The sequence below is a fragment of the Jaculus jaculus genome, chromosome 17, assembly GCF_020740685.1.
Source record: "Jaculus jaculus isolate mJacJac1 chromosome 17, mJacJac1.mat.Y.cur, whole genome shotgun sequence".
Taxonomy (NCBI): domain Eukaryota; kingdom Metazoa; phylum Chordata; class Mammalia; order Rodentia; family Dipodidae; genus Jaculus; species Jaculus jaculus.
This window is the reverse complement of record NC_059118.1, coordinates 29537492-29825849: the sequence shown is the minus strand read 5'-3', so window position 1 is coordinate 29825849 and position 288358 is coordinate 29537492. Positions and strand designations below refer to the sequence as shown.

Below are 288358 nucleotides of genomic sequence, written 5' to 3'. Positions count from 1 at the left end.
CAGTGCTAAAAGTTTGGGGCGATGACAAACTTTCTTCATTTCTCATATTATCTTCTTTTCCTTTACTTTGCACTTAAAAATATTTATGAATTTATTTATTTAAGAGAGAAGGGGCACACCAGGGTCTCCTGCCACTTCAGACAAACTCCAGGTGCACGCATCACTTTGTGCATCTGGCACATAGGTACTAGGGAATGGAACCCAGGCCATCAGGCTTCGCAAGCACATACTTTTAACCACTGAGCCATCTCTCCAACACTCCTTTGCACTTACGAATTTCCATTAGAGAAAATGATTTAGAAAATTTCCTAGTTGACATCAGACGTAATTAAGGGAGTTCCTGAACATGGAGCATTTATGCCATAGCTTACACAGGTCTCGCTTAGATGGCCAGCAGCCCATGTAGGTATATGTGCATGTATGTTTGCAGTGTGCGTTATAAATGCAACAGAGACTCTAATGCTACTTACTAAAGGTCCGAAGACCTGGGCAATGAGTTGTGACACATGGTATTGAATGAAGGGTGTGTGTGTGTGTGTGTGTGTGTGTGTGTGTGTGTAAACATCCTCACATTCATACTGACAGGATGAAGCTTCTCTTTGCATTTACATACAAATTTTTACAGTTACCTTTTCTTTCCCTAAAAGCCCAAAATAAGTGGGTTGAAGGACAAATATTCATTTCTCAAAGGAGAGAAGTCTTTGCCAATGCTGTATACATTATATACATAGCAAGGTACTGTGGGAGGGGGACCTAAGAGAGTTGTCAGGATGGTCCTATATCCCTGCTTCATCAATATAGAGCTGTGTGCTCCTCACCCGGTGCGATGAGCAAAGCAGCTATGAGCAAATATCTTTGGGACTTTTCACCAGAAGTTAGGGGCACCCAGCCTTTGCTTGATCTTTAACAAGTCAAAACTAAAAGACAAGCTGTGCGAAGCCCCCTGGTGGTGGATAGATGGGGGCAGCCCCAGGCTTCATACAGCAGGCAAGGAGATGGGCCTGGAAAATGCCTTGGCCAGAGGTCTTCCCTTGCTGCAGGCCTGGACTTTTAGTGCTCCCTGGAGGCAAAGTCCTGGCCTCGGGAAAGGGGTCCCAAGGCAGGGAAGTGGCTTATTTAAGTCCACAAGCTCCAGGGTGTCCCCACTCTGCTTGCCTCACTCTGTGGTGACCAGAGCCTTGGGGGCCTCCCCTGTTGGTAGCCCTTGTGCTTTAGAGTAGCCTTTGGGACTTGTAGAAATTCAGTCAGTTGTTCATACCTCTGCCCCATGGGCTAGGGACCAAGGACAAGGAGTTGACAGAAGCAACCGTATGCCCTTCATTCTGCCTTAAGAACAGCCAGAAATTAAGAGATCTAACTAAGCAGTCCCAGCAATTTCCTAAGTTCTGGAGAAAGGGGGTTTCAGACTGTACAAAACGAATCTCTGGGTCTCAGGAAACCAAACTTACACACCCGATGACCTGGAGACCTGACAAGAGAAGGGGTCAGCCAGAAGTTACCCCACTATCTGGGGAGCACAGCCTCAGGAATTCTGAGAGCAGGTGTGCCTCCCTGTCGCTTGGGAGAGTGCCTGCGCACCCCAGGGCGGGGGTGTGAGAAAACTGTGCAACGGGAACTGCTGTTTAATATGAGCTGTGACAAGCTTGTTCTGAATCCATGTCACCCCACAGAAGGGGCTTGTGCAAAGACAGGGGCCTTTCGTTTAGTAACTGTAACCTTGACATAAAAGCAGAGTGGGGTGACCGTGGGGGGGGAGAGATTTAAGCTAGGATAGGGATGAGGGGAATGAAGGAGGGATGGTGGTGGTGGGAAGATGAACCAAAACTAAGGACATAGGACTGTGACATATGGAAACCCACAACTTTTCAAGCCAACTTAAAATTTATTTTTAAAAAAATGTTTAAAAATAACTAACCTTGACGAAATACAGCTTCAATCTTCTCATTTATAAAATCGAAATAAATGACAACACATTTCTCAGGGTTGCTACAATAATTAAATATTCTAATTCAAAGTGCCCACTTTATGGTAGCTGTTTAATAGTTTCTCATTTCTGAGAAGGAAAGAAAGAAGAAGGAAGGAGGGAGGGAGGAAAAGATTGAACCTTTAGTAGTCACTCCGAAGAAGAGTCTGAGCAGTCGATATGCAGGCATCTCTAGGCTCCCCTTGATGCCGGACAATCAACACTTACCAGGGTCCAGGCTAACGCATTCCCCTTGCCTATCCTATTAGCAGCGGAGACAGACACATTCTGTGACTGTGAGCTTTCTATCCTTAAAGACAAGATGGTGGGCGCCTGGACGCAAAGAGTCTCCTGCAATCACCCTCTTGTTTCTGAGATGACCCGCGAAGTGGCCCTGACCCTAGCGCTTCCCTCGGGTTCTCACGCCCTGAAGTACCTATATTTTCAAAAAGCAGAACGTGGGAGGCGGCCCGGAGTCAACCTGTGGGCGAGGCTCCCCTGGGCCTCTGTGGAGAAACAGAGCAGTGTAGGTAGTGGCGGACGCAGGAAGCGGGTTAGACCGAACTGCGGCGGGCAGAGGCTCTGCGCACCGAGGGAACAGGATCGGGGGCCCAGCCGGCCTGCAGCGGTGACCGGGCCAACTCCTCCAGGGACTGAGCCCCTCCCGGGAGCCTTGCTCCAGCCCTGGTGGGGAGCATAACTCCGCAGGTTTGAGGCCAGGGTGGTCAGGTCCTCAGAGGTGCCGCGCACTGAGGGAGGTGGCCGGCAGGACCTCAGACTTTCAGGATAAACCCAAGTTGTGAGTTCCCCCTGATCCACTGCCCTTGGTGATACTACTATCAAACCCAATCCACTAAAACACGACCTAGGAGCGGTGCGTGTGCGCCTGCTTGCTTATAAACTGCCCTACCACCTATCCTTGGATTCTCCCATTGTTTCGTCAGGCAAACGTTTAGAAGGAAAAGGCAAGGATCCTAGGAAACTTGAATTCTGGAGGGGAAGGAACGCATGCCATTTGCTTTTTCGTTGTTTGTTTCTAGAAGAGGGGAAAAAAGGAAATTCGACACATATTTTTAAAAGAATCTCGCCCAACAACCGCTAAGCGCTCTGAGCGCAAGCAAGTCAGGAAACACAAGCCCCCGCCCGCAGTGACACCAGGCCTTTGTCCTCTTTCCTGAAGCCCCTGCCACTGCTGACCCAGTGGAGATAAAGACCGGGTCAGGGCCCTGTGGAATCCCAGGAGGGGGCAGCGGCCGCCCCACAGTCCCCTCGCAACCTTAGATGGGGAGAGTTCCAACCCGCTGGCCTCACAGATCTGCACCAGCAGAGTCTGCCCCCGTCCCGGGACAGTTTTGCCTTGAAGGATTTCTGCTGCTGAATTCTTTGGGTGTCCGCCATTCCCAATAGCATTTTGGTTTTCTAAGGTTTGGACAAGGGGTGGACAAGGACCTTTGAGGCTGCTGTGATCTTCAGAAGCCCTGGATTCTGCTGGCCCTTTCCAAACCCTAGCAGTACACACCCCTAGGACACAACTGTGCTTTGTCACAGCCTTCAGCTGAGCCTCAAATCTCTTCCCAACAGCCTTCTGTGGAACTAAGCTGTCTGCTGCAGGGAGAAGAGGGCTGTGAGCCTGGGTGGTTACAACTCACTGTCATTGAGAAGCCCAGATCGCAGTAGAACTCAGGCCTTTCCCTCCTGGCTTTTCTGGATGACAGCCTTGGACTCCCTGGGGTGAGCCACATGCACCTGGATGGTGGGACCGCAGAGCAGCTCAGAAATCCTTCCATGGACCGAAGGACAAGCCAGGGGAACCTCCGGTGCTGAGGTGGAGAGCTCTCATATTGAGTGGCTCCAATGCATGCCTTTTAGTGCCCCAGGATCCCTGACCAGTGGTGCAAACCCAAGGGACCTTAGAACCACACGTTCCCCCAGTCCAGTGCTTCTTTCTTTGGAAAGGCTTGGAGTACAGAGGACTGAGCCATTCCCCCTCACACACAAGTGCAACAGGGACCCTCCTTTATCTTCCAAAGATTGGACACTGAACAGACAAGGAAAAGGCAACAGACCAAAGGAAAGAGGGTCTGCAGCATCCTATGCCCACAACTCCCTCCACCTCCTTCTTTTGCCCCCTGGCCACACTAACCAGCTTTGACTTGGCTGCAGGGTCTGGGTCCGCACTGAAACTGGAGCTGCCCACCGCTGGCAGATGAGAGATAAAGGAACCCGGTGGCGCCTAGGCACGCTGACCTACAGACCCGGATCCGGCCCTTTCCGCATCCCAGAGCGTCACCCAAGACCCTACTTCCCCCAGAGTTATTGACCTAGCTCTGAAGAAACAGGTCCTCTGAGCAAGCACACACCCCTTTCCCCAACGGAGCTTGCATGCACGCCACTGCAGGAGGATGTCCTGTATCTGCCAGCATGTAAACGTCCCTGGCAGAGCTTTTGTCGCGGGTGTGTATGGAGACAGACACATTTAAAATAGGGACGATGAGCGGTGTGCGCCTTTGAAAACTGTTTTAGCATCTGTCATGTTGTCAAGTATGCAGGTGGAAATGGGCCTTCCTGAGTCTCACTACACTTCACGTTTTTCTAGTTTTCAAACATGATTCTTCACAACCAATCCTGGGAAGTACTATTCTTTCCAATTTCACAACCGGGAAAGTAAGCCAAACAAATCTAATGGAGTCCATTTACACAAAGTCTGAGAGAGATAGACTCTAGCCAAAGATCTCTGAACCTGACTGTTGACCTTGATAGTGTTTGCTTTGCTCCAAAGAAGGCCTTAGCCAATACTCCAAGGGGCACAGGTGGGTAGGCCCTTTGGCCTTTGGACAGGCTTGCTGGGAGACCTATTATGCCAGACACAGGTTTCGCTTGTTTTCAAACAATCTCTTCCCTTTCTAGGCAATTAGAGCTGGCCTTAGTGATGGGGGTGGGAAGATGGGATGGAGTGCACTCCGAAGGCTTTAGGGAGATAGTGGGACCCTGTGCAGCTGGATTCAAAAGCCAGCCTGGGTCTCCAGGGCAGCCAAGTCAGGTACTAAGAAACGATTCTTTCCCCCCAGCTTCAAACCCGGGAGCGATTGGATTCATTTATCTCCCATGGCCTAATGCCTCTACAAAACCTCCAAGCCCATCTTATAAGCAGTGATTAGTGGGGGAGGGGGGGTGGATAAAACAGCGCAGTGAATTGGTTAAGCTAAACAGGCAGTAAATGGCCAGGGTCAAGGCTGGAATCTCCAGTTGTGTCTCTGTTGGGTTCCCAACCCTCGATCCTTCTGCTGCCAGAGCGGATCACCTGGTCCCTGCTGACCGCACGTCTCCTGAGTTAGGCTGAGAGCCATTCCACTCCTTGCCGCTCATTCCTCTTGCCAAGGACGAGAAGACTACCCTGGCGCGCACCAGCATCATTAGAAAGGTCTTCAAACGCTTGGAATCTATTGCTGGAAACATATATTCCCTGGGTGCATTGCCTTTGTTCCTTTTTCCTGAGGCATTTAATCCCGCGCCCGCCCCTTTCCCTGCAAGCCCTCGTTGTCCCAGAGAGAGGTTGTCCGAGGACGGTGGCTTGACCAGTCTCGCAGGCTCGTCCTTGGGCCTAGGCTCCTCCGAGCAAGATGAGCCCCGGGAGTTAGTTCCAAGGCCGCCGCGACCGCGCCGAGTCTGGGCGCTGGACCGCAGCCCGCGTTTGGAGAGGTGGCTCGCAGCTTCCAGGCCGCCCTCTGCTGGCACCAGGCGACATCACTGCCGCCTCCCTCCCCGGGCCCGGACCAGCAGCAGTTCCTGGGCTCTCCCAGTGTCAGGTGACCCCCAACTCTCACAGGATCTCCCAACGTGGCCATCGCCTCTTTATCTTAGCTAGCCTCTGACGCCAGAGATGCCGGGAGCTCCAGCCAGGGGGGCCTGGAAGATGGCTGCAGCTCTGCGGCGCGCGCGGGGACCCGGGCCGCCTGCCCTCGCGGAGGCCTTCCGCGAGTGTGGGAAGCCGCAACCCTCGGGCCCTTAGCCGCAGGCCACCGGGGGACTGCGGGGGACTCCTGCATAAAGGCCCAGGCGTAAGGCCTCTTTACCCGCAGCAGCAGCCGTAGATGCTCAGGAGTCCCCATCTGTGCCCACCTCCAAAACAAATCATTTTTTTAAAGCCCGTACTTTTGAACGCCACTTGTTGGTCGCGTCTATTTCTTGCAGTGCGTTTGTCTTCCTCGGGGACAGGAAGGGCTTGCTCTCTGCCCTCTGGGCACAGGCCCTCCAGGGTCGCTGACAGACCTGCTTTAAGACGCCTCCACCCTCGCTCTGGAAAGAAAGCTGGCAGTGAGGAGAGAGCGGCCCACTGCTTGAGATCCATGCTGAGAATGAAAACCAAGGACCCTACCTGTGCATCCCCAGAGATGCGAATTTGGACTTCATACATACCCGCTTTACCCGCCAGTTACAAAAATAACTCAAATTGGAGAAAAATCAGGAAGTAAAGCCTTAAAGTGTACAAGGAAAACAAAACTACAGCAATCCAGCCCTCCCCAAAGAGGTACCCACAGTTAATGTTTTGGCAACATTTCTCCAGTCATTTATATATCTTGATTAAAAAATAAGTCTAACCAGGCTTGGTGGCTCACACCTTTAATCCCAGTACTCAGGAGGCAGACATAGGAGAATTGCCATGAGTTCGAGGCCACCCTGAGAATACATAGTAAATTCCAGGTCAGCCTGGACTAGAACAAGGCCCTACTAGGAAAAAAAAAAAAAAAAAAAAAAGAAAAAAGAAATATTAAAATTAAAAAAAAAGTCTAATTCCCATAACTAGCGGGCTAGAATTTAACCTGTTTTTTTGCAGGGATTTTGTTGTTGATTTTTGGTTTGGAGTCAGGGAGGGGATCTTGCAATGTGCCCAGGTTACCCTGATCCTACTGCCGCAGCCTTCCAAGTGAAAGCTTGCAGTTTTGTCTCCTGTTAGTTTTAAATTTTCACCACAAGGATTTCTTCATATGTTATTCTTTGGAAAATAATTTTTCAATGACTGCTTAATAATCCACCCTATGATGAGTCACATTTATTTATTTTTTTAAATTTTTTTGTTTATTTTTATTTATTCATTTGAGAGCGACAGAGAGAGAGAGAGAGAGAGAGAGAGAGAGAGAGAATGGGCGCGCCAGGGCTTCCAGCCACTGCAAATGAACTCCAGACGTGTGCGCCCCCTTGTGCATCTGGCTAATGTGGGTCCTGAGGAATCGAGCCTCGAACCGGGGTCCTTAGGCTTCACAGGCAAGCGCTTAACTGCTAAGCCATCTCTCCAGCCCCTTATTTATTTATTTATTTATTTATTTATTTATTTATTTATTTATTTTGGTTTATTGAGGTAGGCCAGGATGACCTGGAATTCACTATGTAGTCTCAGGGTGGCCTTGAACTCACAGCAATCCTCCTACCTCTGCCTCCAGAGTGCTGGAATTAAAGGCGTGTGCCACCACGCCCAGCTTCCAATTTCTTTTTATATGCCAGCACTATGTCTCTTTGTTCCAGGTCCAAGAAGGTTTCCTTAGCCACATTCCTTGGGTCATGAAGCACATAATCAGTAGCTGGTCAATAAATCTGAATCTCTTACTAGGCCTAATGAGAACCAGGGTCCCATTCTCAGGGCACAAAGAACCCACCAAAACAGAGATTTTCTTGAGCTACATGAAAATCTGTTAGTTCCTGCTGACAACTACCTCCCTCCTCCCTCTGCTGAGAACAGGTGGAGCCAGGGTGGTGGAAAGGAAGGTTGGAAGGTCGGTCGAGATCAGCATTGTCCTTGCCTGCTTCTAGGACTCAAACCCACTATCCTGGTGAGCAAAACAGGGGTTTTGTGTCCAATTCCCTGTAATGATGAGGGGGTCAAACATGCCTTCATTTGGTCTTCAGAAAAACCTGTTTATTCTCTCTGCACTGCAACCTACAAACTACAATACTAATGCCTTCCACACCAGGCTTTTGTGGGTATTCGACTAAATAATTACACCCATAGCATGGCTCATACAAAGAAGACTTCAATATACGGTAGTTTGCAAGGGCTCTTGCTGTTGCTTCTGGCAGTAGCTATGGGTTTAAGGATCACTGCAATCACTCTCTTCCCTCAACTCCTGACCCCATGGCTACTGTTAAACACAAGCCCAAATCCTGGCACTAAGCCGGGCCAGGTTCTCAGGGCTCCAGGGTCGTGTCCAGCACTCTGGTTGGGCTGCTCATGACCTGCTGACAATCAAGCCTGGGCTTGGGCTGTTTATACTAGAACCGTTAAAACAGGAAAATATGCAAACCCTTCATTCACAGGGATCCGGCTATTGTTGGGTCAGAAATGATATTTTTGTTTCTAAAATAAAAGGTACATTTGCTGCTACACACACACACACACACACACACACACACACACACACACACGCATGCACGCACGCATGCATGCAAGCTCCCCTCCCCTTGGTTGTGTCTACAGAATGCAGAAAGCAAAGCAAATGATTTATTTGCTTCATTTCACCAGTTCAATCAGCAGAGCTGGAAAAGCCCTCTTTGCCTGAATGAATGTCCTATGTTCTCCAACAAGCCGGGCGTGGTGGTGCACGCCTTTAATGCCAGCACTCAGGAAGCAGAAGAAGGAGGATTACACAAGTTCGAGGCCACCCTGGGACCACATAGTGAATTCCAGCCTGAGCTAGAGTGAAACCTACCTCAAGAAACCTCAAAAAACAAACAAAAAAAAATATGTCTTCAAAACCCATCTCACAGAATAGAAAATAGAAAAGAAAATAAGAAGGAATTTAGTTTTTAAAATAGTAACATGGAGCCAGATCTGCTGGAGTAGCTCTGTAGTCATATCATGCAACAGGCTGAGGCAGGAGGATCCATGAGTTTGAGACTAGGCTAGGCTATATAGCTAAGCACAGCAAGATTCTGTTTCTAAAACAATAGTCAAACATCTAATTCCACCAAGCTGTGAGCCTGTAGTCTCAACTACACAGAAAAATCTCAGAAGAGTTTTAAAGCATAGATTTGGAGGCTGGAGAGATAGCTCAGAGGTTAAGGTACTTGCCTACAAAGCCTAATGACCCAGGTTCAATTCCCAGTGCCTATGTAAAGCCAGATGCACAAAGTGATGCATGCATCTGGAGTCCATTTGCAGTGGCTAGAGGTTCTGACATGCCCATTCATTCTCTCTGTCTCTTTCTCTTCCCCATCTCAATCTATCATCTATCTATCTATCTATCTATCTATCTATCTATCTATCTATCCATCCATCCATCCATCTATCTATCTCTATCTCTCCCTGCTTGCTAATAAACAAATAAATATATTTTTAAAAAGCATAGATTTCAAAAAAAAAATTTGAGGCAAGATCTCACTTTGTAGCCCAAGCTGGTCTGGAATGCACTATGTGTAAATAGCCTTGAACCCACAGCAATCTCCCTGCCTCAGTCTCCAAAGTGCTGTCAATACAGACACAAGACACCCCTCCTGGCTTGACTATCTGTAGAGACCTTCCTCCCCCCCCCCTGCAGTGATGGAGAGGAACACCCAACATTTTCCTCTAGATTCTGCCAGTGCAGGAAATGTGTGTATACACACACACACACACACATACACACACACACGTGCATACATCACACACACACACACCAGATACACATGCCAAGTGCTCTACCACTGAGGAATATCCCCATTCAAAGACCTAAAGCTGACAGCAATCTTCCTTTTTGCTCTTACATTTATTGATTTGTTTGTTTGTCTGTTTGAAAGCACAGAGACAGAGAGAGGGAGGGAGGGAGGGAGGGAGGGACAGAAGAGAGACAGAGAAGGAGGATAGGCACACCAGGGTGTCCAGCCACTGCAAACAGACTTCAGATGCATATGCCCTTTTGTGCATCTGGCTTTACGCGGGCACTGGGGAATCAAACCTGGGTTGTTAGGCTTTGCAGGCAAGCACCTTAACTGCAGAGCTTTCTCTCGGCCCTGCAGACCATTTATGCCTCTGGAGATGCTCCGCAAGCTTTGCATCTGTAGTTCCTCCAGGGGATGCTGGTGAAGCCCATGAAGCCACATCAGGAGGCCACTGCTGTTCCCAGCTGGACTGAAATCCCAGGTTTCACCACGTGGACTCCGGGAAATACAGATTCCAAAGAATCTTGTGTTGGCACCACATGAATTTACAAAAGTTCGGTTCCAACACTGCGCATGTGCGTGCGTGTGTGTGCGTGCCCGCGTGTCCAGGGTTACATTTACTCATGTATGTATGTCTTGTTTCTGTGACTGTTGTGCTGTTGCCCGTGCATGTGTCAGCCCTCTTTGGTCACAAGAAATAAAAACCTGCTAAAACTGACTTAAAAGGGTTTGTGGGTGACCGCTGGAACTCCAGGTAGGTTGGCAACCAGAGTTCCTCACAGGTTGGGCTGGAAAAGAGGCTGAGGTAGAAGTCTCTGGGCATGGTGGCACACGCTTTTAATCATAGCACTTGGGAAGCAGAGGTAGGAAGATCACCATGACTTTGAGGCCACCCTAAAACTACATAGTGAATTCCAGGTCAGCCTGGGATAGGGCAAGACCCCACCTCAAAAAAAAAAAAAAAAAAAAAAAAAAAAAACTAGCTTGGCCTGGCTTGGGGAGATGGCTCGGCAGTTAAAGGCACTTGTTTGCAAAGCCTGGGTCCAATTCCCATGTAAAGTGTGATGCAAAACAGTGCTTGCATCTGAGATCCCAACAGGCCTATGACAATGGGAGGAAGAGCCAAGAGAATCCAAAGCTCCAGGGCCAGCTAATCTGCAGTGTGGTTTACTGTAATAGACAAGAGACCCTGTCTCAAAGAAGGTGGAACCCAGATACACCAAAGTTGTCCTCTGACTCCCATGTGCACACACCCACATGCACAGGCAAATGAATAAATACAAACAAGTAAAATTTACAAAAGTAAAACTAAAAATTAAAGTAAAAATGTACAAAAAAGAAAATTTAACTTGTTTTTCTGGGTTTGGGAATATGTGCCTGTAATCCCAGATGCTTGGGAGGAAGTCGAAGGATTGCAATTTCAAAGCCAACCTGGGCAACTTAATGATACACTGATAATAAAAGTAAAAAAAAAAAAAAAAAAAAAAAAAAAAAAAAAAAAAAAAAACAGAGCTGGAGATATGCCTCAGTGTTAAAGCGCTTTCCTAGCATGCTAGGGCCTTAGGTTCAAGCCCCTCTCCCTCCCAGTACTGCAAAACCAACCGACTAAACTAACTGCATTAACTTGTCTTCCTCCTCTGGCCAGGGCTCTGCTCTGGGATGAGCCTCCCTTGCAACTATAATCTCCGATAGCATCCCATGTGAGGAGAGCTGATTGGCCCAACTGGGTCAGGTGCTGTCCTGAAGGTGCACCCCTCCGTCCTGTCAGCTGGAACTGTTGAAGAAGAGACTGGTTGGGGTTCTTTCCTGGGGGGAGAGAGAGAGTCAGAACAGTTAGCACTCATTAGAAGCAAGTGGACACCTTCAAAGTCTAACTTTCTTCAGTCTGGCCTTCTCCAGCCCCGTATTGTCTTGGGTTCCTGATCCCAGCAATGTCCGGAATCACCTGGGTAGCTTGAAACACTTGCTATGCCAGGCCTACGTAAGCAGAGTGTAGCCAGGACGCTGGGGTTCTTCAAAGAAACCCCTAGTGACTCCGGGGTACAGCTGAGGCTGAAATCTACGGCGAAAACCAAACAGAACCTGCAGCCACCTTGGGCACTTCCTAATGACATGGTCTCAAGAAGAGCCTCCGACAGCACCAGCGTCACCGTCACCGGGGAACGCGTATGATCCGGGGCTCCGTACAAGACCGAGGCTCTCTCGCCCACGCTTGAGGATGATGCCGGGTGCACCCCGAGCAGACCCGCAGGCGACTGGCCAGGGACAGGGCCCCCCTCCCATGGGGGGGGGGGCAGCCCCCAGCGCACGGTGCGTGCCAAGCACCCCTGGTCAGCCAGGCCCCGGGCCGCCTGCGGAGGCTGGCGAGGAAGGAATGACGGCTGTGAGATTCCGCCCTGACTGATTTTGTTCCATTCCGGGAGGGAATAATTTGTTTCGTATTGGAATCAAAGCGCCTCGCGCGGGCCCTCGCGTTTTATCTCGGCCGCCGCGGGCCCCGTGGGAAGGGGCTCGGCCGCGGCGCGGCGGCTGCTTCCCATTACGCCGAGCATGGTCCCCATTACGCACGGACCGAGGGGAGGCTGTGCGCCCCGCTAACCCGCCGCAGCAGACCCGCCTCCGCGCTGACACCCAGCCGCCCCTCCCCGCCCCATGCACATGGCCCACAGGGAAGAGGAAGTGGGTCCCTGGAGCAGGCAGGCCCCAGGCGGCGGGGACCCTGTACCCCAAAAGCACCACAGACACTCGACACCTGTGCCTTGCACGGGAGTGAGTTCACGAAAGAGCTTCTGGGATTTAGGACCTGGGCCTGCCCAGAGTGGCACTTGAATAAAGCCACGCAGCAGGCACCCCTAAATCGGTAAGAGGACAGACATCCCTTCATCTGTGCACCCAGCAATCCCCACAGGGCTGGGGAAGGCCTAGGGAGTCCTCTTTTCCTCCATTTCACAAAAAGAGAGAGAAAACAAACACAGCCATTCTCCTGCCTCCGTATTCCCGGGAGACAAGGGGGACAGCCCCAGCACCCACTCGGAGAGGAGGCCAGTAGCCACCAAGGACCTGGGTCTTCCACATGTTGGTATCCAGAGGGTGACAAAGCTTTAGTGCTGGGGGCCTGCAGGTCTGGGAGAGAACAGCTAGTTACCCCCACAGCCGGCCAGGGCTGGGAGAGAACAGCTAGTTACCCCCTACAAACGGCCAGAGCAAAATACATCACACAAATGGCCCGATGTCTTGATCAAATTTCACACTTATTTTCTTTGATTTCATTAATTTCTTTTAGTGCACAAACAATATTGTAGTAAATCATGGTAACGTATAAGTAGGATGGAAATCCATCAATCTTCCATAATCTGACCACTAATAAAGCCATTAATGTTATTTTCCCATGTTGCCACACAGATCTTAACCATTTAATAACTGCAAAATATTAGACCATGTAGACATGACCTGATTTATTTAACTCTCCCCATTTAGGATGCTTCCAAGTTTTCTATTTAAAAAGGAAGCTGGACGTGGTGGTGCATACCTTCAATCCCAGTACTCAGAGGGCAGAGGGGGGAGGATCACTGTGACTTTGAGGCCACCCTGAGACTATATAGTGAATTCTAGGTCAGCCTGAGCTAGAGCAAGACCCTATCTCAAAATTAAAAAAAAAAAAATTCAAAACATAAAAACGTACAAATTAGCAGGATTTCAATTTCTCTTTTAAGGTTTATTAATAGTTACTTTTTCTTCTCTTTTTGATTAATTTGAGGTAGTATCTCACTCTAGCCCAGGCTGACCTAGAACTCACTCTGTAGCCCTGGCGGTTTGCCTACCTTAGTCTCCCAGCTGTTGGGATTATTAAGATTTTTCTTTATTTTTAAAAATTTTATTTATTTATTTATCTGACAGAGAAAGAAAGAGAGAGAGAGAAAGAAAGAATGGGCATTCCCAGGCTTCCAGCCACTGCAAATGAACTCCAGATGTGTATGCCTCCTTGTGCATCTGGCTAATGTGGGTCCTGGGGAATCCAACCAGGGTCCTTTGGCTTTGCAGGCAAATGCCTTAATCACTAGGCCATCCCTCCAGCCTTCTTTTCTTTCCTTCCTTTCTTCTTTCCTTTCTTTCTTTCTTTCTTTCTTTCTATTTATTTTTTTAAGGGAGAGTCTTCTCGCTCTAGCCCAGACTGACCTGGAACTCATTCTGTAGCCCAGGCTGGCCTTGAACTCACAATAATCCTCCTACCTCTGCCTCCTGAGTGCTGGGATTATGAGATTAAGGTGAAATCCACCACACCCAGCTCAACTCATTAAGCTTTTCTTGCCTCAACTTGTACAGCTGTTCCCATCACTACATGATGTGACTATTTCAAGCCAGGTTTTGCTTTGTGTTTAACATCCGTCTCTTTTGTGCTTCATACTTGCAATGTTGTTAAAGACAAAGGCCATACTTTATTCATCTAGAGAGCGACCAGATCAAACAACGCTAGCCTGATCCAGCCACAATATGTTATATCACTTAATCCCTGAAAATTATAATTTACTTTCCTTTAATTTATAAGGAAAGTGAAACTGAACAAGATTAAATAACTTGCCAGGGTCTTGGCTTGGAAATATCACCACCTGTTCAGCCATGGGAAGGTGGTTATCCATGTTAGGATGAGACCTTTCAATATGGCTGCTTCCAGGTCTCCAAGCTCATGCAACCCTTCACCCATGCTCCATCAGAAAGCCCAGTGTGTTCACCAAGGTAAACTTTGGTGGAACTGGCCTTTCATTTGCAGGAGGTTCCCTGTCTGGGGAGAACAAATGCTCACTGGCTTCTCCCCAGAAAAGAGTTCATGCAACAGAAACTGACTCCAGTCCGTGTTCTTCCCACCACAAAATGCAGAGTGAAATTGCACTGGCTGACCTCTACCATCTGATTCAAAATTATATTCACCCACCGTATCTGCGTATCAGTTCCATAAACAATGAGGGCCATTTTGTTTTGTTTTAGTAGTGAGCTACTAATCCAGGCTATAGGTACCGCCTTTCACCTCTCTGAACTGTAGGGAGTGTCACATAAAGCATCTGACACCAAAAGGACCCTACCCACTCTTTTGGGCTCTTTCTGAGGAATCTGAGCCACTTTCCCAGAAGCCCTCAGTGACCACCACACTCATCTCATGGACGTGACTTAACAGCATCCTTGCTTCTCAACCAGTTGCTAGAGTCCTGGCGGGGGCTGGCTCAGACTCACTGAGGTATGTGGAAGAACAAACACCAGAGCTCTGCAGTATTTAAGTTACTTATATCCCTAAACAAAATCAGGGTTCTCTGAAAATGGAAGAGAGGCTGCTAAAGAGGCAGCTAATACTATAATCTTGAAGGGAAATGTATCAAAAAAAAAAGTTAACAGCAGGATGAGATACACACCAGTAATCCCAGAATTTAGAAGTCTGAAGTGAGAAGATTGCAAATTCAAGGCCTGCCTGGCTACGTAGTGAGTGTCAGGCCAGCCTGGGCCATAAGACCCTGGTTTGTTTGGTTGGTTGTTTTTTATTTTTATTTTTTTGTTGTTGTTGTTTTTGGTTTTTCAAGGTAGGGTCTCACTCTGGTTCAGGCTGACCTGGAATTAACTCTGTCATCTCAGGGTGGCCTTGAACTCATGACGATCCTCCTACCTCTGCCTCTCAAGTGCTGGGATTAAAGGCGTGTGCCACTACGCCCGGCTTGGTTGTTTTTAAATGCAATTGTATTTGTGAAATATAAGTTAAGCAATTTGAAAATTGCCTTCCCCCACTTGAGATATTGTTATGTGTCTTTAAGTATCCTTTAATATGTCTATAGTTGGAAATAAACCAATTAAATATAAATTTTTAAGTGAGTGTGGTTTGGACCATGAAGTTTCTTTGAGGAAATTAAAAAGGATTCAGTTGTGTGGTCTTGAGACTGGACACCATTGGGACCAGAGGTCACTCTGCAGTCTGGTCCTCTCTCCTGGGCTGCTCACTGCTTCTCTTACACGTCCTCTTGGTCGGCTGGATCGACCTCTTATTCTATCCTAGATCTCATGTATTGTGGCCACCAAGGACTCTTTCCAGCCCCCACTCTTTCTCAGCAATCACTGAGACTTTTTTAGGGGGGTATGGTCTTGCTAGTTGCCTAGGGTAGCACTGTACTCCTGGGTAAGCAGTTTTCCTGCCTCAGCCATCCAAGTAGCTGTGAGCAAAGGCTTATGCCAGCACTTTGCACTCAAACTTCTTTCTTTTTCTTTTATGTGTGTGTACTGGTGAGGGGGAAAGTAGGGGGGGTTGAGACAGTTTCTCACAAAGCAGCCTAGACTGATCTCTAGAAGTAGCTGTATAGGGCTGGAGGGACTGCTTAGCAGTTAAGGTGTTGGCCTACAAAGCCAAAGGACCCAGGTTTGATTCCCCAGGACCCACATTAGCCAGATGCACAAGGGGGTGCACATGTCTGCAGTTTGTTTGCAGTGGCTGGAGGACCTGGTGCGCCCATCCCCCCACCTCTCTCTTTTGTTGTTTTTTGAGGTAGGGTCTCCCTCTAGCCCAGGCTGACCTGGAATTCACTATGTAGTCTCAGGGTGGCCTTGAACTCATGGTGATCCTCCTACTTCTGCCTCCCAAGTGCTGGGATTAAAGGCGTGCGCCACCACTCTCTTCTCTTCTCTTCTCTTCTCTCCTTCCCTCCCCTCCTCTCCCCTTCCCTCTTCTTCTTGTCCTTCTTTTTCTTCCTCCTCCCCCTCCTCCTCCTCCTCCTCCTCCTCTTCTTCTTCTCCTCTCTGTCTCTGTCTCTGTCTCTCTCTCCCCCACCCAGCCCAGGCTGGCTTGGAACCTGAGACCTTCTTATATCTGCCTCCTGAGTACTGGAATTACAAGCATGTTCCACTGCGCCCAGCTCTGTTGTTGTTTAATTTTTGTCTTTTCAGTGCTAAGGATCAAATCCAGAGCCTGCTAGGCAGGCATTCTACCACTGAGCTACACCCAAGCCCGTCTCCCAGACATTCTTAGATCCAAACTCCAGGATAGGGGCCTTATCAGCATTGTTCACAAGTTTACCAGTGGCGCTGGTGCACACCCCCACCCCCACCACCACCCTGGAGCACACCTTCCAGGGGCAAGGAGTGTAAGGAGTCTTTAGACTTCTTCCCAGCCCAGGATCTCTGTGGTTGTGTGACTCCTGAATGCACACTCCCTCTCCCAGCAGGCAGCCTGTGACCCGCATCCGCAGACTACGGACTCCTTCCCCCACCAGTACCTCTGCTTGGACAGTGCTGTTTGGAGTGTTCTCCCATAATTCCACGGTCTCCAAACTGCTGTTGACGTTTTGGACAGAGGATGCTTGGTTGAGACTATCTGTCCTATATGATGTAATAGAATTTCTGTGTGTGTGTGTTTGTGTGTGTGTTTGTATGTGTGTAGTATTTATTTAATTTATTTGAAAGAAAGAGACAGTCAGAGAAAGAGAGAGAGAATACGTGTGCCAGGGCCTCCAGCCACTGCAAATGAACTCCACATGCATGAACCACCCTATGCATTTGGCTTACTTGGGTACTTGGAAATCAACCCTGGCACCTTGGGCTTCATAGGCAAGTGCCTTAACGGCTAAACTGTCTATTTATTTGAGAGAGAGGATGGATGTGCCAGGGCCTCTTGCCCCTACAAATGAAGTCTAGAAACATGTACCACTTTGTGCATCTGGCTTTATGTGAGTCCTGGAGAATTGAGCCTGAGCTGGAAGGCTTTGAAAGCAAATGCTTTTAACCACTGAGCAATCTTCCCAACCCTATAGCAGCATTTCTTTTGTTATTTGAGGTAGGGTCTCTACCCCAAGCTTTACATAGGTCCTGGGGAACCAAACCTGGGTTATTAGATATTATGAGCAAATGCCTTAGCCACTGAGCAATCTCTCCAGCCTGAACATTTTTAAAAAAATATTGGTTTGCCATTTATGTTTCATCTTCTTTTTTTTTTTCTAGGTAGGGTCTCACTGTGATCCAGATTGACCTGGAATTCACTATTAGTCTCAGGGTGGCCTCGAACTCATGGCAATCCTCCTACCTCTGCCTCCCGAGTGCTGGGATTAAAGGTGTTTGCCATCATGCCCAGCTATGTTTCTTTCTTTGAGAGCTATCTGTTCATTTCATTAGCCCATTTATTAGTCGACAGGAGCTTTCTCGGTATTTAGTTTTTGCATTGCTTTATTTATTCTAGATCTCATTCGCCTGTCAGAGGAACAGCTGGCAAACATCTCCCATTCTGTAGGTTCCCTGTTCTCTCTACAAATAGTTTTTGGTAGATTTAAAATTACCCCAATATTAGTCACATCTAAAAACTGCCTTCACAGCAACATCTAGATGGACCAATGTTAAAACAAACCCGAGGGCCATAGAAGAGCCAAATTGACACAAACACTCCATCACAGTAGGTGTGGGGCACAAGCCCGTGATCCCACCACTCAAGGGTCTGAGGCAGTGAGCATCACTACTTCTAAGCCAGCCTGAGCTGCATAGTGAGACTCTATATCAATAAAGCAAAGACAAAGTCCCATGTTCTATCAGAGGCACTCCAATAATCCCAAATCAACCACCTGGGGAAGCCACTGTTCTCCCCATCCTGCAGAAGACAAAGCCAAGCACAGAAGATGACAGGAATGTGTGGACCGGGTTTGGAATCCCAGCCTCCCCTCCTCACCCACAGCTCAAATCTCTCCTGCGTTTGCTGGCTCACAGAAGATGCTTCTAATCAAGCTGGAGCTGAGCTGGAAGCCTCCTCCCTGTTGACTAGCTGTCAGGATGCTGGAAAGAGCTAGGCAGCTTGTTTGGGGAGAGAAAAGCCATCACCAGTCTTGACCAGCAGTGGACCCTGCAGCTTTACAGCTGGACAACCAGGGCAAATGTACCAACTGGTGCAATGGTGCCATGTTTGTTATGGAAAAACCAGTTGCTCTCTGATTGGACTTGAAGCCTCTCCATAGGAGGAAATTCCTGCCAGGTACTGAAAACCTAATCAAAAGCCTACAGCTGGGGAGGTCATAATCTCTGGGGGAAATTTGCTAAATGCAGAGATTATGCTCACTAAACTGCCCATATATTAATGCTACTCTCACTTTTAAGTTAGAGAAGCTTCTCTTTTCAGATGGCAGTGGCAACTGGGGTGACTCAAAACTCACCATAGTGCTGAGAAGGGAGGAGTGTTCAGCACTGAGACATTGCTATCACACCCTCCAAGACTCAGGGTCCATTGTGGAAGTGGTGGCCAGAAGAATGTCAGAGCCAAATGAAGGGAAAGAGTGCTTACTATGCTATTTTCTTTCTTTCTTTCTTCTTTTTTTTTTTTTTTAATGCAAGGGTAAGGAGCATTTTTTAATATTCGGGTTTAAGCTCGGTCCCTTGACTTCACCAACGCGGTGATTCCATACAAGGGCCGCCAACAGTGAGCAGTGGGCAGGTAGGTTTTTATACGGATTTGAACATAGAAGAAGGGGATGGGGACGTGATTGGTTGATTTAAACAGTATTTTTCTGATTGGCTTGGGATTTCGGCAGGCAAGGTTGGGGGCAGGACAGAGGTGGGAACTAGGGGGGAACCCCAGGCAGATGAGGTAGTCTTCATTGTGATTGGCTGGGGCAGAAAGAAGAGAGGACAGGCCTCAGGCATGTCCTGGGCATGTTCCGGCCTTTGAGTGGGCACCTTCCCTAACCATATGCCAGGGCGGTTGCCTTCTGCCTAAACATTACTATGCTACTTTCCAGACACAATGTGCCTTGGTATTCATGACCTCACATTGGCTGACACTACCTACACAAGACCTTCATAATAAGGAAGAAAAATGATGACACCAAAATAGAAGAGAGACTAATTGGCAAGAAAAGGGATTCAGTGGAGGGGGCATTTAGAGGAGAGAAAAGGGGTGGCGGTGATGGGAGGGGATTGTGATCATGGTATATTGTTTATGAAAGTTTTCAAGAAAAAGTTTTTTTAAAAAAAAATAGATGCTTCTAGAGCCCAAGTTCGCAGCCACTGCTGCACATGAGAATCACATTGTTTAAACAAACACGTCCCAGTGCTCAGACTCTGCCTTTGGAGTTTCTGATTGAGACACGGGCCCCCGGAGCAGCAGTATTTTCACCGCAGCCAGGTGGTTCTAATGTGCAGAAGGCGAGGCTGAGCACCCCTGTGGTAGTAGGTGGCATACTGCATGGTAAGGGAACCTTCCCTCTGCCCACTATAGACTGCCCACTACAGGAAATCAAGTGGCTATGAAAGAGCCTGCAGGGGAAATTAGCAAATATATTTCCTCTTTCAGCATGATGTTAGTCATTTCCTCTCTCTCTTTTTGGAGGAGATATATTATGTACTTCCTTAATTATCTAATTAGAGATATGAGAGAGGTTAAATTTCATGTTTGGTGAGAGCCTATTGAGTGCTTGGTGGCCCACAGCCAAATCTAAAGAGGCTCTCGTCTTTGGGCACCTCGTCACTAAGAGGAGCAGTGCCACCCATATGCCACGTGGGAGCTTGACAACACAAACCCATTTTGGAGGTCCCAGAGCCCATACACAGAGCCGGTGGTGTGAAGTCCATTTTCAGACACTTGCTCCCTGAATGGGTGCCTTGTCCTGGCTGTTGAGCCTCAAGAACTCAAGAAAGCCACCACCTGTAAAGGGAATCAAACTGGGTCCTAGATGGCCAGCATGGTCCTTCCTTGCTGATCCTTACCTTTTCCACCAGATCTTGGTGAAATGAGAGAAAGAAAATCTTGTTTGGGAACTTGGTATTGAAAAGGTCCCATTTCTAAAATAAATAAATAAAAGTAAAAAAAAAAAAAAAGGAAAACGTTCCATTTCTGAACCACTAATAAAATTTTGTGTTGATGTTGGGTATGGTGGCGCACTCCTTTAATCCCAGCACTTGGGAGGCAGAGGTAGGGAGGATCTCCGTGAGCTTGAGGCCACCCTGAGACTACATAATGAATTCCAGGTCAGCCTGGGCTAGAGCTAGATCTTACCTTGAAAAACCAAAAAAGAAAAAGAAAATTGCATAGCAAATGTTCTGATGTGTGCCAAGCTAATAACTGACATGTCTACATTGTCTCATGAAGTCCCACAAGCTAATAACTGACATGATGTTGTCCCATGAAGTCCCACAACTGAAAACAGCCACATTAGACAACGCTCTGGAATTCGCATGAGTGGGAACCTTGGCTTGGGCATACAGACTTGCCCTCCCTCTCTGCCCCCAGTGCCTGAATGAACCCCTACACGGACTGCCAGCTCTCTGAAACACATAGACCACCTATGTGGTAGAGCATTTTATCCAAAGAATTGTTGAACTGGGTTTTTTTTTTCAAATGTTTAGGAACAGATAAATGCAATTTTGTATTAGATAATATTTAAAAATGAAGACGTATAATTCTCTTACTGCTGGATCCTGAACTTCTAGGGCGAGACATACCTAATGGCACCTGCCCCTGCAGACCCGGATATGGCCCCTTGAAAGCAACTCAGAACAGCTTAATGGAAGAAGAGAACCGTGAGGGGCAGGGACACAGCGCCATCCGCCAGGAACGGAGAGACCTTCCAACAGGAACTATGGGAACTTTTCATATTTGTTTACAACAACCATACAAACCTTTTTAAAAATCATGAGAAAAAAATAAATAAAAATTATGAGAGAAAGCAAGAGAGAGAATGGGTGTGCCAGTGCCTATAGGCACTGCAAACAAACTCCAGACACATATGCCACCTTGTGCATCTGGCTTACGTGGGTCCTGGGGAAATCAAACCTGGGTCCTTTGGCTTTATAGGCAAGCACCTTAGCCACTAAGCCATTTCTCCATCCCCATTCCTTTTTGTAATCACACACCTAGACAAAATTTTTAGATAGATCTGTGAGCTGGAGAGATGACTCAGCGGTTATACGAACAAAGTCCATCCTCCCGTGTTTGATTCTCCTGCTCCCACATAAAGCCAGATGCACAAGGCGGTGCATGCATCTGGAGTTCCTTTGCAGCAGCAAGAGGCTCTGGTGTGTCCATAGTCTTGTCTCTCTCTTTTTCTTGTTCTCACAAATAAATCAAAATTCATAGCTGAATAGATGATAGATAGATATAGGTAGCTAGATAGATAGAAAACAGATAGATGATAGATAGATGATAGATAGATAGATAGATAGATAGATAGATAGATAGATAGATATAGATAGGTAGGTAGGTAGGTAGATAGACAGACACACAGACAGATAGATAGGAACTGAGAAAAAAATGGACAGCCCTTGAGCTATCGTCCATGAAAGCAGGAGACCTGAGTGTCAACACTAACAGAAGCCACCTGACAAGTGGACTGCTCATTCTTCAAATCTTTAAAGCCTATGCCACCTGACCATCGCATTCCCACCAGTAATCTAGGCCTCGACCTCTAGGTTAAACAGCCTGGAGCTCAAGGTTCTCCACACCAAGATCCGAGCGTCTGCGCCGCGATGCACGGCCGCCAGGTGGCGCCTGCTCGGGCGGCGCGGGCTTCCGGCTCTGCGGTCGTGGGCGGCGGGTTCCCTGTGGGAAGAGCATCGTCTTAGCGCGCGTGGACCGAAGAGAAGCTCGACTCCACACACTGCTCGCTGTGGCCACAAAGCCCCAGCGCCGGGACAAAGGGCAGCAGGTTGCAAGGTGGATGTGGAAACGGTCTCCTCCCGCCCCGTGCCCTCTGACCTCTCAGCCCCTCACTTCCCGGCGGCAGGAGTGGAGTGGGGAAGATGCCACTGGAGCTGGATTTCTCTCTTAAAAAAAAAAAAAAGCAGGGCTTAGCCGGGCGCGGTGGTGAACGCCTTTAATCCCGGCATTTGGGAGGCATATCGCCGTGAGTTCGAGGCTAGCACGAAGCTAAAGTGAGTTCCAGGTCAGCCTGGGATAGAGTGAGAGCCTACCACGAGAAAAACAACAACAAAAAAGCGGGACTTCAGGATGGAGCTTGGACCCCTATGCAACAGAAGCATCTGCCACGAAGATGGAGCTCCGGGGTTTGCAGTGCAGCGTCCGTGCAGCTCGTCGCGATGCCCGCCAGAGGGCGCTGCCGGGCGACAGGCGCAGGGTCGCGGCCTGGCTTAGACTTCTTTAGAAACTGACAGCCACTGAGCCCACCGCCATGAGAGCCTCGGTGGGTTCCAGCCCTTGCCCAGGATTAAAATCGAGCCCTGGGGAACTCTGATCTGCCTGTTGCTGCACCCCTAGATCCTGAAATAGTGAAAAGTGGGAACTATAGTCCACCAAGTACCAGCTGGGTAATTTTTTTTTAATTTTTTTTTAATTTATACGACAGACTCAGAGAGAAAGACAGATAGAGGGAGAGAGAGAGAATGGGCGCGCCAGGGCTTCCAGCCTCTGCAAATGAACTCCAGACGCATGCACCCCCTTGTGCATCTGGCTAACGTGGGACCTGGGGAACCGAGCCTCGAACCGGGGTCCTTAGGCTTCACAGGCAAGCGCTTAACCGCTAAGCCATCTCTCCAGCCCCCAGCTGGGTAATTTTAAATGCCAGGTAATGTCCCAGACCCTGGGAACAAACCAATGAACAAAGTCACTGCCTTTGTGAAGCATGTGTTCCCCACCGGGAAGAGGGAGGCACGCGAGACGGAAAGACTGGCAATGGCAAGTAGTAAAGGCACGTCAGAAGGGCCTGGATGTCCCAGAGAACAAAGCAGGGGAAAGGGTGAGGGGCCTGAGGAAGTGCAGATCCTTGTCCTGTGCTCCGGGGTCAGGAAGTCATCTCTGATGCAGCAGAGATACTCTCAAAGTCCCGCCGGAAGGCCGAGGACGGTCAAGCAGCTGTTCGAGGCGAAGTGCAGAAAAGTAAGGGCCACTTCAAATGTGTTAGATGAACGAGCTTCAAAGGCCAGTTGGTGGACTAAGCAAAGCCCCTCCAGTCTGGTCTGCGCTCCCGCTCCATACCAGCCCACTACCCGTCATCTGTTCCTTTAGTCAGTACGGGACTACTCCCGGCGGGACCCCTCTCCCCCTGCCATTAACCTAGGGCCTTACACCTACCAGGCAAGCATTCTGTCACTGAGGGGTGTGTGTGTGTCTGTGTGTGTGTGTGTGTGTGTGTGTGTTTCTTTATATTTTATTTATTTATTTAGGAAAGAGACGTAGAGGCAGAGAAAGAATGGGCATGCCAGGGCTTCCAGCCACTGCAAATTCCAGATGCATGCATCACCTTGGGCATCAGGCTTATGTGAGTACTTGGGAATTGAACCTGGGCCCTTAGGCTTCACAGGCAAACACTTTAACCATCCCTTTAACTAAACCATATCTCCAGCCCCTATCACTGAGGTCCCTCCCCCCCACCCCCCTACCCCCGCCTTCGATTTTTCAAGGTTGTCTTATTCTAGCCCAGGATGACCTGCAATTCACTATGTAGTCTCAGGCTGGCCTTAAACACACTGTGATCCTCCTGCCTCAGCCTGCCAAATTCTGAGACTAAAGGCATGCACCACCTCGCCTGGCTCTATCACTGAGTTTTGTCCTTAGCACACACCCCCTGTTTGGTTTTTCAAGGTAGGATCTTGCTCTAGCCTTGGCTGACCTGAAATTCACTATGTAGACTCAGGGTGACCTTGAACTCATAGTGACTCTCCTACCTCAGTCTCCCAAGTGCTGGGATTAAAGGCATTTGCCACCACACCTAGCACTGGACACTGGATGTCTCATTTTTGTCCTCTGTCCTCTATGTCAAATGCTGATGGGCTTTTTACTTTTTTTTTTTTTTCTTTTTGGTTTTTCGAGGTAGGATCTCGCTCCAGCCCAGGCTGACCTAGAATTCATTATGTAGTCTGAGTGACCTCAAACTCATCTTACCTCTCTGCCTCCCAAATGCTGGGATTCTTTTTACTTTTTTTTTTTTAATTTTTATTTATTTATTTGAGAGCGACAGACACAGAGAGAAAGACAGATAGAGGGAGAGAGAGAGAATGGGCGCGCCAGGACTTCCAGCCTCTGCAAACGAACTCCAGACACGTGCGCCCCCTTGTGCATCTGGCTAACGTGGGACCTGGGGAACCGAGCCTCGAACCGGGGTCCTTAGGCTTCACAGGCAAGCGCTTAACCGCTAAGCCATCTCTCCAGCCCTCTTTTTACTTTTTTTGCAACAAGTTCTCACTAAATTATCCAGACTAGCCTTGAACTCATTTTGTAATCCAGGCAAGCCTTGAACCTGGGGTCCTCGTGTCTCTTTCTCCCAAGTGGATGGGATTACAGGCTTGCACTTCCAAGCCAGGCTCAGACAGTATGTTAGGAAGTTATTCAATGTGGCCACATTGGGAAGAGGATCAGAGTCCACTCCAAGTCTAGTTTTAGGATACTGACATGAGGTTTGGGTTGAAATAGAGGGCAAGAGGCATGCATAACTAAGCAGCCCTGGTCAGGGTGTGGTCCTGGCCAGGCAGGACTTTGTTGGTGCATTTCATCTCTATATCCTCTACACAGAACACAGAAATGATAAGGATGTATTTGTACCTAGGAAAAGAGTGTATAGACAGGTGTGGTGGTGCATACCTTTAATCCCAGCATTCGGGAGGCTGAGGTGGGAGGATCACTGTGAGTCTGAGGCCAGCCTGAGACTACATAGTGAATTCCAGGACAGCCTGGGCTAGAGCGAGGCCCTACCTTGAAAAGCCAAAAAGGAAAGAGAGAGAGAGAAAAGGAGAGAAGAGCAAAGAAAAGAAGAGAAAAGGGCTGGAGAGACACACCCAGGTGAGGCAAGCGCAAAGCTGCCCATGCCCACTAGGTGGTGCAAGCATCTGGCATCCTACTTCAGTGGTTGAAGCCCTGGCATGCCAAGTCTCTTTTTCTCTCTCTAAAAACGAAAAGCAAGCAAGAAAAGGGGGCTGGAGAGATAGATGGCTTAGTGGTTAAAGCACTTGCTTATGAAGCCTTAGGACCCAGGTTCAACTCCCCAGAGCCTACATAAGCCAGATGCACATGGTGGTGCATGTGTCTGGAGTTTGTTTGCAGTGGTTAGAGGCCCTGGCACACCCGATCTCTCTCCCTCCCTTCCTCCCTCCCTTTCTCCCTCTCTCTCTCTCTCTCTCCCTCCCTCCCTCCCCCCCCCTCTCTCTCTCATAAATAAATAAAATACTTTTAAAAAAAACGCAAGAAAAGGAGCCTACAGGGTGTGGTGGCACTTGCATGTAATCCCAGCCCTGAGGAGATGCACAAAAGGATTGGCAGTTTCAGGTGAGCCTAAGTTACCTAGAGATTCTGTCTCAAACAACAACAACAGAGACAAGTAAAAACAAAAGGGTCTCACTCTCACTCTGGTGGGACCAAGAGAATGGCACAGCCATTTTGGAAGACTAATGTATGTGGCCACTGTTTGCTCCAGAAGCCCCACTAGGTCCAGACATCTCAGTGTCTAGGCTGCTGGCTGGACCGGGTTGGCTGAGTCTTAACCCTAGGCATATCTCTTATCAGCAGTAGATCTGGAAAAATAGTTTGTAGGTTTCCATGCCTGTAAAATTAAACTAATGATTAGCTAACCCTTGGAGGTTTTGAGAGAATACATCCCACAGGACTGAGAGCAGGCCCTGGCACATACCAAGTGTTCGGCAAATGTTAGCTCTTTTCAGGAGTGCAGGCAGCACTTTCCACCACAGTTCAAGTTGACCTGCTCACCAAAATGCTCCCTCAAGATTTTCTGCTCCAGGCGTGGTGGCACATGCCTTTCATCCCAGCTCTTGGGAGGCAGAGGTGGGAGGATTGCCGTGAATTCGAGGCCACCCTGAGACTACATAGTGAATTCCAGGGCAGCCTGGGCTAGAGTGAGACTGTACCTCAAAAAAAGAAGATTCTCTGCATAGCTGCGCACTGGAGGTCAGAATATAATGTCCTCCATTGGCTCATGGGTTTGCTTGAATGCTTACTCCCCAGATGGTGGCGCTGTTCGGGATGGCTGTAGACCCCTCAGGAGCTGGGGCCTTGCTGGAGTCAGTGTGTCACTGGGGGTAGTTCCTTGAGGTGTCACAGACGGGCTCCACGTTGTGTTCTCTCTGCTCCCTGACTCATGAGATATGATGTGGGCTTCCCGCCATGCCTTCCCTGCCACAGTGAAACGTCCTCTCCAAACCGTAAGCTGGATAAACCCGTTTCCTTCTACAAGCTGCTTCTGTGGGTATTTTGTTCCAGTCACAAGAAAGTACTGGATACAAACAACCTTGGTAAATTCTACCAATAGAGAAATAGCTACTCTGATCATTATCCATATATACCATAGGATGAGATGTGACTTGGGAACTATTGTGTAAGGAGGACATCCCGAGACCCATAGCAACAAATCACACCACATGTTGTAGAATGCTGGGCAATGCCAGGATGCAGCACGGTGTGAGGACTGGGGAGGGCAGCCTCGGCTTCTCCCATGAGAGATCATTTGAGCTGTAAAATGAACTCAGTATCAATCACAAGATTAAATGCATACAGCCTTTGATCAGGCTTCTGGGAGCTCCTCCTGGTGCTATATACTTGCACAAAAACTCAAGAATAACAAAGTCTGTGACAGGCAGCATTGTCAAAGCGTGGCAGAAGGGGATGGAGGGATGGCTTAGCAATTAAGACACCTAAGGACCCAGGCTTGATTGTCCAGTACCCAAGTAAGCCAGATGCACAAGGTGGCCTATGCATTGGGAGTTCATTTACAGAGGACAGAGGCCCTGGTATGCCCGTTCTCTCCCTCTCTCTCTCTCTCTCTCTCTCTCTCTCTCTCTCTCTCTCTCTCTCTTTCACTCTCCCCCCTCTTCTCACTCTCTCGCTCTCAAAACAACAACAACAAAAAGTATGGTAGAAGAAATTTAACAAAGAAAGCAGACCCAGATTATACTCTAAAACATAGGTTTCTACCGTACAAGGCTTTAATAGGGAGACAGCACGGCCCTGTGTCTCCTCCCTCGCTAGGCAGCTGCACCTGCTTGTATGTCATCTGGTCAGAGCCGCATAGACACAGACACCCCCGAACAAGCAGCCTTCTGTTCTACATCTGTAGTTCCTTTTTTTTTTTAACTTTTATTTATTGCCAACTTCCATAGACAATAAGCTATGATAATTTTCTTCCCTCCCCAACTTTCCCCTTCACAAACCCACTCTCTTTCTTATCACTGACTGATTGTTGAGGAATTTTCTGTTTGTGCCCCAAAATCATATAACCTTAGAAACTTGTAACCCACCAGTAGTGTAAAGTACTCAAGATGAGCCGGGTGCGGTGACGCACACCTTTAATCCCAGCACTCGGGAGGCAGAGGTAGGAGGATCGCTGTGAGTTCGAGGCCACCCTGAGACTCCATAGAGAATTCCAGGTCAGCCTGGGCTAGAGTGAGACACTACCTTGAAAAAAAACAAAACAAAACAAACAAAACAAAAAAACTCAAGATGATATCAAACCACCTGCCATACTGCCTATAAAATCTCTGAGCCATCAGAGCTCAGACTCTGGAAGTTATTCCCCTTAGTCCATCATATCGACATGAGTAAATTTTCTGATTCTCCACTCTGTCTCTGGTGCTGGCTCTGTGTGACTCAGTGTCCAGTAACAAAAGAAGAAAATAACCCGAAGATCCATCAAGAGAGGATTAATTAATTCTTATGGATTCAGTCAGCAAATCACTGTGTTCATCAAAGTGAACCAAGCAGGCCTATATGCAATTGAAAAGCAACTACATGCCTTAAGTTAAAGATGCAACATGAAGAGAACTCATAGGCATGCGGCCCTGAGTTTGATAACCACCACTGTAGAAAAGAGGGGGAGGGAGGGAGGACGAGGAGAAGAAGCAGCAGAAAAGGGGAAGAAGAAAGAATTCTCCATGTATGGCAGTACATACCAGTGATTCCGACACACAAGAAGGGGAGGCAGGAGGATTCCAAGTTTCAGGCCAAAGTGGGCTATACAGTAAGGTCCAGATCATCCTAGGCTAGAGTAAAACCCTGCCTTAAAACAAGTTAAAAATAGGCCTGGAAAGATGGCTTAGTGGTTAAGGCACTTGCCTACAAAGCCAAAACACCTCTGTTCAATTCCCCAGAATCCCAGTAAGCCAAATACACAGGTGGCACATGTGTCTGGAGTTCATTTGCAGTGGCTGGAGGCCCTGGTATATGCTCACTCATTCTCTCTCTTTCTGGTTATTTTTTTTATTTGTTTATTTGTTTAGTTTTTGAGGTAGGGTCTCACTCTAGCTCAGGCTGTCCTGGAATTCACTCTGTAGTCTCAGGGTGGCCTCGAACTCTCAGCAATCCTCCTACCTCTGCCTCCCAAGTGCTGGGATTAAAGGCGTGCACCCATGCTTGGCTCACTCGCTTTCACGCTCTCTCTCTCTTTCTAATAAATAAATAAATTATAGGGCTGCAGAGATGATTCAGCAGTTAAAAGTGTTTGTTTACAAAGCCTGATGGCCTGGAGTTGATTCCCCAGTACCTACGTAACATTAGGTGCACCTAGGGTTTGTATGCATTGGCAGGAGGCCCTGGTGTGCCCATTCTCTTTCTCTCTTCTTGCAAATAAATAAATACAAAATATTTTTTAAATAAATAAATAAATAATAGCCAGGCATAGTGGTGCACGTATTCAATCCCAGCACTTAGGAGGCAGAGGTAGGAGGTTCACCATGAGTTCGAGGCCAGCCTAGGACTACAGAGTGAGGTCAACCTGGGCTATAGTGAGACCCTGCCTGAAAAAAATAAATAAAACATAACAAAAGCCCGAAAACCTCAAACATTTGTAAAACTGCGAAACAACTTTTCCACAGTGCCAGTGGGAGTGTTAAGTGGTACAATATTTTGGTAAACAGCCTAGCAAGTGGTTTCGTCTGTTTGTTCATTGGTTTTAAATTACACCTTCACCCTCAGAGAGAACATGGCGTGATGACGCCTGACTTCACAGCTTCGGCTGGAACTGTGAGTACGAGCTTCTCCAGGAGTCCACAGGTCTGAGTTATGGTAGCCCCAGGACACGTCCCTCAGAGCAGTGGAACATGATCCGCATGCCTTAAGGTGGGTGGGCACAGTGATTTTCCTAGCATGGACGGGGAAAAGTAACTTTTCTATAAAAATAAAAACCTGCTGGGTATGGTGGTGCATGCTTTTAATCCCAGCACTCAGGAGGCAGAGGCAGGAGGATCACCATGAGTTTGAGGTCACCCTGAGACTACATAGTGAAGTCCAGGTCAGCCCAAGCTAGAATGAGACCCTACCTCAGAAAACAAGAAACAAAAAACAAACAAACAAACAAACAAAAACACCAAGGGCTGGAAAGATGGCTTAGTGGTTAAGGCACTTGCCTAGAAAGCCAAAAGACCTCAGTTCAATTCTCCAGGATCCACATAAGCCAGATGCACAAGGGGGCGCATGTGTCTGGAGTTCATTTGCAGTGGCTGGCATGCCCATTCTCTCTCTCTTTCTCTGCCTCTTTCTCTCTCTCAAATAATAAGTAAAATAAAAATATTAAACCAAACAGACAAAAGAACAAAAACCCTGATAAAACTAAGAAGTCAGACAACTATGCCCAGCAGCAGGCATGGTAAGTCACGATGACGTGCTGTACCTGGTGAGACTTTACCTTGGTGGTCGAACCCAAAACCTACAACCTAGTCTAACCAAGCAGACAACACTGGACAGATTCCAACAGAAGAACCCCAAAATGTCTGCCCAGCATGTTTCAAAGTCACCCAAAGCAAGGAAAGTGAGAAACTGACAGCCAACAGGAACCTCGAGAGATATGAGGACTCAAGGAATGACATCCTAAATGGAATCCTGGATCAAAAAGAGGATATGAGGGCTGAAGAGATGACTTAGCGGTTAAGGCACTTGCCTGCAAAGCCAAAGGACCCAGGTTCAATTTCCCAAGCCCCACATAAGCCAGAATCACAAGGTGGCACACATGTTTGGAGTTCTTTTATAGTGGCTGAAGGCCCTGATACGCCCATTCTCTCTCTATCTGCCTCTTTCTCCCTCTCTCAAATAAAGAAAATAAATAGGACTGGAGAGATGACTTAGCAGTTAAGGCATTTGCCTGCAAAGCCAAAGGATCCGGGTTTGACTTTCCAGGACCCACGTAAGCCACAAGCACAAGGTGGTGCATGTGTCTGGAGTTCATTTACAGTCGCTAGAGGCCCTGGTGTGCCCATTCATTCTCTCTCTCTTTCTCTTTCTCTCTCTCTCTCTCTCCCTCTTTCTCTCTCTCTCAAATAAATAAATTAATTAAATATATTTTAAAAAGAAAATAAATACAATGAAAAAAGAAGGAGGACTTGAAGGAGATGTGGAGGAAGTCATCGATGTGTTTGGAACAGACGTACCACGGAAGCATGAAGCGCACTAGTAGGAGAGGCTGGGCGCGGAGTGCACAGAAGCTTTCTGAACTCTCTCTTCAGTTTCTATGTAGACTCATAACTGCTGTAAAAGGTAAGGTCTGGGGCTGGAGAGATGGTTTAGTGGTTAAGCGCTTGCCTGTGAAGCCTAAGGACCCTGGTTCGAGGCTCGATTCCCCAGGACCCACGTTAGCCAGATGCACAAGGGGGCGCACACGTCTGGAGTTCGTTTGCAGTGGCTGGAAGCCCTGGCGCGCCCATTCTCTCTCTCCCTCTCTATCTGTCTTTCTCTCTGTGTCTGTCGCTCTCAAATAAATAAATAAAAATAAACCAAAAAAAAGTTTGTTTTGTTTTTTTTTTTAAATCAAGGTCTTTGCTGTATTGTGGTGCTGTTGGGGTGAAACCCAAGGTCCTGCATAAGCAAACTTTGTGCTTTACCACTGAGCTACTACTCCCATAGTTCTAAAGTCCTTCTCTAATTTTTTCCCCAAGGATTTAAGTTATTTATTTATTTATGAGAGCCAAAGAGAGAGAATGGGTCTATCCAGGCCATGAGGTGTTAATTCCTAAATCTCCATCAGCTGGGAACCTAGCATTCAGAACACCTAAGTTTATGGGGGACACCCGAATCAAAGCACCACATTCCACCCCTGGCCCCCATCAACTGATAAACATCCATGATGTAAAATGCAATGCATTCAGTCCAACTTTAAAAGTCCTCATAGTTTTTAATCAATCCCAATGATGTTTATATATCCCCATAGTCCAAGGTCTTTTAACTTAACCATAATACCAAAAAAAATCCCCCCAAATCCCATAATGACACAGAATAAACATTCACCCTGCAAAAGATGGCACTGGGCACAGCAAAGAAATATTCAGCCAATATAACATTTAAAACAATCAGGGCAAACATCAAACTCTGTAACTCCAAGTCCAACAACTCTAGCCAGTGATAAATCTCCAAGTCCAATAATTCTAACCAGCAATAAGTCTCTGGTATTCCAATTCTGCCCCTCCAGCTAGGCTACTCACAGTCCTGGAAAACTTCACAAGGGCCAGCAGCTTTTCCAGGGCTGGCAGCTTTCCTTAGCAGCCATCTCGTGGTCCTGGCATCTCCACTGGGTCTCCATTGCAATCCACGGTTCATCCTCATGGCTCCATCAGGTCTCCATGCAGGCAACCAGCCAAATTGCTTCACACTGCCCATGGCCATTTCCAAGTCACAAGACTGTGTTGCGAATTCAATGACCCTCTCTTTCCTACACTTCTTATACTCCACAATACCAGGTAGGGAGCCAATTTGTTAATCCTGGGGGAATAAAGTAGACTTTGAAGAACAGGACACTTGGGCACTCAGGCCCCTTCAAAACAGTCTACATTCTTCCTGTTGCCCCAATGTAGGTCAGCTAGCCCAATCTGAAAGGTTGTAATCTCTCAAAAACAGATGAACAGGCAGCAGTTCACTAAAAGACTTTTCTGTCTGTGCCATATCCCTCTACTCATTCCAGTCCATTTCTATGCAAAGCAACCCTGCACAACTTCTCAGGACATGGACATAACAACAAACCTCTCACACAAACATCTTCTAGCTCAGTCCAAGCAAAGCTCTTTCTCATCTTCATAAGCCAAACCTCACAGTCCATAGTTCTTACTGCATTCAGGTCTTCCAACTTTGACTGGAATAGTCCATCAAGCTGTACTTACAGCACTGCAAGGCATCTCTTAGGCCAAGATTTCAAATCCTTCCACATTCCTCTTGAAAATCAGCTCCAAAAGGCCAAAGCCACACAGTCAGGTGTCTAGCAGCAATCCCACTCCTCAGTACCACTTTACTGTTGCAGTCGGGTTCACATTGCTGATAGAAATTACCCAACCAAGAGCAGCTTCTGGAAAAAAGAGGCTTATTTTGGTTTACAGGCTTGAGGGGAAGCTCCACGATGGCAGGGGAAAACAATGGCATGAGCAGAGGATGGACATCACTCCCTGGCCAACATAAGGTGGACAACAGGAACAGGAGAGTGTGCCCTCTAACTTTTAAAATTATTATTATTATTATTTTGTTTTTCTGAGGTAGGGTCTCACTCTAGTGCAGGTTGACCTGGAACTCATCTGTAGTTCCAGGCTGGCCTTGAACTCACAGTGATCCTCCTACCTCTGCCTCCTGAATGCTGGAATTAAAGGCATGTGTGCACCACCAAGCCTGGTGTTAACACATTTTTTTTAAAACCCACAGAGCCATCTCTCCAGTCCAAACACAATTTTTTAAAAGATCAAGAATATTCTGGAACTTGCACAGAAAACTTGTCAGTAGACCTTCAGATGAGTGCAAGTGGGGCTGGCGATCGCCCATTTTCTGTCCAATGAAGGCTGTGTTCTTTGTGGCAGGAGTTTCGCCTGTGAGACGGCCTTCCACCAAGGCTGTGGGTGAAGGCGAGGGCGGAGGTCGTGTCACCGTTCCCTGGAGGCCTGTCCGCAGTGGACTGCAGTGGGGCACAAACCTTCGAGGAGGCCCCTGGGGACTCAAAGAAGGCCCCACGGAGGGTCTTCCCTTGCCCAGGCTCACCATGACTGAAGACCTAAAGTTCTTATTTGCAAATTCAAGTTCTCAATTCTGGACCCTTTGGAACATTGGACTCCTATCTAAATGCCACAGACAGATGTGGAAGTTAGAATTTTTGTGCATCTTTTTGCATCAAGAACCAAACCTACAAGGGGTAGAAAGCCAACTTGGGCAGGTGACCCCTTGGGAAAATACGGAAATGGTAATCCTAGCCAACACATGCCTCTTGCTATAGGAGACATTTGGACCTTTAGACACATCATCAAGCCAGGTGTGGGTGGCCCATGCCTTTAATCCCAGCAGAGGCAGGAGGATCACTGTTGAGTTCAAGGCCACCCTGAGACTACAAAGTGAATTCCAGGTAAGCCTGGGCTAAAAAGACTTTACAACACTATTATTTTCCCCACATTACAGCTGTGGAATCAGAGATGCAAGAAGCTTTAATTATTAAATTCTCCAAATCATATGGCAAGTGCCTGTCTGGGGTCTGAATCCAAGCCAGCTGGCCCCAGTCTCTAGACCTAACAGCAGCATACTGAGGGAAGCTAAACTGTCATGATAGCTAGTGAAATGAAGGAAAGAGGCAGGCTGGAGAGATGGCTTAGGTAAGTCTCAAGAAAGTATAGCAAGCCCGCTTCTTTTTCCTCTCTCTTTTTGGTGTGTTGCGGTGGGGTATATGCATACGTATGTGGACATTCGCGCACCCTGTGCACGCATATGTGGAGACCGGAAGAAGACGTCGGGTACACTCCCTTATCTCCCACCTTACTTCTCTGAGACAGCCTCTCATTGAACCAGAACTACTTGCTTTTCAGTAAGGCTGGTTAGCCAGTGAGCCCTGGTGATCCTTCTATCTGTGCACCCCCTCAGCACTGGGGTACAGGGGTGCACAACCATGCCTAGCTTTTGCCATAGGCACTGGGGGTTGAACTCAGGTTCTCATGCTTTCACAGCAACAGCTGTTACCTTCTGAGCCACCTCTCCAGCATCCCACCAACACCCATTCTTCGTACATATGTTAAGATAGCATGTAGTAGAGATTAAAAGTATGGCTGAGATGCACAAGGGGGCGCTAGCATCTGGAGTTCGTTTGCAGTGGCTGGAGGCCATGGTGTACCCATTCTCATTCTCTCTCTCTCTCTCTCTCTCTCTCTCTCTCTCTCTCTCTCTCTCTGTCACTCTCTAATAAATAAATAAAAATAAACAAAAAAAAAGTATGGCTGGACCCATGCATAGTGGCTCACACCTGCAATGCTAGCACTGGAGAGGCTGAAGCAGTAGAATCACTATGAGTTTAAGGCCAGTGAGCTTTAGTCTAACTTGTGATTCAGAGTGAGGATTTATTGTTTGAACAGGACAAGTAACTCACTTTTTGTTACGGTTTGAATGTAAATGTATGTCCCCCATAGACTCAGATTTTTATTTTTATATTTTTATTAGAAAGAAAGAGAGAGATAATGGGTGCACCAGGGCTTTCAGCCACTGTAAACGAACTCCACATGCATGCACCACCATGTACATCTGGCTTATATAGGTTCTGAGGAATCAAACCTGGGTTTTTCAGCTTTGCAGGCAAATACATATGCATACTTGTGTCACTGTACATGCATCTGGAGTTCATTTGCAGTGGCTGAAAGCCCTGGTGCGCTCTCTTTCTCTCTCCCCCCCCTTTCTGTTTCTCAAAATACATTTTTTAAGAAGTCTTAATCTGGGCTGGATGATAGCTATGTAGGGCCTGGAGATTCGAACATGAGTTTTTAGGCTTCTCAGGCAAGCACGTTAAGAGTTAAGCCATCTCTCCAGCTCTGGACTCAGATGTTTTTGATTAAGTTTCCTACTTAGTCTTCAGCAGGAGGAGCCCTGTAGAAGCAGGTATGTCACTGGGGTAGATCCTGAATCCAGCCCTACACGGTGTATACAGAGCCAGCTTGAGCTCTGGCTCTTCATGCTTGCTGGCACTGGCAGCTGTCTCTCTGCTATGAATGTCAGCTGATGCGAGCCAGCTTCTTCCACTGTGAGGAAACTTCCCCTAGGATGTGTAAGCCTGAAATCTACTCCTTCCCTCTATCAGCTGCTCTGGCTGATGTTTGTCCTAGCAGTGCAAAGGTGACTGCAAGTCCTTCTCCAGTAGGCAGAGGGATGGCCTCCAAAGATCTCTGTCCTGACTCCTGGAGGCTGTGAGTAACGGGATTGCACAGCAAAGGGAACTTGTGATTGTGGCTGGGATTCAAGGAGCTGTTCAACTGACCTTAATAAAGGGAGATTGTTTCTGGCTATCCAGTGGGACAAATGCAGTTACAAAGTCCTTAAAAGTGGGCAGAGCTGCAGACCTGGTGGTGCACTCCTCTAATCCCAGCACTTCAAAAGTTTAGGTGGGCTGGAGAGATGGCTCAGTGGTTAAGGCACTTGCTTGCAAAGCCTAATGACCTAGGTTCGATTCCTCAGTATCCAGGTAAAGCCAGATGCACAAAGCGGTACATGTATACAGAGTTCATTTCCCCACCTCCCTCTTTCTCTCGTTTTACAAATAAATCATTTTAAAAAGTCACCCAATCGTGTCTCAAAACCCCATGCTCTTGAAAAAAAGTTTGGGGCTAAAGAGATGGCTCAGCCATGCTTGTTTGTAATGCCTGACAGCTCAGGGTTGATTCCCCAGTACCTCATAAAACCAGATGCACAAAGTGACACATGCGTCTGGAGTTTGTTTACAGTGGCAGGAGACCCCAGTGTACCTATTTTCTCACCTTTCTCTCTCTGTCTCAAATAAATAAAATTTTAAAGCAAGCTTGAGGCCAGTGTGGGTACATAGTGAGACTCTGTCTCTAAAGAAGCAAGGGAAAGTCAAATGGAAGGGAAGGGAAGGCCAAGAGTTGGTGACAGTTGACCTCACCCACTCTTGTCAGAGTCAGAGAAGATGTGACAATGAAAGCAAGATGTGAGAAAACCAGCCATGGCTACCTTTAAAGATGGAAGGACCATGAGCCAAGGGGACACAGATGGTTAGTCTTCATTATTAACCTGACTGGATAGAGAGACCAAGAGGACTTGGAAAGCCTTTTTCAGGTGTCTGTGAGGGTGTTTCAGGAGAAGATTAACATGTGTGAAAGAAACTGTGGGGAGAAAACCTATCCTGATGTGGGTAGCATCATCCACATCCAACAGACTGGGGTCCTGGGTGAAAGAAAAGTGGAAAAAGGAACAAGGGTGTATTTTGGTTCCCAGTTTCAGATGTTACAGTCCCTAATCCTTGGCTCTACTGATTTTGGCCCAGCGGTGGTGAGGCTATGTGGAGGAGGAGACTATTTACCTGAAAGTGCTCAAGGAGCAGAGAGGAAGGGTCAGAGACAAGACACCACCAGTGGCTTGCCACCAGTGATCTATTTTATCCAGTTAGATTCACATCTCCTCTTTAAAGACATTTTTATTGGGCTGGAGAGATGGCTTAGTGGTTAAGCGCTTGCTTGTGAAGCCTAAGGACCCCGGCTCGAGGCTCGGTTCCCCAGGTCCCACGTTAGCCAGATGCACAAGGGGGCGCACGCGTCTGGAGTTCGTTTGCAGAGGCTGGAGGCCCTGGCGCGCCCATTCTCCCCCCCATCCTCTCTCTCTCTGCCTCTTTCTGTCTGTGTCACTCTCAAATAAATAAACAAAAAAATTTTAAAATATTTTTATTTATTTGAGAGAGAGAATATGAGCTCACCAGGACCTCTTGTCACTACAAGCTTCAGACACATGCCACTTTGTGAATCTGCACATAGGTACTGAGAAATCAAACCTGGGCTGCTGGGCTCTCAAGCAAACACCTTTAATAATTGAAACATCTCCCCAGCCCATTCCCACTTCCAAAAGTTTCCAAAACAGCACCACCAGCTGAGGACCATGTGGTCAATATGAGTCTTTTGGGTGGACACTTCCTAGTCAAACCATAACAGCAGGCAAGCTCTTCCTGAGCAAGTGAGTATACTGTTGCTGCCATGGTCTAGAGACAGCAGACTCCAGCTTCTTCAGTTCTCAACCCACTTGTTACAATAAGGTTCACATTGCTGGTAGAAATCACCTGACCAAGAGCAGCTTGTGAGGAAAAAAAAAAAAAAAAAGATTTAGTTTGGCTTACAGACTCGAGGGGAATCTCCATGATGGCAGGGGAAAACGATGGCATGAGCAGAGGGTGGACATCACCCCCTGGCCCACATAAGGTGGACAACAGGAACAGGAGAGTGTGCCAAACACTAGAAGGGGAAGCTGGCTATAACACCCATAAGCCTACCTCCACCAATACACTGCCTCCAGGAGCTTTAATTTCCAATTGCCATCAGCTGGGGAAACTAGCATTCAGAATACCTAAGTTCATGGGGGACACCTGAATCAAACCACCACACCACCTTTCTCCAGAAAGCTTCTGGATCTTCCATCTCAAACTGGGACTGCACCATTATCCTTCCTTGTTCTGAGGGTTCCAGCTTCTCCACCAAAGTATCTACCCCGTTCTCTGGCTATTCAGCACGCAGACTGCCATTGTTGGGCTATCCAGCCCTGCTCAAACAAAGCACTGTAATCAACCCCTCTTACAAAAATATTTATTTATTTATTTGAGAGAGGGAAAGAGAGAACATGGGCACACCAGGGCTTCTTGCCACTACAAACAAACTCCAGATGCATATGACACTTTGTGCATCTGGATAATGTGGGTACTGGGGAATCAAACACTGCCCAACAGGCCTTGAAAGTAAGTGCCTTTAACGACTGAGCCACCTCCCCTGCCCACAAATCCCCTTTTATAATTGTATGTATACATACACACATATCTGATTAGACTAGTTCCTATACAGAACACTAATATACTTTTAAAGAAAAGTTACCATCTACACATTATTTTAGTCCAAGGAGATCCAATGTTAAGCTCCTGACCTCCAGTACTATCAAATACTAAATTTTTGCTGACTATGGCAACAGAAAGAGCGGGTCATGGTGGCACACACCTTTAATCCCAGCACTCGGGAGGCAGAGGTAGGAGGATTGCCGTGAGTTCGAGGCCATCCTGAGACTACATGGTGAATTTCAGGTCTGCCTGGGCTAGAGTGAAACCCTCCCTTGGGGGAAAAAATCCAATATGGCCTTTGTAGACTCTAGTTATCTCACCTATATGGTAGAGAAATTGAATTACTTCACATGGTATTATGGTGACCCAAAAAGGAGACCCAGCACATAGTAGGCTTCTCGGTACATGCTATAAAAATAAGTACAATCAACTGAGGGAAGGAACCAGGGTGGATGCTGAAAATATTCAGTGAAATATCAAAACTAAGAAATAAGATATAGGAATGGTGACAAAGGGGCACCCGTAGTAACTCACAGTTCCCATCCTGATGGGAAAGGGAGGGAAATGGTTGCTCAGTGGAGAAAGTTGGCAGCCACTAGGTTCCTTTCCGGTGCAGCAACGTGATCGACTGAGCTGCGGACTAGCTGGGCAAGGCTTGGAGAGGAGCGGGCTTGGGTGGGGGAGAACGTTGCCCTTCCCTTAGGGTATCTGGTTTCAGTGTGGTTAGAGCAAGAATTCGAGCTCATTAACTGTCTCTCCAGCAGTTCTGGGCGTGTGAGTGCCGAGCGTCTGAGTCTGGTGCCGGTGGACATTCTGGTAACCACTTGGCTTCCCTTGGGAATGCTGTCTCCTCACTTCTTTGCCTAGACAGCTTTGGGGCCTCCGCGCAGAGAGTGGCTGCTGTAATTAGTGTGGCGAAGTTGAAAGCTGAAACACACCCAGAGGAGAAAATTGAGTTCAACATGTAGGAGACTTGGCCAAGCAGTTTCTCGACACACACGCACACCACGCGCACACATGCACAAAAACATGGGACAGAGTATTCTTGTCACCAACAGAAATTGGTACAACCATTGCCAATTGGAGAGCAATGGCCGTGTCTATCAAATAACAAATAAATGTGTCCCCTGGCTCAGTTCTGTGCCATGAGGTAAGTCATCTTACATACTGGCATAGGCACAAGAAAAACTAGTCACGGTTACTCACTGCAGCATTGGTTTTGTTGTTGTTGTTGTTTGTGGGAAAAAGAGATTTATTTTGGCTTATAGGCTCGAGGGGAAGCTCCATGAAGGCTGGGGAAATGATGGCATGAGCAGAGGGTGCACAACATGCCCTGGCTGCAGCCTTACTTGTAATAGTAAAATGTTGAAAATATCAAAATATTTATATATAGGAGGTTGATTTAATAAATTATGGCATGTCTATACAATGATATGTTACGCCCTTTGCTGTAGCTGCCTTCTCATTGCTGGCATAAAGCACCTGACAAAAAGCAGCTTGTAGCTGGGTGTGGTGGCACACGCCTTTAATCCCAGCACTCGGGAGGCAGAGGTAAGAGGATCACCGTGAGTTCAAGGCCACCCTGAGACTACACAGTGAATTCCAGTACAGCCTGGGCCAGAGTGAGACCCTACCTCAAAAAACCAAACCAAAACAAAACAAAACAAAAAAAGCAGTTTGTGCTGGGTATTGTGGTGCACGTCTTTAATCCCAGCACTTGGATGGCCAAGGCAGGAGGATTGCTGTGAGTTCAAGGTCAGCCTGAGCTAAAGAGAGGACCCTACCTTGAAAAAAAAAAAAGAAAGAAAAAAACAGGCAGCTTGTGGGAGGAAAGGGTTTATGTTATCTTACAAACTCAAGGGGAGCTACCATGATGGTAGGGAAAACATGGCATGAGCAGAGGCTGGACATCATTTCCTGGCCAACATCAGGTGGACAGCAGCAGGAGGGTGTGCTAAGCACTGGCAAGGGGAAACTGGCCATAACACCCGTAAGCCTGCCCCCAAACACACCTCCAACAAGGTTCCAATTCCCAAATTGCCATCAGATGGCGATCAAACTTCAGAACATATAAGTTTATGGGGAACATCTGAATCATACCACCACACCCTTATAACGGTAATAAAACTGTCCTATGCTGCTGTGAAATGACATACTATTATTTTTGTATTTTATTTTATTTGAGAAAGAGATGAAGACAGAGTCAGACAGACAGAATATGGGTATGGCAAGAGGCCCTGGCACACAAATTTCAGATGCATGCACCACTTTGTGTATTTGGCTTTACATGGGTCCTGGGGAATCGAACTCAGGCCATTAGACTTTGCAAGAAAGCACGCTTTAAGCACTGAGCCATCGCTCCAGTCCCATATGATATATTATTAAAGGAATACTATCCATATGTAGTAAGGTTGAAACTTGTGTCTAAAGCCAGGTGTGGTGGCACAAGCCTTCAATCCCAGCACTTTGAAGGCAGAGGTAGTAGGATCACCATGAGTTCAAGGCCACCCTGAGACTACATAGTGAACTGCAGGTCAACCTGGGCTAGAGTGAGACCCTACCTCAAACAACAACAAACTCATGTCTGATGCGCTTGTAAGAACAGAAGCTCTCTGGGAAGGATGTACAGGAAGTGGCAGCAGTGGTGTCCCTGGGGTGGAACTGAGGAGCTAGCGGAAGTTGGGAGGTGGGTGGGAATAAAATAGACTTCTTATTTGTGACATCCTTTTATCCCTTTTAATTTGTATGTTGTTCCATATTGTTTAATTTCAAAACATTGATTACGGCTAGAGGTATAGCTCAGTGTCAGAATGCTTACCTAACATGCCTGAAGCCCTAGACTCAACCCCTAGAACCACAGATTTTTAAAAAAAATAAATAAATAAATTAAATAGACAGGTGTAGTAACAAACACTTTTAATCCCAGCACTTGGGAGGCAGAAGTAGGAGGATCTCTGTGAGTTCAAGGTCAGCCTGAGACTACATAGTGAATTCCAGGTCAGCCTGGACTAGAGCAAGACCCTACCTCAAAAAAATTAATTAGCCAGTCTGGAGGGATGGCTTAGCAATTAAGGCGCTTGCCTGCAAAGCCAAAGGACATAGGTTTGATTCCCCAGAACCCACATAAACCAGATGCACAAGGTGGTGCATACATCTGGAGTTCATTTGCAGTGGATGGAGGCCTGATGTGCCCAATATCTCTCTCTGTCCTCTCTCAAATAAAATATATTTTTAAAAAATTAATTAGGGCCGTGTGTGGTGGCGCACGCCTTTAATCCTGGCACTTGGGAGGCAGAGGTAGGTGGATCGCCATGAATTTGAGGCCACCCTGAGACTACATAGTGAATTCCAGGTCAGCCTGAGCTAGAGTGAGACCCTACCTTGAAAAGAAAGAAAGAGCTGGGCGTGGTGGTGCACGCCTTTAATCCCAGCACGTGGGAGGCAGAGGTAGGAGGATCGCTGAGAGTTCGAGGCCACCCTGAGACTACAGAGTGAATTCCAGGTCAGCCTGAGCTAAAGTGAGACCCTACCTCGAAAAACCAAAAATAAAGAAAGGAAGGAAGAAAGAAAGAAAGAGAGGAAAGAAGGAAGAAAGAAAGAAAGGCTGGAGAGATGGCTTAGTGGTTAAGGCACTTGCCTGCAAAGTCAAAGGACCAAGGTTCCACCCCCAGGACTCACGAAATCCAGAAGCACAAAGGGGCACACGCGTCTGGAGTTCGTTTGCAGTGGCTGTAGACCCTGGTGTGCCCATTCTCTCTCTCTCTCTCTCTCTCTCTCTCTCTCTCTCTCTCTCTCTCTCTCTACCTGCCTATTTCTGTATCTCTATCTCATTTTCTCTCTCTCTCTCTCTCTCTCTACCTGCCTATTTCTGTATCTCTATCTCATTTTCTCTCTCTTTCTCTCTCTCTCGCATACACACACATAAATAAACAAAAATAAAATATTTTTAAAAATAAAAAATGGGGAGGGGGCCTGGGACCTCCAAGCTCAAGCGCCACCCCTGGGGACTTGAACAGGCAGGGACCTGGCCTGGCCGACCCCCTTTGGACCCTGCATTCTGGGCAGCTCTCGGCGCCTGCACGGAGTGGGGGCGAGGTCATAGTGCCCCCCCACGCTCCCTGAGGCCTCCCCCCAAAACAGATTCAGAATACTCTGAAGACAGTAACTCTGAACCAGATGTGGATTTGGAAAATCGGTACTATAATTCCAAAGCATTAAAAGAAGACCAAAAGCAGCACTGAGCAGCTTCCAAAATGTCTTGGAACTAGAAGGTGAAAAAGGGGCTGGAGAGATGGCTCAGCGGTTAAGCGCTTGCCTGTGAAGCCTAAGGACCCCGGTTCAAGGCTCAAGTCCCCAGGACCCAAGTTAGCCAGATGCACAAGGGGGAGCACGCATCTGGAGTTTGTCTGCAGTGGCTGGAAGCCCTGGCGCGCCCATTCTCTCTCTCTCTCTATCTGCCTCTTTCTCTGTCTGTCACTCTCAAATAAATAAATAAAAATAATAAAAAAAAAAGAAGGTGAAAAAGGAGAATGAGGATTTAAAGCACTGAAACAGATGATTAAGATTAACTTCAAATTGGGCTGGAGAGATGGCTTAGCGGTTAAGCGCTTGCCTGTGAAGCCTAAGGACCCCGGTTCGAGGCTCTGTTCCCCAGGTCCCACGTTAGCCAGATGCACAGGGGGCGCACGCGTCTGGAGTTCGTTTGCAGAGGCTGGAAGCCCTGGCGCGCCCATTCTCTCTCTCTCCCTCTATCGGTCTTTCTCTCTGTGTCTGTCGCTCTCAAATAAATAAATAAACAAAGATTTTAAAAAAATCAGAATTCTATAATTGTAAACAGCAAATTTGTACCTGTTTAGAAGTAGAGCTATAATCAAGAATAAAGTTAATGGATTTTTCAGAATAATTTCTGTGACTGCACTAGGAATATAGATCAATAGCTATTTGTATCTACTCTTTGTTTCTGGAAAGTTCGTCAATTTGAAGTTAATCTTTTTTTTTTAATTTTATTTATTTATTTGAGAGTGACAGACACAGAGAGAAAGACCGATAGAGGGAGAGAGAGAGAATGGGCGCGCCAGGGCTTCCAGCCTCTGCAAACGAACTCCAGACGCGTGCGCCCCCTTGTGCATCTGGCTAACGTGGGACCTGGGGAACAGAGCCTCGAACCGGGGTCCTTAGGCTTCACAGGCAAGCGCTTAACCGCTAAGCCATCTCTCCAGCCCAAATTCTGATTTTTTTTATGTCACAGGGAGTTACTGCAGGAATTTTATGAAACTTTGGAAGCTTTGAAAGATGCTAAGAAGGATAGACTGTGGTTTAAGACAAACACAAAGCTTGGAAAATAAGATTTAGAACGAGAGGAGTATGGAAAGCTCCAAAAAAGAATTTATGCCAATTACATCAGTCCTGCTAGACTGATGATGGAGAAGATGACCTGAAAAAAGGTACACAGTTGTTAGAGATGTATGCTTTGAAAATTCAGATGTACACGGCACAGAAAATTAACAAAAGACTAAAAGCACTCTATGAACAGTCCCTTCACATCAAGTCTGCCCTCCCTCATCCACTGACCATGGGGGTCATCAGAGAATGCGGTGGTAAAATGCACTTGAGGAAGGTGAATTCAAAAAGACACACACTGATTTTTTTTAAGCCTTCAAGAATTATGATGAATCAGGAAGCCCCAGACAAACAACTTATTTAAAATATTTGGTCTTGGGCTGGAGAGATGGCTTAGCAGTTAAGTGCTTGCCTGTGAAGCCTAAAGACCCTGGTTCGGGGCTCGATCCTCCAGGAGCCACGTTAGCCAGATGCACAAGAGAGCACACGTGTCTGTAGTTCCTTTGCAGCGGCTGGAGGCCCTGGCGCGCCTATTCTTTCTCTCTCTCCCTCTATCTGCCTCTTTCTCTCTGTCTGTCACTCTCAAATAAATAAATAAAAATAAAACAAAAAATTTGGTCTTAGCAAATATGCTAATGAAGTCTGGAATAAATCCATTTGGCTCATAGGAGGCCAACCCATACAAAAATGATCCAGAAATTCTAGTAATGACGAATTTAGTAAGTGCCTATCAGAATAATAACATCACTGAATTTGAAAAGATTCTAAAAACAAATCACAGCAACATCATGGATGATCCATTCATAAGAACACATTGAAGAGCTTTTACAAAACTTCAGAATGCTAGTGCTCATAAAATTAATGAAGCCTTACACAAGAACACGTATTCCTTTTATTTCTAAGGAGTTAAACATAGATGTAGCTGATGTGGAAAGCTTGCTGGTGCCATGCATATTGGATAACACTATTCATGGCCAAATTGATCAAGTGAACCAGCTCCTTGAACTGGATCAGAAGAGGGGCTGTGCACGAATCTGCACTAGATAAATGGATCAAGCAACTAAACTCACTCAACCAGGCTGTGGTCAGTAAACTGGCTTAACAGAAAACAAGCTTTTACAGATGTACTTAAGGCAACAGTGCAGAGATGTAATCCTTAAAGAACTGGGAATGGCAAAACTACTGTTGGTTGATATGTCCTGAAAATTAATGGGGTTATGGCAGAAGCGCTTTTTGATCAACTGGTTTGTGTTTTGCTGCTGCATTTATTCTAAGAAAAACAGCTTTAATCTCCAGAAGAAAACCAAAATAACCACAGGATTTATGCTGTATTGACATCTTGCCCTAGACATACAACATCATAGTAATTTGTCATGGGCAACATGACCAGAGAGAAGATTTTTGTCACAATTTTAAATACTTTGACATGTTACTGATGGTTAAATTAAAACATATTTTACCTGCAGAAATTGTCTCACAAATAACCTACAATAACTTGACATGCATACCCTTTTGAACACTTCCTTTGTATAAATGAAAATGTTTGCTGCATTTTGCAAAATGTCAATTCTTCAAAAATGTGTCTATGTCTGTACCTGCGGTGTAGCAGGTGTAGATGAAACCCCATAATTAACAGTGCATGCTGTCACTTAGGTTCAAGCAGCAAAATAAACAGTGCAGCTCAGAAATTAGAGTTGGCTTCCTGATGTGTTTTTATTACATTGGGAGTTGTTGTTTTGTTTTTTAGTACCTTAGAATTTCAGATTAAAGAGCATGGAGGCAAATCAGTTGGTCATTTGCTTTCAAGGTTTTAAGATTAGACTTTATGTATAAAGTACAGAAAACTACTTTCTAACAAGCTCTTGCAAAGTACTGACTTGACAGTGATGCCTTAAGGGAATAAAGTATTTTTTTTTTCTTAAGAATGATATTCCTTTTCAACAGAGTAAATTTTAACTCTCAGAATGTCACTTTAAACAAATATGCCAGAACTTAGACAGCTAAATGAATGTTACCCTGCATAGTAATCATGCTGGAATGTTATTCTCTAATACCAGCAATCAACAGTTGCCCAAAACTTCTTGGGTTTGCACTCAAAGTTAATTTAAATCACATACTATTAACTTTATGATTATTGGTTTTTTAAAAAAAAAGTATTGAAAAACTTGCCTTTCATTGTTCTTATTTGGCACCAAATGACAGTTTCCAAAAAGTAAATCTAACTTTAAATAATGCAGAAAGTATGCAACTGGCTTTGAACGCAATCCCAAAATACTTCTGATGGTATTTTGTGCAGTGGCAGTAGAGTTAAGAGAATGAACTCTGGCCTTCCAAGGTAACTACCTTAAGGAACTCAGCTCTTTTGAATGTAGTGAGTTTGAGATGTATTTGTTCAATTTTTTTAAAAGTTCATATCGTTTTATAATGTCAAGTGAAAGAGCTCTAAGATTAACATAATTCCTTTGGTTTTTCTATTGATTGTTATTATGTAAAAGGTGAGTGGTAGTTGATAAGAAAGACTGTTGTAATTGAAGAGGTGGCAACTAAGAATTTTTTTTTAAATTTATTTATTTGAGAGCGACAGACAGAGAGAAAGACAGGTAGAGGGAGAGAGAGAGAATGGGCGCACCAGGGCTTCCAGCCTCTGCAAACGAACTCCAGACGCGTGTGCCCCCTTGTGCATCTGGCTAACGTGGGACCTGGGGAACCGAGCCTCAAACCAGGGTCCTTAGGCTTCACAGGCAAGCGCTTAACCGCTACGCCATCTCTCCAGCCCAACTAAGAATTTTTTGATCATTAAATCAGATTTTATATAAAAAAAAAAACTACCTACACAAGACAATCAAAATAGGAGGAAAAGATCATGACACCAAAATAAAAGAGAGATGGATTGAGATGGGGAGGGGATATGATGGAGAATGGAGTTTCAAAGGGGAAAGTAGGGGGAGAGAGGGTATTACCATGGGATATATTTTATCATCATGGAAGTTGTTAATAAAAAATAATTGAAAAGAAAAAAAAACAGTGGAAGGAGCATGGACTTAAAACAAGGCATGCTTATGTGGTTTTTTCAAAATTTCATGAAAATATGTAATATGTATTTATACTAAAACTATATAATCCTTAGATCTAGGAAAGCAATCAGTTAATGTCTTTAGCAGATTAAAGCAGTGTTAAATATAGGTGCACATTGGAAATTGTAGAAAATTGCAAGAAGACAGGACAAAATGTCAACGGTAGGGAATAAAAAAGTTTAAGATATAAATTGTGTATTTTCTTCTCTTTTACATAAATCATTTGTGAAACTCGTGCTAGAAAACAAATGTATGAATTGTACTTTTAGTCAGGCCTGGTGGAGCATGCCTTTAATACCAGCACTTGGGAGGCAGAGGTAGGAGGATTATTGTGAGTTCCAGGCCAGCCTAAGACTAACATCGTGAATTCCAGGTCAGGATGGGCTAGAATGAGGAGCTACCTCAAATATATATATATATATCATATTTCACTTTCAGTAGCAGATAAGTAGTGAGCAGGGAAAGAAAGGGGGCAGGGAGGGGAAAGAGAGAATAAGCATGAATATGCATGCAGGCAGAAGAGTGGAGACCAAGGAAACAGGATCAGAGACAGACCACACAGTTAACACTAGGCCCATTGTTCAGCAGATTTGCAATCTGCAATCCAACCAGGCAGGGATGCAGGGGTCCACATTAACATACAGGTGTGGAAAACCCCTCTCTTCTTCCTGTCATCCAACCGGTGCAGTGACAGGATCCCATTTTGACCCAGGTAAGTCAGCACTCAGAGACAATGGTCTCTGCACTGCCCACGCTGGGAACCCAGGGCATCATCAGGCACTTGTACACTGGGACTGGCCTCAAGGATTCCTCCAGCTTATAGGGGAAGAACTTCAGAGAACTCTCTAGAATGGCAAACTGGTCTGAGCTCGATCTTGGCACAGGTGGAAATGCTGACCACCAGACCGCCCTGGAGGAGGGATAAGAAATAAGTGAATACATAGGGGAGGGGCAGTGCTGCTGCACCTGTCCCCAAATCCAAATTACTTTAAATTTATTTATTTATTTATTTATGAGAGAGATAAAGAAAGAATGGGGGTGCCAGGGCCTCCAGCCACTGCAAACACCAGATGCATGCACCACCTTGTGCAGCAGGCTTGCATGGGTCCTAATGAATCAAATCCGGGTCTTTAGGCTTTGTATGCAAGCACTTTACCTACCAAGCCATCTCTCCAGCCCTTTAAAAAAGATTTAAAAATGAAACACTTGGAGAACTTACCATTAGCTTCCTCAAGTTTTTGGAGAAATCAGAAGAGTAGCAAGTAATACTTAATAATAATACCCTGCATTGCCTATAGCTCATACCCCCTGGTTGCTAGACAAGCAATATAGAGATCAACAAAGAAAGCCAAATAACTCCAGGCTCTGCTCTCACCAGGTGTTACCAACTGAAATAGCTAGAAAGGAAAAAGCTAGGGCTGGAGTGATGGCTTACAGGCTAAGGTGCTTGCCTGTGAAGCCTAAGAACCCATGTTCAACTCTCCAGATCCCACCTTAGCCAGATGCACAAAGGTAAGGAGGCAAGCACAAGGTCACACATGCCCACTACATGGTCAATTATCTGGAGTTCAATTATAGTGGCTGAGGCCCTGGCATGCCAACTTTCTCTCTCTCTCTCAAAAGAAAAGTTTTTTTTTGTTTTGTTTTGTTTTGTTTTTTAAGAAAAAGCTAACAAATAATTGGGCTTCTTTGTGGGTAGGAAGAAAACTCAGTAGCAGAGGTCAGTACACTAGAAAAGAGATATAAAGGGAATAGAAAGGGAGGGTAGGGGGGACTTAATAGGATGGTATTATATGTATTATATGTAAGTAGAAGAAGAGATTAGTGGGGGTGAAAAGGCCTAAGTGAGGTCAGGGGAAGAGATTGAGTAAAGAAAAGGTGAAGGGAGGGCTAATCAAAATCTAAGAGGAGGGTTGGAGAGATGGCTTAGCGGTTAAGCGCTTGCCTGTGAAGCCTAAGGACCCCGGTTCGAGGCTCGGTTCCCCAGGTCCCACGTTAGCCAGATGCACAAGTGCATGCGTCTGGAGTTCGTTTGCAGAGGCTGGAAGCCCTGGCTCGCCCATTCTCTCTCTTTCCCTCTGTCTTTCTCTCTGGGTCTGTCACTCTCAAATAAATAAATAAAAACTGAACAAAAAATATTTTTAAAAAATCTAAGAGGATATAAATAAGTCATATAGAAACCTACTGCTTTGGACAATTGAACGCACAGGAGCCATAGATTGTTACTAAAACATTTTCAGTGCTAGGGATGGGATACCTTCCAGTGAGTTGTTGGCCAGGGAGGTCACTGATGCCCCCAAAACATTACAGGCCATAGCCAAGGCTCTTGGTTTCCCACCAAAAATAGATGATAAGACCCTATTTCTGAAGACTCCACATACTTGGGCTACAAGGTCCCTGAGAAATCCTGCTGGGGCTGAGCTGAAAACCTGCTCCATGTAGATCAGCTAACAGAAAGCTAGAAAAGGCTACACTGCATACAATTCAATGGGACAAAGAGAAATCATCAGTGGAGGTACTCCACAGTGGACACTACAAGCCTTATATTTGCCAGCGAGGCCAAATGAGCCAATGGGTGCAATAGTGGCACATCTGTCATGGTGGAAACCAACTGCCCTCTAATTTGACTGGAGGCCCACTCCATGGGAGAGAATACACCCTGACACTGAAACCCTACAACAGGGGTAGTCATAAGCCCTAGGGGTGTGATGTCTGCTGCTGTCTGGCTAAATGTATATACTATGCTCTCACCAAACTGCCCAGTATGCACTTTTATTAATGTTAATACCCTTATATTAATGCTAATCTCACTTTTGGTTAGAGAACCTTCTCTTTTCAGATGGCAGTGACCTTGGGATGACTCAGAAGGCATCATGGTGCTGAGAAGAAGTGACAGAGGAGTGCTCAACACTGAAATATCTCTATCACACCTTCCAAGGCTCAGGGTCCATTGTGGAAGAAGTGGTGGAAAGAATGTAAGGGCCAAAGGAAGGGCAGAACTCCTTACAACATGCTCTTCCAGTCACAAAATGGCATGGATATTCATGACCTCACAGTGCCTGACACTACCTACACAAGACCATCATAATAGGAGGAAAAGATGATGACATCAAAATAAAAGAGAGACTGATTTGGTGGGGGGGGGGAGGATATGATGGAGAGTGGAGTTTCAAAGGAGAAAGTGGGGGGATGGAGGGAATTACCATGGCATATTGTTTACAATTATGGAAGTTGGTAGCAAAAAAATAAAAGAAAATTAAAAAAGAAAAAGCTAGATATCATAGAGCCAGAGTAGGTACTCCTGCCCATGCTAGTGACATCTCTAGAGGACAGGAAATCAATCCTAATCCTTTGGCTTTATTTTTACCTTTTTTAGGATTAGTAATTTTTTTCCTTTTTAAATTTTTATTTATTTGAGAGAGTCAAAGAGAGAAAGAGAGAATGGGTGTAGGGCCTCCAGTCACTGAAGATGAACTCCAGATGCATGCACCACTTGTGCATCTGGCTTACGTGGGTCCTGAGGAATCAAATATGGGTCCTTTGGCTTTGCAGGCAAATGCCTTAACTGCTAAGCCATTTCCTCAAGCCCCCCAAAATTAGGTATTTTTTTCTATTTTACTTTGTCAATTTTTGTTTACCATCAATTGTAATCTTTTCTATGGAGACTGTCTAAATCAGATTAAACAGAATGAATATATATAAATCTTTATTCTGTTTTACAAATTTCCTGATTTCTATTCTTCATTTTTAAAATATTTTATTGTTTCATTTGCAAGCAAGAAGAGGAAGAGAGAGAGAATAGACACATCAGGGCCTCCTGCCACTGCAAACAAACTCCACATTTATGCACCACTTTGTGCTTTTGGCTTTACATGGGTACTGGGGAATTGAACCCAAGCCAGCCGGCTTTGCAGACAAATGCCTTTAGCTGCTGAGCCATCTATCCAGCCTTGTTCTTCATTTACTTATTACTTTAAACAAAAATATCACAAAGTCAAATAAAAAATGCAGTGAAAAGCCTTACCATTAGGATGAATAAGTAGAAAACAGAATATCCGGATATGAAGACAAAGTAAGTCAATTAGAACAGTCAGACAATAAAGAGAAAAAGAAAGTAGGAACAGAACATGCATAATCACACCATTAAAAGATCAAATTTCCAAATCATGGGCATAGTAGAAGTATGACGTAGAGGCATAAAAAATGTATTCAATAAAATAGTAGCAGAAGGGCTGGGGATATTGCTCAGCTGGCAAGAGTGTTTGCCTAAGATACACAAAGTCCTGAATTTAATTCCAAGGACTAAATAAAACTGGTCCTGGTGGTGTACACCTGTAATCTAAGCTCTCAAGAAGTAGGGGCAGTAGAATCAGAAATTCAAGGTCATTCATGGCTGCATAGTTTAAGGTCAACCTTGGCTACATGATATTCTTCTCAAATAATAATAATAATGACAATGCTGATGATGAGAGATGGCTCAGCAGCTAAGGTGCCTGCCTGCAAAGCCTAAGGACCCAGGATTGATTCCCTAGTACCCATGTAAAGCCAAATACACAAGGTGGTGCACGCATCGGGAGTTCATGTGCAGTGGCTAGAGGCCCTGGTGCGCCATTCTCTCCGTCTCTCTTCTATCTCTTTTTGCTGCAAATAAATAAATATTTACTAATAAGAAGAAGGAGGAAGGGGCTGGAGAAATGGCTTAGCAGTTAAGTGCTTGCCTATGAAGCCTAAGAACCCCTGTTCGAGCTTCGATTCCGCAGGACCCATGTTAGCCAGATGCACAAGGGGGCGCAGGTGTCTGGAGTTCCTTTGCAGTGGTTGGAGGCCCTGGCGCGCCCATTCTCTCTCTCTCTCTCTGCCTCTTTCTCTCCCTGTCTGCCGCTCCAAATAAATAAATAAATAAATAAATAAATAAATAAATAAATAAATAAATAAAATAAAAAAGGAACAAAAAAAATTTTTTTAAAGAAGGAGGAGGAGGAAGTGAAGGAGTAGAAGAAGAAAATCAAGGCAAGGTGGCACACGCCTTTAATCTCAGCACTTGGGAGGCAGAGGTAGGAGGATTGCCACGAGTTTGGGGCCACCCTGAGAATTCCAGGTCAGCCTAAGCTAGAGCAAGACTCTACCTTAAAAAAAAAGAAGAAGAAGAGGAAGAGGAAGAAGAAGAGGAAGAAGAAGAGGAAGAGGAAGAAGAAGAGGAAGAGGAAGAAGAAGAGGAAAAGGAAGAAGAAGAAGAGGAAGAGGAAGAAGAGGAAGAAGAAGAAGAGGAAGAAGAAGAGGAAGAGGAAGAAGAAGAAGAGGAAGAAGAAGAAGAGGAAAAAGAAGAAGAGGAAGAAGAAGAAGAGGAAGAGGAAGGGGAAGAGGAAGAAGAAGAAGGGGAAGAGGAAGAGGAAGAGGAGGAGGAGGAAAGAGGAAAAGGAGAAGGAGAAGGAGAAAGAGGAGGGGGAGGAGAAGGGTGCGGTGGCACACGCCTTTAGTCCCAAAACTTGAGAGGCAGAGGTAGGAGGGTCACTGTGACTTTGAGGCCAGTCTGGGACTACAGAGTAAATTTCAGGTCAGCCTGGGCTAGAGTAAGACCCTACCTCCAAAAAACTAATAATAAGAAGAATAATAAGAATAAATATAGCATAAAGTATCCCAAATATCAGAAAAGCATTGGTTATTCAGGTACAGAAGGAGTATATAACAACAAACACAAGACAAGAACCTTCCCAGTTCATATTATAGCTAAAGCGTTAGGTATACAGAACAAAAGAAATAATTATGAAAATTGCAAGAGACATCCAGTGACATATCAAGGCAAACTCATCAGAATAACAATAGATTTTGCAACACAGACTCTAGCAGTCAGGAAAGCATGGAACATCAGGCCCTGAAAGAAAATAACTACCAACACAAATTACAGTACCCAGCAAGGCCATTCTACAAACTGATGGAAAATAAAAGCCTTCCATGAAAAATACAGGCAAGCAAGTGCCTTAACCCTGAGCCATCCCCTCAGCCCTCCATGAAAAATGCAAATAAGATAATTCATGACACTAAGCCAGCACTACACACTGAAGAGAACAGTAAATACATAATCATACTTAACAGTGGATTAGGAAAGAATCAAACATTACAATAACAACATGACAGGAATCAATACATACGTTTCAATAATAATGCTAGGACTTGATGATCTCAATTCTACAATCCAAAAACAGATTACCAGAGGAGGATTAAAAGTGGAACTTTAGTTTTCTGTAAGACACTAGCAAAGAGAAACACAGTTCTATGGTAAGAGAACAGAAAAGGCTGTTTTAAATAAATGAAACTTGAAAGACAGCAGAAATGGCTATACCCATGTCTGGAAAAGTTGACTTCAAACCAAAGTTAATCATGAGAGACAAAGAAGGACTGTTCATACTGATAAAGGGACGACTCCATCAAGAGGATGATACAGCAAGTCTAAGAATATAGGCGCTGAACAGACAATGTACCCAAATCACAAATGCTACTGGACATAAAGGTCTCAACACAGGGCCACTGTTGAGTAATAATACTGTGTGAATGACCTCAACAGGCAGAGGTAGGAGGATCACCATGAGTTCAAGGCCACCCTAAGACTACATAGTGAATTCCAGGTCAGTCTGGACTAGAGCAAGACTCAACCTTGAAAGATCAAAAAAACGAGAAAGAGAGAGAAAGGAAGAAGGGCTAGAGAGGTGGCCTAGCAGTTAAAGCACTTGCCTACAAAGACGAAGGACCAAGGTTCAATTCCCATTCCCCAGTAATCACATAAAGCCGGATGCACTAAGTGACACATGCATCTGGAGTTTCTTTGCAACAGGGCTAGAGGTCTAGGTGCACCCATTTTTTTGACTCTCTCTCCTTGCAAATAAATAATTTTAAAAAAAATAAAAAAGAAAGGAAGAAGCCAAATTATTATTTGCAGATTTGACCCTATACTTAAAAGACCCAAAGGACTTCATCAGAAAACTTTTAGGACTAAAATATGCTTTCAGCAAAGTAGTAGAACACAAAATTAGTATAGAAAAATCAGTAGCTTTGCTATATACCAATAACAAATGCTAAGAAAGAAATCCAGAAAGCAGTCCTATTCACAGTAGTCTCAGAAAAACTACTGTATCTAGGAAGAACTTGATTAATGAGAGGGTAAGTCTTCTACAAAAAATATTTTTTTAAATATTCTTTAAATTTTTTATTTATTTATTAGAGAGTGACAGACACAGAGAGAAAGACAGATAGAGGGAGAGAGAGAGAATGGGCGCGCCAGGGCTTCCAGCCTCTGCAAACGAACTCCAGACACGTGCGCCCTTTTGTGCATCTGGCTAACATGGGACCTGGGGAACCGAGCCTCGAACCGGGGTCCTTAGGCTTCACAGGCAAGCGCTTAACCGCTAAGCCATCTCTCCAGCCCTTAATTAATTAATTTATTTATTTGAGAACGACAGACACACAGAGAAAGACAGAGAGAATGGGCGCGCCAGGGCTTCCAGCCTCTGCAAATGAACTCCAGATGCGTGCGCCCCCTTGTGCATCTGGCTAACGTGGGACCTGGGGAACCGAGCCTCGAACTGGGGTCCTTACGCTTCACAGGCAAGCGCTTAACTGCTAAGCCATCTCTCCAGCCCCAAAAAATATTTTTAAAAAGATTTAAAACACTGAAATTGAAGAAGGCACTAGAAGATGGAACCCCTGAACTGTTAGGAGACATGCTTCAATACATAGATGACACTCACAAGCACTTTCTGAAAGTACTCCCCATGACCTGGGAAATTATAGCAAGAATTAACAATGTTACTGTGTGATATTAAAAAGCTTTGGCACAGCAAGGAAACATTAACCAACTAATGACACAGCCTACAGAATGAAGGTTTTACCTATACATCAGATTAACATCTACCATATATAAAGAACTGAAAAACCTTAAAACACCCAAGCCCAAGTGATCCAACCAACACATGGGCCAATGAAATGAAGAGACACTTTTCAAAGAGACACTTTTCAAAAGAGGAAGGTGTAAATGGCCAATAAATATATGAAAACATGTTCAATATTCTTCACCATGAGAGAAATGCAAACCACACTTCATTGAGATTCAATCTCACTCCTATCAGATGGCTATCATTAAGAAACAAGTAACGGGGGCTGGGACACAAGTTAGTGGTTAAAGCACTTTGCCTTCAAAGCCAAAGGATCCAGGTTCAATTCCCCAGGACCCATGTAAGCTATATGCACAAGGTGCCACATGGGTCTGGAGTTCAATTGCAGTGGCTGGAGGTCCTGGCATGCCCATTCTCTCTCCCTCTCTCTCAAATAAATAAATAACAATAAAAATAGTTTAAAAAGAAGAAGAAAACAAGTAACAGACAAAGGAGAGATGACTCAGTGGATAAAATGTTTGTCATGAAAGCATGAATACCTGAGTTTGGCTTCCGGAACCCATGTCTGATCCCAGTGTACCTAGAGCAAGGAGGGTCATGGAGAGAAAATTGCCTGGAAGCTCACAGGCCAGCTAGCCTGGCCCTTGCAGCTATGAACAAGAAATACTGCTTTAAGTGAGGAGAAAGGGAAGGACTGACTCCCAACATTGTCCTCTGACCTTCACACATGTGCCATGGCACAGGAAGAAAGAAAGAAAGAAAGAAAGAAAGAAAGAAAGAAAGAAAGAAAGAAAGAAAGAAAGAAAGAAAGAAAGAAAGAAAGAAAGAGGAAAGGAAAGAAGAAAAGAAAAGAAGCTGGGTATGGTGGTGTGCATCTCTAATCCCAGCAAGTGGGAGTCAGAGGTAGGAAGACTGCTATGAGTTTGAGGCTAGTACTACATAGTGAATTCTAGGTCAGCCTGCGCTAGAATAAGACCCTACCTCAAAAAAGAGATAAAGGGCTAGAGAGATGGCTTAGTGTTTAAGGTGCTTGCCTATGAAGCCTAGGGACCCAGATTCAATTCTCCAGGTCCCACATAACCCAGATGCACAAGGTGGCACATGCATCTGGAGCTTATTTGCAGTGGCTAGAGGCCCTGGAGTGCCCATTCTCTCTCTCTCTCTCTCTCTCTCTCTCACACACACACACACTCACACACACACACTCTGTCTCTCTCTCCCTCCCTCCCCCCTCCTTCCCTCCCTCTCTCTGTCTCTAATAAATAAATACATATTTTAAAAATACTTTAAAAAGAGAGAGAGAGAGAGAGAGAGAGAGAGAGAGAGAGAGCCCATTTGGGGGATGGCTTAGTGGTTAAAGGCACCTGCTTGCAAAAATTGCTGTTCCATGTTTCTTCCCCAGTCACCCAAGTAAAGACAACTGGGCAGGGCTGGAGAGATGGCTTTGCAGTTAAGCACTTGCCTGTGAAGCCTAAGGACCCTGGTTCAAGGCTCGGTTCCCCAGGACCCAGGTAAGCCAGATGCACAAGGGGGTGCATGCATCTGGAGTTCGTTTGCAGTGGCTGGAGGCCCTGGCACGCCTATTCTCTCTCTCTCTCTCTCTCTCTCTCTCTCTCTCTCTCTCTCTCTCTCTCTCTCTGTCACTCTCAAATAAATAAAAATAAACAACAAAAAAAAGACAACTGGGCATCTATTTGTAGCAGCAAGAAAAGAAGAAAGAAAGGAAAGGAAGGAAGCAGGGAAGGAGGGAGGGAGGGAGGGAAGGCACAAGTATTAAGTGCTGACAAGGATCCAGGAAGAAGGAATCCTAATACACTGTTGGTGTAACATAATGTAAATTAATGCAGTCACTATGGAAATTAGTATGGAGATTCCTTTAAAAACAAGAAATGTGGGGGCTGTAGAATTGGCTCAGGGCTTAAGGCACTTGCCTGCAAAGCCTAATGACCCAGGTTCAGTTACCCAGTATCCATGTAAAGCCAGATGCACAATGTGGCACATACATCTGCAGTTTGTTTACAGCAACTAGAGGCCCATAAAAATAAAAAATAAAAAATTTGTTCTGGTTAAGATGGTGGCACAGGAACCATGACAAAGCAGCCTAGAAAAAGACAAAAAATAAAATAAAAAATAAACCAGCAAAATACACTCTTCTGCTAAAAAGTGAGGTGTATAAAAAATTATTGATGGAGAATGGAATTTCAAAGGGGAAAGTGTGGGGGGGAGGGAGGGAATTAACATGGGATATTTTTTATAATAATAGAAAATGCTAATAAAAATTTAAAAAATTTAAAAAAAGAATAATAAATGAATGTAGCCAATAATAAAGATGCTCAGAAATGATGTGAAGAGAAAAAAGCAATAAAGCATTATCTAGAAGCTCAAAAAAATTATCAACTATAGCAGAAAAGCAGGAGACATCCAGAGAATCTAGAGCCCACAGAAGCAGGCAAAAGCAGCTCCAGCAGTGGCAGCAGCTGGCCCAAGGGGCCACAGCTGCAACACTGAGCTTGAGCCACGGGAAAAGCTAGGTGAGGGGTTTTCCACTCACACTGGAACTCCTCGCAAACTCAAGAAACGTGAGGGGAAGACCACAGCAACCAACAAAGAAGCAGGTCATGAGGCAGAGGATCACATGGACCAGCGGGAGAGCTAGAGCCACCATCCACAGCCTCACCTCCTCTACCACCAGCACAAGCTCTAGAGACCTGGGGAAGGGCGCTCACAGCACCCAGCACCCATGACAAGAGCAGCAATCCAGCAACCCAGCAGCCTACTTGAATCCATAGCACACCAAAGAGGGACCCAAGCAGGAGGGCCGCATAACTGAGACCAAAATCATCCCAAAGGGTAACTGGGATTACACCAGCCTACTTGAATACTCTCACAGCAAGCAAGCCCAACACCTAAGGTCACTTTTGTAGACACTCTGAGAGTCTTAAGAGCCATACCTAGCACCTTAAGTTCCTACCCTAAAGTTCCTGTATAACATCAGATTGATTGATACATCTAATAATACTGCAGCTAACTTGAAAATCCAAACATTAACTTAATCCAACATGTACATTATGCACAAGAAACACCAAAAATCAAGACAATATAAATCCACCAAAAAGTATTAATGCATCAGAAATGGCTTCCAGTGAGAATGAGTTAGAGGAAATGCCTGAGAAAGATTTCAAAATAATAATTATAAATATGCTCAAAGAAGTCAAAGAGGAAATCGAAAGAATGAAAGAGGAAATCAAAGGAATCATGAAGACACAGAAAACCAATTTAATGAAATAAAGAGGTCAATACAAAACATAAATAAGAAAATAGAAATAATAAAGAAAAACCAGTCAGAATTACTAACAATGAAGGACACAGTCAATGAAATAAAAAGCTCTGTAGAAAATCTCACCAGTAGAATGGGTGAAGGAGAGGACAGAATATCTAAACTAGAGACCAGGTAGCAGATCTAATACAGTCCAACAAAGAGAAAGACAAACTAATAGGAAAGTATGAATGGGAATTTAAAGATACTTGGGAAACTATGAAAAGATCAAACATAAGAATTCAGGGCATAGTAGAAGGAGAAGAATGTCACTCCAAGGGCATAGTAGGCATTTTCAACAAAATCACAGAAGAAAACTTCCCCCAAATTGGGAAAGAGAAGCCAATGCAGATACAGGAATTCTTTACAACATCAAACAGACCAAACCTGGAAAGAACCTCTCCTTGCCATATTATAACTAAACTACAAAACATACAAACCAAAGAAAATATATTGAAAGCAGTTACAGAGAAAAATCAGGTTACATACAAAGGCAAGCCTATCAGGATTACAGCAGATTACTCAACACAAACTTTAAAAGCCAGAAGGACTTGGAGTGATGTATTCCAAGTTCTGAAAGACAACAACTGTCAACCGAGGTTGCTTTATCCTGCAAAGCTATCCATTCAAATAGATGGAGAAATAAAAACATTCCACAACAAAAGCAGGCTAAAGGAATATTTGAAGACAAAACCAGCTCTACAGAAAATACTTGAAAGAATCCTCCATGCTGAAGAGAAAGAAAAGCACACACATAAGGGACCTGGAAAAAGCAAACCATACTCAAATACTAGTTAATACAAGAGAACAGAAGTAAAACCGGAAGAGCTACAAAAAAAATGGCAAAAATAAATACACACCTTTCAATATCTCTTACTATCAACAACCTCAATGCCCCAACCAAAAGACATAGGTTTGCAGACTGAGTTAAAAAGCAGGATCCTTCCATTTGTTGCCTCCAAGAAACTCACCTTTCTACAAAGATTGGACACTATCTTTGGTTGAAAGGTTGGAAAATGGCATATCAGGCAACTGGACCTAGAAAACAAGCAGGGGTTGCTATCCTAATATTGGACAAGGTAGACTTCAGTCCAACATTAGTTAGGAAAGATAAGAAAGGTTACCTTATATTGATTACCGGCACACTCCAACAGGAGGACATTATAATCCTAAACATATATGCACCTAACATGGGGGCTCCCATCTTCATCAAACAAACAATATTAGAACTAAGGTCACAGATAACACCAAACACAGTGGTAGTGGGTGACTTCAACACCCACGCTCATCAATTGACAGGTCATCCTGGCAAAAAACAGAGAGGCATCTGGATTAAATGAGGTCGTAAAACAAATGGACCTAACAGATATAGATATATATATATGCGACATATACATGACATTTCATACAAATGCTGCAGAATATACATTCTCTTCAGAAGCACATTGAATATTCTCCAAAATAGACCATATATTAGGACAAAAAGCAAATCTTAACCAATACAGGAAAATTGAAATAATTCCTTGCATTCTATCTGACCACAATGGAATCAAACTACAAATCAATAGCAAGAAAAGCTATAGAGCATACATAAAATCATGGAAACTAAAAGATACACTATTAAATGATGAATGGATCAATGAGGAAATCAAGAAAGAAATCAAAAAATTAATAGAGTCAAATAATAAAGAGAATACAACATACCAAAACCTTTAGGAAACAATGAAGGCAGTCCTAAGAGGGAAATTTATAGCTTTAAGTGTCTATATTAAGAAATTAGAAAGGTCTCAAGTAAATGACCTAATGCTTCACCTTAAAGCCTTGGAAAAAGAAGAATAAGGCAAACTGAATATCAGTAGGCAGGAAGAAACAGTAAAGATTAGGGCAGAAACAAATGAAATGGAAACTAAAAAACAATCCAAAGAATCAATGAAACAAAGAGTTGGTTCTTTGAAAGGATAAACAAGACTGATAAACCCTTAGCAAATCTGACCAAAAGAAAGAGAGAAGAGACACAAATTAATAAAATTAGAGATGAAAAAGGCAGCATCACAACAGATACCAGCGAAATTCAAAAAATCATAGGGACATACTTTAAAAACATACACTCCACTAAGTATGAAAATCTGAAAGAAATGGATGATTTCCTTGATTTACATGACCTACCTAAATTAAATGAAGATGAGATTAATCACTTCAATAGACCTATAACAAGTATGGAGATCCAAGCAGTTATCAAAAATCTCCAAACTAAAACAAGTCCAGGTCCATATGGATTCACTGGTGAAATTTACCAGACCTTCAGGGAAGAACTAATACCATTGATTCTTAACTTTTCCATAAAATAGAAAAAGAAGGAATCCTACCAAACTCCTTCTATGAAGCCAGCATCACCCTGATACCAAAACCAGGCAAAGATAGAACAAAACAAAACAAAACAACAACAACAAAAAAAATTAAAAACCAATCTCCTCATGAACATAGAGGTAAAAATTCTCAACAAAAATTGGCAAACAGAATACAAGAATATATCAGAAAGATCATTCACCCCGACCAAGTAGGTTTTATCCCAGAGGTGCAGGGGTGGTGCAACATACGCAAAGCAATAAATGTAATACATTATATAAATGGACCAAAAGACAAAAATCACATGATCACCTCATTAAATGCAGAGAAAGCATTTGACAAAATCCAACATCCCTTCATGGTAAAAGTCCTACAGAGACTAGGAATAGAAGGAACATATCTCAATATAATAAAGGTTATTTATGACAAGCCTACAGCCAACATATTACTAAATGGGGAAAAACTGGAAGCTTTTCCACTAAAATCAGGAACAAGACCAGGGTGTCTACTGTATCCACTTTTATTTAACATAATACTGGAAGTCTTAGCCATAGAAATAAGGCAAGAGACACACATAAAAGGGATACAAATTAGAAAGGAAGAGATCAAGTTATCATTATTTGCAGATGACATAAAGGACCCTAAAGACTCTAACAGCAAATTGTTAGAGCTAATAAACACCTATAGCCATGTAGCAAGATACAAAATAAACACACAGAAATCAGTAGCCTTCCTATATGCTAACAACAAATACAAAGAGGATGAAACCAGAGAATCACTCCCATTCACAATTGCATCAAAATATATATATATTTTTATATATATGTATATATATTTTATATATATATACATATATATATATATATATATATATATAAAGTACCTTGGAATAAACCTAACCAAGAAAATGAAGGATCTCTACAATGCAGGCTTTAAAACACTCAAAGGAGAAATTGCAGAAGACAGTAGGAAATGGAAAAACAGCCCTTGTTCTTGGATCAGAAGAATAAATATTGTGAAAATGGCAATCCTACCAAAAGCAAGCTACACGTTTAATACAATCCCCATCAAAATTCCAATGGTATTCTTCAAGGAAATAGAAAGAACAATCTGAAAATTCATTTGGAATCACAAAAACCCTTGAATATCTAAAACAATTTGAGCAACAAAAATAAGGCTGGTGTGATTTTAACCTATACTACAAAGCCATAGTAACAAAAACAGCATGGTACTGGCACAAAAGCAGACATGTAGAAGAATGGAACAGAATAGAGGACCCAGATGTAAGTCCAGGTAGCTATAACAACCTGATATTCGATAAAAATGCCAAAAATATTCATTGGAGAAAAGACAGCCTCTTCAGCAAATGGTGCTGGGAAAACCAGTTATGTATTTGTAGAAGGATGAAAATAGATACTTCTCTTTCTCCATGCACAAGAATTAAGTCCAAATGGATTAAAGACCTTAACATCAGACCTGAAACTCTGAAACTGCTAGAGGAAAAAGTAGGGGAAACACTTCAACATATTGGTCTTGGCAAAGACTTTCTGAATATAACCTCAATTGCTCAGGCAATAAAACCACAGATTAACCACATGGGACCTCATGAAATTACAAAGATTTTATAGGGCAAAGGACACTGTGAATAAAACAAAGAGGCAATGTACAGAATGGGAAAAAGTCTTTGCCAGCTATACATCTGATAAAGGTTTATTATCTAGGATATACAAAGACCTCAAAAAATTAATAATAAGAAATCAAAAAAGCCAATTAAAAAATGGGCTATGAAGGCAAAATGAGCCAACGGGTGCAATAGTGGCACATCTGTCATGGCGGAAACCAACTGCCCTCCTACTGGACTGGAGGCCGGCTCCATGGGCAGGGGGAATACATCCCTGATACTGAAAACTTAAAACAGGGGTAGTCATGAGCCCTGGCGGTATAACATCTGCTGATGTCTGGAAAAATGTATATACTATGCTTATCAAACTGCCCAGTAAGCACTTCTCTTAATATTCATACCCTTATATTAATGCTACTTTCACTTTGGGTAGAGAATCTTCTCTTTTCAGATGCCAGTGACCTTGGGATGACTCAGAAGGTATCATAGTGCTGGAAAGAAGTGACTGGAGTACTGAGTAACATCTCGATCACACCTTTCAAGGCTCAGGGTCTTTTGCAGAAGAGGTGGCAGAAAGAATGTAAGAGCCAAAGGAAGGGTAGGACTCCTTACAACATGCTCCTCCAGACACAAAATGGCCTAGATATCCATGACTTCACAGTGCCTGATACTACCTACACAAGACCATCATAAGAGGAGGAAAAGACCATGACATCAAAATAAAAGAGAGACTGATTGAGATGGGGAGGGGATATGATGGAGAATGGAATTTCAAAGGGAAAAGTGGTGGGGGGTAGGGAGGGTATTACCATGGGATATTTTTTATAATCATGGAAAAATGTTAATAAAAATTAAGAAAAAAAACCTATTTTTAAAAAATGGTCTATGGAACTAAATAGAGAGTTCTCGAAAGAAGAACTACAGATGGCATATATTAATTGGGCTTGCTTTTTGTTTCACCAAGTGGATTATAAGTTTTTTAAGAACAAGGAGCCCATATTTTTCAATTAAACAAACAAACATAAAAACCCTCTTATCTCTTGGTTTTATAGCATAAGTATTAGAAGTTGAATTGCAACCCTCAAAAATGAATGTTGAAGTCTGGTGAGATAGCTCAGTGGTTAAAGGCATTTGCTTGCAAAGCTTGATGGCCTGGGTTCAATTCCCCAGTACCCATGTAAAGACAAATGCACAAAGTGGCTCATCCTTCTGAAGTTAGTGTATAGCAGAACAAGAGATCCTGGTGGCTCATTTATATTCTTTCTCTCTCTCTGTCTCACAAATATATAAAATTTTATTTAAAAAAACGAATGTTGAAGCCAGGCATGATGACACTCATCTGTAATCCAAGTACTAGGAAGTTGAAGGCAGAAGGATCAGATGTTCTATGTCACCTTCTATGTCAGTCACTGCAAATCAACTCCAGACGTATGCACCACCTTGTGCATCTGGCTTACATGGGTCCTGGGGAACCAAACCTGGGTCCTTTGGCTTTTCAGGCAAGCACCTTAATCGCTAAACCATCCCTTCAGGCCCAGACACACATTTTAAAAAAACAGTGCTAAGGCTGGGTGTAGTGGTGTACACCTTTAATCCCAGTACTTGGGAGACAGTGGTAGGAGGATAGCTGTGAATTCAAGGCCACCTGACACTACATAGTGAATTCCAGGTCAGCCTGGGCTAGTGCAAGAGCCTACCTTGAAAAACTAAACCAAACCAAAACAAAACAAAAAACAAACAAGCAAATAAACACAGTGCTAAGACCATGTATTAATTAATTTGCTAGGGCTGCTGTGTGACAAAATATAGCTGGACCTTGATATCCAGGAACTCAACCAAATGTTTTCTAAAGACTGGGTGGTAGAACACTTCCTAGCATAAGGCAGGCACCTGATTTGGTACTAACCGTAAAACTCTCTCTCTCTCTCTGTGTGTGTGTGTGTGTGTGTGTGTGTGTTACTAGTTTGGACAGATTGCTCAATGGTCAAGGCATTTGCCTGCAAAACCGAATGACCTGGGTTCAATTTCCCAGTACCCACATAAGTCAGATGCACAAAGTGGCGTGTACATCTGAAGTTCATTTGCAGTTGCAAGAGGCCTTGGTACACCCATTCTTTCTTTCTCTCTCTTTTCTCTGTCTCTGCAAATAAATAATTTTTAAAAAAATTTTTATTAACAACATCCATGATTATAAACAATATCCCATGGTAATGCCCTCCCCCCCACTTTCCCCTTTGAAACTCCATTCTCCATCATAGCCCCTCCCCATCTCAATCAGTCTCTCTTTTATTTCGATGTCATGATCTTTTCCTCCTATTATGATGGTCTTGTGTAGGTAGTGTCAGGCACTGTGAGGTCATGGATATCAGGCCATTTTGTGTCTGGAGGAGCATGTTGTAAGGAGTCCTACCCTTCCTTTGGCTCTTACATTCTTTCTGCCACCTCTTCTGCAAAAGACCCTGAGCCTTGGAAGGTGTGATAGAGATAGTGCAGTGCTGAGTACTCCTGTCAGTTCTTCCCAGTACAATAATGCCTTCTGAGTCATCCCAAGTTCACTGGCATCTGAAAAGAAAAGGTTCTCTACCAAAAGTGAGAGTAGCATTAATATATAGGTATGAACATCAAGAGAAGTGCTTACTGGGCAGTTTGATGAACATAGTATATACATTTAGCCAGACAGCAGCAGAGGTTATACCCCTAGGCTCATGACTACCCCTATTTTAGGTTTTCAGTATCAGGGATGTATTCTCTCCCATGGAGCAGGTCTCCAGTCCAATTAGAGGGCAGTGGGTTTCCACCATGACAGATGTGCCATTATTGCACCCATTGGCTCCAAATAAATAAATTTTTTTTCAAATTTTTTTTTATTAACCTCTTCCATGATTATAAAAATATCCCATGGTAATACTCTTCCTCCCCCCACTTTCCCCTTTGAATCTCCATTCTCCATCATATCTCCTCCCCCTCTCAATCAGTCTCTCTTACCAAATAATTTTTTTTAATATTTTTTTTGTTCATTTTTTATTTATTTATTTGAGAGCGACAGACATAGAGAGAAAGACAAATGGAGGGAGAGAGAGAGAATGGGCACGCCAGGGCTTCCAGCCACTGCAAACGAACTCCAGACGCGTGCGCCCCCTTGTGCATCTGGCTAACATGGGACCTGGGGAACCGAGCCTCGAACCGGGGTCCTTTGGCTTCACAGGCAAGCACTTAACGGCTAAGCCATCTCTCCAGCCCACCAAATAATTTTTTTAAAAAGGTTTTACGATATATCTTAAAGTTAAAATGTTATCATACTGAATGGTGCACACAGAATGAGTGAATACAACCGCTAAATGAATAGATGGAGAAGCTCTTGCATCAGCAAAAGCAGTTGTATTCCTGGGCTGGAGAGATGACTCAGCAGTTAAGGTGCTTGCCTAACCACATAAAACCAGATGCACAAGTGGCACATGCATCTAGAGTTCGTTTGTGGCAGCTAGAGGCCCCGTTGCACCCATTGTCTCTGCCTGTCTCTATCTCTGTCGGCTTGCAAATAAATAAATAAAATAAAATAAAAGAGCAGGCACAGTGCCTGACACTACCTACACAAGACCATCATAAGAGGAGGAAAAGATGATGACATCAAAATAAGAGAGACTGATTGAGAGGGGAAGGGATATGATGGAGAGTGGAGTTTCAAAGGGGAAAGTGGGTGGAGGAAGGGAATAGCCATGGGATATTGTTTACAATCATGGAAGTTGTCAATAAAAAATAAATTAATTTTAGCTGGAATGGTGGCACACACCTTTGATCCCAGCACTCGGGAGGCAGAGGTAGGAGGATTGCCATGAGTTTTAGGCCAGCCTGAGACTACATAGTTAACTCCAGGTCAGCCTGGGCCAGAGTGAGACCCTACCTCAAGAAAAAATTAATTAATTAATTAATTAAAAACAAAAAGAGCAGGAATGCTTGTCACAAATGAAACATTTTATCATGGGCCAAACAGTATCATGGATCACAGATACAGATCCTGTTCATACTGACCAAACTAGAAAGCAGAAATAGACACGCTGTGTCCAAGCCTGGCACTCTTCTTGTTAAGACTGCATGACTTTGTTTCCAGAAATATGAACAAACCTTTATTCACTCCAGACAGGACACTGACCACAGACCAAAGAATCAATTCCACCTATGTCTAGCCTGGAGAACCAGTGAGTTTACTGGTGGTTATTCACAGGAGCATGGGCGACCCAAAGGCAGCTGCTTCACCAGGAATCCTCCCCAGCGTGCATGGTGATGATTCAGCTAAAGCTGCATCCCTGAGCAGCCTCTCCCTAAGCTCCTCCTCCCCAGCAAGTCCTACAGCTTCTGCAAAGCCTCTGCAGGGGCCTCACCACTCTCCTGACTTTCCCTCCAAAAAGGGAATGTTTCCTTATGGAGCAGATAGTTACACAAGACTGAAACTGGCCACACCTCCTGGTAGGCGCCCAAGGATGTGCCCAACCAAGCACAGCATGGCACAGTGAAAACACATGCCCACATTGGGTCCCTGCCAAGGAACATTTTAATCCTTCCTCAGGGACCAAGACACATCTGCTGCTCAAAAAAAAAGAAAAAAACCACTCACCTAAACCTCCTTCCTGGGTAAAAATATTTGCTCCTCTCAGTCTTTAGACCTTTATGCTTCTAATTCTTTATCCCCATATTTTGTTGGCACAAGAGAGCATGCAGATTTCAAAGTGTAAAGACACGCAGATATTTCTGTATGCAATCTCTGTATCACTCTTGTTCTCATATATATTGTAACCCTGTACACAAATTTAGTGCGAATAGTCTAAGCTTTCATTAATCTTTCTCTTTACCATCTCTCAGCACACCTCCCATCATACCCTAAACACAGATCCCAGAGCAACAGAAAAGTGGCAGTTATAGCTCAAAAGCTAAAAAGTAAAGAAAATGAAGTGGCTAAGACGAATGACGATATAAAATGCTGTGCTGCCAGGTGTTAATGCTATAAACCTGTAATCCTAGAATTTGAGAAGCTGAGGTAGAAGGATGATGAGCTCAAGGCTAGGGCTGGGATTACAGATTTCCCTTTCTTTCATAGGGACACCTATCTGGGGTTAGGTCCAGCTTAAATCCATTCTCTCTCTCTCTCTCTCTGCCCCTTTCTCTCTCTGTCCGTCTCTCTCAAATAAATAAACAAAAATTTTTTTAAAAAATTAAAAAAAAGAAAACTTCCCCAAACTAAAGTCATTTATCAAACTTTAAAAAATTATTTATGTGTAAGCAGAGAGAGAAGGGCCTCTAGCCGCTGCAAACGAACTCCAGATGCATGTACCACTTTATGGATCTGGCTTTAGTTGGGTTCAGGGCAATGGAACTCTGGTCCTTAGGCTTTTTAGGCAAGTGCATTAATCACTGAGCTCTCTCTCCAGCTCTCAAACTTTTTTTAAAAGTCTCTGAACCAATTGGCTACCTTTACTTTATATGATTTGTAGATTCTATCCCAGACTACTCAACTGTCTGAGCACAACATCCTGGAGTTTGCTAGTTTTAAAGACTATTTTTTTAAGATCTGTTTATTTAAATTTATTTATTTGAGACAGAGAGAGGGAAAGAGTGAGAATGGGAACTCCAGAGCCTCCAGCCACTGCAAGTGAACTCCAGAGGCATTCACCACCATGTGCATCTGGCTTATGTGGGACCTGGAGAATCGAACCGGGTTCCTTACGCTTCACAGGCAAGCGCCTTAATGGCTAAGCTATCTCTCCCCAGTCCTTTTTTAGTCTTTCGAGGAAACTCTAGCCCAGGCTGATTTGAAATTCACTATGTAGTCTCAGGGTGGTCTCGAACTCCTGGCAATCCTCCTACCTCTGCCTCCCAAGTGCTGTAAATAAAGGCATGCACCACCACGCCTGGCTGTATATATTTTAAGAAGGGGGCTGGAGAGATGGCCCAGTGGTTAAGGTTCTTGCCTAAGAAGCCCACGGACCCAAGTTAGATTGTCTGGTACCTATGTAAGCAAGACGCACAAGGTGTCTCAGGCATCTGGAGTTTGCAGTTACTAGACACATCCATTTTTTTCTCTCTCTCCTAAATAAATAAACAAAATAACTGGAAGAAGGCAGGCGTGACGGTGAATTTCTTTATTTATTCAAGCACTCCGGAGGGAGGCGGAGGTTCTCTGTAAGTTCAAGGCCAGTCTGGGGTTACAGTGGGGTCCAGGTCAACCTGGGCTGGAGTGAGACTTTGCCTAAACTCCCTCCCCCCCCCCCCACAGAAGCACAAAAGTAAGAAAGAACGCCTGGTAAGTAAGTGCTCTGCCACCAAGCTATGTCCCCAGCCCTCAAGGTTTTATTATTTTATTTATTTATTTTAACTTTTCCAAGTTTTAGTTGTAAGTGAAATTCAAGTGTCTAAGACTATGAAATTTCCTGGCTGTGGTCAAAGACATCCTGGGAGATAATGTCAGCTGTTGCTCTGCAAAACTGAGCACACACGCGTCTCAAAGCCCGGCCTTTCCCACTTGAACGATCGTTCTCGGTGCGGGAACGGAACCGTCAGCTGTGAGCGACCCGCAGAGAGCCCGCATCCCAGCAAAGTCCAGGGCTCGGGGCCGAGGAGCCTGTCCCTCCGCACCGCGCGGAACCAACGACACTGCGCCGAAGGGCTGGGAGAGAAGGCCAGATTGGGGGCCGGGGACAAAAGGGCGTTTGAGGGGGAACTACCAAGTCCCGGGTGGGCTCTGGGTCTCTCCCAAGCGCGGCGCGTCAGGGACGGCCGGCCGCAGTCTTCCGAGGGCCGCGGACGGAGGCGGAACTGCGGCGCAGCACCTCGCGGCCGCGCGGCCAGCACAGAGGCGAGGGGGCGGTGCGGCCTCCCGCCCTCCTCCGAAGGGCGGCCTGTGATTGGCTGTCGGCGCGGTGGCGGGGCGGGGCCGCTGGGGGCGCGCACGCGCAGTCGCGGTCCTGGAGGATACGCGCGCAGACTCCTTAGGGCGGTGGGCTGGTGTGGCGCTGAGCTGGACCGGCTGGTGGTGGCTGAGTGTGTGGATTGCCGGCGCCCGAGCGGGGCGGCCGCGGCAGCCGCAGCTGCTGAGCGCGCACCCGGAGCCCGAGCCGGCGGCGGCGGCGGAGCGCGGGGCAGGTGAGTGCGACGTCGCGGGCCCCGCCCGATGCCGCGCGGGGGAGGGGCGGCCGGCTCCGGAGTCCCCGCGCGGGCTGGCGGGCTGCGGGGCTGGCGACTCCGGTGCCGGCGCCGCGCTTCCTGCCGGCGCCGCGGACACCCGGCCGGCGGGGGCGCCCGCCTGGGCTGCGGCCCGCCCGGGGCTGTCTCCTAGGTGAACGGCTCCAGGCCTGCGGGCGGCTCCCGAGTGAGGGGCGCCCGGGGCAGAGGCGTCGTGACCGGGGCCGGACCCCTCGAGCTTCCCGGCCTCGGGGTCTTCCCGCGGAGGAGTGTGCCTCAGGGGCGGGGACGCCGGGCTCCCGGCTGGCTCTCCGACGTGTTCTCGAACCCGCTGCCGCCGCGCACCGCCCGGGGCCTCGGGCCGAAGCGTGCCGGCGTCCGGGCGGGAGTCGTCGGCGCGCACTCGCGCCGTGGCCCGATGGCGGCCAGCCTGGCCGGAGCGCCGGGTGGACGGGTGATGGAGGGAGCTCCGGGCCCGGCGGTGGCGGCTGGGGTGCTGCGTGCGGGCCGGCGTTGGGGGCACATTGAGTTCCCAACTGCTGGGGGTTGCCCTAACCTCCGCTGGAGTTGCTTAACCCTGGAGCCCGTTACCGTACAGCGGACGAGACCGGATTCTGCAGTCTCTCTCTAGGGTCCTGTGGCTCCTTTCTTGCAAAGGCTCACTTGCAAACCTGTCTCAGGTGCCCGTGGGGATTGGTGTGCTGAAACCAAGGGAATTCAGAATTCGCTTAGGGTGGAAGATATAGTAGGACAAGTAAACTTGAATTGCTTTTCAGTTTAACCAATGTTAAGTGACACTTAAACTGTCACTTGTTACAGAGTATAAATATAGGAAGAAAATGGAAACATACCCTCTTTTTCTGCATTGCTACATAGGGAGGGAGTAAAAAGTCCTTGTGTGGGCAGGTGTTACTGTTTGGTGAAGCCATAGTAGATGAGTACTTAACTCGGGAAGACTGAGTGGATGCTTGGAAATACTATTCCTAAGAAAATCATCTCTAAAGACTAATCATTCGGGGATTTTTATGCTGCGTTGGTAAGGTTTTATGATAAAACCAGAACTGTGTTGGTTATAATGTAGGCCAGGACAAAGTGGTGAAGGTCTGATTCTAGGTCAGGACATGGGCATGGAACAAAGTAAACCTATAAAAGTTTTTAACCGTAGTTACCAAAACCACAGTGATTTAAGAAACACACTCGTGAGCCAGGAGAGCAGTTCCACGCAGTTTAAACTGCTGAAGTTGAAATGAAGTATGTAAAGTAACAGCACAAGACTGGTGAAACTTGGGGGAGCTGAGGTGATGGCTCACTGCTTAAAGGTGCTTTCTTGCAAATCCTGCTGGCCCCCTGCCACCCACATAGGACAGGTATTGGTTTGCAAGAGACTCTGGTACATCTCTACACACATGCAAGTAAGTTTTTAAAACTAGTGAAACTTATGGGATGAGAAACAGATAAAGCTGGGCGTGGTGGCGCACGCCTTTAATCCCAGTTCTTGGGAGGTAGAGGTAGGAGGATCACCATGAGTTCAAGGCCACCCTGAGACTACAGAGTGAATATCAGGTCAGCATGGGGTAGAGTGAAATCCTACCTCGAAAAACCAAAAAGAAACGGAAAAGCAGGACTTCTGCAGAGCTATTTTTTTTTTAAAATATACTTTATGGGCTGGAGAGATGGCTTAGCGGTTAAGCACTTGCCTGTGAAGCCTAAGGACCCTGGTTCGAGGCTCTATTCCCCAGGACCCACGTTAGCCAGATGTACAAGGGGCCGCACACATCTGGAGTTTGCAAACTGGCGCGCCCATTCTCTCTATTTCTATCTGCCTCTTTCTCTGTCTGTCACTCTCAAATACATAAATAAAAATAACAATTATATATATATATATATATATTTATTTATTTATTTAAGAGAGGGAGAGAATGGGTGTGCCAGGGCCTCCAGCCACTGCAGAGGAACTCCAGATGCATGCGCCCCCTGGTGCATCTGGCTTACATAGGTCCTGATATTTTGGCTTTGCAGGCAATTGCCTTAACCTCTAAGCCATCTCTCCAGCCTCTGCAGAGTTAATTTTGAATATTTATTTATTTAAGAAAGGAAGAGAGGAAGAGAGAACATGGCTGTACCAGGGCCTCCTGTAGCAAAGGAACTCCAGAGGCATATGCATCTGGCTTTATATGTACTGGGGAAATCAAACCCTGGCCATCAGACTTTGCAAAAAAGTGCCTTTAGCAGCTGACCCATCTCTCCAGCCCAGCAGAATTGATTTTTTTCTTCCTTCGACTTAAGGTCTTGCTCTATCTAGTCCAGGCTGATAATGGAATTCACTATGTAGTCCCAGGGTGGCCTGAAACTCCTGGTGATCTACCTCTGCTTCCCAAGTGCTGGGATTAAAGGTATGCACTGCCTCACCCAGCCCTGTACATGGTTCTTAAAGATATAAGATTTGATTAGGGTTACTTTTGAAAGTAGGATTGTGTGAAGGCTGGAGAGGTGGCTTAGCAGTTAAGACACTTACATGTGAAGCCTAAGAACCCAGGTTTGATTCCCCAGTACCCACGTAAGCCACATACACAAGGTGGCACATACATCTGGAATTTGTTTGCAGTGGCAGGAGGCCCTGACACACCCATTCTTTCTCTCTCTGCCTCTCTCAAATAAATAATTTTTTTTTCAAGAAAAGAAAGTAGGATTATGTGAAAGATATTTTTGGTTATTTTTTTAACTTCTGATGGAGCCGAGTGTGGTGGTGCATGCCTTTAATCCCAGCACTCAGGAGGCAAAGATAGGAGGATCACAGTGAGTTGGAGGCCAGCCTGAAACTACATAGTAAATTCCAGGTAACGAGACCCCATCTCAAAAAACCACAAATAACAATAATAATAACTTTTGGTGTATGCTATAATTGTTGTTGGGACAAAACACTCAACCAGAAGCAGCTGGTAGGAGGAAAGGCATTTATAGTCTCAAGGAGAAGTTTCTCGATGGCAGGGGAAAGCATGGCATGAGTACAGAGGCTGGGTATCACCTTTGCCACAACAGGTGGGAAACTGAGGAAACTAACACTGGCAAGCTAGGGCTTGATAAACCTCAAGGCACACCCCCAGCAATACACCTCCTCCAACCAGGGTCCACCCCCCAATTTGCCATAAGCTGGCAAGCAAGCATTCCACACAATAAGTTAATGGGGGCCACTTGGTTTAGACTACTACCGTGTATTAATGGATCCCTCCATAGTCAAGTTAGAAAGGTAGACAAATAATAATAGTCCAAGACCAGAAATGGTGGTGCAGGGTGATGGCATTTTAGAGCCATGTATTGTTAGCTTGTTTTCTCCATTATTTGAGGTAGGCTAGACTGTTTTGGTTTGGGTTTTCCAGTGCAGAAACTTGTAAGACTCATATCTTGGTGATGGCAAGGTAGTGCTCACTTTCAAAAGTGCATTGAGCCGGGCCTGGTGGTGCACGCCTTTAATCCCAGCACTCGGGAGGCAGAGGTAAGAGGATCGCCGTGAGTTCGAGGCCACCCTGAGACTCCATAGTGAATTCCAGGTCTGCCTGGGCTAGAGTGAGACCTTACCTCAAAAAAAAAAAAAAAAAAAAAAGTGCATTGAAAGCACTTTTTAAAAAGATTTTATTTTTATTTATGTATGTGTGTGTGAAAGAGAGAGAGAGAATGTGAATGGGCACTGTAGGGCCTCCAACCACTACAAACAAACTCCAGGAGTATGTGTATCTGGCTTACTTGGGTTCTGGGGAGTCAAACCTAGGTCCTTAGGCTTTGCAGGCAAGCACCTTAACCATTAATCTATCTTTCCAGCTCAAAAGCATTTTTTAATTTCTACATTTGAAAATGAAACAAAATTTGAAAGTCAGGAGGCAGAGGCAGAATTACTCTTGAGTTCAAGACCAGCCTTGGACTACAGAGAGTTCCAGGCCTCCTTGGGCTAGAGTGGGACTCTACCTGAACAAGCAAAACAAAAATTGAATCTTTGGAGCCTTTTATAAACCAAGTATGCTATTACAAAGTTTTACAATTATTTTTAAGTCTTTTGATTAAAATCATGGGTAGCATGGTCAAGAAAAACTAAAATACTGCTAACTTTGTATTATAGTAGTCGTTTACTTACTTGATCATGTCTGATCAAATATTAAAGAAAAACTAGCATGGGGGAGGTAGAGAAATGGCTCAGTGGTTAAAGGCTCTTGCAAAACTTAAGGGCCTGGGCTCAGTTTCCCATGTAAACCTGTATACAAAATATGATATGCAAGCATCTGCTGTTCACTTGTAGCCCACACACACATGCAAATAAACAAACTTATAGAAAAACAAACACAGAGAGGAATGTAGCTTTGTATTGATTTGTGAATTTGCACTTAAAAATACTCTAAAAAACTTTTTAGGTAAGGGCTCACTTTAGCCCAGGCTGACCTGGAACTCACTATGTAGTTTCAGGCTGCCCTCAAGCTCACAGTGATCCTCCTACCTCTGTCTCTTGAGCCATCTCCCCAGCCCCAAAGTATTCTACAAAGAGAATAATTGTGTTGCTTCAAATTTGCCAGATAACTGCTTTGGTCACTGTATATCATTCTTTCATAAGATGCACTCTGTCAATGTAGAGTGAAAGATTGTTAATGTATAAGTAGAACATGAATAATAATTTTGCATATGAATGAATGCTGATAGTGATTTAGATTTAGAGATTTTTTTTTTTTTTTTTTTTTTTTGAGGTAGTATCTCGCTCTAGCCTACACTGACCTGGAATTCACTATGCAGTCTCAGGATGTCCTTGAATTTATGGCGATCCTCCTCTACCTCTGCCTCCTGAGTGCTGGCATTAAAGGTGTGTGCCACCATGCCCAACCCAACCTTGTTTCATTAATTTCCTTCCAATTCATTGTGGAAGACTCAACTGTGCCTTTTATACATCTATCTGAAAAAGTGCTATAATTAAGATGGGCCATGCTTTATCTTAGTATGACTTGGAAATATTTGAAGTTCTTTATAGTAGAAAATTGATCAACTCTTTGAGGTTTGAATGCTACATTCCTAAACTTTCTTGAATCAATAAAGCTATATAGCAAAATTTGGGTGACATCTGTTGCAGTCAGGTTTGCAGTGCTGGTAGAAGTCACCCAACCAAGAGCAGCTTGTGGGGAAAAAGAGGTTTATTTTGGCTTACAGGCCGAGGGGAAGCTCCATGATGGCAGGGAAAACGATGGCATGAGCAGAGGTAGACATTACCACCTGGCCAACATAAGGTGGACCATAGTAACGGGAGAGTGTGCCAAACACTGGCAAGGGGAAACTGGCTATAATACCCATAAGCCTGCCCCCCAACAATACACTGCCTCCAGGAGGTGTTAATTCCCAAATCTCCATCACCTGGGAACCTAGCATTCAGAACACCTAAGTTTATGGGGGACACCTGAATAAAACCACCATATTCTGCCCTGGCCCCTATAAACTGATAATTATCATGATATAAAATACAATGCATTTAGTCCAGCTTTAAAAGTCCCCATAATTTTTAATCAATCCTAATAATGTTCATACATTCCCCATAGCCCAAGGTATTTTAACTGAGCCATAAAACAAAAACAAACAAACAAAAAAAAACCTCAAAAAACCCATAATGGCACAGAATAAACATTTGTACTGCAGAAGATGGCATTGGACATAGCAAAGAAACATTCAGCCAATACATGATTTAAAACAACCAGGGCATACATCAAACTCTGTAGCTTCAAGTCCAACAACTCTAGTCAGTGACAAATCTCCAAGTCCAATAATTCTAAACAGCAGCAAGTCTCTGGCATTCCAATTCCGCCCCTCCATCTAGGCTACTCACAGTCCTGGAAAACTTCACTGGGGCCAGCAGCTTTCCTTAGCAGCCATCTCATGGTCTCTGCATCTCCACTGGGTCTCCACTGCAACACATAGTTCATCCTCATGGCTCCATGGGGTCTCCATGCAGGCAACCAGCAAACCTGCTTCACAGTGCCCATGGCCATTTCCAAAACACAAGACCATGTTGCAAACTCAGTGACCCTCTCTTTCCTTCATTTCTTATACTGTACAATACCTTGTAGAGTGCCAATTTGTTAATTCAGGGGAGGAATAAAGCAGACTTCACTTCCAAGAACAGGACACTTCTTGAGCACTCAGGCCCCTCCAAAAGAGTCTACATTCTTAATGTTGCCACAGTGCAGGTCAACTGGCCCAATCTCAAAGGAAGTAATCTCTCAATTGCAGCTGAACGGAAAGCAGTTCACCTAAAGAATTTATTTATTTTTTCCTGTGCTATATCCCTCTGCTCACACCAGTTCATTTCTATGGAAAGCAACCCTGGCACAACTTCTCAGGATATGGGCATAACAGCAAGTTTGCCCAGTCCAGGCAAAGCTCTTTCTCACCCTCATAAGCCAAACTTCACAGTCCATAGTGCTTACTGCATTCATGCCTTTCAACTCTGATGAGAATAGTCCATCAAGCTGTACTTTACAGCACTGCAAGGCATCTGTTAGGCCAAGGTTTCAAGTCCTTCCACATTCCTCTTGAAAATCAGCTCCAAAAGGCCAAAGCCACACTGTCAGGTGTCTAGCAGCAACCCCACTCCTCGGTACCACTTTACTGTTGCAGCCAGGTTCGCAGTGCTGGTAGAAACCACCTAACCAAGAGCAGCTTGTGGGGAAAAAAAGAGGTTTATTTTGGCTTACAGGCTTGAGTGGGAAGCTCCAAGATGGCAGGGAAAATGATGGCATGAGCAGAGGGTAGACATCACCCCCTGGCTAACATAAGGTGGACCATAGTAACTGGAGAGTGTGCCAAACACTGGCAAGGGGAAACTGGTTGTAATACCATAAGTCCGTCCCCAACAATACACTGCCTCCAGGAAGTGTTAATTCCCAAATCTTCATCACCTGGGAACCTAGCATTCAGAACACCTAAGTTTATGGTGGACACCTGAATCAGACCACCACACATTCCTACATTCTCTCTGATACATGTTTTTATTTATTTATTTATTTATTTATTTATTTATTTATTTGAGAGCAGAGAAAAAGAGGGAGAGAGAGTGGGTACATCAGGGCTTCTTGCCTCTGCAGACGAACTCCAGTTGCCTGTACCATTTTGTGCATGTGGCTTTATGTGGGTACTGGAGAATCAAACTCAGGCCATCAGACTTCACAGGCAAGTGCTTTAACTGCTGAGCCATCTCCTACCCACCCATCCAATTTATAGATGATTCCAAAGTTTTCATTATCCTATAAAGTATATTTTACTAGTATAAATAGAAATCTTTTGGTGTATGCTATAATTGTTGTTGGGACAAAACACCCAACCAGAAGCAGCTGGTAGGAGGAAAGGCTTATAGTCTCAAGGGAAAGCTTCTTTTCTGTCTTATACTTACAGGGTACTTCCCGGTTTCACGGGAAATAGCTTAGGCTTTTAAAGACTATCCTATAATGTATATTTTGCTAGTATAGATAGAAATCTTTTTATTTCTTTTCTGTTTTATACTTACAGGGTACTTTCCAGTTTCATGGGAAATAGCTTAGGTTTTGTAAGACTACACATTTCACACATGTATAAGGTACTAGTAAAAAAAAGGATTTGCGGGCTGGAGAGATGGCTTAGCGGTTAAGCACTTGCCTGTGAAGCCTAAGGACCCCGGTTCGAGGCTCGGTTCCCCAGGTCCCACATTTGCCAGATGCACAAGGGGGCACACGCGTGTGGAGTTCGTTTACAGAGGCTGGAAGCCCTGGCACGCCCATTCGCTCTCTCTCCCTCTACCTGTGTCTTTCTCTCTGTGTCTGTCGCTCTCAAATAAATAAATAAAAAATTAAAAAAAAAAAAAAGGATTTGCCTGGCAAGGTGGTGCACACCTTTAATCCCAGCACTCAGGAGGTAAAAGTAGGAGGATCACTGAGAGTTTGAGGCCACCCTGAGACTACATAGTGAATTCCAGGTCAGCATGAGCTAGAGCGAGACCCTACCTCAAAAAACAAAAAAAGAGGGTGGGGGGGATTTATTTTTAGGTATGATACTTTATTTTCATTCTAAAATTCTTTGCTTTTCTCTGTTAGCTGCCCATTGGATTGCTTTTATGGGCACTAGTCTCTTCTCTAATGTCATTTTAACTAATGGTGGCATCATGTTTCCAGCTAGAAGGGGTTGACAATCTCCCATTTGCAGCAGAGAGAGCACCTTTGGGCCTCTCTTACATGATGAAGCACTTTCTGAAGAAAGGGTTAAAACTGGGATGTGTCTTGGAAATAATAGTTGAATTTGTGATAGCTAGTTCAACAGGAGTGTAGCTGCTTGTGGAATCTTCTCATGTGGGTGTTTCTGCATTGAGCTCCTGAGACATGAAATCACTAGCACCACAGCCTCTCACATGGAGATTTGCTGGGCATGCGTGCATACATGCGCTTCTGACTTTTGTGACGTGTAACTGGCACTGCAGCAATGAACTCATTGCTCCATACTGGGCTGAGCTTACTAAAGCAACCCAGTACTGGTTTCTAGTTCTAGTTTAGACTCTGCCAATGATCTGAGTGAGTGCCATAGCTTTTATGGACTTGTCATTGGCATTAGTCAATTAAATAGGCTTAGGTAAGTGAGTAAATTAAGTTTACTCTTAGAGAGCAGGTCAGTATATCCCTAACTACTCTCCTTGCAAATTCAGTTTTTTTGGAGAAAAATAAATTATATTGTACTCTGAAGATTGCATTTTAAATTATTTATCACTATAATGTTGATGCTTCCATCTTGTTGTTTATCAGAGTCTTATGTGAAGCTCCCTGAAGGGCTGCTTCAAGCCCCTGGGGCTTGTTGAGCTCCAGTCTGGGAAGTGTGGGACTGGAACGATCCCATAGGGCTCTTGTAGCTCTAACATGATGTGCTATTCAAATATAGGGTTTATTCCATAATTTAAGAAATTATATATTTTTAAATTTATTTTATTTATTTGAGAGAAAGATAGAGAATGGGCGTGCCAGGGCCTTCAGCCACTGCAAACGAACTCCAGACACAGGCTCCACTTTGTGCATCTGGCTAACGTGGGTTCTGGGGAGTCAAACCTGAGTCCTTTGGCTTTGTAGGCAAGTGCCTTAACCATTAAGTCATATCTCCAGCCCAGGAAATTATTATTATTATTATTTTAAGTATTTTATTTATTTGAGACAGAGAAAGAGAGAATGGGCAAGCCAGGGCATCTAGCCCTTGCAAATGAGCTCCAGATGCATGTGACCCCTTGTGCATTTGGTTTACATGGGTCCTGGAGAATTGAACCAGGATCTTTTGGCTTTGCAGGCAAACGTCTTAACTGCTAAACCATCTCTCCAGCCCTGTTTTTTTTAAGAATTAATTTTATTCATTGGAAAGAGAGTGAGAGAATGGGTGCACCTGGGCCTCTAGCCACTGCAGACAAACTCCAGATGCATGTGCCACCATGTGCATCTGGCTTACATGGGACCTGGAGAATCAAACCTGGGTCCTTAGGCTTCCCAGGCATGTGCTTTAACTACTAAGCCATCTCTCCAGCCTTTTTGTTTTTTTGGTTTTTTGTTTTTTGAGGTAGGGTCTCACTGTAGCTCAGGCTGGCCTCATACTCACGGTGATTCTCTTACCTCTGCCTCCCAATTAAAGGTGTGCGTCACCACACCCAGCAGGAAATTACATTTTTAAGAAAATATAAATTCATGACACAGAAAAATGGGATTGGCTGATTTGCATAATAAAATCTTCTTCCTCTGAAAATTAAAAATTGAAATTCTTTTGTTTGTAAAGCTGCTTCATTAGAAACTGCATGCAATTTAAGAAAAAGATCGCAAACTTAGAAGAACTCTTTGTAGATGACATCTTTGTTGCTTTCAACCTCTCTCTGCTGCATTCTGCTTTTTTCTTTCCTGGCTGCTAATTGGATTAAAGACTGTTTGCTAACCATGGCATCTGGAGATGACAGTCCTATCTTTGAAGATGATGAAAGGTAAATAAAAGTCTTGCTTTGCAATAAAATTAGCCTTTGAAAGTTTCAAGGTTGTTGGGGTCATTCAGTAGAGTCATGCATCTAAGCTACTGTTCAAGGACACGCGTTGCTCATTGCAGAGTACATGGTTTTGCTCTCTGACTTAGAGCAGGGTTGTGCATGCCTGTCTGCAGAAGGCTACCATCAGCATGGCATCCTATTCTCTAGAACCTTAGTGTGAAGTCTCCGGTGTCCTCTTGGCACAAAACTCTTGGCAACCACTTCAAAATGAAGAAAAGCGCACTTACCATTTCTGACCCAGGGGGAAAGTAGATTAGAGTGAGCAAAGAAAAGATGCAGCGAGAAGTCTCTGGAACTCAAGTCCTAGGGTTAAGTTCTCTCTCTTCTGTGTATCTCTTCTGTGACCACGGGCAAAACTGGAGCTGTTTTGAGCCTCATCTGTAAAGTAAGGACTAATCATGCCATCTTTTGGAGAGGACTGTTAGTCAGTATGTGACACTCTAAAGAGAACTGGCATATAGGAAGGACATAACTGCTAATGGCTGTGATTATTACTATAGTAAACGTTACTTCTCTCAAAGTTCAATATCTGTGTCATTATCAAAATGTCAGTTATGTATTGTTGTATATGTCATTCACATAAAACATACTGGGTTTTATACTTAAAATATTAATATAAAACATGTTTTTACTGTATCATCATTTTGACATGCCAGAATCATCTTCTTATATTTGATTTTCTAAAATGACAAAAATTCTGGCCGGGCATGGTGGCTCACACCTTTAATCCCAGCACTTGGGAGACAGAGGTAGGAAGATTGCTATGAGTTTGAGGCCGCCCTGAGATTACATAGTAAATTCCAGGTCATCCTCAGCTAAAGCAAGACCCTACCTTGAAAAACCAAAAATAAATTGTGTTCAACACATTTTTATATTGTTTTTTTATCCTAATAGAGAACATTTATCCATGAATATTTTAGGATAGCAAATTGGATCACTTAAAACTAATTCCTTCCTAATTACTAGTTGAAGTGTGAAAAGTTCAGAGAGTTCTTGTTTGGAACCAATCAGATCTGAAAATGAAAAAAAAAACCACATTAAATTCTGTACTCCTTAAAGGGATATAAGAGTAGAGACTTACTGACCTTGCCATGTATAGGCTACCCTAGAATACTATCCAGGATTAACTGTCAGATTCTTAATCTCATTAGTCTTAAGGTGACTTTGTAATTATTAGATTCTATAACTATGCATAGTAGTTATCTCTTAAGGAAAGAATGAACAAGAGGGAGAGAACAGATAACATGTGCTGTGAGTAGGATATCTCAGGGAATACAACTTTAGTATTTTGTAATTTTAGGACCTTAATAATCACAAAGATTAATCCATTACCCTATTATTGTTTTGGCCCTTTGTAATGGCTTTGTTTTATTCCTTTAGCCCTCTTTATAGCCTGGAAAAAATGACAGATCTTGTGGCTGTTTGGGACGTTGATTTGAGTGATGGAGTTCACAAGATTGAATTTGAGCATGGGACCACATCAGGCAAACGAGTAGTATATGTAGATGGGAAGGTAGGAAAACATGTGATACTTTGTAAAATACGGCTAGAGAAAAGCTTGAGTTTGTTAATGCAGCTTCTTCATATGTCGTCAGGGCTTTTTTTTTTTTTTTTTGACAGTATTATGTTTTTTGCCTGTGTCATTTTGTTGATAAAATGTAATATTTAAGCTTAAAATGACTATTTTCTAAAACTGTAATGTGAATTAACAAAAATATAAATAACAAAATAACAAAAATATAACATTTTGGTCACCTTGAAATTTTACCTTATTTTTTTTGTTAAACTTTTATATTGCTTTATTTAGGAAGAGATAAGAAAAGAATGGATGTTTAAGTTAGTAGGCAAAGAAACCTTCTGTGTTGGAGCTGCAAAGACAAAAGCAACCATAAATATAGATGCTGTAAGTGGCTTTGCTTATGAATATACTCTGGAAATCAATGGGAAAAGCCTCAAGAAGTATATGGAGAGCAGATCAAAAACTACCAATACATGGATATTGAACTTGGATGGTGAAGACTTTAGAGTTGTGTTGGGTAAGTTAGTGCTATTTCTACAGAATTTATTGTCTTTTTTATGATGGCTGTGTAATTAGTTCCTGTATACAGGCTTTGTGGGAGCTTTGAGTAGGAGAGGAAATGCAAGCACAGGTATATTTCTAAGGTGTTGTGTGTGAATAGGTATTGATTTAACTCACAGACTTTTTTTGTTTGTTTGTTTGTTTTTATTTATTTATTTATTGGAGAGTGACTGAGAGAAAGAGGCAGAGAGAAAGAGAGAGAATGCGCACGCCAGGGCCTCCAGCCACTGCAAATAAATTCCAGATGTATGCACCCCCTTGTGCATTTGGCTTACGAGCCTCGAACTGGGGTCCTTAGGCTTTATAGGCAAGCGCTTAACTGCTAAGCCATCTCTGCAGCCCCCCACAGACTTTTAAAAAATAGTTTTACTTATTTGCAAGTGGAAAGAGAAGTGGAGAGAGGAAAGTAAGGAGGGAAAGACAGAAAGGCAGAGAGAGAATGAGTACACTAGGACCTCTTGCCACTGCAAATGAACTGCAGATGCATACACCATCTTATGCATCTGGCTTTACTTGGGTAGTAGGAAATCAAACTCAGCCATCAGGTTTGCAAGCAAGCACCAAACCACTCTGCAGCCTCTAACCCATGGTTTTAGTATATCTTTGAGTCAGCTTTGATAGGGATGGATTTGAAAATTATAATCATGGTTTTAAAATGGTATTATTTTTGTTTTAAAATATTTATTAGAGAACAGAGAGGTGAGGACAGAGAGAATGGGCACACCGGGGCCTCCTGCCACTGCACACAAACTCCAGATGCATGTGCCACTTTGCATCTGGCTTTATAAACACAGATACTGAGGAATTGAATCCAGGCTGTCAGGATTTGCAAGCAGAGACCTTTAACTTCTTAGCCATTTCTCCATCCCTAAAAATCGTATTAATGTAGACAGTTATTATTTTGTATTTCTCTTTGTAAATGTGACTTAAAAGAAGATATTAAGAATCACTAGTAGTATCACAATTTTTCTGAAGAAGCTGGGCATGGTCTTATATGCCTTTATTCCCAGCATTCTCCCCCTACCCTCCCACCCCCCCACCCCCAAGTAGGGTTTCACTCTCTAGGTCAGGCTGACCTGGAATTTACTATGTAATCTCAGGGTGGATTCAAATTCACAGTGATCCTCCTACCCTATGCCTCCTGAGTGCTGGCATTAAAAATGTGCGCCACCACACCCAGTGCAATCCCAGCATTCTTTAATCCCATGCTGAGATAGAAGAATCAGTGTGAGTTCAAGGCCATCCTGGGCTAGAATGAGACCTTGCTTCAGAAACTCAAAACAGGGCTACATAGATGGCTCAGTGGTTAACGTACTTGCCTGCAAAGTCTCTAAGAACCCAGAGTCAGTTCCCCAGTACCCACATAAAGCCAGGTGCACAAGCTGGCACACGTGTTTGAGTTCATTTGCAATGGCCAGAGGTACCTATTCCCTCCCTATCCTGCTTACAGAGAGAGGTAGCTGTTCTTTTCCCCCCTCCCACCATGGTAGGCATGAAGAGGGTGAGTCGTGGAATGGGAGCCCACCACATCCGTAATAAAAAAGAAAAATAAATATAAGAGAAAAAGGATTTTCTGTAGGACCTCATTAGATCAAAATAAGCAAGGTCAAAAACCCTTTTCTTCTGGGCATGGTGGCACATGCCTTTAATTCCAGCACTTGGGGAGGATCTCCATGAGTTTGGGGGCACCCTGAGACTACATAGTGAATTCCATGTCAGCCTGGGCTAGAGCAAGACCCTACCTTAAACCCTACTCCCCACTCACCCCCCCCCCAAAAAAAAAACACAAAAAACTTTTCTCAACTGATTGGAGAGTATGGTGGCACAGGCCTTTCGTCCCAGCACTCAGGCTGATTTAGGATGATCATCATGAGTTCAAGGCTAGCCTCAGCTAGAGTGAGACCCTACCTTGGAAAAATGAAATAAATAACCTTTTCTCTCTCCCAGTTACCCTTACTTCCTCATAACACTGAATGGAAATTGTTTAGATCATTTATTAATACATTTCTTTAAATAATATTAACTACCTCTAAAATAACAAGTATTATACTAACCACCATTGACAGTCTACGGTTAAGATTATTTTTCCAAAGCTGGGTGTGGTGGTGTAAGACTAATTCTAGCAATCGTGAGGCAGAGGTAGGAGGATCTCCGTGAATTTGAGGCCAGGCTGATTCCAGGTCAGCCTGGACTAGAGTGAGATCATACCTTGAAAAACTTAAAAAAAAAAAAAAAAGATTATTTTTCCTAAGGCAGAGTTGCAGAGGGGTGTGTGTGTGTGTGTTTATTTATTTACTTATTTTGGTTTTTCAGGTTAGGGTCTTGCTCTAGCTCAGGCTGATCTGGAATTCACTGTATAATCTCAGGGTGGCCTCAAACTCATGGCAATCCTCCTACCTCTGCCTCTGGAGTGCTGGGATTAAAGGCATGTGCAACCACGCCCAGCAGAGTGGTATATTTTGTGTAGAAAACACAGGATAGCTGTTTATTTTCCCCTATTTCACCAGCTTTCAAAATAGTGAATTATCTCTTATTTTAAATCATTGCTAGTGCATAAATTGGAATAATTTAAATATATTGCAGTAATTGTTCTTACTGATGCTCAAAATGTCCCTTAGGTGATGGTTTGTTTTGAGGCAAGGCCTTGCTATCTAGCCCTGGCTGGTCTGATGCTCACCCTGTAGCCCATGGAGGCCTTGAACTTTGAGCACTTCTCCTGCCTTAGTTTCCCAAATGCCAGAATATAGGTGTGAGCCACCTTTCCTGGCTCAAAATGTCATATTTTTGACCAAGGAAGGGCTCCTTAAGAGTGGCTCCTGAGTCCTTTCGACACAATACCCTTGTTAGAATTTGATGGCTTCATCCTAATTTTATTTATTTATTTATTTGTTTGTTTATTTATTTATTTATTTGAGAGAATAGGCACACCAAGGCCTCTAGCCACTGCACATGAACTCCAGATGCATGTGCTGCTTAGTGCATCCAGCTTTCTGTGGGTCCTGGGGAATCGAACCTGGGTCCTTATGCTTTGCAGGCAAATGCCGTAACCACTAAGCCATTTTACCACACTCAGGGCTTCTTTTCTATCTGGCATGACAAGATAGTCCAGGATTATTTGGAACATTTTCTGCTTGGACTTAACCATTTCTTGGTCTGGAGGGATGGCTTAGCGGTTAAGGCGTTTGCCTGCAAAGCCAAAGGACCCAGGTTCGATTCCCCAGGACCCACGTTAGCCAGATGCACAAGGGGGTGCACACATCTGGAGTTCATTTGCAGTGGCTAGAGGCCCTGGCACGCCCATTCTCTCTCTCTCTCCTCCCTCCCTCCCTCCCTCCTCTCTCTTTCTTTGTCAAATAAATAATAAAATATTTTTTAATGATCCAAAAAGAAATAACCATTTCTTTAAGATGCCCTGGATTCTATTAGAGTAAAATGGTATTTCAGGAGCATAATCTGACCAAGTGCTAAGAATATTCCTTAGTTATTTTTGCCTTTTTGGTGAACAGAAAGAAAATTAGATAATGGATGGATTGGTGGTAGGTGGCAGGAGAGAGGGAAAGAAGAGGAATGACCTTGTAAGTTCATATTGATAATTGCAATTCAGGCTCAGAAGTCCCAGGTTTTGATTTAACCTCATCCAACAGTGATACCTCCTTTTTCACACATTGAGAATCCGCCTTCTCAAGGACACGGATGATGATGCAGTTTTGATATCACAGTTACTCACTTGCTTTGTGCCATATTACAGGCATTCAAAATGATTTTCATTATACTGCCAGTACTACCACCATGAATATGATTATCACACGTTTCTAAACTGTCTTTGAATTTCATCCTGCCATTATTCTATTTACTTTGTCAATGTATAGCTATTATATGCTCTGCCCTTCAATCTATTCTGTCTTCTACAAGTGTTGCAGTCCGGTTCACATTGCTGGTAGAAATCACCCAACCAAGAGCAGCTTGTGGGAAAAAGAAGTTTATTTTGGCTTACAGGCTCAAGGGGAAGCTTCACGATGGCAGGGGAAAACGATGGCATGAGCAGAGGGTGGACATCACCCCCTGGCCAACATAAGATGGACCACAGCAACAGAAGGGTGTGCCAAACACTGGCATGGGGAAACTGGCTATAAAGCCCATAAGCCCACCCCCAACAATACACTCCCTCCAGGAGGCATTAATTCCCAAATCTCCATCAGCTGGGAACCTAGCATTCAGAACACCTAAGTTTATGGGGGGACACCTGAGTCAAACCACAACAAGTAGTAAATACTCATTTATTGCTTTCAGGTCATTATGTTGCCCTTTCTCTCTGATCACTGTAACTGAACCTTTTTTTTTTTCAATTTTCTTTAAGAAGAGCTCCTTAGAATAATATTCTGAATTCTTATATATTGATGGACTTTGTATTTTATGCTTGAAAGTTAGTGTGGCTAGATGTAATAGTCTCAGCTCATATTTTCTTTTGAGAATCTTGCAATCAAGCGGGACATGGTAGCGCACGCCTTAATCCCAGCACTTGAGAGGATCGCTGTGAGTTCAGCCACCTTGAGACTCCATAGTGAATTGTAGATCAGTCTGAGCTAGAGAAAGACGCCACCTGGTCGCGGGGGGGGGGGGCAAAAATTTGCAATCACATCCAACCTATGGCCCACGGGTCACATGTGGCCTCGGGATAGCTATGAATGTGGCCCAGCATATTTGTAGATAACATCATGTCACAGTGCCAAAAGGTTGGACACCACTGGATGTAAAATATCCACAGTAGACTAGTATGTTTGTACACTTGGTGTCTAACTGGCGGTGCTGCATACCAAGCTCCCTGCTTTGGTGGTCCACCAAGTTCAAACAAGCATATTCTGAAAAGCCTTTTAGCAACAAAGGATGATGTATTAAGGCCAAATACTGTGTTAGGCACTTTACGTAAGATATTTGCATCAGAAAAATGATGGCATCTTCATGCACCACTAAGGAAATTGAGGCTAAAAGTGGTGCTAACTTGCCAAAGGATACTGCAGAAAGTAGTAAAACTGGCACCTAATCTCAAAGGTCCTGTGGTTCAGAGCATGGTGGCTCGCATTGCATGGTTAGAAAGTGGCCTGTGAGCACTATCTGAGATGATAAAGGTAGAAGGAATCTTTTTTTTTTTTAATTTGAGAGCGAGACATAGGCAGACAGAGGGAGAGAGAGAGGACATTCCAGGGCCTCCAGCTGCTGCGAACCTACTCCAAATGCGTGCGCCCCCTTGTGCATCTGGCTTACATGGATCCTGGGGCATTGAACCTGGGTCCTTTGGCCTTGCAGGCTAGCACCTTAACCACTAAGCCATTTCTCCAGCCCAGGAATCTTATTAGGAGGAAATTCTTTTTCTGTTTTGAAAACTTGGAAAGCATGTAGCAGCTCAGGGGTCACCTGTGGCATCCCCCAGCCACAGGTCTTGAGGGCTGAGAGAACATGAGGCCCACAGAGGAGAGAGACTTGGGTGAATGTGCTGAGACCTCAACCCAACCCACTTCTGTACAGTAACAGAATTGACGTGTTGCTGGGAAACTTCCTTGGGGAGACATGAACACACACTGAATCACCCCACAGCTCAAATGACAGGCCAAAGTAATGATTGTATTGAGGTTACTTTATGTTTAAGTTCCTTTTGTACTTCTGTTTCCATGGTGCCTGTTCATGACCATGCTCTCATTTTCTTTGAATTCTTATTTTTTTCTTCTTGACTTTTTAGGAATCTTTGTTAGACAGCCCTTTGGTGCTGTTTCAGTTTTTTTTCTAATTTGTTACATGAATTTCCTTGCATATATGTGCATATTTTTTAAAAACTAGTCAAATTCATTCCATTTTTCTTTTGTGACTTCTGGATTAACAATGCTTGTCATGGGCACTTCAGCAAGCCAGTGGAGACAATTTGAATACATCCACATTTGGTAGGTATGCTGAAGTAAATGCCAGTTTTCACCACCAGTGTTGTTTATCGTAACACTGTACTCAGCCATATGTTGAGATCAGCTGTGTTGCCTTGTCTCTGAGACCATCATGCGTTGTGCTCAGACTACCTTTATGGTGATCCCTGGACATCTCAAGGCCCCTGCTGCCTTTCTCTTGTCCCATTTAGCCTATTTTTAAATTTTTGTTGTTTATTTTTATTTATTATTTATTTATTTATTTGAGAATGACAGACAGTGAGAGAAAGAGGCAGATAAAAAGAGAGAAAGAGAATGGGCACACCAAGGCCTCCAGCCACTGCAAACGAGCTCCAGACACATGCGGCCCCTTGTGCATCTGGCTTACGTGGGTCCTGGGGAATCGAGCCTCGAACCAGGGTCCTTAGGCTTCACAGGCAAGTGCTTAACTGCTGAGCCCTGTTTTTATTTATTTGAGAGCGACAGACAGACAGACAGAGGCAGACAGAGAGAGAGAGAATGGGCACTGCTAAGCCATTTCTCCAGCTCCAGCCTATGTTTAAATGAGGTGGCCATCTCAAGGAATGGAGTGAAAGGTCTCTTTAAGCCTGGTGTGATGGTGCACATCTTTAATCCCAGCACTTGGGGACTGAGGTAGGAGGATCACCGTGAGTTTGAGGCCTCCCTGAGACTACAAAGTGAATTCCAGGTCATCCTGAGCTAGAGTCAGACCCTACCTACTTCAAGGAAAAAATAAAAGTCCCTTTAGATCACACAGCTGGAGCAGTTGGCCTGCCAGAGTCAAACCCTTGACTAAAGCCTCAGATATAACCCATGGGCAGGACTTTGCCCCTGGACTCCTAATGCCCCCGCAGATGGTAAACATAAGTTCTGCCTTAGCCTTTCTTCCTGCTTGATGAGCACAGTTCCAGCCACTCTCTAGGACACTAATGTTGGCAAGTGAGTTTGGGACTCCCACACCCTGAAGTGAACTGATGCATGAGGGTGCTGTGGCAGTGTTGTGTTCCATGTAGTTTCACACTACAGAGTCCTCCAAAACACATTTTCCTTATGGTCTAATAATTTTTTTAAAGTGAAGCCATGTACAAGTGAGTGTGATTATTGCCCTGTCCAGTAGAAAGTAAAGACAGTTTCTGGCCAGGCATGGTGGTGCATGCCTTTAATCCTAGCACTTGAGAAGCAGAGGTGGTAGGATCCCTGTGAGCTCGCAAAAGAAAAAAAAAAAGACAGTTTCTGTTGTGTATACTCTGTCAACTCCAAGGCAACTCTTTTTGGTGGTCTTCGTGCCATCATCCAGTTTGATGGGTTTGTGTGGGAGGCAGGAAGGATGAATTATCTGCCCCTGATGTTAAAGGACCTCACATTCACTTGTATGGATCCTTTATGTCCTGATGGACACGGGGACCACGACTTCTCTCCCTCCCTCTCTGTAGGAATTGTTTTTATTGCAGACATAAATAATAGGGGAATTAAGTAAAGATTCCAGACAAAGATCACAAACTGGCACTTCAATATAAGTTGACAAAATGAAACCAGCATTTTAAAGACATGGAAAGTGTTAAGTTTTAGAATGTCAGTGGAGTTTTAGAAATATAGTATATACCAAAAAACCCAGAATACCCAACTTTAATAATAAATAATAAAAAGTTAACTTTAAGTCATAGAACTTTAACTGTTTTTAAATTTTGTATTATTTTTACAGAAAAGGACACTATGGATGTGTGGTGCAATGGTAAAACAATGGAGACAGCAGTAAGTTGACCTGTTAATTATTCCTAGTGTGTGTGTGATACCATTGAAGTGTTGCTATATTGCCTAACTCTGGAGCTGTTTTTCCCTTTGCATTTAAAATATGTATATTTATTTGTTTATTTGCGGGGGGGGGCAGAGAGAGACAATATGAGAGTAGGTGTGCTAGGGTCTCATGACACTGCAAATGAACTCCATATGCATGTGCCGCTTTGTACATGTAGCTTTACATGAGTCTTGGGGAATAGAGCCAGGGCTTTGCAAGCAAGCACCTTTAACGACTGAGCCATTTTTTTGAAACTAGGTTTGCTATGTAGCCCTCAAACTCACAACCTTCCTGCTTCAGCCTCCTAAATGGTAGGGTTTTAGGTGTGCACTACTACAACTGGTTTCTAATTCCAGCCTATTTATAATTAACCACAGTGCTCTTGATAAAACCCAAAAGAGATGAAATTTGATTCTTGCTACTAATTCCAAAATTTTCTCCTAGACAGTTCCTGGGACAGCAAGAGCTTGGAAATGACTTGTGCTCCAAGCTGGCACAACCTCACATTCTACCTTGCCACTCCTGGGCTGGCTCTTACCCTACAGAGTCCTCACATTAAAAAGTTGGTGTCCTCCTGTGTTTATCCATGTGAGATCCCCTGGGGTCTGGTGAAAATGCAGATTTCAACATTTCTCTCACTGTGCCAATACTGCTGACCATAGCTCACACTTGGAGTAGAAGGGCTTTATACACATAGAGCATGTTACTTCAGACTAGTTACATTTGAAGTGCTCAATAGGGCTGTGTCTGGTTTTGTTAGTATGTATATTTTATTGTAAGCTACCTTATACCCCCAAGGAAGCATATTTTGAGCAAGGTTAAGAATACTCCTGTTGGGTGTGGTGACACATGCCTTTAATCTTAACACTTGGGAGGCAGAGGTAGGAGGGTTGCTGTGAGTTCAACTGGCCAGCCTGGGACTACAGAGTGAGCTCTAGGTCAGCCTGGTTTAGAATGAAACCCTATCTTCAAAACAACAACAGAACAACAGCAACAAAAAAGAAGAATAAGCTGGGCGTGATGGCGCAAGCCTTTAATCCCAGCACTTGGGAGGTAGAGGTAGGAGGATCGCTGAGAGCTCGAGGCCACCCTGAGACTACATAGTTAATTCCAGGTCAGCCTGGACCAGCGTGAGACCCTACCTTGAAAAACCAAAAAAAAAAAAAAAAAAGACTATACCTGTCTTTAGCTGGGGAGATGGCTTAGCATTTAAAGGTGTTGGCTTGTAAAGCCTGCTGGCCTGGGTTCAATTCCGTATCACCTGTGTAAAGCCCAGTCCCGAAAGTGGTGTGTGCATCTGGAGTTTGCAGTGGCAGATGGCCCTGGTGCACCCATATCCATATTTTCTCTCTCTCTGTCATCTCAAAATTATTTTTTAACATTTATTTATTTGAGAGAGTATGGGCACACCAGGGTCTTTTGCCACTGCAAGCAAACTTCATATGCTTGTGCCCCTTTGTGTATCAAGTAACCAACTAATGTTTCTATTTTTTCATTTTAAAAAGATATTTATTTGAGAGAGAGAGAATGGGCATGTTAGGGCCTCTAGCCACTGCAAATGAACTTCAAATGCATGTGCCACCTTATGCATTTGGCTTTACATGGGTACTGGACTCAAACCTGGATCCTTTGGCTTTGCTGGCAAGTTCCTTAACCACTAAACCATTTCTCCAGCCCTCATTTATATTTTTTTATTAAGTAGGAACTTTGTTTGGATACATCATGTGTTGGTACCATCATTTCCCTCCTCCCTGCCTCCATTGCACTGAGTGGGATTGCTGGTTTTCACCACAGGGCTTTGGGTTATGAGTGAGTTATGAGAGCAGCAGCCATGGTGGGGGGGGGGGGGAACAATGCCTCTGGATATTCTCTGTCACCCTGTGGCTCTTAAAATCTTTATGCCCCCTCTTCCACAAAACTCCCTGTGCTGTGGTGGGGTGTGTCAAGTCTACTTTAGTGTTGAGCTCTCAGCAGCTTCTGGATTTCTGCTTTGGTGCATTTTGAGTATTCTCAGTGTCTGTCTCCCTCACCCTGACACAGCTTGTCAGGTTCTCATGGAAGCAGCATTCTTGGTCATTTCGCCAATTCCTCTGTGTCTTCATCTGGACTCTAGCTGATGTGCGAGGGTGGTTCATCTCCTGCCAGACAGTCAGCTATCTTTTCTTGTCTTGTTGATAGATTTTGGTTGTCCTCAGTTCTAGCTGCCTTCTGGTCAAAGTGCCAAATGTTTCTTATATATTTGTTTGGACAAAGAGAGCAAATGGGCGCACCAGGGCCTCTAGACACTGCGAACAAACTAAAGATTCCTGCATCACTTAATACATCTGGCTTTATGTGGGTACTGGGGAATCAAACCTAGGCTTTGCAAGCAAGTTGCTTAATAGCTGAGCCATCTCTCCAGCCAGGGTTTTTTTTTTGTTTTGTTTTTTTTGGTGTTTTTTTTTGGGGGGGGGGTTCTCGAGGTAGTGTCTCACTCTAGCCCAAGCTGACCTGGAATTCACTATGTAGTCTCAGGGTGGCCTTGAACTCACAGCAACCCTCTTAACCTCTGCCTTCCAAGTGCTGGGATTAAAGGCATGCACCACCACGCCCAGCTTTTTTCAACATTTAAAAAAAGATTTTATATTTATTTATTTATTTGACAGAGAAAGAGGGAGAGAGAGAATGGCACACCAGGGCCTTTAGCCACTGCAAACAAACTCCAGACACGTGTGCTCCCTTGTGCACCTGGTTAATGTGGTTCCTGGAGAATCAAACCAGGGTCCTTTGGCTTTGCAGGCAAACATCTTAACTGCTAAGCCATCCCTCCAGCCCCTCAGCATTTTTATTTATACATTTTTGGTGTGTATGTATGTGTGTACACACACGTTCATACACCTGACTATGGCTGAGTGTGCACATAGAGGACAACTTCTGGTGTCAGTTCCCTGCCTTCCACCTTGTGTGAGGCAGGGTCTCTTTGGTGCTGCATTCAGCAGTCTAGCTGGCCCATCAGCTTCCAATGATTCTCTTGTCTCCACCTCCCATCTTGCCATAGGCACAATATAGCATCTGGCTTTGTTGCTGGCTCTGGGGATCCAAACTCAAATACACTTGCATGGCAAGCACCTTATCCATTTAGCCATCTCTCTAACTCACCCATATTTTTGTTTTGGTTTGGTTGTCAAGGGCCAAGTGTGGTGGCTCATGCCTTTAATCCCAGCACTTAGGAGGCAGAGGTAGGGAGATTGTTGTGAGTTCAAGGAGAGCCTTATACTACAAAGTGAGTTCCAGGTCAGCTTGGCCTATGTTGAGATCCTACTTCAAAAAAAAAAAAAAAAATAAGTAAATAAATAAATAAAAAATATATATGTATATATAAAAATATGTGTGTGTGTGTGTGTGTGTGTGTGTGTGTGTGTGTGTGTGTTCTATATTATAGACACATGGCTATGAAGTATACATTTTTCTCCTGAAATGTAAGATCCTTAAGAATTGCAGACATCATAAAAAAAGAAACTTAGGCCAGGCCTGGTGACATATGCTTTTCTTCCCAGCACTTGAGAAGTAGAGGTTAAGAAGATGACTGTTCCAGGCCAGCCTGTGCTAGAGTAAGATCCTACCTCAAAAAAAAAAAAAGAAAAAAAAACAACTTTAGGGCGGGGGGAGTTGATGACTCAGTGGTTAAAGGCACTTACTTGCAAAGGCTGCCCCCCTGTTTCTGTTCCCCAGCACCCATGCAAAGCTAGATGCAAAAAGTGGCACATGTAACTGGTATTCATTTGCAGCAGCAATTGATTCTGGCATAGACACACACACATATGTACAAATAACTTTTAAATAACAAAAGGGGCTGGAGAGATGGACCAGTGGTTAAAGGTACTTGATTGCAAAGTCTGATGGCCCAGGTTTGATTTCCCAGTATCCACATAAAGCCGGATGTGCCAAGTGGTGCATGTATTTAGGGTTTGTTTGCAGCAGCAAGAGGCCCTGGCATGTTCATTCTCTCTCCCTTTCAAATAAATAAACATTAAAAAAAGCAATAGGAAAATTTCAGTTTATAGCAAATGACAAGTAACTAAGTACAATCTTTGAATCCCAGTTTTGCAAAGTTGAACATTCAACTAGCATTTTATTTCGATATGTGATCAGTACTTTTCAGTAGTGTTAATACTGTGACAGTATTATCTCAGGACTGCTGACCCCTTCTTCCTTTTTTGTCCTAGGGTGAGTTTGTAGATGACGGCACGGAAACACACTTCAATGTTGGGAACCATGACTGTTACATAAAGGCTGTCAGCAGTGGGAAACGAAAAGAAGGAATTATTCATACTCTTATTGTGGATAATAAGGTTATCCCAGAGATTACCAAATGACATCCTGTTTATGAATTTCAAACTGAAGAAGTAAAAGACTTTTAAATTACTTTGGTAATTAATGTGTTTGTTATGTACATATTAGTATATTTAATCTGCATTTTTTTTATTTCCTTTTTGTTCTTGTTACTTGAAACTAATATTCCAATAGTCAAGAAAAACGTGGATTCATAAAAACTACAAATTTATTTTTAAATGATGTATAATGTTTTAAAATTCAAATAGAAAAAAAGATATGGACCAAAATCACTGTCTCATACAGTACCCTTTACTGTAATAAACACTAAAATAAAATTGGTGCTGCTGGACATGTGCTCCTTACAAGTGGATCTGTCTGTCATATATATTTATCTTATTTTAAATTTTGGTTTTTCGAGGTAGGGTCTCTTATCTACTCTAGGCTGACCTGGAGTTCACTATGTAGTCTTAGGGTGGCCTTGAACTCAGCAGTCCTCTTACCTCTGCCTCCCAAGTGCTAGGATTAAAGGTGTGTACCACCATGCCCCACTCCCTTCATGTATTTTCATCTGTGCAGTTAGGTTGCTTGGAGTTTAAAACAGTAGGTTCATGGGCTGGAGAGATGGCTTAGCGGTTAAGCACTTGCCTGTGAAGCCTAAGGACCCCGGTTTGAGGCTTGATTCCCCAGGACCCACGTTAGCCAGCTGCACAAGGGAGTGCACATGTCTGGAGTTCTTTTGCAGTGGCTGGAGGCCCTGGCATGCCCTTTTTCTCCCCCCCCCCCCCCGTGTGTGTGTGTGTGTGTCTGTCTGTCTGTCACTCTCAAATAAATAAAAATAAACACCAACAACATCAAAAAAACAATAGGTTCATGATGATTCAGTTGATTTAATTGGGAGAGACAAGCATCTTTCAATGTGGAAACATGCAAGAAACATCAAATAGAATAAGAATTTATTTAAAATTTGGGTACTTGAATATATTTTGTTTAGCACTGTGTGAACAAAAATATAAACACAAAGCTGGGCGTGGTGGTGCACACCTTTAATCCCAGCACTTGGAAGGCAGAGATAGGAGAATCACTGTGAGTTCAAGGCCATCCTGAGACTACCTAGTGAATTCCAGGTCAACCTGGACTAGAGTGAGACCCTACCTCAACCCCCCCCCCAAAAAAATGTGTGTGTGTGTGTGTGTGTGTGTGTGTGTATAAACAAACACAAAAAGAGATTGCATCAGACGAGAAACATGCCCAGGCAGGGTTTAAAAGTCAGTCACACTCACCTCTCTGGGCACAGCACCCCAGTGTAGGTACTGGTGTTAGAGCGGGGCCCACCTGGGCAGACTTTCCAGGCCAACCCAGGCAGCACATTACTTGCTCACATGTGGTTGCCCTCTCACTTGTCTCTGAAAGCAGCATTTAAGTTAGTAGTAGAGCTTTGCCATTGAGTATTTCAACCATTACCTCAGTCTGATCCTGTGGGAAGGATATTTATTACTCATTGTGGTCATCATTAAGCAACATGGTTATTAAGTTAAATTGCAATTGAAAAGTGTATTGTAGCCAGGTGTGGTGGCTCGCACCTTTAATCCTAGAATTCTGGAGGCAGAGGTATAGGAGGATCACTGAGTTTGAGGCCAACCTGAGACTACATAGTGAATTCCAGATCAGCCTGGGCTAGAATGAGACGCTACCTTGAAAAAACAAAACCAAAAAAAGTATATTGCCGAGGGGATGTGGCTAGGGAGATGGCTTAGCAGTTAAGGCACTTACCTGCAAAGCCTAACTACCCAGGTTCAACATAAAGCCAGGTGCACAAAGTGGTGCATGTGTCCGGAGTTGGCAGTAGGTAAAGGCCTGCTGTGCCCATTCTGTGTGTGTGTGTCTCTCTCTCTGCTTGAAAATAAATACGGGCCTGATGTGGTGGCGCACGCCTTTAATCTTAGCACTCTGAAGGCAGAAGTAGTTGGCTCACTGTGAGTTCGAGTCCCCGAGACTACAGAGCAAATTCCAGATCAGCCTGGGCTAGAGCAAGACCCTACCTCGAAAACCAAAGAAAAAAAGGAAAAGTATGTTTTGATTTTTATTTATCTGAGAGAAAGAATCAGATAGAATGGGAACACCAGGGCCTCCAGCCACTGCAAACAAACTCCAGACACATAGTACACCTTCTGCACCTGTCTTATGTGGGTCCTAGGGAATTGAACCTCTCTCCTTTGGCTTTACCAGCAAGTGCCTTTAACTGCTAAGCCATTTCTGCAGCCCCAAATATTTTTTTTTTCCTAGAAAGAAAGAGAATTGGCACACCAGCCACTGCAATCAAACTCTAGATGTTTGCACCACCTAATGTGCATGTGCGACCTTGTGCTTGACTCAACATTGTGTGTCTAGCTTACGTGGGATCTGGAGAAAGATCAAACACTGGTCCTTAGGCTTCACATGCAAGTGCCTTAACCACTGAGCTGCCTCTCCATTCCCCAACATATTTTTTAAGTGTATTGCTATCTCCTTGCATTAATATTTCCAGGAGATTCGGAGCAGAACCAAATTCTAATAGAAAAGAGGAATTGGCCCAAAAGAGTGAGCCTGGAATGACATACTTGGTGACAAAGGGAACATATAGAAAACTGCAATGTCATGCCATGTCCCGAGTTACAGGTTTTTTTTTTAAGACATGTTGCTTTGAATTGTAATTATTAGAAACCAAAATCTGTAATGTGATACTGAGACTAAAGTACCCAGCAAATACCTGGGGGACAGCTTAGTTCTGCCTTCATGGAGACCATACCTTGGGAAAATAGTTTTGCGTTTAGTATTTCTTTACTGTGTATTTATTTATGTGAAATAGGGAAGGGGAAAAGAGAGTGTGTGTGGGTGCATCGTGGGTGCATCAGGGCCTCCCACCACTGCAGATAACTCCAGGCTAATGCACCACTTTTACATCTGGCTCTATGTGGGCGCTGGGGAATCAAACCTAGGCCATTAATTAGGCTTTGCAAGCAAGAGCCTTTAACTACGAGCTATCTCTCTGGCCCCATGTTTTGTTTATTAATTCAGTGCAGCATAGTTTGGGTCTAATATTGACAGAGCAGGTTAGGTTCTAAGCCATGATGTTATGGTTTGAATGCAAGATGCTCCCCATAATCTCACATGTGTGGACACAGTCCCCAGCTGGTGGTGAGGAATTACAGAAGACACTAGGAAGCCGGGTGTGGTGGCACACGCCTTTAATCCCAGCACTCGGAAGGCAGAGGTAGGAGGATCGCCATGAGTTCGAGGCCACCCTGAGACTGCATAGTGAATCCCAGGTCAGCCTGAGCTAGACACTAGGAAATGGAAAGACATCCCTTGTTCTTGGATTGGAAGAATCAATATTGTGAAAATGGCAATCTTACCAAAGCAATCTACACGTTTACTGCAATCCCCATCAAAATTCCAGTGGCAACTGGAGTACTGAGTAACATTTCAATCACACCTTCCAAGGCTCAGGGTCTAATGCGGAAGAGGTGGTGGAAAGAATGTAAGAGCCAAAGGAAGAGTAGGACTCCTTACAACATGCTCCCCCAGTCATAAAATGGCCTGGATATCCATGACCTCATAGTGCCTGACACTACCTATACAAGACCATCATAAAAGGAGGAAAAGATCATGACATCAAAATAAAAGAGACTGATTGAGATGGGGAGGGGATATAATGGAGAATGGAATTCAAAGGGGAAAGTGGGGGAAGGGAGGGTATTACCATGGGATATTTTTTTATAATCATGGAAAATGTTAAGTGAGAAAAAAATTCCAATGGCCTTCTTCACAGAAACATTAAAAAAAATCCAAAAATTCATTTGGAAGCACACAAATACCTCAAATATCTAAAACAATTTTGACCAATAAAAGTAAGGCTGGTGGTATACCTGATTTGAACTTATATTACAGAACCATACTAACAAACACAGCATGGTATTGGCACTAAAACAGACATGTAGATCAATGGAACAGAATAAAGGACCCAGATGTAAGTTGGGGTGGCTATAGCCACCTGATCTTCGACAAAATGCCAAAAGTACTTATTGGAGAAAAGACAACCTCTTCAGCAAATGGTTCTGGGGAACCTTGATACGATCTGTAGAAGGATGAAAATAGATCCTTATATCTCTCCATGCACAAGAATTAAGTTCAAATGGATCAAAGACCTTAATATCAGACCTGAAACTGAAACTGCTATAGGAAAAGATAGGGGAAACTCTTCAACATACTCATCTTGGCAAAGACTTTCTGAATATAACCCCAATTGCTCAGGAAATAAAAGCACATTAACTGTTGGGACCTCATGGAATTACAAAGCTTTTGTACAGTAAAGGACACTCAATAGAGCAAAGAGGCAACTTAGAACAGAATGGGGGAAAAATCTTTGCCAGCTGTACATCTGACAGAGGATTGATGTCTAGGATATAGAAAGAACTCAAAAAAACTAAACAATAGAACTCAAAAAACTAAACAAAAAAAAATCAAACAACCCAATTAAAAAATGGGCTATGGCCAGGCACGGTGGCACACACCTTTAATCCACAGTGAACTCCACGTCAGCCTGAGCTAGAGTGAGACCCTACCTCGAAAAACCAAAAAAAAAAGGGGGGGAGCTATGAGCCGGGAGTGGTGGCGGACACCTTTAATCCCAGCACTCGGGAGGCAGAGGTAGGAGGATTGCCGTTGAGTTTGAGGCCAGCCTGAGACTCCATAGTGAATTCCAGGTCAGCCTGGGCTAGAGTGTGACCCTACCTCGAAACCCCCCACCAAAAAAGGGGGGGCTATGGAACTAAGTAGAATTCTCAAAAGGAGAAATACAGATGGCATATAAACATCTAAAAAAATATTCTACATCCCTAGTCATCCGGGAAATGCAGATTAAAACTACATTGAGATTCCATCTCCTGTCAGATTGGCTGCCATGATGAAAACAAATGACCATAAATGCTGGCAAGGATGCAGAAAAAGAGAAACCCTTCTACACTGTTGGTGGGAATGCAGTCTCGTTTAGCTGTTGTGGAATGCGGTTTGGAGGTTCCTGAGACAGCTAAAAATAGATGTTTATTGCTGCTCTATTCACAATATCGAGGAAATGGAACCAGCTTTAATGTCCCTCAACTGATGAGTGAATAATGAAGATGTGACACATTTATACAATGGAGTTGTACTCAGCTACCCAATGGAATTCTACTTGTCAATAAAAAAAAATGAAGTTATGAAATTTGCAGGAAAATGGATTGATCTGGAAAGGATTATACTTAGTGAGGTAACCAGGCCCAGAATTCCAAACATCATATGTTGTCTCTCATGTGGATCCTAGCTACAAATGATTGGACTTCTGTGTGAGTAGGAATAAAATTCAGTAGCAGAGGCCAGTAAGCTAGAAAGGAGATATAAAGTGAATAGAAAGGGAAAGGGGGCTGCTTAATAGGATGGTATTGTGTACATGTAAATAGAAGAACAGATTAATGGGGGTGAAAAGACCTAAGTGAGGTTAGGGGAAGAACTTCAGATCCTTATGCCACCATTGTGCATCTGGCTTACATGGGTACTGGGGAATCACACTTGGGTCCTTAGGCTTCTCAGGAAAGCACATTAAGTGCTAAGCCATGTCTCCAGCCTCTTTAAAAAACAAAATCGGGGCTGGAGAGATGGCTTAGCGGTTAAGCGCTTGCCTGTGAAGCCTAAGAATCCCAGTTCGAGGCTTGGTTCCCCAGGTCCCACGTTAGCCAGATGCACGAGGGGGCGCACGCGTCTGGAGTTCGTTTGCAAAGGCTGGAAGCCCTGGCGCCCCCATTCTCTCTCTCTCCCTCTATCTGTCTTTCTCTCTGTATCTGTCGCTCTCAAATAAATAAATAAATAATTTTAAAAAAATCGTTATTTGCAAGCAGAGAGAATGGATGTGCGAGGGCCTCCAGCCACTGCAAATGAACTCCAGATGTATGCACCATTTTGTGCATCTGGGTTTACATGGTGTGGAAGCTTGACTGGATATCCCCCAATAGATTCAGGAGTTTATTTAAGCTTTAGATCTCCAGCTGCCCAGCTGGAGGAAACGTCACGGTATGCACATTCTAGTGTCCAGCCCAAGTATGAGTGTGTTTGGGTGAATCTGAATTCCAGCCCAAAGTATGCTGAATGTTTGAGCTCTACCTGGGACCCCTGGAGTGTGCTTGTTATGGTGCTGGTGGTGATATTTTTCTCTGCGGGGACGTGTGAAAGGGGGCCAGCTTCTTCCACTATTATGGAACTTCCCCTGGATCTACAAGCTTTAATAAATCCCTTCCTCCCATAATTGTGCCTGGTTTAGAAATTCACCCCAGCAACGTGAAGCTGACTGTGACACATGGATACTAAGGAATCAAACGTGAGTTGTCAGACTTTGAAGGCAAGTGCCTTACTGCTGAGCCATCTCTCCAGCCCGGCAAAGCCCTTTCTTCCTCCCATAAGGCAAGCCTGCAAAGTCCATAGTTCTACATTTAGGTCTCTCAAATTCAGACCAGAATGATCCACTAAACTCTGCCAATAACATTACAAGGTTTTTCAGTCCAAAGTTTCAAAATCCTACTAATTCTTTCTGCAAATTAGGTCAAGATTAGTGACCAAGGCCACACAAGTTCCTAGTATCAATGACACTACTTCTCTGGTACCAATGTTCCATTTGAACCACTTCATTTCTGGGATAAAGCACCCAACCAAAAGCAGCTGATGAGGGCTGGAGAGATGGCTTAGCAGTTAACTCATTTGGCTAAGAAACCAAAGGACCTAGTTCAATTCCCTAGGACCCACATAAGCCAGATACACCAGGTAGCCCATGTGTCAAGTGTTCATTTGCAATGGTTGAAGCCCTGGTGTGCCCATTCTATCTACCTCTCTCTCTGTCAACATAAATTTTAAAAAAATGCATTTCTTTTTAAAAAGCAACTGATGGGAGGAAAGTTTTGTCTTTTGGGTTATAATCTTGAGGGGAAGCTCCTTAATGCCAAAAGAAAGCATGGCATGAGCAGTGGCTGGACATCACCTCCTTGACACAGCAGATGGACAACAGCAGCAGGAGAGTAAGCCCTTTAAAAAAATGTTTTTTTTCAAGGTAGGGCCTCACTCTAGCTCAGGCTGACCTAGAATTCACTCTGTAGTCTCAAGGTGTCCTTGAACTCACAGTAATTCTCCTACCTCTGCTTCCAGAGTGCCAGGATTAAAGGCATGCATCACCATGCCTAGCTAAATTCTTGCTTGGCTGTGAGACAGCCTCACCTAGGTCAGAGTGCAGGTTGAGCCACTCAAATGCAAAAATGCCAAATCTGGAAATGCCTTAATAAATAAGATAGAAGCCCGGTGTGGTGGCACACACCTTTAGTTCCAGCACTGGGGAGGCAGAGGGAGGATTGACATGAGTTTGAGGCCACCCTGAGACCATATAGTGAATTCCAGGTCAGTCTGAGCTAGAGTGAAACCCTGCCTCAAAAAAAAAAAAGAGCCGGGCGTGGTGGCGCACACCTGGGAGGCAGAGGTAGGAGTATCACTGTGAGTTCGAGGCCACCCTGAGACTCCATAGTGAATTCCAGGTCAGCCTGGGCTAGAGTGAGACTCTACCTCGAAAAAACAAAAAAGAAAAAGAAAAAGCTAGGCGTGGTGGTGCACGCCTTTAATTCCCAGCACTGGAGAGGTAGGATCACTGTGAGTTTGAAGCCAGCCTGAGACTACATAATGAATTCCAGGTCAGCCTGGGCTAGAGTGAGACCTTACCTCAAACAAATAAAAAATAAGATAAGCTGGGCGTGGTGGCGCACTCCTTTAATCCCAGCACTTGGGAGGCAGAAGTAGGAGGATCGCTGTGAGTTCGAGGCCACCCTGAGACTACATAGTTAATTCCAGGTCAGCCTGGGCTAGAGAAAGACCCTACTTCCAAAAACCAAAATAATAATAATAAGAAGAAGATAGACAGTGACTGAGGAAGGTACATGCTACAGAATCTAACCATACTTGTATACACACACACATGAACACCACACAAACACTTAAATAAAACAAACAATATCCTTCCATGAATCGTCTGCGACTAAAGCAAACGCTTTTAATTCCACTGAGTTGTCTGAGCCATTGTAACAAGTGTAACAAGTGTTGAGGAAAATAACAGGATAGATTTACAGAGAGTGGTAGCTTGAATAATGTCTCCCATAAACTCATGTGCTCTGAGTGCTTAGTACCCAGCTGGTGGCACTTTAGAGGAGGAGCCTTGCTGGAGGAGGTGTGTTGCTGCAGGGGAGGATTTGGGATGTTGTAGCCCAGCTGCCTCTCACAAGAATTCAGGTCACTCTCTGCTTTCCTGGAAACTGTTGTGGCAATAAAATGGTGACCAGCCCCTTCAATACCATTCTCTCCCTGTCATCATGAAACTTCCCTCAGGAGTGGAAGCCAAAATAAACCCTTTCCTCCCAATATCTGTCTTTTTGTTAGTTTGGTTGGTTGGTTTAGTTTTGGGGGGAGGGGGAGGGCCAGGTATTTTATCCTAGCAACACAAAGTTAACTACAACAAAGAATGAATAAATCTATGTTAAATTTGACTTGGAAGAAAACTATAACATTCTTTTTGTTTTTTTGTTTTTCAAGGTAGGATTTCACACTGGCCCAGGCTGACCTGGAATTAACTATGGAGTCTCAGGGTGGCCTTGAACTCACAGTGATCCTCCCACCTCTGCCTCCCCAGTGCTGGGATTAATGGCATGTGCCACCATACCTGGCTATAACATTCTTTTTATTAGTCTCAAAAATTAGCATCCTATAGTTTTTACATCTAATGACCAAAATATCTCTTATTTTGGTCATATAACACTAAATAGTGGTGCTAAGCTCAATCATTATAATTGAAGATATCAAATAACTTAACTTTGACACTTATCATGGGCAGGATAGTTAGAATTAATGTCATCCCAGACTTTATTTCCCCAAGGTTTTTCTGTGGAAACTTCTTGAGTGGAGGGGCCTGAGTTCTTTTCTATATTATCACCGCCACCTCGACCACCAGGCACACTCCCTCTCCAGCACACTGAAGACCTTTGTTTATGCCTTTGTCTGCATCGAGGATGCACTCATTACCAGTTTGCTAAGAAGAGCAGCAGCTGGAGGGACACAGCTGGCTGGTTCTGTAGATGCAAAGCGGTGCTTCAATCATTTGTTCCAGCTCCTTGCCACAGTCCCCGCGCAACAGCGACACCGAGAGCCTGCAGTGAGGCATCTCAGCTTTCCATTTAACTCTAGTTGTCCTTTGTTTGTGGGGGATCAGCTAGATGCCCACAAGGATACCAAAATCCATGGACACCTAAGTCTGTTATGTAAAATGGCTTAACAATTTGCAGACTTAACTCTGTACTTTTTTTTATTATATTTTTTTATTGACAACCTCCATAATTGTAAATAATATCCCATGGTACTTCCCTCACTCCCCCTACTTTCCCCTTTGAAACTCCACTCTCCATCATATGCCCTCCCCCTCTCAATCAGTCTCTCTTTTATTCATTTATTTTTAAATTTATTTATTTTTATTTATTTTTATTTGTGAGAGTGACAGACAGAGAGAGGCAGAGAGAAAGAGAGAATGGCTGTGCCAGGGCTTCCATCCACTGCAAATGAACTCCAGATTCATGCGCCCCCTTGTGCATCTGGCTAACGTGGGTCCTGGGGAATAGAACCTCGAACTAGGGTCCTTAGGCTTCACAGGCAAGCACTTAACCACAAAGCCATCTCTCCAGCCCCAGTCTCTCTTTTATTTTGATGTCATGATCTTCCTATTGTGATGGTCTTGTGTAGGTAGTGTCAGGCACTGTGAAGTCAGGGATATCCAAACCATTTTGTGTCTGGAGGAACACATTGTAAGGAGTCCTACCCTTCCTTTGGCTCTTGCATTCTTTCTGCCACCTCTTCTGCAATGAGCCCTGAGCCTTGGAAAGTGTGATAGAGATATTTCAGTGCTGAGCACTCCTCTGTCACTTCTCAGCACTATGGTGCCTTCTGAGTCATCCCAAGGTACTGCCATCTGAAAAAAGAAGATTCTCTAACCAAAAGTGAGAGTAGCATTAATATATGGGTATGAACATTAAGAGAAATGCTTACTGGACAGTTTGCTGAGCATAGTATATACATTTAGCCAGACAGCAGCAGACATTACACCCCTAGGGCTCATGACTACCCCTGTTCTAGGTTTTCAGTATCAGAGATATATTCCCATCCATGGAGCATGTCTCCAGTCAAAGTAAAGGGCAGCTGGTTTTCCCCATAACAGGCATACCACTATTGCACCCATTGGCTCATTTGGCCTGGTGATTTCTCTCTCTACCATTGAACTGCATGCAGTGTGGCTTTTTCCAGCTTTCTGTCAGCTGGTCTACATAGAGGAGGTTTATAGCTCAGCTCCAGCAGGATTTCTCAGTGGCCTTGCAGCCCAAGTTTGTGGAGTCTTCAGCAATAGGATCTTACCATCTATTCCTAGTAGGAAACCAAGGGCCTTGGCAATGGCCTATAATGTTTTGGGGGCATCAGGGTCCTCCCTGGCCAACAACTCACTGGAAGGTATCCCATCCCTGGCACTGAAAATTTTCAAGTAACAATCTATGCTTTTTTAAAATTTGGGTTACTTAAAGAGATTTTTTTTTAAAAGAGACTATAGTCATATGCGCCATAAGCATAGGTACCTGCATTACCCTGTGTTACATCTGCGGAGCCTTCTGGGTATGGAATCCTCATGTAAATTTAGGATCTTGTCAGGGCCAGGTGCACGGATGTACTCTTGTAGCCTAGCTACTAAGGAGCTGAGGCAGAGGTTGGCATGGGCCCCAGACTTTGAGGCTCATCTGGCCAACACAATGAAATGAAATGAGACAGAGACAGAGAGTGCTGACTGCAACTCTGAACAAATTCTACTTACTCCTGATATGGATTAGGAGCAGGCTAGCCTTTCTGGTGGGTAGATAGCTAGGGACTGGCCACAGAAACATGGATGCCACCTTGCCTCCTCTGACCGGACTCGTGTGATCCAGTCTCCTCCAAGATGGCTGCAAGCAACAATTTCAGCATCACCTTCCTGCTTCTTTCTTAACTGTCCCTGGGCTTAGAACTTGTGGGCTGACCCTTCCTGAGTCAGCCTCTTAAGCCCACCAGCCAATGAGGTTCCTCCCTTACATACATGATCCTGGTGATGGGGCTCATTCTAACTAGATGCCTGATTGATATAATTGGACCTGAGCTCTGTGTGTGTGTGTGTGTGTGTGTGTGTTTGCCTTCCCATGCTTTCCCCTTTATCCCTTAGCCTTTTCTCTTCTTCCCTATGTGAGGGGGGTCATCTCCATCTCTTTCTTTTGGTTCAAGCTTTCTGCTTTGCTTTCTCCCTTAATTCTAACACTCCTGAAAATAAACCTCTTAATTTGCCCTTCCCTTGAGTCTGCATTTTCAGTTATTTGCTAACTGCGTAAGAACCTGAGATTTGATAGTTGCTGTTGTGGGAGTTGTAATCCCACAGAACGCTCTCTCGCATCACTCCCATTTGGACACACTCCTGCTCACTGCTAAGCCCACTCAACGCTCTCTTCCACTGTTCCTTGCCTCCTGACATACCCTTTTTTTTTTGAGGTAGGTTCTCACTCTAGCCCAAGCTGACCTGGAACTCATTCTGTAGTTCCAGGCTGGCCTTGAACTTATAGCGTTCCTCCTACCTCTATCTCTCAAGTGCTGGGATTAAAGGCGTTCGCCACTGCATCCAGCTCTGACATACACTTTCAGCCACCCAGTGGTCCCCTAAAGCCTTATCCAAGAAATCTAAGGACCCCATTCTCTTCTGTTATCTGTGGTCACTAATTATCCATGTCACTCTTACATATGTGTCTTTACAACCCTGAACAGTGGGAGTTCCAGCCCTGCACCACACTTGAGCGGCGGGCACAGTAACGAAGCAACATTTGCCAAGAGAAAGCAGCCATCAGGCACACTCGCCTTTGGCCCACCTCCTTATCACCTGGTCCTGACGACTGCAGCCACTTGGCATCCAGTGGGTCCTGGTCCGTGGGACTGAGGATGAACAAGCAGGGAAGAAAAGCAGCTTCCCTCCCTCTGTTTTTCTCAGTCAGAAGTCATGATGATGAAACTCCAGGTGAAAGAAACCTGGAGTCAGAAGTAGGTGCCTGGCACCAGGCATGCTCTGTCGCTGACAGGTTGGCTCCCAACCGCAGCCAGTCGGGAGACATGAACGCCGAGAAACTAGAGGGTTGGAGTTCTGATGTGTGATGCCAGGTTTTAAGCGATGCCTTCATAAAGGTGGTGTGACTATTAACATTGTCTTATTCTATGCCTTCACTTTAAGAGCACTGGGAACTTACCAATGTTATATAAAACATGTTTGGGAGCTGGGAAGATAGCTCAGTGTTTAAAAGGGCTTGCTTGCAAAGTCTGCTGACCTGCATTCAATTCCTAAGGCACTCACGAATACTGGACATAAGAAGTGACACAAAGGGCTGGAAAGATTTCTCAGTGGTTAAGGCACTTGCCTGCAAAGCCTAAAGACAGGGGTTTGATTTCCCAGTACCCATGTAAAGCCAGATGCACAAGGTGGCACACAGGACTGGAGTTCATTTGCCGTAGACAAAGGCCCTGGCATGTCCATATTCTCTCTTAAAAAAAAAAAAATAGGTAAGTGACAAAAGACTAGAGCTCTTGGGACAGCAAGGGATCACAGCCACTCCTCAGACACACAGCATCCAGCACAGCTGATCTGAGCAGCAGATCCACTGACCGAACCAGCCTAGCTGAATCCATATTGCAACAAAGAGGGAACCAGGTGGGCGCTCAGCATAGTGAGAGCAGAAGCCATCTCAAAAGGTTACAGGGCCTGCTTAAACTGGATCAATACCTGCCCTACAGCCAGGTGTATAGGCCTGCACTGGAAGTGCTAATTGTACCTTCCATGTCAGGGAAGGTTTTGTGTTAGATTTGTTTGATATACTTTTTTTTTTTTTGAGGGGGGGTTTCAACGTAGGGTCTCACTGTAGCCCAGGTTGACCTGGAATTTACTATGGGGTCTCAGGGTGGCCTCAAACTCACGGCGATCCTCCTACCTCTGCCTCCTGAGTTCTGGGATTAAAGGCGTGTGCCACCACACCCAGCAGTTGTGACATTCTTTTTTTTTTTTTAAATTAATTAATTTATTTATTTGAGAGCGACAGACACAGAGAGAAAGACGGATAGAGGGAGAGAGAGAGAATGGGCCAGGGCTTCCAGCCTCTGCAAACGAACTCCAGACGCGTGCGCCCCCTTGTGCATCTGGCTAAAGTGGGACCTGGGGAACCGAGCCTCGAACCAGGGTCCTTAGGCTTCACAGGCAAGCGCTTAACCACTAAGCCATCTCTCCATCCCGTGACATTCTTAAACAAGCTGTATTTTGGGGTTGAGTTTTGTTGCTTGTGATATTTCCTAATTTATAGTGCTTTTGTCTTTTCTGTACTTCTTGGGGGCAGGGTCTTACTTGAGCCCAGGCTGACCTAGAACCCATTACAGACCAGGAATCTCAGTTTCTCAGTAAAGGAAAATCAGCAAGAAGAATGGCAAGAATAAATACACACCTTTTAATAACAACTCAATATCAGTGGCCTCAATGCAAAAGACATGGGCTTGCATGACCAAAAGACATGGCTTGCAGAGTGGATTAAAAGGCAGGATCCACAAACCAGGTGTGATGGTGCATGCCTTGAATCCCAGCACTTGGGAGGCAGACGTAGGAAGATCGCCATCAAGGCCACCCTGAGACTACATAGTGAATTCCAGGTCAGCCTGGGCTACAGTGAAACCCTACCTCAAAAAAGAAAAAAGGCAGGACCTCTCCATAAAAAACACTGTCTTAGGGTGAAAGGGTTTGGAAAATGGTATTTCAAGAAAATGGGCCTAGGAAACAAGCAGGTGTTGCTATCCTAATAAGGATAAACTTCAAACCAACATTAGTGAGGAAAGATAAAGACAGTCACTTTATATGGATTAAAAGAACAATTCAATAGGAGGGCATTACAGTTCTAAACATATATGCAACTGCTCCTAATTTCATTAGACAAACACTACTAAACTTCAGGTCACAGTACGAGCACAATTGTAGTGGGTTACTTCAATACCCCACTCACATCAATTGATAGGCAATCCCAGCAAAAAATAAACAGATAAGTGGCGGGGCGTTGCTCGCGATCCACTCCTCCCGGGGTGGCGTGGGGCGCGGTGTAGCCCTCCTTGTGGGCTGGGGGCGCCGCTGGCTGTGGCGGAGGGGGTGTCGTCCCCTCGCGGGCCTGGCGCTGCCGCCCCGCACCCAGGGCTGACCCCAGGAGGGGCTGGTCCGCCCGCCTCCGCGAACGCCCTCCTCAGGGGCGGGGGTGATCGAGGGGGCCTGGGCCCGCGATCGAGGGGCTCCGAGCGCACCTCCCGCACGCGCCCTTCCCAGCTGCCTGCAGTAGCTCAGCCTCCAAGGCAGGACTGAGTCTGTTGCAGCCCTCGAGTGGCCTGCAAGTCTCCGGGAGAAGCCCACGCAAGGCTCGAGTCCGTGTTCCCAGATGTGGGCGGGTAGGCGTTTGTCCCGTGCCCCACACCAGCTTTACGTGCGTTGCGAGACGAGGGAGGACGGGCTGCCTTGAGGTCCTAACGAAGGAACTGAGCATCCTCGCAAAGGGTTCTGGCGCCCAGCCCACCTGTGTTAACTCTGGTCTTAACTCCCCAGGTTGCCCAAGAAGACTCTTGAGGTGCTAGAAAAAAGGGGGGAGGGATTTACCCAAAGACTGCAGTGCAAACCAGCCTGCTGGGCGGGATGAGCTGCGCTGAAGCCCCACTTCATCCACCGCCGTGGCTAGAGCAGCTCTCTCCAGAGGCCTCCTCAGCTGATTTCTGGCTCCCATGTGAGGGCTCAGGTTACCTGTATCTGAGCACTGACACCACAGTGGCCAGGAACATGGTGGACTTTCTGTCTCCAACTCCGTTTTGAGTTTTTACACTTCCGATCCGAGCGGGTACTGCCACCAGCCTGGCCATCAAGAAGCTTCTCTTGGTTGAGTGATTTCTACCAGCAATGCGAACCGGACTGCAACAGTAAAGTGGTACTGAGGAGTGGGATTGCTGCTAGACAGCTGACTGTATGGCTTCGGCCTTTTGGAGCTGATTTTCAAGAGGAATGTGGGAGGATTTGAAACCTTGGCCTAAGAGATGCCTTGCAGTGCTGTTAAGTACAGCTTGATGGACTATTCAGGTCTGAGCTGCAAGACCTGAATGCAGTAAGAACTATGGACTGTGAGGTTTGGCTTATGAGGGTGAGAAAGAGCTTTGCTTGGACTGGGCTAGCAGTTTGTGTGAGAAGCTTGCTCTTATGCCCATGTCCTGAGAAGTTGTGCAGGGTTGCTTTGCGTAGAAATGAACTGGTGTGTGCAGAGGGCTATGGCACAGAAAGGAAAATCTTTGGGTGAACTGTTGCCTGTTCAGCTGCAACTGAGAGATTACAGCCTTTGAGACTGGGCTAGCTGACCTGCGCTGGGGCAACAAGAAGAATGTCGACTCTTTTGAAGGGGCCTGAGTGCTCAAGGAGTGCCCTGTTCTTCAAAGTCTGCTTTATTCCCCCCTGGATTAACAAATTGGCACCCTACCTGGTATCGTGGAGTATAAGAAATGCTGGAAAGAGGGTCATTGAGTTTGCAACACGGTCTTGTGTTTTGGAAATGGCCATGGGCAGTGTGAAGTGGGTTTGCTGGTTGCCTGCATAGAGACCCCATGGGGCCATGAGGATGAACCGTGGCTTAAACAAAAAATTAATGAAACAAAAAAATTATCAATGAAACAAAGAGCTGGTTCTTTGAAAGGATAAATGAGATCGATAAACCCTTAGCAAATCTGACTAAAAGACAGAAGAGAGAGAGAGCTATTAAAGTCAAAGATGAGGGCCAAGTGTGGTGGCGGTGCACGCCTTTAATCCCAGCACTCAGGAGGCAGAGGTAGGAGGAGTACCATGAGTTTGAAGCCAGTCTAAGACTACATAGTGAATTCCAGGGAGACCCTACCTAAAATAAAATAAAATAAAAATTAGACATGAAAAAGGCACCATTATAACAGATACCAGTGAAATTCAGAAAATCATAAGGACATACTAAAAGAACATAAACTCCACTAGAAAAATCTGAAATGGATGATTTCCTAGATTTATATTACTACCAAAATTAAATCAAGATGAGATAAACCATTTAAATAGACGTATAACAAGCACTGAGGTCAAAGCAGTTATAAAAGAAAAATCTCCCAACTAGGGCTTAGTGGTTAAGGCATTGAACTGCAAAGCCTAAGAACTAAGGGTCAAGTCCCCAATACCCACATAGGCCAGATGCACAAGGTGGCACATGTGTCTGGAGTTCACTTGCAGTGTCTAGAGGCCCTGGCATACCCGTTCTCTGTCTAGGCCTCTAAATAAATAAATAAATAATCTATCAACTAAAAAAAGTCCAGAACCAGATGGGCTTACTGGTTAATTTTATCAGACCTTCATGGAAGAACTAACACCAATACTTCTCAAGCTTTTCCATAAAACAGAAAAGGAAGGAATCTTACCAAAGTCCTTCTACAAACCCAGCATTATCCTGATGCCAGGCATGGTGTCACACGCCTTTAATTCCAGTAATGGGGAGACAGGCAGAAGGATCACCATGAGTTTGAGGCCACCCTGAGAATACATAATGAATTTCCGGTCAGCCTGGGCTAGAGCAAGACTACCTTGAAAAAACAAAAAAGAAAAAGAGAAAAATTTGCAGACACATATCCCTCAAGAACATCGATACAAAATCCTCAACAAAATGCTGGCAAACAGGGCTAGAGAGATGGCTTAGCAGTTAAGGCGCTTGCCTATATAGTCAAAGAACCCAGGTTCAGTTCCCCAGGACCCACGTAAGCCAGATGCACAAGGGGGCCCATGCATCTAGAGTTTTTGTCTGCAGCTGCTGAAGTCCCTGGCTTGCCCATTCTCTCTCTCAAATAAGTAAAAATAAAATATTTTAAGAAATACATATTTAGCCGGGCGTGGTGGCACATGCCTTTAATCCCAGCACTCAGGAGGCAGAGGTAGGAGGATTGCCATGAGTTCAAGGCCACCCTGAGACTCCATAGTGAATTCCAGGTCAGCCTGGGCTAGAGTGAGAGCCTACCTCGAAACACCAAAAAAATAAAATAAAATAAAAAATACATAGAGCTGGGTGTGGTGGCGCATGCCTTTAATCCCAGCACTCGGGAGGCAGAGGTAGGAGTATTGCCGTGGTTCAAGGCCACCCTGACACTACATAGTGAATTCCAGGTCAGCCTGAGCTATAGAGTGAGATGAGAAACCAAAAAAAAAAAAAAAAAAAAAAAACCATCATCAAGCCAGTCATGGTGGTGGTGGTGCATGCCTTTAATCCCAGCACTTGGAAGGCAAAGGTAGGAAGATTGCTGTGAATTCAAGGCTACCCTGAGACTGCATAGTGAATTCCAGGTTAGCCTGGGCTAGAGCAAAACCCTACCTTGAAAAAAAAAAAAAGAAAGAAAGAAAAGAAATACCTCCAAAAGATTATTCACAAATCCTCAGTACTCAGGAGGCAAAGATAGGAGAATGGCCATGAGTTTGAGGCCAATCTGAGACTACATAGTGAATTCCAGGTCAGCCTGAACTAAGCAAGGCCTCAAAAAAACAAAACAAAACAAAAAATCATTCAGAGGTGGGGGTGGTGGCACACACCTTTAGTCCCAGCACTTGGGAGGCAGAGGTAGGAGGAATGCCACGAGTTCGAGGTCACCCTAAGACTACATAGTGAATTCCAGGTCAGTGTGGGCTAGAGTGAGACCCTACCTCAAAAAACCAAAAAGATCACTCATTCTGACTAGGTAACTTTTAACCCAGACATGCAGGAATACACAACATATACAAACTGATAAATGTACTAAACCACATAAATGGACCAAAAGACCAAAATCACATGATCACCGCAATAGATGCAGAAAAGGAATTTGAAAAAAATCCAATATCACTTCATGATAAGAGTCCTAAAGAAACTGAGAATAGAACAGGTGTAGTGGCACACACCTTTAATCCCAGCACTCAGGAGGCAGAAGTAGGAGGATCACTATGAGTTCAAGGCCAGCTTGTGACTGCATAGTGAATTCCAGGACAGCCTGGACTCACATGAGACTCTACTTCAAAAAACAAAGAAAAAAGAAAAGAAACTGAGAAAAAGGCTAGAAAGATTGCTTAGTGGTTAAGATGCTTGCCTACAAAGCCAAAGGACCAAGATTCAATTCCCCAAGACCCATGTAAGCCAGATACACAAGGTGGCACATGCATCTGGAGTTTGTTTGCAGTGGCTGGAGGCCCTGGTGTGCCTAATCTCTCTCTCTCTCTCTCTCTCTCTCTCTCTCTCTCTCTCTCTCTCTCTCTCTCTCTCTCTCTCTGTCTCTGTCTCCCAAATGAATAAATAAAAGTAAAATATTTTTTAAAAGAAGCCAAGTATAGAAGGAACATATTTCAATATAATAAAAGCTATTAATGACAAACCTGTAGCCAACATTATACTAAATGGTGAAAAACTTGGAGCATTTGAACTGAAATCATAAACAAGAGTGTCCACTATCCCCTCATTTATTTAATATAGCACTGGAAGTCTTAGCTATAACAGTAAGGGAAGAGACACAAATAAAAGGGATACAAATTGGAAAGGAAGAGATCAAATCATCATTATTTGTAGATGATATGAATCTATCCATAAAGGACCCTAAAGACTACCAGCAAACTGTGAGAGGTGATAAACACTTTTAGCAATGTAGCAGCATACAAAATAAAGACACAGAAATCAATAGCCTTCTTATATGGTAACAACAAACATGCTGAGGATGAAATCAGGGAAACACTGCCATTCATAATTGCCTAAAAAGAAAAATAAAATACCTTGAAATAACCAAGGAAGTGAAGGATCTCTACAATGAAAACTGTAAATACTCAAAAAAGAAATTGCAGAAGACACAAGGGACTGGAAGGACATCCCATGTTCTTGGAATGGAAGAATCAATATTCTGAAAACGTCAATCTTACCAAAAGCAATCTACACATTTAATGCAATCCCCATCAAGATTCCAATGGCATTCTTCACGGAAATAGAAAAAAAAATCCCAAAATTCATTTGGAAGCATAAAAAACCTTGAATATCAAAACAATTTTGAGCAACAAAAATAAGGCTGGTGATATCACCATACCTGTTTTTAAGCTATATTACAAAGCTATTGTAACAAATAAAAAAAGCATGGCATTGGCACAAAAACAGACATGTAGATCAATGAAAAAGAATAGATGACCCAGATGTAAATCCAGGCAGGTATAGCCATCTTATTTTTGACAAAAATACCTAAAATATTTATTAGAGAAAAGACAGTCTCTTTAACAAATGGTGCTAGGAATACTAGATGTGTATCTGAAGTAGGATGAAAATAGATCCTTCTCTCTCTCCATGCACAAGAATTAAGTCAAAATGGATCAAAGACCTTAATATCAGACTTGAAACTGCCAAATAACAGAGTAGGGGACTGGAGAGATGGCTTAGAAGTTCAGATGTTTGAATGAATGCCCCACAATAGATTCAGGAGCTTTATTAAAGCTTATTATTTGGTGTCACTGTGGGCGGATCCTAGGGTCCAGCCCTAAGGTGTGTTTGGGGTCCGGTCTGGAAGTCCAGCAAAAAGGAATGCAGAGCTTGAGCTCTGCCTGGGGTTCCTGAAGTTTGCTTGCTGGTGGTGATATTCTCTCTGCTTGGGCCTGAAAAAGTGAGTCAGCTTCTTCCACCATTATGGAACTTCCTGTGGATCTGTAAGCTTCAAATAAATTCTGTTCCTCCTACAAATTATGTCTAGCTTGGAGGTCCATTCCAGCAATGTAAATCTGACTATGACACCCAGCTATACAATTCCATGGCATATATTCTAAGGACTCTACTCACTACCTTAGAGATACTTGCTCATTTATGTTCATTGTGACTCTATTCACAATAGCTAGGAAATGGAACCAACCAAATGTCCCTTAATATGGGACAATAGATAATGAAGATGTGGTACCTTTATTCAATGGCATTCTATTCAGTGGTAAAGAAAAACAAAATTGTAAAATTTGCAGGGAACTGGATGGATTTGGAAAGGATTATACTAAGTGAAGTAACCCAGGCCCAGAAAGCCAAACACTGCATGTTCTCTCTCATATGTGGATCCTAGCTACAAATTTGTATGTGAGTTGGGATAAAAGTCAGTAACAGAGGCCAGCAAGCAGAAAGGGGCTATAAGGGAAGGGGAAGAGAGGGTAGAACTTAAAGGGAGGCTACTGTATGTGTGTGTGTGTGTGTGTGTGTGTGTATATATATATATATGTATATATATATATATATATGCTAGAGAGGGTAGGACTTAAAGGGAGGCTATTGTATATATATATATATATATATATATATATATATATGTAGCTGAATAGATTACTAGGGGTTCAATGGCCTTAAGTGAGGTCAGGGGAAGGGATTGAGTAAAGGAAGAGTGGAGGAGGGGTAATTAAAAGTCAGATGTTATCAATAAGCCATATGGAAACCTACTTCTTTGGATAATAGTGCACCAAGAAAACGTAGATTGTCCCTAGAAAAATTTTCGTGCCAGAGATGGGCTACCTTCCAGTGAGTTGTTAGCCAGGAAGGTCTGTAATGCCCCCAAGACATTATAGGCCATTGTCAAGGCACTTGGTTTCTCACCAGAACTAGATGGTGAGACCCTATTGCTGAAGGCTCCAAATGCTTGGGCTGCAGGTCACCGAGAAATCAAGCTGGAGCTTGATTTCCTTCCTGTGGACTGTCTGACAAAAAGCTGGAAATGCATGCAACTGAATGGGAGAGAGAAGTCATCAATGGTAGTAAACAGCAGTAGATGTTGCAATACTCAATCTGGCCAGCCAGGCCAAATGTGGCAACATGTACAATAATGGCATGTCTATTATGGGGGAAGCAAACACTCTCTAATTGGATGGGAGGCTCACTCCATGGGAGGGAATACATGCCTGATACTGAAAACCTAGTCAAAAGCCTATGGCAGGGAGGAAGTCCTGAGCCCTAGGCGAGCAAAACCTGCTATTGTCTGACTAAATGTATATATTATTCCCACCAAACTGTCCAGTAAGCACTTTTCTTAATGTTCATACCCACATATTAATGCTATTTTCACTTTGGGTTAGAGAAAGTTCTCTTTCCAGATGGTGGTGACCACTGGGAAGACTCAAAAGTTATCATAGTGCTGAGAAGGGACAGTAGAGGGCTCAGCACTGAGACATGTCCATCACACTTTCCAAAGCTCAGGGTCCATTGTGGAGGAAGTGGGGGAAATAATGTAAGAACCCAAGGAAGGGTAGAACTGCTTACAATGCAATCTTCTCGACACAAAATGGTCTGGATATCCATGACCTGCAAGTGCCTGGTTCTACCTACACAAGACCTTCATAACAGCAGGGAAAGATGATGACATCAAAATAAGAGAGCCAGGTGCAGTGACACATGCTTTTCATCCCAGCACTTGAGAGGCAGATGTAGGAAGATCTCCATGAGCTCACACCAATTAGGTTTTTTTTTTTTTTTTCTGGTATAGCTTGGATTCTATCTCTTGAAAATTTTTATTTATTTATTTATTTTTATTTTATTTATTTTCACAATTTTTATTAACATTTTCCATAATTTAAAAAAAATCACATGGTAATGCCCCCCCACACTTTCCCCTTTGAAATTCCATTCATCATATTACCTCCCCATCTCAATCATTGTACTTACATATATACAATACCAACCTATTAAGTACTCTCCTCCCTTCCTTTCTCTTCCCTTTATGTCTCCTTTTTAACTTACTGGCCTCTGCTACTAACTATTTTCCTTCTCACGCAGAAGCCTAATCATCTGTAGCTAGGATCCACATATGAGGGAGAACATGTGGCTCTTGGCTTTCTGGGTCTGGGTTACCTTACTTAGTATAATCCTTTCCAGGTCCATCCATTTTTCTGCAAATTTCATAACTTCATTTTTCTTTACCGCTGAGTAGAACTCCATTGTATAAATGTGCCACATCTTCATTATCCACTCATCAGTTGAGGGACATCTAGGCTGGTTCCATTTCCCAGCTATTATAAATTGAGCAGCAATAAACATGGTTGAGCACGTACTTCTAAGGAAATGAGAAGAGTCCTTAGGATATATGCCTAAGAGTGCTATAGCTGGGTCATATGGAAGATTAATCTTTAGCTGTTTTAGGAACCTCCACAATGATTTCCACAATGGCTACACCAGATTGCATTCCCACCAGCAGTGTAGAAGGGTTCCTCTTTTTCCACATCCCCGCCAGCATTTATGATCATTTGTTTTCATGATAGTTGCCAATCTGACAGGAGTGAGATGGAATCTCAATGTAGTTTTAATCTGCATTTCCCTGATGACTAGTGACGTAGAACATCTTTTTAGATGCTTATATGCCATTTGTATTTCTTCCTTTGAGAATGCTCTATTTAGCTCCAAAGCCCATTTTTTGATTGGCTTGTTTGATTCCTTATTATTTAACTTTTTGAGTTCTTTGTATATCCTAGATATTAATCCTCTATCAGATATAGAGATGGCGAAGATTTTTTCCCATTCTGTAGGTTGCCTCTTTGCTTTTTTCGCTGTGTCCTTTGCAATGCAAAATCTTTGTAATTTCATGAGGTGCCAGTGATTAATCTGTGGTTTTATTGCCTGAGCAATTGGGGTTGTATTCAGAAAGTCTTTGCCAAGACCAATATGTTGAAGGGTTTCCCCTACTTTTTCCTCTAGCAGTTTCAGAGTTTCAGGTCTTTAATCCATTTGGACTTAATTCTTGTGCATGGTGGGAGAGAAGAATCTATTTTCATCCTTCTGCAGATATATATCCAGTTTTCCCAACACCATTTGCTGAAGAGGCTATCTTTTCTCCAATGAGTATTTTTGGGATTTTTACTGAATATCAGGTGGCTATAGCTACTTGGGCTTACATCTGGGTCCTCTATTCTGTTCCACTAATCTACATGTCTGTTTTTGTGCCAGTACCATGCTGTTTTTGTTACTATGGCTCTGTAGTACAGGTTAAAATCAGGTATACCACCAGCCTCATTTTTGTTGCTCAGTATTATTTTAGATATTCGAGGTTTTTTTGTGATTCCAAATGAATTTTTGGATTTTTTCTATTTTCATGAAGAATGCTTTTGGAATTTTGATAGGGATTGCATTAAATGTGTAGATTGCTTTTGGTAAGATTGCCATTTTCACAATATTGATTCTTCCAATCCAGGACAAGTGATGTTTCTCCACTTTCTAGTGTCTTCTGTAATTTCTCGCTTGAGTGTTTTAAAGTTCTCACTGTAGAGATTCTTTACTTCCTTGGTTAGGTTTACTCCAAGGTACTTTATTGTTTTTTTGATGCAATTGTGAATGGGAGTGATTCTCTGATTTCATCCTCTGTGTGTTTGTTGTTAGCATATATGAAGGCTACTGATTTCTGTGTATTTATTTTGTATCCTGCTACATGGCTGTAGGTTTTGATCAGCTCTAACAGTTTGCTAGCAGAGTCTTTAGGGTCCTTTATGTATACAATCATGTCATCTGCAAATAATGATAACTTGATCTCTTCCTTTCCAATTTGTATCCCTTTTGTGTGTGTCTCTTGCCTTATTGCTATGGCTAAGACTTCCAGTATTATAATAAATAAAAGTGGGGACAGTAGGGCTGGAGAGATGGCTTAGCGGTTAAGCGCTTGCCTGTGAAGCCCAAGGACCCCGGTTCGAGGCTCGGTTCCCCAGGTCCCACGTTAGCCAGATGCACAAGGGGGCGCACGCGTCTGGAGTTCGTTTGCAGAGGCTGGAAGCCCTGGCACACCCATTCTCTCTCTCTCCCTCTATCTGTCTTTCTCTCTGTGTCTGTCGCTCTCAAATAAATAAATAAAATTTTTTTAAAAAGTGGGGACAGTGAACACCCTTGTCTTATTCCTGATGTTAGTGTAAAAGCTTCGAGTTTTTCCCCATTTAGTAATATGTTGGCTGTAGGATTGTCATAAATAGCTTTTATTTTATTGAGATATGTTCCTTCTATTCCCAGTCTCTGTAGGACTTTTATCATAAAGAGTTGTTGGATTGTGTCAAATGCTTTCTCTGTGTCTAATGAGATGATCATATAATTTTTGTCCTTCAACCCATTTATATAATGTATTACATTTATAGGTTTGCATATATTGAACCATCCCTGCATCTCTGGGATAAAGCCTACTTGGTCAGGGTGAATGATCTTTTTGATATATTCTTGTATTCTGTTTGCCAATATTTTGTTGAGAATTTTTGCATCTATATGAGGGAGATTGGTCTGTAATTTTCTTTTTTTGTTCTATCTTTGCCTGGTTTGGGCATCAGGGTTATGCTGGCTTCATAGAAGGAGTTTGGTAGAATTCCTTCTTTTTCTATTTCCTGGAAAAGCTTAAGAAACAAAGGTGTTAGCTCTTCCTTGAAGGTTTGGTAAAATTCAGCCGTGAATCCATCTGGGCTTGGGCTTTTTTTAGTTGGGAGATTATTGATAACTGTTCAGATCTCCATGCTTGTTATAGGTCTATTTAAGTGATTAATCTCATTTTGATTTAATTTAGGTAGGTCATATAAATCAAGGAAATCATCCATTTCTTTCAGATTCATACTTTGTGGAGTATACGCTTTTATACTATGTTCCTAGATTTTTTGAATTTCTCTGGAATCTGTTGTCATATTACTTTTTTCATCTTTGATTTTATTAATTTGTGTCTCTTCTCTCTTTCTTTTGGTAAGATTTGCTAAGGGTTTATCAAGCTTGTTTATCCTTTCAAAGAACTAACTCTTTGTTTCATTAGTTTTTGGATTGTTTTTTTCTTTTGTTTCTATTTCATTAATTTCTTCCCTAATCTTTATTATTTCTTCCCATCTACTGATTTTTGGTTTGCCTTGTTCTTCTTTTCTCAAGGCTTTAAGGTGAAGTATTAGGTCGTTTACTTGCAACCTTTCTAGTTTCTTAATATAGGCACTTAAGGCTATAAATTTACCTCTTAGAACAGCCTTCATTGTGTCCCAGAGATTTTGGTATGTTGTGTTCTCATTATCGTTTGACTCTATAAATTTTTTGATTTCCTTCTTGATTTCTTCATTGACCCATTCATCAGTTAGTGGTGTATTGTTTAGTTTCCATGATTTTGTGTATGCTCTATAGCCTTTCTTGCTACTGATTTGTAGTTTAATTCCATTGTGGTCAGATAGAATGCAAGGAATAATTTCAAATTTCCTATATTTTTTAAGATTTGCTTTGTGTCCTAATATATGGTCTATTTTAGAGAATGTTCCATGTACTGCTGAAAAGAATGTATATTCTGCAGCTTTTGGATGAAATGTCCTGTATATATCTGTTAGGTCCATTCCTTCTATGACCTCATTTAGTCCACATGCCTCTCTGTTTATTTTTTCCCAGGATGACCTGTCAATTGATGAGAGTGGGGTGTTAAAGTCACCCACCACCACTGTGTTTGTTGTTATCTGTGTCCTTAGTTCTAATAGTGTTTGTTTGATGAATTTGGGAGCACCCATGTTAGGTGCATATATGTTTAGGATTGTAATGTCCTCCTGTTGGAGTGTGCCCTTAATCAATATAAAGTGACCTTCCTTATCTTTTTTGACTTACGTTGGACTGAAGTCTACCTTGTCAGATATTAGGATAGCAACCCCTGCTTGTTTTCTAGGCCCATTTGCTTGAAATACCGTTTTGCAACCTTTCACCATATGATAATGTCAATCCTTTGTAGAAAGGTGAGTTTCTTGGAGACAACAAATTGCAGGATCCTGCTTTTTAACCCAGTCTGCAAACCTATATCTTTTGGTTGGGGCATTGAGGCCGTTGATATTAAGAGATATTATTGAAAGTTGTGTATTTATGTTTGCCTTTTTTTTTTTTTTTTTTTTTGTGGTTCCGGTTCTACCTTTGCTCTCTTGTGTTAACTAGTATTTGAGTATTGCTTCTTTTTTCCAGGTTCCTTGTATGTGTGCTTTCCCTTTTCTTCAGCATGGAGGATTCTATCAAGTATTTTCTGTAGAGCTGGTTTTGTCTTAAAATATTCCTTTTACCTGCTTTTGTCATGGAATGTCCTTATTTCTCCGTCTATTTGAATGGATAGCTTTGCAGGATAAAGTAACCTTGGTTAACAGTTGTTATCTTTCAGAACTTGGAATACATCACTCCAAGCCCTTCTGGCTTTTAAAGTATGTGTTGAATAATTTGCTGTAATCCTGATGGGCTTGCTTTTGTTGGTAACTTGATTTTTCTCTCCAACTGCTTTCAATATTTTTTCTTTGGTTTGTGTGTTTGGTAGTTTGATTATAATATGGCGAGGAGAGGTTCTTTCCAGGTTTTGTCTGGCTGGGGTTCTAAAGGCTTCCTGTATCTGCATTGGCACCTCTTTCCCAATTTGGGGGAAGTTTTCTTCTATGATTTTGTTGAAGATGCCTACTATGCCTTTTGAGTGGAATTCTTCTCCTTCTACTATGCCCTGAATTCTTATATTTGATCTTTTCATAGTGTCCCAAATATCATGAAATTCCCACTCATACATTTTTATAAGTTTGTCTTTCTCTTTGCTGGCGTGTATTAGATCTGCCACCTGGTCTTTTAACTTAGATATTCTGTCCTCTTCTTCATCCATTCTACTGGTGAGATTTCCTACAGAGTTTTTTATTTCATTAACTGTGTTCTTCATTGCAAGTAATTCTGACTAGTTTTTCTTTATTATTTATATTTCCTTATATATGTCTTGTATTGTCTTCTTTAGTTCATTAAATTGGTGTTCTGCGTCTTTTTTGATTCTTTTGATTTCCTCTTTGAGTTCCTCTTTGACTCCTTTGATTTGTTCTCTGACTTCTTTGAACATATTTATAATCATTCTTTTGAAATCTTTCTCAGGCATTTCCTCTAACTCGTTCTCACTGGAGGTCATTTCTGATGCATTAATACTGTTAGCTGGATTTATATTGTCTTGCTTTTTAGTGTTTCTTGTGTTACAATGTACATATTTTTGAATCGTGGATTAAGTTAATGCTTGTATTTTCTAGGTAGCTAGGTATTCTTTGCTGTATCAATTGATTTGATGTTATATATCTTCAGGATAGGAGCTTAAGGAGTTAGGTGTGGCTCTTAAGGCTCTCAGGGTATCTACAAAGGTGTTCCTAGGGGTTGAGTTTCCCTGCTATGGGAGTATTCAAGTAGGCTGAGTGGAATAAGATACAGGTAGATTCTAAAATTGAACTAAACACTGTACACATTCAATCACAAACAGCCCCAAATATTTATGCAAGAGTAGTTATTATAACAACCAGATCCTCTATCAACAAAGAGGTTAAGATTTCTGGTTTGTTGAGGGATCCAAGTCAGCTTGTGACCAAGTGAGACCCTTCCCTGGTGCAATCAATCCCAGTTACCTTTTTGGATGATTTTGGTCTCAGTCAAGTTGCTGGCTGGGTCGTTGGGCTGCTGTCCTTATTTTTGGAGCTGGGCACTGGCTTTTCCTGCAGGGCAAACTGAGGCTGGCAATTGTGGCCCTGCAGATCAGCACCCCCACTGCTGGAACCACTACTGCTGCTGCTGAAGCCGTCGCTGCTGGGTCTGTCGCCACTGCTGCTGAAGCTGCTGATGCTGATGCTTTAGCTGCCACTGCTGGTTCCGCCACTGCTGCCTCTGAAGCTGCTGCTACTGCATCTGCCACTGCTGGGGCCGCTATTGCCGGTGCAGGAGCCGCTGATGTTGCTGCAGAACCCTGCTCTTGCTTGGGTCTCCTGCTGTTGGCTCAAGTTGGCGTGGCTGGGTCCCGGACGCTGCTCTGTTTGCCGGAGCTGGGCTCAGGCGGTGGGGGAGGGGAGGGAGCCGCGGCTGCTCTGGTTCTCGCTGCTCCACGTGTTCTTCTACCTCGCGGTCTTCTCCTCCGCTGCTCACTGCCGCTCTCCCCTCACGTTTCCCGAGTTGCGGAGAGCGCGGTGTGAGGGGAAAATCCCGCACCTGGCTTTTCCTGCGGCTGGAGCCGAGCCTGGCGGCTTTCGTGTGCGCTGCCGCTACCATGATTGGTGGATCTGCCGGGGCCACTTTTGCCAGCCTGTGCGGGCTCTGGATGCTCTGGATCTCTTCTACTTCTCCACTGCCGTTTCAATTTCCCATACACCTCCCTTTTTAGTAAAAGTGTGTATTGTGCTGAGTTTTTTTGGTCCTTTTCCCCCCTAGGCTGCTTTGGTGTGGTACCTACGCCGCCATCTTAACCAGAAGTCCCAATTAGCTTTCATAAATATTTTATTTATTATTTGCAAAAAGAGAGAGGATAGAGAGAATGTGGCAGGAACTCTTGGCACTACTGATGAACTCAAGTTGCATGTGCCACTTTGTGCAACTGGCTTTACATGGGTGCTGGGGAGTTGAACCCAGGCCATCAGGCTTGCATGCTAAACCATCTTTCAAGCACCACACACCAATTATTTATGAGAACTGATACTTTAAGGAAGATGATTCCCAGTTCTACTCTATTGTGAGATATAAAGTGTTTAAGAACTTTTAAATGGCTTTTAGAATTGCTTTTTTTTTTTTAAAAAAAAAAAGGCTTAAAACATTAAGGTATGCTTCACTGTGTTGAATTATAAATTTATTAAAATCTCAAAAATGTAGGGGACATTGTATATTGGGTTTCCCAGTAACAGTGAAGGACATCTTACAGAGATGTCGGTAGCTCTGCCAATGTTATGCACCAGCCACAAACTGTACAAAATGGGCTGAGGAGATGGCTTGGTTACTAAAAGTGTTTGCTTATAAAGCCTACTGGCATAGGTTCAATTCCCCAGCATCCACATAAAGCACAAAGTGGCACATGCATTTGGAGTTTGTTTGCAGGGGCAAGAGGCCCTGGTGTGCCCTGGTGATTTGGTCTGTATGTCTCTTTCTCACTCTCTCTTGCAAATAAATAAATAAAAATATTAAAAAGATTTGTTTAAATGTAAAAAACAGAAGACAGATGCTTGGCCCTCATACAATGTGGGTGAGGATTCTTTTCTAATACAACATTGTTTATGTAGCAAAGCTGAGTGACAATTTAACTCACAAATGGCTTACAAAATTTTGGGGGGGAGTGCGGGGTTCGAAGTAGTGTCTTGCCCTAGTCCAAGCTGACCTAGAATTCACTATGGAGTCTCATGGTGGCCTCAAACTCACAGCAATCCTCCTACCTCTGCCCCCCAGTGCTGGGATTACAGGTGTGCACCACCACACCTTGAGCTTACATATTTAAACATAGCTCAAAACCTAAATGAGGGCATGGATAGACGGCTCAGTGATTAATGGTGCTTTCTTGCAAAGTCTGCCAGCCGAGGTTCAATTCCCCATAAAGCCAGACACAAATTTGCTGTGTCTGGAGACCCTGGTGCACCCATACACACAGAAACAGGTACAAATAAATAAACAAAATTCAAAGATAAATGAAACATCAGTCTACTTATTTTATTCCAGTAATTTACGTCCAGAGTGTGGTGGGATGTGTAGCACATTGTCAAACTCAGTTTGGGGAGTCCAGTTGGTGCTCAGCACTGAGATTATATAAATAAACAAACGCAATCCTGTCCCATACTGGCAGCGACTGAAATAACAGCTCTGATTGTCGGCTTCCTTTTCATCTCCCATTTCCACACAGCTTGGATCTGTAGAGCTTCTCTCCTGGTCGGGTCTGTCTCACATTTGAGCATCAAAGTGACATGAGTTCATCAAGGACTGTGTGGCAGCCCTTGATGTCACCTCCTGCTGAGACCCAGCAGCCCTGAGAAGGGAGCTCAACTGGAGATAAGTAGAGTGCTATCTCTCTTTTGGGGAGGGGAGGGGGACACAAGGCTTTGAAGTGAGGAAGTGACCTAATTTCTTTAATTAATGTTTCAAGTTTAAACTATTTGTTGGCCTGAATGGTCTTCAAGGACCTTTCCCCTTCAGGTAACCCCAAAACTATAGGAAGTTAGATAATGCTCAAGAAACTTTGGTGCTGGTATTTTTTTTAAACAGTAAACATGGGCTGGAGAGATGGCTTAGAGGTTAAGCACTTGCCTGTGAAGCCTAACGACCCCGGTTCAAGGCTCAATTCCCCAGGACCCAAGTTAGCCAGATGCACAAGGGGGCGCACCCGTCTGGAGTTCTTTTGCAGTGGCTGGAAGCCCTGGCGCGCCCATTCTCTCTCTCTCTCTCTACCTCTTTCTCTGCCTCACTTTCAAATAAATAAATAAAAATAAACCAAAAAGGGCTGGAGAGATGGCTTAGCGGTTAAGCGCTTGCCTGTGAAGCCTAAGGACCCGGGTTCGAGGCTCGGTTCCCCAGGTCCCACGTTAGCCAGATGCACAAGGGGGCGCACGCGTCTGGAGTTCGTTTGCAGAGGCTGGAAGCCCTGGCGCGCCCATTCTCTCTCTCTCCCTCTATCTGTCTTTCTCTCTGTGTCTGTCACTCTCAAATAAATAAATAAATAATTTAAAAAAAAATAAAAAATAAACCAAAAAAATTAAAAAAACAGTAAACATAAAAAGTTTTAACGTCTTATATATATATTTATTTACTTATTCCTGAGGAACACTGGGTGCACCAGGGTCTCCTGCTGCTACAGAACTCCAGACACATGTGCCTCTTTGTGTATCTGGCTTTATGTGGGTGCTGGGGAATCAAACCCAGGTCAGCAAGCCCTTTAAGCTAAGTGCCTTTAACTGCTGAGTCATCTCTGCAGCCTCTTCAGGACTTTTATCATAAAGGGATGTTAAATTTTGTCAAATGCTTTTCTGTATCTAATGAGATGATCATGTGATTTCTGTCCTTCAGTTCATTTATATGGTGTATTTATTACATTTACGGATTTGCATATATTAAACCATCCCTTCATCTCTGGAATAAAACCCACTTGATTATGGTGAATGGTCTTTTGATGTGTTCCTGTATTTGGTTTATAAGTATTTAGTTTTGCATCTACGTGCATGAGTCATGAGAGAGACCGGTCTGTGTCTTCTCCCTTTTTTTTTTTTTTTGCTTGTCTTTGGCTGGTTTTGATATCAAAGTAATTTTGGCTTCATCAAAGGAGTTTGGTAGTCTCTCTTTCCATTTGTAATGGGGTGCTTGGGGTCCAGGAAAATCCTTGAACCCCAAAGCCTAGGCTTGTTTCCAATTTTAATCAACAAGTTGGACTTAAAAAAAAAAGACTGGGCTGGAGAGATGGCTTAGCGGTTAAGCGCTTGCCTGTGAAGCCTAAGGATCCCGGTTCGAGGCTCGGTTCCCAGGTCCCACATTAGCCAGATGCACAAGGGGGCGCACGCGTCTGGAGTTTGTTTACAGAGGCTGGAAGCCCTGGCGCACCCATTCTCTCTCTCTCCCTCTATCTGTCTTTCTCTCTGTGTCTGTCGCTCTCAAATAAATTTAAAAAAAAAATTAAAAAAAAAAAAGACTAAGACAGGGAGGGTATTACCATGGGATATTTTTTTATAAGCATGGAAGTTGTTAAAGAAAAAAAAAGGACTAAGAAGAAAGTTACTAAATTATTATATTTATTGAGGGAAGTACTGAGCCAAGGGAAGACACCCACATAGCTAGAGAGTCCACATGGAGGGTCTGGGAAAACTGTAGAAAGAAAAGCAAGTTCAAGGAGCTCCTGCCTTGTGGGGAGCTGAAGAGGATAGAGAACCCACGTGGAGAGTAAGGACTAGGGGGCCCTCCCCTTCGCTCAGCCAGGCCCAGGCAGGGAAAACTTACCTACAGCTGGAAGATCCTAAGTGGTTGGAGAGCCTGCCCTCCCCTTGCAAAGTGTGTATGATGTTACAGCGGTGGCACGTGTGTCCGGAGTTTGTTTGCAGTGACTACAGGCCCTGGCGAGCCCCTTCTCTCTCCGCCTCTTTTCTCTCTCTCAGATAAATAAGTAAATAAATAAATAAATAAATAATTTTAAAAGTTCACTGGTGAATCCATCTGGGCCTGGACTTCTCTGTTTGATGGCTTGTTTTTTTGAGGTACGGTTTTACTCTTGCCCAGCCTGGTGTGGATTTACTATTTGTCTCAGGGCGGCCTAGAACTCATAGCAATCCTTGTACCTCTGCCTCCTGAGTGCTGGGATTAAAGGCATGTGCCACCAAGCCTAGCAAATCTGCCTTTTGATTGGAGGTGAGTTTCTATCTTGCCTATGCTGGCTTCTGAAGCTGGTTTCCTCTTTGGTCCCTTTCCTCTCTTTCTAATAACACACTTCATTTACTCGGTTTCTGTTGCTATCTGTCTCTCTTTGGCCTTCATTTCCCTCCTCCCTCCTGCTCCCTCCCTTTTCACTTCTCCTTTGAATATTGTGACTTTTGGTTGAATGCTAGGCATGGTGGTAACACAGCCAGAATCTTTGAGAGGCAGGCAGAAGAATCAGGAGTTCAAGGCTGTCTTTGGCTACATGGCCAGTTTGAGACCAGCCTGGGCTACATGAGTACCTGTTTCAAAAAAAAAAAAAAAAAGAAAGAAAGAAAGAAAAGAAAAACTGGGCTAGAGACATGGTTCAGTAGTTAAAGGTGCTTTCTTGCAAAGCCGGGCAGCCCAAGTTTGATTCCTCAGTCCCCACATAAAGCCAGAATACACAAAGTGGTGCATTCATCTGGAGTTCATCTGCAGCAACAAGAGGCCCAGGGATGACTGTTCTCTCTTTGGCTCTCTCCTTGCAAATTAAAAAACAAACAAGGGCTAGAGAGATGGCTTAGCAGTTAAGGCACTTGCCTGTGAAATCTAAAAATTCATGTTCAAATCTCCAGGTCCCACACAGCTAGACGTACCATGACACAAGCTCACAATGTCACATGTGCACAAGGAGGCGCATGCGTCTGGAGTTCACGTGTAGCAGGCTGAAAGTCTTGGCTCTCTCTCTCAAAATTAAAAAAAACAAACAAACAAAAACCAGAGTTGAGAAGATGGTTCAGCACCCAAAGGTGCTTGCTTGTAAGGCCTGCTGGCTAGAGTTCAATTCTCAAACAACTCACACAAGCTGGACACAAAAAGTAGTGCAAGTGTCTGGTGTTCATTTGCAGCAGCACAAGGCCCTTGTGCCTTCCCCTTCATGCGCAAATTAAGGCACACTCCCACACACAGAAATAAATAAGCTTTGATTTTTGGCTTCTCTTCTCTGCCCCCAGGTTCCTGTTGTAGTTGTCAGAGTTACAGTTGCCATTGTTAGGACTTGGTCTTTATTTATATACCTGGATCATTGCTTTTTGACAATATGTTTCCCCTTTGTATGCAGTGCTAGGATTGAAAATACTTCCAATGTGATGTATAGATGCTATGGTAGTTTGGATGTGTGTCCCTCATAGGCTCAGGTGTTTTATAAAAGCTTTTAAGTTGGATCTCGAACTGCCTGGCTGGTGGAGGTGTCCTGAGGGTTGATCCTGGGCTCCAGCCCAAAGGTGTGTTGCGGGGGGGGGGGGGGGGAATCTGAATTCTAGCCCAGTGTTATGCAGAGAAGTGTGAGCTCTGGCTGGGGCCCTGCTTACTGCTTTTTCGTGCTTGCTGGCTACTGGTGGTGTCTCTATGCTTGGATTTATGAGTGGCAGCCAGCTTCTCCCACCACCAGTGGAACTTCCTCTGGATTCTGCAAGCTTGAAATAAATTCACCCCCCTCCCATGAAACTGTTTGGGTGTGGCAACACACACCTTTACTCCCAGCACTCTGGAGGCAGAGGATCACTGTGAGTTCAAGGCCAGCCTGGGACTACAGAGTGAGTTTCAGGTCAGCCTGGGCTGGAGTGAGACCCTACCTTGAAAAGAAAATAAAAAGGAACTTCCGGTTAAGATGGCAGCTTAGGTACCACGCCAAGGCAGCCTAGGGGGGAAAAAGACCGAAAAAAACTCACCAAAATACACACTTTTACTAAAAAGTGAGGTGTACAGGAAATCAAAATGGCAGTGGAGAAGTAGAAGAGATCCAGAGCATCCAAGGCCGGCACAGGCCAGCAAAAGCGACCCCCGCAGGTCTGCCGACCACGGCGGCAGCAGTGCACCAGAAAGCTGCCAGACTCGGCTCAAGCTGCAGGAAAAGCCAGGTGCGGGCGCTTCCCCTCAAACCACGCTCTCCGCAACTCAGGAAACGTGAAGGGAGAGTGGCAGTGAGCATCAAAGGAGCAGACCGCGAGGTAGAAAAACACGTGGAGCAAGGAGAACCAGAGCAGCTGCGGCTCCCTCCCCTCCCCCACCGCCTGAGCCCAGCTCCAGCGAATAGAGCAGCGTCCTGGGATCAGCCACACCAACTTAAGCCGACAGCGGGACCCAAGCAGCAACATCAGCGGCTCCGGCCCCAGCAGCAGTGGCCCCAGCAGCGGCAGATCCAGTAGCAGCAGCAACAGCAGATCCAGCAGCAACAGCTTCAGAGGCAGCACTCGCAGATCCATCAGTAGCAGTGGAGGATCCAGCAGTGGCAGCGAAAGCAGCAGCAGCAGGGACAGCAGCAGCAGTGGACCCAGCAGAGGCGACAGACGCAGCAGTGGCAGCTTTAGCAGCAGCGGTGACAGATCCAGCAGCGACAGCTTCAGGAGCAGCAGTGGCAGTTCCAGCAGCGGGCATGCCGATCTGCAGGGCCACAGTTGCCAGCCTCAGTTTGCCCTGCAGGAAAAGCCAGTACCCAGCTCCAGAAATAAGAACAGCAGCCCAACGACCCAGCCAGCAACTTGACTGAGACCAAAATCATCCAAAAAGGTAACTGGGATTGATTGCACCAGGGAAGGGTCTCACTTGGTCACAAGCTGACTTGGATCCCTCAACAGACCAGAAATCTTAACCTCTTTGTTGATAGAGGATCTGGTTGTTATAATAACTACTCTTGCATAAATATTCGGGGCTGTATGTGATTGAATGTGTACAGTGTTTAGTTCAATTTTAGAATCTACTTGTATCTTATTCCACTCAGCCTACTTGAATACTCCTATAGCAGGGAAACTCAACCCCTAGGAACACCTTTGTAGATATCCTGAGAGCCTTAAGAGCCACTCCTAACTCCTTAAGCTCCTATCCTGAAGATATATAACATCAAATCAATTGATACAGCAAAGAATACCTAGCTACCTAGAAAATCCAAGCATTAACTTAATCCAAGATTCAAAACTATGTACATTGTAACACAAGAAACACTAAAAAGCAAGACGATATAAATCCAGCTAACAGTATTAATGCATCAGAAATGACCTCCAGTGAGAACGAGTTAGAGGAAATGCCTGAGAAAGATTTCAAAAGAATGATTGTAAATATGTTCAAAGAAGTCAGAGAACATCTCAAAGGAAGAAATACAAATGGCATATAAGCATCTAAAAAAATTTTCTACGTCACTAGTCATCAGGGAAATGCAGATTAAAACTACATTGAGATTTCATCTCACTCCTGTCAGATTGGCCACCATCATGAAAACAAATGATCATAAATGTTGGCGGGGATGTGGAAAAAAAAGAACCCTTCTCCACTGCTGGTGGGAATGCAATCTGGTACAGCCATGGTGGAAAACAGTGTGGAGGTTCCTAAAACAGCTAAAGATTGATCTACCATATGACCCAGCTATAGCACTCTTAGGCATATATCCTAAGGACTCATCTCATTTCCTTAGAAGTACATGCTCAACCATGTTTATTGCTGCTCAATTTATAATAGCTGGGAAATGGAACCAGCCTAGATGTCCCTCAACAGATGAGTGGATAATGAAGATGTGGCACATTTATACAATGGAGTTCTACTCAGCGGTAAAGAAAAATGAAGTTACGAAATTTGCAGAAAAATGGATGGACCTGGAAAGGATTATACTAAGTGAGGTAACCCAGACCCAGAAAGCCAAGCGCCACATGTTCTCTCTCATATGTGGATCCTAGCTACAGATGATTAGGCTTCTGCGTGAGAATGAAAATAGTTAGTAGCAGAGGCCAGTAAGTTAAAAAGGAGACATAAAGGGAAGAGAAAGGAAGGGAGGAGAGTACTTAATAGGTTGGTATTGTATATATGTAAGTACAATGATTGAGATGGGGAGGTAATATGATGGAGAATGGAATTTCAAATGGGAAAGTGTGGGGGTGGGGACGGAGGGAATTACCATGGGATATATTTTATAATCATGGAAAATGTTAATAAAAATTAAAAAAAAAAAGAAGTCAGAGAACAAATCAAAGGAGTCAAAGAGGAACTCAAAGAGGAAATCAAAGGAATCAAAGAAGACACAGGACACCAACTTCATGAAATAAAGAAGGCAATACAAGACATAAATAAGGAAATAGAAATAATAAAGTAAAACCAGTCAGAATTACTAGCAATGAAGAACACAGTTAATGAAATAAAAAACTCTGTAGAAAATCTCACCAGTAGAATGGATGAAGGAGAGGACAGAATATATAAGCTAGAAGACAAGGTGGCAGATCTAACACAGTCCAGCAAAGAGAAAGACAAACTTATAAAAAAGTATGAGTGGGAATTTCATGATATTCGGGCCACTATAAAAAGATCAAATATAAGAATTCAGGGCATAGTAGAAGGAGACTTCCACTCAAAAGGCATAGTAGGCATCTTCAACAAAATCATAGAAGAAAACTTCCCCCAAATTGGGAAAGAGGTGCCAATGCAGATACAGGAAGCCTTTAGAACCCCAGCCAGACAAAACCCAGAAAGAACCTCTCCTCGCCATATTATAATCAAACTACCAAACACACAAACCAAAGAAAAAATATTGAAAGCAGTTGGAGAGAAAAATCAAGTTACCAACAAAATCAAGCCCATCAGGATTACAGCAAATTATTCAACACATACTTTAAAAGCCAGAAGGGCTTAGAGTGATGTATTCCAAGTTCTGAAAGATAACAACTGTCAACCAAAGTTACTTTATCCTGCAAAGCTATCCATTCAAATAGACGGAGAAATAAGGACATTCCATGACAAAAGCAGGTAAAAGGAATATTTTAAGACAAAACCAGCTCTACAGAAAATACTTGATAGAATCCTCCATGCTGAAGAAAAGGGAAAGCACACATAAAAGGAACCTGGAAAAAACAAGAATACTCAAATACTAGTTAACACAAGAAAGCAAAGGTAGAACCAGAACCACAAAAAAAAAAAAAAAAAAAAAAGGCAAACATAAATACACACCTTTCAATAATCTCTCTTTTTTTTTAAGTTTTATTTATTTATTTATTTATTTGAGAGCGACAGACACAGAGAGAAAGACAGATAGAGGGAGAGAGAGAGAATGGGCGCGCCAGGGCTTCCAGCCTCTGCAAACGAACTCCAGACGCGTGCGCCCCCTTGTGCATCTGGCTAACGTGAGGCCTGGGGAACCGAGCCTCGAACCGGGGTCCTTAGGCTTCACAGGCAAGCGCTTAACCGCTAAGCCATCTCTCCAGCCCTACTGTCCCCACTTTTATTTATTATTTATTTAATATCTCTTAATATCAACAGCCTCAATGCCCCAACCAAAAGATATAGGTTTGTAGACTGGGTTAAAAACCAGGATCCTACAATTTGTTGTCTCCAAGAAACTCACCTTTCTACAAAGGATGGACATTATCACATGGTGAAAGGTTGCAAAACGGTGTTTCAAGCAAATGGGCCTAGAAAACAAGCAGGGGTTGCTATCCTAATATCTGACAAGGTAGATCAGTCCAACGTAAGTCAAAAAAGATAAGGAAGGTCACTTTATATTGATTAAGGGCACACTCCAACAGGAGGACATTACAATCCTAACATATATGCACCTAACATGGGTGCTCCCAAATTCATCAAACAAACACTATTAGAACTAAGGACACAGATAACACCAAACACAGTGGTGGTGGGTGAGTTTAACACCCCACTCTCATCAATTGACAGGTCATCCTGGGAAAAAATAAACAGAGAGGCATCTGGACTAAATGAGGTCATAGAAGGAATGGACCTAACAGATATATACAGGACATTTCATCCAAAAGCTGCAGAATATACATTCTTTTCAGCAGTACATGGAACATTCTCTAAAATAGACCATATACTAGGACATAAAGCAAATCTTAACAAATACAGGAAAATTGAAATAATTCCTTGCATTCTATCTGACCACAATGGAATTAAACTACAAATCAGTAGCAAGAAAGGCTATAGAGCATACACAAAATCATGGAAACTAAACAATACACTACTAACTGGTGAATGGGTCAATGAAGAAATCAAGAAGGAAATCAAAAAATTTATAGAGTCAAACGATAATGAGAACACAACATACCAAAATCTCTGGGACACAATGAAGGCTGTTCTAAGAGGTAAATTTATAGCCTTAAGTGCCTATATTAAGAAACTAGAAAGGTCGCAAGTAAACGACCTAATGCATCACCTTAAAGCCTTGGAAAAAGAAGAACAAGGCAAACCAAAAATCAGTAGGCTGGAAGAAATAACAAAGATTAGGGAAGAAATTAATGAAATAGAAACAAACAAACAAAAATCCAAAAATTAATGAAACAAAGAGTTGGTTCTTTGAAAGGATAAACAAGATTGATAAACCCTTAGCAAATCTGACCAAAAGAAAGAGAGAACAGACACAAATTAATAAAATCAGAGATGAACAAGGTAACATCACAACAGATTCCAGAGAAATTCAAAAAATCTAGGGACATAGTATAAAAGCATATACTCCACAAAGTATGAATCTGAAAGAAATGGATGATTTCCTTGATTTATATGACCTACCTAATTTAAATCAAGATGAGATTAATCACTTAAATAGACCTATAACAAGCATGGAGAGCCAAACAGTTATCAATAATCTCCAAACTAAAAAAAGCCCAGGCCCAGATGGATTCACTGCTGAATTTTACTAGACCTTTAAGGAAGAGCTAACACCATTGCTTCTTAAGCTTTTCCAGGAAATAGAAAGAGAAGGATTTCTACCAAACTCCTTCTATGAGGCCAGCATCACCCTGATACCAAAACCAGGCAAAGATAGAACAAAAAAAGAAAATTACAGACCAAGCTCCCTCATGAACATAGATGCAAAAATTCTCAACAAAATATTGGCAAGCAGAATACAAGAGTATATCAAAAAGATCATTCACCCTGACAAAGTAGTCTTTATCCCAGAGATGCAGGGATGGTTCAATATACGCAAATCTATAAATGTAATACATTATATAAATGGGTTGAAAGACAAAAATCATATAATCATCTCATTGGACGCAGAGAAAGCATTTGACAAAATCCAACATCCGTTCATGATAAAAGTCCTACAGAGACTGGGAATAGAAGGAACATATCTCAATAAAATAAAAGCTATTTATGACAATCCTACAGCCAACATATTACTAAATGGGGAAAACTGGAAACTTTTCCACTAAAATCAGGAAAAAAAAACAAGGATGTCCACTGTCCCCACTTTCATTTAACAAACATAGTTTTGGAAGTCTTAGCCATAGCAATAAGGCAAGAGACACACATAGAAGGGATTCAAATTGGAAAGGAAGAGATCAAGTTATCATTATTTGTAGATGACATGATTGTATACATAACGGACCCTAAAGGCTCTCCTAGGAAACTGTTAGAGCTGATCAAAACCTACAGCCAGGTAGCAGGATACAAAATAAATACACAGAAATCAGTAGCCTTCATATATGCTAACAACAAACACACAGAGGGTGAAATCAGAGAATCACTCCCATTCACAATTGTATCAAAAAAAAAAAAAAAAAGTAACTTGGAATAAAACTAACCAAGGAAGTAAAGAATCTCTACAATGAGAACTTTAAAACAGTCAAGCAAGAAATTGCAGAAGACACTAGAAAGTGGAGAAACATCTCTTGTTCCTGAATTGGAAGAATCAATATTGTGAAAATGGCAATCTTACCCAAAGCAATCTACACATTTAATGCAATCCCTATCAAAATTCCAAAGGCTTTCTTCATGGAAATAGAAAAAACAATCCAAAAATTTATTTGGAATCACAAAAATCTCGAATATCTAAAATAATGCTGAGCAACAGAAATAAGGCTGGAGGTATCACCATACCTGATTTTAACCTATACTACAGAGCCATAATAACAAAAACAGCATGGTACCGACTCAAAAACAGACATGTAGATCAGTGGAACAGAATAGAGGACCCAGATGTAAGTCCAAGTAGCTATAGCCACCTGATATTCGATAAAAATGCCAAAAATACTCATTGGAGAAAAGACAGCCTCTTCAGCAAATGGTGTTGGGAAAACTGGATATATATCTGCAGAAGGATGAAAATAGATTCTTCTCTCCCGCCATGCACAAGAATTAAGTCCAAATGGATTAAAGACCTTAACATCAGACCTGAAACTCTGAAACTGCTAGAGGAAAAAGTAGGGGAAACCCTTCAACATATTGGTCTTGGCAAAGACTTTCTGATTACAACCCCAATTGCTCAGGCAATAAAACCACAGATTAATCACTGGCACCTCATGAAATTACAAAGATTTTGCACTGCAAAGGACACAGTGAAAAAAGCAAAGAGGTAACCTACAGAATGGGAAAAAATCTTCGCCAGCTATATATCTGATAGAGGATTAATATCTAGGATATACAAAGAACTCAAAAAGTTAAATAATAAGAAATCAAACATCCAATCAAAAATGGGCTTTGGAGCTAAATAGAGCATTCTCAAAGGAAGAAATACGAATGGCATATAAGCATCTAAAAAGATGTTCTACGTCATCAGGGATGATTGGGCTTCTGCGTGAAAAGGAAAATAATTAGTAGCAGAGCCCAGTAAGTTAAAAAGGAGACATAAAGGGAAGAGAAAGGAAGGGAGGAGGGTACTTAATAGGTTGGTATTGTATATATGTAAGTACAATGATTGAGATGGGGAGATAATATGATGTAGAATGGAATTTCAATGGGGAAAGTGTGGGGGGGGCAGGGAGGATATTACCATGGGATATTTTTTTATAATCATGTAAAATGTTAATAAAAATTAAATTAAAAAAAAGAAAGGAAAAAAAGCAAGACTAGGAAGGTGATTAAAGGTGTTGGGTGGGATGTGGGTTGGGAGGTCTGAGGCATCAATATTTTGAAAGTCAGTTTAAAGCCGGGCGTGGTGGCGCACGCCTTTAATCCCAGTACTTGGGAGGGAGAGGTAGGAGGATCGCCATGAGTTCAAGGCCACCCTGAGACTACAGAGCTAATTCCAGGCCAGCCTGGGCCAGAGTGAGACCCTACCTCGAAAAACAAACAAACAAAAAAAAAGGAAGAAAAGAAAGTCAGTTTAATCTTGCAATGTTTCTGTCTCCCTATACCTGCCACCTGTTCTTGTCATTTTACTGCATGTTCTGAACTGCACAACAGTTTCATAGCAGGAGTTAACGAAAAGCAGCAGTGCAGTGCAGTCTGTAAGAACATGGCCCTGGGAGTGGAGCACCAACTGGGAGAGTTACTTAGAAATGGCCTCGACTCAGAGGATTTGCAATGAATTTTAGATGACAATGCAACATACAAACATACACACATGCAGGGCTTCTGCCTGGTAAGCCTGCAGTAAAGGGAAGCTAACCAATATAATGCAGTATTAGAAAAAGCTTTTTAGGGATGGAGAGATGGCTTAATGGTTAAGGCACTTGCCTGCAAAGCCAAAGGACCTAGGTTCAATTCCCCAGGACCTACATAAGCCAGATACACAATGAAGTGCACACATCTGGAGTTCGTTTGCAGTGGCTGGAGGCCCTGGCACGCCCATTCTCTCTCTGTATCTCTGCCTACTTTTCTCTCTCTCTCTCTCAAATAAATAAAAATAAAATATTTAAAAAAGAAAAGAAAGGGCTGGAGAGATGGTATAGCAGTTAAGGCACTTGCCTGCAAAACCAAAGGATCCCAGTTTGGCTCTCCAGGACCCATTTAAGCCAGATGCACAAAGGGATGCATGCATCTAGAGTTTATTTTCAGTGGTTGGAGGTCCTGGTGTGCCTATTCTCTCTCTCTCTGCCTCTTTCTCTCAAATAAATAAATAAATAAAATATACTTAAGGGCTGGAGAGATGGCTTAGCGGTTAAGCACTTGCCTGTAAAGCCTAAGGACCCTGGTTCGAGGCTCGATTCCCCAGGACCCACGTTAGCCAGATGCACAAGGGGGCGTATGCGTCTGGAATTTATTTGCAGTGGCTGGAGGCCGTGGCGCGTCCATTCTCTCTCTCTTTCTCTCTGCCTCTTTCTCTCTCTGTTGCTCTCAAATAAATAAGAATAAACAAAAAAGTTAAAAATATATATATATATATTTTAAAATTTTCATCTTAAAAAAAAGAAAGGAAAAAGCTTTATATTGGGTCAGAAAAGAGAAAGGAGAAAAACATAATCAGGAAGACCAAAACCGCCTAGCTGCAATTATGCCTGGAAGATTGAGATACTGGACGTATAGTAAAATTCTATGGAGAATTTTTATTATTTCTTTATTTGTTTGCAAGAGACACAGAGAGAAAGGCAGACGGGGTGGGGGAGTTGATATGCCAGGGCTTCCTGCCACTGTAAATGAACTCTAGATCTGTGTGTTCTTTTGTGCATCTGGCTTTATGTGAGAACTGGGTAATCAAACCTGACCGTCAGACTTTGCAAGCAAGCACCCACTGCTGAGCCATCTTCTCGGCCCCTTAGATATTTAAATGACCTTTAAAATTTTTTTAAATTTATTTTCAAGGTGAGGTGTCACTTTAGCTCAGGCTGACCAGAAACTCATTCCATAGTTATAGGACTGGCCTTGAACTCACTGAAATCTTCCTACCTCAGGGAGGGAGGGTATTACCATGGGATATTTTTTATAATCATGGAAGATGTTAATAAAAATTGAGAAAAAAAATCCTAAAATCTCCTAAGTACTCCACAGACAGCTATTAGAAAAAAAATATGAAATACCAAAAAAAAAAAAAAAAAAAATCTTCCTACCTCGGCCTCCCAAGTGCTGGATTGAAAGTGTGTGCCACCACAACACCTGGCCTTAATTAATTTTATTAACTTTGTTTTCTTTCTTTTAGTTTTTCTGGGTAGGGTCTTGGTTTTAGCTCAGGCTGACCTGAAATTCACTATGTAGTCTCAGGGTGGCTTCAAACTCATAGTGATCCTCTACCTCTGCCTCCTGAGTGCTGGGATTAAAGGTGTGTGCCACCATACCCGGCTTATTGACTTTTAAAAATTATTTTTATTTATTTACTCATTTAAGAGAGTGAGCGAGGGAAAGAGGCAGACACAGAGAGAGATAGATAGGGGGAGAGAGAAAGAGAGGGGATGGGCATGCCAGGGCCTCCAGCCACTTGCAAATGAACTCCAGATGCATGTACCACCATGTGCATCTGGCTTACGTGGGTCCTGGGAAATCAAACCGAGGTTCTTTGCCCTTGCAGGCAAATGCCTTAACTGCTAAACCATTTCTCTAGCCCAACAATTTTTTTTGGGGGGGGGGCATGGTCTTGATGTAGCCCAGGCTAACTAGGGAATCACTATGTAGTCTCAGGCTGGTCTTGAACTCACACCAATCCTCTTACCTCTGCCTCCCAAGTACTGGGATTAAAAGCATTTGCCACCATGCCTGTTGACAATTTTTAAAAAATATTTTATTTTTATTTATCTATTTATTAGAGAGAATGGGTGTGCCACGGCCTCCAACCTCTGCAAATGAACTCCAGACAGATGTACATCTGGCTTACATAGGTACCAGGGAATCGAACCTGGGTCCTTAGGCTTTGCAGCAAATGCCTTAACTGCTAAGCCATCTCTCCAGCTCCCTGGTGATAATTTTTATATATGTATTTTCATCACAATCATCTCTTATCACTCTTTCTTATCCCCTCCCCCATATCCTTCTACTGAACCCCTTCCTCCCTCCAACCAGTCCATCTATTTTGATTTTCTCTTTCTGCCCTTTGCCTTTTGCTTTCTTTTGTGTCATCTATACACCTACCAACTACTTCTCTAATTCTGTAAACTTCTAGAGAGCTGAAAGTGCATATTGTACAGCTTTGTTAACATGAAAAGCACAGCACATGACAGATTCTCAAGGATTTATTTAATTGAATATTTTCAATGTCCAAGTTAATAAAACTTTATATATATATATATATATATATTTATATATATTTAATTTATTTATTTGAGAGTGACAGACACAGAGAGAAAGACAGATAGAGGGAAGAGAGAGAGCGTGGGCACGCCAGGGCTTCCAGCCACTGCAAACGAACTCCAGACGCGTGCGCCCCCTTGTGCATCTGGCTAACGTAGAACCTGGGGAACCAAGCCATTTATTTATTAGAGAAAGACAGAGAAAGAATAGATGTGCCAGGGCCTCTAGCCACTGCAAATGAACTCCAGACTCACGTGCCACCATGTGCATCTGGCTTATGTGAGTTCTGAGGAATTGAACCTGAGACCTTAGGGTTTGCAGACAAGTGCCTTAACCACTAGCCATCTTTCTAGCCCCTTAATAAAACTTTAAATACCCATGCATTAACAAATCATTACACCTTAAGGATTTTGTTGTTGTTGTTACTTTTTTTTTTTTTTTTTTTTTTTTTTTGTTTTCGAGGTAAGGTCTCACTCTAGCTCAGGCTGACCTGGAATTCATTATGGAGTCTCAGGGTGGCCTCGAACTCATGGCGATCCTCCTACCTCTGCCTCCCAAGTGCTGGGATTAAAGGCATGCACCACCATGCCCGGCTTGTTTTTGCTTTTTGAGACAGGGTCTCACTGTAACTCAGACTGACCCGGAACTCCGTCTATAGACCAGGTTACCCTTGAACTTCTGGTGCTTCTCCTTCCTCAGCCTCACAAGTGCTGGATGAAAGTCGTGCTAAGAATGCTAGCCATTTCTCTAGCAAGATCTGGGGTGTAACTATACAGTCTGTCATTCAGATCTCACAATACTTTCTTCCAAAAGACTATCAACCATTGATAATTCCCTAGCTGGGCCTATTTACCTTCCAGTGTGCTAAGACAAGGTAAAATATAAAAATTATAACTCCCAGGCTGGAGAGATGGCTTAGCAGTTAAAGGCACTTGTTTATAAAGTCTGATGGCCCAGGTTCGATTCCCCAGTATCTAAGTAATGATGTAATGCCAGATGCACTAAGTGATGCATCTGGAGTTTGTTTTCAGTGGCGAGACCCTGGCACACTCATTCTCTCTCTTTCTCCCCTTACAAATAAAAATGTTTTTGCTTTTTTTTTAATCATACCTCCCTAAATTCTTTACAACTTCAGTTGGAGATCGAATGTAAAGTCAAGCATACATGTAATTATTTTTCCCCCTAGAGAGAACCCAAACTTTAATCAGATTCTCTAAGTGATTAGTAACTACCAACAGAGGTGCTGGAGTGTAGCTTTGTGGTAGTGCATTCTTGGTATGTGTAAGGGCCCGGGTTTAGTCCTCAGAGGAAACAATAAAAATGAATGCACTAGGTCATTGGCTCTCAGCAGTTACTGTCCCCCTATTTCCTTAGGGTAAGCAACAGTGACTGGCTGCATGAGGACTTCCTGCGGCTGCACAGGAAACCAGACCTCTGAGAAACAGGGAATGCTTGGAGGTCACTGGCACCTGGCACATTCTTCAACTACTGGCGCATGGAAGTCAGTGAACGAGCACTATAGCTCCTCACCACTCAGAGAGCACAGTGTTGAGATCCACGCCACACAATCTCCCAGTGCCCAGTGACATACTGTGCTGCAGCTGGGATCGTAGTGTTCCCCATGGGCCTGCTCCTGTGCTGGAGGCTTGGTCTCCAGCCTGAGGCGTTACTAGGAGCCAGATACACAAGGTGGGCTGCGTGTCTGAGATTGTATGTAGCAGCTGAAGACCCTGGTCCACCATTCTGTCTCTCCTCAATAAATAAATAAAAATAAATCAGACACGCTGGGCACGGTGGCACACACCTTTAATCCCAGCACTCGGGAGGCAGAGGTAGGAGGATCGCTGTAAGTTCGAGGCCACCCTGAGACTACATTGTGAATTCTACATCAGCCTGAGCTTGAATGAGACTCTACCTTGGAAAAAAAAAAAAAAAAAAAAAAAACCAGGAAGAAAGAAAACAGAAGTCAGACATATGCAGGCTAGAAATGCAACTCAGTGTAAAGTCCTTTCCGGCCATGCTCCAGGCCTGGTTCAGGTCCTAGCTCTCCAAATAACAGAACACGCCTTTAGTCCCAGCGCTCAGGAGGCTTGGGTTGAGGATCAGTGTGAGTTGGAGGCCAGCCTGGGCTAGAGTGGGATTATGCCTTGAAAAAAATGTATATTAAAGCATGCATTTGTCTCTACTCTTCCAACACATTAAAATTGCAACAAATGGAGGCTAAAGAGATGGCTTAGCACATAAAATCAGATGCACTAAGTGGCACACGCATCTGGAGTTCATTTGCAGTGGCAAGAGGCCCTGGTGTGCCCATTTTCTCACTGTCTCCCTTTCCTCTCCTTTCAAATAAATAAATATTAAAAATTAAATAAAGAAGCCAGGCATGGTGGCACACACCTTTAATCCCAGCACTCCAGAGGAGAGGTAGGAGGGTCACAGTGAGTTCGAGGCCACCCTGAGACTATATAGTGAATTCCAGGTCAGCCTGAGCTAGAGTGAGAACCTACCTCGGAAAACAAACAGAAAAATAAATGAATAAATAAAAAATTGCAGCAAATAGATTTCTTAGGCCTTAGATACAGATTATCACAATTTGAGCATCTGCAAAGCAGACAAGCATATTTGCTGACTATACACATGCCCAACAGCTAAATTATGCTCACAAGTAAAAGTGCACCTTCCAAGAATGTCAAGATTTGGTGTTACCAGGACCTTTGAGAATGGGATAGAGATGACACTAAAAATGAGGATTTGGGGCTGAAAATGTGGCTTAATGATTAAGAGGGCTAACCACTTCTGCGTGAAGGGCTCTCAGCTGGTTGGAAATGCCCAAGTTCAACTCTTCAGAATGCACATAAAAAGCTGCACTTACATGTAAAACATGATCCTATTTATTCAAAAGTATATGCATATCCATATATACATCTGTACTTTGTTAGGTCAAAGCGATGTATTAAAAGAGCTACTAAATGTTAAAAAATAAAAAAATTGTGACCTCAGACCCCAGTGGTTGGTACAGACCAGAGAATCACCCATGGACAGCAGCTCTGAGTTGAAGGACATATTTTGTAATCTCAAGGAAATTCACAGAGGAGTGATAAGAGTTCCCAAAATTTTCATCCAGCCTCTGCATGCATGTGCACGGAACACACACATCTGTACATACCATGTCCATACACCACACACCCTAGACACACACAACAAAAACATACATGGGGATTGTTGAAGTTACTTTCTGTTGCTAGGACAAACACCGAAGTATGTATTTCAGCTTACAGAATCCAGGGGAGGCTCCATCAGAGGAAGCTGGCTTCCTTCCACATACCCAAGCAGTCTCACTCCTTACCAGTCAGCACACACCAACAGTCAGAGCTCCAAATGGTCTCTGAACACACCTGAGGGCTGGGCTACAAGATTTGCCCCAGTAACACTTCCTTCAGCAGGCTGTTGGAGACTTAAGTAGGAAGCTTAACTTTAATCAATAATCCCTGAGGCTACTGACCTCTGTGTGTTCATTTTGCATCCTGCCACATGGCTATAGGTATTTATCAGCTCTAAAAGTTTGCTGGTAGAGTCTTTAGGGTCCTTTATGTATAGAATCATATCATCTACAAATAATGATAATCTGATCTTTTCCTTTCCAACACATGGAATCAGTAGTCTTCCTATATGGTAACAACAAACACATAGAGGATGAAATCAGAGAATCACTACCATTCACAATTGCATCAAAAAATAAAGTACCTTGGAATAAACTTAACCAAGGATGTGAAGGATCTCTACAATGAAAACTTTAAAACACTCAAGCAAGAAATTGCAGAAGACACTAGGAAATTGAAAGACATCCCTTGTCCTTGGATTGGAAGAATCAGTATTGTGAAAATGGCAATCTTACCAAAAGCAATCTACACATTTAGTGCAATCTCCATGAAAATTCCAATGGCATTATTTACGGAAATAGAAAAAAAAACTCAAAAATTCATTTGGAAGCACAAAAACCCCTCAAATATCTAAAACAATTTTGAGCAACGAAAATAAGGCTGGTGACAAAAATGCCAAGAATACTCATTGGAATAAAGACAGCCTCTTCAGCAAATGGTGCTGGGAAAACTAGTGAGGTCAGGGGAAGAGATTGAGTAAAAGAAAGGTGGAGGGAGGGCTAATCAATATCAAAGAGGATATAAATAAGACATATGGAAACATGCTTTTTTGGACAATAGAACATTCAGAAGCCATAGATTGTTACTAGAAAAATTTCAGTGCCAGGGATGGGATACTGTCCAGTGAGTTGTTGGCCAGGGAGGGTCCCTGATAACCCCCAAACATTACAGGCGATTGCTGAGGTTCTTGGAACAGATGGTAAGACCCTATTGCTGAAGACTCCATATACTTGGGCTGCGAGGTCATTGAGAAATCCTGCTGGAGCTGAGCTGAAATCCTCCATGAAGACCAGCTGACCAAAACCTAGAAAAGCCACACTGCATACAGTTCAATGGGAGAGAGAAATCATCAGTGAAGATACTCAACAGTGGACATTGCAAGCCTTCTATTTGGCCAGTCAGGTCAAAGGAGCCAATGGCTGCAATAGTGGCATGTCTGTTATGGGGGAAACCAACTGCCCTCTTAAGTGGACTGGAGGCCCGCTCCATGGAAGGGAATACATACCTGATACTAAAACCAGGGGTAGTCATGAGTGCTAAGGGTGTAACGTCTGCTAGTGCCTGGCTAAATGTCTATATTATGCTCACCAAATTGCCCAGTAAACACTTCACTTAATATTCATGCCCATATACTCTCATTTTGGTTAGAGAAGTTTCTCTTTACAAATAGCAATGACCTTGGGATGACTCAGAAGGCACATAGTGCTGAGAAGTGACAGTGGAGTGCTCAGCACTGAAATATCTCTATCACATCTTCCATGGCCCAGGGTCCATTACAAAAGAGGTGGTGGAAAGAATGTAAGAGCCAAAGGAAGGGGTAGGACTCCTTACAACGTGCTCCAGACACAAAGTAGCCTGGATATCCATGACCTCACAGTGCCTGACACTACCTACACAAGACCATCATAATAGGAAGAAAAGATCATGACATCAAAATAAAAGAGAGACTGATTGAGAGGGGGAGGAGATATGATGGAGAGCAGAGTTTCAAAGGGAAAAGTGGGGGAAGAGAGAGGGAATTACCACTGGTTATTGTCCATAATTATGGAAACTGTCAATAAAAAATAAATTAAATTTAAAAAATAAGGTTGTATGAAAGAAATGAGAGCGCAATGCACTTTGGGACAAGACGCACTATTGGTGTGAGAGCACAGTCAAGGCACTGGCTAACCCCTTCGTATACAAGCTGAGTCCTGATCCATTCTGCTAGGGGGAGGCTTTCCTTCAGTCTGCTTTCCACCCTCCCTTCTCAGCCAGAGACATGCAGTTCACCAAGTACGGAGGGAGTGCCTGCTAGCAATGTTTATCAGGTATTGACCCTAATGGCTTTCTATGTGCAAGTGCACATGCATGCAGTATATAGCAAAGGTAGGGGGAAAGAGGTTAAGAGCATCCTGGGCTAAAGCCCAGCACTGCCGGGGACATATACTGGTTTACTTCCCTTTCTTTTCTGGGAGACTTTCCCAGTCAATGCTCTGACAAGGATCCCCTCCATGCTAAGGAGATCCTGCCAGAAACAGTTGTGCCCAGTTTTTCTGGAAGCTTGTCCTACAGTGCCATTTGTAGAACTCTCACTTGGTCTAGACCAGCTCTGGGGACAGGAAGTTCAGAGGCTAACCCTTATCCTCAGCTTAGTTTTGTCCAGGAAAAAGGTCTGGGCTGCAGAGATGGCTTAATGGTTAGGACACTTGCCAACAAAGCCAAAGAACCCAGGTTCGATTCTCTAGTACCCATGTGAAGTCAGATGCACAAGGTGTCACATGCATTTGTTAACAGTGGCTAGAGGCCCTGGTGCACCCATTTTTTCTATCTGCCTCTTTCTCCCTCTCTCTCTCTTTCAAGCAAACAAATATATTTTTTAAAAGTCTGCTCTTTTATAAAACATTTTTAAAAATTTATTTGACAGAGAAAGGGGGGAGGGAGGGAGGAAGGTAGGGAGGGAGGATGAATGGGCATGCCAGGGCCTCCAGCCACTGCAAATGAACTCCACATCTGTGCGCCCCCTTGTGCATCTGGCTAACATGGGTCCTGGGGAATTGAACCTGGGTCCTTTGGCTTTACAGGCAAATGCCTTAACTGCTAAGCCATCCCTCCAGCCCCCAAAAGTCTGCTCTTGGCTCCAGTACCAAGTAACTAAAGAAGCGTTCATTCTCCCAGGGTGCTTCCTTATCTCAGACTCCCATCAGTCCAAGAGGCCTTTCACAGTATGCTTGATGGGGCTGGGGAGTGTGGAAGAGAGGCCAGGGAACAGGCACAGGAGTAGGAGATGCTGGGTGAGTAGTGACGGGACTACTTTTGGGGAATCCCAGCAGCAAATTCCTAAGGCTTTATCTTATGTATAAAGAAGAGGGCCACATATCCCAAAGCAGCCAAAACCAGCTCACCCATTTATTTGATTGAGAACATTAAGGAGGAAAACAAAATTAAACAATTTTTAATAAAATTCCTATATAAAACTCAAGTCACAGGGCAAGTACTTGGCTGTCTTTCCCATGTCATTGAGGATTTTGGAGAATCAGCAGTAGTTTTCCTGGATCTTGCCAGTACTCAGTCCATGTGCTGCCAAAGCAAGCACCTTGCCAGTACTCAGAAAAACCAATCCTTTACACAGTCAAACCAGTAGTTCCTATTGCACATATTAACATTACTTGTCACCTAGCACCCTAGCTACATGGTACCTCAACAAATAAATTAAAGATTTCCACATGGCATGAAACCATTTCAATCTGAATACCATTGAAAAAAATCACATTATTACAAGTTTTAATAAATACAGTAAGAACAGATGGCATATTACTAAAATAATGAAATTTAGGTTTGGAGTTTATTCCATAAATAGGTTCCTTTTCATTTGCTCTCTTGGATATATCTGCTCAAGTATTATGTTCTATGAAATGAACTCTTTCATAGCTACATATAAAAATTGTATTCATGTGCCTCATTACAGAAGCAGCTGGAAGAACTGGATCACACACTTAACTGAAAAGTAACTTAAGAAAAAGTTCTGCTTTTTGTAAAACTTTAAAACACAGGAGAGAGAATACCAAAGAAACATCTTTTTACATAAATCTCCCACTAGAAATTTTATAAATATATGTGCAGCACATTTTATATATATATATAGATAGATGTATGTATATATATTATATTTGCCTCACCAATAGATTTTCAGCAAGTTGGGCTGGAATGATGCTATCATGGTTCATAAATATTAACAAAATTAATGAGTTCTCAAAGATCTAAAAGATTTCTTTTGAAAAATAAGTTCAAATTATATTGCAATTTGTAGTTTACACAATTTAAAAAGGGAAGGTATCTTTCTCTGAAGACTCATTTGGAAAGTAGAATAGCTCCAGCCCTCCAAATGTGGGTAAGTGGGGAGCGGGGGTTCCTGCCTGAATGGAAACACTTGGTCACAACACTGAAAAGAAGTATTTACACCTATCTGGTAAAGTACCAAACACTTAAAAAAAAAAAAAAAGACATGAAACAATCCCCAGTAGCATTCCTTGGCGTGCAAAGTCAGCAGGAAATGATTATCCGTGCTGGTGACAGTATTCATGATGAGTCCTGGAAGCATTCAAAGAGCTGAGGGTGGGCATCAGTGACGGGTCAGAGCAGGTTCTGTGGGATGCCTTGTTCTTCACTGAACTCCAGGTTTCAGGATTTCATTCCCTTTACAACATCTCTGGCAGGGTCATGTTCAATTTAGTGCAAATGCAAAATGACAATGAAACAGACTAACGAGCACATGAGGAGAAAAGGCTGGTCGTTAGGACCTGTAGTCTTTCCGAACGGTGTGAGCCATCCAGTTCACTTTTGTTGTCCAACTTTCCCTGAGTGCCTCATCAAATTTCTGCTTGAATTGTTTCAGTGCTTCCTCTTCACTCTTTCCTAAGGCGAGAGAGTCCTAGCATGGGGGAGATGTGCAAGCATTATTATCTACAAGAGACCTCCCCATCTTCCATCAGGCAAAATACCGCATGATCTCATTTAATGTCAGTTACTTGCAGGACAGAGAACTAACTCTGAGGCAGTATGACACTATGGCAAAGAGGTTTTGAGGATGAAATTAACTTGTAATTACTGGGAGAGCAAGCTATTTGTCTAGTAAGACAACTGAAGGCCCACTACAGACAAGTACAAGGCAGGACTCCCTGGTCGTCCAGGGGATACCCATCTTTGTCAGGCTCCTTCTACTGAGGGTTACAAGCTCCTCTTCCAAAACTGCTCCGTCATGCGAACTTTCCACATTCATTTTCTTTTTGCTGAAAGCCATCTCAAAGGAAATGACTGTCCCACTCCTTTTGGAAAATTTGAATGCCCACAAAGAAAAGGGGTTTATACCTTAAGATACTGTATATCCTTGACTGATGTGAGCTCAGGAAGCCCAGCGGTCAACATCAGTGCAAAGAGAGTGATGAAGAGATTCCCGTGCCGGCGTAAAATCAGATATGCATCTTCACAGCACTGGCGAAACCTTTGGTTGATGCAGCAGGCCGTATAAGTACAGGGTTAGAAGGAGACAGGATGGTTCACGAAAGAAAAAAAGACATTTTTAGACTTCCCATTCAAACTAGAACATCTTCACTGAACTAAAAGGTTCATTTATGATTTGTACTTTGAAGATTGTTTCAGGACTAAAATTGACATGAAGTAATCAAAAGTAAAATCACAAGTTTCTTTTAAAATTCTATGATAAAAGGCAATGTAACATTGTAGGGTTTTCTTTTGATAAGGCATGAATGGCTAAACAACTTATGATCCCTGGCTATTTCTAAACATACTTATAGGTTCTAAATTGAGTTCTGTCTCCAATGTCCCCATAAAGTCAAACTGATGCTTTTGCACTCCTCTGGCCAATTCTAGCTCACTTATTTTGCCAAAGAAAAATATCAGGCAAAAAGTGTACATGAAAATAGCAATCATTTATTAAGCTTATAGTTCATTCTAATCATGTGGCACACATCTGTAAATATCACCATAGCCCTGCAATTTCATTTTGTTTGCCATATTTTGAGAGAAAGAAACAAAGGCAAGGGGAGAAATACTGCACCTGGGAGCAAGCGTCTACGTAAGGAGGGGTGTTACGCTGTCTGTCCCAGGGCCTTGGTTCCCTCCCTAACTTTCTCTCCACTCTCCCAGCATCTTATTGCCAAGCAGGCAGAGGTGCAACAAAGTACAGTGACTTCTTTCAGGTTTCTAGCATTCTCTGTCTCTCCCTCCTTCACATTTATGAACTGGCCAAGGACCTGGCAGGAAAATTTTCTTCAAAGCCTCTGTTATCTCTATCTCCAAGATTCAAATACACCTCAGTTAGGAAATCGTCTCTAGCCCAGCTGCTCCGATGAGAAAGCATTAGGTAAGTTTTTCCATGACAAGAGGGCAATACTTACCGGCCAAATTTTTCTGTGTTTCCTGTTTTTCCTTGTTGTATGACGTGAATAAAGTCATAAGTAAGAATAAAAGGCACTCGCTCCCTCTTAATGCCAAATTTAGATTTGAAATTCCCAAGAATATGTCCAAAGTCTATGTGGAAGAGCTAGAAAACAAATGAGATTATATATATATTTTGTTTTGAGGTAGGGTCTCACTCCAGCTCAGGCTGACCTGGAATTCACTATGGAGTCTCAGGCTGGGCTTGAACTCCCAGCAATCCTCCCACCTCTGCCTCCCAAGTGCGAGGATTAAAGGCATGTGCCACCATGCCTGGCTGGGTTCCACTTTTTGTTTGTCATTTTGGAGGTAGGGTCTTGCTCTAGCCCAGGCTGACTTGGAATTCACTATGGAGTCTCAGGGTGACCGCGAACTCTCAGCAATCCTCCCACCTCTGCCTCCCAAGTGCTGGGATTAAAGGCGTGCACTGCCACACCTGGCTTAATTTTTTTTTTTTTAATGAGTTTCATGTATTTCTATTTGCTAAGGCAGGAGAGTAAAGATTGAGGCCAATAGGCATGCCTGGCTCACATTCTTCTATTATCTAAAAAATATTTTGACAGGGCATGGTGGTGCACACCTTTAATCCCAGCATTAAGGAGGCAGAGGCAGAAGGATTGCCATGAGTTGGAGGCCAGTCTGAGACTACATAATGACTTCTAGGCCAGCGTGAGACCCTAACTTGAAAAACCAAAAAAAAGGGGGCTAGAGAGACAGCTTAGCTGTTAAGGTGCTTGCCTGCAAAGCCTAAGGATTCAGGTACAATTCCCAAGGACTCATGTAAAGCCAGATGCACAAAGTGGTACATGCATCTGGAGTTTGTTTGCAGTGGCTGGAGGCCCTGTTGTGCCCATTATCTCTCTGGCTCTATCTCTCAAATAAATAAAAGAAAAACAAAAAAATTATTCATTTATTTAACTTGAGAGACAGAGAGAGAGGGAGGGATGGAAGGAGGGAAGGAGGGAGGGAGGGAGGGCGGAAGGAAGGGAGGGGAAGATAGGAGAGGAGAGGAAGGGAAGGAAGAAAAAAAGGAAGGAGAAAGGAAAGAAAAGAGGGGAAAGGGAAGATAAGTGCATGAGGGCCAATTACTGCTGAAAATGATCTCTATACCACTTTGTGTGTCTGGCTTTAGGTGTGTACTAGGGAATGGAAGCTGGGATGACATACTTTGCAAGCAAGTGGCTTTAAGCCATCTCCCTAGCCCCAACCTAACACTTTTTCTTTGTTTTTAGTTTTTCAAGGTACTGTCTTGATCAAGTCCAGGCTGACCTGGAATTCACTATGCAGTCTCAGGGTAGCCTCACAGCAATCCTCCTACTTCTACCTCCCAAGTGCTGGGATTAAAGGCATGTACCACCATGCCCGATTAAACTGTAAGTTTTAAACATTTAAATAAATGACTGCCATCAAACTTAAAAAAAAAAAAACAACTTAAATGTAAAACAAAAGTGAATGTTAAATGAAAACTGGTAAGAAATAGAAGGAAAAGAAAAACATGACTTAACAATCACTGAAGTCCCATAAGCCCTGTGGTGCAGGTTACCTGGCCAGTTTTTTTCACCATGATGTTGTCACTGTGTCTGTCTCCAATCCCAAGGACATAAGAAGCTACACAGTAGCCAGCACAGGACAGGGTAAACTCCTCAATCGCTCGGTCCAAGTCATCCCTAGACAAGATAGACATGGGTACAACACAGGTTGGTTCAGCTTCGAAATGTCTGTGCCTAATAGAAACGAGGAGTAAATTAGCCCCATTTTGTGCAGTGAGTCAGAGATACAGGCCCCAAAAGAATCTCACTAATGATCCATGACTCATCCAGATGTCAGCTGAATGCCAGCCCTTGTGCCTTTGTTCCTTTTTATCAAGAGTCCTCATGTACCTTCCAAGAAGTAACCAATCCAATCCACTCCAACTTGATGTCTGATTTACATCCCTAGGGGTCTAAGGACCTTTGTTCTAAGTTACCAAGTGGATAACATGCACAAGGTCCCTCCCAGCTTGGGAGCTTTCTGCTTTACTTTCTTTTCTAAATTAAAATTCGACTTAGATTACTTACTGCCATGCATACACTTGCCATTTCTTTGTGAGTTCCAAAACAATGTACTCAAGAGCTGCTAGCTCAGGGTGCTAGTGACCATTTTGTGTCTGGTACTCTATGCCCAAAGCTAAGCCCAGCTAGAGCTGAGAAAGGCTCCACTGCTCTCAAAACCTACAACAGGATAAAACTTAAACCACACTTGTTCCTTGTTTAATAATGAGGAGAATTTACTTAGGCCAACCTTCCAAAGCTTGTATGAGTAGATCACGCTGGATCAGGCAAGTGGCAGGTGAATGTGGCTGGCTCCCAAGATGAGCTGAGTCTCAGTCAGTTAAATTCTGTCCCGGGAATCATGTTTCAGTGGGACTGAGAGCAAGCTTACATGCAGAGAAGAGATTACCATGGGCTTTGCTCAATCATGCTGAGGCCTGGGAACATTCTCATGAGCTTGTCTGGTTTTTTCAACTTTTATTTGTTTTATTTATTTATTGTTTTTTATATTTATTCATTTGCAAGCAGAGGGCAGACAGCCAGAGGGTACAGGCACACCAGGGGCTCTAGCTGCTGCAAACCAATTCCAAATGCATGCTCTACTTTATGCATCTGGCTTTAAATGGGTACTTGGGTATCAAACTCAGGTCACTAGGGTTTATAGGCAAGCACCTTAACTGCTGAACCATCTCTCCACCCCTTGGGCTGTTTTTGAGGCAAAGTTAGGTTGGCATGGAACTCACTATGTAGCCTTGAACTCATGCCAATCTTCCTGCCTTACCCTTTCAAGTGCTAGGATTGCAGGCATGAACTACCACGCCTAGCCATTTTTGTCAGTTTGACCTCAAATTAGAATTATAGGCTCAAGGGGCCAGAGAGATGGTTGTGGTTAAGGTGCTTGCCTGCAAAGCCAAAGGACCCAGGTTCCATTCCCAAGTACCCATGTAAAGCCTGATGCACAAGGTGGCATATGCATCTGAAGTTTGTTTGCAGTGGTTTTTCAAGGTAGGGTCTCACTCTAGCCCAGGCTGACCTGGACTTCACCATGTAGTCTCAGGATGGCCTTGAACTCACAGCGATTCTCCTACCTCTGTCTCCCAAGTGCTGAGATTAAAGGCATGTGCCACCACACCCAGCTCATATTTTCTCTCTCTCTCTCTCTGAAATTAGTAAATAGAAATATCAATAAAAAGAGGATTGAAGGGATGGCCTAGTGGTTAAGATGTTTGCCAGCAAAGCCGAAGGGGCCAGGTTCAATTCCCCAGTTCCCACATAAAGCACAAGGTGGAGCATGCATGCATTTGGAGTTTTGTGTGCATTGGCTGCAGGCCCTGACACAACCATTCTTTCTATCTACCTCTCTCTGTCAAATAAATATATTAATTCTTTTCTAAAAAGAATCACAGATTTAAGTAGTGAAGTTTTAACCATTTAAGTCACTTTAACCAAAAGTAAATAATATAGAATCTTTGAAGGCTACCAGATCAAAATTTGGAAACATTCTCACATGTCAGTCCTTGGATAATGTCAATAATGAAATTGAAATCTGACTGTGTTGTATTTAGCTAAAAACACCTAACAAAACACTTCACTGTGAAATTCCTTTATGTCTTATGTATTACTGTTGCCAGCACCTTAACCATAAATAAAGCTGGTGTCAAACCTGATCTTTTTCTTTTTTTTTTTGGTTTTTCGAGGTAGGGTCTCACTCTGGCTCAGGCTGACCTGGAATTCACTATGTAGTCTCAGGATGGCCTTGAACTCATGGCAATCAACCTACTTCTGCCTCCCGAGTGCTGGGATTAAAGGCGTGCACCATGCCTAGCTCAAACTTGAACTTCTGATACTGCTGCCTACTTTCTTTTCTTTTCTTTTTTTTTCCTATACAACTAAGAATGACTTTATTTGCAGAGTACAGACTGATTTGCAATGAAGGTTTTGCTAGCCTTGGTTAAGTTCATTGACTGTTTACATGACTTCTTACATCTATGTACTTTTATTTTACAGTTGCAAGTATTATGTTACCAAACAATTTAACTTGCATAAATAATAAGATTAAAGAAAAATGCATTGAAGGACTTAGGAGAGTGAAAAAAATTGAGGTTTTTCCTAACCCATTCAAACTACAATAAAAAATAGTTTTCTTGTAGAATTCATATTTTGTGCCTTTGAGATCAACTCCTTAGCATAACTATGACAAAATCATGATCAGAAACCGATTACTTTAAATATGAAATCAGGTAAAAATAATAAAAGCTGAAGTAGAATTATCAACTAAATGGTCTACTTTTTAATAAGCCAAACAAATAACATTCCTGTTACTTCATACTTAAAAGTCCTGAAATGTCATCTGTATAATTTGCATGTTACCCAGTCTGTAACTTAGGCAGGTGGGATAGTCCATGCAGGCGACGGTACTGGGACTGCAGGAAATAGTGTGTGGGTGCAGAACAAACTGCTGCTGCCTACTTTCTGAAGTGCTGGGGTTAAAACATGTAACATCACTCCTGCTTTAAGGTGCTAGGTAATGGAGTTGGGGCCTTGTGCATGCTAGGCAAGCACTCTACCATCTGAGCTACATCCTGAGCCCAGTAACACAATGTTAAACAGTTTTTTTAGTTTGAAGAAATCAGAGACTCATTTTACTTCAGCCAGGTGTGGTGGTGAATACTTTAACTCTAGCACTTGGGAGGAAAAGGTAAGAGGATAGCTATGAGCTCATTTGCAGTGGCTAGAATCCTTGGCATGCCCATTCTCTCTGGCTGTCTCTCTTCTATCTCTCTCTGCTTGCAAATAAATAAGTAAATAAAGCAATATTTTTTAAAAAGTAAAAAAAAGAAAACACTTAAAGTGTTTAGGCTGTAACATATTTCAAGGCTTCTAAAATTTGACAAAAAACAGGGCTGGATAGGCAGTTAAGGTGCTTGCCCATGAAGCCTAAGGACCTAGGTTTGATTTATCTCCAGATACCATGTAAAGATGCACAAAGGGGAGGAAGTGCAAGGTGGCACATGTGCACTATATGGCACAAACATCTGGAGTTCGATTGCAGTGCTGAGGCCATGGCGCACCACTATTCTCTCTCTCTCTCAAGAGAAAAAAAAAACTATTTCCTCTGGAACATAGATATAACTTCTACTTGGTGAACAGGTATTTGTTGGGTTGTTTGTACAAAAGATGATCAAACAGAACAAACTAACCCAGAATTGTATTCTTTAAGCCAGTTCAGAAGGGCATCTTTGTTGAAGGCTGCGGCTGCAGCCACATTGCTACTGTTCAGCTGAATGTCAGCAATTGTTTCTGAGGTGCTTACGACTTCAATGAGACCTGAGCGATCTCCTGTTGCTAAGCATCCATAGGGCAGCATCCTGAAAGACAAAAAAAAGGGCATAAGGAGCAATGTTTTTCTAAAGAGAAGTGTTGCAGTCCGGTTTGCATTGCTGGTAGAAATCACCCAACCAAGAGCAGCTTCTGGGAAAAAGAGATTTATTTTGGCTTACAGTCCCGAGGGGAAGCTCCACGATGGCAGGGGAAAACGATGGCATGAGCAGAGGGTGGACATCACCCCCTGGCCAACATAAGATGGACCACAGCAACAGGAGGGTGTGCCAAACACTGGCATGGGGAAACTGGCTATAAAGACCATAAGCCCGCCCCCAACAATACACTCCCTCCAGGAGGCATTAATTCCCAAATATCCATCAGCTGGGAACCTAGCATTCAGAACACCTAAGTTTATGGGGGACACCTGAATCAAACCACCACAAGAAGAAATATTAATTTGGTAAGTTTTTCTTTTAATTTTTTATTTTTACTTATTTATTTTCAAAGGTGGTGGTGGGGGGATGGGCTTGCCAGGGCTTCCAAGCTGCTGCAAATAAACTCCAGATGCATGTGCCACTTTGTGTATCTGGCTTTACATGGATACTGGGGAATTGAACCTGAGGCATTAGGCTTTGCAGGTAGGCACCTGAACCGCTGAGCCAACTCTCCAGTTCCTTAAATAATAACAATTATTATTATTATTTGTTAAATATTTCTATTTATTTATCTGCAAGCAGAGAGGGAGAATTGGTGCACCAGAGCCTCTAGCCACTGCAAGCAAACTATAGATGCATGTGACACTTTGTGAATTTGGCTTTACATGGGTACTGGTTATTGAACCTTGGCCATCAGGCATTGCAAGAAAGTGCCTTTAGCCACTGAGGCAATCTCCCCATCTTTTTTTTTTTTGAGGTAGGATCTTACTCTAGCCCAGGCTGACTGGGAATTCACTATGTAGTCTTGGGTTCACCTCAAACTTACAGCAATCCTCCTATTTTGGCCTCCCAAATTCTAGGATTAAAGGATTCTGCCACCATACCCAACCAAAAGTTATTTATCTTTAAAAATATTTTTATTTTATGAGAGAGAGAGAACTGGCTTATGTGAATTCTTGAGGGCAGGGGTCGAACCTGTGTCCTTATGCTTCATAGGCAAGCACTTTAACCTTATGTAAGCCATTTCTCCAGCTCTTAAAAATATTTTTATTGGGCTGAGTATGGTGGCATGTCTTTAATCCCAGCACTTGGAAAGCTGAGGTAGGAGGATTGCTATGAGTTTGAGGTCAGCCTGACATATCTAGTGAATTCCAATTCAGCCTGGATTAGAATGAGACCCTACCTCAAAAAACCAAAAGAAAAAAAAAATTATTGAGCTGGGGAGATGGTTCAGTGGTTAAAGACAATGCTTAGAAACCCTGCCAGACTGGGTTCAATTCCCCAGTACCCATGTAAAGTCAGATGCACAAAGTTGTACATCTGTCTGGAATTCATTTGCAGCAGCAAGAGTCCATGATGTGCTCATTCTCTTTCTACTTGCAAGCAAATTTTTAAAAATATTGTTTAAAAATTTCTATTTAAAATGGGAAAGTGTGGGGCTGGGGAGGGAGGGAATTACCATGGGATATATTTTATAATCATGGAAAATGTTAATAAAAATAAAAAAAAATTCTATTTATCTAAGAAAGAGAGACAGTGTATGAGCATGGGTGAACCAGGCCCTCTTGCTGCTGCAATGCACTCTGTTAGGGAATAAAACTCTTGGCCAACATATGGAATAATTTAGAAGAGTTCCATTGTTGCAGCTGTATAATTATTCTCATGAACTACTCTTATTTGTTTGTATTGATGGGCAAAATCATATCAGATAGAAGAAAAGCTCCTTATTTTCACGCCCACAGCTTCAGTAATCTTTGGCTCTTCTCATAACTAATATTTGATTTATTTGCTATAAACTTTACCCTGGGGCTGGAGAGATGGCTTAGTGGTTACAGCGCTTGCCTACAAAACCTAAGGACCCAGGTTCAACTCCCCAGGACCCACGTTAGCCAGATGCACAAGGTGGCGTATGCGTCTGGAGTTCGTTTGCAGCAGCTGGAGGCCCTGACGTGCCCATTTTCTCTCTCTCTTCTTCTCACAACTACATAAATAAAAATAAAATACTTTAAACTTTATCCTGGTCTGGAGAGAGGTCTCAGTGAGTAAAGTACCTGCTGTGTAAGCACGAGGACCTGAGCTCAGATTCCTAGCATCTATGTAAAATGCTGGGCACAGCATGTGCCTAAAATACCAATGCGGGAAGGCAGAGAGAGGAGGATCCCCTTTGGCTTGGTCTAGTTTGTGTAGCCAAATACATGAACTCTAGGCTAACCAAGAGACCCATCTCCAACAACAGGATAGAGAGCAACTGGAGAAATTAGCTAATATCGATCTCTGTCCTAACGCAGGATAAGGTTGCGCATGCACGCGCACACACGGGGGGGGGGGGAGCAGAAAGCATTTTCTTTCTTATTTTGGTGTGCAAATACTTTTCTCTCATATTCTAAGAACTGTGTTAACTTATTTCTTTCTTTTTATTTTTATTTTTCTCTTTCTCTCTCTCTCTTTTTTTTTTTTAAAGGGAGGGTCTCATTCTAGTCCAAGCTGACCTGGAATTTTTACTCTTGTAGTCTGGCCTACACAATGATCCTCCTCCCTCTGCCTCAGAGTGCTGGGATTAAAAAGGAGTGCCAAAATCCCTGGCCTGTTTGTTTATTTCAAGGCAGAGTCTCATTCTAGCCCAGGCTGAGCCATAACTCACTCTGTAGCCCCAGGCTGGCCTTGAACATATATGCACAGGGCATGGTGATGCCTTTAATCCCAGCATTAGGGAGGCAGAGGGAGGAGGATCGCTGTGAGTTTGAGGCCAGCCTGAGATGACATAGTGAATTACAGGTCAGCCTGGGCTACAGTGAGACCCTATCTTGAAAAACAAACAAACAAGGTATGCACCACCATGCCTGGCAGAACAGTATTTTTTTGAAAAAACATTTTTTTTTAAATTATTTACTGGAAAGAGAGAAAGAGGTAGATATATGTAGAGAGAGACTGGGTACACCAGGGCCTCCAGCCACTGCAAATAGACTCCAGATGCACATGGCTTACATGGGTCCTAGAGAATTGAACCTAGGTACTTTGGCTTTCCAGCCAAGTGTCTTAAGAGCTAAACCATCTCTCCAGGCCTTTGTTGTTGTTGTTTTGAGGTAGGGCCTTGCTCTAGCCCAGACTGACTTGGAAGGCACTATGTAGTCTCAAGGTAGCCTTGAACTCACAGTGATCCTCTTGCCCCTGCCTCCGAAGTGCTGGGATTAAAGGTATGCACTACCACACCTGGCTTAAAAAAATTATTTGTGGAGCAGGAGAGATGGCTTAGCAGTTAAGCGCTTGCCTGTGAAGCCTAAGAACCCCAGTTTGAGGCTTGATTTCCCAGGACCTACGTTAGCCAGATGCACAAGGGGCGCACACGTCTGGAGTTCATTTGCAGTGGCTGGAAGCCCTGGTGTGCCATTCTCTCTCTCTGCCTCTTTCTCTCTCTGTCACTCTCAAATAAATTAAAAAAAAAAAAAAAAGAACAAAAAAATTATTTGCACATGTATGGGTGGGGAAGGCAGCATGCCATGGCAGAGTTGTCTGTGTTCCCTCTTCTTTGAGATAGGGTCTCTTGCTGCTGCAAAGGAGTCTGGCTTAAGATCTTAGGTTCTCCAGGCTTCACCTCCCACTGTTATAGGCCTTACTGAAATGATGTGGTTGTTGGGGAATTGAACCTCGGCTGGCAGGCTTTGCAATCCAGCACCTTTAGCTGCTGATCCATCTTCCTAGCCCCAAAAACAGTATTATAAAATAGAGCAACTTGAGCATGGCAGGGTGTTACATGCCTATAATGATAGCACATGGGGGCAGGAGGATCAGGAGTTCAAGGTCAGCCTTGCTTACACAGCAAGTTCAAGGTCAGCTTGTGCTACATGAAATAATACCCCCAAATAATTAATAAGTAAATAAAATTTAAGGGCAGACGAGAGGATCAATGATAAAGGCACTTGCTTGTAAAGATTTCCTCCTGAGTTCATTTCCCCAGTATCCATGTAAAGCCAGATGCACAAAATGATGCATGCATCTAGAGTTCTTTTTTTTTTCCCTTGGTTTTTCGAGGTAGGGTCTCACTGTAGCCCAGGCTGACCGGGAATTCACTACGGAGTCTCAGGGTGGCCTTGAACTCATGGCAATCCTCCTTCCTCTGCCTCCCGAGTGCTGGGATTAAAGGCATGCACCATCATGCTCAGCTGGAGTTCTTTTATAGCAGCAGGAGGTCCTGGTGCATCCAAATGTTCTCGTAAATAAATAAAATACTTGGAGCAGTAACTTAGTAATGAAATGAAATATCTTGGAAGTTTCAAATAAACATCAGGTTAACTATAGAAAAAGCAAGAACTATGAAGGAAGCTGGGAGTGATGACATGTACCCATAATCCCAGCACTTGGGAGCTGCTGGTTAGAGTGTTAGGAGTACGAGTTCACACTCAGCTGCACAATAAGTTCTCGGAGGGCTGGAGAGATGCTTTAGCAGTTGAAGCACTTGCCTGAGAAGCCTAAGGACCCAGGTTTGATTCCCCAGTACCCACATAAGCCAGATGCACAAGGTAGCATATGCATCTCAAGTCCCTTTGCAGTGGCCAGAGGCCATGGAGTACCCATTCCCTTCCACTCTCCCTCCTTCCCTGTCCCCCCCTCTTTCTGCCTCTTTCTTTCCTGAATAATTAGCTTTAATTTAATTTAAGTTTAAAAATAGGGCTGGAGAGATGGCTTAGAGGTTAAAGCACTTGCCTGCAAAGCCACAAAGACCCAGGTTCAATTCCCCAGTACCCATGTAAGCCAGATCCACAAGGTGGTGCATGTGTCTGGAGTTTGTAGTGGCTAGAGGCTCTGGTATGCCCATTCTCTCTATGTGCCTCTCTTTCAAAATAAACTAATAAATAAAATATTGAAAAAAATATTACAATTTTTAAAATAAATCCATTTGAGGCCAGCCTGGGCTACATGAAATCTTACCTCAAAAAAAGTGAAGGACAAGAGCTCCATAAATATCTGGGTGCAGTTATGCAGCAAACACTCTGTCAGGTATCAGATAGTGATTCAGAAATGACAGGGCTCACAAAGTACAAAAGTGCAGTATGTAGCTGGGTGTGGTGGCGCACACCTTTAATCCCAGCACTTGCGAGGCAGAGGTAGGTGGATTCAAGGCCATTCATCCTGGACTAGACTGAGATCCTACATTGAACCCCCCCCCCCCCACAAGTGCAATATGTATGTTACTTATATGAGGAATGGCCACAGCTGAAAGAGCAAATGTGGAGCTTAAGAGTAAATGAAAAGATGGAGTCCATACTGCAAAGACCATGCAGGGTCCTGTGACTTCAACAGATAAGAGGAAAGGAGTGGGGAGAAGAAAGGGAGTGACTGTGTTGGCATGTGTAACAGTCAGATAACAGAGTATTTTATAAGTTTCTAAAATTTCTTCCAAAGATGAATGTAACTGTTTTATGTACTCTTAAACAGAACCATCAAATTACATTCTGGCAGATTGATAACCATCTACATTATTCATTTATTTCCTTTTCTAAGTTTACCTCTTAATAAGAAAGGCAACTGTAGAGCATTAATGTTTTCACCGATGCCCCTTCTTCTTATCATTACTCAACATGCGTGAAGCAAGCACCTTCGGGTTAAAGTGCACTCTCTTGCTTTCCTGCATCTCCTTGCCCCCACTTACAGCCCAACTAGGCACCAGTCCAACAACTTCCTCTTTAAAAGCAAGCAACGATGAAAGCATTCAGTAACTTAAGGAGGAACATTCACAATGGGAAGGAAAAAACATCCTTGTCAGCAAGACAGTTTGACAGAAGTCAAGCTGGGGACAAACTTTTGGAGCCCTGACCACTTTATACTTTATCTGGCCTCTTTTGCACAGACCTTCTATACTCTTTATAAAGGACATAAGGACATGATGACACTTTAGTAAGGTTTACCCTCCTTCCTCATACTTTCTGACATAAGAAGTAAGGTTACCTTGCATACTAAAGCAAGAATGTAGAATGAGATGCATTCTTACTGGAGGGGAGTTGGTGGCCTCATATTCTTACTCTGCCATTTGAATCTACGTCTGAGAGGACCTCAGACGAGGACAAAGTGTAAATTCTCCTGGTACCTCATGCTTTCATTATTTTCATTCTCCCTTCACCTGAATCTGCCTAGTAGCAGGATCACTAAATACCTTCTAACTTCTGCATAAATCTCTAAGAGGGAAGTAAATGCATCGGTGAAACTCAGATGTTAAACTGAATGAAGAAAACTACCTCAAAATGTATTTCAGATTTATTCATCAGGGCAAGAGTGTGAAGGGGACTGTCAAGTCTACCAAATGCCAGAGTGATTTACATGTAAATGACAGGCAAAGCTGACTACTACTATATGCGAAGCAAAAGATGTCAAGGCATGTCAACATTGTGATGGTATATAAATGCTCTAATTTGCCTCGAAAAGCAGAGTATTATAAGAGATCAGTGAAAAATTTAAATGAACAATATGAATGTTCATTTATGTAACAAAGGCAGTGTTACAAATATCAAAATGGTAAAGTATAGAGGGTACCTAAATATTTGAGTTTGAACTTTAAACAATGTGTGCTTCATGACCCAATTTAACCTAAACAGCTGTCCAAAAGAAAAACAAACAACAGGAACACTACAGTGTAGATATTTATAGAAACAATATAAAAAGGATTGGTGAGAAAAAGACAGGAGTTTGAAAGAACTTAAAAAGAACTCCTTCACTTAAAAAAAAAAAAAAAAAACACAAGAGGTCAGAGGACAAAAAGTCAGCAAAAATCTTACTGGACATCTAAGTTCCTTTTTGTTGTCAGACACACAATGTTTCCCATCAGTAAGCCACGTTTATTTCTAGCACTCCTATAAATGGCCACTTCCCTTTACCTGAACTTCATTTGAGGCTAAATGTGTTTTAACTTTGGCTGGGATGGATAAAAATCAAAATTAAGTGAAAGTGGCTTGGTTGGGATTTTCAATTAAGTCAGTATGACTAAAAAAGGTAACACCAAGCCTTCAGCTCATGCTCATAAGTCAACAAGGCTCATCTATGTGCCAAATTTGCTATCAGCAAAGGAGATCACTGTGCAAGCTAGCCAATAACTAGAAAGAACAAATGAGTTACTGAACCTTAGCTTGAAGCTTTTCTCCTTCTCCTGTTGTCATAAGATCACACTGCTAAAAACATTTCCCTGTAGTTTCCTTTATACAGGAAAGATGAGAAAACATTTAAGAGGGGTCAGATTTTTTAAGCACTGTAGACTAACTCTGCTATTGGAGTACAAAAGAAGCCACTGATAGTAATGATAATAAAGAAGGTTGGAGAGATGTCTGAGTGGTTAAGGCAGTTGCCTGCAAAGCAAAAGGATCCCAATTCGATTCTCTAGGACCCAACTAAGCCAGATGCACCAGGGAGCACCTGCATCTGGAGTTCGTTTGCAGTAGCTGCAGGCAATGGTGCATCTATTCTCTTTCTCACTTTCTACTCTCTCAAATAAATCAATAAAATATATTTTTAAAATGATGATAAAAAATGGTTGTGTGTCAATAAGGTATATTTACCAGGAGTTGGGGAGATGGTTTGGGAGAAAAGTGCTTGCCACACATGAGGAAGGACCTAATCCCAGATCCTGGGGGAAGCTGCTTCTGGTGTTTCACTAAAAGGATATGTTGTGTCTACCAAATTGGTCCTAAAAATTTGTATTATGTTTATGCCCACAAATTAGCACTGCTCTCACTGCCAGCCAAAGAAGCTTCTTTTTGCAGATGGTAGCCTATAACAGAAACTCAAAACTTGTCAAAGTTCTGAGAATAAGTGGTTGTTGAGTGCTCAGAGCTAAGGGAGACAGCTCTATCGTGCACTCCAAGACTTAGTGCACACTGCAGAAGAGGGGTCGGAAAATGTAAAGCCACAGGGTAAGGAGAAGCACTTTGCAACTCTGTTCTCCAGATGTAGGTGACTGCTGCCTCCATGACCTCATAGTGGATGTCATAACTTCCACGAGACTTGCATGACAAACTGGGCCCATCAACATTTTGACATGAATGATGGAGAAGGGGGGAAAAAATCAAAACAGAAGAGGAACTTGTTAGAAAAAAATGGGGGATTAGAGGGGTAAGGTGAAAAATAAGTAATAGGAGATTGTGATCAAATTAAGTTATGTTCAGGGATAAAAATTCTGAATAAAAAAGGGTAAGTCTGGATCCCAGTGGCCACATAACAGCTGAGTGTGGTAGTTCCCAGCACTGGGGACTCAGATAGGACAGTACTTGCAGCTCACTGGCCAGCTAGTCTAGCTAAAATTGTTCAGTTCCAGACTCAGTGAGAGACTGTCTCAAAAAAATACAATGGAAGCTGGACATGGTGGCACACACCTTTAATCCCGACACTCGGGAGGCAGAGGTAGGAGGATTGCTGTGAGTTCGAGGCCACCCTGAGGCTACATAGTTAATTCCAGGTCAGTCTGAGCTACAGTGAAACCCTACCTCAAAAAAACAAAACACACACACACACACACACAAACTACAATGGAAAGTGATGAAGAAGGATACTCAACATTGACCCTTGACCTTCACACATGTGTGCATATACACAGGCACAAAATGAATATACAGCATGCATGCATGTAACCACATAAACACACACACACAAAATGAAACCCTTCCTTTATAAAAAAGGGAGTGGGACTTCTGTGTAAGATGGCATAGGAGCCATGCCAAACCAGCCTAGCAAGGGATTTAAGCAAAACCACAGCAATTTTAGCCAGGCGTGGTGGCGCACGCCTTTAATCCCAGCACTCAGGAGGCAGAGGTAGGAGGATCACCGTGAGTTCAAGGCCACCCTGAGACTACAGAGTTAATTCCAGGTCAGCCTGGAACAGAGTGAGACCCTACCTCGAAAAACCAAAAAAAAAAAAAAAAAAAAAAAAACACCAAAAAACAAAAAAAACCACAGCAAAATATACTCTTCTTCTGAAAAGTGAAGGTGTATAGGTTTTTATTGGACAAGCAGAGAAACAGGAGAGACCAAGATTCACTAGAAAGGAGGAAAATAGCCAGAATGCCACTGAGGCAATTGTGGCCCCGTTCTGTGCTATTGGTGAGATTGCACACCTGCCTGGTGCCAAGCTGCAGGAGCAGAGACCAAGCAAGGGGATTCTCCAACCTCATCAGCCTCCTTGCAAAGTCAAGAAACCTGACGGGGAGACAGCAGACATCTGCTAAGAAGCTACTAAAAAAAATACTTGTGAACAAGCTAAGCAGTTCCAGTACAACTCCACGCTTCCTGCGCTCTTCCATTCCCAACCATTAGGAACTGTGAACCTTCCAGGAATCATTTAGTCCCCAGGGGCAGGGCAGCCAGCAAAGCTGATCAGAGCACTAGCTCCACAGCATAGCACGGAGGGATCGAGGTGGGCACTCAGCATTGGTGAGACTGGAAGCCACCCCAAAAGGTAACAAGGCTGACACAAAAAAGCAGGTACATAGGCCTGCACTGGAAGTGCTAATCTCTCTTTCCATGTCAGGGCAGGTTATAGGTTATATATTTATTCTTCATTGGCTTTACCATTCTCAATTAAGCTATATTTGGGGGTTGATGATTGTTGCCTTTGATGTTTTCAGATTCACAGGGCCTCTGTCTTTTGCTTCTGTCATTATTGGAGGCAGGGTCTGATTTTCCAGGCTGACCTGGAACCCAATTCAGGACAGACATCTCAACCTCCCAACTGACAGTATTAAGGGTGTGAAGCAACATACCCCCTTAGGGATTGTGGCTTTATAAGGTTATCTGTTTGTTTCAACCCCCACACTCACATACTCCTTGCTGGTTTTTATTGAATGTGTATATTGCTCAGTTGAATTTTAGAATTTGCCAGTAAATTACTCCACCCAGCTCACTAGAATTCTTGAATAGCAGGCAAACTCAACATTCTCTTTCTCAGTTTCCACATTTGGACTGGAGTGTAGGAGCTACACTGGGCACCTTAAACTTCTACTCTGAAGGTACATAAAGTCAGATTTCCAAATCTAAAAGCACCACAGATTATTAGGAAACTGAAGCATCAAATCAACACAGGATGCAAAAATCGCAACATTATAATACAAGAAACAAACAAGAAAAAATCAAGACAAGATAATCCCACCAAAAATTATAAATCCACCAGAAATGGCTCCCAATGAGATTGTTTTAGATGAAATGCCTGACAAAGATTAAAAAAAAAATGATTTTATCTATACTCAAATCAAAGGAATCAAAAAAGAAAACAAACTTGTGAAGGAATTCCAAGAGAACATAGGAAACCAGCTTAATGAAATAAGGAGGTCATTACAAGATAGGAGTAAGAAAATAGAAATGCAAAAGAAAAACCAGGCAGAAATTCTAGCTCTGAAAAGCATAGTCAGTCAAATAAAAAACTCTGTGGAGCCAGGTGTGGTGGCTCATGCCTTTAATCCCAGCACTCAGGAGGCAGAAGCAGGAGGATCGCCGTGAGTTCAAGGCTACCCTGAAACTACATAGTGAACTCCAGGTCCTGAGCTAGAGTGAGACCTTACCTAGAAAAACCAACCAACCAAACAAAAGCTCTGTGGAAAGTCTCACCAGTAGAATGGATGAAGGAGAAAGCACAGTATCTAAACTGGAAGACCAGGTAGCAGATCTAATAAGGTCCAACAAAGAGAAAGACAAGCTAACAGGAAGGTATGAATGGGAATTTCAAGACATCTGGGGAAATATGAAAAGATCAAACATAAGAATTCAGGGTATAATAGAAGAATTTCAATCCAGAGGCTTAGTAGGCATTTTCAACAAAATGACAGAAGAAAAATTTCCCCAAATTGGGAAAGACATGACAATGCAGATATAGGAAGCTTTTAGAACAACAAACAGAAAAGAAAAATTGCATGAAAAAAACTAAGGGCCTAAAAAGATGGTACAATGGTTAAAGGCACTTGCTTGCAAAGCCTGCCAGCTGGTGTTCAATTCCCCACACCCAAGTAAAGCCAGATGCACAAAATGACACTTTTGTTTGGAGTTTGCAGTAGCAAGAGGCACAGCCATGCCCATTCTCTCTCTCTGATGGCAAATAAATGAATAAAAATATTTTAAAAGAGAGAAGTATTAGGACTGGAGAGATGGGTTAGTGGCTAAGGTGCTTGCCTGCAAAGCAAACCACATGCACAAAGTAGTGCATGCATTTGGAGATCATATACGCTGGAGGCCCTGGTACACCCATTCCCTCCTCTCTCTTTTCTTGACAATTAATAAATACAATTATTTTTTTAAAGAGGAGTTTTAGAAATTTTACTATGGAGGAATGTAACACAAAATAGAAAACAAATTTGCCAGAAATCTCACCGAAGATCCAGACCAGCTTCTTTCCAGAGTAAATCCATCAAGCGCAGCATTTGGAGTGTTAGCATATCTTGTCGTAAATCTAAGGGACAAAAGTCTATTCAATTATATGTACTTTCTGTATTGTGCTGCTATTCATTAATTCATTATTAGGCAGATTTAATAAAACCTTTAACAAACGTGCTTGTTTTTCTACAAAAATGTTAAGCGTTGAACATATCACTATGTTGAATAGGCTCAATGATTAGCATGTCCCTGTAACATTTTGAAATTAAGTAAAAATTCTCTTTTTATTTTTTATTTATTTATTTATTTTGGTTTTTCGAGGTAGGGTCTCACTCTGGTCCAGGCTGACCTGGAATTAACTGTCATCTCAGGGAGGCCTTGAACTCATGGTGATCCTCCTACCTCTGCCTCCCGAGTGCTGGGATTAAAGGCGTGTGCCACCACGCCCAGCCTTCTTAATATTTTTATTTATTATTTGAGAGAGAGAAGAAGAGGCAAAGAGAATAGGCATGCCAGGGCTACAAACAAACCCCAGCCACTGCAAAAGAACACCAAATGCATGCACCACCTTGTGCATCTGGCTTATGTGTATACAGGGGAATGGAATCTGAGTCCTTAGGCTTCACAAGGCAAGCACCTTAATTGCTAAGCCATCTTTCTAGCCCAAAACTGCCTTAAAAATATATTTTTTCAGAAAGAGAGAGAATGGAGGAGAGGACAGAGTGAGTGAGTATGAGTGTATCAGGGCATCCTGTCACTGAGAATAAACTCCAGATGCATGTGTTACTTTGTGCATCTAGCTTTATATGGGTACTGGTGACTTAAACCTGGATTATCAGGTTTTCCAAGTGCCTTAAACCACCTGAGCCATCTGTCCAGACTGTATAAACTATCTTTAACTATTTACCATGTAGAAACTACTGTGTTAATTGCTGGGATACTGTAAAACTGTTGGTATCACACTGTATTTGTACTTCATATATTACATTAATGTTCTTTTTTTACTTTTAAGGCTGTATAGGAATTCCTTATTAAACATACAAATAAGGGGTATTATGTGTCCAGATCCCACTACTCGGGCGGCTGAAGCAAGAAGATTGACAGTTTGATGGCAGCCTGGACTACACAGTCAGACCCTGTGTCAAGTTACTTCTCAGTATAATCAAACAGGTTAGAATGTCTAGCACAACATCATAAGAGCAGGGTATGTTGGCACAATCCTGTAGCCCCAGCACGGGGAGGCTAAGGTACAACTGCTACTTGAAGACAAGCCTGGACTACAGAGCAAGGCCCAGGCTGGCATGGGCTGCACAGCAAGACACTGTCTTAAACACTAAAGATATAAACTGCCGTGAGTTCACTATAAAAAAGTTTAAGTATATTTTAGAAGAAACACATTTACTTTCTCAATTCCCTTAATAACCAGCAAACAGATGTGTAATCTTCATGGAAACAAAGAACCAACAAGGTATAGGGCATGCTTACCGTCACACAGCCAGTAATGACTGCCTCTCAGTTGGTGTGATTACTTCAGAGGCATTTCTTTTATAAAGTGTGAGTCATGAAATATTTTAATTAAACATAAAAACTATGGCAGTGACCTCAATAATGCTATCAGTGAAACAAGACTAGAGATACAGTATTGAAGTATTCTTGTCTTTTGCAAGCCTTTTTAAAACATTTATTCAAATGTTTTATAATATTACATGTAGGGATAAAATCTGTTAGTAATATATGAATATCTTCAATATATTGTCCATCATTTACAAAAGAATCACCAATTTACTTTACATATTCCTTCTTCTCCTCTCAGAATATTTGTATCTTAAGCAGCTATTGTTACTGTTTTAAGATAGGGTTTCCTTTTATAACTCAGACTGGCCTTTAACTCAAAACCTTCTAGCCAAAGACAGTTTTTAGTATGTATGTATGTATGTATGTGTGTATGTATGTATAATTTGCAAGAAGAGAGAAAAAGAAAATATGAGGATATATACAGGCATGCCAGGGCTTCCAGCCACTGCAAACTCTAGATAAATGTGCTACTTTTGTGCATCTGGCTTTATGTAGGTAATGGGGAATTAAATCCAGCTGTTAGGCTTTGCAGGCAAGTGTCGTAACCACTGATCCATCTCTCCAGTCCAGTTTTTACTTTTCCAAATGTTAACAGTGACATGCTAATCAGTGAACCTATTCAAACTCATGACCTTCCTAGGATTACAGCCATACACCACCACACTCTGTTTTAAGTCTGTCAAGGTGGTTCCTGGAACCTTCAGAACAGAATGAAAAAGTGTAGACACATAAACATTCCAAAGCAGAGCCCCGAGCTGGGGTTAGAGATTAACAGAGAAAGTGAAGAGACAGGAGGAGCTGGTGGAAATGGCTGCTCGTGAAGCATCCTCGGGTCCAGAAATGGGTTATGCAGGACATCCCAGGCTTTTCCACAAAACATTTTACCAAAAGAGTAGATCAACTTTGTGTTCTATAGGGAAAATTGGGAAAGTTTATTAGAAAACTAAATGTAAGTGATCTACAGAAGCCATTCATTTTCCAAGAAGAAAGAAGCGATTTGAGGAGATGCTAAACTTGACCTCTACCAGTGACAGCTGTTTCTTGGTTGCTTCACGTTGCACAAACCTTTCTGATGTGAACTGTAAAAAACCTCAGTACTTACCATCACCATTTTTAAAAATCACTCCAACTGAATCTTCACCAAACACCTTGTTATTGTATACCAGCCACAAAGGCTTCATTTTGGAATCCATGTATTTGCACTTTTCAACACTGCAAACAACACACAGGAAAATCAGTCTATGTCAATGTGACAATATAGCAAGATTAAAATTCCCTGATATGTCAATGTAGAAACTCACGCACCTACTTCTGTTAAAATCTGCGGAAGTTGCCAGGTGTGATGGCACACACCTTTAATCGCAGCACTCCAGAGGCAGAGGTAGGAGGATCACTGTTGAGTTCAAGGCCACCCTGAGACTACATAGTGAATTCCAAGTTAGCCAGGGCTAGAGTGAGACCCTTCCTCAGGGACAAACAAACTGCAGAAGTCAGAGTTTCACCACTTTCTCTGGGTAGAACCTTGAGGAGAACTCTGGTTGGCATACAGCTGGACTCAAAACTCATGAACTGCCCTTTCCAGTACCTCCACTTCTTGTTGTCTTATACTTACCTTCATTAAATTTAATTATTTGCTGGGTGTGGTGGCACACACCTTTAATCCCAGCACTCAGGAGGCAGGGGTAGGAGGATCATCATGAGCTTGAAGCCACCCTGAGACTACATGGTAAATTCCAAGTCAGCCTGAACTAGAATGAGAACCTACCTTAAAACAAACAAATAAACATTTAATTATTTGTTTGTTTTTAAATTTTTATTTACTTTTATTTGACCTGGAATTCATTATGTAGTCTCAGGGTGGCCATGAACTCACAGTGATCCTCCTACCTCTGCCTCCGAAGGGATTAAAAGCATATACCACCACACCTGGCTTTTTTTTTTTTTTTTTTTTTTGGTTAAGAGAAAAACAGGGAGGGAGGGAGGGAGGGAGAACGGGTATGCCAGGGCCTTTCAGCCACTGTGAACAAACTCCAGATGTGTGAGCCCCTCGTTTGCATGTGTGACATTGCATGCCTGTGTCACTATGCATCTGGCTACATGGGACCTGGAGATTCGAACATGCATTCTTAGGCTTCGCAGGCAAGCATCTTAACCACTAAGCCATCTCTCCAGCCCTTTTTTTTTTTTTTTTTGAGTTAGGGTTTCACTCAAATCCAGGCTCACCTGGAATGCACTATGTAGTCTTGGGGTGACCTTGAACTCAGTGATCCATTTACCTCTGCCTCCCTAGTGCTGGGACTAAAGGCATGTGCCACCACACCTAGTTTTATCTTTATTAAATTTATGAGTAAAATCTTACCACATATAAAAAAAATTCCAGTGGCTGAAGGGCTTAGCAGTTAAGGCACTTGCCTGTGAAGACTAAAGACCCAGGTTTCGATTCCACAGGACCCATGTAAGCCAGATACACAAGACGGCTCATGAGTATGGAGTCTGTCGGCAGTAGCTGGAGGTCTTGACACACCCGCTCATTCTCTCTCTCTCATAAATAAATAAATTAATACTTTAAAGCCCTGCCATACCCACTTTCTTCCTGCCTCTCTAATAAATAAAAAATAAAACATAAAAATACTCCATATGGACTATAAGGAATATAAAAATACTTTTTAAATTTTTTTCTTTTCCAAGGTAGGGTCTTGCTCTAGCCCAGGCTGACCTGGAATTCATTATGCAGTCTCATGGTGACCTTGAACCCTTGGTAATCCTCCTATCTCTGCCTCCTGAATATGGGTATTAAAGGCGTGCACCACCATGTCCGGCAAAAATACTTTATTTTTTAAAGGAGAGATTAATTTGAATACTTCTACTAATAAACATTACTATTTTCTATATCTGTATGAATGAGAAAGTTAGTTTCTAAAATAATTTTTTAAATCTCATTTCAAAGTAGGAAGTTTGTCATTAAAGAATTGATCATGGTTTCTAATACTGTTCCTATAGATTTTCAATTCTTCAAAATTTATAATAAAGCCAGATATGGTAACTGTGGTGGTTTGAATAGATGGCCCCCAATATATTCACTTCTTTATTGTTTGTAGTTTGCATCTGCTGGCTACCTGGCTGGAGGCAATGCCACTGGGTGATTTAAAGGTGTGGTGGTAGTTTTCAGATTTCAATCTAAAGATATGCAAAGTGTGCCTAGCTGTAGTTCCTGCAGTGTGCTGTGTGGCTTTTGGCTTTAGGCTTGTACTTCTCTGTCTCTGCTTGGTCCTGTGAAGCAGGCCAGCTTCTTCTGCCATTATGGAACTTCCCCTGGACCTGTAAGCTTCAATAAATCCCTTCCTCCATAACTGTGCCCGGTCTGGAAGTTCATCTCAGTAACCTGAATCTGCCTGCTACAGTAACACATATCTGTAATCTCAGTGCTCAGCAGGCAGGAAGATCATGAGTCCAAGACCAGCCTGAGCTACATGAGGTCTGCCTCACAAAACAAAACAAAACAAAACAATTTTTCTTTTGAGGTAGGGTTTCATTCTAGCCCACCCATGCTGACCTGGAGCTCCTTTCATAGTCTCGGGCTGGCCTCAAACTCGTGGTGATTCTCCTACCTCTGCTTCCCCAGTGTTGGGATTAAAGGCATGAGCCACCATGCCCAGCTAACTAAACAAAGTTAATTGCATGTAATTAAAAGGGAAATGAACTTGTAATAACTTTTACCAACTTGACAGATACATTTAGCTGAAAAGTGCATGTACTATTGAATATAAGTAACTGTCCTGATTATTATTTCTATATTTACTTATTAGGGCTGAAAACTGAACCCAGGTTCCCTAATGCAGTGATTCAGAAATCTTTTCTGCACTGCCATTTTCACAAGAGGCTCATTGTGCAAAGCAAATGCGGTTACTTACTAGAGTTCGGAGAGGATGACACACGGATTCAGGGGTGACTGCAGATCAGAAAGGGCTTCCCGATAAGCATTCTGTTTTAAACAAGTATGCATGGCCTCCTTCCCTTTAGCTCTGTTTAGCTTCATTGCATTTAATTTGATTAAGCTATTTAAAGTTTTTAACTTATTGAGTGCTTCAACCTGAAAAATAAGATTCCCCACCCCAAAACTTTATGGTTGAAAATAATATGTGATCATAACAGTCAATCAATCAATCAATACTCCCCCCCAAATTCACACAATCATCTTAAATAAAAACACTGCCTTGCGTGGTTAAGCGTGAAGCCTAAGGACCCCGGTTCGAGGCTCGATTCCCTAGGACCCACATTAGCCAGATGCACAAGGGGCGCACACCTCTGGAGTTCGTTTGCAGTGGCTGGAGGCCCTGCCATGCCCATTCTCTCTCGCTCTCTATATCTGCCTCTTTCTCTCTCTGTCTGTCACTCTCAAATAAATAAATAAAAATAAACAAAAAATTAAAAAAAATGCCTTATGCAAATTGAGGACTAGGGAAATGACTCAGCACTTAAAAGTAACTTCCTTGCAAAGCCTATGGCCAGGGTCTGATTTCCAGTACCCATGTACAGCCAGATGCACACAGTGGCACATGCATCGGGAGTTCATTTGTAGGCAAGATGACCTGGTGTACCAATCCATTCTCTCTCATGCAAATAAATCAATAATTTATTTAAAATTATTTTTCAAACTTGTTACTACCCAAGTGCTGGGATTTTAAAGGTATGCACCACCACACCCAGCTTCTTTCTTTTTTAAAAAATATATTTACTTCTTTGAGTGAGAGAGATAGAGGAAAAGAGAGAAAGAAGCAGATATATATATAGAGAGAATGGGCACACCAGGGCCTCCAGCCACTGCAAATGAAATCCAGATGCAAGAGCCACTTTGTGCATCTGGCTTCATGCAGATACTGGGGAATATGAACCTGGGTCCTTTGGCTTTGCAGGCAAGCACCGTAACTGCTAACCCATTTCTCTAACCCATGCACCACCTTTCTGAGTATCTGGCTATATGGGTCCTGGGGATTTGAAACTGGCCTGGAAGGCTTTGCAAGCACCTTCAACTGCTGAGCCATCTCCCCAGATCATAATTTTGTTTAAATTTGCAAAACTTTATTTGAAAGAGACTTCATTACAAATTTAAAATTCAGGGGAACCCCTTGATACCATCCAAAACCTTCATCATTCATACATATGCACAGCATAGCAAATTTTTAATATAAAACAATCCCATTATAAAATAGTGAAAGACAATTTCCATAAGCCTTAGTCCCACTCTTGAGCTGCAGTGAGATCCTTGAACAGCCAGGACATGGTGATGTAGTGTCCATAAACCATCTAAAATGTACTGAGTAATCTCTACAGCAAACAGGCTACAGAATCAGGCTTTGAGGGTCTAACTAGGAAACTGTAACACTCCTGGCTAGATTCCCACGTGTTCAAGTTCAGATGACAAAAAGCATCTGTCCCAGTGGCCTTTATATTCACACTACTTCCCTCTTTCCTCACCACTATTAACTGGAAGCCATTGTTGAATGTACCATGACACTGGGATGTGGCTAGTGTAATCTAACTACACTGGATCATATGTGAATGTACTTTCAATGAAAACAGCTAATATGTATATGTGCACCTTGATGCCACAGCAAGTTAGGACATGAAAGAACTAAAAGATGTTTTCTTCGGTAAAGAAGACAAGGCAGCCATATTTCAGAAAAAATTCATTAGGCTGTGGATTAGGTTACCCACTGTAGATGCTCATCTCACTTTGACCTTTGAGGCCAAGCTGCAGACAGGATATGGAGACATCTTAGACGATGAATTGTCACAGAAAGCATGAAGACCCTTCTGAGCACACCAGGGATCTTCACCATGGCTACACATCTCTGCCCAACGGCTCACAAGAAGCAGTACATGAAGGATAAAGGGGTCTCTGCTCATGTCAATAAAACTCTTCTCTTCTCAGCTGTGAGTTCTGTGGAAGGTACTAAAGCCCTGCATAGTTTTGATTTTTTCCTCAGCACAGCTGATGTTATAAATCAGAAAACCAGGGCTGGATAGATGGCTTAGTGGTTAAGTGCTTGCCTGTGAAGCCGAAGGACCCTGGTTCGAGGCTCAATTCCCCAGGACCCATGTAAGCCGGGTGCAAAAGGTGGTGCATGCATCTGGAGTTCATTTGCAATGGCTGGAGGTCCTGGTGTACCCCTTCTCTCTCTGTCTGCCTCTTCCTCTCTCTGTTTGCTGCTCTCAAATTAAAAAAGATACATAAATAAAAATCAGGAAACCAGGGAAGAGAATGTGAAAAGGGGTCCTAGACTCTGCCCTGTGTCATGGTATCTTCCAGAAAAACGTAGAGTTGGACATTGTGCCCTGCATAATCTCTTAAATTCTTTTTTGTTGTTGTTGCTATTGTGTGTGTGTGTATGTGTGTGTGTGTGTGTGTGTGTGTGTGTGTGTGATTTTTTATTTTATTTTATTTTATTTCGTTTTTGGAGGAAGGGTCTCATTCTAAGCCAGGGTGATCTTGATCTCACTCTGTAGTTCCAGACTAGCCTTGAACTCAGTGATCCTCATACCTCTGCCTCCCACGTGCTGGGATTAAAGGTGCATATCAACATGCCACCACCTTAAATTCTATCAAATGAATTTTTATAAATTAGGAAAATTGAACAGGCATAGATAGTACATATGTAAGAAGATAGGCATGAAACTAAACTACTTAACTATGCAGTTCAGAGAGTTAACAGGATCTGAAGCACCTCAGTTCTAAAGCACTTTTATCTGGTCTACACCATAGGACAAGAAGAGCATTCGTAAGAAGTACTCCTGTTGTTCCTGGATACTGAGACTAAATTAGCACCTATCTACCTTTTTTGGTTTGTTTATACACAGCCAATTCCCAGTACCCACATAAAGTCAGATGCACAAAGTTGCATATGCATCTGGAGTTTGTTTGCAGTGGTAGAGGCCCTCACATGCCCACTCATATTCATTCATTCTCTCTCTTCCTCTGCTTGCATATAAATAAACATAATAATGCTGTCACTTTAGAGTTACGGATCTTTAACAAGATCCTTATCTCTTGGAACCTGTTTCTTTCTAAGTCAAATGATGATAGTATTGGTAATTACTATGGTGCATTACCCAAAGAATAAAATACGATAACATGCTTTAGGGCTAGAGAGATTGCTTAGCAGTTAAGGTGCTTCCCTATGAAGCCTAAGGACCCAGGCTCAACTCCCCAGAACCCACATAAGCCAGATGCACATGATGGTGTGTATGCATCTGGAGTTCATTTGCAGTAGCCAGAGGCCCTGGTGCACCCATTCTCTCTCTCTCTCATAAATAAATAAACAAATGAATAAGTTTTTTTAAAAAGATGATATACTTAAAACACTTGGTATGAGTCCTGGCATGGGGTAGGTACTTAATAAATTATAGTAACATCAGTATTATCATAGGACTGCAAGAGATTATCATAATTTCAGGCATGTATGAGTTGTTTGAAAAAGCAATTTGAGGTTTCTGAACTACATAAACTATACCTGTGGGCTTACATCTCAATATATCTTAGTCTGAAAGATTTGAAAAATTATATGAACCATAAATACTAAAGAAAACTTGGGGCCTACAAAATGTCTCAGTGGTTAAAGGCACTTGCTTGCAAGGCCATCCAAACTGGGTTCAATTTTCCAGTCACATGTAACCAGACCCCAAAAGTATATGGTGGCACACACCTATAATCCCAGCACTCAGGAGGTAGGAGGGTCGCTGTGATTTCGAAGCTACTCTGAGACTACATAATGAATTCCAGGTCAGTCTGGGCTACAACAAGGCCCTATGTCCAAACCCCCCCCCAAAAAAAAAACCAAAAGAAGTGGTACAAGCATCCTATGTTCCATTTGCAGTGACAAAAAGGCCTTTGCATGAACCCCACCCACGAAGTTAAATAAAATTAAATAATTTTTTTTTAAAGAAAGAATAAAAACTGCCAGGTGTGGTGGTGCACATCTTTAATCCAAGCACTCCAGAGGCAGAGGTAGGAGGATTGCCGTGAGTTCAAGGCCACCCTGAGACTATATAGTGAATTCCAGGTCAGCCTGAGCTAGAGTGAGACCCTAAATCAGGGGAGAGGGAGGAGAAGGAGGGGGAGGAAAAGAAGAAAACTTGAAATTAATATCAATCATTCCAGCTGGAAAGAGTAATTTTTTGTTGTTGTTTTCAGAGGCAGGATCTCACTCTAGCTCAAGCTGACCTGGAACTCACTATGTATAGTCTCAGGGTAGCCTCGAACTCATGGCTATTCTCCTACCTCTGCCTCCTAAATGCTGGGATTAAAAGCATGCACCACCATGCCCAGCAGGAGTAACTTTTAAGATTACAAAAAACTGGGTCAAAAGAGCAGACCACATCACTATATCCATCATTAATGTCTAAATGGGTATACTCTATTGAAATTTAAGGAATCCTTTTAATACAGAAAATAGGAGGAAACCTCTCTCATGTGGCATTTTGTTAATGTTTTTCTGTTAAGTTTGTTGAAACTGTATCTTGACTAAAATTTTCATAAAGAATATATTGAGCAGATTCAGTCACTGAAGTATCTGTGGGAAAACATGGTGGGAAAAACCTGAAGATTAAAACTTAAATTGATACCTGCTTGGAAAGTACTTTCATGTGTCCTACACTTCCTCGACAGTACGCTTCAAGGATGACACCAAACTGGACAGACACAGCAGGAATATGCACCTCTGACCTGCAGGAAGTCAATATTCATCTGGTTTGTTGACCAATCGTTTCAAATCACCAAATTATATTATACTATGAAATATACCTCCATGGCATGTCTATTATGGGGGAAACCAACTGCCCTCTAATTGGACTGGAGGCCCACTCCATGGGAGGGAATACATCCCTGATACTGAAAGCCTACAACAGGGGTAGTCATGAGCCCTAGGGGTGTTAACTTCTGCTGATGTCTGGCTAAATGTATATACTATGTTCATGAAACTGCCCAGTGAGCACCTCTCTTAATGTTCATATCCATATATTAATGCTACTCTCACTTTTGGCTACAGAACCTTCTCTTTTCAGATGGCAATGACCTTGGGATGAGTCAGAAGGCACCATAGTACTGAGAAGAAGTGACAGAGGAGTGCTCAGCACTTAAATATCTCTATCACACCTTCCAAGGCTCAGGGGCCATTGCGGAAGAGGTGGCGTAAAGACTCTAAGAGCCAAAGGAAGGATAGGACTCCTTACAATGTGCTCCTCCAAATACAAAATGGCCTGTATATCCATGACCACAGTGCCTGACTACCTACACAAGACCATCATAATAGGAGGAAAAGATCATGATCAGTGGTTAAAGCAATTGCTTGTAAAGACTAATTAATGGCCTGGGTTTGATTCCCTAGTACCCACGTAAAGTCAGATGCACAAAATAGTGCATGCATCTGGAGTCTGTTTGCATGGGCCAGAGGCCCCGGCAAGCCCATTCTCTCTCCCTCCTTGTAAATAAATAAATAAATAGATTTTTGTTTTGTTTTCTGAGGTAGGGTCTCACACTAGCTCAGGCTGACCTGCAATTCACTATGTAGTATCAGGGTGGCCTCAAATTCTCAGCAATCCTCCTACCTCTGCCTCCCAAGTGCTGGAACTAAAGGCATGTGCTACCATGACTGGCTCAATCTACTGTCTTAATGCACAGAAAGTTATGAGATTTTAATTAGTTTCACTTAATTTTTTATTTCAAGAAAAGTAACATTTTCACATTTTACCTGATTTGCTTTTTGGAGGGGAGAGTTAACTTAGCTATTTAGGGACTATTAGGTTAAAACAGAGATCTACTTGACTTAAGCACTTGCCTGTGAAGCCTAAGGACCCAAGTTTGATTCCCCAGTATCCACATAAGCCAGATGCACAAAGTGGTACATGCATTAGGATTCATTTGCAGTGGCTAGAAGTCCTGGTGTGCCAATTCTCTCTGCCCCCCCCTTCAGATAAATAAGTAAATAAATGATTTTTTTTTTTTTTTTAATCTTGAGCTCTCTGTAGGTCACAAGCTGGGATCTCTTAATGTTAAAATTAAAAAAAAAAAAGTCAGAGCCGGGTATGATGGCACATGCCTTTAATGCCAGCACTTGGGAGGCAAAGGTAGTAGGATCACCATGAGTTCAAGGCCACCCTGAGACTACATAGTGACTTCCAAGTCAGCCTGGGCTAGAGCGAGACACTATCTCAAAATATAAAAAAAAAAAAAAAAAAAAAAATCAGGCTCAGGGTATGGAGGAAAACTACTGCTCTCTGATTGGATTTGAGGCCCACTCCACAGAAGGGACTTCAGCCTGCTTTTGAAAACCTAACCAAAAGCCCATGCTTACTGAGGTTATAAGCTTTAGGAGAAAAACTACTACTGTTATCTAGCTAAATGGATATATTATGCCCACCATCTCTAAATAGTTATGTTCATTAATGCTACTGTCACTTTTGGTTAGAGAAGCCTTTTTTTAAAAATATTATTTATGTGCTAGAGAGATGGCTTAGCAGTTAAGGCATATACCTGCAAAGCCTAAGGACCAAAGTTCAATTCCCCAGAACCCATGTAAGCCAGATATTCAAGGTGACACATGTGCTTGGAGTTTATTTGCAGCACCTGGAGGCCTTGGCATGCCCATTCACTCTTTCTCTATCTGCCTATCTGTCTCAAATAAATAAAAATAAAATATTTAACAATATATATCCATATTATTTATGCCAGGCTTGGTAATGCATGCCTTTAATTCCAGTACTCAGAAGGCTGAAGTAGGAGGATCACTGTAAGTTCAAGGCCAACCTGAGACTACATAGTGAATCATAGGTCAGCCTGGGCTACAGCAAGACCCTGCCACAAAAAAAAAAAAAAAATTATTTGGCCAGGCGTGGTGGCGCATTCCTTCAATCCCAGCAGTTGGGAGGCAGAGATAGAAAGACCGCCAAGAGTTTGAGGCCACCCTGATACTACATAGTGAATTCCAGGTCAGCCTAAGCTAGTGTGAGACCCTAACTCAGGAAAAAAAAAAACAAAACTACTTATCTACAAGGACAGAGAGAATAGGTATGCCAGGGCCTCTGGCCAATGCAAACAAACTCCAGACGCATGCACCACTTTGTGCATCTGACTTTATGTGGCATTGGGGAATCAAACCCAGGCCATCAGGCTTTATAAGCAACTGCCTTAACCACTGAACCATCTCTCCAGCCCAAGAAGCCCCTTAAAAATACTTTTATTTATTTGAGAAAGAGAAGAAAGAATATGAATGAGAATAAATATGGGTGTACCAGGGTCTTATGTCACTGCATATGAAATCCAGACACATGTCATTTTGTGTACCTGGCTTTATGTACATACTAGGGATCAAACCTGGACCAACAGACTGTACAAGAAAGTGCTTTTGGCTGGGCATACTGGCACACCCCTTTAATACTAGCACTTAACTCTGAGACTACATAGTGAATTCCAGGTCAGCCTGAGCTATAGCAAGACCTTATCTTGAAAGACCAAAAAAAAAGTTCTTTTAACCACTGACCCATCTCCCTGGCCCTAGAGAAGCTTCTCAAAACTCATCAAAGTGCTAAAAAGAAGTGACAGATCTCCATCATACCCTCGAAGGCTCAAGGATCATTGTGGAAAAGTTGGTAGAAAGTTTGTAAGAACCAAAGGAAAGGGAGAAGTACTTTGCAATACTGTCTTTCAGATATAAAGTGGCAGTGACAGTTACAACCTGATAGTGAGAAATAATGACAACATCAATACAGAAGAGAGACTAGTTGAGAAGAATAGACTCAGTGGAGGGAAACACAGGAAGGAGGAAACAATAAGGTTAGTGCTTCTTCCTGAGTTTACTTTACATGAATACTGATGCTGATTCCTGATTTCTGTTTGTTTATTTTGTGTTTTATTTTATTTATTAATTATTATTATTATTTGTTTGTTTTTTGAGATAGGGTCTTGCTCTTGCCCAGGCTGACCTGGAATTCACTATGGAGTCTCAGGGGGGCCTCGAACTCATGACAATCCTCCTACCTCTGCCTCCCATGTGCTAGAATTGAAGGTGTGTGCCACCACGCCAAGCTTATTTTGGGTTTTATTAAGATAGTCTTATTTCAGTCAAAGCTGACCTTGAACCCTCTCTGTAGTCCCAGGATGGCCTTGAACTCCCAGCAATTCTCCTTTCTTGCCTCCTGAGTATGGGGATTTAAAAGCATGCACCACCCATGTGCTGTTTTTTTCATTCCTGATTTTAATGCTATGTAAACTTGGTGAAATACATGTAGCTCACATGTTTCTAAAAATGACTTAATGAATATCATAGACTAAAGATTAGCTCAGTGGTAGAGCACTGGCCTAGCATGAGTCAGGCCTTGGCTTCAATCTCTAGCATTGCAAAAGAAATTAATAAACATATGTATGTAAGTAAGTAAAAAAAAAAAACACTATTGTTATAGTAAAATTTTGTTTTCACTCAGTAACAGTAGTGCTAATAGGACCATACACAAAGGTCTAAAAGAAGTAAGTCTGAGCCAGGTGTGGTGCACACACCTTTAATCCTAGCACTCAGGAGGCAGAGATAGGAGGATCACCATTGAGTTCAAGGCCACTCTGAGACTACAGAGTGAATTTCAGGTCACCCTGAGCTAGAGTTAGACCCTACCTTGGGGGCAGTGGGGGGGGGGTCTGAACCCAAATATGTTTAAAAAAAATTAAGGGCTGGAGGGATGGCTTAGTGATTAAGGCATTTTCCTACAAAGCCAAAGGACCCAGGTTTGATTCCTTAGGACCCACATTAGCCAGATGTGCAAGGGGGCACACACATCTGGAGTTTGTTTGCAGTAGCTAGAGGCCCTGGTGTGTCCATTCTCTCACCCTCTCTCCCTCTTTCTCTGTCAAATAAATAAATAAAAATAAAATATTAAAATATTAAATGTAGTTACTAGAAAAAAGCAATATATATGTTAGTTTCAGTTTAAAAATCAAGAAAGCACAGAGGGACACTTACCTGAATTTGTTAAATCACAAAAACATATGTGGATATAAAAAATTAAGAGAAGGCAGCAAAAATAACATAAATGTCACAGATGAGTCAGAAACAACTAAAGCAACTGACTACCTCATATTGGATCATAATTATTCAAGCACATGGTGGGGTCACATTGAAATAAAAAAGACTTACCTAAGGTGCCAAAAGAGAAACTGCCCTATCCTCCGATTAGCGAGCGCTCTTTCTAATAGGAATCTAGAGAGGGCACAATCTAGAAAAGGCTCATATTTTAAAACTTGCACCAACTGTAAAAGATACTGCGAGAGTTCTTCATCACTGAAAGACAGGAAAGAAAAAAAGTCAAGCACCTGTGCCAGAAAGAAGTCGTCCCCCAACCCACCCGCAAGCTATCAAATGCTAACGGACACAACACATGGGTCTTGGTTTTCTCCATGCTTACATGCATTACTGTGGCAGTATCACAGATTTCAGATGTTGGCAGAGGAACAGAGAGCATCAAAGAACAGGTACATGAGACATTCTTATCAGATGAATCAGACTGTTGTAACTGATGGTTATACTTTCAGCCAGGAGTTAGCCCTCAAATTAGTTACTGTATAACAAACAGTAATTCTGATCATGCTAAAAGTCTTGTATTTAGCCAAGCAATAAATAAAGTCTTACTGATATCTTATGTATTTTTCTTTGTTATCATTAGGGTTAAGGAATGCATTCTCCTAAATCATCAAACAATTAAAATATTAAAATCCTGGTGTGATGGCACACCTTTAATCCCTGCACTCAGGAAGCAGAGGTAGGAGGATCACTGTGAGTTCAAGGGCATCCTGAGAGTATAGTATAGAGTGAACTCCAGGTCAGCCTGGGCTAGAGCGATACCCTACCTTGAAAAAGAAAAAAAAAATTATAATCATGAAGAATAAGGAAATGAATGGGTGTGTACATGAGGATTGTCCTGACTTCACTGTATAACACAGTACATTAACTTGGGATGGTGGTTCTCTAATTTTGTGTCTCATCTCCAAACCATTCACTGTATACCCACTGCTATCTGAGGCAATTTCAGTAGTAATGAAGGTCTGAATCTTAAGTCTTCTATTTACAACCAACAGTGCTTAATAATAAGTGGCTATAAAAGTAGATAGGCTAGGGTTGGGGGGTGGCAAATTGATTAAAGCACAGTGTAAGGACCAGAGTTCAGATCCCCAGCACCAACATATGTGCCGGGTGGGCATGGAGGCCTGTCTGCAACCCCAGCAGTCAAGAGGCAGAAATAGAGGATCTGTAGGGCAAACCAGCTAGCTAGACTAGCCCAATCAGTGAGGTATGAATTCAAATGAGAGACCCTACCTCAGCAAGTAAACATGGAGAGGGATTGAAGAAAACACGTGATGTCAACCTGTGACATCCACACACATGTGCCCATGCACCCACATGCATGTCAACATGAATACACACACACACAGGGGGGGGGGGGAGAAATAGGTAGACTTACAGCAATATGGGGATCAAGAGCCACAGCATTAAAAGGCAACAACAACAAAAAAGTAACTTGGAATAAACTTAACTAAGGAAGTGAAGGATCTCAAATGAGAACTTTAGAAACTCAAGCAAGAAACTGCAGAAGACACTAGGAAATGGAAAGACATTCCATGTTCTTGGATTGGAAGAATCAATATTGTGAAAATGTCAATCTTACCAAAAGCAATCTATACATTTAATGCAATCCCCATTAAAATTCCAATGGCACTCTTTACAGGAATAGAAAAAAAAATCCTAAATTTTATTCGGAAGCACAAAAAACTTCAAATAGCCAAGACAATTTTGAACAACAAAAATAAGGCTGATTTTAAGCTATATTACAAAGCCATAGTAACAAAAACAGCATGGTATTGGCACAAAGACAGACATGTAGATCAATGGAACAGAATAGAGGACTCAGATGTTAATCCAAGCAGCTACAGCCATCTGATTTTTGGCAAAAATATTTGTTGGAGAAAAGACAGCCTCTTCAACAAGTGGTGCTGGGAAAACTGGGTATCTATAGGTAGAAAGTTGAAAATAGATCTTTGTCTTTCTCCATGCACAAGAATCAAATCCAAGGACCTTAATATCAGACCAGAAACTCTGAAATTGCTAGAGGAAAAGATAGGGGAAACCCTTCAACATATTGGCATAGATAATGACTTTCTGAATATAACCCCAATTGTTCAGAAAATAAAACCACTAATCAACTACTGGGATTTCATGAAATTACAAAGCTTTTGTACAGCAAAGGACACTGTGAATAGAGCAAAGAGACAACCTACAGAATGGGCGAAAAGCTTTGCCAGTTACATATCTGACAGAGGATTAATATCCAGAATATACAAAGAACTCCCCCCCAAAAAACCAAAAAAACCCAGAACATTAAGAAATCAAACAATCCAATCAAAAAATGGGCTATGGAACTATAGAGAGTTCTTACCAGAAGAAATACAGATGGCATATAAACATTTAAAAAAGTGTTCTAGGGCTGGAGGAATGGGTTAGTGGTTTAGGCATTTGCATGCAAAGCCAAAGGACCCAGGTTTGATTCCCCAGGGCCCATGTTAGCCAGATGCACAAGGGAGCACAGGCATCTGGAGTTTGTTTGCAGTGGTTGGAGGCTCCAGTGTGCCCATTCTCTCTGTTTCTCTCTCTCCCTCTTTCTCTGTCAAATAAATAAATACATAAATATGAATAAAATAGTTTTTAAAAAAGTGTTCTACATCCTTAGCCACCAGGGAAATGGAAATTAAAACTACCTTGAGATTCTATCTCTCCCGTCAGAATGGCTACTATCAAGAAAACAAATGATGCTGGGCGTGGTGGTGCATGCCTTTAATCCCAGCACCTGGGAGGCAGAGGTAGGAGGATCGCCATGAGTTCGAGGCCATCCTGAGACTCCATAGTGAATTCCAGGTCAGCCTGGGCTAGAGTGAGACCCTACCTCGAAAAACCAAAAAAGAAAACAAATGACAATAAATGTTGGCGAGGATGTGGTAAAAGGGGAACCCTTCTGCACTGTTGGTGGGAATGTAATCTGGTACAGCCATTGTGGAAGTCAGGGTGGAGGTTCTTGAGACAGCTAAAAATAGATTTTCCATATGATCCAGCTACAGCACTCCTAAGTATATATCCTAATGACTCTTCTCTACCTTAAGAGATACTTGCACAACCATGTTTATTGCTGCTCTATTCACAATAGCTAGGAAATGGAATCAGCCTAGATGTCCATCCACAGATGAATGGATAATAAAGATGTGGTACATCTAAAAAATGGAGTTCTATTCAGCAGTAAAGAAAAATAAAATTATGAAATTTTCAGGGAAATGGATGGATCTGGAAAGGATTATACTAAGTAAGGTAACTCAGGCCCAGAAAGCCAAACGTCACATGTTCTCTCTTACATGCGGTTCCTAGTTACAAATGTATTGTGTGTGTGCTGGAACCAAAACTCAGTAGCAGAGGCCCATAAGCTAGAAAAAGGCTATAAGGGAGGGAGGAGAGGGAAGGTCTTAAGAGGATGGTATTGTATATATGTAAGTAGAAGAACATATTACAGGGAGGGGAAAGGCCTAACCAAGGTCAGGGGAAGAGATTTTTATAAAAGAAGGGCAGGAGGGAGGATCAATCAAAATTCAAGATATTCTGAATAAGACATATGAAAACTTACTTTCTTGAATATGGGCACATCCAAGCCAGGCATGGTGATGCACACCTTTAATCCCAGCACTTGGGAGGTAGAGGTAGGAGGATTCCCATCAGTTTGAGGCCACCCTGACACTCCATAGTGAATTCCAGGTCAGCCTGGCCTAGAGTGAGACCCTACCTCAAAAAATAAGAAAAAAAAAATTATATATATATATATATATATGGGCACAGCCAGAAGCCACAGATTGTGACTAGAAATTTTTCAGTGCCTGGCATGGGATACCTTCCAGTGAGTTGTTGGCCAGGGAGGTCCCTGTTGCCTCCAAAACATTACAGGGTATTGCCAAGGACCTTGAAAGAGATGGTAAGACCCTATTGCTGAAGATTTCACATGCCCAAGAGGCAAAGTCACTGAGAAATCAAGTTGGGGCTGAGCAGAAAACCTTCTCCCTATAGCCCAGCCAAATGAAAGCTGGGAAAAGCTGTACTGTATGCTGTCTTATGGGAGACAGAAGTCATCAGCGGTGAAAACAGTGGACACTGGAAACCTCAAGTTTGGCCAGATAGGCGAAACGACTGAACAAGTGCAATAGTGGCATGTCTGCTCTGGGGGAAACCAACTGCTCTCGAATTGGACTGAAGGCCCACTCTGTGGGAGGGAATACGTGCCTGGTACTACTGAAAACCTAATCAAAAGCCTATGGCAGGGGAGGTCATGAGCCCAAGGTGTATAAAGCCTTCTCTTGTCTGGATAAATGCATATATTACTCTTACCAAACTGCCGTGAAAACACTACACTTAATGTTCATACTCATATATTAATGCTACTCTCACTTTTGGTTAGAGAAGCTTCTCTTTTCAGATGGTGGTGACCACTGGGATGACCCAAAAGGCAACATAGTTCTGAGAAGAAGAGACAGAGGCATGTCCAGCACTGAAACATCTCACACCCTCCAAGGCTCAGAGTCCATTGCAGAAGAGGTGGTGGAAAAAATGTAAGAGCCAAAGGAAGGGTACCAGTCCTTATATACAACTGTCCAGACAGAATTTGGCCTTGATATCCCAGACCTTGCAGTGCCTAGCAATACCCACACAAGACCCCCATAATAGGAGAAAAAGATGATGACATCAATTCAAAAGAGAGACTAGTGGAGAGAGGGAGGGAATTTGACAGAAAGCAGAGTTATAAAAGAGAAAGTGGGGAATGGGAGGGGAGAGAAATACCATGGTTTTTTGTCTGTAAGTATAGAAGGTGCAATAAAAATATTTTTTTAAAAAAGGCAACAATAAAACACATAGAACTATAAAATGCAATACGGAAACCCTATCAGTATTAGCTATGTGGGGAAATGTGATATTTTCAGCAATCTCCTGAGGCATATCAATGCATTTATGAAAAACACATGGCTCAGCCCAAGGGGAACCAGGTGGCGTTTCCCTCCTCCTCAGGTCTCCAACCTAAAATTATAGAGACAGAGCAACCGGCAGCTTCTTTTTTAAAACTACCTATACCCACAACCTTAAGGAGGTAGGCTGAAGTTCAAAGCCAGCCTGAGACCCTGTATTTAGAACAACAGCAACAAAAAGAAAAATGGACAGAACAAATTAAAACCTCCATTATAAAATGTTAATACTTCCTAGTTTGGGTAATAGACTATGTGTGAAGAAAAAGGTAACACAGTAAGCTTGGCTGTTGTCCTTTGAAAAGCCTGCCTAGTGGCATTTGGAAACTAAACTTCCAGAAGAGTTTCTACCATCCTAATTGGTAAGAGTGGCTGACTGCACCTAAACTGCTTGCATAATCACTGTATTATATACTCAGTTTTCTTTGAGGAATCTAGAAGATTTGTACAAGAGCTGGTACTTACATGACTGGCATCCAACAAAAGCCTGGGTCACCCTCCAAATCCCAAATAAGCCTTCCTTGGCCTTTTCTTTTACAAAACACTCAAGAAGAGACCCTCTTACCTACCCATTCCTAAGTGCCACTAAGACAGCCCCCTGCAAGAGATACCTCATCTGTCGCAGGCAGCCCACAGCATATTCCCGGACGTACTGGTCTGGATAGTTGAAATCCAGAAGCTCCAGAGCTTCCCGAGGGGGCAGTTTAGGCCAAATCTGAAGCAGTGCCTGAAGCTGTTTAAAAATGGAAACTAGTTCAGAAATTAGGGAGACAAAAGTAACCTATTTTCCTTGAAACACAGGAGCAGGGAGTAGTCAAAAGAAGAAAACCACTATTATTACTGATGCCTCAGAAATCCATTCCAGCAAATATGGACTAACAAAGTTTGCCTTTACTTTAGAAGAATTCTATACACAAATTTAAAAAGCTACTAGATACTTCCTGAAAGCAGAATAAGGCACTGCATACATGAATCCTAGACTTATTAGCCATTGTATAATTTAATGACAAAAGAAGAAAAGAAAAAATAAGCATCTAAAAGGTAAAATTCAAAGTATGAATGTAAGCTGGAAAAATCAAGCTAATAAAAAGAACATAAAACTAAAAATTTTACTTTTAACACAGATTTTAAAGAGTATGTTATCACTTTATAGAACTCGTTTTTATTTTTATTTTTTGGTTTTTTGAGGTAAGGTCTCACTCTAGCCCAGACTGACCTGGAATTCACTATTTAGTCTCAGGGTGGCCTCAAAATCTCATCAATCCTCCTACCCACCTTCCTCTACCTCCTGAGTGCTGGCATTAAAAGGCATGCACCACCACAACCCAGCTTTTCTTTTCTTTTCTTTTCTTTTTTCTTTTCTTTCCCTTTCCTTTCCCTTCCCTTTCCCTTCCCTTTCCCTTCCCTTCTCTTCTCTTTTCTTTTCTTTTTTGAGGTAGGGTCTCACTCTAGCCCAGGCTTACCTTGAACTCACTCTATTGCCCAGGATAGTCTAAACTCATGGAGATCCTCCTACCTCAGCCTCCTGGAATTGTAAGATGCTCTACCATGTCCAGCTTGTTTTTTATTATTATTATTATTTAATGTTATTTATTTGAGAGGGGGGGAGGGAGGGAGAAAGGGAGGGAATGGATGTGCCAAGGCCTTTGGCTGCTGCAAACAAATTTCAGGCACATGCACCACCTTGTGCATGTGGTTTATGTGGATCCCGGGGAACCTGGATCCTTTTTAGTTTTGTAGGCAGGTGCCTTGAGCCATCTCTCCAACCCAGTTTATTTACATATTTGAGAGGGAAAGAGAAAGAGAATATGTATGAGCATGCCAAGGCCTTTCGGTTGTTATGAACAAACCCTAAACACATGAACAACTTTGTGTATCTGGCTTTATATAGGTACTAGGGAACTGAACCCTGGCTACTAGGCCTTATAAGCAAGCGCCTTTAACTGCTGAGCCATCCCTCCAACCCCCCAGCCCCTGGATCCTTATGGTTTCTGATTATTTTGGTGTGTGTATGCATACAACATTTTTTTTTTTTTTTGGTTGTTGTTGTTTTGCTTTTTTCAAGGTAGGATTTGGTTGTAGCTGAGGCTGACCTGGAATTCAATATGTAGTCTCAGGATGGCCTCAAACTTATGACAATGCCGCCCAAGTGCTGGGATTAAAGGTGTGTGCCAGCATGTGCAGCTAGCATTTCTATGTAATAGGGGATAACTAGATAAAATGGGAAAGAGTGAAAACATGTCTTATTTGTGTCTCTTGTATGGCTTGATCATATCTGATAAACTCCTGTTCGTTACGTTTTCCTGGGTATCAATTACATGGGCAAGGTTCCTGCTAGAGAATGACTGCAGATATCATGGTAGGGGAACCTACAAGTACTTCCTGCTGCTTTGTATGTGATAGTTTTGACATCAAGTCACTAGGCCTGGGAAATAAAACTAAAATACTTTATACTTTGCTATTTTATACTACTTAGTCAAATTTTCATTATTTAATTTCAGCACTAAAAGTCAGTAATACCCAAATGATTATCAAGCAGTAAAGTTAAATAGTATTTACTCATAACCAGGCATGGTGGCACACACCTGTAATCTCAACACTCAGGAGGCAAAGGTAGGAGGATTGTCTTAAGTTCAAGGCTACCCTGAGACAACATAGTGAATTCCAGGTCATCCTAGGCTAGAGCAAGAACCCACACCTCGAAAATCCAAAACAGAAAGAGAGAGTGGGAGAGACAGAACAGAGGGACAGCAATATGTACTCATATAAGCAAAAGAATAAAAGGTAAGATTAAGAATTATTTTTAAGAACTTATTCTATCTCTCTCTTTGCTTGCAAATAAGTAAAAAATATTTTAAAAAGCAATTACATTTTCAACTTTTACATTTGTGAGAAAATATTTTTAAATATTTTATTTATTTGTAAGCAGAGAGAAATAGAAGAGAGACAGAGAAAAAGTGAGAATGCGAGAAAGAGAGAGAGAATCGGCATGCCAGGGCTTCTAGTGGCTGTAAATGAACTCTGGACACACATGCCACTTTGCACATCTGGCTTACATGGGTACTGGGGAATCAAACTGGGTCATTAGGCTTTGCAGGCAAGCTGCCTTAACTGCTGAGCAATCTCTCCAGCTCAAGAAAAAAATAAATTTTGTTTTGTTTGAGGTACGGTCTTGCTCTAGTCCAGGGTGACCTGGAACTCGCTATTAGTCTCAGGGTGGCCTCGAACTCACGGCGATCCTCATACCTCTGTCTCCCAAGTGCTGGCATTAAAGGCGTGCGCCACCACGCCCGGCTCTTTTTCTTTCTTTTTGGATTTTCGAGGTAGGGTCTCACTCCAGCCCAGGCTGACCCATTTTTCATTTCTTTATAGTGAAACATTCAGAATCTTTTCTTTTAGTTTGTGTGTGTGTGTGTATACTTACATACACATGTGCACATGTGTATGTACATGCATGCTAGGGTCTCTTGTTGGTGCAAACTAATGCACACATATCTGGCTTTATGGGGATGGCTGGGTAAATGACCTCTGGGCTGGCAGGATTTAGTGAATTCCAGGTCAGCCTGAGCTAGACCCTACCTCAAAAAAAAAAAAAAAGTTTCAGGAGGTATGGTTAACCAGTTTAACGAAATTTAAACATTATATAGCACATATATATGTAAAACATGTTATGATACCCCATAAATATGTGCAATTTTAATGTTTTATTTATTATAAACAATGAAAAAATAATTTTAAAATAGTCCTTATAAAAATATTCCTGTAGACCCTATTGGTGAAGACTCCACATACTTGGGCTGCAAGGCCACTGAGAAATCCTGCTGCAACCGAGCTGATAAACTCTTCCATGTAGACCAGCTGACAGAAAGCTGGAAGAAGCCATTCTGCATGTAGATCAATGGGAAAAAGAGATACCACCAGTGAAGATACTCAACAGAGGACACTGCAAGCCTTATAATTGGCCAGCCAGCCCAAATGAGCCAATGGGTACAATAATGGCACATCTGTCATGGTGGAAACCAACTGCCTTCCAATTCGACTGGAGGCCTGCTCCATGGGGGGAAACACATCCCTGATACTGAAAACTTAAAACAGGGGTGGTCATGAGCCCTAGGGGTGTAACATCTGCTGATGTCTGGAAAAATGTATATACTATGCTTATCAAACTGCCCAGTAAACACTTCTCTTAATATTTATACCCTTATATGAATGCTACTCTCACTTGGGGTAGAGAATCTTCTCTTTTCAGATGGCAGTGACTTTGGAATGACTCAGAAGGTATCATAGTGCTGGAAAGAAGTGACTGGAGTACTGAATAACATCTCTATCACACCTTCCAAGGCTCAGGGTCTAATGCGGAAGAGGTGGTGGAAAGAATGTAAGAGCCAAAGGAAGGGTAGGACTCTGTACAACGTGCTCCCTCCAGACATAAAATGGCCTGGATATCCATGATCTCACAGTGCCTGACACTACCTACACAAGACCATCACAAAAGGAGGAAAAGACCATGACATCAAAATAAAAGAGACTGATTGAGATGGGGAGGGGATATGATGGAGAATGGAGTTTCAAAGGGGAAAGGGGGGGTATTACCATGGGATATTTTTTATAATCATGGAAAATGTTAATAAAAATTGAGAAAAAAAGGTTTAAAAAATATTACTTATAAAGACATATAATGCCCTTTATGTGTTCTTTCTGCTGTTTTAAAATAAAAGTAGGGTTGGACAGACAGCTTAGCAAATAAGGTGTTTGTCTGCAAATCCTAAAGACCCAGATTCAACTTCCCAGAACCAAAGTAAGTCAGATGCACATGGTGGTGTATGCATCTGTACAGTTCATGTGTAGTGGCTAGAGAGGCCCTGATGCACCCATTCTCTCTTTCTCACTCACAAATAAGTAATATAAAAACAATAAATATATATCTGAACACAAAGGTATACATTTCATCACTCCTTAATTTTTTTGATTTGTCTTGAAACAGTCTTGCTGTACAGCCCAGGCTGCTGGCTTTAGACACTGATAAGCCTCTTGTCTCACAATTCCAAGTGCTAGGGTATGTTCCCTCACTTGGCTTTTAAAACCCTTTTTTTTTTTTTTTTTTTTTGAGGCAAGGTCTCATGTAGCCCAGGCTAGCCTCAAACTCACTGTGTAGGCATGTATGACCTCAAAAAATTTTTTTGAAGCAAGCCCAATAGAATGGCCATTTTTTTAATGTGTTGAGGGTGGGGCAGGGGAGAGAGCATGCATGTGCATGCACAAGAGAGAATTGGCATGCCAGGGCCTCCAGCCCCTGCAATCAAAATCCAGATGTGAGTACCCCCTTGTGTGCATATGCGAAATTGTGTGCTTGCATCATTGGGCATCTGTCTTACAAGGGACCTGGAGAATCAAACATAAGTCCTTAGGCTTCGCAGGCAAGCCCCTTAACCACCAAGCCATCTGTCCAGACACTCTCCTCAAATTTCTGGTTCTTGTTCTACCTTGGGAGGGCTGAGATTACAGATGTGAGTCACCATACCTGGGTTAAACAGTGCTAGGCATTAAACCCAGGGCTTGGTGCATGCTAGACAAGTACTATAACAACTGAGCTCCCTCTCCAGGGCCCTTTCACCCATTTTTTTTTTTTAAATTTGTTTTTGTTTTGGTTTTTTAAGGTAGGGTCTCACTCTAACCCAGGATGACCTAGAAGTCACTATATAGTCTCAGGGAAGCCACTAACTCATGGTGATCCTCCTACCTCTGGTTCCCAAGTATTAGGATTTAAAGGCATGTGTCGCTATGCCCAGCTTCACTATTTTTTTTTTTTTTTTCCTGAGACAGAGAAGGAGAGAATGGGCACACTAGGACTTCATCTACAGAAGTCAAACTCCAGATGCTGTGCCACCTAGTGTGCAAATGCAACTTGGCCCTCACCTCACCTTTGTGCATCTGGCTTATATGGGATCTGGAGAGTTGAATGTGAGTCCTTAGGCTTCACAGGCAAGTGTTTTAATGGCTAAGCCCCATTTCACGAAATTTTTAAGGTCATTATAACACCCTATGATCACAAAACTAGCAATTGACTGATCTCAAGCAGAATGAATAAATTTGGTTATTTTAACAGAAAAAAAATTGTAAGTTTTTATTTACTGGCATGGTGGCACATGCCTTTAATCCCAACACTCAGGAGGCAGAGGTAAGAGGAACACTGTGAGTTCAAGGCCACCCTGAAACTATATAGTGAATTCCAGGTCAGCCTGGGCTAGAGTGAGACCCTACCTCAAAAAAATATGTATTTATTTATTAGAGGAGGGAGGGAGAGAATGGGCGCACCAGGATCTCTATCCACTGCAGACAAACTCCAAATGTATGCGCCATCATGTGCATCTGGTTTACATGTGTTCTGGGAAGTAGAGCCTGGGTCCTTAGGTTTTGCAGACAAACACCTCCACCATGTAGCCCTCTTCAGCTCTAATAGAAAATTTTTATTTTGATTGTTTTCTTTATATAAAATATTTCAAGGGTGTTCTCAAAAATATATGAAAGAGAATGGGCATTCCAGCGCCTCTTGCCACTATACAAACTCTAGACACAGGTCACATTGTGCACTTAGCTTTATATCACTACAGGGAAATGAACCAGGACCACCTGAACCAGGAACCTTTCAAACAAGCACCTCCATCGCTCCAGTCCCAATAAGGGTCTTTTTTTTACATGTATATGCATATTCATATATATATATATGTGACAGAGGACACTTAGATGCTATCCTCAGGCACACTATCCACCTTTTTTGAGACAAGATCTCTAATCGGGTGCTAACCAATTAGGTTAGATTTGTTAGTCAGTGAATACCAGGGATTCTCCTATCACCGCCTCCTCACAGTTCTTTAACAGGTGCATGTCATAACCTCTCGACATTCTACATGGGTACTGGGGATCAAACATGGATCTTCATGCTTGTAAGGCAAGCAATTTACTCACTGAATAATTGCTACAGGCCTTTAAGAGTCTTTCTAGTGAGTACTGGAAATCAACTGAATATAGAATTTTGGGGGCTGGTGAAATGGCTTAGTGGTTAAGGCATTTGCCTGCAAAGCCTAAGCACCCTGGTTCGACTCCCTAGGACCCAGTGAACCAGATGCACAAGGGGGAGCATGAGCCTGGAGTTCGTTTTCAGTGGCTGGAGGCCCTGGCGCACCCATTTTCTCTCTCTCTCTCTCTCTCTCAAATAAATAAATAAATGTTTGTGTGTGTGTGTGTGTGTGTGTATTTATTTATATAGTGGTTTTGGAGAAACTTCTGTTTTTGTAAGCAAAGATGGAATATATTAAGAGAAGCTTTTAATATAGATTTGAGCATGAAGGGGGGGGAGAAAACTCTCTCTCTCTGTAATCCCAGCCTAGCTCTTGAGGAGGCTGAGACAAGGAAATTGCTTCAAGTTCAAGGCCAGTTTGGGCTATATAATGGGACCCTATTTAAAAAACAAATAGCCAGGCATGTGCATGTTGGCTCATACCCTTAATCCCAGAACTTGGGAGGCAGAGATAGGAGGATCACTGTGAGTTAGATATCAGGACTACAGAGTGAGTGCCAGGTCAGCCTGGGCTAGAGAGCAAGAACCTACCTTGAAAAACAAAGACAAACAAACAAAAACAAGATACAACAACAACTGCTAAAACTTTGGGCTGAGCTGGACTGGAGAGATGGTTCAGAGGTCAAGGCACCTAACAACCCGAATCTGATTCCTCAGTACCCACATAAAACAGACGCACAAAGTGGTGCATGCATCTGGAGTTTGTTTGCAGTGCCAAGACACCCTGGTGCACCCATTCTCTCTCTGCCTTTCTCTCTGCTTGGAAATAAGTAATTTTAAAAAACACATAGCTAAAAATAAATAAATAAAATCCCACAAAGCTTTTAATGAATTGGTAGAAGGACCTAGCTAGGGCTCCACTTGATGGGTAAGTGGTCCCCAAATCAATGTTTCAACCTTCTTTCATGAAAGGTATGGCAGCCCTACCCAGAACCTGTGATCTTTAAGTCTTTAGATTTCTGGCCCATTATAAGGACTATGTAAGAATTTGAAACCTCAAAATTTCTTCAACAGAAAAAATTACCCAATAAGCCATGTGTGGAGTGTGGAATACCTATAATCACAGCACTTGAGAAACTGAGGCAGAAAGACCGCACATTTGATGTAGCCAAAGCTACACAGTGAGAATCTATCTAAGAAAAAAAAATTACCCAACAAATATGAGGAAAAGACACCACACAAGTAACATATACATCGATGAGGACTACAGAAACAATCTTTTGTTACCTGAGCAACATCTTCGAGTTTATTCCACTTGATTGACAGGAGTAATTTTGGCAGTGACTGTGGGAAATTCTCTCTGCAGTCTTGTCGCAAAGTCCAAATAAGATCCATTTCATTCTCACATAGCTGAGACAAGGGATCCCTGTCCAAAATTTCTTTCAGTACAGCAAGAAACTTTTTTCCACCTCGACTCTTAATAAAATAAAATAGTACAAAATTTAATTGTGTAAGCATACTAGCATTCAGCAAATTTATATTCAATGAATTTACAATTATGAGCATTACTATGTAAAATACAAAATTATGTCATCTTAGAAATATTAATAAAAATAAGCCAGGTGTGGTGGCGCACGCCTTTAATCCCAGCACTCGGGAGGCAGAGGTAGGAGGATTGCCATGAGTTCAAGGCCACCCTGAGACTCCATAGTGAATTCCAGGTCAGCCTGGGCTAGAATGAGACCCTACCTCAAAAAAACAATAAAAAAGAAGTATTTATAAAAATGGATCTTTATTAAAAATGTTTATCTATTTATTTATGTGCACACACTAGGGCAACTTGTGGCTACAAACAAACTCCAGATGCATAGGCCATTTTTTTGCATCCACCTTTAAGTAGGTACTGGTGAATCGAACCTGGACTAGTAGACTGCACGCCAAGTGCCTGTAACTACTGAGCCATCTCTCCAGCCTGATTTTTTCTTTCTTTTTTTTTCTTCTTTCTTTCCCTCCCTCTTTCTTTGAGAGAGAGAGAGAATGAGAATGGGCATGCCAGGGCCTCCAGCCACTGCATACGAATTCTAAATGCATATACCACCTTATGCATCTGGCTTATGTGGGTCCTGAGGAATCAAACCTAGGTCTTTTAGCTCCTTAACCACTAAACAATCTCCCCAGCCCCTGAACTTTTCTTTATATAGTTTTCTTCTATATTATAGCATTCTGATCAAATATAATATAAAAGTGTTTCCTTGCAGGTGCAGGGTAGCATCTTAGGGGCATGACCACAGTTCCAGGCAGCTTCGGGTGAGCTGAATAGCATGGACTTGTATCATAGGGACTTTGGAATCTTTACAACTAGCAGAGATGCAGAATTAAAGTGCCAAGGGCCTGGGGTTTCTAGTTCTTCCCCTTGTCATGAGATGTTGCTCCGGTGGTTTGACACTCGATGATTACCAGCAACAGAAGACAAATGCTTGAGACACACACAGTTGGGAATGCATCTGTTTAGATGAAGCAGCTCATGAAGCCGCATATTTATTCATCCAGATCTGGATTCCACAGGTTGAAAAGAGTGACACTATAAAAGAGCTAGCCAACTGAAAAAGAGTAGCTCAAGGTTGTACTGCTATAAAATTGTGAAATATTTAGTTTTCTAAAAATATTATTTATTTATTTGCAGGCAGAGAAAGATGGGAGGGAGGAAGACAAGGAGAAGGAAAGAATGGGCACATTAAGGCCTCCAGCCACTGCAAATGAACCACAGATGTATGCGCCACCCTGGGCATCTGGCTTTACATGAGTACTGGAAAGTGGTACTGAAGTTTAAAGTATACTAATTGGACTGGAGCCTGCTCCATGGCAGTGAATACATCCCTGATACCGAAAACTTGAATCTTCTCTTTTCAGATGGCAGTGACCTTGGGATGACTCAGAAGGCATCATGGTGCTGGAAAGAAGTGACAGGAGTGCTCAACATGGCAATATCTCTATCACACCTTCCAAGGCTCAGGGTCTACTGCGGAAGAGGTGGCGGAAAGGATGTAAGAGCCAAAAGGGTAGGACTCCTTACAACGTGATGCCCCCAGACACAAAATAGCCTAGATATCCATGACCTCATAGTGCCTGACACTACCTACACAAGACCATCATAATAGGAGGAAAAGATCATGACATCAAAATAAAAGAGACTGACTGAGAGGGGGAGGAGATATGATGGAGAATGGAGTTTCGAAGAGGAAAGTGGTGGAAGGGAGGGCATTACCATGGGATATTTTTTATAATCATGGAAGTTGCTAAAAAAAAATGAAAAAAATAAAATAAGAGACTAATTGAGAGGGGGAGAGGATATGATGGCGAGTGGCATTGTGGCAGGGAAGGTAAGGGGGAAGGGAATTACCATGGTTTATTGTCTATAATTATAGAAGCTGTCAGTAATAAAATAAAATTTAAATAAATGAAGAACACTATCACAGCTCAAAATAAATAATTATTTCTTTGTGGTACTGTTTGGTGTCAGAATGGGTTCAATCCGACTTAATTCCTGAGTCTGCAATACTTCATTTTTCCTTTTTATGTTTACTACTTTATCATACATCACATCACCTCACAAGTTTTATTTGTATATTCAAAAATACAGTATGTGAGCACTATCCTTTTGGCAGGGGGAGGGGTTCAAGGTAGGGTCTCTCTCTAGCCCAGGCTTACCTGGAATTCACTATGTTGTCTCAGGCTGGCCTCGAACTCATAACGATCTCCCAGCTCTGCCTCTCAAGTGGTGGGATTAAAGGAGTGTGTCACTATACCTGGCTCAAATAATTCATTTTAAAAAAGCAAAAATTTTAAAACCCAATAAAAAGAACTAAACATTTTTGTAAAACTCCTGCAATATTACAGTGATCAGTGATTAACATAGCTCTGTACGGAAACACTAATGCTACTCAGAAACTATATCCTTCACTCCTTGAAGAAGAATATGCATTTCTAGAAACTTTTCAGGAACTTTTGAGTTTTACTTGACCCACACAACACCTCTAGCTACTTGCTATAGCATAAATTAATTGCTAAAGAATACACTTCTGTCCAATGGTTTTGTTTTTTTTTTAACTAGGACAACGAATATTCCATTAAAAATACAAAATTGCTTAGCCTGGTGTGGTGTTGCATGCCTTTAATACCAGCACTTGGGAGGCAGAGGTTATGAGGATCACAGAGAGTTCGAAGCCACCCTGAGACTACATAGTGAACTCCAGGTCAGCCTGAGCTAGCATGAGACCCTACCTTGGAAAATTAAAAAAAAAAAAATACAAAATTGGGCTGGGCATGCTGGTGCACACCTTTAATCCCAGCACTCAGGAGGCAAAGGTACGAGATCGCAGTGAGTTCAAGGCCACCCTGCGACCACATCGTGAATTCTAGGTCAGACTAGGCTAGAGTAAGACCCTTCCCAAGAAACCCAAACAAACAAACAAACAACAACAAAAAAAAAACTGCACTGGAGAGATGGCTTAACAGTTAACATGTTTGCCTGTGAAACCCAACGACCCATGTTCAATTCCCTACAATCTACATAAGCCAGATGCACAAGGTGGCGCATGTTTGTGGAGTTTGTTTGCAGCATTGGAGACCCTAGTGCATCCACATTCTCTTTCTTTCTCCTAAAGTAAATAAAGTAAGTAATTAAATAATATTTTTTAAAAGCTGAAAATACAGTTTTTGGGGCTGGAGAGATGGCTGGCTCAGCAGTCAAGGCACTTGTCTGCAAAGCCTAAAGACCATGGTTTGATGCACCAATACCAACATACAGCCAAATTCTTCTATCTCAACTTGCAAACAAATGCATAATAATAATTTTTGTTTAAAGGCAGGAGAGCTGGCATAGCAGTTAAGGCACTTAACTGCAAAGTCAAGGGACCCTGGCTCAATTCCCTAATATCTACATAAAACCAGATACATAAGATAGCACATACATCTACTGTTTGTTAGCAGCATCAAGAGGCCCTAGTGTGTCCATTCTCTTTCTCTTTCTCTCTCTCTCTCATTTTTTTCTCTATCTCTCATAAAAACAAATAAAAAAATTAAAGATATTACAGAAAAAATCAAGTTGATTCATGTTTATGCTGTAATTCTGAATCTGGTCTTAGATATCACTGAAAACATAAGCTCTTCTTAAAAAGTGAAGGACTGGGGTTGGAGAGATGGTGTAGCAGTTAGGGCACTTTGCTGCAAAGCCTAAGGACCCAGTTTTGATTGCCCAGTACCCACATAATCCAGAGCAACAGGTGGCACATGGGTTCGGAGTTAGTATGCAGTGGCTGTAGGCCCTGGTGTGCCCATTTTCTATCTGCTCCTCTTTCTCAAAATATACAAATAAAATATTTTTTGAAGGACTGACTAGATTGCTTAGTGGTTAAGGTGCTTGCCTGTGAAGCCTAAGAACCCAGGATCAATTCCCGATACCCACGTAACCTAGATGTATGAGGTGGAGTATGTGTCTAGAGATCATGTGTAGTGGTTAGAGGCCCTGGTGTACCCGTTCTATATATGCCTCTCATTCTCCCCCACTCTAATTAATTAATTAATTAATTTTTTAAAAGAAGCAGCAAGGATTAAAGATAAAAGAAAAGTTGTTCTCAAAACAGTTCTGAAAGGGGTAAATAGTCTTTTTTAAAAATATATTTTATTTATTTGAGAGAGAGAAAAAGAGGGAGGGGGGAGAGAGAGAATGGGTACACCAGGTCATCCAGCCACTGCAAACAAACTTGAGATGCATGTGCCCCCTTGTTCATCTGGCTTATGTGGGTTCTGGAGAATTGAACTGGGATCCTTTGGCTTTGCAGGCAAATGCCTTAAACACTAAGCCATCTCTCCAGACCCGTAAATACCCTTAAATCCTAGTGCAAACACTAGATGGCAGTATTGTTTTGGGGTTAAAAACCTAATTATTTATTATTTGATCAGAATTTCCATAAGCCAAAAACACAAGATGACCCAAATACATAAAGTGAAAAAATATTAGTACTAAATCTGAGTGTGATGGCCCATGCCTTTAATCCCAGCACTTGGGAGGCAGAGGTAAGAGGATCACTGTTGAGTTCAGGGTCACCCTGAGACCCTGAAACTAGAGAGTGAATTCCAGGTAGGCCTGAGCTAGAGTAAGATCCTACCTGGGGGGAGGGGGAGTCAGTACTAAAAAGGCACATTCTTAGTTTGTGTCTTAGCTTAAAAGCATAAATTTACATAAATTAAGAACTCTGAGCTGGGTGTGGTAGCGTATGCCTTTAATCCCAGCACTCCTGAGGCAGAAGTAGAAGGATCACGATGAGGTGGGTTTGAGGCCACCTGGAAAGTACATGGTGAATTCCAGGTCACCCTGGGCTAGACTCTACTTTGAAAAACCAAAAATTAAAAAAAAAAAAAGACTGGAGAGATGGCTTAGCAGTTAAACACTCGCCTGTAAAGCCTAAGGACCCTGATTCGAGGCTCGATTGCCCAGGACTCACGTAAACCAGATGCACAAGATGGCGTATGCATGTGGACTTCGTTTGCAGTGGCTGGAGGCTGTGGCTCGCCCATTCTCTCTTTCTCTCTGCCTTTCTCTCTCTGTCTGTCGTTCTCAAATAAATAAATAAATAAAATTAAACCAAAAAAGTTAAAAGACAGAGAGAGAGAAAAAAAGAAAAAGAAACCTCTAGGGCTAGAGAGATGGCTCCATGGTTAAAGGTACTTGCTTGCAAAGCCTGATGGCTCTGGTTTGATTCCCTAGTGCTCATGTAAAAAGCCAGATGTACAAAGTGATGCATGTGTCTGGAGTTCATTTGCAGTAGAAGGAAGCCCTGGTGTACTCATACTCATTCTGTCTCTGTGACCCCCCCCATACATACATGTATGCACATATGTGTGTATGTCATTTTCCCCCAAATAAATAAATAAAACATTTTAAAATAAAAAAAAGTCTGAGCTGGGTGTGGTGATGCAAGCTTTTAATCCCAGCACTCAGGAGGCAGAGGTAGGAGTATCATAATGAGTTCTAGGTTAGCCTGGACTAGAGTATAACCTTACCTCAAAAAACCACACACACACACAGAAATAAAAGACTGAGTTTAGAGTGTAACTCAGTGACTTAGCACACTGGCACAGCATCTGTAAGACCTAGGTTCAGTCCCCAGCACCACATTAACACATTTTTATTACAGGTGTAATGGGACCAGAGGTTCAACAACATTCTCAGCTATGTAGCAAGTTAGAGGCCAGGCTGGTGTATATGCAAGACCCTGTCTTAAAAACAAGCAAACTTCTGTTTGGGGGCTGGAGAGATGGCTTAGTGGTTAAGCACTTGCCTGTAAAGCCTAAGGACCCCAGTTCGAGGCTTGATTCCCCAGGACCCACATTAGCCAGATGCACAAGCGGACACACGCACCTGGAGTTTGTTTGCAGTGGCTGGAAGCCCTGATGCACCCATTCATTCTCTCTCTCTCTCTCTGTATCTCTATCTGCCTCTTTCTCTGTCACTCTCAAATAAATAAATAAATAAATTTAAAAAATAAAAAAGATCGTATAAAAAAAACGTAAATATTACTGTTCTATGGGAAGAATGGCTTTGCTGAAGACACTTAAAATCTGTACCTCCTAATAGGGAAAAAGAGTATTAGATTAGGGATCAAGAAGGTACTGTTTTTTTTGTCTGTGAAACAAGAACTCACCTGCCACAGACTGGCCTTGTATTTGCTACACAGTTAAGGATGACACTGAACTTATGATCTTCCTTCTAACTCTCAAGTGCTGGGATTACAGGTATTACCTCAAAAAAAAAAACCAAAAAACAAAAAAAAACCTACATTTAAACTTGGCAGAGCTCCAGGGTGGGAGACACCTAAGCTCCCTACACCGTGAAGTTTGCCTGTATTACACCTGCTTTGCTACTTGAATAATATTCACTAAGAAAGCATTATAAATCTGAGATACCATAGCAATCCATTATGGACCACTAACACTGTACTTGTACTAGAATAGAGCTTACCATCTTAACATAATCTGAGCTGCCATATAAGAGAAGTCCAGGGTATAGATACTTACCGCACTCATACTGTACTGTGTATGAGTTAGGGTTTCTCGTGAGTTTGTTACAGTAAGTGACCTGAGAGTAGTTGATAATGCACATAACTCTGTAATGGGCAGTGCCAGACGAAAACTGGATACTTACTGACATATTAGCACTATCACTGCTTGCAATCTCAGCTGCCTTTTCAATAATCTGTCAAAAAAATTATTACATTTTAGTTCTCATGTCTGTAGAATTAAATGTTAGCAACAATGTTTACACTTAGACAACAAGGGACTGGTATATCTATGCCTCATAATGAAAACATGATTTTTTTTAAGGTGCTTCCCAACATGTTTCAAGACCTGCACAACAAGGAAACAAGCTAATGTAAGAGAATGCAGTACCTAGGGACTAGGTAAATAAGTAATGCATTGTTCATTTATGTCAAACATGTTCTGAAAAACTGCACTGTGGCCAAGAAAGTGAAAATGTTGAGTTGTAAATGAAGAGTAAACTTTATTATTATGTTTGTTTCTTCTCTATCAACAGCTGTTAAAGGCTGAGCAATTGCCCAGGATAGAGCATCTGATTAGCATGTGTGAAGACTTGAACCCATTCACAATTTGCTGGGAGTGGTGGTGTGTGCCTATAATCTCATCAATCAGGAGGCTGAAGCAGGATAGCAAACTAGAGATAAGCTTGGGCACTTGGTGAAACCATGTCAAAAGAAAACCCAACAAACCTAAAAGAGAACAGTGCTTGGGAAATGGCCTGGGTTCAATCCCCTACTATGCACATAGAGCCAGACTTACAAAATGGCACATGCTGCCAGGCATGGTGGCGCACGCCTTTAATCCCAGCACTTAGGAGGCAGAGGTAGGAGGATCACTATGAGTTCAAGGCCAGCCTGAGACTACATAATGAATTGAATTCCAGGTCAGACTGGGCTAAAGTAAGACCCTACCTTGAAAACTGACACCCCCCCCCCCAAAAAAAAAAACTGGGATGGAAGGATGGCTTAGCAGTTAAGACACTAGCCTGCAAAGCTAAAAGACCTAGGTTTGATTCCCCAGAAAACACGTAAGCCAGATGCACAAGGTGGCAAATGCTTCTGGAGTTCGTTCGTATGTAGTAGTTGAAGGCCCTGGTGCACCTACTCTCTATATATCTGCCCCTCTATCTTTATTTCTCTCTCTCTCTCTCTGCCTCTTTCTCTTTCAAGTATAAATATAAATAAAACATAAAAAAAATTAAAGCCACATGCATTTGGAGTTGGTTTCTAGCAGCAAGAGGCCCTGGGGAGGAGATATGATGGACAGTGGCGTTTCAAAGGGGAAAGTAGGGGGAGGGAGGGAATTACCATGGGATATTGTTTAAAATTAATGGAAATTATCAATTAAAAATATATTAAGAAAAAGAAATTACTTGAAGTTGGATAGAAGGCTCAGTAGTTAAGGTGCTTGTCTACAAAACCTAATGACCAGGGTTTGATTCCCTAGTACCAACATGAAGCCAGATGTACAAGGTGGGACATGTATCTGGAGTTTGTTTTGGCACACCCCCTCTCTCCTTACAAATAAATAAATAATTCAGAAAAAGAGAGAGAGAGAAATGGGGGTTGGAGAAGATGGTTTAGTGGTTAAGGCATTTCCCTGAAAAGCCAAAGGACCCCAGTTCAATTCCCCAGGATCCACGTAAGCCAGATGCACAAGAAGGCACATGCAACTGGAGTTCATTTGCAGTGGCTATAGGCCCTGGCATGTTCTTTCTCTCTCAAATAAATAAAATACATAGGAGAAGGAAGAAGGAAGGAGGAGGAAGAGGAAGGAAGAAGGAAGAAAGAAGGAGGAAGAAGGAAGAAAGAAAGGAGGAAGAGGAAGGAAGATGACGGAAGGAAGAAGGAAGACCTGCTTTGGATCCCCAGCACCACATAAAATCCAGCATGGCAGTGTGCACCTGTAACCCCAGCAACGGAGAGGGGGTGAAAGAAGGATCCAGGGTTTGTCACCTAGATGGCCTAGCCACAGCAGTGAGCTCCAGGTTCACTGCAAGACCCTGCCCCCAAAAGTCAGATGGAGAGCAACTGGAGAAGATGTGTGATGTCTACCCCTGGTCTCCACATGCACCTGCACATACAGTACACACATATTTATGTGCTTTGTGGTTCTTTTTTTAAAGCATGTTTAATATTTTATTTTTATTTATCTGACAGGGAGAGAGAAAATGGGCATGTGAACTCCAGATGTGTGTGCCCCCTTGTGCATCTGGCTCACGTGGGTCCTGGGAAAGCGAACCTGGGTCCTTTGGTTTTGCAGGCAAATGCCTTCACTCATAAAGCATCCTTCCAGCCCACTTTGTCGTTCTTTAAGAAAGACCTTACTCTAGCCCAGGCTGACTTAAAATTCACTCTGTAGCCCAGGGTGGCCTTGAACTCACAGCAAACTTCCTACCCCTGCCACCTCTACAACCTTCCTCAGAAGTACTTAGTAACAGTCAACATAATCTCTGCCTTGATTCTATCTTTATTTTTTTATTTAAATTTTCATTTTTTATTGACAACTTCTACACTTACAATAAGTCATATTTCCCTCCCCTCTCCCACTTTCCCCTTCGCAACTCGGCTCTCCATCATATCCTCTCCCTCTCTCCATTAGTCTGTCTTTTAATTGGATGTCATCATCTTTTTCTTCTATTATGAGAGGCTTGTGATGGTAATGCTAGGTACTGTGAAGATATCGAGGCCAATTTCTTTCTTGACAGTTGCATTATAAGGAACAGTACCCTTCCTTTGGCTCTTACATTCCTTCCACCACCTCTCCCGCAATGGGCCCTGAGTCTTGGAGGGTGTGAGATGTTTCAGTGCTGGACACTCCTCGGTCCCTTCTTTTCAGCACTATGTTCCCTTTTGGGTCTATCTTTGCTTTGTTTCAAAATTCTGGGCTGGAGAGATGGCTTAGTGGTTAAGCGCTTGCCTGTGAAGCCTAAGGACCCTGGTTTGAGGCTCAATTCCCCAGAACTCACATTAGCCAGGTGCACAAGAGGGCACACATGTCTGGAGTTCATTTTCAGTGGCTGGAAGCCCTGGCACACCCATTCTCGCTCTCTCTGTCACTCTCAAATAAGTTTTTTTAAAAAACGAAATTTTAGCCGGGCGTGGTGGCGCACGCCTTTAATCCCAGCACTCGGGAGGCAGAGGTAGGAGGATTGCCGTGAGTTCGCGGCCACCCTGAGACTCCATAGTGAATCCCAGGTCAGCCTGGGCTAGAGTGAGACCCTACCTTGAAAAACCAAAAAAAAAAAAACCACGAAATTTTTTTTTCTGTTTTGTTTTTTCAAATTAGGGTCTCACTTTAGCTCAGGCTGACCTGGAATTCACTATGTAGTCACAGGGTAGCCTCGAACTCACGGCAATCCTCCTACCTCTGCCTCCTAAGTGCTGGGATTAAAGGCGTGTGCCGCCACACCCAGCTCTATCTTTGACAGCATACTGAGACATTTCAATGAACATTTTACATGTTCACGGTGCTAGATGAATAGACTTATAGCCTTATAGTAATGAAAAGGCTCTCAGAATAAACATAGCTTCCTCCTTTCTACATAAGAAACGTGAACTCTAGAGATACCATTTTTCACTTGGTCAGTGACTAGTAAGACTAACAAAGGCTAGAGAGCACTCTGCTCCATGGCCTTTCCATGACAGTTTTAAAAGAAAAACAGACACACTTAAATGTTCATCCTTTAAGAGTTCATGCTCAAGCCGGGCGTGGTGGTGCAAGCCTTTAATCCCAGCACTCGGGAGGTGGAGGTAGGAAGATCACTGTGAGTTCAAGACCACCCAGAGACTACATAGTGAATTCCAGGGCAGCCTGGGTTAGGGCAAGACCCTACCTCAAAATAAATAAATAAATAAATAAATAAATAAATAAATAAAAAGACCCTCATGTTCTACCAACTGAGCTGGCCCAGCCACACTCATCCTTTAAAGAATTAGCTTACCTTATCAAAGGGAGGGTAATAATAAGGTTGCTTTTTATTCTCTGGAAATTTAATATGCAAAGCAGTTGCATTCTCGGTATATGGATTTGTCTGAACAGTTCCCATTGGGTTCAGCATTTCTTCAAGTTCATCTGGAACATGCAAATAAATGGAATCCTTAAGAAAATATTTTTAGAACTTAAAATTCTACCAGTACTCTTCTGACCATGTAAAAGGTATTTCACTCAGCTACCAGCTTCAGACTAAAGCTAACAATGAAGCACCATGCTCCGACTAGTCTTCAGTCCTAGCGAATGCTTACTCAACTAGCTACTACAACCAGCAGCAGCCAAAGCTGTTGAAAGCTGACAGTGTTTCTCAGGTGGACTTCTTTTTTTTTTTTTTAAGAAGTATTTTATTTATTTGTTTATTTATTTATTTGAGAGTGACAGACACAGAGAGAAAGAGGCAGATATAGAGAGAGAATGGGTGCGCCAGGGCTTCCAGCCACTGCAAATGAACTCCAGACGCATGTGCCCCCTTGTGCATCTGGCTAATGTAGGACCTGGGGAACCGAGCCTTGAACCGGGGTCCTTAGGCTTTACAGGCAAGCACTTAACTGCTAAGCCATCTCTCCAGTCCTCAGGTGGACTTCTTATTAAAGAATCCATAGCCAGTCGTGGTGGCACACACCTTTAATCCCAGCACTCAGGAGGCAGTAGGGAGATTGCTGAGTTTGAGGCCAGCCTGAACTAGAATACCCTACCTTGAAAAACAAACACAAAAAAGGAATCTATAGCAAAAAAAAAAAAAAAAAAAAAAAAAATTAAAAGAGGGGCTGGAGAGATGGCTTAGCAGTTATAGCACTTGTCTGCAATGCCTAATGACTGGGTTCAATTCCCCAGTACCCACATAATCTCAAGAAGCACAAAGTGGCACATACAGTTAGGGTTCATTTGCAATGTCTAGAGGCCCTGGTGCGACCATTCTCTCTCCTTGCAAATAAATAAATGAAATTTTTTTTAAATATTAAAAAAGGGGGGTTTAGGCATGGTGGTGCATGTTTTTAACCCCAGCACTTAGGAGGCAGAGGAAGGAAGACTGCTGTAACTTTGAGGTCAGCCTGGGACTACAGCATGAGTTCCAAGTCAGCCTAGACTACAGTGAGATCATACCATGAACCTCCCCTGCACCTCCCCCCAAACAGAGAGAGGGCTAGAGATCTGGCTCAATGGTTAAGGCACTTGCCTGCACAGCCTAACAACAACTCATATTCGAATACCCAGTAAAGCCACATGCAGAAAATGGCCTGTGTCTGGAGTTCGTTTGCAGAGGCTAGAGGTCCTTGTGTGTTCATGCACTCTCTCTTTCTCTGTCTGCTTGCAAATAAATGTATTATAAGAAAATTAAAAGAACACATTCACTGAAATAAAAAACTTACTTTGACTATATTAAAGTCATCTGTGTAAATTAGTTTAGAAAATGATAGTTTCCTTCCTAAAATAAAAGGCCACTGAGTCATAAAGAAACACTGACTAGATATAAGCCAAAAGCTAGCTACTCTTTAGTACTAAGGATTCAAATGCAAACCTTACCAGGAAATGAAGACCAGCTGTGCAATATTATGTCTCCAGACCTCAACTGTCCTTTGAAGTCAAAAACCATTGTATTTACCCATGCTACAGGATAATGCTGTTGAAAAAGACAGTACTATATAAATATGCTAAGAATGAACTTCAAGATTTGAATATATTCATATCTTTGGTTTTGATGTTAGCACAGAAATTCCTAAGGTTCTAGGTGATTTCCAAAAATTCATACAAAATAAGAGCAAGATGTACAGAGAAAACTTTTCAGTATCTTTATTATTAAGTAAAATCCTGAAGGTCAATTATTATGTCACAAAAGCAAATTATGTTACAATAAAATAGTATATACACAAGTGAGAATACTTGCTAAACAGCCTTTCAAATTAAAGAGTAATGCTTAATGATTTAAGAAAATGTGGCCAATATAGCAACAGAACATACTTTAAGAATTTTCAAGGGCTGGAGGGATGGTTTAGCAGTTAAGGCATCTGCCTGCAAAGCCAAAGGACCCAGGTTCGACCCCTAGGACCCACGTTAGCCAGATGTTCAAGGGGGTGTACATATCTAGAGGTTGTTTGCAGTGGCTGGAGGCCCATTTCTCTTTCTCTCTCTCTCTCCCTCCCCCACCTCTCCCTCTCTCTCTCTCTCTGCCAAATAAATAAATAAATAAATATTTTTTTAAGAAAAGAATTTTCAAGGGCTGAAGAGATGTTTCAGTGGTTAAATGAACTTGCTTGTAACCCTATGGGCCTGAGTTTGATCCTCCTTAGAGTGTCTATGTACAATCTCTGACCTCTACACATTTGCCCATACATACATAAATAATAAAAATATATTTAAAAAGATTGCCAGGCATGGTGGCACACGCCTTTAATCCTAGCATTTGGGAAGCAGAAGTAGGAAGATCCTCATGAGTTTGAGGCCACCCTGAGTCTACATAATTCCAGGTCAGCCTGGGCTAGAGTGAAAAACCCTATCTCAAACAAAACAAAACAAAACAAAAACATCTTCTAACTTATATAAATACAAATATGAAAGTAATGTCTCTAGGTATTGTGGAATTCGTTTACATTTCTGAAAAGATGGCATGGCAGTTCATGCCTACAACCCCAGCATTCAGGAGGCTGAGGCAGGAAGACTGTAAATTTGAGGGCAGCCTAGACTAGAGTGAGGACAAAGTTACACGAGCGAATTTAAACCATCTTACTCAATTATTTAAAAGTTTAAAATTGTTCCATTACATAGACAATGTTAAGAAGCTAGTATAACATTACCACTTTTCCAGCTTTCCTGATGGTCTGATACTTAGAGGGATTAATAGTTTTTGTTGATTTCTTTGTTTTTACTTTATCCAAAACTGCATAAACAGCAAAACATAATCGAGCCATTCTTGGCAAGTCACAGGTATTAATATCAAATTCCAGTGGTTCATTCCAAATGTGATCATTTTTCCCTGATATCTCTGAGCTTACAATGGTTTTACACAGAAGCTCAGTACCATGAAAAAGGCCAGCTCTGACGTGAACCTGTAATGAGGAGAAAAAAACAAAAATCATGAATACTGTACTACTAATATATCTTTTTTTGGGGGGGGGGCAGTAAGAGTCTCACTCTAGCCCAGGCTGATCTGGAATTTGCTATGTAGTCTCAGGCTGGCTTCCAACTCACAGCAACACTCTTCCTCTGCCTCCTGAGTGCCACCACGCCTGGCATATATCTCTTTTCTTTGTTTTGTTTGTTTTGTTTTTCAAGGTAGGGTCTCACTCTGGCCCAGGCTGACCTGGAATTCACTATGGAGTCTCAGGGTGGCCTCGAACTCACTGCAATCCTCCTACCTCTGCCTCCCGAGTGCTGGGATTAAAGGCATGCGCCACCACGCCTGGCTATATCTCTTTTTAAGAGAAAAAATAATAGGGAGGGAGGGAATTACCATGGGATATTTTTTTATAATCATGGAAAATGTTAATAAAAATTAAAAAATAAAAAAAATTTAAAAAAGAGAAAAAATAAATGTACACAGGGAGAAGTAGCACATCAACTCTGGAAACCCTGTGTGTCCACAGGATCATTACATTACATTCAACAGTATGCTGTCCACTACACTAAGCTAATTTAACCTGTTTTTCCTTTGTAAGTAGACCAGCTACAAAGTCACAAACTTCAAGAAATGGCAAGGTTCTCAATATTTTATAGGGCTAAAGAATTGAAGATTGAAAGCATTAGGTCTATCAGATGCAGGCTTCTACTTTTCTTATAGCCATTTTTCCTATGTAGTTGGGGAAAACAGAATTTATAAATTTGATGCTGGCCATGGTAGTGCATATCTGTAATACTAGCACTTAGAAAGTGGAGGCAGGAGGACCAGGAGTTCAAAGCCATCCTCAGTTACATAGCAAGTTTGAGGTTCACCTTAGCTACAGGACACCTTGTTCATAAACAAAGAAAAAAGAAAAATCAATAGGCAGTGAAATATATTCTATGATAACGCTATACATCGCTATCTTTTTTAAAGTCTTTTTTCATGACGACGTACAGCATATGTAACTGTTTCAAAAACTGCTTTTGCCTCTGCTTAAGTTCCCCCCTCCCCACAAGGTAGGGTCTCACTCTAGATCAGGCTGACCTGGAATTCACTATGTAGTCTCAGGGTGGCCATGAACTCATGGCAATCCTCCTACCTCTGCCTCCAAAGGGCTGGGATTAAAGGTGTGTCCCACCACAACCAGCTTTGCTACTGAGTTTTATTCCAACTCACATACAAGTGCAAAAATTTGTAGCTAGGATTCACATAGAGAAAACATGCGACACTTCCCTTTCTGGGCTTGGCTTACCTCACTAAGTATAATCCTTTCCAAAGCATATGTAAATGTTTCAAAAAATTGTTTTTATTTTTATTTTATTTTATTTTATTTTTTCAGAGTCTTGTTCTAGCCTGGGCTGACCTGGAATTCACTATGTAGTCTCAAGCTGGCCTTGAACTCACAGCAACCCTCCAAGCTTAGCCTTTTGAGTGCTGGGATTAAAGGCTTCCACCCAGATTTCTATTAAATTTTTATTTTTTTTTTCTGAAGTAGGGTCTCTCTCTAGACCAGGCTGACCTGGAATTCACTATGTAGTTTCAAACTGACCTCAAGTTCACATTGATCATCCAACCTCAGTCCCTCATAAGTGCTGGGATTAAAAGCATGCGCCACCTCGCCTGGCATGTTGCGTAAAATTTTATTCAGTTTGGCTGGGGATGTAGCTCAGCAGCAAAGTGCTTACCTAGCATGCACAAGGCCTCAGGTTCCATCCCTACACTGCAAGTAAATACGAATGAACACTTTTTCTAATTACCCTTTATTCCTGTTCATTTAGTGCACTGACTAGCTCAAATCAGGACTCCTAGCAAATCCAATGGGAAATACATGGAAAGATAGAATACTTAATATTACTCAATCTCTTGTAAACTTTAAGACTAATCTAATTATGTCCATTATAAAATTAGGTGGCAACTGGGAGTGGTATAGCATGACTGCAATCCCAGCACTCCAGAGGAAGAGGCAGGATGATGGCTAAAAGTTCAAGGCTATTGTAGTCTACATATTGAGTTCCAGGTCAGCCAGAGGCACATAGTAAAACCCTGTTCTCAACTCCTCAAAAAACCGAGTGAGGTCGGGTGTGGTGGTACATGTCTTTAATCCCAGGTACTCCTGAGGCCACCCTGAGAGTCCGTAATGAATTCCAGGTCAGCCTGGACTAGAGTGAGACCCTAACTTGAAAAAAAAAAGAAAAGAAAAGAAAAAGTGAGTGAGGACTGGAGATGGCTTAGCAGTTAAGGTGCTTGCCTATGAAGCCCAAGGACCTAAGTTTGACTCTCCAGACTCCACATAAGCCAGACAGCCGCACAAAGGTGAGGTAAGTGCAAGGTCGCACATGTCTACTAGGTGACACAAGCATTTGGAGTTCAGTTTCAGTGGCTAAGGCCCTGGCATGCCAATTCTCTATAAAAATAAATTAAAAAAATAAAATAAATAAAACAAAACAAAACAAAACAAAACAAAATAAAATAAAATAAAATAAAACAAAACAAAAGTGAGTGAAAGGCTGGAGAGATGGATTAACAATCAACGTGTTTGCCTGCAAAGCCAAAGGACCCTGGTTCAATTCTCCAGGATCCTCATAAGCAGATGTACTAAGTGGCATGAAGTTCATTTGCAATGGCTGGAGGTCCTGGTGCGCCCATTCTCTCTCTCGCTCCTTCTCCTTCTTTCTCTTTCTCTCTCTCTCTCTCAAATAAATAAAATTAAAATTTTCAAGAAAAGTGAGTGAAAACATTAGCTAAGCCTTAGTCCCAGAACTCTGAAGTCCTTTTTTGACACTGTCTCAAAAACAAAAGCAGAGTTGGCTGGGAAGATGGCTCAGCAGTTAAGTGTGTTTGCTTAAAACAAAACAAAACCTGCAGTTCAATTCCCCAGGACCCACATACACACAGAGCGGTCCAAGTGTTTGGAATTCATTTGTGGTGGCAAGAGGCCCTTACACCCTCCCTCCACCATCTCTTGCAAATAAATATATAAAATTAAAAAAAAAAAATCTAAAAGAGTATTAAAGGGATAGAGGGGCATAGCTAAATGATAGAACACTCACTTAGTATTTGTAAGGCCCTGGGTATGATTCCCAAAAGTGTAAAAATAAAGGTAGCTGGGTGTAGTGGTACGTGCCTTTAATTCCAGCACTGAAGAGTCAAAGGGAAGAGGTTTGCTGAGAGTTCAAGACCACCCTGACGCTACATAGTGAATTCCAGGCCAGCCCGGCCTACAGTTAGACCCTACCTTGAACAACCCCCCCCCCAAAAAAAAGAGCCAGGTGTGGTGGCCCACGTATTTAATACCAGTACTCAGGAGGATCACTGTGAGTTCAATGCCACCCTGATTCTATATAGTGAATTCCAGGTCAGCCTGGACTAGAATGAAACCCCACCTTGAAAAATCAAGGAGAAAAAAAAAAAAAGCAAAAGAGCGAGCTGTGTGGTGACTCACGCCTTTAATCCCAGCACATGGGAGGCAAAGGCAGAAGGATCACTGTGAGTTCTAGGCCAGTATGGGACTACAAAGTTAATGACAGGTCAGCCTGGGCTAGAGTGAGACCCTATCTCAAAAAAATAATAAGAATACTAATAAAAGAGGAAATTGAATGTACTTCTAGGCAAGCCTGAGAGGAAGGGTCAAGTTATATAGAAACATGTGACCTATAGTTCTGGTTTTAGTTTCACTTGTCCAAAACCCTACCTAAAATCAAAGATGTCTATATGATATATAATAATGTCAGTCTTTCTAGTAGATCTCTAAATATCCAGAAAATAAAAGAAAAATAACTGTTCAGTAGAGTGGCTGGTACCTGTAATCTCAGAACTTGAGAGGGAGAGGTAAGAGGATCAGGAGTTTTAAAGCCAGCCTCAGCTACAGAAAGCCAGTTTGAGTCCCTTGTCTCAATAAACTGAAAGAGCCAAGCATGGTGAAAACTAATGACTATAATCCTAGCACTTGGTAGGCTGAGGTAGGAGGATTGCTGTGAGTTCAAGGCCAGCTGGAGCTACAGAGTGAGTTCCAGGTCAGACTGGGCTAGAGTAAGACACTAACAAAACAAAACAAACCTCAATAGTTTTATAGTAAGTTGCCATATTCTCACCATATCTTGTGTAATTGATGCATATGGTGTAAAATTTAGCATCAAATATGACAACACTGAGTTTATGAATTAGGCAAATAACAGAGCACAAGACAAATTCAACTCCATACAAGTACTCACTTTTACAGTTTCTTCTGTGTTAAGCTTACTTCCTTTAACCAAGATGATTTGGAAGGGGTTGTTATTGTCCCAAACATGCTGTAAAAGAAAGAAAGAAATACAAAGGTATTTTAATGGAAGAAATGAATATTGTATGCTATCCATAAAAATGTCTACAGATCTCGCATCTACTGGCAAAATTATGAATGAGGGCTCTGAATAACAACTAAAAATCACATATATTAAGTTAAGCATTATGGGATTGAAGAGATGGCTCAGTGGTCAAAGGTACTTGCTTGCAAAGCCTGACAGACCAGTTTGGCTTGCAAGTACCCATGTAAAGCTGGATGCACAAAGCGCTATATGTATCTGGAGTTCACTTATAACAGCAGATAACCCTGGTGAGGTTATACTTTCTCTCTGTCTTATATAATAAATAGAATAGAATAAATGAATAAATTAAACATTAGAACCACTACTGCTTAGTTTAAATGGCCATCATTAATAAGAACAGGTAGGGAGGGGAGAAGGAAGAAAAATAGTATTAAAAGCTTTGGAAAATAAGGCAGAGAGGAGAGGGGAAGACTTAAAGGAGTGGGTGTCTATATATGTAAGTAGATGAACAGATTACTGGGGATGCAATGGCCTAAGTAACGTCAGGAGAAGGGACTTAGTAAAGAAAAGGTGGGAGAAGGGTTAATTAAAATTTAAGATGTTATGAATAAGCTATATGGAAATTTACTTTATCGGATAGATAATGGTACACCCAGAAGCCAGAGATTGTTATTAGAAAAATTTCAGTGCTATGGATGGGATACTTTCCGGTGAGTTGTTGGCCAGGAAGGTCCTTGATGCCCTGAAAATATTACAGGCCATTGCCGAGGATCTTGATTTCCCACCAGAAATAGATGGTAAGACCCTATTGCTGAAGACACCACACGCAGCCCAAGCTTGAAAAATCAAGCTGGAAAAAACTATACTGCATGCAGCCTTATGGGAGAGATAAGTCATCAGCACTGATACACAACAGTGGACACTACATGCCTTAAGATTGGGTAGCCAGGCCAAATAAGCCAACAGATACAATAGTGTCATGTCTGTTATGGTGGAAGCCCATATATAGGGGAAACCAACGGCTCTCTAATTAGACTGGAGGCAGGCTCCATGGGAGCAAATACATGCCTGGTACTGAAAACCTATGGCAGGGGAGGTCATGAACCTTACTTAGAGGGAGTAACTCCTGCTGATGTCTGGCTAAATGCATATATTATGCTCATTTTTGGTTAGAAAAGCTTCTCTTTTCAGATGGCAGTGACCTTGGGATGACTCACAAGACACCATAGTGCTGAGAAGTGACAGAGGAGAATTCAGCACTGAAACCTCCCTATCACACTTTCCAAGGCTCAGGGGTCCATTAAGGAAGAAGTGGTGGGAAGAATGAAATGGTCTGGATATCAATGACCTCGCAGTGCCTGGTACTACCTACAAAAGACCATCATAATAGAAGGAAAGGATAATGGCATCAAAATAAAATAGGGACTAATTAAGAGGGGGAGGGGATAGGATGGAGAGTGGATTTGTGAAGGGGAAGGAAAAGGAGGGGAGAGAATTATGGTTTATTGTCTATAATTATGGAAGTTGCCAATAAAACATTAAAAAGAAAAACTTTGGAAATCCAGGTGTGGTAGCAAATAGCTTTAATCCCAGCACTCAAAAGGCAGAGAGGAAGACTGCTTTGAGGCCAGCCTGAGACCACATAGTGAATTTCAGGTCAGCCTAAGCTAGAGTGAGGACCAACCTCAAGAAAAGAAAGAAAGGAGGAGAGGAGAGAAGGAGGGAAGGAGGAAGAAGAAAAGCTTTGGATAGGTTGACAGTAATATAAAACTACAGCTGGGGGTGGTGGCCCACTCCTTTAATCCCAACCCTGGGAGGCAGAGGTAGGAGGATCAAGGGGAGTCTGAGGCCACCTGAGGCTACACAGTGAATTCCAGGTCAGCCTGGGCTAAAGAGAGACCCTAATTTGAAAAACAAAAAATATTATAAGAATAAATTTTATAATTTGCAAAGATTGATCAAAATGTTAACTGTTTCAATGTATAAATCTTAATATTTAAAACATGTTCTGGGAAAAAGATCTAGAGTACATATATAATATTAAAATAATTAAGATTGGGGAGGCCTCAAAAATATAAATGACATATTGACATTTATTTATAATTTGAGCAAATGATAAAGCTATTTAATTTATAAGTAAATGGTGACATTCTGGCAAACACGCACTGGTTTCCCAGAAGGAGAAGTGAGCAGAGGAACTCAGCACACACACAGCCTAACAAGAGCACACGCCTGCCAGGGTTACTAGAGGTCCACATGTGAAACTTACAGAAATAATTCGCGTTTTCTTTGGTGGTAAAGGAAGAGGGAGGTTGGATGAATTTCTATTTATGGCAGCCTCTATGGCAATCATTTCTTGCTCATACATCTTCTTGATCTTGCAGCATTCCACAAGGATAAAATGAGGCAAGGTCCTGTTCATTACACAGGTGCGGATGTACTGAAGCAGCAAGAGATGAAGGTACAGCTTTTCAGAAAAACAGTTAAATCCACAGAATAAAAGTAATCCAAACAGCACTCTATTAAATGTACTGTAGCCAGGCTTGGTGGTGCATGCCTTTAATCCCAGCACTTGGGAGGCAGAGGTAGGACGATCCTTGTGGATTCAAGGTCACCGTGAAACTACATAGTGAATTCCATGTCAGCCTGGGCTGCAGCGAGAAACTACCTCAAAATAACAACAACAACAACAAAAAAATGTAGGGCTAGAGAGATGGCTCAGTGGTTAAAGCCTCTGCCTGCAAAGCCAAAGGACCCAGGTTTGATTCCCCAGGACTCACGTTAGCCAGATGCACAAGGGGACGCACACATCTGGAGTTCATTTGCAGTGGGTGGAGGCCCTCACATGCCCATTTTTTCTCTTTCTCTCTCCTTTTTTCTCTATCAAATAAATAAATAAATAAAACAAAAAAGTGCTGTACTCTCATGCAACTCTTATAACTGTTTATGTTCATAAACAGTTCAAATAGGGGTATTATTATTGGCTGCATTACAAAATGGCCTATAAAGTGTCCTGTCATATTTTATGTTTCTCAAATAAATCCTCTTGAAAATTTAAATAAATGTCATTTAAAGAAAAAAAAAGTGCTGTAGAAGAACCCAATCATTTAACCACAACACAGCATGAGGCATGAGGGCACATGCTGTAATTCTAGCACTGTTGGGGGCCAAGACAGGAGGACCACAAATTAGAAGCAAGTGAGTTAGATGAGACTGAATTACAGAGAGAAACCTTGTCTCAAAATGACAACGGCTTGCAGCTGGAGAGGTGACTCGGTGGTTAAATGCACTTGCTTGCAAAGCTTGCCAAGCCAGGTTCAATTCCCCAATACCAACAGAAAACAAGATGGACAAAGTGGTACATGCATTTGAGTTCATCCTCATCAGCAAGAGGACCCAGCATACCCATACTCACTCATTCTTTCTCAAATCCATAAATAAAAATATTTTTAAGTAATAATAATTTTGAATGGCTGGTTGTGTTGGCTCTTATCTTTCATCCCAGCACTCAGAAGGCTTAGGTATGAGGATCACCATGAGTTTCAGGACAGCCTGGGATATGGTAAGATAATAAATAGATATATAATTAATTAATTTTGCTGAGGACACTTGTATGATGGCAGAACACGAAGAAGAGAAATTCAGGGGCTTGGAGAGATGGCTCAGCGGTTAAAGGCACTTGGTTACAGAAGCCTGATGGCCTGGGTTCAATTCCTCAGCACCCATGTAAAGCCAGAAGCACAAGGTGGCATAAGTGTCTAGAGTTTGTTTGCAGTAGCAGAAGGCCCTGGTGTGCCCAAACTCATTATCTCTCTCTCTCTCTATTTTTTATATTTATTTTTGTTTTTCAAGGTAGGGTCTAGCTCAGGCTGACCTGAAATTCACTATGTAGTCTCAGGGTGGCCTTAAACTCACTGTGATCCTACCTCTGCTGCCCTAGTGCTGGGATTAAAGGCGTGCATCACCACGCCTGGCTCCTTGCTTTATTTTACTTTATTTTATTTTATTTTATTTTATTTATTTTATTTACTGTTTTTGTTTGGGGAGGAATTTTGAGACAAGGTACCATGTAGCATAGGCTGCCCTTGAACTCACTAAGTAAAATGAGGCAAACAAGTGTACTCATGATAACTCCTGCATCTGCCTACCAAGTGTTTGGAGTACAGTAATATGTGGCTAGCCAGTGAGATTTTGTCCCAAAAACCAAAACACTAACACAAACATCAATGCATTTAAGTTATTACTGACCTCTGTTTTGGTATCTATTTCTCATATAATTAACACAAATCTCTTTCAGTTCCTTAAATACAAAGCCAGGGATCTATTTTTGTTGTTGTTGTTTGGTTTAATTTTCCATGCTAAGGACTAAACCCAGGGCATTCTGCTTGCTAGGCAAGTGATCTTCCACTGAGCTAAGTCCCCAAACCCAGGAACCTATTCTTATTTTAAATTTTTACTTGTTATTTATTTATTTATTTATTTGAGAGCAACAGACGGAGAGTAAAAGAGGCAGATAGATAGAGAAAATGGGCACACCAGGGCCTCCAGCCACTGCAAATAAACTCCAGGTGCATGCACCACCTTGTGCATCTGGCTTATGTGGATCCTGGGAAATCAAGCCTAGAACCGGAGTCCTTAGGCTTCACAGGCAAGCACTTAACTACCAAGCCATCTCTCCAGTCCCCATGAATGTATTCTTTTAGAAACAAACCTTGAGAGGAAAGGGATATTGCACTATACATCTCTTAAGTAAACTGTACTTTACTCCAAGACTAATCTAAGGTAATTTAGTACCTTGCACAGAATGAAACTGAAAAGATTTCTAATTCACACTAAATTATAAAGTATAAGAAAGCTCTGGTCAATTCCTATTAATCAAAAAAATTTACTTTCTTAGTTTGCTTTTTATAGCTAATTTGATAAATTTCTATATGAACAAATAAAGTACAACAAATAATATTTTTCTCTTACTTTTTAAAAAATTTATTTGCAAGAAGAAAGAGGAACAGAAAGAAAGAGAAAATGGGCACACCAGGGCCTCTTGCTCCTGCACACAACCTCCAGACATGTGCGACATTTTGGGCATCTGGCTTTATGAAGGTACTGGGAAATTGAACCCAGGCCACTGGCCTTTGCAAGCAAGCATATTAACAGCTGAGCCATCTCTATAAACCAAAAGTGTTTATATTATTCCATGAATGACTGCTCACTTAATCAAATATTTTTACTTTTCCCAGGATATTTCACATTTAATTCACGTTTTAAAAAATAGTAGGCAACTATAACAAACTGTGTTAGGAATTTATAATGCTACAGAAAAATAATAATAATACAATATTAATCACAAAAGCAAAATCAAACATACAGATACATGCATTTATGTGTAAAATCACTGTGTCCAAGCATACATAACTTCAAAATATGACAGGTAAAGTAGTATTGCAGATATTTAATATTTAATTCTGCATAAGTTCCTGTGGGTTCCAAATGTTCCACAATGGATATACTTTTTATTTTTATTTATTTACTTGAGAGAAACAAAGAAAGGGAAAGAGAGAGAGAATAGGTGTGCCAGGGCTTCCAGCTACTGCAAATGAAATCCAGACGCATGTGCCACCCTGTGCATCTGGCTTACACGGGTCATGGGGAATTGAACCTGGGTCCTTTGGCTTTGTAGGCAAATGCCTTAACCACTAAGCCATCTCTCCAGCCCCTGGATATACTTCTTGAAATATAAATTCAAGTTAACACCACACATATACACACTCATTTGGTAAGCTAACAGCTTGTCTACATACCTGGAACTGGATTAGTGGGTGGTCACCAAATACATATTCTATTCTCCCACTGACTTGCAGCACATAATCATAAGGGCTAGCTTCATCTTCCTTTCCATGAATAGTCAAACGTTTCTGAATTGCCAACTCATTTATTTTGATAGGATTTAAATTAGGTGATACTTGAAAGCTAAACACATCCTAAAAAGAGAGAAGGCAGAAGACAGAAGTGGTAAATTTTGCACTTCTGCTGGAAAAAGACCATTATGACCAGTTTTTAATATGCACAGTGAATATTATTAGTATGTATGTGCATCCTTTCCAAATTATATTCCAATGAATTTTCCTAGTTAAATGTTTACTTACTTATGGGCATATGTATGTTCCTACTACAAATGTAATGCCAAATGCTTAAGCCACTTTTGGGGTTGTGATTTACGTGGTTGGTGTAAATTGGTAATTTGAACTTGGGTGGTCGGGCTTTGTAAACAAGCACCTTTAGCCACTGAGCCATTTCTCAAGCCCCATCCCTTGTCTTACAGTATATTGGGTACAAGAGCTAAAGTTTGCCATCAGGTGGTAAGTCACAAGGATTTCCCAGTGGAAACCATTCTTTAAAATGCTGTGAAACCTGGGGTGGGGAAGAGTTCAGCAGTATACAATTACCTATCATGCATAAGGCACTGGGTTTGATCCTAAATAAAAAAAAAAAAAAAAAAAAGAATAGAAGATATTGAAGAAAAAGAAAAACAATAGGTTTGTAACTGTGAATACTTTATATTAATTAAACCATATATTGAGTTTGTTCAATTTTACATACAAAAGCAACATGTAGGTGACATCAAAATAAAAGAAAGACTGATTGAGATGGGGATGGGATAGGATGGAGAATGGAATTTCAAAGGGGAAAGTTGGGGGGATAGAGAGGGTATTACCATGGAATATTTTTTATAATCATGGAAAATGTTAATGAAAATTGAGAGAAAAAAAGAAACATGTAGGATACAAGAGATTAAACCTACAGCCTTGTTAGTGTGGGGGCAAGTGCTCTGTCGAGATACACAAAATTTTTAATATTTTTATTTTGCAAGGAAAGAAACAGAGAGGGAAAAAGAGAAAGCTGAGCTGAAAATCTCCTCTTGTATAGAGCAGCTGACAGAAAGATGGAAAAAACTATGCTGCATACAGCTTCATAGGAGACAGAGAAGTCCACAACAGTAGACACAGCAAACCTTAAGATGGGCCAGCCAATTGAGCCAACTGGTGCAACAGTGGCATGTTTGTTATGGGGGAAACTAATCATTCTCTAATTGGACTGGAGACCTGCTCCATGGGAGGAAATACATTCCAGATACTGAAAACCTGTGACAGGGGAAGTCATGAGTCCTAGGGGTGTAATGCCCACTGACATCAAAATAAACACACACAATCAGTAGCCTTTCTATATACTAACAACAAACATGCTGAGATTGAAATCAGGGCTTCACTCTCATCCACAGTTGCCTCAAAAAAAAAAAAATAGTCATGAGTCCTTGGGGTATAACATCTGCTGGTGTCTGCCTAAATGTACATATTAGCTCACCAAACTGCCTACTAAGCACTTTTTGTAATGTTTATACCCTTATATTAATGCTACTATCACTTTTGGTTAGAGATACTTCTCTTTTCAGGTGGAGGGGACCTTGGGATGACTCACAAGGCACTATAGTGCTGAGAAGAAGTAACAGAGGAATGCTCAGCACTGATACATCTCTATCACACCTTCCAATGCTCAGGGTCCAATGCAAAAGAAGTGGCAGATTGAGAGGAGGAGGGGATAGGATGGAAAGCGGGAGTTGTGAAGGGGAATGTGGGAAGGGGGGATTATATTACAATGGTTTATTGTCTATAATTATGGAAGTTGCCGAAAAAAATGTAAAAAAGAAAAAAGCATTCTTGTGCTGGTCAGTCCTACAGCCACTAATGTCAAATGGCAACTAATTATTTAAACATAAATTAAATATAGTCATGGGACTAAATAGCTACTTATAAAATAGCATAGGTCTAATACTCAAATCTATGCTCCTTAATGCATCATAGAGTTGTAATTCCCTGTGAATTCTATTTCATACATGAACTCTTAAAAATACAAAATAAGAATTCATTCCCATCGCCAGATAGGAAAAAACTTACGTAACGCTGTCCCAGTACTAAAGAGTACACAGAGAAATCAATAGACTACACACTTAACATGTTTCAAGAATTAAGACAGCTAAACTGGCTGGGCGTGGTAATGCATGCCCTTAATCCCAACACTTGGGAGGCAGAGGTAGGAGGATCGCTGCAAGTTCAAGGCCATCCTGACGAGACTACAGGGTGAATTTCAGGTCAACATGAGCTAGAGTAAGACCCTGCCTCCAAAACAAAAAAAAAAAAAAAAAAAAAAAAAAGCTAAGTTGGATGTGGTGGTGGCACATGACTTTAATCCTCGCACTCAGAAGGCAGAGGTAGGAATAATACTATGAGTTCAAAGCTACCCTGAGACTCCATAGTGAGCTCCAGGTCAGCCTAGACTAGAGTGAGTGAGACTCTACCTCAAAACACCAAAATAAATAAATAACTGACCAACCCTATAAGAAATAAAGCCATAAACGAAATCTGAAGTTCATGGACAAGGGGAATGACAAATTTCAGATTGTCTTAGCCAGGCATGGTAGCACATGCTTTTAATTCCAGCATTTGGGAGAATGAGGCAAGAGGATCACTATGAATCCTGGGTCTGCCTAAGCTAGAGTGAGATGCTTGGTGGGGAGTAGGAAGAGAGTATTTAAGTTAGCAATATAAAGTATTAGCAAGTGTGGGGGTGGGGAGGGAGGGAATTACCATGGGATTTTTTTTTTATAATCATGGAAAATGTTAATAAAAATTTAAATTTTTTTAAAAAAAGTATTAGCAAAGATGTGGTGAAATCAAACTTCTAAAACCCTATTGTTGGGGCTGGGAAGATGATGGGCTGGTTAAAGGCACTTGCTTGCAAAGCATGCTAGCTCGGGTTCAATTCCCCAGTACCCACATAATGGCAGATGCACAAAGTGGTCCATGCATCTGTAGTTCATTTGCAGCCAGTGGCGACATGCCTGAGTGTGCCCAATCTCTCTCTTACCACTCACAAATAAATAAAAAATATTTAAAATGATGAAAATAAAGCCCCACTGTTGAGAACATAAATTAACATAGCTAGTTGAAGAACTACCTGACAATATCTGTTAAAAGTGAATATTCAGGGGCTGGAGAGATGGCTTAGCGGTTAAGGGCTTGCCTGTAAAGCCTAAGGACTCCGGTTCGAGGCTCGATTCCCCAGGACCCACATTAGCCAGATGCATAAGGGGGCATACACATCTGGAGTTTGTTTGCAGTGGCTAGAGGCCCTGGCACGCCCATTCTTTCTCTGACTCTTTCTCTGTCTGTCTGTTGCTCTCAAAAAAAATAAATAAAAATAAACAAAAAAATATATTTTTAAAAAAGTGAAAATTCAGCGCTGGAGGGATGGCTTAGTGGTTAAGGTATTTGCCTACAAAGCCAAAGGGTCCCAGTTCAATTCCCCAGGACCCACATAAACCAGATACACAAGGTGGCACATGCATCTGGAGTTTGTTTGAAGTGGCTGTAGGCCCTAGTATACCCATTCTCATTCTCTCTCTCTCTCCCAAATACATACATACATAAATAAAATACATTTTTAAAAAAGTGATTATATAGCTGGATGTGGTTGCACACATCTTTAATCCCAGCACTCATGAGGCAGATGTAGAAGGATCACTGTGAGTTCAAGGCCACCCTGAGACTACACAGTGAATTCCAGGTCAGCCTGAGCTAGAGTGAAACCCTACCTTGAAAAACAAAAAACAAAAAGAAAAAAGTCAGACGTGGTGGTTCATATCTGCAATCCCAGCATTTGGAAGGCTGAGGTAAGACAAGAGAGTTGCTTCAAGGTGAAGGCCAGCCTGTACTACATAAGGACTTCAAGGTTAGTCTGGACTACAGACTGAGACTGTCTAACAGAAACTTGGGCCTGGGCACACCCAATCTCTCCTAACATCAAAGACAAACATGTAAAGCTGGGTGACCTTGGGATGACTCAGAAGGCACCATGGCGCTGAGAACAAGTGACAGTGGAGTGCGCAACACTGCAATGTCTCTATCACACCTTCCAAGGCTCAGGGTCCATTGCAGAAGAGGTGGCAGAAAGAATGTAAGAGCCAAAGAAAGGGCAGGCCTCCTTACAATGTGTTCCTCCAGACACAAAATGGCCTATATATCCATGACTTCACAGTGTCTGACACTACCTACACAAGACCATCATAATGGGAGGAAAAGATGATGAGATCACAATAACAGAGAGATTGAAAGGGGGAAGGGATATGATGAAGAGTGGAGTTTCAAAGGGAAAAGTGGGGGGAGGGAGGGAATTACCATGGGATATTGTTTACAATTATGGAAGTTATCAATAAAAAATAGAATTAAAATCAAAACCAAGATGTTAACCTATATGAAAGCCGATTTCTTTTGTGGTTGTTTGTTGAGGTAGTATCTTGCTCTAGCCCAGGCTGACCTGCCATTCACTCTGTAGTCTCAGGGTGGCCTCAAACTCACGGCGATCCTCCTACCTGTGCCTCCCAAGTACTGGAATTAAAGGTGTGTGCCACCGTGCCAGGCAGAAACCTACTTCTTCACTAGCTAAAAAAATATACATGTTTTAGGAGCTGGAGAGATGGTTTAGCGGTTAAGGCGCATGCCTGCGAAGCCTAAGGACCCAGGTTTGATTCTCCAGGTCCCACATAAGCCAGATGCTCACAGTGGCACAGGCATCTGGAGTTTGTTTGCAGTGGCTAGAAGCCCTGGCATGCCCATGCTCTCTCTCTCTCTCTGACTGTAATAAATACACACACACACACACTTTAGCTAGATGTGGTAGTCCATGTCTTTAATCCCAGCACTCAGAAGGAGATAAGGGGATCTCCATGAGTTCGAGGCCACCCTGAGACTACAGAGTGAATTCCAGGTCAGCCTGAACTAGAGTGAAACCCTACCTCAAAAAACAAACAAACAAACAATATACACACACACACACACACACACACACACACACACACACACACACACACGTACGTTTTGGGCTGGGGAAATACCTTAGCGGTTAAGGTATTTGCTTTTGAAGCCTAAAGACCCCAGTTTGATTCCACAGGACCCAAGTAAGCCAGATGCACAAGAGGGCACATGTGTCTGGAGTTCATTTGCAGTGGCTAGAGGCCCTAGCATGCCCATTCTCTCTTTCTCTTACTCTCTCTCTTAAATGAAAAACAAATATATACATACATGCATACATACATACATACATACATACATATGCCAGGCATGGTGGTGTACGCCTTTAACCTTTAATCCTAGCTCTCGGGAGGCAGAGGTAGGATCATGGTGAGTTTGAAGCCACCCTGAGAACACATTGTGAATTCCAGGTCAGCCTGGGCTAGAGTGAGACCCTACCTTAAAAAACCAAGTGTGTGTGTGTGTGTGTGTGTGTGTGTATTTTAAAAACAAGTTTACCTGAGACATTATAATTATTGAATTCCAGGTCAGCCTAGGCTACAGTAAGACCCTATCTCGATAAACCAAAAAAAATATGTAGCCCCAATTCCATAGGAAAGCAGAGACCTGAGATTTGCAAAAGCTCATGAAAAACCAGCAAGCTCTGGGATCAGCAAGAGACTAGCTCAATGGAGAACAGGTGGGAGCAGTGAAGGTTCCACTCCAGCCACCACAGGCAAGCACATGTGTTGCCATAAATAAGGCACATATATCCACACACCACACCACCTTACACACAAACACACACACAATATGTATACACATACAAGGCTACCTGGCTATTTTCAAAATGAACAGCCACAATTAGCTTTCCTCCGTACAGCTTATCTTCTAAGTTTTCAAGGATGGATGGCTCATGCTCTGGTGGATAGGTTTGCTTTAGCCAGTCAATCCACGATAATCCCACAAGAGATTGAATTTTTTCCTCACTGAATTTGCGCATTTTTCTTCGAAATTCATTCACTTCAGGATCCTTCAAGGCATCAAATTCATGCAGACCTAAACAAATTTTATAAAGATGTCATTTTTCAATAATTAAAAATAAAAGAGAACAAAAAATTATCAATTATCTAAAACTGCTAGAGGAAAAAGTAGGAGAACCCCTCCAACACATTGGCCTAGGCCATGACTTTCTGAATATAACCACAGTTTCTCAGGAAGTAAAACCACTAATCACCACTGGAACCTCACAAAATTAAGTCTTTTCTTTTCTTTTTTTTTTTTTTAAATGAGAGAGAGAATTGGCGCACCAGAGCCTCCAGCCACTGCAATTGAACTCCAGGTGAGCCGTCTTGTGCACATGTGTGACCCTAAGCACTTGCGTTACTTTATGTGTCTGGCTTACATGGAAATTGGAGAGTCAAACATGGGTCCTTACACTTTGTAGGCAAGTGCCTTAACAGCTAAGCCATCTCTCCAGCCCTTTTATTTCCTTCCTTTCTTTCTTCTTCTTTTCTCCCCCCCCCCCCACCCTCTCTTTTTGTATTGGATTGCTATGTGAGTTGGAATAAAATTCAGGCCACTAAGCTAGAAAGGGAATAGAAAGAGAGGGAGGGAGAGATGTAATAGGATGGTTTGGTATATATGTAAGTCGAAGAACAGATTAATGGGGGTAATAAGGCCTAAGTGAGGTCAGGGAAAGAGACTGAGTAAAGGAAAAGGGGAGGGAGGGATAATCAAAATCAAAGAGGATATAAATAAATCATATGGAAACCTACTTTTTTGGACAATGGAACACTCAAGAGCCATAGATTGTTGCTAGAAAATTTTCAGTGCCAGGGATGGGATACTTCCAGTGAGTTGCTGGCCAGGAAGGTCCCTGATGCCACCAAAACATTAAAGGCCATTGCCAAGGACCTTGGCTTCCCACCAGGAATAGATGGTAAGACCCTACTGCTGAAGATTCCACATACTTGGGCTGCAAGGTCACTGAGAAATCCTGCAGAAACTGAGCTGAAAACCTTCTCTATGTAGACCAGCTGACAGAAAGCTGGAAGAAGCCATTCTGCAAGCAGTTCAATGGGAGAGAGAGAAAACACCTGTGAAGATACTCAACAGTGGACAGTGAAAGTCTTATATTTTGCTAGCAAGGCCAAATGAGCCAATGGATGCAATAGAGGCACGTCTGTCATGGTGGAAACTAACTGCTCTCTAATAGGAGTGGGGGCCCACTCCATGGGAAGGAATGCATCCCTGATACTACAAAACTTAAAACAGGGGTAGCCATGAGCCCTAGGGATGTAATGTCTGCTGCCATCTGGCTAAATGTATATACAATGCTCATCAAACTGCCCAGTAAGCACTTCTCTTAATATTTATACCCTTATATTAATGCTGCTCTCACTTTGGGTAGAGAATTGTCTCTTTTTAGATGGCAGTGACCTTGGGACAATTCAGAAGGTATCATAGTGCTGGCAAGAAGTGACTGGAGTACTGAGTAACATTGTGATCACATCTTCCAAGGCTCAGGGTCTAATGCTGTAGAGGTGGTGGAAAGAATGTAAGAGGTAAAGAAAGATTTGGACTCTTTACAATTAGCTACTCCAGACATAAAATGGCCTGGATATCCATGACCTAACAGTGCCTGGCACTACCTACATAAGACCATCATAATAGGAAGAAAAGATCACAACATCAAAATAAAAGAAAGACTGATTGAGAGGGGAAGGGGATATGATGGAAAGTGGTGTTTCAAAGGGGAAAGTGGGGAGGAAGGGAGGGAACTACCATAGGATATCGTTTACAATTATGGAAGTTGTAAATAAAAAATGGAATTAAGGGCTGGAGAGATGGCTTAGCGGTGAAGCGCTTGCCTGAAAAGTCTAAGGACCCCAGTTTGAGGCTCCATTCCCTAGGACCCACATTAGCCAGATGCACAAAAGGGCACATGCATCTGGAGTTTGTTTTCAGTGACTGGAGGCCCTGGCATACCCATTCTCTCTCTCTCTACCTGCCTCTTCTCTCTGTCGCTCTCAAATAAATAAATAAAAATTAAAATTAGATTTAAAAAAAAACGCTTTTGTATGGCAAGGAATACTATGAAGAGAGCCTATAGAAAGGGAAAAATAAAAATAAAAACCAAAACAAAGCCAGGCGTGGTGGCACACACCTTTAATCCCAGCATTCCAGCACTTGGGAGGCAGAGCTAGTAGGATCGCTGAGCGTTCGAGGCCATCCTGAGACTACATAGTGAAATAGTGAATTCCAGGTCAGCCCAAGCTAGAGCAAGACCCTACCTCCAAAAAAAAAAAAGAAAAAGAAGCAGAAAGGAGAAAATCTATGCTAGCTATACAACTGACTGAGGATGAATATTTAGGATAAACAAATAACTCAAAAAGCTAAACGATAAAAAAAAACTCAATAAAAAAAATGAGCTATGTGACTAGAGAGTTCTCAAAAGAAGAAATACAGATGGCCTATGAACATCCAAAAGCATGTTCTATATCCTTAGCCATTAGGGAAGTGCAAATTAAAACTACTATGAGATTCCATCACACTCCTGTCAGAATGGCTATCATCAAGAAAACAAATGAGGGCTGGAGAGATGGCTTAGTGGTTAAGGCACTTGCCTGCAAAGCCTAAGAACTCATCTCATGTTCAAATCTCTAGGTCCCATGTAGACAGATGCATAGTTACACAAGCACACAATGTCGTACATGCACTACAGGGGGTGCACACATCTGGAGTTTGTTCACAATGGCTAAAAGCCTTGGTACACCCATTCTCTGTCTCTCTCTTTTTTGTTCTTTTTTTCTCTCTCAAAATAAAGAAAATAAATGACAATGCTGGTAAGGATGTGGAAAAAGAGAAATCCTTCTATAATGGGGCATGCCCCAAAGGTGACCCTTTACATCCCACGACTTAAGCCCAGTACAAACAAATACATGCACACAAACACACACACAGCTAAATGCACATATTTATTATGCCCACCAAATTGGCCTGTAAGCACTTTTCTTAATGTTCATGCCTATATATTAATGCTACTCTCACTTTTGGTTAGACAAGCGTCTCTTTTCAGATGGCAGTGACCTCTGAGATGACTCAAATGGCATTGGAGTGTTTAGCACTGAGATATCTCGATCACACCTTCCAAGGCTCAGAGTCCATTGCAGAAGAGATGGTGGAGAGAATGTAAGAGCCGAAGGAAAGGACTGCTTACAATGCAATCTTGCAGACATAAAATGGCCTGGATATTACTCTTGACCTCACAGTGCCTGGCACTACCTATACAAGATCTTCATAACAGGAGGAAAAGATGACGACATAAAATGAGAGGGAATAGGAGGGATGCTTATGCTCGGCGCCGGAGTGCGTTTACAGCGGGGAGTGGCCCGCTAGAGTCCTGCCACTCTGTGCCGGTGGAGGAACTGGAGGAGTGCGCTCGCGAGCCTTAGCAGTTTTACGGGAGGTGGGGGGACTGTTTTCCACCATCAGCTGTGGCCTGGTACGGGTGTAGGGCAAAGAGGATCCCTGGAACTCCATCACCAGTGGCCATTGATGGGGCTGTGCTGGCTGCCTGCAGTGGTCCACTGGCCATGGTGGTCTCAGGAATGATGGGGAGCATCCTGCTGGCCCTCATTGAGGGTGCTGGCATTCTCCTCACCTGCTATACTGCCCAGAAGTTGGCAATGTACCACCATTGCTGGAAGACCCCAGCCAGCTAGCTCCTAAGGAGGGTGGCCCAGCCCCCAGTTATTCCAGCTATCAGCAATACCATGGAGGAAGCTGCTGCCTGATACTGCCACCACGGGAGCTACTCCTCAGTTCCCTCCCTGATGATCTATCTCCAAGGAAGAACTGGCTCCTGCATAGCACTGAGCCCTTCAAAGAAGGCCTCTCTACTCCCCTGTCCAACGGCGGGTGTGGGGCAGCCTAGCTGCTCTGATACATGATTCTTTTTGTAGCTCAGGGTACCCCAGCCTCACACATGCCACAAGCTCTCACCCCAGCTCCTACATGTGGCATCCTGGTAAGTATTTAAAGCCAGTTTTGAAACACCTGTGGATGTGTTCTTTCAGCTACCCCCTACTAAAGTTTTTTGTTTTTTTGGTTTTATTTTTTTAGAAAAAAAATGAGAGACTGATTGAGAGGGGGAGAGAATACGATGGAGGGTAGATTTGTAAAGGGGAAAGTGAGTATGGGGAGAGAATTATCATAACTTATTGTCTATAATCATGGAAACTATAAATAATAAAAATGAAAACAAAAAGATCTTCATAATAGGAGGAAAAGAGGATGACATCAAAATAAGGAGACTAATTTGAGAGGGGGAGGGGATATGATGGAGGATGGAGGGAATCATTATGGTTTATTGTCTATAATTATGGAAGCTATCAATAAAAAAGTTTTTAGGGCTGGAGAGATGGCTTAGCAGTTAAGCGCTTGCCTGTGAAGCCTAAGGACCCCAGTTCGAGGCTCAATTCCCCAGGACCCACATTAGCCAGATGCACAAGGGGGTGCACACATCTGGAGTTCATTTGCAGTGGCTGGAAGCCCTGGTGCGCCCATTCTCTCTCTATCTGTCTCTTTCTCTCCCTCTCTCTCTGTCACTCTCAAATAAATAAAAATGAACAAAAATTTTTTAAAAAAAGTTTTTAAAAAAAGGTGCACATCAACCACATTATCCAGCCCCCCCCCCCATAACAACTCATCACCCTTATGGTCAGCATGAAAAGATTAACCTTCATCTCTTATCATTAACAAAAGGCTGGAATGTTACATCAGGACAAAATGGAGCCACCAAGGACAGCATGAAGGCAAAAGAGACACAAGGAAGTGGGTCATCCACATTCATCAAGGAACCACCCAGACATCAACCCTTCCTTGCCTAACAATGCCCCAGGTCTAGGTTTCCTGCCCGCTTACCTCTCAGGACACCAGGTTACTGTTCTGGTGTCACACCCTGGCTATCTTAGATCTCCCCTTTCTTTACTTCCCCCTTCCTCACTTTCCCTCAACTGAAGATCTCTATATAGAGGACTACCTGTAATCTGAAACTGACTGCTCTACTCAAGTCAGTCCTGGCAGCTCACGGGTTATCCAATAAAAGCTTCCATCTTTGTTTCGAAAGGGGGGGGGGTGAGGTGGCACACGCCTTTAATCCCAACAATTGAGAGCAGAGGTAGGAGGACCACCATGAGTTCAAGGTCACCCTAAGACTACATAGTGAATTCCAGGAGAGCCTGGACTACAGTGAGACTCTACCTCAAAAAAAAAAAAAAAAAAAAAAAAGAAAAAGAAAAAGAAAAAGAAAAAAGAAAGAAAGAGTGTTTAAAAAAAAAAACAAAACACTAACTTAAATGCTGGTTTAAGCTGGGTATGGTGGTCCATGCCTTTAATCTCAGCACTCTAAGGTAAGAGGATCACCATGAGTTTGAGGCCAGTCTGGGCTAAAGAGTAAGTCCAGGTCATAACAAGCTAAAGTGAGACCTAAGCAGATGAAATAATTTCATGTAAAGAAGACAAGCATATCTTTGGATCTCTAATCCTCACACACTTAAAATCTTATATAGAAATGTAGAGGGGAGTTGGAGAAATGGCTCAGCAGTTAAAGGCATTTGCTTGCAAAGCCTGAAGTTCTGGTTTCAATTCCATAGTACCCACTACCCACATAAAGCCAGATGCGCTAAGTGCTTCATGCATCTGGAGTTTGTGTCCAGTGACAGGAAATGCTAACTGGTTACCAGTCTTATATCACTGAAGCTGGATATAGTAGTGCATGCCTATAATCCCAGTACTCTGAGGCAGAGGCGGGAAGAGTACTTCAAGGTCAAGGCCAGCTTAGTCTACATCTCAAATTTTAGGCAAGCCACGGCTACAGAGTAAGACCATGTCTCAATAAAACAAAACAAAGCACAAACAAAAATCAATAAAATTCATAGTACAAAGTTTAAAACCATATTACAAAAAAAATCCCTAGATTTTCTTTACGAACCAAGTAATCACATTTAAAATATGAAAAGGCTGGATGAGGTGGCAAACACCTTTAATTGGAGGCTGAGATAGGAGGATGGATCACTGTTGAGTTCAATGCCAACTTGGAACTACAGAGAGAGTTCCAGGTCAGTTTGGGTGAAATCCAACCTCAAATAAAAAGTAAAATTATGTGTGTGGAAAAAAATTGTGTGTGTGTGTACAAAGACTAATATTTAGCAAAAATTAAGCCTTTTATCTTCCTTTACCAACTACAAATCATGTCTACTCTACCTTCTCTATTGTGGGGGGATTGAGACAGGAATTTGCTACCTAGCTCAGGCTCAAATTCAAGGCAATCCTCCTGCCATGGCCTGAGTGCTGACATTACAGGTGGCGCTGTACCATATATGGTTCCAACCCACCTTCTAAGTGCCACTAAAATCTACCCATTTTTCTTACTTCTTCCAGCCACAAACCTATCCCAGTGCTCATTGCCTCTCCTCTAGGTAACTTACTATGTAACTTTGTCAATGATTTCTCTACTTGAGACTTAATCTAATAATTCATTCTCCATTTAACAATCTGAATAACCTTTTAAAAATGTAAACTGGGGTGGGGCGTGGTGGTGCAAGCATGTAATCCCAGCACTTAGGAGGCCCTGGGCTAGAGTGACACACTACCTCGAAAATAATAAATAAATAAATAAATAAATAAATAAATAAATAAATAAATAAAATTTATACTGGGGGAGGGAATTACCATGGCTTATTGTCTATAAAATGAATGAATTAATGAATGTAAATTTGGGAAGCCAAGCATGACAGCACATGTCATTGATTCCAGCATACTTGGGAGGCAGAGGTAGGAGGATCACCATGAGTTCAAAGCCACCCTGAGACTACATAGTAAATTCAGGTCAGCCTGGATTAGAGGGTGAAGCTACCTTGAAAAAAAAAAAAAAAAGAAAGAGGAAATTTAGGGCTGGTGAGATGGCTTAGCAGTTAAGGTGCTTACCTGCAAAGCCTAGTGACCCAGGTTTGATTCCTCCATGCCCAAGCAAAGCCAGATACACAAAGTGGCGCATGCACCTGGAGCTCATTTGCAGCAGCAGCAGAAGGCCCTGGCATGCCAACCTCATTCTGTCACTCTGCTTGCAAATTATTATTTTTTTTTCAAGTAGAGTCTCACTGTAGCTCAGGCTGACCTGGAATTCACTATGTAGTTTTAAGGTAGCTTCAAACTCACAACGATCCTCCTACCTCTACCTCCCAAGTGCTGAGATTAAAGGTGTGTGCCACCACGCCTGGCTTTTAAAAATATTATTTTAATTTTTTGTTTATTTTTATTTATTTATTTGAGAGCGACAGACAGAGAGAGAAAGAGGCAGATAGAGAGAATGGGTGTGCCAGGGCCTCCAGCAGTGCAAACGAACTCCAGATGCGTGCTCCCCCCTGTGTATCTGGCTAATGTGGGTTCTGGGGAATCAAGCCTCGAACTGGGGTTATCAGGATTCACAGGCAAGCACTTAACTGCTAAGCCATCTCTCCAGCCTTAAAATATATACACACACACACACACACACACACACACACACAAATACATATATATTTTTTCCGAGGTAGGGTCTCACTCTAGCCCAGGCTGACCTGGAATTCACTATGGAGTCTCAGGGTGACCTCGAACTCACAGCAATCCTCCTACCTCTGCCTCCTGAGTGCTGAGACTAAAGGCATGTGCCACCACGCCCGGCTGTTTCTTTTTTTAATTAAAAACTTCCATGATTATAAAAAATATCCTATGGTAATACCCTCCTCCCACTTTCCCCTTTGAAACTCCATTCTCCATCATATCCCCTCCCCATCTCAATCAGTCTTTCTTTTATTTTTTAATAATGCAAATTTCAGGGCTGGAGAAATGGCTTAGTGGTTAAGGCACTTGCATGTGAAGCCTAAGGACCCAGGTTCAATTCCCTAGGACCCAGGTAAGCCAGATGCACAAGGTGGCACATATGTCTGGAGTTTGTCTGCAGTGTTTGGAGGTTCTGATGCACCCATTCTTTCTGTCTCTCTTTGATCTCATTCTGCTTGCAAAAATATATTTTTAATCATTTTACTTCCCTGCTTAGGTTACTACGTATATTTTTGCCTAATTTCTCCATTTAAGATTTAATTGCTCCAATTCATTCTTAATTTTACAATCTGAATAATTTGGGGGGAGGGTTCAAGGTAGGGTATCATTCTAGCTCAGGCTGACCTGGAACTAAAAGCCATTCTCCTACCTCTGCCTCCTGAGTTCTAGGGAGACAGAGGTAGGAGGGTCACCATGAGTTCAAGGGCACTCTGACACTACATAGTGAATTCCAGGTCAGCCTGAGCTACAGTAAGACCCTACCTTGAACCCCCTCCCCCAAAAGAAAAAAACACAAGATTTCGGCTGGGGAAATGGTTTAGTGGTTAAGATGTTTGCCTGCAAAGCACAAGGACCACAATTTGATTCTCCAGAACCCATGTAAGCCAGATGCACAAAGAGGTGCATGCATCTGGAGTTCATTTGCAGTGGCTAGAGGTCCTGGCGGACCCATTCTCTCTTTTTTTCTATCTGCCTCTTTCTCTCTCTCTCAAATAAATATTAAAAAGTAAACAAATAAGCAAACAAACAATTAAAAAAACGCAAGTTTGATTATGTTCCTTCCCTGCTTATTTCCTTCTAAAGTTTCCCAGAAAACCAAAGTGAGCCAAGACCAGGTGACAGTACGTAACTAGGCTAGGGCTGCTCACAGAGCTTACTGAAGATGAATGCCAGAGAACTTGATCTTCGCTAAGAGAGCCCTCTTGAAAATCATGACCTTTAGAAAAGGTTTTCTTGTATTAAAAATGAACTTTTGCCCACTCATTCTTTTGATATAAGAAAAAAAAATGCAGCTCAAGCCAGATAAAATGAACTTTTCCTGGCTAAAGAACAGCCAGGGTATATTTGCTTCATGGAATGACACATGGAATTTAAGGCAGTGCAGCAGGTTCCATTTCTTTCAAGCTCAAATCTATTAATGGTTATTTTAGACGGCTAATGACGAAAGCATTGGATTATTTTTAATGACCCATCACAAAGTTAACTAATGGGTAAACTGCACTTGATTGTAAACAACCACCATTTACCTTGCAATGCTCTGATCATGAAGCAGAGAGGCTGTATCTCTCTAAGGTCATCTTTTTGTTGTAATTTGAAACACAATAATAAAGGGAGGAGGGATTACAGACATAACCTGACACAAGAATCAGCTCAAACACTTTTTTCAGCATGCCAATAAGATCTTCTATTTAAGAGTTTTGCTTTGTTTTTCCTTTCTTACTGGATATTGCAGAAAATAATGCTGGGGTTCCATGCCCTTTCAACAGAAGTTACAGCAACTCTAAAATAATTATTTAGAATAAGAATGGAAAATAAAATACTAGGCATATCATTGAACAGGAAATGATATTTTTAGCCTGTTCACTCAAGTTATATTGTAAAAGTTCTATTGTTTTCTTTGGAGAGGGGAGGCAGCAACCTTGCTCCTGAAGTTAAACTGAAATAATTGTTAATTGTTTTCCCAGGAGGCATGACCTCATCAAGCCCTGGTCACAGTCATAACAGACAAATCAACCACAGCAAAAATTGATTTGTTAGGTATTCAAGTGGCAATTCATTCTAAAATTAACAATAAAAAAGACTTCCTAAATAATTATCAACCCTTTTAGCATATGATCTTATAGCCAGCTCTTCTAGAAATACTGAATATTACAATTTTTAAAGCTAAGAGCATATATAAACTGCTTAACTTGTGTGATGAAACATTGTTTGTATCTGGATAAACCTTGCAAAGCACACTACACAACAAATTATACAATAAGCAATATGATACTACATGAAATACAGCAAGTTGTTTATAGAAAGAAAAACTCAATTTTATCAGACTTGTTCTGTGATAGGACAAAGGCAAAGCTGAAACAGAAAAAAACAGGGCTGGAGAGATGGCTTGGTGGTTAAGGTGCTTGCCTGCAAAGCCTAAGGAGACCCAGGTTCAATTCCCCAGAACCCACATAAGCCAGATACACATGGTAGCACATTCAACTGGAGTAACCTGAGTTATAAAAAAAAAATACAAGATATTTTTCTAGCCTAAAGGTGCTGTGATAGAAGGTCCCAGTGTGCCCATTATTTCTCTCTCGTAAGTACTACTGACCTGGAATTCACTATGTAATCTCAGGGTGGCCTTGAACTCACAACAATCCTCCTACCTATACCTCCAAGGGCTGGGGTTAAAGGTGTGCAACAACATGCCACGTCCAGTGTAAGTACATCTTTTTTTTTTTTTTTTCTAGGTAGGTTCTCACTCTAGCCCAGGCTGACCTGGAATTCACCATGGAGTCTCAGGGTGGCCTCGAACTCACGGCAATCCTCCTACCTCTGCCTCCTGAGTGCTAGGATTAAAGGCCTGCGTCACCACACCCGACTCGTAAGTACATTTTTAAAAGAATAGTTTATAAGAGTTTATTTGGGCTGGAGAGATGACTTAGCAGTTGAGGCACTTGCCTGCAAAACCTAACTATCTGGGTTTGATTCCCCAATACCCACATAAAGCCAGATGCACAATGTGGCACATGCATCTGGAATTTGTTTGCAATGGCTGGAGACCCTGGCACACCTTTCTTTCTCTATCTGCCTCTCTCTGTGTGTCAAATAAATATTTTTTTAGAAAATTTTTTTTCTGAGAACACACACTGAGAGGGCAAATGCCTTAGCTAGTGAGCCATCTCTCCATCCCTCTAGTAAATTTTAAGAAGGAAACAAATAAAAAACAAAAAAAGAAGGGCTGAGGATGTGACTCAATTGGTAGTGCTAACCTAGCATGCAGAAAGTCCTGAGTAGACCCCAATACAGGGGGAAAAAAAACCTGGCATAGTGGAGCAAGCCTGTAATGAAAACACCAACCAACTTAAAGACTTATCTGGAAGTCATATATGAAATGTTCAGTGCTGGAAGATGGCTTATGGTTAAGGCATTTGCCTGCAAAGCCAAAGGACCCAGGTTCAGTTACCCAGAACCCATATAAGCCAGATGCACATGCAAATGGAGTTCATTTGCAACAGCTGAAGGCCCTGGCATGCCCGCTCTCTCTCTCAAATAAATAAATTAAAAATATTTTTAAACAATAAAATGTTCATATCAAGAGAGTATTAAGATGTGTATTAATAGGGCATCTTGAAACTAGGAAAATGGCTCAGTGGTTAAATGACATTTGTTTGCAAAGTCTGTTGGCCTGGGCTTAATTCCTAAGACACCCTTGTAAGACAGATGCAAAAGGGGACACAATTTAGGTCCTTACACAGAAACCCAAATTAAAAAAAAATACATTTTTTTAGAGCCATGTGTGGTGACATGTACCTTGAATCCCAGCACTTGGGAGGCAGAGGTAGGAGGGTTGCCATAAGTTTGAGGCCACCACACAGTAAATTCCAGGTCAGATTGGGCTAGAGCAAAACCCTACCTCACAAAAAAAGAAAGAAAAAGAAAGAAAAGAAAAGAAAAGAAAAGAAAAGAAGAAAAGAAAAGAAAAGAAAAGAAAAGAAAAGAAAAGAAAAGAAAAGAAAAGAAAAGAAAAGAAGAGAAAGAAAGGGAAAAAAATTGAGCTGGAGAGATGGCTAAAGCAGTTAAGGCACTTGCCTGCAAAGCCTAAGGACCCAGGTTCAACCCACACAAGCCAGATGCAAATGGTGGCTCATGTGTCTGGAGTTTCTTTGCTAGAGGCCTGGTATGCCCATCCTCATTCTCCCTCTCTATTAAATAACTTTTTTTTCAAAAAATAAAAATAAAAATGTACTTCTCCAAACACACTGATGTTTAAATTTTTTTTAAATTTTTATTTATTTGAGAGCAACATAGATAAAGAGGGGGGGAGAGAGAGAGAAAGAATGGGCATGCCTAGGCCTTCAGCCACTGCAAACAAACTCCAGAAGCATGTGCCATCTTGTGCATCTGGCATACATGGGTCCTAGGGAATCAAGTCTTGAACAGGGGGCCTTAAGCTTCACTCCAGCCTCCAAGTTTTTTTTTTTTAATTTATTGGTCAGAAAAAAGAAGGGGAAAGGGGAGGGAGTACATGGGCATACCAGCGCCTCATGCCTTTGCAAACCAAAGATACCTGCCACTTTGTGCATCTGACTTTATGTGGGTACTGGGGAAATGAACCAGGGCCAGCAGGCTTTGCAAGAAAGTGCCTTTAGGGCTGGAGAGATGGCTTAGCGGTTAAGCGCTTGCCTGTGAAGCCTAAGGACCCCGGTTCGAGGCTCGGTTCCCCAGGTCCCACGTTAGCCAGATGCACAAGGGGGCGCACGCGTCTGGAGTTCGTTTGCAGAGGCTGGAAGCCCTGGCGCGCCCATTCTCTCTCTCTCCCTCTATCTGTCTTTCTCTGTCTGTCGCTCTCAAATAAATAAATAAATAATTTAAAAAAATATTTTAAAAAAAAAAAAAAAAAAAAAGAAAGTGCCTTTAATCAATGATCCATTTCCCCAGCCCTAAATTTTATTTTAAAAAGAATGTAACTCATAGCCAGGAAAACTGGTATACACCTTTAATACCAGCATTCAAACTGCAGAGGTAGGAGGATAACTATGAGTTCTAGGTCAGCCTGGGACTACAGAGTGAGTTACAAGTCAGGCTAGGGCTAGAGTGAGACCTTACATCAAAATAATCAAAAAAACATAAAAAAATTTTTAGTAAATGGCTTATAAGACCTTTCTGTGTGGTAGCATATGTCTATTATTCCAGCACTCAGCAGGCTGAGGCAGGAAAATTAAAAGTTCATAGCTTGCCAATCTGAGCCATTATATAATGAAACTATATATAGGCAAGAGGGGTTGGCTTGAATTACCTGAGGTAAAGAAACAACTTTTGTTTCCCATTAATCAAAGACAAATGCACTGCAAAATAAAAATGTATTGAAACCAGGCAGGGTGGCACACACCTTTAATCACAGCACTTGTAAGGCAAAGATAAGAGGATTGCTATGGGTTTGAGGCCATCCTGAGACTACACACTGAATGCCAGGTCAGCCTAGACTAGTGTGAGACTCTACCTCAAAAAAACAAACAAACAAAAAATACACACACACATATAAAATAAGGAACAAACATTAATTATAAGCTCTTAGGTATGGCAGCAATATTACATTGCTAGTGGAACTCCTAAACCTTTCCCTCTATCCTGTGCATATCTTATTCTCACTTGTAAACTGTATTGGTCCATAGCAAAAGAATATATTTGAATACACTTGCAACAAGTTTACACACAGAAAAATAGTTATACTAAAAATTCATAATGACAGCTATTAAATTACCTTTTCCTATAAGGACTCCAATCTTTGAGTCCAACTTTTCTGCTGGGTCACAACTTCTAGTGACTAATTTGAGAACTGGAAGAAATGGTCTGACATCACAAAGTCTTCGTGTTTCATCTTCAAGCTCCTCATATACAGCAGTTTGATTCACACATGCAAACATGTAGGAGTCAATTTCCATAAGAAGGTTAAACATTGGATAATTGTGAACTTGCTTCCATAACATCTACAGGAAAAAAAAAAAAGTAACCCATTAGCTAAAATGGAAACACTGGTACACAGATGCAGAGATATGAGCAGGGATGCCTACCACAGCACAGTGGAGTCTGTAAAATCAAAACTCTTTTGGAGGGCTGGAGGGATGGCTTATCAGTTTGAGGCGCTTGCCTATGAAGCATAATGACCCATGTTTGATAGCCTGGAATCCATGTAAAGCCAGAAGCAGAAGGTGGCACATGTGTCTGGAGTTTGTTTGCAATTGATAGAGGTCCTGGTGAGCCCATTCATTCCCCACCCCAACCCATAAGTAAGTAAAATATTTTTTAAAAATTAAATGAGGGCTACAGAGATGGCTTAGCAGTTAAGGCACTTTCCTGCAAAGCCTAAGGACCTATGTTCAACTCTCCACAGCCCACATAACCCAGACGCACAAAGGTGAAGAAAGCACAAGGTCATGTGTGCATGCTCAGTAGGTGGCGAAAGAGTCTGGAGTCTGACTGCAGTGGCTAAGGCCCTGGCACACCAGGTTTCTCTCTGCATCTCTCTCTCACACTCTCTAAAATAAAAAAATAAAAAAAAACATAAATAAAATGAAATCATACTAAAGCTGGGCATGGTGGAGCACCTCTTTAGCCCCAGCATTCACAAGACTGAGGTAGTAGGATATCATGAGTTCAAGGCCAGGCTGGGCTTGAGTGAGACGCTGACTCAGCGGGGGAAAAACAACATATGAAACCTAATTCTGGGGCGGGAGAGATGGCTCAGCAGTTAAAGGCACTTGCATGCAAAGTCTGAAGGGCCAGGTTTGACTCTCCAGTACCCACATAAAGCCAAATGCCCAAAAGTGGCACACATGTCTGGAGTTCATTTATATTATAGCAGGAGGCCCTGGCATACCCATACTTACTCACTCACTCACTCTGTCTCTCTCTCAAATATAATAAAAATATATTTTTAAAAAAGAAACTGGCCTGGCGTGGTGGTACACACCTTTAATACCAGCACTCAGGAGGCAGAGATAGGAGGATCGCCATGAGTTCAAGGATACCCTGAGAATACAGAGAATTCCAGGTCCCTTATGCCACCAAAACATTACAGGCCATTGCCAAGGACCTCAGTTTCACACCAGGAATAGATGGTAAGACCCTATTTATAAAGAATCCGCATACTTGGGCTGCAAGGCCACTGAGAAAACCTGCTGCAACTGAGCTGATAACCTCCTCCCATGTAGACCAGCTGACAGAAAGCTGGAAGAAGCCATTATATATGTAGATCAATGGGAGAAAGAGATACCACCAGTGAAGATACTCAACAGTGGTCACTGCAAGCCTTATATTTGGCCAGCCAGCCCAAATGAGCCAATGGGTGCAATAGTGGCACATCTGTCATGGTGGAAACCAACTACCTTCCAATTGGACTGGAGGGCCGCTCTATGGGGGGAAACACATCCCTGATACTGAAAACTTAAAACAGGGGTAGTCATGAGCCCTAGCAGTGTAACATGTGCTGATGTCTGGAAAAGTGTATATACTATGCTTATCAAACTGCCCAGTAAGCACTTCTCTTAATATTTATACCCTTATATGAATGCTACTCTCACTTGGGGTAGAAAATCTTCTCTTTTCAGATGGCAGTGACTTTGGGATGACTCAGAAGGTATCATAGTGCTGGAAAGAAGTGACTGGAGTACTGAGTAACATTGTGATCACACCTTCCAAGGCTCAGGGTCTAATGCAGAAGAAGTGGTGAAAAGAATATAAGGGCCAAAGGAAGGGTAGGACTCTGTACAACATGCTCCCTCCAGACATAAAATGGCCTGGATATCCATGTCCTCATAGTGCCTGACACTACCTACACAAGACCATCATAAGAAGAGGAAAAGACCATGACATCAAAATAAAAGAGAGACTGATTGAGATGGGGAGGGGATATGATGGAGAATGGAATTTCAAAGGGGAAAGGGGAGGAGGGTATTACCATGGGATACTTTTTATATTCATGGAAAATGTTAATAAAAATTGAGAAAAAGAATTTGAGGACTTCCGGTTAAGATGGCGGCGTAGGTACCACGCCAAAGAAGCCTAGGGAGGAGAAAGGACTAAAAACCCCAGCAAAATACACACTTTTACTAAAAGGTGAGGTGTATAGGAAATTGAAGCGGCAGCTGAGAAGTAGGAGAGATCCAGAGCATCCAGAGCCCGCACAGGCCGGCAAAAGCGGCCCCCGCAGCTCTGCTAACCATGGTGGTGGCGGCGGCGGCGGCGGCGGCAGCAGCACACCAGAAAGCCGCAAGACTTGGCTCCAGCCGCAGGAAAAGCCAGGTGCGGGCGCTTCCCCTAACACCGTGCTCTCCGCAACTCAGGAATAAATGAAGGGAGAGCGGCAGAGAGCAACAGAGGAGCAGACCACAAAGTAGAAGCACACGAGGAACAGCGAGAGAACCAGAGCAGCTGCGGCTCCCTCCCCTCCCCCACCGCCTGAGCCCAGCTCTGGCGAACAGAGCAGCGTCCGGGACCTGGCCACACCAACTTGAGCCAACAGCGGGACCCAAGCAGGAAAAAAGTTCGGCAGCAACATCAGTGGTTACGGCACCAGTAACAGCAGCCCCAGCAGCAGCAGCTCCAGTCGTGGCACCAGCAGCTTCAGTGGCAGTGGACGCAGCAGCAGCAGCAGTGGTGGATCCAGCAGTGGCAGCTACAGCAGCAGCAGAGGCAGCAGCAGCAACTTCAGCAGCAGCGGATACAGACCCAGTAGTGGCAGCTTTAGCAGCAGCAGTTCCAGCAGCAGGGGTGCTGATCTGCAGGGCCACACTTGCCAGGCTCGGTTTGCCCCGCAGGAAAAGCCAGTGCCCAGTTCCAGAAATCAGAACAGCAGCCCGACGACCCAGGCACCAACTTGACTGAGCCCAAAATCACCCAAGGTAACTGGGATTGCACCAGGGAAGGGTCTCACTTGGTCGCAAGCTGACTTGGATCCCTCAACAGACCAGAAATCTAACCTCTTTGTTGATAGAGGATCTGGTCGTTATAATAACTACTCTTGCATACATACTTGGGGCTGTTTTTGATTGAATGTGTACAAAGTTTAGTTAAATTTTAGAATCTACCTGTATTTTATTCCACTCAGCCTGCTTGAATACTCCCATAGCAGGGACACTCAACCCCTAGGAACACCTTTGTAGATACTCTGAGAGTCTTAAGAGCCACACCTAACACCTTAAGCTCCTACCCTGAAAATATATAACATCAAATCAATTGATACAGCTAAGAATATCCAGCTAGCTAGAAAATCCACGCATTAACTTAAACCAATATGCAAAAATATATACATTATAACACAAGAAACACTAAAATCCACCTAAAAGTATTAATGCATCAGAAATGTCCTCCAGTGAGAAAGAGTTAGAGGAAATGCCTGAGAAAGAGTTCAAAAGAATGATTATAAATATGTTCAAAGAGGTCAAAGAACACATCAAAACAAACAAAGAAGAAATCAAAGAGGAAATCAAAGGAATCAAAGAAGATGCAGAACACCAATTTAATGAAATAAAGAAGGCAATACAAGACATAAATAAGTAAATAGAAATAATAAAGAGAAACCAGTCAGAATTACTAGCAATGAAGAACACAGTTAATGAAATAAAAAACTCTGTAGAAAATCTCACCAGTAGGATGGATGAGGGAGAGGACAGAATATCTAAGCTAGAAGACCAGGTGGCAGACCTAATGCAGTCCAACAAAGAGAAAGACAAACTTATAGAAAAGTATAAGTGGGAATTTCAAGATATTCGGGACACTATGAAAAGATCCAATATAAGAATTCAGGGCATAATAGAAGGAGAAGAACTCCACTCCAGAGGCATAGTAGGCATCTTCAACAAAATCATAGAAGAAAATTTTCCCCAAATTGGGAAAGAGGTGCCAATGCAGACACAGGAAGCCTTTAGAACCCCAGCCAGACAAAACCCAGAAAGAACCTCTCCTCGCCATATTATAATCAAACTTCCAAACACACACACCAAAGAAAAAATATTGAAAGCAGTTAGAGAGAAAAATCAAGTTACCTACAAAAGCAAGCCCATCAGGATTACAGCAGATTATTCAACACAAACTTTTAAAGCCAGAAGGGCTTGGAGTGATATATTCCAAGTTCTGAAAGATAACAACTGTCAACCAAGGTTACTTTATCCTGCAAAGTTATCCATTCAAATAGATGGAGAAATAAAGACATTCCATGACAAAAGCAGGTTAAAAGAGTATTTGAAGACAAAACCAGCTCTACAGAAAATACTTGATAGAATCCTCCATGCTGAAGAAAAGGAAAAGCACACATATAAGGATTCTAAAAAAAACAAGCAATATTCAAATACTAGTTAACAGAAGAGAGCGCAGGTAGAACCAGAAACACACACACACAAAAAAAATGGCAAACATAAATACACACCTTTCAATAATATCTCTTAATATTAACGGCCTCAATGCCCCAACGAAAAGACATAGGTTTGCAGACTGGGTTAAAAAGCAGGATCCTTCAATTTGTTGTCTCCAAGAAACTCACCTTTCTACAAAGGATAGATATTATCTTAGGGTGAAAGGTTGGAAGACGGTATTTCAAGAAAATGGGCCTAGAAAACAGGCAGGGATTGCTATCCTAATATCAGACAAGGTAGACTTTAGTCCAACGTTAGTCAAGAAAGATAAGGAAGGTCACTTTAAATTGATTAAGGGCACACTCCAACAGGAGAACATTACAATCCTAAACATATATGCACCTAGCATGGTGGCCCCCTAATTCACCAAACAAACACTATTAGAACTAAGGTCACAGATAACACCAAACACAGTGGTGGTGGGTGACTTTAACACCCCACTCTCATCAATTGACAGGTCATCCTGGGAAAAAATAAACAGAGAGGCATCTGGACTAAATGAGGTCATAGAAGGAATGGACCTAACAGATATATATATATACAGGACATTTCATCCAAAGGCTGCAGAATATACATTATTTTCAGCAGCACATGAAAAATTCTCTAAAATAGACCATATATTTGGACACAAAGCAAATCTTAACACATTCAGGAAAATTGAAATAATTCCTTGCATTCTATCTGTCCACAATGGAATTAAACTACAAATCAGTAGGAAGAAAGGCTACAGAGCATACACAAAATCATGGAAACTAAACAATACACTACTAAATGATGAATGGGTCAATGAAGAAATCAAGAAGGAAATCAAAAAATTTATAGAGTCTTTAATCCCAGCACTCGGGAGGCAGAGGTAGGAGGATCGCTGTGAGTTCGAGGCCACCCTGAGACTCCATAGTGAATTCCAGGTCAGCCTGGGCTAGAGTGAGACCCTACCTCAAAAACAACCAAAAAAAAAAAAAATTTATAGAGTCAAACGATAATGAGAACACAACATACCAAAATCTCTGGGACACAATGAAGGCAGTTCTAAGAGGTAAATTTACAGCCTTAAGTGCCTATATTAAGAAATTAGAAAGGTCGCAAGTAAATGACTTAATGCTTCACCTTAAAGCCTTGGAAAAAGAAGAACAAGGCAAACCTAATATCAGTAGAAGGGAAGAAATAATAAAGATTAGGGCAGAAATTAATGAAATAGAAACAAACAAAAAAAAAACAATCCAAAGAATTAATGAAACAAAGAGTTGGTTCTTTGAAAGGATAAACAAGATTGATAAACCCTTAGCAAATCTGACCAAAAGAAAGAGAGAAGAGACATAAATTAATAAAATCAGAGATGAACAAGGTAACATCACAACAGATTCCAGAGAAATTCAAAAAATCGTAGGGACATACTATAAAAGCATATACTCCACAAAGTATGAAAATCTGAAAGAAATGGATGATTTCCTTGACTTATATGACCTACCTAAATTAAATCAAAATGAGATTAATCACTTAAATAGACCTATAACAAACATGGAGATCCGAACAGTTATCAACAATCTCCCAACTAAAAAAAACCCAGGCCCGGATGGATTCACTGCTGAATTTTACCAGACCTTTAAGGAAGAGCTAACACCATTGCTTCTTAAGCTTTTCCAGGAAATAGAAAAAGAAGGAATTCTACCAAACTCCTTCTATGAGGCCAGCATCACCCTGATACCAAAACCAGGCAAAGATAGAACAAAAAAAGAAAATTACAGACCAATCTCCCTCATGAACATAGATGCAAAGATTCTCAACAAAATATTGGCAAACAGAATACAAGAGTATATCAAAAAGATCATTCACCCTGACCAAGTAGGCTTTATCCCAGAGATGCAGGGTTGGTTCAACATACGCAAATCTATAAATGTAATACATTACATAAACGGGTTGAAGGACAAAAATCACATGATCATCTCATTAGATGCAGAGAAAGCATTTGACAAAATCCAACATCCCTTCATGATAAAAGTCCTACAGAGACTGGGAATAGAAGGAACATATCTCAATATAATAAAGGCTATTTATGACAAGCCTACAGCCAACATATTACTAAATGGGGAAAAACTGGAAGCTTTTCCACTAAAATCAGGAATAAGACAAGGGTGTCCACTGTCCCCACTTTTATTTAATATAGTACTGGAAGTCTTAGCCATAGCAATAAGGCAAGAGACACACATAAGAGAGATACAAATTGGAAAGGATGAGATCAAGTTATCAGTTTTTGCAGATGACATGATTCTATACATAAAGGACTCTAAAAACTGTTAGAGCTGATAAACACCTACAGCCATATAGCAGGATACAAAAGGAATCCATAGAAATCTGTAGCCTTGCTATATGCTAACAACAAACACACAGAGGATGAAATAAGAGAATCACTCCCATTCACAATTGCATCAAAAATAATAATAATAATAAAGTATCTTGGAATAAACCTAACCAAGGAAGTAAAGGATCTCTACAATGAAAACTTTAAAATACTCAAGCGAGAAATTGCAGAAGACACTAGGAAATGGAAAAACATCCTGGGTCCTGGGGAATCAAACCTGGGTCCTTTGGCTTTGCAGGCAAGCAACTTAACTGCTAATACATCTCTCTAGCCCCATAATTAATTTCTTTAAAGTCTCTAAAAGACAGGACTTGTATCAAAATATTAAAATTCAAAAACCTAAATGTTAAATATCTCTCAGGTTTACCACATGATTTACACAATCAGCTCAATGACATTTTCCCCCTAAGTGATGGAGAAAGTCTAGTAACACATGGATCACCTTGTGCATCTGGCTTTATGTGGGTCCTGGGGAATCAAACCCTGGTTCTTAGACTTCACAAACAAGGGCCTTAACCACTAAGCCATCCCTCCAGCCCCAAGTTTAAATGATCTGATGCAGCAAAAGCTCACAGTACATTTCTGGATTTCCTTGGCAGCCCTGGCATGCCCATTCTCTCTTTCTCTCCCCCTCCCGTTGTCTCCCTCAAATAAATAAATATTACAAAAAATATTTTTTTGAAAATGTCTTCCAGAAGTCTTGAGAGATGGCTTAGCAGCTAAGGCCTACAAAGCTTGACTGGGGTTCAATTCTCCAGTCCAAGTAAAGGCAGAAGCACAAAATGACACACGCATCTGAAGTTTGTTTGTAGTGGCTAGAGGCCCTGGCATGTCCATTCTCCCTTCCTCTCTTTCTTCCCCATCTCTCTGTCTCAAATAAATAAATATTTTTTTTAAAAAGTCAAAAAGAAAGAAAGAAAGAGAGAGAGAAAGAAAATCTAGTAGCATACCTGCTTAATAAAAGAAATGGTAGCTTCTCGAGGTACTTCCAGCTGGATGTAGATCCCAGTGGGCAAAAGGAAATCCACAGGTATGGAGCCATCAGATGCTATCTGTGAATCGACTACCCAGATGTCAAGGACGTCTGCCATAGCAGGAGGCATTATGACGTTGACACACATTCATAACCACAGGGCCCTAGAAATTAAGAATAAAAGCAAAATAGCCATTAGCCAAATTTTATGGCAAGCCAAGCACAAACTTACAGTCCTAATTACTTGGGAGGCTGAATCAATTCAGTCAAGGTAGGAAAATCAACTGGGCATAAGAAGAGTTAGAGACCAGCCAGTAGAACATATTTCTATCAAATATCAATGACTTACCACCCAAGTATTAAAATGACCAAACCCATCAACCAAGTTTACAAAACCTGTGCTATGTCTCCAGCCTACTGTTTTTTGCTTCTTCTAACACTGCCAGCACCTTATGTCACAAATACTCTGATGTCACAAATACTTTTGCTCCTCAGCTGATGTTTTCACATGAACATATCTCATTACAAAACAAAACAAAACAAAACAAAAACAATGATCTGGGTGTGGCACATGCCTTCAATCTCAGCACTACGGAGACAGAGGTAGGATGGTTGCCTTGAGTTTGAGGCCAGCCTAAAACTGCAGGTGGCCAGATCAGCCTAAGGTAGAGTGACACCCTACCTCAGGGGGAGGGAGGAAAACCACAACAAACGTACCTTCCACCTGTGCCATTTAGTCTCTCATTCTCCCTAAGGTCTTCCTTCAAAGCTACACAAAAGGGCTGGAGAGATGGCTTAATGGTTAAAGTGTCTGCCTGCAAAGCCAAAGGATCCCGGTTTGATTCTTCAGGACCCACATAAGCCAGATGCACAAGGTGGCGCATGCGCCTGGAGTTCGTTTGCAGTGTGGCTGGAGGCCCTGGAGCACGCATTCTCTCCTCTTACTCTTAGCCCCTTTCTCTCTCTTAAATAAGTAAATATTTTTTAAAAAAAAATGAAATCCACACAAAATAGTTGAAAGAAAATGGACATCAAAGTTAAATAATCATACATAATTCAAATCCTAGTAAGAGAATGGATATGTTATGTCAAAAGAAGCAGGAATCAATTTGAAGTACATATGAACATTAGAAGCAACATGATTTTGTATGCCTGTAATTTCAGCAGTAGGGAGGCTGAGGCAGAGATGTCCCACTAGTTTGAAGCATACTTGAGTTGGAGAGACCCTCTCTCAAAATCCAAAACAGTGCTGGGGAGAAGGCTCAGCAGTTGCAGGCACTTGCTTGTAAAGTTGCCTACCCTAAGTTTGATTCCTCACTACCTAAGTAAAGCCAGATGCACAAAGTGGTGCACGCATACGGACTTCATTGCATTGGCAAGAGGACCGTGGCATTCCCATTCTTTCACTTCTTCCCCTTCTCCCTCCCTACTTGCAAATAACAGAAATATTTTTTCTGGCTTATTTTATTTTATTTTTTTTATTCACAACTTCCATGATTATAAAAATAGGGTTTTTAAAGTTTTATTAAGTGATTCAGCAGTTAAAGGCACTTGCTTGCAAAGCCTGCAATTCCCAAAATGTGCACAATAAGCCACACAAAAAGTGGCACAAAGTGGCTAGAGGCCCTGACATGCCCACTCTCTCCCTCTTTCTCTATGCCTCTTTCTCTCTCTTAAATAAATAAATAAATGAAATATTTAAGTTGCACAAGTATCTGGTGTTCATCTTCAGTGGGCAAGAGGCCTTGGGATACCTCCCCCCTCACACACAAAACTCCAAATAAATTTAAAAATTTTAAAAAATAAATAACAACAGAGCCGTGTGGTGGCCCAAGCCTTCAATCTCAGCAAACTAGGGAGCCAGAGGTACAAAGATCACCACGAGTTCATAGCCACCCTGCAACTATACAGTGAATTCCAAGCCAGCCTGATGTACAGTGAGAGACAAATTCGAAAAACAAAACCAAACAAAAAACAAAAAAAAAAAAAAACAAACCCATGAATGAAGAACAACAGATATATACCAAATACATGACATAATAGTGACTGAGAACAAAAACACCTTCATTTGGTCACTAATGGACATTGCTAAACCACCAAGTTACTGTTTTTGAAAGCTGATCAAGCATGGGGAAAACAAGCCAGGTGACAGACCTTCTCCTAGATCTGTAAGCCTAAAATAAACCCTTTTCTCCCAAAAACTGTGCCTGAGCCCAGCATGTTGGGCATGCCTTTAATCCCAGCACTCAGAAGACAGATGTAGGAGGATTGCCGTGAGTTCGAAGCCACCCTGAGACTACACAGTGAATTGCAGGTCAGCCTGAGCTAGAGTGAGACACTCTAAAAACAGAAAAAATAAAATAAAATAGAATGAGGCTGGAAAGATGGCTCAGTGGTTAAAAGTACTTGGCTTAAGCCGGGTGTGGTGGCACACACCTTTAATCCCAGCACTCAGGAGGCAGAGGTAGGAGGATGGCCATGAGTTCAAGGCCACCCTGAGTCTAGCATATAGTTAATTCCAGGTCAGCCTGGACCAGAGTGAGACCCTACCTCGAAAAACCAAAAAATACTTGGCTTGCAAAGTCTCTAGCCTGGATTCAATTCCCCTGGACCCACAAAAAAAAAAAAAAAAAAAAAAAAAACACATGCAAAGTAGACCATGTATCTGATACCAGCCTGCCTATGATAATATCAGTCAGAATCAAGAGACTCCAAAGTTTGTGGGCCAAACTCCTTTCCAGCATCAACCTGTCTCAAGCCGGGCATGGTGGCACATGCCAGTACTCGGGAGGCAGAGGAAGGGGATCACTGTGAGTTTGAAGCCATATAGTTAATTCCAGGTCAGCCTGGAGTAAGACCCTACCTCAAAAAACCAAAAAGAGAGAGAGAGAGAGACCCTGTCTCGACATGGTTGAGCATAGACAAATTCTCTGGCCTCCACACCAGTATACATATAGATAAACAAGTGTGTGCAAATACACACATGCATAGTTTTTAACAAAATAGGGTGAGGCTGGAAAATGGCTCAGCAATTAAAGGCACTTGCCTGCAAAGCTTTCCTAACAGGGTTTAATTCCCAGGCCACCCACATAAAGTTGGATGCAAAAAAGATTTTTGCAGTAATAAGAAAATAAGGCTCACCCATGCACACATGTGCACACACACACCCACCAAAAAAAAAAAAAAAAAAAAGGTGAAAAAAAATGAGAGAGAAAATCAAATGACCTTGTTTGAGGTAGAGGAGATGGTTCAGTTAGCAAAGTGCTTGCTACTCAAGAATGTAGACCTCAGCTGGGAGTGGTGGCACACACCTTTAAACCCAGCACTTGGGAGGCAGAGGTAGGAAGAGCACCATGAGTTCAAGGCCACCCTGAGATTATACAGTGAATTCCACGTCAGCCTGAGCTAAAGTGAGACCCTACCTCAGAATAAAAAGAAAAAAGAATGAAGACCTGGGCTGAAGGGATGGCTTAGTGGTTAATGCACCTGCCTGCAAAGCCAAAGGACCCAGGTTTGATTCCCCAGGACCCATGTAAACCACATGCACAAGATGGCTCAAGCATCTGGAGTTCATTTGTGGTAGCTGGAGGCCCCACTGCGCCCATTCTCTCTCTCATTGCCTCTTTCTCTCAAATAAATAAATACAATATATATATTTTTTAAAAAAGACATGAGAGGTTTAAGTAACTCTCACCGTCCCAATAAACTTTATTTTTAATAGTTTATTTCTATTATTTATTTATTTATTTATGATAAAGAAAAAGAGAATGGGCATGCCAGGGCCTCTTGCCACTACAAAGAAAGTGTGCATCTGGCTTACGTGGGATCTGGAAAATCAACCTGGGTCCTCAGGCCTCCCAGGCAAGTGCCTTAACTGCTAAGTCATCTCTCCGGCCCTATTTTTTTATTCTTGGTTGTTCCACGTCACATGCTGACCTGAAATACATTACGCAATCTAAAGCCAACCTCAAACTCACAGCAATCCTCCTACCTCAACCTCTGAGTGCTAGGATCAAAGGTGTGTGCCACTACACCCAACCCAATAAACTTTCCTTTAGGCAGTGTCTCACTGCATAGCCCAGGCTGACCTGGAACTCACCCTATAGACCAGGCTGACCTCAAACTCACAGTGATGCTCTTATCTCAGCCTGGGATTACAGGGATGAGTCACCATACCCAGCTTCTTTTCATAGTCTTACATTTGCTTTAATATATGCACCAAACATAACAGTTGGACTTGAAAGAGCTAATAGGTCTAGATATAAGAATAGTAGGAGAGACTGGAGAGATGGTTCAGCATTTAATGGACTTGCATTCAAAGACTTAATGGGGGACTGGAGAGATGGCTTAGTGGTTAAGCAATTGCCTGTGAAGCCTGAGGACCCTGGTTCGAAGCTTGATTCCCGGTACCCACATAAGCCAGATGCACAAGATGGCACATGCATCTGGAGTTGGTCTGCAGTGGCTGGAGGCCCTCATGCACCCAGTCTCTCTCTCTGCCTCTTTCCCGCTCTGTCTGTTGCTCTCAAATAAATAAATAATAAATAAATAAGGCTTAATGGCAGGGCTGGAGAGATGGCTTAGGGGTTAAGACAGTTGCCTGCAAAGCCTAAGGACCCAGGTTCAATTCCCCAGTACCTACATAAAGCCAATGCACAGAGTGGTGCATTGTCTAGAGTTCAGATGCAGTGGAGGAAGGCCATGGTATGTGCCTATTTCTCTCTCTCTCTCTCTTTCTCTGTCCTTGCAAATTAATAATGAAAATATTTTTGGGTTGGAGAGGTGGTTTAGCAGAGGCACTTGCCTACAAAGCCTAAGGACTCATGTTCGACTCTCCAGGTCCATGTAAGCCAGACACACAGTGACACAAGCACACAGGTCGCACATGCACACAAGAGTACATGTGTCTGGAGTTCTATTGCAGTGGCTGGAGGCACTGGTGCACCAATTCTCCCTCTTTCTCTCTCTCCCTTCCCCCCTCTCTCTCTCTCTCTCACACACACACACACACATACACACACACACACTTGCATTGAAAAAAAAAAAGAAAAGAAAGGAAGGCCACTCTATGGGGCTTGCCTCAAAAAACAAAACTTTCTTCCAAGTAACTCATGAAGCCCTCTTTAAATCAGATTATATTTTAAGTCATGCCAAACATATAAATACAAAAGTACTGGAATAATTTCTTGGACAACAGATCATAATGGAATAAAACTAGAACTCAATAATGAGGAAAATTACAGAAATCATACAGAAATGATGGAGCTTGAATAATATAAACCTGAGTATGAGTGAAACCTTGAAGGCATTAGGAAGGCAATTATAAGAAAAGATTAAATGGGAAACAATATAACAAAACCTTTGAGAAATAGAAACAGAAAATGCACCTCTTACTGAAAGGATTTTTTTTCCCCCCAAGACAGGGTCTCATATAGCACACTGTGGTCCAAACATCCTATATAGTGAAGGATGACCTTGACCTTCTATCCTCCTGCCTTCACCTGAGTCTGGGGCATACACAGCAGCGCACAATTTTATGTGGTACCTAGAGTTTCATGTATGCTAGGTAAGCACTCTACAAACTGAGCTGTATTCTGAGCCCTAAAAGGAAATTTATAGCAGGGTTTACAGCTGAAAATCTAATGCTGGGTGTGGAGGTGCACACCAGTAATCAGGCCAGGCAGGGGACCCAGTCTCAAAACAAACTAACAGCTGAAGAGATGGCTTTGTGCTTAAGGGACTTCACTGCGAAACCTAAGTACCCAAGTTTGATTCCCCAGAATCCACTTAAGCACACTATGGTACATGCATCTGGAGTTCATCTACGGTGGCTAGAGGCCTTGGCATGTCCATTCTCTCCTCTCCTCTCTCATAAATAGATAAATAAACAAACACTAACAAAAAATGGTCTTAGAAAAATAAAAGCAACGCCAAACCAAAATCAGTAGACAGATCAGGGCAGAAGTTAATGAAATAGAGACTAACAGAAGACTTTAAAAACACAATACAGGAGCAAGGTGTGATGGCTCACGCCTTTAAACCCAGCACTTGGGAGGCAGAAGTAGGAGGATCACCATAAGTTCAAGTCCACCTAGAGACTACATAGTGAATTCCAGGTCAAGATCTTATCTCAAAAAACCAAAAACAAACACACACACCCAAAATACAGGCCAACCTGATGCCACACATCTTTAATCCCAGCACTTGGAGGAAGAGGTAGGAGGATTGCCATGAGTTTGAAGCCACCATGAGATTACATTCTGACTTCCAGGTCAGCCTGAGCTAGACTGAAACCCTAACTCAGCATGTACATATACACACACAATACAGGCTGGAAATATGGCTTTGAGGTTTAAGGCACTTGTCTATGAAACCTAAGGACCCAGATTCGATTCCCCAGGACCCACGTGAGCACATGCTTCTAGAGTTCGTTTGCAGTTGCTGGAGGTCCATTTTTTCTCTCTCTCTCTCTCTCTCTCTCTCAAATAAATAAAATTGCAAAGAAAAGCACAGTACATGCCAGGTGTGGTGGCCCATGCCTTTAATCCCAGTACTCAGGAGGGGAAGTAGGAGGATCACCTGGAGTTTGACTAGGACTACAGAGTGAGGCCCAGGTCAACCTGGACTACCTTACCTCCAAAAAAAGAAAGAAAGACAAAAACAAAATAAAACAAGCCAGGCTTGATGGCACTTGGCAGGCCATCCTAGACAACAGAGTAAGTTCCAGGCCAGTCTAGGCTAGAGACTTGCTGGAGCAGCTGATGGGAAGAAAGGCTTACAGTTTTGAAGGGAAGTTTCAGCATGACAGAAAAAAAAATCTTCATATCTGCAGCAAGGAGGAAGCAGTAAGAGTGGGCTAACCTTGAAAACCCAGCAGGCTGGACTAATAAACCTCAAGGTATACATCCAGTGACACACCTCCTCCACCAAGACTCCGCCTCCTAAAGGCTCCACTAGCTGGGGATTATCTATGAGGCTTACTCAGAAACACATGAGGTAATGGGGACACTCCACATCCAAAATACCACAGAAAACCTAACCAAAAGGAACAAAAGGGGCTTCATATGCAAGGCACTATGAAATCCAAACTAGAACTGAGCTGGAAGCTTCCTCCCTACTGACTAGCTGTCATAGGGCTGCAAAGTGCTATGCAACTTACTTGAAGTCTACTGTAGTTAACTTCTTACTGAAACAAAACACCCAACCAAAAGCATCTTGTGCTGTTTATTTCAGATTTACAGTTTCTAGGAAAAGCTTCATCATGGTGAAGAAAACACAGTATAAGCAGAAAGCTGTAACATATAGCTGAGTGAAATAGTCTAAGTACTGGGTTTAGAGATGGGTAATACACAAAAAGGTCTGCCCCTAGTGACTCCTCACACCCAAAGTACCACTGGGAGAAAAATCATCAACAGTCTTAACCAGCTGCAGACCCTGCAAGCTACACAACTGGCCAGACAGGCAAGATGTGCTGGCTAGAACAAGAATGAGAAGACAGGCATGATGGCACACACCTTTAATCCCAGCACTCCGGTGACAGCAGGAGGTGGATTGTTGTGAGTTCAAAGCCACCCTGAGTCTACATACTGAGTTCCAGGTCAGCCTGGACTAGAGAGAGACCCTACCTCTAAATAAATAAATAAATAAATAAAGTGAGTGAGTGGGAAAACTGTTATGGGGTTAATGACGGCTCTCTAATTGGATTTGAAGTCCTCTCCAAGGGAAGAAAAGAATGTCTGGTACTGAAATCTGAATCAAAAGCCTATAGCTGGTAAGATCATAGGCACTAAAGACTACTAGTACTAGAAGCTACTACAGTTGGGCTAAATGAATATATTATGTCCACCAAATTTCCCTCAATATTTATGTTCATGCTCATAAACTGATGCTATTCCAGCTTTCCATTAGAGAAGCTTCTCCTTTCAGATGGTAGAGACCACTGGAAGGCTCAAAAGGCGTCAAAATGCTGAAAGTATGTGTACACATGCACACGCACACACACACACACGCACGCACGCACGCATGCACGCAAGCAAGCAAGCAAGCAAATAATAATGAAAAGCAGTAAGAGAGACTAGTTGGAAAGAAGAGAGGATTCAGTCAATGCAGAGTAAAGGTGAAAGGGCCAAAGAGGGTGGTAGGAGAGGATTATGATTAGGACACATTGTGTGTATATATATATATATATATTTTTTTTAAATACCCGCTGCCAGGTGTGATGGTGCACTCTTTTTTATTTAATTTTTATTTATTTATTTGAGAGAGAAAGACAGATAGAGGGAGAAAGAGAGAATGGGCGCGCCAGGGCTTCCAGCCTCTGCAAACAAACTCCAGAAGCGTGCGCCCCCTTGTGCATCTGGCTACCGTGGGACCTGGGGAACTGAGCCTCGAACCGGGGTCCTTAGGCTTCACAGGCAAGCGCTTAACCGCTAAGCCATCTCTCCAGCCCATGTGTATATATTTTAAGGTTGTCTATTAATTTAAAAGCAGGAGAAGGTTTTATTCCAGTGATTCAGGAGAATTCAACATATGCATATCAGTAAACATAATACTGACCTAGACAGACAGCTTAGCAGTTAAGATGTGTGCCTGCAAAGACCAAGGACCCAGGTTCATAAGCCAGATGTACAAGGTAGCACATGCTTCTAGAGTTCATTTAGAGTGGCTGGGAGCCCTGGCACACCATTCTCTCTCTACCTTTCTCATCTCAAATAAATATATAAGTAAAAACTTAAAAGTCAGATGTGGTAGCACCTGCCTTTGATCCCAGCACTTGGAAGGCAGAGGTAGGAGGATCACAGTGAGTTCAAGGCTACCCTGAGACTACATGGTAAATTCCAGGACAATCTGGACTAGAGCAAGACTCTACCTTGGGGAAAAAAAAAAAAACAACCCTTAAAAACAATAAATGTAATACACCATACAAATGGACTGAAGGACAAAAATCACCTGGTCATATCAGTACAGAAAAGTCATTTGACAAAATCCAGCATCCCTTCATGATAAAAGTCAAAAAAAAAACCAAAAAACAAAAAAACAAAAAACCACAAACCTGAGATTAGAAGGACCAAACCTCAACATAGTGACGGCTACTTATGACAAATTATATAGCTAACACTATAATAAATGGGGAAAAACTAAAATCAGGAACAATAAAAAGGATGTCCACTTCTCATACTTTTATTCAATATAGTACCGGAAGTCTTAGCTACAGAAATAAGACAGGAGACACAAATAAAATACAAATGAAAGAAAGAAATAAAATTATTATTTGTAGATAAGAGTCTATACACAAGGGATCCTAAAAGCTACTAGAAAACTATTAATGCTGATTAATGCTTTCAGCAAAGAATCAGGATACAACATAAATTTTAAAATAATAACAGATAGACACCCATGGCTGACAGAGCCATAGACCACAGTGGGAGAAGCTACTCCTATTGCTTGGCTAAACGATCAGCAGCTTTTCAATGTCGGTAACTATTGCAAAGATTCAAAACTCATCGCAGTGCTAAGAAGTGACAGTAGAATATTGAGAGCTGAGAGGTATCTCCACCATACCCTCCCAGGCTCAGGGACCATGACAGAAGAGGTGGTAGAAAGAATATGAGAGCCAAGCCAGATATGGCGGTGCACAACTTCAGTCCCAACACTTGAGAGACAGATACAGGAGGATTGCCATGTCAGAAGTTCAAAACCAGCCTGGGGCTTCAGAGTGAGTTTCAGGTCAGCCAAGACTCAAGTGACACCCTACCTTGGAAACCATCCCCCCCAAAAAAATAATAATTTAAGAGCCAAAGGATGGGGAAGAGTGCACTTTGGGATGCTATCTTCCATACACAAAATGGCTGTGGCATTTCACACCTCACAGTGGTTGATAATACCTACACAAGACCTGCATAATAGAGGGGGCGGGGGGAAGATGATGACATCAAAATTAAAAAAAAAATTTCTTGGAAAAAAGTGCTTCACTGGAAGGGGCTACAGTAGGGAGTAAAGGGAGAGTAGTGAGAAGGTATTATCATCAGGGTACATTATGTATTTAGATCAAGATGACTATAAATAAAACATTAAGATACTCATGAACTGTATGGCTCAATGAATTGCTGTAAAGCAAATTGCAAAGCAAGCTGCCATTCAGACAAGAAACAGTACCGGCTGTGGTAAGCTCATCTTGACATACTTTAACTACACTAGGTGACAGAGTGAGTGAAGCAAGCAGGTTTGGGGCTTTACTAGATTTGTTTTTGCAATGATGGAGATTGAACCCAGGATCTGAATATGCTCTGAGCTACATCAGCCAATCCAAAATTATTTTAGCTCTTTTGGCATGCTTTGTACTTACCATTTGGGTACTACTTTGTTTGTTTATTTCTAATATATTTTACTTATTTATTTGAGAGAAAGAGGGGAGAGGGAAAGAGAGAGAGAATTGGCATGCCAGGGCCTCCAGCCACTGCAAACGAACTCCAGACGCATGTGCCACCTTGTGCATTTGGCTTATGTGGGTCCTGGGGAAATTGAACCAGGATCCTTTGGCTTTGCAGGCAAGTGCCTTAACTGCTGAGCCATCCCTCCAGGCCCCAAGTACATATTTTTGACAGACATCTTACTGTCTCAATGACTGTTTCGTACTGCACTGATGATGTATCTAAGACTCCAGAGTTATGTTCTTTTGAGTATCAGAAAATCTTCCTCCAAATTATTTCTGGTTCTTATTTATAAGGGACACGAGGATGATCAGGAATGACTGTGTAGCAAAGGTACTCACATGTAAATGCTGTGAGAATGAGTCATGAGCCAAACTGTAGGAGTATACGGTGGTGTTAGTGAGTAACCAACAACATCAGATCTAGGAACTGAACCAATGCCAGAAAGCCATCTGGATGGCAAACAGTAATAGGAGGAGAAAATTTGTAAGTAGCTTACAAATTTTGTTGTAAAAAACCACGAACCTAGGCTCTAAATCTTTCAGCTATTTCTGCTGTTATTTTGAAAATAAGTTAGAATATATGCATTTCTTTCCTTTTTTAATGTTTGTGTTTTGCTTTTTTCAAGGTAGGGTCTCCCTCTATCCCTAGCTGACCTGGAACTCACTATGTAATCCCAAAATGACCATGAATTCATAGCAAGCCTACCTCTGCCTCCAAAATGCTAGAATTAAAGGTGTGTACCACCACGCCCAGCTTATACACTTTTTGTTGTCTTCTGAAGTAGGGTCTTGCTCTAGCACATGCTGACCTGGAATTCACTATGTAGTCTCACGGTGGCCTAGAACTCACAGTGATCATCCTACCTCTACCTTACAAGTTTTGAGGAATCTGTCCTGAGTTCTTTGGCTTTGCAGGTAAGTGCCTTAACTGCTAAGCCATCTCTCCTGCTGCCTCTTTTTATTAAATTTGTTTATTTGTAAGCAGAAAGAGAGAGACAAAATAGGTATGCCAGGGCCCCCAGCCACTGCTAACAAACTCCAGATGCATGCACCATTTTGTGCATCTGGCTTTACGTGGGTACTGGGGAATTCAACCAGGTTTTTTGTTAGGCGCTGCAGTCAAGTATCTTAGCCACTGAGCCATCCTCCAGCCCATGTCTATCGATAGGTTTTTTCAACATAAAAAGAGAGTTAGTTTCTCCTATTTGTGTGACTGTTCTCTCACCAGTGCAAGAGGAATGAGATGATAGAGGTAACTCATCATTGTCCTGAAAAGCCCTGATCTGAACTTGGCACAAGTTATCTCCACTCAAAGCTCCTGTGTCCAACCACAATTCCAAGTCTTTATCACAGTGACCTTTGGCATAGTCCTATTTTTTTTTTTCGAGGTAGGGTCTCACAGTGACCTTAAACTCATGACGATTCACCACCCTCTGCCTCCTGAGTGCTGGGATTCAGGGCGTGCGCCACCACACTGGGCTGGTTTCTGACATTCATACTCTTCCTCAATGATTCTGGTGCTTTGAATGTAAAGTGGCCCCACAGAATCATGCGCGCAGTGAAGTGGTCCTATTTGGGAAAGTTGTGGAATCTTTTTTTTTTTAAGAAAGAAAGAGAAAATTGGCACTCCAGGGTCTCAACCACTGAAGTCAAACTCCAGACACTTGTGTCACCTAGTGGGCATGTGCGACCTTGAGCTTGCCTCACCTTCGTGTGTGTGGCTTACGTGGGATCTGCAGAGTAGAAAGTGGGTCCTTAGGCTACACAGGCAAGCACCTTAACTGTTAGGCCATCTCTTCAACCCAACATATTTGTTTATTTTTTGAGGTAGGGTCTCACTCTAGTCCAGGATCACCTGGAGCTCACTATGTAGCCTCAGGGTGGCCTTGAACTCATGACGATCCTCTACCTCCCCAGTGCTGGGATTAAAGGCATATGCCACCCTGCCCAGCCCACTGAGGAATGTGTAGGCAGTGGAGCCTTGCTGGAGAAAGTGGGTCATGGGGTACTGCTTTGAGGTGATATTGCCTAGCCCTGCCTATAGTGTGTACTCCCTCTTTTCTCCTCCTCCTTTCCTCTCTTCCCTTCTTTACCTCCTCCCTGCTGATGTGACACAGACTTCATGCTTCTGCTTCTGGACCAGAATTTTGTTCCAGCAATGAGAAAGTAACTGATACAGTATGAAATTGGAAAAAAAAAAATCATCAAGACTGAAATTCAGAGAGCCAGGCATGGTGGTGCACGCCTTTAATCCTAGCACTAGGGAGGCAGAGGTAGGAGGAACACCAGGAGTTCAAGGGCACCCTGAGACTCCATAGTGAATTCCAGGCCAGCCTGAGCTAGAGTTAAACCCTACCTTGAAAACAAAAAGAAAAAGAAAGAATTCTTTAGAACAGGGGATTTTGCTCACTGGTGAAGAATTGTTAATCATTCACAAAGGCCAAAGTTTAATTAGTTCTGGGACACACACATACAATCTATTTTTTTAAGAGTTACAATGTAGCCGGGCGTGGTGATGCACACCTTTAATCCCCCCCCCCCATACTCAGGAGGCAGATATAGGAGGATCACCATGAGTTCAAGGCCACCCTGAGAATACAGAATGAATTTCAGGTCAGCCTGGGCTAGAGTGAGACCCTACCTCGAAACCTCCCCCCCAAAAAAAACCAGTTAGGATGTGAAAAGGAATATATAAGTAATATGAATCCAACTCAAAATGAACATATAATTAACGAGACATTTTTCAGAAGACCATATAACCCAAACATATATGTGGGAAAATGTTTAATTATTCAACAAGGAAATGTATACAAAAGCCACACTAACAGTCCATTACTAGTTATGCATTCTACCAAAACTTATCCATGGATATCACCATGTACATGAACATTTAAGCTGAAATTTTTCATACAAGCCAAAAGTAACCAAATGTATATTAACAGAACAATAAATAAATTGTACTAGATAGTTTACAATATAAAAAAAATTAAATAAGATAGGAGTGATGGTACATGACTTTAATCCCAGCACCTGGAAAGAGGATCTATGTGAGTTGAGCACACCAGGGCCTCTAGCCACTGCAAACGAAGTCCAGATGCATGCGCCCCTTGTGCATCTGGCTTACAGGGGTCCTGGGGAATCAAACCGAGGTCCTTTGGCTTTGCAGGCAAACACCTTAACCACTAAGCCATCTCTCCAGCCCAACAAAAAATTTTTAACTAAATAAAGCTACAATCTCACTAGTAATGAATCCTACAACATTAAGAGAAACAAAAACGATTACATATGATGCCTTAGGTATTGTATTCTCAGTACTTGGATGGCCAAGCAGGGGTATTGCTGTGAATTTCTATACAGAGTTCCAGTCTACACTGTGTGACCCTATATCAAATAAATGGATAAATGAGTTTCAGGCCAGCCTGATACTAGAGTGAGTGCCAGGTCAGCCTGAGCTAGAATGAAACCTACTCTTGGATGGGGGTGGAGAGGTGGGAGGAAAAGTTTCAATCCTGGGGCAATTCAACCCATACTATATGTTTTATAAAATGATACATAAAATGTTCTGTATATTATGCATAAGGCTAGTAAACTTCATATAAACAAAGTCACATTTACTAATATATGCAACTATTCAACATGCTTTTATATTGAAAAACTCTTCGGAGAACAAGGCACCCATTTACATTGCCCTTTATGTACTACTTCCTCTATCATGTGGCAGTCAAAAGGCTAAGTGAGATGCCGGCAGCATAAAAACACTGTTCGGAAAGGTCATGGTATGCAGACAGCTAGAATTCCTTTCATAATATCCTTACTGTCTATGGAAAACTATATGACAATTTGGCCAATTATTTTCTGAGTAAAAGCAAAACACACATCACAGTATCAAAGGACCAGAACTGTAGGCATTCAATATCTTCTTTATGAACATTATTTCTACTGTATAAACATTCAATACATATTAATAAAAAAGAACCCTGAGGGGGAAAAATAGAACTGAAGGAAGAACACTAGCTCCTCCAAAGATCTGGAGGGCAAGTTTAAACTGTACCTCTGTTCATTCGGAGTTTATATAACATTACATGAAGCCTGTAAAGAAAAATTTTCAAATTAAAACAGGTCACTGCCAGGCTTGGTGGCACATACTGAAATCCTAACACTGGGAAGGAAGGTAGGAAAAAGGGGAACTGGGCTACAAAGAACCCATGTTCAACTCTCCAGATCCCACGTAAGCCAGATACACAAAGTAATACAAGGATGCATGGTCACACATGCATACTAGGTGGTGGACCCATATTGAGTTTGACATTTTCTTTTAGTTTTTCAAGGTAGAGTCTCACTCTAGTCCAGAATGCACTATGTAGACTCAGAGTGGCCTTGAATTCACAGTGATCCTCCTACTCTGCCTCCACTTTTTTCCTCCCACCCTGAGAAGAAGTGACAGAGGAATGTTTAGCACTGTAACATCTCTATCACCCCCACCAATGTTCAAGGTCCCTGGCAGAAGGAATGTAAGGAAAGGTAGGACTGCTTACAAAGCATTCTTCCAGACACAAAATGGCCTGAATATCCATAACATCACAATGTATGACAATACCTACAAAAGACCAGTATAATAGAGCAAAAGATGATGACAACAAAATAAGAGAGTGATTGAGAGGACGAGGGATATCATGGACAATGGATTTGTGAAGGGAAAAGTAGGGGAGGGAAAGGAATTATCATGGTTTATTGTCTATAATTATGGAAGTTGTCAATAAAAGCCAAGTTAAAAAAAATAAAATAAATATAAAAGAATTAAAACTACAAAATTATGCAGGAGGATCAGTTCAGGCTACCCTGAGACTATTATAGTGAATTCCAGGTCAGCCTGAACTACAGTGAGACCCTACCTCAAAAAAAAACAAAACATGGGCTGGAGAGATGGCTTAGCGGTTAAGCGCTTGCCTGTGAAGCCTAAGGACCCCGGTTCGAGGCTTGTTTCCCCAGGTCCCACGTTAGCCAGATGCACAAGGGGGCGCACGCGTCTGGAGTTCGTTTGCAGAGGCTGGAATCCCTGGCGCGCCCATTCTCTCTCTCTCCCTCTATCTGTCTTTCTCTCTGTGTCTGTCGCTCTCAAATAAATAAATAAATAAAAATTAAAAAAAAAATATTTAAAAAAAAAAAAACAAAAAAAACTACAAAATTAGCCAGGCATGATGGCGTGATGCCTTTAATCCCGGCACTCGGGAGGCAGAGAGGTAGGACTGCCACGAGATCGAAGTCATCCTGAGCTAGAATGAGACCCTACCTCTAAAACACACACACACAGCCTACAAAATTAGATACCTACCTCAAAATGACAGTCCCCATTTCAGTCTTCTAGGAAAGATTACATTACTTAGTTTTTAAATGAAGTTTTCATGGATGACTTTTTCAGATTAGAAGATAAACTGCAAAAACAAGATTGAAAACAAAGTATTAAAGCAGGGAGACAATATTAAAACTGTATTACTGATAAACTGTTTAACTGCTTACAACTATACACATTTTAAAATACAAGCTAAAGGTATAATGAGTTGAAAGATCTTGTATTATGTTTACCATGTTTTTCTTTACTTTGGTAAATTTTTAAAAATTTACTTATTTGGTATAATCCTTTCCAGACTTCTGTGTAAGTAGGAAGAAACTCAGTAGCAAAGGCCAGTAAGCTAGAAAAGAGAGATAAAGTGAACAGAAAGGAAGGGAGGGGGGTACTCAGCAGGATGGCATTGTATATATGTAAGTAGAAGAACACATTAATGGGGGTGAGAAGGCCTAACTGAGGTCAGGGGAAAGGCGAGGGAGGTCTAATCACAATCTAAGAGGATATAAATAAATCATATGGAAACCTACTTTTTTGGACAATGGAACACTCAGGAGCCATAGATTGATACTAGAAAATGTTCAGTGCCAGGGATGGGATACCTTCCAGTGAGTTATTAGCCACAGAGGTCCCTGATGCCCCCAAAACATTACAGACCATTGCCAAGGCCCTTGGTTTTCCACCATGAATAGACGGTAAGACCCTACTGTTGAAGACTCCACATACTTGGGCTGCAAGGTCACTGAAAAATCCTGCCAGAACTGAGCTGATAACCTCCTCCATGTAGACCAGCTGACAGAAAGCTGGAAGAAACCATTCTGCATGCATTTCAATGGGAGAAAGAGAAATCACCAGTGAAGATACTCAACAGTGGACACTGCAAGCCTTACATTTTGCCAGCCAGGTCAAATGAGCCAATGGGTGCAACAGTGGCACGTCTGTCACGGTGGAAACCAACTGTCCTCTAATTGGACTGGAGGCCCACTCCATGGGAAGGAATACATACCTGATAATGAAAACCTAAAACAAGGGTAGTCATGAGCCCTAAGGGTATATCATCTGCTGCTGTCTGGCTAAATGTATATACTATACTTATCAAACTTCCCAGGAAGCACATCTCAATGTTCATACCCATATATTAATGCTACTCTCACTTTTAGTTGAGAACATTCTCTTTTCAGATGGCAGTGACCTTGGGATGACTCAGAAGGCATCATGGTGCTGGGAAGAAGTGACAGAGGAGTGCTCAGCACTACAATGTCTCTATCACACCTTCCAAGGCTCAGGGTTCATTGTGGAAGAGGTAGCAGAATGAATGTAAGAGCCAAAGAAAGGGTAAAGCTCCTTACAACATGATCCTTCAGACACAAAATGGCCTGGATATCCATGACCTCACAGTGTCTGACACTGCCTACACAAGACCATCATAATAGAAGGAAAAGATGATGACATCAAAATAAAAGACTGATTGAGAGGAGGGGGGGATTTGATGGAAAATGGAGTTTCAAAGGGGAAAGTGGGGGGAGGGGGCATTACCATGGGATATTTTTTATAATCATGGAAACTGTTAATAAAAAAAATTAGGGCTGGAGAGATGGCTTAGCGGTTAAGCGCTTGCCTGTGAAGCCTAAGGACCACGGTTCGAGGCTCGGTTCCCCAGGTCCCACGTTAGCCAGATGCACAAGGGGGCGCATGTGTCTGGAGTTCGTTTGCAGAGGCTGGAAGCCCTGGCGCGCCCATTCTCTCTCTATCCCTCTATCTGTCTTTCTCTCTGTGTCTGTCGCTCTCAAATAAATAAATAAAAAACTTAAAAAAAAATTAAAAGAATTTTTTTCAATATAAAAAATCTACTTATTTAAATGTATGCATGTATGCAATAAAGGCAAGTCAGGGCCTCTTGCTACTGCAAACAAATGCCAGATGTTTGTGCCATTTTCTGTATCTGGCTTACGTGGCTGGCTGGGGAACTGAACCTGGGACAGCAGGCCTTTCAAGCCAGCACCTTTAACCTCTGAGCCATGTTCCCGTCCATTTTTTTTTATTTATTTTTTATTTTTTTGGGGGGTTTTTTGAGGTAAGGTCTCACTCTGGTCCAGGCTGACCTGGAATTAACTCTGTAGTCTCAGGGTGGCCTTGAACTCATAGCGATCCTCCTACCTCTGCCTCCCAAGTGCTGGGATTAAAGGCGTGCGCCACCACGCCCGGCTAAAAGCACACGAGCGCCCCCTTGTGTCTCGGGCTTGCCTACGTCCCGGAGACTCGAACCGGCGTCCTTTGACTTCACAGTCACAGCCAAAGGCTCTAACCTCTAAGCCATCTTACGGTTCCCGTCCACTTTTTAAAATCAGTTGTCTTTTTATTAGTTATGAGGCCTTATATATTCAGGATCAAGTTAGGGTACATAATCTGCAGAGTATCATACAAAATAAAATTTCCAAATCTTTTTTACCAATATAGTACCAAAGGAAAGGAAAGAAAAGCTTTGGAAGCCAAAAGTCCAAGGTTGAAAGGGGTCTGTCAGCTACTTTCTTGCTTCCCACAACACTGTGACTTCAAAAACCTTAGAAAAGCACTCCCCCAAAAATGAGCTCAACCACCATACTAGCATCAAGTTTTCCCTGACCACTGAGCAAAAAGAAGACAATGACATTCATAATCATTACAGATGTCACTCAGGCTATGAAGCTCAGTAATGCTGACACTGCAAAGGTAATCCTTATGTGTGTATATGCATGTCATGCTGTGTATGTGGAGGGCAAAGGATAACTTCAAGGTGTCTGTGCTCCAATATCTAAGACAAGGTCTCTTCCTGCTGAAAACAAACAAACTGCTAGTCTACAAAAAAAGGTCAGACTAGCTGGCCTGAAAGCTTCATATTCTCCTGGCTTTATCTTCCATTGGCACAGGTGGGTTGAGAGCAGAAATGCATGGACCACTCTGCAACTGGCTTTATTTGGATGCTAGAGAATTGAATCCTGGCCAATAGGTTTTTACAAGCAAGCATCTTTAACCACTGAGCCATCTCCTCAGCCCTTATTTAATTGCAAGAAGAGAGAGCATGTCTTGTGCCAGAGCTTCTTGCTCTGGTTTTACATGGGTACTAGGGAATTGAACCCAGGCTGTACAAACAGGTGCCTTTAACTGCTGACCCCCAGTTTCTTTTTTTTTTTTTTTTTTTGGTTTTTCGAGGTAGGGTCTCACTCTGGTCTAGGCCGACCTGGAATTAACTCTGTAGTCTCAGGGTGGCCTTGAACTCATGGCGATCCTCCTACCTCTGCCTCCCGAGTGCTGGGATGAAAGGCATGTGCCACCAAGCCCGACAACTGCTGACCCCCAGTTTCTAAATTTATAGTAAAAACACATGGATGGGCTGGAGAAATGGCTTAGTGGTGAAGGTGCTTGCCTGCTAAGCCTAAGGACCCTGGTTTGATTCCCCAAGACCCATGTAAGCCAGATGCACAAGGGGGCACATGTGTCTGGAGCTCATTTGCAGTGGCTAGAGGCCCTCGCATGCCCATTCTCTTTCTCTCTATCTGCCTCTTTCTCTCTCAAATAAATAAAATAAAAAACACATGGTCAATTTATAGGCAACAGGATAGGTTATCTATTTGTGAATACACACATCTATATACATTTTATTCTTTCATTACTGAGAGTTACTAAAATACCCCAAACTCTACCATCTTTATATGTATATATGTGTGTATATATAGAGAGATACGTATTTTATACAGATATATATTTATATTTTTATATAGAAAGACATATATTTTTTTCTCCCTCAAGGTAAGGTCTCACTCTAACCGTGGAATGCACTCTGTACTCTCAGGGTGGTCTCAAATTCACAGTGATCCTATGACTTCTGCCTCCCCACCACTGGGATTAAAGGTGTGTGCCAACACATCTGGCTTTTTTTTTTAATTTACTTAATTTTTTTTTAATTTTTGAGGTAAACCCAACAGTCTTTTTTTTTTTTTTTTTGTCCTTTTTTAATATAAGAGTGAGAGAAAGAAAGAGAATTGGCACGTCAGGGCCTCTAGCCACTGCAATCAGACTTCTGATGTGCACACCCCCTTGGGCACATGTGCGACCTTGTGCACTTCTGTGTATATATCTTATGTGGGACTTGGAGAGATCAACATGCATCCTTAGGCTTTGCAGGCAATCAGAAGCAGCAAGAGCCTTAACTGCTAAGCCATTTCTCCAGCCCTTTGTTTTTCTTAGTTTTTTGAGGTAGGATCTCACTCTAGCTCAGGCTGACCTGGAATTCACTATGTAGTCTCAGGGTGTCCTTGACCTCATGGTTATCCTCCTGCCTCAGCCTCCCAAGTGTTGGGATTAAAGGCACATGCCACCACACACACCTTACCACTTTACCTTCACAACTTCCCATTTATCCTTTTTTTTTTTAAAGGTAGGTTCTCACTCTAGCCCAGAATTACCTGGAGCTTACTCTTAAAGCCCATATTGGTCTCAAACTCAGTGATTTTCCTGCCTCAGTCTGCCAAGTGAAGACATTATGTGATTATAGGCATGAGACACCATGCCAGCTCATTTTCTCTTTATGTTTTTCTGAACTTTTTCTAGCCCTTGATGTTAAATATCAAACAGCTATGACCCTGGCAGATCCTCTTCACTAGCTTCAAATGTGAGCCATCTACCTGACACTTTCACTCACATATGTGAAGGCATTTCAAAGTGAGCAAAAACAAAGTGTTACTAGTCTCCTGCTCTGCTGTCCCTCAAACAGCACCACAGATCAAACAAAAACAAACAAGCAGGGCATGGTGGATGATGCTAATCACAGCACTTGGGAAGCAGAGGTAGGAGGGCTGCTGTGAGCTGGAAACTACAGAATTAATTCCAAGACACCCTGTTAAAGCAAGACCCTACCTCAAGCATAGCAAAGTTTCCTCACCATCTACAGCCGCTGACAGTATTAGTTAGCATTTTTCATCCAGATTTCTTAACTGTGCTATCCTAGCAGCATTCTAATTAATTCATTTCTTTGCTTCCTCTCTTGCCTCTCTGAACTTACCTGTGCCAGAATTTGCTTTACACAGCTTATGTCAGATCCGCCCTTAAAATCTCCCACAGCTTCCCATGACAATGCTATCTCAGTTGCAAATATGAGCTTCTATGAGCCACATGATAGTAAAAATGACCTACAGAAACCCTGTACAATCTGGGGTCTGTCTACCTCTGACCTCATCTTCCACTCTCCTTTTCAATGATTCACTGGTTTTGCTTTCTCTTCCTCACACTTTTTTTTAAAAAATATGTTATTTATTTATAAGAGAGAATGGGCACACCAGAGCCTCTAGCCACAACCTCTAGACACATGGGCTGGGGAAGTTGAATCCAGGTCCTTAGCCTTTGAAGGCAAGTACCTTAATCACTTAGCCATCTCTCCAGCCCTCCCTCATAGTTTTTTACTGGGTCTTTGCCCTGGATCTTGTAATACTAACATTCATGTCCCAACTGGAAAGCAGTCTCTCCTGAGAGACTTACTGTACACTACCAGATTTATAACCAATGTCATAGCTACCATATTAGTTATCAACTTCATAATGCTATCATTAATCAGAATTCTCATTTCTTAATTTACTAGTCTATTTCGTCTACTGGAAAAAAAAAAAAAAACAGGCAAAGTCTCAATAGCTTGGGATCTATCTAACTCAATTGTTTTTTCAAACAATCCCACTAAGTCCAAAATAACTTGGAAAACACCCGTACACAACTCCACACCAAAAAGAACAAATTCAGAAAGGATATTTTCTATGTCAAGTTGGGTATAGTAGCTCATCCCTGTAATTGCAGCACACCCGAGGTTGAGATAGGAGGATGAACATGAGTAAATTCAAGATCTGGGCTACAGAACAAGTTCTAGACCATATTCAACACTCTGTACGAAAGTAAGAGGCCATGAAGATTTCTTCTTCATTTTAAGGCATGCTTTCACTCTACCCCAATATTTTTATTGAAATTAGCTAGTTTACTAATATGTACATACATAGAGGTAAAATTTAGGGGGTAGAGACATGGCTTAGCAGTTATGAGATTTGCTTGCAAAGCCAAAGGACTCATGTTCGATCACCTAGGTCCCACTTAAACCGGATGAACAAGACGGTGCATGCATCTGGAGTTCATTTGCAGCTGCTGGAGGCTCTGGTGTGCCTATTCTTTCCCTCTATTTCTTTCTCTCTCTCTCTCTCTCTGTGTGTCTCTCTCTATTTCTCTCTATCTGATTCTCTGTCTCTCTCAAATGAATAAATAAAATACAAACAAAAAAATGTTTAGGTCAGGCAAGTGGCGCATGCCTTTAATCCCAGCACTCAGAAGGAAGTGGTAGGAGGATCGCCATCAGTTTGAGGCCACCCTGAGACCACATAGCGAATTCCAGGTCAGCCTGAGCTAGAGTAAAACCCTACCTCAAAAAAAATTTGGGGGCCGGGCGTGGTGGCGCACACCTTTAATCCCAGCACTCGGGAGGCAGAGGTAGGAGGATCACCCTGAGTTCAAGGCCACCCTGAGACTCCATAGTGAATTCCAGGTCAGCCTGGACCAGAGTGAGACCCTACCTCAAAAAACTAAAAAAAAAAAAAAAAAAGAACAGAAAAAAAATGAGGTGGGGGGGCTGGAGAGATGGCTTAGCAGTTAAGTGCTTGCCTGTGAAGCCTAAGGACCCCGGTTCGAGGCTCAAATCCCCAGGACCCACGTTAGCCAGATGCACAAGGGGGCGCACATGTATGGAGTTAGTTTGCAGTGGCTGGAGGCCCTGGTGCACCCACTCTGTCTCTCTCTATCTGCTTCTTTCTGTCTGTCTGTTGCTCTCGATAAATAAATAAGTTGGAGGCTCTGAATGAGCTTCTCTGTAAAAAAAAAAATTTTAATTTATCAAAATTCTCTAGGACCCCAATGTGTGTATATGCATGCTGGTGCACATGCATGCGCTATTGCACGTTTTGTGAATGAGTGTTGAGGCAACAAGGCTAACCTTTCCCACCATCAAAGGCCAGGGATCTCTGTCCACGCTCTCCCAGTGCTGAGATTACAGGCATGTGCTACCACACCTACCTTTTATAAAGGTTATGGAGACCAAAGCCGATTCTCAAGTTTGCAAGGCATGCCTTTCACTGAGTGAGCCATCTCCCCGGGCCTACTCCCAGCTTTGCTTTGTTTTTTTTTTTGGTTTTTCGAGGTAAGGTATCACATTAGCCCAGGCTGACCTGGAATTCACCATGTAGTCTCAGGGTGGCCTCAAAATCATGGCAATCCTCCTACCTCTGTCTTCTGAGTGTTGGGATTAAAGGTGTGCACCACCATCTCTGGCCTGCTTTTTAAAGTGGGTTCATGACCCAATACAGGTATAACTGAGCATGAGGTCATGAAAAATTTGGCAATGGTGAAAGGATTCTGAAAGACATAATGACCAAAAATAAAATTTATAATGTATCTGAGGTGCTTCTAGCAGCACTCACCCATATTGCTCCAAAAAACTTTGCTGTAGGGCTGGAGGGATGGTTTAGCAGTTAAGGCATTTGCCTACAAAGCCAAAGGACCCAGGTTCAATTCCCCAGGACACATGTAAGCCAGATACACAAGGCAGCACATGCATTTGGAGTTCATTTACAACGGCTGAAGGCCCTGATGTACACATTATCTATCCACCTGTTTTTTTTTTTTTCTCTCTAAATAAAATAAAAAATTAAAAAAAAAAACTTTGCTGGAAGGTCATGACTTTGCATTGGAGTCACGCCAATCCAGCTCAGAAAGGGACTTAAGCAAAAGCACATCAAAATACACTCTTCGTACAAAAAGTGAAGGTGTATAGGTTTTTATCGGCCACAGCGGGGAAGCAGGAGAGACTAAGATATATCAGACCACAGGAAACCAGCCAGATTCCCGCTGAGGCGCTTGGGGACCTGGACCCAACCCGAGCATATCCACACACCTGCCCAGCAACCAGCTTCAGGAGCAGAAACCAAACAAGGGGATTTTCCAACCTCATCAGCCTCCTTGCAAAGTCAAGAAATCTGAAAAGGAGACAGCAGAGTTTAGTTGAGGAGCTGCTGAGAGGGACACAGGTGGGACACAGCAGGGCAGTTCCAGTACAACTCCAGGCTTCCTGCACTGTCCCATCCCCCAAACAGCAGCAGGAGGAATGCATTCAGGCCCTGGCAGGTCATCCAGCACAGCTGCGCAGAACACTAGCTCCACAGCACAACACAGAAGGATTGGAGGGATTGAGGTGGGAACTCAGCGTTGGTGAGATTTGAAATCACCCCAAAAGGTAGCAAGACCAACTGACAAAAAAGCAGGTATATAGGCCTTCACTGAAAGTGCTAATCTCTCTTTCCATGTCAGGGCAGGTAATGGGTCACATATTCTATGTTTGTCTTACCATTCTCAATGAAGCCATATTTGGACACTGACTGTTGTTGCATTTGATGCTTTCAGATTCATAGGGCCATTGTCTTTTTCTTCTGTCATTACTGGGGGCATGGTCTGATTCAGACACAGGCAGACCTGGAACCCATTTCAGAACAGAAATCGCAACCTCCCACACTTGCATACTCTCTGCAAGTTTTTACTGAATGTGTATATTGCTCAGCTGAATTGTAGAATTTTCCAGTAAATTGCTCCACCCAGCCCACTAAAATACTTGAATAGCAGGCAAACTCAACTCCTAAAATTACTTCTGCAGTTGGACTGGAGTACAGGGAATATACCTGGCACTTTAAACTCTTACTATAAAGGTACATAAAACTGGATTCCAAGTCTAAAAGTACCACAGATATAAAACCCAATCTTCAAATCAACTCAGGATGCAAAAATCACTACATTATAACACAAGATACACAAAGAATCAAGACAATACAATCCCACCAAAAATTATAAATCCATCACAGATGACCCTCAATGACACTGTTTTAGATGAAATGCCTAAAAAAAAGGATTAAAAATGATTAAATCTATACTCAAAGGAAATCAAAGAAGAAAACAAAGGAATTAAAGAAGAAAACAAACTCCTGAAGGAATTCCAAGAGAACACAGGAAGCCACCATAATGAAAAAAGGAAGTCATTACAAGATGTGAGAAGGAAACAGAAAAACCAGGAAGAAATACTAGCATTGAAAAACATAGTCAAATAAAAAACTCTGTGGAAAGTCTCACCATTAGAATGGATGAAGGAGAGAACAGAATATCTAAACTAGAAGACCAGGTGGCAGATGAAATAAAGTCCAACAAAGAGAAAGGCAAGCTTAAATATGAAGGTATGAATGGGAATTTCAAGATATCTGGGACAAGATGAAAAGATCAAGCATAAAAAATCAGGGGGAAAAGCCAGGAATGGTAGCATATGCCTTTAATCCCAACACTCTGGAGGCAGAGGTGGGAGGATCACCATGAGTTCAAAGCCACCCTGAGATTACATAGTTAATTCCAGGTCAACCTGGGCCACAGTGAGACCCTACCCTGAAAAAAAAAAAAAAAAGAATTGAATTCAGGGTATAATAGGAGATAAATTTAAATCCAGAGGCACAGTAAGCATTATCAACAAAATCATATAAGAAAATTTCCCCTAAATTGGGAAACAACAACTGACAATGAAGGTAAACGAAGCTTTCAGAACACAACAGACAAAACATGTAAAGAACCTCTCCTCACCATGTTCAAGTTAAACTACTAAACACATAAACCAAAGAAAATATATTGAAAGTAGTTAGAGAGAAAAAGCATGTCTCCTATAAAGGCAAGCCCATCAGGATCACAGCAGATTACTCAACACAAACTTTAAAAGCCAGAAAAGATTGGAATGATATATTCCAAGTTCTGAAACAACAACTGTCAACCAAGGTTACTTTATCCTGCAAAGCTATGGATCCAAACTGAAAGAGAACTAAGGACATGTCACAACAAAAACAGGCTAAAGGAATTTGACAACTAAGCCAGCTCTACAGAAAATACTTGAAGGAATCATTCACACTGAAGAGAAAAGCAAAGCACACACATGAGGAAACAGAAAAAAAAAAACAAAACATACTCACCAGTTAAAACAAGACAGTAAAGGGAAAGAGGAAGCACTACAAACCAAGAAGAATGGGGAGAATAAACACATACCTTTCAATTACAACTAAGTATCAATGGCCTCAATGTCCCAACCCAGGGACAGAGGCTTGCAGACTGGATTAAAAGGCAGGATCCTTTTGTTTGTTCCCTCCAGGAAACACATCTCTCAATAAAAGATAGACACTGCCCTAGGGTGAAAGGATGGAAAATGATTTTTCAAGCAAATGGGCCTAGGAAACAAGCAGGGGTTGCTATCCTAGTATCTGACAGGATAGACTTCAAACCAACATTAGTGAGGAAAGATAAATGAGGTCATTTTATATAGATTAAAAGAACACTCCAACAAGAGGACATTACAATCCTAAACGTATATGCGCCATGGGGGCTCCCAATTTCATCTAACAAACACTATTAGACTTAAGGACACAGACAACACCAAACACAATTGTAGTGGGTGACTTCAGTAGCCCACTCTCATCAATTGACAAGTCATCCCGGCAAAAAAAAAATAAATAAACACAGACACATCTGGATTAAATGATGTCATGGAACAAATGGACCTAACAGATATATACAGAACATCCCATCCAAATGCTGCAGAGTATACATTTTTCTCAGTAGCACATGGAACATACTCCAGAAAGCACTATATATTAGGGCACAAAGCAAATCTTAACAAATACAGGAGAACTGAAAAAATCCCCTATACTCTATCTGACCACAATTGGACTGAACTACAAATTAGCAACATGAAAAACTACAGACCATAAGTCATGGAAACAAACAACAACAACAAAAAGATATTAAGCCCAGAGTGATGACACATGCTTTTAATCCCAGCACTTAGGAGGCAGAGTTAAGAGGATCACCATGAGTTCAAAGGCACCCAGAGAATATATAGTGAATTCCAGGTCAGCCTAGGCTAGAGTTGAGACCATACCTCAAAACAAAAAAAAGTTCATGGAGGGCTGGCGAGATGGCTTAGCGGTTAAGCGCTTGCCTGTGAAGCCTAAGGACCCCGGTTCGAGGCTCGGTTCCCCAGGTCCCACGTTAGCCAGATGCACAAGGGGGCGCACGCGTCTGGAGTTCGTTTGCAGTGGCTGGAGGCCCTGGCGCGCCCATTCTCTTTCTCTCCCTCTATCTGTCTTTCTCTCTATGTCTGTCGCTCTCAAATAAATAAATAAAAAAATAAACAAAATAAAAAAAAAAAGTTCATGGAGACTAAACAATACGCCATTGAATGATAAATGGGTCATAGAAGAAATCAAAAGGGAAATCAAGCTGGGTGTTGAAGAATTGCCATGAGATCGAGGCCAACCTAAGAATAGTGAACTCCAGGGCTAGAGAGATGGCTTAGCGGTTAAGTGCTTGACTGTGAAGCCTAAGGACCCTGGTTCAAGGCTCAAATCCCCAGGACCCAGGCTAGCCAGATGCACACGGGGTGCACACATCTGGAGTTCGTTTGCGGTGGCTGAAGGCTCTAGTGTGCCCATTCTCTGCCTTTCTCCCTCTGTCTGTTGCTCTCAAATAAATAAAAATAAACAATAAAACAAGACAAAGACAGAACAAAAAGAAGAAAATTATAGACCAATCTCCCTCATGAACATAGATGCAAAAATTTGCAACAAAATATTGGCAAACACAATACAGGACTATATCAGATTATTCACCCCAACCAAGTAGACTTTATCCCAGAAATGCAGAGTTCAATATATGCAAATCGATAAATGTAATACACTATACAGATAGACTGAAGAACAAAAGTCACATGATCATGTCAATGGATGCAGAAAAAGCATGTGACAAAATCCACATGGCTTCATGGTAAAAGTCTTACAGAAACTGGGAATACAAGGAACATATCTTAACATAATAAAAGCTATTTTTGACAAACCTACAGCCAATATAATACTAAATGGGGAAAAACTTGAAGCTTTTGCACTAAATTAGAGAACAAGATAGGGTTTCCACTGCCCCCACTTTTACTTAATATAGTACCAGAATTCTTAGCTATAGCAGTAAGGCAAGAGACACTCACAAAAGGGATACAAATTGGAAAGGAAGAGATCAAATTAATATTTGCAAATGATATGATTCTATACATAAAGGACCCTAAAGACTCTACCAGCAAACTGTTAGAGGTGACAAACACTTTTAGCAACGTAGCAGGATACAAAATAAATACATAAATCAGTACCTTTCCTATATACTAACAACAAACATGCAGAGAATGAAATCCTGGAATCTTTCTCATTCACAATTACCTCAAAAAAAAAAAAAAAAAAAAAAAGATAGCCAGGCTGGTGGTGCACACCTTTAATCCCAGCACGCAGGAGGCAGAAATAGGAGGATTGCCATGAGTTCGAGGCCACCCTGAGACTACATAATGAATTCCAGGTCAGCCACAGCTAGAGGGAGACCCTACCTTGGGAAAAAAAATAATAAAATAAAGTAACTTGGAATAAACCTAACCAAGGAAGTGAAGGATCTCTACAATGAGAACTTTTAAACACTCAGCCAAGAAACTGCAGAATACACTAAGAAATGGAAAGACGTGCCTTGTTCTTGGATTGGAAGAATCAATATTGTGAAAATGTCAATCTTACCAAAAGCAATCTACATATTAAATGCAATCCCCATTAAAATTCCAAAGGCATTTTTCACAGAAATAGAAAGAAAAACAATCTAAAATTCATTTGGAAACACAAAAAACCTCAAATAGTGAATAGCCAAAATAATTTTGAGCAACAAAAATAAGGCTGGTGGTATCACCATGCCCGATTTTAAAATATATAACAAAGCCATAGTAACAAAAGCAGCATGATACTGGCACACAGACAGATATGTAGATCAATGGAACAACAGAATAGAGGACCCAGATGTTAATCCAGGAATGTACAGCCATCTGATTTTTGACAAGAATGCCAAAAATATTCATTGTACAAAAGATGATCACTTCAACAAGTGGTGCTGGGAAAACTGAACCTCTACATGTAGAAGGATGAAAAATAGATACTTGTCTTTCTCCATGCACAAGAATAAAATCTAAATGGATCAGGGACCTTAATATCAGACTTAAAACTCTGAAGATGCTAGAGGAAAAAAAAAAAAAAAAGGTAGGGAAACCCTTCAACATATTGGCATAGGCAATGACTTTCTGAATATAACCCCAATTGCTCAGGAAATAAAACCACTAATCAACGAGTGGGACCTCATGAAATTACAAAGCCTTTATACAGCAAAGGACACTGTGAATAGAGCAAAAGACAACCCACAGAATGGGAGAAAATCTTTGCCAGCTATACATCTGACAGAGGATTAATATCCAGAATATATAAGGAATTCAAAAAAGAGAACAATAAGAAATCAAACAACCCAATTAAAAAATGGGCTATGGAACTCAATAGTTTTCCCAAGGAAGAAACACAAATGGCATATAAACATCTAAAATAGTGTTCTACATCCTTAGCCATCAGAGCATCGCAAATTAAAACTACTTTGAAAATGGGCTATGGAGCTAAATAAAGCATTCTCAAAGGAAGAAATACGAATGGCATATAAGCATCTAAAAAAATGTTCTACATCAGTAGTAATCAGGGAAATGCAGATTAAAACTACATTGAGATTCCATCTCACTCCTGATTGGCCACCATCATGAAAACAAATGATCATAAATGTTGGCGGGAATGTGGAAAAAGAGGAACCCTTCTACACTGCTGGTGGGAATGCAATCTGGTCCAGCCATTGTGGAAATCAGTGTGGAGGTTCCTAAAACAGCTAAAGATTGATCTACCCAGCTATAGCACTCCTAGGCATATATCCAAAGGACTCATTTCATTTCCTTAGAAGTACATGCACAACCATGTTTATTGCTGCTCAATTTATAATAGCTGGGAAATGGAACCAGCCTAGATGTCCCTCAACAGATGAGTGGATAATGAAGATGTGGCACATTTATACAATGGAGTTCTACTCAGCGGTAAAGAAAAAGGAAGTTATGAAATTTGCAGAAAAATGGATGGACCTGGAAAGGATTATACTAAGTGAGGTAACCCAGGCCCAGAAAGCCAAATGCCACATGTTCTCTCTCATATGTGGATCCTAGCTACAGATGACTGGGCTTATGCGTGAGAATGAAAATACTTAGTAGCAGAGGCCAGTAAGTTAAAAATGAGACATAAAGGGAAGAGAAAGGAAGGGAGGAGGGTACTTAGTAGGTTGATATTGTATATATGTAAGTACAATGATTGTTATGGGGAGGTAATATGATGGAGAATGGAATTTCAAAGGAGAAAGTGTGGGGGAGGGAATTAACACGGGATTTTTTTATAATCATGGAAAATGCTAATAAAAATTAAAAATTAAAAATAAATAAAAAATAAAAAACTACTTTGAGATTCCATCTCACTCTTGTCATAATGGCTATTATCAAGAAAACAAATGATAAATGTTGGCGAAGGTGTAGAAAAAATGGGAACCCTTCTACACTGTTGGTTGGAATGTAGTCTGGTACAGCCATTGTGGAAATCAGTGTGGAGATTCCTCAATGTGGTGGTTTGATTCAGGTGTCCCCCATAAACTTGTATGTTCTGAATGGTAGGTTCCCAGATGATGGAGATTTGGGGATTAACACCTCCTGGAGACAGTGCATTCTTGGGAACGAGCATATGGATGTTATAGCCATTTTCCCCAGGCCAGTGTTTGGCAAACTCTTCTGTTGCTATGGTCCACCTTATGTTGGCTAGAGTGTGATGTCCACCCTCTGCTCATGCCATCATTTTCCCTGCCAACATGGAGTTTCCCCCTCAAGCCTGTAAGCCAAAATAAGACTCTTTTTTTCCCACAAGCTGCTCTTGGTTGGATGATTTCTACCAGCAATGTGAACCTGACTCCAACACTGAGACAGCTAAAAATAGATTTACCATATGATCCAGCTATAGCACTCCTAGGCATTTATCCTAATGACTCTTCTTACTACCTAAGAGATATATACACAACCATGTTTACTGCTGCTCTATTCACAATAGCTAGAAAATGGAACCAACCTATACGTCCCTTAATGGATGGATGGATAATAAAGATATAGTACATTTACACAATAGAGTTCTATTCAGCAGTAAAGAAAATTGAAATTATGAAATTTGCAGGGAAATGGATGGATCTGGAAAGAATTATACTAAGTGAGATAACCCAGGCCCAGAAAGCCAAACATCACATGTTCTCTCTCATATGTCGATCCTAGTTACAAATGTTTAGACTTGTGAGTGAGCTGGAACCAAAAACCAGTAGCAGAGGCCAATAAGCTAGAAAAAGACGATAAGGGAAGGAGAAGAGGGAAGGACTTAAAGGGATGGTATTGTATATATGTAAGTAGAAGAACAGATTACAGAGAGTGTAATTGCCTAAGTGGGGCCAGGGGAAGAGACTGAGTAAAAGAAGGGTGGGGAAGCATCAATCAAAATTCAAGATATTCTGAATAAGGCATATGAAAGTCTACTTTTTGGATACTGGCACATCCAGAAGCCATAGATTGCTACTAGAAATTTTTCAGTGCCAGGATGGGATACCTTCCAGTGAGTTGTTGGCCAGGGAGGTCCCTATTGCCTCCAAAATATTATAGGCTTTTGCCACAGCCCTGGGCTTCCCAGGAGTAACAGACCCTATTGCTGAAGACTTCACATGCCTGGGCAGCAAGATCACTGAGAAATCAAGCTGTTGCTGAGCTGAAAACCTTCTCCCCTTAGACCAGGCAACTGAAAGCTGGAAAAAGCTGTTACCGCATGCTACCCTATGGGAAACAGAAGTCATCAGCGTTGAAATAGTGGACACTAGAAGCCTCAAGTTTGCCAGACAGGCCAAATGACCGAACAGATGCAACAATGGTATGTCTTCTCTGGGAGAAACCAACTGCTCTCTAATTGGACATGGAGTCCTGCTGTATAGGAGGGAATACATGCCTAGTACTGAAAACCTAATCAAAAGCCTATGGCAGGGGAGGTCATGAGCCTCAAGGGTATAAAGCCTGCTCTTGCCTGACTAAATGTATGTATTATTCTCACCAAACTCCCCTTAAACATTCATATTCATATATTCATATATTAATGCTACTCTCTTTTTGTTAGAGAAGCTTCTCTTTACAGATGGTGATGACCACTGGGATAACCCAAAAGGCAACCCAAAAGAAGAAGTGATGGAGGAGTGTTCAGCACTGAAACATCTCAATCACACCTTTCAAGGCTCAAGATACATTGCCAAAGAGGTGGCAGAAAGAATGTAAGAGCTAAGGGGTACCACTCCTTACAATGCAACTGTCCAAACAGAAATTGGCCTCGCTATCCATGACCTCGCAGTGCCTAGCAATACCTACACAAGACCTTCACAATAGGAGAAACAGATGATGACATAAAAATAAAAGAGAGACTAACGGAGAGAGGGGATATGATGGAGAGTGGAGTTGTGAAGGGGAAAGTGGAAGAGGGGAGGGAATTATCAGGGTTTATTGTCTGTAAGTATAGAAGTTGTCCAAAAAAATTGAAAAATAAATAAAAATAAGGTTTAAAAAAAAACTCTGCTATAAACCAGGCATAGTTGTGCATGCCTGTAACCCAGCACTAAGGAGGCTGAGAGTTAGGGGGTCCTTCATCAGAGACCAACTTACATAGTGAGCTCCAGGTAAGCCTGGACTAGAGACCCTACCTCAAAAAAAGAGGGGGGTGGGGCTCAGCTATTTAGGTGATTGCCTGCAAAGCAAAAGGACCCAGGTTAGATTGCCCAGGACCCACATAATACCAGATGCACAAGGTGGCACATGGGTCTGGAGTTTGTTTGCAGTAGCTGGAAGCCCTGGCACACCATTCCCTCTTTCTGTCTCTCAAATAAATAAATAAAAATAAAATTGAAAAAAAAAGGGGGGGTGTGGTGGCACATGCCTTTAATCCCAGCACTCAGGAGGCAGAGGTAGGAAGATCACCATGAGATCGAGGCCACCCTGAGACTACACAGTTAATTCCAGGTCAGCCTAGGCTACAGTGGGACCCTACCTTAAAAAAACAAAAAAGAAGCCGGGCGTGGTGGCTCACGCCTTTAATCCCAGCACTCGGAGGCAGAGGTGGGAGGATCACCATGAGTTCGAGGCCACCCTGAGACTCCATAGTGAATTCCAGGTCAGCCTGGGCTAGAGTGAGATCCTACCTCGAAAAACCAAAAAAAAAAAAAAAAAAGGGGGGGGGTATAGATGGCTTAGCAGTTAAGGTACTTGCCTGAGAAGCCTAAGGACCCAGGTTTACTCCCCAGTACCCACGTAAGCAAGATATACAAAGTGACGCATGTGTCTGGAGTTCATTTGCAATAGCTAGAGGCCCTGGTGCACTCATTCTCTCTGTGTCTGCCTCTCCCTCTCTCAATGTCCCCCTTCCACTCTATCTCTAAATAAATAAAATACTTTAAAAAGGGGGGGCCGGCTAGGGCTGGAGAGATGGCTTAGCAGTTAAGGCACTTGCCTATGAAGCCTAAAGATCCAGGTTTGATTCTTCAGGTCCCACGTAAGCCAAATGCACAAGGTAGCATATGCACCTGGAGTTCATTTACAGTGGCTAGAGGCCCTGGTGCATGGCCATTCTCTCTCTCTTTTTCTCTCTCATAAATAAATAAAAATAAATATTTTGAATTTTAAAAAATGGGCTAAGAGAGATGGCTTAGTGGTTAAGGCCTGGTTAAGGCTCTTGCCTGCAAAGCCAAGGACTCAGGTTCAATTCTCCAGGTCCCACATAAGCCAGATACTGGTGGCACATGTATCTGGAGTTTGTTTGCAGTGACTGGAGGCCCTGATGTGGCCAATCTTTATCACCTTCTCTCTCAAATAAATAAACTAAGAATTAATAAAACAAGCCAGGCATGGTGGTGCAGGACTTTAATCCTAGCATGTGGGAGGCAGAAGTAGGAGGATCACCATGAGTTCAAGGCCACCCTGAGACTACATAGTGAATTCCAGGTCAGCCTAGGCTAGAGCAAGACTCTAGCTTGACAAAAAGAAAATTAATAAACAATAAAATTTTTAAGCCAGGTGTAGTGGTTCATACCTATAATCCCAGCACTTGGGAGGCTGAGGTTGGAGAACTGTTGCAAGTTCAAGGCCAGCATGGTATTACATAGTGAACTCCAGATCAATCTGGGCTAGAGTTAAGACCCTGAATAAAAAGAAAAAGGGGGTTGGAGAGATGGCTTAGTGGTTAAGGTTCTTGCCTGAAGCCTAAGGATCCAAGTTTGACTCCCCATATCCCATGTAAGCCAATGCACAAGGTGGTTCATGCATTTAGTCTGTTTCAGTGGCTTAAAGGCTCTGGAACACCCATTCCCTCTCTCTTTGTGTCTGCCTCTCTCTAATAAGTAAACAAATAAATAAATAAATTTTTTGTTGTTTTTTTGTTTGCTATTTTTTTTTTCAAGGTAGGGTCTCACTCTAGTTCATGCTGACCTGGAATTCACCATGTAGTTTCAAGGTGGCCTCAAACTCATAGCAATTCTCCTACCTCTGTCTCCCAAGTACTGGAAGGTGTATGCCACCATGTCCGGCTTAATAATATTTTTTTTTTTAAAAGAAAGAGGGCTGGAGAGATGGCTTAGTGGTTAAGCACTTGTCTGTGAAGCCTAAGGACCTCAGTTTGAGGCTCGACTCCCCAGGACCCACATTAGCCAGATGTACAAGGTGGCACATACGTCTGGAGTTCGTCTGCAGTGGCTGCAGGCCCTGGCATGTGCCCATTTTCCCTATCTATCTATCTATCTATCTATCTATCTATCTATCTATCTATCTATCTATCTCCTTCTCCCTCTTTATCTCTCTCTCACTCTCAAATAAATAAATAATAAACAAAAATAAAATAAAAGAGAGTTGAAGAGATGGCTTATTGGTTAAAGCACTTGCTTGTAAAACCTAAGGACCCAGGTTTGATTCACCAGTACCCACATAAGTTAGATGCATAAGATGACACATGCATCTGACATTCATTTGCAGTGGCAAGAGGTCCTGGTGTGTCCATTCTCTCAATCTCTCTCTCTCTCTCCCCCCTCCCTTCCTCCCTCCCTCTCTCCTCTCTCCAATAAATAAACAAAATATTTTAAAAAGAAAGAACAAGCAAAGCCAGGCTTGGTGGCACATGCCTTTAATCCCAGCACTCTGGAGGCCAAAGTCGGATGATCACTGTGATTCTGAGGCAAACCTGAGACAGAGACCCAACCTCAAAAAAACACATAAAGGAAGGAAGGGAGGGAGGGAGGAAGGAAAAGAAAGAGGAAAAAAGAGTTGGGGAGATGGCTCAGTAGTTAAGGTACTTGCCTCCAAAGCGTGATGACCAGGGTTTGATTCCAATATGCACAAAAGATGCACAAGATGGCACATGATTCTGGAATCTATTTACAGTAGCAGGAGGCCCTGGGGTGCTCCTATTCTTCCCTCCCACCCACCCCCACTTAGTAAATAATTTTTTTAAATATTTTTTAAAGACACTGAGAAAGAGCAGGAGGAGGGAGGGAGGAAGGGAGAAAGGCTGCCTGAGCAACAGATTGCATTCCAAGTCAGTGTGGGCTACAGTGTGACCCTGCTTTAGGGAAAAAAATATATATATAGTGGGTAAAAAGGGGTAGCAAGTGGAACATGTTTTAGAAGCTCTGCTCTAAACTGAAGAAACAGTAGATATGCAAAAGCCATATGTGGTGGCCTGCATCTACAATCCATAATCCCAATACTCAGAAGAATTTTAAAAGACATTTCTGCCTGTTGAAGTCAGCGTCACGTTGTGGGGATGAACTTCCAAACCAGGCACAGCTTATGGGAGCAACAAGATTTCTTGCAGCTTCCCAGACAGTCAGCTTGTCTAGTGCCAGAAGGCGCTACATAGGCGACTGGGGGAAATGACCAAGATCTGTCCAAGCAACACATTGTTTAACCTAATTAGCAACAAATAACCAGATGTGATGCCCACACAAGTGCAATAGTGGTACACAGCCATGGTGAGGAATCAATTGCTCTTGATTTGGCTAAATGATCCACTCAGTGGTACTAGACCCATAGCTGGAGCTGGGAAACAAGTCAGAACCATACCCAAACACAAGCCCACTCTACAATATCAAGCTACCATCAATCACGGGGTATAAGAGGGCCTAAACCTATCATACTGTCTATCAAAAAGTAAGTGTTATCTCAATTTTCCGGGTGCTAACTTACTCTCCGTTGGAGAATCTGCTTCTCTTTTCCAGATAGATGCAGATCCTAAGAAGAGAGCTGCCCCAACATACCTCAAAAGGGGCCCAACTGAAACTAAGGACAACTGGCGAAATAAGCAAGGGTGATGTTTTCCTGTGAACCGGATACCAGCACAAAGGGGAAGGAGATCAACGCAGAGAAAAATCAACTCCTACCAAATCAGAAAGCCAGAGCCTCAGAGGCCCCCAACACCTCAGCACTGAAGCAGACCAAAAATGAACCCAACATGGCTCAGGGAAATTTTGTGGAAGAGGGGGCGGAAAGAATGTCAGAGTCACATGTTGGGTCATGATTTGCAGAGACATTTATCATACCAATAACTGGGGGCTAACTCCACAATGCACGACCCATTTTCATTAACAAGGAGGGTCTAATGGGAGGGGGTAGATCACAGATGAGCCTAAATAATGGTACCAAACTGCCTGTATTTACTGAAAAGAAAACTAATAAATTAAATTAAAAAAAAAAAAGATTTCTTGCAGCTTACAGATCCAGGGTAAGTTCCATAATGGCAGAAGAAGCTGGCCCACTTTACAACTGATCCACATAGAGAGAAAAACCACCATAAGCAAGCACACTCCAGGAACCCCAGGCAGAGTTCAAACACTCTGCATACCTTAGTCTAGAATTCAGATCAGCTCCCAAACACACTTTAGAGTTGGACCATAGGATGGGCCCACAGTGACACCTCCTCCAGCCACGCCGCTTGAAATCTAGTTAAGTTGCAAGCTTTAATAAACTCCTGAAGCTACTGGAGGACATCCATTGAAACTACCACACTGCCTTATCCTCTCACACCCTTATCTCTTTCCAAGCTTTCTTCTCCACCGAAGTTTGTCTCTTTCCTCAAGTGGCTGCTGCTTGATGGTCTCCATCTGCCCTTCCCTTGCTGTCCCCTTCCTCCCAAGGTTTGGGGCACTCAAGAGAGGCTGACTCTTTTCCTGCTAGTCTCTAAAGGCTCTTGGGGAAGAGGGAGGCTGCAGGCCAACACTGTGGGCAAGACAGGATGTCTGAGGCTTTCTTGGCTTTCTCTGATAGTTGAGGTCTCCATGCAGCCCTCCTCCTTCAGAATTCAAGGCTGATGACTAGCTTATGCTATAGTTTGTGCAGGTCTCACCTTTAAGAGGTTCCACTTGCAGTGTAGAAGTTGAGGCAGGGTTACATAGTAATCCAGGCTGACCTGGAATTCACTCTGTAACCCAGGCTGGCCTCAAACGCATGGCAATCAGCCCATCTCAGCCTCCCAAGCACTAGGCTTATAGGGGTGAGCCACCACACTCAACTTCACCCAAGAAATTGTGTCAATCTAGCCCAGGCTGGCTTCCAACTCACACCCATCCTCCAGAGTAGGAGGATCTCTGTGTTAGCTAATAGAAATGTATGTAAGAAAATGCATAATAAATTAATAGCAATGCCAGAAGTAGAATAAAGAATACATTCAGACCTAGTATGACACAGTCCAGCAGACCTTTTGCAAAGTTCTACCCTAAGGCAACAAGGAAAGCCAATCCTAAAAGGCATCTTAACAGTACTCCAACACCCACAGCTCAAGCCCTCTGACAAAATAAAAAGCACCCCTCTACAAGGAGACAGTTAAACCACTGTGTTTAAGGTAGAGGGCAAGAGGTAGTGTCAAGGCAGGGAGAATACCCATGCTGGTGACTAAGAAAGAATATAAACAAGCATCCTCAACTTAAGAGCTCATGTATATTTGAAAATTTCATCAAATTAGAATAAGAAAAAAAATGTGACTTGGTTAGCAGAGGACCACAACTTGTCCAGCATGCAAGAGACAGTTCCATTCCTAGCACCAAAGGGGAAAAAATTCTTAGGTTGGGGAGCCAGCTGTACTATGGAAGAGACCTTACTTCAAGAACAAACAAACAAAATACAGAAAAAGGACTACCTTGAAAGAGGCAGGTCCTCAGTGGATGAACTGGGGACAGCAAAAGGGGGAAACAAAAAGGATAACAGGACAAGAACATGACCAACTTATAGTATGCACATACATACGTAGATAAGCAGGTAGGTACACACATATATACAAGCTCTCTGGAGTTGCTGCAGCAGCAAGAGGCCCTGGAGCACCCATGCTGGCTCACTAGTGCCCTCAGTTACCCACATAGCAGGTACTCGCTTGCACACGCTCGCTCTCTTTCTCTCACATCCACTCTCTCTCTCAAATAAGGCAGAATAGGGCTGGAGAGGTGGCTCAATGTTAAGGCACTTGCCTGCAAAACCTTCAATCCTTCAGTACCCAAGTAAAGCCAGATACACAAAATGGCACATGTGTATGGAGATCATTTGCAGTAGCTAGAGGCCCTGGTATACCCATTCTCTCTCTTCCTCTCTGTCCCTGCTTGCAAATAAATAAAATATTTTAATAATTTAAAATAAAGGGCTGGAGAGATGGCTTAGCAGTTAAACGCTTGCTTGTGAAACCTAAGGACCCCGGTTTGAGGCTCGATTCCCCAGGACCCACGTAAGCCAGATGCACAAAGTGGCACAAGCATTGGAAGTTTGTACTGGCTGGAGGCCCTGGTGCACCCATTTTTTTTTCTTTCTTTCTTTCTCTCTTTCTTTCGCTCTTTCTTTCTCTCTCTTCCGCTCTCTCTCTCTCTCTCTCTCTCTCTCTCTCTCTCTCTCTCTCTCTGCCTTCTTTCTCTGTCTGTTACTCTCAAATAAATAAATAAAACTTTAAAAAAATAAAAATAAAAGACAACAAAGAAAAAATAAAATTCTCTCCAGTCATGGTGGTACACACCTTAAATCTCAGCACTTGGGAGGCAGAGGTAGGAGGATCACTGTGAGTTCAAGGCTACCCTGAGAATACAGAGTGAATTCCAGGTCAGCCTGGGCTAGAGTGAGACCCTACCACCAAAAATCAAAAAACAGAAAGAAAAGAAGGGCTGTGGAAATGGCTTAGCGGATAAGGTGTTTGCCTGCAAAGCCTAAGGACCCTGGTTTGATTCCCCAGGACCCACATAAGCCAGATGCACAAGGGGGCACATGCATCTGGACTTCATTTGCAGTGGCTAGAGGCCCTGGCGTGCCCATTATCTCTCTATCTGCTTCCTTCACTCTCTCTCTCTCTCTCTCTTTCTCTAATAAATAAATAAAATATAAAAAAAAGAAAACTCAAGCCAGGCGTGGTGGTGCACGCCTTTAATCCCAGCACTTGGGAGGCAGAGGCAGAGGCAGAAGGACTGCTGTGAAATCAAGGCCACCCTGACACTACATAGTGAATTCCAGACCCTACCTCAAAAAAAAAAAAAAAAAGGAAGGAAAACTCCCTTAAGGGTCTAAGTACAACTTTATATTGATATAATGTGATTGCCTATATTTCTTTTTTGTTTTGTTTTTGTTTTTTAGAGGTAGGGTCTCACTCTAGCTCAGGCTGACGTGGAATTCACGATGGATAGATGGATGGATGGATGGGATTAAAGGCACGTGCCACCACAACTGCTCGGCTATTTTTGTTTGAGAGAGAAGGAAGGGAGGGAAAGAGAGGAGGGGAGGGAGAGAATGGGTACCCCAGGACCTCCAGCAAATGAACTCCAGTTGCATGTACCACCTTATGCATCTGGCTTGTGTGGTCTTGGGGAATAGAAACTGGGTCTTTCGGCTTTGTAGACAAGTGCCTTAACTGCTAAGCCATCTCTCCAATCCATTCTTTTTTGTTTTGTTTCATTTGTTTTTTTCAAGGTAGAGTCTTACTCTAGCCCAAGATGACCAGGAATTTAACTGTTGTCCCAGACTGGCATCACACTCGCATCTGCTTCCCAAGTGCTGGGATTAAAGGCATGTGTCACCAAGCCTGGCTATATATTTTTTTCTCATTAGTGAATGCATTTGAAGTACTTGTTCTAATCATCTTTTAAAGTAACTGGTTTACTGGCTATATTTTATTAGTTCACAAATTCAAAAGCCATTCTGCTTATTTCCTCTGTTTCAATCAAGCTCAGTAATACTCCCAAGTACCACCCAAAAGAACTGCTAGACCAGCAGGGTGACAGAACGTACCTTTTAAAGATGATCTTCAGAAAATAATAAGAACATTTAACTATGCTAAGGAATAAATTAAATTGGAAGGGGAGGCTGAAATAGGGTCTCACTCTGTAGCCTTGGCTGGCTTGATACAGGCTAGGCTGGCCTCAAAGCTAATGGCACTTCTCCTACCTGTGCCTTTACAGGCATATGACACACCTGAATTATTAAGCTTTTTGCCAATTTTTTTTTTTAAAGCAATGGGACAGTCAGGCTTGGTGGTGGATGCCTTGAATCCCAGCACTCAGGAGACAGGAGGATTACAATGAGTCTGAGGCAAGCCTGGGACTACAGAGTGAATTCCAGGTCAGCCTGGTCTAGAACAAGACCCATTTTCAAAAACAAAACAAAACAAATAAGCCAAGAGAACAGTAAAAAAGGAAATGCTAGACTGGAGAGATAGCTTAGCAGTTAAGGCACTTGCCTGCAAAGCCTTAAGACCCAGGTTTGGTTCCCCAGTGCCCATGTAAACCAGTTGCACAAGGTGGAGCATGCATCTGGAATACGTTTGCAGTGGCTAGAGACCCTGGCACACCTGTTCTCTCCCTCTGCTTTCTCTCTCTCAAGATAAATAAATGAAATATTTAAAAAACATATTTTTTTAAAAAAGCAAGTGCTCAGTGGTAGAGCACTTGCCTAGTACACATTAAGCCCTGGGATGGATCCCAGCACCCACACAGAGATGACAAACACATACATACACACATATATTAGATGCACCCACACAGCGGACATGGTGCCTCACCCCCTTAATTTCAGCACCCAGGAAGCCAAGGAAGGTGGACTGCCACAATTTCAAGGCAAGCCTAGGATACAAAATGAGACTCTGTCAAAAGGACAAACGAAAATTTCAAATGAACTAAGGAAAAAGCATAATGAAAGAATGCTTGCCTAACATCCATAGACAAGGTTCAAACCGCAGCAACCCAGAATGGCCCCCTCCCCAGCCAAAAACAAAAAAGTCTGCTGTGAGATGAATGTTGGTCATTCCAGAACTTAGGAGCAAGTAGGAAGATCAAGAGCCAGGCTAGCCTGGGTGAAGAAAGGAAATGAGAGACATATAGTCAAACTAGACTTACAATCTAACCCTCTCACTTTAAAACTTTGCTCAGCTTGGCATATTAAGTCTCTGAAACTTCAGTTTCCTCATCCTTTAAGTGCGGATATCATCAGTACTTCAGAGAGAGAATACTTAGCACATAGCCTAACATGTTAAGTACCCAATAAATGTTTGCTCCCGTTAGTATGCCTAATTCCATATACAGTAAGAGACACGGGCATTTTTCCAATAAGCTATATGAACAATCACAGCTCTAAACAGCAAAAAACCTTAATGGGAAGCTGATAAAAATAGATGCACAAGAGGCTGGGGAGATGGCACAGCAGTTACAGGCACTTGTTTGCAAAGCTTACCAGCCTGGGTTTAATACCCCAGCTCCCATGTATAGCTGGTTGCAAAATGTAGCACAGACTTCATTCATATTTGTTTGCAGTGGCAAAAAGACCCTGGCGTACACACACAAACACACATACGTACGCATGCACAATTTAATAAAGGTAAAATTAAAAATATGAGCTGGAGAGATAAGGTACTTGCCTGCTAAACCTAACAACCAAGTTCGATTCCCCCAGTACCCACATAAAACCAAATTCTCAAAGTGGTGCATGTGCCTAAAGTTCATTTGCAGTGGCTAGAGACTCTGGTGTGCCCATTCTCTCTGTCTGTCTCTCTTCTCTCTATCTTTCTCTGCTTGCAAATAAATATAAAGGCTGACATATGCCTTTAATTCAAGCACTTAATTTAAGTGAAATTTAAGAAAAATGGTAAGAGGATCACTGTAAGTTCCAGGCCACCCTGAGGCTACACAGTGAATTCCAGGTCAGCCTGGCCTAGACAGAGTAAGACCCTACCTCGAAAAACAAAAATAAGAGTTGGGTATGGTGGCACACTCCTTTAATCCCAGCACTGAGAGGTGGAGGTAGGAGAATTGCCATGAGTTCGAGGCCACCCTGAGACTACAGAGTGAATTCCAGGTCAGCCTGAGCTATTTTATTGTTGTTGTTAATTAGGAATTTTACTATATGAACAAATCATGTGCTGGTCCCATTCCCCTCTTATTATCCTGTGATATTTCCTCCTTCCCACCCCCATTCCACTAAGGGCCCTCCTCAGTGGAGTTATAGGTATTCCTCATAGGGTTGAGTTATGAATGCTGTTGTCAAGTCATTGGGGTGGGGAGATAGCATCTCTTAGTGGAAAGTTGACCCAGCAGAACTGCAAGTTCCAGTCCTGCCTGGTCTGGACAATGTGAATTTCAGAGCAAACTTCTATTTCAGATGGCAGACCTTTGGGTTGGTTAATCCCTATAAAAACTGATAATAGGTTATTGTAAATAATGCAAACTCTATCTTGGATTAAATTTGCAATTCTGATAATCTTAAATGATTATTCAGATCACAAAAATTTAATCGTTAAACTAGTCAAATACAACTGTGGTAATAGAGCTTTGACCTCTTGTGAAGCCAAAGCAAATGCCTTCCAGTGGCTCAGCAGGTAAGGAATTTGTGGAATTCAGGTCTTCAGGGCCTAACAAACATGGTGGTTAAACCACAGTCAATACCAAATTATATCTGGCAGACCTGAGTGGTCATATGACTCTAGATTCCTCAGAATTACTACTTCTAAATGGCAGGAGGAGTAGAATTAGTAAATATGACAAATCAGTTGTCAGAAATGTACAATTGGGAAATATTTTAGTTATTACAAATGTAAGAAAGACAAACTGGTCAGGAATGTGGTTAGACTGTAGGTTAAAGTAAAGCTTCTGGATTACCACAGATTTCTCTTAATCCACATAATCCTCCCGTTGCAAGCATGGATAATCAGGATCACATTTCCCCAAAAAGCAAATGAGCACTTGCTTGGTGGTCTCACAAGTGGCTGGAATACCAGGGGAATGAAGGTACAGGGCAAGGATGCTGCAGCACCTCTTAGGTTTCTGGTAACCTGTTTATTAATTTTCTTTTTTAAAACATTTTTTATTTTTATTTATTTGACTGCAACAGACAGAAAGAGACAGATAGATATAGAACAGACGTGCCAGGGCCTCCAGCCACTGCAAATGAACTCCAGATGCATGTGCCCTTGTGCATCTGGCTTACTTATGTAGGACCTGGGCAATCAAGCCTCGAACCAGGGTCCGTAGGCTTCACAGGCAAGCGCTTAACCAGTAAGCCATCTCTCCAGTCCCTGTTTATTAATTTTCATAGTTATTCAATTTTCCTGGCAACTTAGAGGATGGTGCAAGAACAGCTGGGACAGAACATAATCTCTGACAACTAATACTTGGTTACCCTAGGTTAAGCAAAGTTAAGTATATGGGAATTCTTCTATTATCAAAGAACAATGAAAAGGGGCTGGAGGGGTGGCTTAGAGGTTAAGGTACTTGTCTGCCAAGCCGAAAAAGCCAGGTTCGATTCTCCAGGACCCATATAAACCAGATGCACAAGGTGGCACATGTGTCTGGAGTTGTTTGCAGCAGCTGGAGGCCCTGACACACCCACTCTCTCTCCCTCTCTCAAATAAATAAATATGTTTTCAAAATAAATAAAAATGAAAAGATATGTGAGGAATCTTACAGTTTTTCAGTCATAGCCCCTATATTTCTTAGACATTCTCTTTTTTTCTTTTTTAGACATTCCCTTTTTTAAAAATCTTTCATTATGGAATCTAAGCAGTTTGACATGTTCCAGATATTTTTTTTTTTTAGAGAGAGAGAATGGGCACACCAGGGTCTCTAGCCACTGCAAACAAATTCCACACACATGTGCAACCTTGTGCATCTGGCTTACATGGGTCCTGGAGAATCAAACCTGGGTCCTTTGGCTTTGCAGGAAAATGCCTTAACCACTAAGCAATCCCTCCAGTCCATACATTTTTTAAAATTTAAAGCCCTTGTATTATTCCTCAGTTTACAAAGTACTTTATGGGTAGGAGAGATGGCTTAGCAGTTATGGTGCTTGCCTGCAAATGATACATGCACACAAGGTGGCACACCTATCTGGAGTTGGACTACAGTGGCTAGAGGCTCTGCACACCAATATTCATTCTCTCTTTGTGTCATAAAAATAAAAGTAAATAGATACAAGGTAAATTATATTACTGTATATAAACCCATCATGTCCAAAACTGGCATTCTATTTTTTTTTCCTAAAGGAAAGCTAACAATTAAGTTGACCAATCATGTACTCATTCCAGTTTAGTCATACATTAATGACAGTATTTCCCCTTAGGGGGGAGGGCAAACACTGGGAGATTGCTCAGTGGTTATAGACACTTGCATGCAAAGCTTGCCAGAATGGGTTTAATTGCTCAGAAAGCACATAAAGCCAGAGGGTGGCTATAAGTTTGAAAGCAGCCTGAAACCATGCCTGACTCCAGTCCTTTTTAAATAGTTTTAGAGGCTGGAGGGATGGTTTAGCAGTTAAGGCACTTGCCTGCGAAGCCTAAGAACCTAGGTTCAATTCTCCAGTACCCACGTAAGCCAGATGCAGGGTGTCACATGTGTGTGGAGTTCCTTTGCTGTGGCAGTAGGCCCTGGGGCACTTCATTGTCTATTTGCCTCTCTTTCTCTCAAATAAATAAATATTTTAAAAAGAACCAGGCAGGTGGGGGCGCACACCTTTAATCCCAGCAGAGGCAGAGGAAGGAGGTCGCCTGAGTTCACACCACCCTGAGGCTACATAGTGAATTCCAGGTCAGCCTGGGCTTGAGTGAGACTCTACCTCAAAAAACAAAACAAAAACAAAAAAAAAATAAAATAAAATAAAATAAAAAAGAAAGGTCAGCCAGGCATAGTGGTACATGCCTATAATCCCATCACCTGGGAGGCTGAGGCAGGAAAGTTCAAAACTGGCTTATGCTACATGTGTAGTTCTAGAAGGCCCCTGTACACAGTGAGACCCAATCTCAAAAAGGAAA

The 288358-nt window shown here is 42.6% G+C and overlaps 2 protein-coding genes and 1 pseudogene across 5 annotated transcripts; 2 read left to right on the top strand and 1 right to left on the bottom strand.

Annotated features, from left to right (window-relative positions):
• Positions 1–22581: 22581 nt before the first annotated feature.
• Positions 22582–44776, top strand: LOC101610930 (annotated as a pseudogene).
• A 24168-nt stretch (positions 44777–68944) lies between these two features.
• Faim (Fas apoptotic inhibitory molecule) lies at positions 68945–93314 on the top strand. 3 transcript variants are annotated; one of them, XR_006633990.1, is made up of 7 exons: positions 68964–69015; positions 78988–79045; positions 80486–80618; positions 80913–81141; positions 88818–88867; positions 89355–89472; positions 93116–93314. XR_006633990.1 is itself a non-coding variant. In XM_045136768.1 (6 exons), the coding sequence occupies exons 2-6, from the start codon at positions 79002–79004 to the stop codon at positions 93263–93265; spliced, it is 606 nt and encodes a 201-aa protein (XP_044992703.1). In that variant the 5' UTR covers positions 68964–69015; positions 78988–79001; the 3' UTR covers positions 93266–93314. The 3 variants fall into 3 exon arrangements, 2 of the variants coding, with proteins under 2 accessions (XP_044992704.1, XP_044992703.1); XM_045136768.1 differs by lacking the exon at positions 89355–89472; XM_045136769.1 differs by lacking the exons at positions 78988–79045; positions 89355–89472 and having other exon boundaries at positions 68945–69015.
• Positions 93315–143955: 50641 nt separating this feature from the next.
• Positions 143956–259087, bottom strand: Pik3cb (phosphatidylinositol-4,5-bisphosphate 3-kinase catalytic subunit beta). Of its 2 annotated transcripts, XM_004664363.3 has the most exons (23): positions 258984–259087; positions 243197–243383; positions 235240–235465; positions 221722–221945; positions 215844–216023; positions 212315–212485; positions 209953–210030; positions 205437–205688; positions 204169–204265; positions 202595–202725; positions 198758–198808; positions 191842–192030; positions 184148–184269; positions 178633–178776; positions 174077–174176; positions 169366–169544; positions 166557–166666; positions 163877–163955; positions 152264–152431; positions 148577–148700; positions 146994–147139; positions 145945–146077; positions 143956–145507 (listed from the first exon to the last, which is right to left on the bottom strand). In XM_004664363.3, the coding sequence occupies exons 2-23, from the start codon at positions 243365–243367 to the stop codon at positions 145370–145372; spliced, it is 3213 nt and encodes a 1070-aa protein (XP_004664420.1). In that variant the 5' UTR covers positions 243368–243383; positions 258984–259087; the 3' UTR covers positions 143956–145369. The 2 variants fall into 2 exon arrangements, with proteins under 2 accessions (XP_004664420.1, XP_044992932.1); XM_045136997.1 differs by lacking the exon at positions 215844–216023.
• Between the last annotated feature and the right edge of the window lie 29271 nt (positions 259088–288358).

Bases quoted from the DNA above. Each gene is read 5' to 3' on its own strand.
- Faim (XM_045136768.1), top strand. From the start codon at position 79,002: ATGGCATCTGGAGATGACAGTCCTATCTTTGAAGATGATGAAAG. The intron at 79,046-80,485 runs GTAAATAAAAGT...TTATTCCTTTAG, and splicing joins ATCTTTGAAGATGATGAAAG to CCCTCTTTATAGCCTGGAAA. The intron at 88,868-93,115 runs GTAAGTTGACCT...TTTTTGTCCTAG, and splicing joins GTAAAACAATGGAGACAGCA to GGTGAGTTTGTAGATGACGG.
- Pik3cb (XM_004664363.3), bottom strand. From the start codon at position 243,367: ATGTGTGTCAACGTCATAATGCCTCCTGCTATGGCAGACGTCCTTGAC. The intron at 216,024-221,721 runs GTAGCCTTGTAT...CTCTCTTTTTAG, and splicing joins TTCATTTTGAAAATAGCCAG to GATGTGTTTAGCTTTCAAGT. The intron at 212,486-215,843 runs GTATGTAGACAA...TTGCTGCTTCAG, and splicing joins ACCCACTAATCCAGTTCCAG to TACATCCGCACCTGTGTAAT.